At 48.9% G+C, this 217,601-nt stretch overlaps 8 protein-coding genes and 1 pseudogene across 27 annotated transcripts; 5 read left to right on the top strand and 4 right to left on the bottom strand.

Moving 5' to 3' along the window:
* The first annotated feature begins 4,546 nt into the window (after positions 1 to 4,546).
* Positions 4,547 to 14,563, top strand: E4F1 (E4F transcription factor 1). Of its 9 annotated transcripts, XM_089896360.1 has the most exons (15): positions 4,547 to 4,741; positions 7,172 to 7,323; positions 8,293 to 8,391; positions 10,666 to 10,715; positions 10,830 to 11,067; positions 11,165 to 11,285; positions 11,471 to 11,623; positions 11,724 to 11,893; positions 12,243 to 12,452; positions 12,727 to 12,835; positions 12,995 to 13,212; positions 13,394 to 13,592; positions 13,666 to 13,808; positions 13,880 to 13,942; positions 14,024 to 14,563. In XM_089896360.1, the coding sequence occupies exons 1-15, from the start codon at positions 4,585 to 4,587 to the stop codon at positions 14,378 to 14,380; spliced, it is 2,439 nt and encodes an 812-aa protein (XP_089752486.1). In that variant the 5' UTR covers positions 4,547 to 4,584; the 3' UTR covers positions 14,381 to 14,563. The 9 variants fall into 9 exon arrangements, with proteins under 9 accessions (XP_089752486.1, XP_022450259.1, XP_022450258.1 ...); XM_022594551.3 differs by lacking the exon at positions 10,666 to 10,715 and having other exon boundaries at positions 7,172 to 7,254; positions 8,293 to 8,398; positions 10,874 to 11,067; XM_022594550.3 differs by lacking the exon at positions 10,666 to 10,715 and having other exon boundaries at positions 7,172 to 7,320; positions 8,293 to 8,398; positions 10,874 to 11,067; positions 12,730 to 12,835.
* Positions 14,564 to 15,316: 753 nt separating this feature from the next.
* On the top strand, positions 15,317 to 17,626 carry DNASE1L2 (deoxyribonuclease 1 like 2). Of its 5 annotated transcripts, XM_030763608.2 has the most exons (8): positions 15,317 to 15,425; positions 15,709 to 15,869; positions 15,964 to 16,052; positions 16,131 to 16,214; positions 16,296 to 16,396; positions 16,473 to 16,585; positions 16,729 to 16,980; positions 17,347 to 17,626. In XM_030763608.2, exons 2-8 carry the CDS (start codon positions 15,726 to 15,728, stop codon positions 17,398 to 17,400), a joined length of 837 nt encoding a protein of 278 aa, XP_030619468.1. In that variant the 5' UTR covers positions 15,317 to 15,425; positions 15,709 to 15,725; the 3' UTR covers positions 17,401 to 17,626. The 5 variants fall into 5 exon arrangements, with proteins under 5 accessions (XP_030619468.1, XP_022450267.1, XP_030619467.1 ...); XM_022594559.3 differs by having other exon boundaries at positions 15,964 to 16,214; XM_030763607.2 differs by having other exon boundaries at positions 15,964 to 16,214; positions 16,729 to 17,626.
* Positions 17,627 to 18,933: 1,307 nt separating this feature from the next.
* On the bottom strand, positions 18,934 to 29,876 carry ECI1 (enoyl-CoA delta isomerase 1). 2 transcript variants are annotated; one of them, XM_089896369.1, is made up of 7 exons: positions 29,765 to 29,876; positions 28,331 to 28,444; positions 25,525 to 25,652; positions 21,777 to 21,923; positions 20,850 to 20,971; positions 20,560 to 20,738; positions 18,934 to 19,199 (listed from the first exon to the last, which is right to left on the bottom strand). In XM_089896369.1, the coding sequence occupies exons 3-7, from the start codon at positions 25,639 to 25,641 to the stop codon at positions 19,033 to 19,035; spliced, it is 732 nt and encodes a 243-aa protein (XP_089752495.1). In that variant the 5' UTR covers positions 25,642 to 25,652; positions 28,331 to 28,444; positions 29,765 to 29,876; the 3' UTR covers positions 18,934 to 19,032. The 2 variants fall into 2 exon arrangements, with proteins under 2 accessions (XP_089752495.1, XP_022450271.1); XM_022594563.3 differs by lacking the exon at positions 29,765 to 29,876 and adding an exon at positions 28,539 to 29,713.
* Positions 29,824 to 39,224, bottom strand: RNPS1 (RNA binding protein with serine rich domain 1). 3 transcript variants are annotated; one of them, XM_089896363.1, is made up of 9 exons: positions 39,119 to 39,224; positions 35,940 to 36,127; positions 35,555 to 35,710; positions 34,705 to 34,896; positions 34,414 to 34,516; positions 33,954 to 34,107; positions 31,954 to 32,073; positions 31,352 to 31,493; positions 29,824 to 30,751 (listed from the first exon to the last, which is right to left on the bottom strand). In XM_089896363.1, exons 2-9 carry the CDS (start codon positions 36,008 to 36,010, stop codon positions 30,652 to 30,654), a joined length of 1,038 nt encoding a protein of 345 aa, XP_089752489.1. In that variant the 5' UTR covers positions 36,011 to 36,127; positions 39,119 to 39,224; the 3' UTR covers positions 29,824 to 30,651. The 3 variants fall into 3 exon arrangements, with proteins under 3 accessions (XP_089752489.1, XP_089752490.1, XP_022450262.1); XM_089896364.1 differs by lacking the exon at positions 39,119 to 39,224 and adding an exon at positions 38,727 to 38,910; XM_022594554.3 differs by lacking the exon at positions 31,954 to 32,073 and having other exon boundaries at positions 39,119 to 39,223.
* Positions 39,225 to 46,917: 7,693 nt separating this feature from the next.
* Positions 46,918 to 91,711, bottom strand: LOC111185192 (phospholipid-transporting ATPase ABCA3). 3 transcript variants are annotated; one of them, XM_022594564.3, is made up of 31 exons: positions 91,485 to 91,710; positions 82,511 to 82,585; positions 82,093 to 82,357; positions 81,072 to 81,199; positions 80,209 to 80,374; positions 77,345 to 77,604; positions 75,304 to 75,420; positions 74,906 to 75,026; positions 70,637 to 70,810; positions 68,077 to 68,258; positions 66,203 to 66,346; positions 65,575 to 65,704; positions 64,920 to 65,074; positions 64,497 to 64,688; positions 64,200 to 64,410; positions 63,045 to 63,195; positions 60,692 to 60,790; positions 59,363 to 59,546; positions 58,286 to 58,589; positions 55,753 to 56,026; positions 53,855 to 54,059; positions 53,279 to 53,498; positions 52,849 to 53,007; positions 52,399 to 52,571; positions 51,656 to 51,784; positions 51,352 to 51,546; positions 49,427 to 49,614; positions 48,783 to 48,953; positions 48,343 to 48,533; positions 48,126 to 48,199; positions 46,918 to 47,751 (listed from the first exon to the last, which is right to left on the bottom strand). In XM_022594564.3, exons 2-31 carry the CDS (start codon positions 82,562 to 82,564, stop codon positions 47,620 to 47,622), a joined length of 5,148 nt encoding a protein of 1,715 aa, XP_022450272.1. In that variant the 5' UTR covers positions 82,565 to 82,585; positions 91,485 to 91,710; the 3' UTR covers positions 46,918 to 47,619. The 3 variants fall into 3 exon arrangements, with proteins under 3 accessions (XP_022450272.1, XP_022450273.1, XP_022450274.1); XM_022594565.2 differs by having other exon boundaries at positions 64,497 to 64,652; positions 91,485 to 91,708; XM_022594566.3 differs by lacking the exon at positions 66,203 to 66,346 and having other exon boundaries at positions 91,485 to 91,711.
* A 17,580-nt stretch (positions 91,712 to 109,291) lies between these two features.
* Positions 109,292 to 186,001, top strand: LOC111184978 (ATP-binding cassette sub-family A member 17-like). Its single transcript, XM_089895409.1, is given in 29 exon segments — positions 109,292 to 109,576; positions 110,023 to 110,282; positions 116,549 to 116,678; positions 117,847 to 117,865; positions 117,868 to 117,999; positions 119,457 to 119,716; positions 124,382 to 124,498; positions 125,431 to 125,548; positions 132,053 to 132,226; positions 138,865 to 138,945; positions 138,948 to 139,033; positions 139,997 to 140,140; positions 142,383 to 142,545; positions 146,719 to 146,960; positions 147,266 to 147,476; positions 149,721 to 149,871; positions 156,730 to 156,828; positions 163,999 to 164,161; positions 165,729 to 165,908; positions 165,910 to 166,044; positions 168,005 to 168,267; positions 168,431 to 168,635; positions 169,237 to 169,453; positions 175,079 to 175,259; positions 182,843 to 183,076; positions 184,292 to 184,462; positions 184,715 to 184,905; positions 185,038 to 185,111; positions 185,600 to 186,001. Coding segments are annotated over 29 exon segments (4,920 nt in total). The 5' UTR covers positions 109,292 to 109,459.
* A 3,047-nt stretch (positions 186,002 to 189,048) lies between these two features.
* On the top strand, positions 189,049 to 210,233 carry CCNF (cyclin F). Its single transcript, XM_022594570.2, has 17 exons — positions 189,049 to 189,288; positions 190,354 to 190,508; positions 191,553 to 191,659; positions 192,602 to 192,669; positions 194,017 to 194,210; positions 194,636 to 194,689; positions 195,349 to 195,453; positions 195,750 to 195,827; positions 198,205 to 198,356; positions 200,348 to 200,512; positions 202,405 to 202,528; positions 202,810 to 202,990; positions 203,345 to 203,432; positions 205,545 to 205,644; positions 205,729 to 205,856; positions 206,485 to 206,654; positions 207,309 to 210,233. The coding sequence occupies exons 1-17, from the start codon at positions 189,273 to 189,275 to the stop codon at positions 207,782 to 207,784; spliced, it is 2,361 nt and encodes a 786-aa protein (XP_022450278.1). The 5' UTR covers positions 189,049 to 189,272; the 3' UTR covers positions 207,785 to 210,233.
* On the bottom strand, positions 200,905 to 212,814 carry LOC149747432 (coatomer subunit zeta-1 pseudogene; annotated as a pseudogene).
* A 41-nt stretch (positions 212,815 to 212,855) lies between these two features.
* Positions 212,856 to 217,134, top strand: TEDC2 (tubulin epsilon and delta complex 2). Of its 3 annotated transcripts, none has more exons than XM_022594573.3 (10): positions 212,856 to 212,930; positions 213,016 to 213,114; positions 213,328 to 213,398; positions 213,496 to 213,904; positions 214,366 to 214,419; positions 215,060 to 215,153; positions 215,324 to 215,435; positions 215,527 to 215,628; positions 216,065 to 216,252; positions 216,559 to 217,134. In XM_022594573.3, exons 1-10 carry the CDS (start codon positions 212,890 to 212,892, stop codon positions 216,706 to 216,708), a joined length of 1,320 nt encoding a protein of 439 aa, XP_022450281.1. In that variant the 5' UTR covers positions 212,856 to 212,889; the 3' UTR covers positions 216,709 to 217,134. The 3 variants fall into 3 exon arrangements, with proteins under 3 accessions (XP_022450281.1, XP_022450284.1, XP_022450283.1); XM_022594576.3 differs by having other exon boundaries at positions 216,177 to 216,252; positions 216,559 to 216,669; XM_022594575.3 differs by having other exon boundaries at positions 216,177 to 216,676.
* Positions 217,135 to 217,601: the final 467 nt, after the last annotated feature.

Below are 217,601 nucleotides of genomic sequence, written 5' to 3'. Positions count from 1 at the left end.
CCCTAGTCCGGGAAGATCCCACATGCCGCAGAGCAACTAAGCCCGTGCGCCACAACTACTGAGCCTGCGCTCTACAGCCTGTGTGCCACAGCTACTGGAGCCTGCGTGCCTAGAGCCTGTGCTCTGCAACAAGAGAAGCCACCGCAATGAGAAGCCCACGCACCGCAATGAAGAGTAGCCCCTGCTCGACACAACTAGAGAAAGCCCCAACGCAGTAACCAAGACCCAACGCAGCCAACAATAAATTTATATATGTATATAAAAACATACCCCAGATCAAGGTATAGAATATTTCCATCACTCCAGAAAGTTCCCTCAAGTCACTATCCAGTCCATAGCGGTACCCCTCCCCGAACTGCTTTTCTGACTTCTGTCACCATAGAGTGAGTCATAGCCTCCTTTGCCTGTTCTAGACAGTCTTACAGGAGCTTACCCTGTGTACTCCTCTGAGTCTTGCTTCTTTTGGATCAACATAATATCTGTGAAATCCATTCTTCTGTTTTTTTTTTTTAATTGCCACATGGGTCATTGTAAGAATATACTCCCCTGATTTTTCTCCAGGTGATGGACATTTGGGTCGCTTCCAGTTTGGAGCTATTGTAAATAATGTCCCTATGAAGGGTCTTGTTCCTACACACTCATTTGTGGATGTGGGCCCTCATTTCTCTTGGGTATATACCTAGGAGTGGAATTGCCAGTTCATAGAGTAGGTGTATGTTTCTCCTTATTACTTTCACTAGGGCCAGGTGACAGAAGAGCAGGCCCCAGCTTCCTGAGCACTTACCCTGTGACAGGCGATCCAGACCTCCAACTCCTAGCGTGTCAAATCCCTGCTCCTCTCTTGGGCCCCAAATCTCCATAATGTCTACTCTGGACCCCCCTCACCCCCAAAACCCATGAGGTAAAGCCAGTAACCTCAGTACCCTTAAGGCCCTGATTGTTTACCTTCAGCCTGTTCTTTGGTCTTGGCTGGCCTGGGAACCCCTGGAGGGCAGGGGCCATGGCCCACGAGGGCAGGATATGCAGTGTTCCTGCCTGGCGCACCCACTAGCCAGGAGGGGAGCAGCACCTTCCTCCCTGTGTCTTCCCACTCAGTTTTGTTGGTGGAGCCGACTGACACTGGGAAGAACTGGATTTGACAGAAGATCACAAATCCTGCTTTACCACCCAGAAACATTCAGTGTATGTGGTTCACTGGCCAGAATGAGAAAACACTGCTCTGTCCAGCCGTAGGCTGCCTGGTGCAATACTTGCCCGGTTGCCTTGGTTTACTGGGCACTCAGTAAGCATCTAGGCACTGAGTGCTGCTCCTTACCTGCATTACCTTGTCAGAATCACAGGACAACCCTGAGAGGCAGAGACAATTAGTGTCCCCATTTACAGATGAGGAAACTGAGCCACAGAGAGTCACCAGCTGAACAATGCAGAGTTGGGATTAAACTCAGCTGACCCCAAAGCTGAGCTCTGTTTGGTTTAACATCCCCTGTAGGTTGTAGAGTCTGAGCTGGCATAGTGGGAGAGATGGAACGGCCAGTATCAAGAGAGGGGATGGCTGTGGACAAGGTCCTGAAGGAGGCTGGAAAGGACGGTGCCCTTTATTGGGGAGGACTGTCCTTGGACAAGGTGCCATGCATCTGGATGGGAGAGGAGCACAGCACAATCAATCGCTTTGTGTCCCTGACACACAGTAGGTGCTCGTTATATACCTGCGAATGGACGGCACCAGGGTCCTCCCAAGTGAGGAAGCTGGACCACAGGTGGAGTGGGGCGTGGACTTAGGTGGTACAAGGACACTAATCTTCATAGCATTGCATGGATTTGAATTGTATTAGAAAATACCAATAGCCACTGAAAATGTTTTCACAGATGTTATCACTTCCAATGAGCTAAGCAAAAAAGGGTGTCATTGAAAAAGGACTGAAGGGAATTCCCTGGCAGTCCAGTGGTTAGGACTCCGAGGTTTCACTGCCGAAGGTGTGGGTTCGATCCCTGGTTGGGGAACCAAGATCCCGCAAGCCGCACGGCGCAGCCAAAACAAAACAAAACAACAACAACAAACCCTTAAAAAAAAAAAGAAAGGAAAAAGGACTAAAGTGGCAAAAAAAAATTGGATGCAACCTAAATAATCTTCAACATGGGATTGGTTGAACAGATTTAAGTACATCCAAGGAAGGGAGATTGAGTAGCCATCATAAAGGATGATGGAGTTCCTGTCAGGCTCTGGCCACAGAGAAGCCATTATTGACTGTCAAACACACAGTGTGCAGGTGGAGCCCACGCCGAGGGCAGGGTGGGAAAGGAGGCCATCTGGAGGAAGGAGGACTTTGGGGAAGGGAGAAGGCCTGCCCCTGGCCACTCCGCCTTCCAGTGACCTCAGGCCCACTCCTGTTGCCGCTGGTCTGCCTGGGCTTCAGCTGAGGTGGGGCCTAGAGCTCACTGGGTCAGGATTCCCTTTTCTGACCCCCAGGGAATAACCAGGCAGGAGCCCTGGCCCGTCCCTGACAACTCTGTCCTACAGGCTCTGGAGCATGGAGCAGGGCAGGTTGTCTGTCTCCCCGGGGCCAGCTCCTCCTCATGTCCATCCACACCCAGGCTGTGCTCTGTCTTTGAAATCCACCCCCACTCCATTCCTCTAGTGGTCTTCCTCTTCCTCTCTGATGCTGGCTTTCTCATCACTCCCCCACACATCCTCAAGTGAGGTGTCCTCCTGGTCCTCTCTTCCCAGGTACCCCCTAGATCCCTCCTGCTCCATAAGTACCCACCTGCTCCTCCGCCTGTTTGTCCCTCTCAGAGACTGTCCATCCTAGATCTTCCTTTCCTGCACCACAGTCAGGAGGATCCTTCTGAAACGCTGTCACTCTCTGTTTAAATGCTTGCAATGGTGAGCAAGCCCCCTGCAGAAAGCAGCCCCATTTTTACCCCAGCCTGACTTCTGGTGATCTAATCTGTGCCTCACACATCCCAGCTCCTGACAGGCTAAGGGTCCTCAGTTCCTTAGCTGGGCAGCCCCAGCATGTAGACAATCTCTGCTGGTGTCCTTCCCAGGGCAGAGCTGCCCACTCTCTGTCTGGGCCCTTGTGTCCGTGCTTGGTCTTCCCCGGAGATTGGCCTTCCTGGAGGGAACTGGGTCTGATTCACCTGAGTCTTTGGAATCTAGCACTGGGCTGAGCCACAGAGAATAACCAAGCTGGGAGAGCACGACCTGTGGGTTTCTAGCCCATGACTCTGGACAGACCTGGGTTAGATCTTTGGTCTGCCCTTGGGCAAGTGTTCCATCAGTTCTGTGCCTCAGTTTCTTCTTCAAAATGGGGATGATTGGTATCTTAAATGAGAAAATCCTAGAACGCACTTAGCTTCAAATAACTAATGCTACCTTAAAAAGAGTAAAAAGAATCTGTATGCACGTGTTCATAGCAGCACTATTTACAATCGTAGATTAGGTGGAAACAACCCAGATGTAAAAAATGAAAATCAGTCTATTCATATAATGGAATATTATTCAGCCACAAAAAGGAATGAAGTACTGCTGCATGCTACAACCTGGATAAACCTCAAAAACATCATACTAAAGTGAAAGAAACCAGATGAAAAAGACCACGCGTATAATTCTGTTTATATGAAATGTCCAAAAAATGCAAATCCACAGAGAAATAAAGTGGTTTGCTAGGGGCTGGGGGGAGGGGAGAATGGGGAGTGACTGCTAATGCGTACAGGTTTCCTTTTGGAATGATGACAACGTTCTCTAACTACATGTTGGTGATAGTTGCACAACATTGTGAATGTACTGTCACTAACGGTAATTTTTATGTGTACTTACCTGCTATCTAGAGCTCGTGTGCCACAACTACTGAAGCCGGCACGCCTAGAGCCCGCGCTCCACAACAAGAGAAGCCACTGCAGTGAGAAGCCCGCGCACCGCAATGAAGAGCAGCCCCTGCCCACCGCAACCAAAGAAAGCCCGCACACAGCAACGAAGACCCAACGCAGCCAAAAATAAAAATAAAAAATAAATAAAATAAAGAATGAAAGGGTTAGTGAAGCTACCCGTGAGCCATCCCCAACTCGGGTTTTCCCCTGTGGCTGGGTCAACCATCAAGGGAGGTTCTGCCACCCGAGAGGGTCGGGGGCGGGCAGCGAGCACCACTCTACTGGTCCGAGCTGGGGCGGTGTCTCGGCAGCCGCCCACTCGAGCTCGGATCGCGGCTGGGCACCTGCGGCGGCAGCACCGGCTCAGGGCCGGTCAGTTGGCGCCGCCAGTTCGCTAGAGCCTTGAAGGAGCTGCCGGAACCCAGCCCCAGCCACGCCCAGCGGGCCCTCCCAGGCCCCGATCCTCCTCCTGTCAGTCCTCTCCACCGTAACTACACCACTCCCAGCAGTCCCGCCCCGTCTCTTCTCTCCCTGAGCTTGGCCCCGCCTCTGCGGTTCCAGGCCACACCCTTCGGACTCCGCCCCGCCTCCTGCCAATCAAACCCATCCTGGGCTCCGCCCCCTCGCCCTCCTCCCGTCTTCTCGCTAGCCTTGGCGCGGCCCGTTGTTATGACGACACGGTCGTAAATCCGCCATCTTCCTGCGGCGCGTTGCGACATGGAGGGCGCGATGGCAGTGCGGGTAACAGCCGCGCATACGGCAGAAGCCCGGGCCGAAGCCGGGCAGGAAGCGGGCGAGGGCGGGGTCGCGGCGGCGGCGGCGGCCTTGGCCCCCGGTGGCTTCCTTGGCCTCCCGGCGCCCTTTAGCGAGGAAGGTAACAGGGCCGGACGGGGCCGGGAGCGGCCAGGGTGGGGACGGCTCAGCTTGGCTGGTAGAGGCCCCGAGGGCCTGAGCTGATGGCGCGACAGACCCTCCCAGGCCCGGTTCCTTGCAGACCTCACAGGTCCCCACGACAACCCTCATAGCCTTCCACGAGCCCCCTGGTTTCCTCAGACCCTCAGGCCTTAACCCTGGCGGGGCGCCCATCACCCCCGTGGGCCCCAGTGCCCACCCGCGGATACTCACCTGTGTCCAAGCCACCGGGGCTGTCAGTGTAGACCTCGGCGATCGCCTCCACTGCCTGCCCCGCCCTCAGGCCAGCGGCCCGGCCCCCCTCTGCCTCCCAGTCTCGACAGGGCCCTGCCCTCCTCCGCGCCCCCTCCCACTTCACCTGATGGGCCACTGGGGCCCTGGCCGGGGTGTGACTGGAGGCTCCGGGAGGGCGGGGCCTCGGGTCTTTCCAGCACCCGGGGGGAGGCAGCAGAGCCCAGTGCTGGAAAGCTGCAGCCATTTCTGTCCCAGACCTGCCACTTTCTAGCTGTTTGATCCTGGGCAGGTAACCACATACCTCTCTGAGCCTCCATTTCCCCTTACAGAATAGGGATGCTACTGTTGAGGATAATGTATCGAGTACTTTCCATGCATCAGCCTTTTTCATTCTCAAGCCAGCCCTAGATGCCATTATTATTATTATTACTATTATTATTCCCATTTTGTGGATGAGGAAAATTGAGGTTCAAAGATGTGAAAGTGACCAGGTCACCCAGCTAGTAAGTACCAAGGACTTGTTGGATACCAGGATTGTGTGACTCCTCAACCCACTCCCTTAACTTCTGGGTTCTGCTGCCTCATAGGATGGTGGTGAGAATCAAAATAGAGAATGTATGTGAATCTCTGAGAACAGTTCTGGGGACACACAGGGGCACTGATAGCTTTTGGAGACAGAATTCTGGTCTCTACCCTCTGAGCTTGTCCAAGGAAGCTTTAGACTGGGCCGGGCAGGAGGGGGTTGGTGGTGATATCGGGGTGGTGGTCTTTGTCCCCACAGGATTTGTAATTCTCAGTACATCATTTCTTGCTCCTTATTCCAGCTTGGGTAGGTAGCTTGGCATGGGGGGCAGTGCTACCCGCAGAGGGGTCTCTTTGGAGGTTGCTGTGCCCTGCTGGGCTTACCCAGGGCCTTATCTCACTCAGTGTTACAGGGGCTGGGTGTGTCCCCTTCTGTGGTGGGGATTCCTTCAATGGCAACACGCTGGTGCTGAGTCAGACTTGGGGAGTGGGGTGGGAGGGTTAGGAGGGTACAGTCACCTCAGTGCTTGGCTTGTGACTGTGAACCATCTGGAGGGGACCGTCCTCTGTCAGGTGGCCTTCTGTGAGTCTTGGCTGTGGTTTGGCCCTTTGCTCATTAATCCAATAGACATCAACTGGGCTCCTTCTGTCCTCCAGGCCTGGGTTTGACCTTGATGTGGGACTGCAGTGAGGTGATGGGAACTGGCAGACGTTTATGAAAGCAGAAGGAGCATCTCCCTATCCCTTGGGATAAACAGCAGGGTGTCTGGGGTAGACCCTCAAGTTCAGGTTCTGGCCCCAACACTCACCAGCTGGGTGGCCTTGAATCTCAAGTTGTTTTTCTAGAGAGGGAATAGTCACTTCTATTTCCTCAGGGTGCTGGCCGGATTTGCTGTTGGCCCCAGTAAGATGCCCAGCACATAGTAGGGGACTCAGTGAGCCGGAAGTCTCTCCTGCAGGACCTGGGGCAGGCACTGGCTGGTCAGCCCAGATGGTGAGGGGCTCAGGTGCGGTGGCCCATGGCCCTGGGGTGTGGAACCCCTCTGGGAAGTCCCACCCTGCGCGTCTTCACCAGAGTAGGGAGGTGCCACCTGTTTGGAACCAGTGAAGCAGAAGTCAGAGTGAGAAAAGAGTGGTCATGGATTGAGGGTGCCCTACCTCTCCCATGTTTGCTGAGGACTGGCCTCTCAGCTAGAGCTTGTACACACACACTGAGTCAGCCCATTTTACAGATGAAGAAACAGATCCAGACCTGGTCACTGAGGTGCCCAAGGGCACATGCAAACCCCAACCAGTCTTAAACCCTGGTCCTCCACTGTCCCCACACCAGCTTGGCTGAATCCCTCTGCCTCCCAGCTGCTCCCTGGGCCTCTCTCCCCTTATCTCTGAAGTAGGGGCTTTGGATCCCTACAGCCTAAGTGCATGGTCAGGGTTATCCCCTGCTGGATGCTGCTCTTCCTAGGGTGGGCACTGCTGTAGACCCCCGGAGAAGGCCTGGGACCCTGGGCTCCCAAGAGTGTTCTCAGCCCCTTTGGGAGGGCTGGGGAAGGCATCTCTGGTTCTGATGCCACCCTTGGGTGCACCTGCCTGGGGCTGGAATCCCTCCCAAGCCCCACTGACCGCAGGCTCGTTGCAGATGAGGATGACGTGCACCGATGTGGCCGCTGCCAGGCGGAGTTCACCGCCTTGGAGGACTTTGTTCAGCACAAGCTCCAGAAGGTCTGCCAGCGGGTGCCCCAGGAGGCCCTGCCTGCCACCAATGCTACTGCGCTGCTGGGTCAGGAGGTAGCATCCCCCTACTGCCATTGCACACGTGCGTGCCCTCCACCCCGCCCCTCGGCGGACAGCAGGATGAGGAGGTGGAGGCATGTTGAGACAGACCTGTGCCACCAGGGTGGGCAGAGGGCAGGCATCCGGCTGTGGGTGGGTGACTCCTGGCGGTGCTCTGGGCTTTCCCGGATGGCCTGGGATGCGGGCCCTCTCAGCAGCCTCTGGTTGAAGCCTGCACAGTTGGGGCCTAGTGTCCCTCCTTTTTTGAAGCCTGAGGGCCTGTCCTGGCTTAGGGATATCAGGGTGGCTTTTGTCCTTTTGTCTCCTGTCCTGTACATATAGTTCCTGGGGATCCCACAACTCTGTCATAAAAATGGCCAACTTTGTTGCACTCAGTGTGTACTCGGGCTGTACACGCACAGTCCTACTGAGGCCCATGGCACCCCTGTGGGCTGGGCACTCTTGTCATCCTTGTCCTATGGAAGTGGGAAAGGAGACTCCAAGAGAAGTCAGGTGCCTCTGGTCACCCCGGGAATGGCCCAGAGGAGTGGGCCCAGAATTGTCTCACTCTGACTCTGTGCTCTTTTCCTGCCCCTCCCAGAGGTGTCCTCTCCTCCAGAAGGCCCCCGGCCCCACATCCCTGGGGGCCCTTTGCCCCGATCACCTGGCTGGGCTGTAGATGGAGGTGCTCACCTTCATCTCTGCAGAGCCAGCTGAGCCTCAAGCTGGAGCTTCTAGTCACTTCATCCTGGAGTCCTCCCTGAGGGTGCTCAGGGCTCCCCATGGGGCCCTTGGTGGCTGGAGGCATTAGAGTGATGGGGCCGACCCCTGGACCTGGGGTGGAGGGTTCAGGCTGGGAGTCAGGCTCAGAGCAGTGGTCCGTTAGGGGAGATGAGAGGCCCCACCCCAGCCATCCTGCATGGACATAAACCTGAGCTCTGGAGCCCTGGAGACGAGTCTCCTCTGTCCCCTGTCACCCAATGGCAGGTGGAGCCAGCAGCAGCAGGCTCAGAGGAGCCCATCACCGTGGCCCACATCGTGGTGGAGGCAGCCACTCTCACGGCAGACATCAGCCACACTCCTGACATTGTCGGTAAGCTGGTTTGGCCCCACCATGGCTGTTCACGTGTGGCTTTCTCAGTGCTGAGGCATTGCTGACCTGTTAGTCATCCGCGGTCAAGGCTGGAAGCCGGGGACCTCTGCTGCCTATGCCCCTCTGCTGTCCCGAGAGCAAAGCCTGGCTGAGGAGGGGCTGAGACCTTGTGTGCACCTTCCCCAGGGCAGGGCCTGCAGCAAGAGCAGGCATTGGCCACCAGGCCCTGCCCTGCCCAGAAAGCGGAAGCCCAGAACCTGGGCAGCCCTGGGGGACACCTGGGCCTCGGGGAGTCTTCACTTTGTGCATAAATCATCAGCTAGCTGCTCTCTCCTGCTGCTGCCCCGGACTGTCTCTGCCCTGGTTCTTCTGGAATCTTCCCTACTTTTTTGCCACCCTCCAACCCCAATCCTGGTTCCTACTTCCCACCCCACAGTTGGCTCTGGAGGGTCAGGCTGGGGTGTGCGTGCGGTGCACCTGCTGATCCAGCTCTGCCCTGACCTGCTGCCCGACCTTGGCCTTCACCTCCCCAGTGCTCACTCCCTCCGGCGTGGGGGCGGCGATTCCTATCCTGATTCTCACATGGCCTTTAAGAGCATACAACGCCAAGTCAGGCTCTTTGATGGCTTTTTTAAAGTGCAGTAGGGCAGGGAGTGTTGGGATGTTGAGAGGTCTGGATTGGGTCACGTGCTCCTTAATAGGAGGCAGGTGAGCGTGCAGCTGGGACATTCAAAGGGCAGCCCGAGGGAGCCGGGGGCTGGGTGTGAGTGTGGCAGTGCAGGGAGGCTGGGCTGGGCCTGATGGCACGGGAGGTTGGGAACGGAATGGGCAGGGGCCTTGGCAGGGACGTGAGTAGGTGACTGGACAGGAAGCAGGTTTGGGCAACAGGTAGAACTTGGCCTTGGGAAGCCCTTGGGACCAGCTGGAGTAGGAAGAGGTGGGGAGGCGACCTGGGGGAGGGGAACCTCAGAGCAGGCTGTTCTGCCAAGGTCCCATCCCAGGGAAGCTACAGGACCTGTCCCTGTCTCCCCACTGTTTTTCCCCCGACATTCCTGTGGACGAGGATGGTTGCCTGTTGCTCCTCTGGGATAAGAGGGCTGACGTGGGAGGTGGGGCCATGCCCAGCCCTGGTGTGGAGTTTGGCTTCTTGGGTGGTGGTGTCATATGGGAAAACAGGTTCCCTGGGTTCAGGCAGCATCTCCAGGCTCTGGCCCCCTGGCTAGCCAGGCCCTGCCTACCATCCAGCCTCCAGCTGGCCCAAGCCCGCGGCTGGGCAGCTCCTTGTGCTCCAGGGGCTCCTCTCTGGGCACCCGCAGCCTCTCTTGCACCCTTGGGAGTTTCCCCTTTGGGAGTTTCCCCTTTGCAGGCATCCTGGGTACCCCAAATGTCCCTTTGGCGTCGGCTGCTCAGCGATCTGGAGCCCAGGCCAGAGTCCTAAACTACCAGCTGCTGGCATCACAGGGCTGGGGGTTCTCAGTCCTTGCTGGGCTGGGGGGTGCAGTTCCCAGGAACTGCACAGGGGGCTGGATACCCACTGCAGGCTCTCCTGCCTCTTCCCTGGAAACAAATATGCATTCTGTTTCTGGACTCAGGGCAGCCACGTTCCCCCCTTCTCTGACCCCTCTGTCTGCTGTGCCACACTCAAACTCAAGTCCTAGCCTGGCAGAAATCCCTGTTCTTTTGGGAAATTCACTCCTGAGGGGGAGGAAAGATAAAGCTTCAAGCATGTCAGCTAGGGCAGGAGGGAGGGGTGCCCTTAATTGTTTGAGTCACGGCACTTCCGTTCTGTTTTGGGAAAATGGCTTGTCAAAACATGATGCCAGCCTGATTGAGATGGTTTCTAAGAAGCGGCTTCACAACCGATTGCCACGTGTTGTTTTCATGAGCAGAAATTGTGAAGTGTGTTTACAGCTTAGCTTTGCACAGTGTCAGATTTCTTCAACCCCCATGAGAGCTGCAAAAGGACAGCCTTCCTTCCTCAGACTGTCCTAGGCGTGTCGAGCGCTCCCTCTCCCAGGCTGGGTCTCTTGCCTGCCTGTCTTGAAACCGATGCTGGTGGGTGATCCCCAGAGGCATTTCCTCCTCACGTTAGCCGGAGCCGGAGCAGCGAGGGGGCCGATGGTGGCAAGTTGGCCTGTCCACTGCCTTTGTGCCGGAACTCTGCCGCCCTTGGACACGGCGGGACCCCTGTGCACATCTAGTCGTGCGTGCCTCTTGGCTGAGGGGAGGGGGCATCCGTGCTCATGGTGGGTTTCCCTGCTGAACACATTCTGGAGGCCTGGAACTCCTCTGGGCAGCTCCATGGAGTCAGAGCACAGTACTCCCACCCTTTCAGGCTGAGCAGGCGCCATGTGCTGGGGCTGGGGGTTGGTCAAGACAACTCCACTGTGCCACAGCAGTGTCCTCGGGCTGGGATCCGAGGAAGCAGCAGGGCCCGTGGCATCCCAAGGCTCAGGCCCATCTGCCTCTCCTCAGGTGGTGGACACATCAAAGAGGTCATCGTGGCCTCTGAGGCGGAGCCGGGGGACAGCGGGATGGCAGAGGCCCGGGGCAGCCCCAACTGTCAGGGGCCTGGGCTCTCTGGGGAGGGTGAGCAGGCCCAGGTCAAGCTGCTGGTGAACAAGGACGGCCGCTACGTGTGCATGCTGTGCCACAAGACCTTCAAGACGGTGAGGCCCTGGGGCCGCGGGCGCACTGGCTGTGGGAGCCAGGCCTTCCTGCTCCTGCCCAGGGAGGTGCCTGAGCCTCACCGCCCCTCCCCCACAGGGCAGCATCCTTAAGGCCCACATGGTCACCCACAGTAGCCGAAAGGACCACGAGTGCAAACTGTGTGGGGCCTCCTTTCGCACCAAAGGCTCACTCATCCGGCACCACCGGCGGCACACAGGTGAGCCGGCCTCGGGCCTGGGGCCGGGAGCTGCACAGCACGCTGCCGCTGGCCCTGGGGGTGCCCCGGCTCCTAGGCTTCGTGGCCCTTTCCTCCTGGTGGTACTGAGGCTGTGGTTCCAGGCCTGCCTTCCCCTCAGCACCAAGCCAGCGTCCCGCCCGAGGCTGACGCCATTCTCTCTGCAGATGAGCGTCCCTATAAGTGTGCCAAGTGTGGAAAGAGCTTCCGCGAGTCGGGTGCGCTGACCCGGCACCTCAAGTCTCTCACCCCGTGCACGGAAAAAATCCGCTTCAGCATGAGCAAAGATGTGGTTCTTGGCAAAGAGGACACTCCCACAGGTCAGTGTGGTCGGGGGCTCCCTGCCCCGGCCCTGGCTGCTCTCTGAGTGCCACCCTGGTTGGGTGTTTCTTCATGGACTCTCTTGGTTCTGCCTTAAAGGGCCTGGTGCCTCCACCGTGGGGACTGTTACATCATCGGCAATGACAGGTGGGCCCATGGAAACTTCGCCTGTGATTCACCTGGTGACAGATGCCAAGGGCACTGTCATCCACGAAGTCCACGTCCAGATGCAAGAGCTTCCCCTGGGCATGAAAGCCCTCACCCCAGAGGTGGGGATAGGTCAGGGGAGGCCTTTGTCTGCTCAGCACCAGGCTCTGTTCTGGACACTGGCTCCATTGGGAACAGGACTGACATGGGCCTGCCTTCCTGCTGCTCAGTCTGGTTGCTGGGTGGGGAAATGGGAGACCCAGGTCATGGCAGGGAGGGGCAACGGAGAGTGAGCTGGGGATGAGGTGGGGCAGGGGAAGGCAGGTGGAGTGGGCTGTGGGGCTCCCAGGGGCATTCCTGAGTGAAGATGCCAGGTATGCACGGGGGCCCCTGGGGCTGCCCTGTGCGGTGGTGGCGGGTGGGTGCTGCGTGCTGGGCTGCCTGGCCAGCCTCCCTTTGCCTCCCCTGCAGCCCCCCGGCCCCGAGGAGCTTCCCGGTTCCAGCGAGGGCAGCCGTGAGAACCTGCTGCACCAGGCCATGCAGAACTCCGGCATTGTCCTTGAGCGGGTCCCTGGGGAGGAGAGAGCCCTGGAGCCAGCCCCTCCCACTGTGTCCAGTCCCCAGCCCCTGGGAGATGGTCCCCCAGAACTGCCGCTGCTGGAGGTGGAACAGGTGGAGACAGTAGGTGCCTGCGCTGCCGGCGTGCCCCTTCTGGGGGGCTGGACCTTGGGTACAAAGTCACCATGCTATCCTGGCCGCCACCAGCCTCCTTGCTGTGCTCCCTGCGGTGGAGAGTTGCATCACTGTCTGCAGTGACTTTGTCCCCTGATCTGTTTATCGCCTTCCTTGGGCCCATTATGGAGCCTCCCAGGGTCAGGGTGCCTCGGTCTGGCCTCCACGGTGCTGCTTGGGCCCAGCCCGCAATGGGTACTAGAGGTGTGCTGTGGTCCCCCAGCAGGTGGCCAGTGAGGCCTCAGCTGTGCCCAGGACCCACCCGTGCCCTCAGTGCAGTGAGACCTTCCCAACGGCGGCCACCCTGGAGGCCCACAAAAGAGGCCACGCAGGTGGGTGGCAGGATGGTGGGGGTACTGGGCAGTGGACGGCCGTGGGTAGCCAGGAGGGGCTCTCGGGTGTGCTGTGGATGGTCAGGGTTGCCTGTGGGCAGGTGGCTAGGGTGGCGCCCTCGGGTGGTGGTCCTGGCCTGACACGGAGTGTGGCCCCAGGGCCGAGGCCATTCACATGCCCGCAGTGTGGCAAGGCCTTCCCCAAGGCCTACCTGCTCAAGAAGCACCAGGAGGTGCACGTGCACGAGCGCCGCTTCCGCTGTGGGGACTGCGGGAAGCTCTACAAGACCATCGCCCACGTCCGCGGCCACCGGCGTGTCCATTCAGATGAGAGGCCCTACCCCTGTCCCGAGTGTGGCAAGTGCTACAAGACCAAGGTGGGCCCCTGATCCCCCATCTGTGGGCTCCCTGCTCCCTAAGCCAGATTTGTCCCTTGTTCCGTGCCCCCAGACCTCCCTCCTCACCCCTCACCTGACAGCCTGCTCAATCCTAACCGGGGCCCTCAGAGGGGGCTGGGAGAGCCAAGGCCAGGCTGGCCCTGATGGTGGGTCTCCACAGAATGCCCAGCAGGTGCACTTCCGGACACACCTGGAGGAGAAGCCGCACGTGTGCCCATTCTGCAGCCGAGGCTTCCGGGAGAAGGGCTCGCTGGTGCGGCACGTGCGGCACCACACGGGCGAGAAGCCCTTCAAGTGCTACAAGTGTGGCCGCGGCTTTGCTGAGCATGGCACACTCAACCGGCACCTGCGCACCAAAGGTAGGGCCGGGAGGTGGCAGGGACGGGGTGGGGGGCCGCTGCCGGCCAGCACTGACCGAGCTCCCTGCCACAGGGGGCTGCCTGCTGGAGGTAGAGGAGTTGCTGGTGTCTGAGGAGAGCCCTGCAGCGGCTGCCGCCGTCCTCGCCGACGACCCGCACACCGTGTTGGTTGAGTTCTCATCCGTGGTAGCCGACACCCAGGAGTACATCATCGAGGTGGGTATGGGGCCACCAGGGTTCGGATGGGGCCTGGGGCGGGCAAGGCTGACTTCTGATCCTCCGTCCAGGCCACTGCGGATGATGCAGAGACCAGCGAAGCCACGGAGATCATCGAGGGCACCCAGACAGAGGTGAGGGGCTGGGGGATGGGCGGGGTGGGGTGGCCTGGCACCCTCACCAGACTCATGGGCTGAGCCTTGAGCCACCCACAGGTGGACAGTCACATCATGAAGGTAGTGCAGCAGATCGTGCACCAGGCCAGCGCCGGGCACCAGATCATCGTGCAGAATGTGACCATGGACCAGGAGGCAGGGCTGGGCACAGAGGCAGCTGCTGCCGACACCATCACTATCGCCACCCCTGAGAGCCTGACGGAGCAGGTGGCCATGACGCTGGCCTCAGCCATCAGCGAGGGCACTGTGCTCACAGCCCGCTCGGGTACAAATGGCGCCGAGCAAGCCACTGTGACCATGGTTTCATCGGAGGACATTGAGATCCTGGAGCATGCGGGAGAGCTGGTCATCGCCTCGCCGGAGGGCCAGCTTGAGGTGCAGACGGTCATCGTCTAACACAGGCGCCTGCAGGGTCCTGGGGGGCTGGGCTGGGGCAGGGGGTGAGGACCCCGAGTGCCCTGCCCTTGCCTGCCTGGCCGAGTACAGAGAAGATGGGCATAGAACTCAGGCGTTCAGAGGAGATGTGGAAGTGTAAATACACAGAGTTTTTGGTTGCTTTACAATAAAACATGAAAACCCGCCGCTTGTGATGTTGCGGCAGTGGCAGCCTCAGGGGCTGGTGCCACTGCCCTGGCAGGTTCCTCTGTGGCAGCCCCTGCCCGCCCAGGGATCCCAACAGGGCTGGCGGCACCTTGGCAGTGTGTGGGTGTCATTGGTATGTGGACAGGCAGCCTCCTGCTGCTGCCTTGCCCAGCTGGAGCTGTGACCTCAGCTTCCTGAGGTCCATAGAGGTGGGTGGGAGGGGATGCTGCTTCCTAGCCTCCAACCCTGGGGCCTCCCTGGGGCCGGGGAATGAGACTGGGAGACCCAGGAGTCTTGGCTTTTTACCTTGAGGTGACAGCACGTGGAGCAGCAGCAGGAGATGCTGGGCCACAAATGGGGCCGGTCTTTCCTGATTGTGTTGACTTAGTTTCCCTGAAGAGATGCAGCTTGAGGGAGATTCTGGGTGACCTAGTTTCTCGGGGGCAGGGATAGGAGCAAGACCTGGACCGTGGGCATGTCTGGTCCTCTTTCCCAGTCCTGATGTAGCTCTTGAGCTGGCAGGGCCTTCTGAGTCCCTGTTCTAACAGGCTTGGGGGCACCAGAGCAGTCTCAAGGTGGATCCCCTGCCGCCTTGCCCTGCGGGGGGTGGGGTGGTCTCTGTGGGAATGGGAGCTAGGAGTTACAGTGTCCAATTCGTGGAGGGGGCGGGACCCAGTGCAGTCCCGGCCCCTCCCTGGACCAGGGTTTCAAATACTCACGGAGCTGGGGCGCCAGAGCTGCTGCTAGACCAAGCCCTTGCAGTCTGTCCTGTGCTGCAGACACACCCCCAGCTGGGACCTCTGACTTCTACTGGGACCCAGATTCTAAGCCTCTGACACAGCCAATCCACATCCCTCAGGTGAGTCTGGGGGGGCGGGGTACTGAGCCGGGGGCTGGATGTGAATGGAGTCTCAATATTTGGGCCTCAGCTTCTCCACGGAGAACGGCCACGGCCGTAAGCCCAGCCCACCACCTTGGGGAGACCTGGAGAGTGGCAGGGGGAGGATATGCCTTCCTGCCAGCCACCAAAGGGTGGCAGAACCTGCCCAGCCCCCGCGTCCCAGCAGCCGGGATTGAGAAGGGTGGCCTGGTGTGTCCGATTCCACGTCCGCGCTCACGCGGGCTGTGTTTGTCCCTCTAAGCCCGCCTGCTTTGCGCCATGGGCGGGCCCCTGGCCTTATTGGCTGCGCTCTGGGCGCTAGGGGCTGCAGGAGACGCGGCGCTGCGCATCGGAGCTTTCAACATCCGGAGCTTCGGCGACAGCAAAGTGTCTGACCCGGCCTGCAGCGGCATCATCGCGCAAGTGAGGCTGGGGACCCTGGGCGGGGTTGCAGCTGGGCTCCGCGGGCTAATTTGCCGCGCACACGTGACCCCGCACCTGCCGGCCCCTCCCCCAGATCCTGGCTGGCTATGACATCACGCTGGTGCAGGAGGTGCGGGACTCCGACCTGAGCGCCGTATCCGCGCTCATGGAGCTGATCAACAGGTATGGCGGGCAGGGCCCAACGTGGGCCCAGGTCTCCGAGCGATGCCTTGACCCCGGGCTTGGCCGGTGTCTCCGCAGCGTGTCCAGGCACGAGTACAGCTTCGTGAGCAGTAAGCCCCTGGGTCGGGACCAGTATAAGGAAACGTACCTGTTCGTCTACAGGTGAGGGGCGGGGATGCGGGGGAGGGGTGCGCAGGGCAGGAGGGGGCCCACTTGGGGCGCCCACCCACCCTCTACACCCAGGAAGGACACGGTGTCGGTCGTGGACACGTACCAGTACCTGGACCCGGAGGACGCCTTCAGTCGTGAACCTTTCGTGGTCAAGTTCTCGGCACCCGGGTCAGGTGAGGCCCTGCCCGTCCCGCAGGCCCCGCCCGTCCCGCAGGCCCCGTCCCAGCCCCTGACATCTACCTCCTACAGCTGCCGAGGAGTTAGTGTTGATTCCGCTGCACGCGGCGCCGCACCAAGCTGTAGCCGAGATCGACGCGCTCTACGATGTGTACCTGGACGTGATAGACAAGTGGGGCACCTACGTAAGCCCCTATGTCCGTGCGGCCCCGCCCTGCCCAACGGCCCAGGGTCCCGGAGGTGCGCCCTGGGGATCGGCCACAGGCGTGAGGCTCTGCGCGCGCGGCCCCTCCCGCAGCCTCAGACCCAGTTCCGCGGTGCCCCACAGGACATGCTGTTTCTGGGCGACTTTAACGCCGACTGCAGCTACGTGCAGGCTCAGGACTGGCCGGCCATCCGCCTGCGCAGCAGCGAGGTCTTCAAGTGGCTCATCCCGGACAGCGCCGACACCACGGTGGGCAACTCAGACTGTGCTTACGACCGCATCGTGGTCTGTGGTGCCCGCCTGCGCAGCAGTCTGAAGCCCCAGTCGGCCGCCGTATACGACTTCCAGGAGGAATTTGGCCTGTACCAGGTTCAGGCGAGTGCTGGGCCCAGTAGGAGCAAGGCCCAACCTCAGTACACCTGGCACTCCCCTCCCCGCACTGTTTCTAGAAAAGGCCCGTAGAGGTTCAGTTCTGGCTGAATGGAACAAATCTGGGATGGCAGTACAGGAAGCTCTTTACCTCCCCAGAGTGGGGTCCCGAGGCCATGCTCCCACCGAACCCGCACAGCTGGGATGGATAGCCCAGGCCTCGCTGGTCTGTTCCCCCACCCCCAGATGCAGTGGTTTGTGGACACCCGGTGGGCCCCTTCCTGGGGGGAGATGGGGCAGTTTTCTGGGGTGGAGCCTGAGGGAGGACTGGCTGCTCAGCAGGGCCTCAGAGTTGGCCCCTTCTCCCTTCAGGCCCTAGCCATCAGTGACCATTTTCCTGTGGAGGTGACCCTCAAGTCCTACTGACAGCCCTGAAGCCTGGCCAGGGCAGGCTGCCTGCAGACTCTGGCCACAAGGAGGAAGCCCCACAGGGCTGCAGGGTAGGGTCAGCTGGGCCTGGACAAGTGATGGGACTACTCCGAGCCTGTTTCCCCATCTTGAAATGGGCTGCCACCACTACCTCATAAGGTTGTGAGAAGCACCTCGTAGAGCACTGGGCACACAGCTGAGCTCAATAAACAGCGAACACTCAGCCAGGACCACACACACGTGTTGGCTCCGACGCCTTCATGTCCTTTCTTAGGACTCAGCTCTTCTGGGGCACAAACCTTCGTCTTGCAGCCAAGCAGGTCCCCGGTCCCAACCCATTTAGGGGACAGGGACAGCCTGGCCTGCCCATTCCACATCCTGCTGGGAACTGACCACCTCCAGACCAGGTTGGCTCCAGAAGGCAGCTCCTGTGCTCACTGGCTGAAGCTCCCTGCTCTTTCTTTGTGCAAACTAAATGCTTTCAAGCACCTGTACTGAGTGCAGCTGGGGGTAAGTGCTCACACAGGTAGGGTGGATGTGCGAGGCCAACCTCCCAGTCTTCAGTGTTCCTCCTATGGCCCCGGTTCCCAGGCCTGCAGGCCACTCACAGGCACTTGTGTATGAGGGTCCTTTCCTACCCAGCACTGCAGTTGGCGGGGGGGGGGAAGTCAAGAAGGCTGGCCCCCTGCAACCAGCCGGCTGGCGGCGCTGGGACATGTGGAGAGCCTCCTCACTGGTGAGCAGGCAGGTTGGGTTAAGGTCCTGTCCACAGAACCTGAACAGCTCACGGTGGTACAGCCCCTTCAAAGGTGCCTTCCTGGTAGCTTCTTCCTCAGGAGCCCTGGGCTGGGCAAGGACTCAGCAGGGAGGACAGTGGCCTGCACCCTGAGTAAACCCATCACCTGAGGATTGGGAACAAGGAGAACTGGGGTACACAGTGTAAATGACAGGGGCCTGATGAGGTTTCTGGTTTTCGAAGCGTCTCACCTTTGGCAGGATTTAACTGGCCTGAATTGTATGGGAGGGAAAAACCTTTGTTTCAAGAATCTGAACAAGCTTTTCTTGTTAGATCTTTCTAAAGTCAGATTTAGGACACCTGTAATGTAAAATGCCTCCCTCCTCCCTCTCCAAGTCACCCAATTTCTCTGAAATTTATACAGGCTTTCCATCCAAACAAAAAACCATGGCAGCCCAAGGGCTTTTCCCTTTTCCTTTTCTTGTGTGGCTTGCCAGGGCCCACAACTACCTGGCCTTATGCCTCCAGCAGTCAGGCATCCCACCAGCCAGGGATGGGAAACTCAAGGACTTTATTCTGCTCTGGGAGAGGAGACACTCAACAGTGACATCGCTGAGGTCCAGAAGGGTGCCATCTACCAGTTTATGATTCCCAAATCAAGACACTGCTTGCCAGCTGTGCCCATCTGCCCACCTGCCAGGCACAAAGGGTACTCGTGAGTGGTAACAGGCCTTAGGACTATGGCTACAAGGAACAGGCCTTTTAGGGAGATGAGCAAAACAAAGAGCTAAAAGTACTTTTAAATTGGAAAACACCTTCTTTAAATCCCTTGGAACCATAGGGCCCCCAGAAGGGTGCAAACGGCTAAAAACCCTGCATGGGCAGCCCAGCCCTTAGCCTTTCTTTTGTTTGAGCTTTTCTAAGTACATCTGCAGGGACTTCTGGATGGAGTCTCTGGAGATGAAACTGACAAAGTTCTGGATGTCCGCGTCGCGCTGCTTCACCAGGCGATCTACCGTGGTCTTTCGCATCATGTTCTTGGTCAGCTGTCGAGCGTGATCTAAAGAAGATGGGTCCCACCTGTGAAAACCCATGCTCTGCTCTGGGACAGTGGTATTCCCAAGCTTTCCAAGAGAGTTCCAACTGAAACTCCGGTAGAAAACTTAGAAAATTCAAGTGAGCAAAGAGAAGAAAATGAAAGCCACCTGTTCCCTACTGTCCATCGATTTCCTTTAAAATCATACAGGATGATATTGTGAAAGTTGCCTTTTTAACCTGTTATTTTCCCTCAACTATATTGTCGGCAATACTTTCCATGTCACTACATACTCTTTTACAACATAATTAATGGCTGCACGGTATTCAGGCATTTGTCTGTGTCAGGCATCGGCAAACCTGGCCCCCCAGAGCTCAAGAGCCAAGAATGGTATTTACATTTTTATATAGATGGAAAAAATTTTAAAAGGGTAATATTTTGTGATACGTGAAAATTACATGAAATTCAGAATTCGGTGGCCTGGTTTTATTGGAACACAGACACGCTTGTTAGTTCACGTGCTCTAAGTCCGCCCTCCTGCTCTGGCGTTATGGCAGAGACCATGTGACCAACAAAGCCGAAAATCTCCCTGGCTCTTCACAGACAGCCTGCTGATCCCTGGTTTCTACCATAGTTGATATAAGCAGCCCTATTTCTTTCTTTTTTTTGGCCACATTGCATGTGGGATCTTAGTTCCCTGACCAGGGATCGAACCTGCACTCCCTGCAGTGGAAGCAGGCAGTCTTAACCACTGGACCACCAGAGAAGTCCCAAGCAGCCCTATTTCTATACACAGGCACACAAGCTGTTTCCAGTTGTCTGTGTAGTGGGTTGAACAGTGGACCCCAAAAAAGTATCTGCAAGAGACCTTACTTGGAAAAAGGTCTTTGCAGGTGTAACTGAGATCATCTTGGATTCAGGGTGGGCCCTAAATCCAGGGACAGGTGTCCGTAAAAGGAGAGGGAGCTCTGAGATATAGAGACACACTGTGGGAGAAGGTCATGTGAAGACACAGCAGGGATGGGAGTGACGCAGCCACAGCCAAGGATGCCTGGAGCCCCCAAAACTGAAAGAGGCAGGAAGGAGCCTCCCCCAGAGCCTCTGGCAGGAGCAAGGGCCTGCCCACACCGATTTTAGACTTCTGGCCTCCAGACTGAGAGACAATGCATTTCCCTTGTTTTAAGCACCCCCCTGCCCCGCAACTCCCCCTTGTGGTAATTTGTTACATCAGCCTCAAGACACTAGGTCAGTCTGCTATTGTGAATGGCTCATTTGTGAATTGCTTGAGAACCTCCTGTCTCACCAGAAGCTCCAGGCTGGGGAGGGGACGGGGCTCTCTACTTGCCCACCGGTACCCACAGCTGTTGCCCCCCACGCCCCTCACCTGGAATGGCCATCCACCGGGCCATCACCGAGAGCGCTGTGCTCAGCACCTGGTCCTCAGGCACCACCTGGTCCACCAGGCCCACCTGGAGGGCCTCTGCTGGCAGAAAGAGCAACCCCAGCTGCAGGGCCTGCTCTGAGGCACGGTGCCCAATGGTGTTCACAAGGGTGTCTTTGAACCTGGAAGCATACACCCACTCACGGTGGGCTCAGGGCTCCTGGGGGATGGGGGTGGGGGTGGGGGGCTCAGCCCCGGGTCTGGTGGAGTGTGGGTGCAGCCCCCGGTCTTACCAGAAGGGGGCGACGATGCCCAGCAGGGTCTCGTTCAGCCCAATGAGGTACTTGGGGTTGTCAGCCAGGATCCGGTAGTCGCAGGTGAGGGAGATAAGGCAGCCTCCGGCCGGGCAGGCTCCCTGCAGGGGAAGCAGGACCAACGGGCTCTGGGTGCTGCTGTGGCTGGTTCCGGTCATCTTCCAGAGAGCCAGGGTCCCAAGGAAGGGCCTCAGGTGGCCGTGAGCTCTTGGGTGCCTCCAGCCTCCAGGATGCTGTACCAACACTGTCTGGGGGTGTGCGCACAATGGGCTCCGGCTTGCCCATCAGCCTGAGGCCGCGGGCACTGGCAGGGTGGCCAGCGCTCAGGCCCAGAACACCCCCTCTTTTCTCACGCACATGTCAGGGCAGCAAGCGGCCTCTCCTCTCCTCCAGTAGGAGGTCCTCCGAGGCCCGACCTCACCTGCCCTCATCTCACACATCCACTGCCCCAAACAGAGGCCGTCAGCGGCCACCACACCCCATGGAGTCTTCCTGACTCTGGCCATCCCTCCTCTCCACCCAGCTCAGGCCCTCCTGGCACCTCTCTGGCCTTAGCCCCACCCCTGCCTTCCCTAGGTTAGGCCAAAGTGATATTCCCAAAATGTAGATCTGATCCCCCACTTGCCCCCACCCTCATAACCCTCCTGCTGGACCACGCCGACCATGGGCCCTGGTTTCTGCCCCCACACTCACCCCCACCTCAGTGAGCAAGTCCCCCCCAGCCCCACCCCTAGGCCCCCCCCTTCACCTGGTCTGTAATGGCAAGCTGACCTGTACACCCCTGAGGGTCTCCCGACTGCCCCCTGCCTCTCTGAGGGCTTTTTGAGGGCAGGGCCACATCCACCCCCACCCTAAGGGCTGGCCCGCAGCGAGCCATGGAGGCCCCTCGGGAGCGGGGACACTCACATTGATGGCGGCGATCAGCACCAGGTTGGATAGGTACAGCCGCAGCCACAGCTCCTGCACCGCCTTCCAGTACTCGGCGTAGTGGGCCGGGTTCTTCCCGCACATCTCCGTCAGGTCCAGGCCTGCGGAGAAGACCCTGGGGCAGTCCTGGGGAGGTGGGGGGGTGGGCAGGGGCCCCGTCAGAGTCTGCCCCACAGTGCCAACACAGCCCCAGGGCCCAGGGAGACCACAGGTGCTCAAGAGACAGGGGAACTGAGGTCATGCTCGGGCAGCAGGATGCTGCCCCCAGGAGCCCAGAGCTGGGGGCTCCAGGGAGGCAGCCTGGACCTCCCTTAGACTCTGTTCCTTCTGCATCCTGGGATATTCTTCCCTTTCCAGCTTCAAACTGGAAGAAAAGGCAGCAGGGCCAGGTGCTCCCCCAGGGACATAAACACACCGGACTCTGTGCATACCTCTGTACTCATCCCGGGCAGAGGAACTCAGGGGCGGGGGAGGACTCCTGACAGTCGGAGGGGACACACATTCTGATGCACCCCAAAAGCAAACTGCAGACTCCGGTGCAGGCCAGAAAGAGCTGTCAGGACCCGGCCAGGGAAGGAGGGAGTGGTGAGCAGTCAAGAAGACAGACCTTGGGAATCCCCTGGTGGTCCAGTGGTTAAGAATCTGCCTTCCAGTGCAGGGGATGTGGGTTCGATCCCTGGTCGGGGGAACTAAGATCCCACAGGCCGCAGGCAACTAAGCCCGTGCACCGCAATGAAAGATCCCGCGTGCTGCAACTAAGACTCAACGCAGCCAAAAGTAAATAAATAAAATAAAATGGTTTCTGTTTAAAAAAAAAAAAAAGATGGACCAACTTATGTCATGGCTGCAGTCTGGTCATCATGCAGTTAGCTTTTTTTAAAAAAAAGAAGACAGACCTCTGCCCTGGGCTGTCACACGTGAGACATAAGCCTGGGGAAGGATCTGTAAGGCACGTGTGTCCTGTGTGGACGCCCCAGGCCCCAACACAACCGCTGAAGTGGGGGTGGGGAGTGCAGACCAAGGCAGAAGGTGCTTCTGGGCATGGGCACCAGGTTCTGGGTGCTCTGTCAAGAATGCAGGCCAGGGGAGGGGCAGCTCCCCAGCCCTCAACCGAGAACACCGCACCTGGGGTTGCTGATCACTAACCAGCACTGGCCGCGGTCACCATGTGCTGCTGCAGCAACGTCCGAACCCCCTCCCCTGCCTGCAGTGTCTGTGAGGAGGGGCAGCCACACTCGAAGTCCTCTACATCCTTATATTAAGCGGCAAAAGCAAGTTGCAGTGCAGGGCATAGATGCAGCCCCTTGTTTCTCATATACACACGTGCCTGTGTGTGCACTGATACCAGCAGGCTGGCCTTTTGTTTACGTGGAACGTGTTCCACTCCTGTCACTAAAAAGGCCCCACAGGGATGGGAAGACTGGTGGTCGGTACACCACGTCCTGCTGTCTCACAGGCCTGAGCAGGGACCCGTGAGCCAGCGCCTGTTGGGGGTGGGGGGGTGGGACGGCAGGGGGATGGAGCTGCTCCTGCTCTGAAGATGTGGCAGGACTGACATTCAGCTTTTCAGCCTTCCTCCTTAATCTCTTCCCACCATGAGCTCCTGGCTCCGCCCTCCTCACTGCCTCCCCAATTCATTTTCTCAGCACAGAAGCTGGAAGGGGCTGACAGCACTTGCCCACAGTCCTGGCGCTGGAGGGAAGCAAAGGCAAAGAACTCTATTCTGGATGCGAGAGAAGCGAACACATTAATCCCAGCTGGGGATGGCCTCTGCCAGACAGATGAAAACGGATGTGGGTTGGCCTATTTCCGTGATTTCTGTGATTCAGCAACGTATCTGTAGTGGGCCGAACTGTGTCACCGAAGAAGACAAGGTCAAGTCCTCACCCCAGTACCCGAGAATGTGACCTTATTCAGAAATGGCGTCTTTGCAGATGAGATCAAGTTAAGATGAGGCCGTACCGGAGTATGGGGGTCCTAAATCCTTTGACTGGTGTCCTTCTGAGGAGGATTTGGACACAGAGACAGGGCAGACGGCCACGTGGAGACAAGTACAGGAACCCAGGGGCCCCCCGAAGCTGGCAGAAGCAAAGGATTCTCCCCCATGGCCTCTAGATGTGATTGGCCCTGTTGACACCTTGATTTTGAACCTGTGGCCTCCAGACTGTGAGGGAATACATTTCTGTTGTTCTGCCCCACTGCTACCCGTTGGTGGTCCTTCGTTAAGGTGGCCCCAACTAACACAAGTCCTCCCAAAACATTTGCTGAGGACCCACTTTGGGCCAGGCCTTGTGCTACGTACACAGGAGGAACTTGATACAGAACACGAGGCGCAGACACATTGCTGGAGGGGAGGACACTGTCACAAGGAGAACGCAGGCTCCGGAGGGACAAATGCTGGCTCCCTGTCCCCAGAGCACAGGGGCTGGGGGCCTGGACAAGTGACAGGTCTTCCCCTCTTTCATTCTAAAGGTCCTATCTCTGGTAACACGCAATTCTCTCATTTTCAGAGCATAATAAAGAAAACGTCAGGCCAAGAAATGACACCTTAAATGGAGTATTTTCAGGAATTATCCAGGGTGAAAAGTTCCTAGGCAATTTCAGCATCTCTAGGTTTCAGGAATTATCCAGGGTGAAAAGTTCCTAGGCAATTTCAGCATCTCTAGGCAGGTTAGAAAGTTCCCTCAAATGATCTACACCCAGTATCAGTCCTACCCTTGGAACAATAAGGTCATCTCACTCCCATGGGATGGGGCAAGGCTTGGCTCTGCAAACCCCAGCTTCACGGGACGCACTGGGTGCGTGCATCAGGCCAGCCCCTGAGGGTTCCCTGCTGGTCTGTGCCTCCAGCACAGTGATGGGTCCCCTCGTCAGAGGCAGCCAGGCTCTCCAGAGCTGCAACTCCAGGCCACCCCAGGACAACCTGAGGGTTTAAGGAAGTAGGTGCGAGCCCACAGTGGACCTTCCAAACCTTGGCCTAAAAGGTGCAGGAAGCAGGCTGTGACCGTCTGCTTCCTGCACCTTTAATGACGGCAGGGCCAAGGTGTTCCCATTGGTCTCTAGTATCGTGGCACTTAGCTTTGGGGGATGCTCATGCTGTCTGTGGCTCCTTCTAACTTGAAAGGCAACCCCAGTGCTCTTCCTGACCCAACAAAGTCCTGTTGTTACCAGCATTTGCTGGCTTGTAGGGGAAATGCTGCCGTTCCCATTCCCCTCGAGAATTCAGAAGGGAAAAGCCTGCCCTCTGAGACCTCAACTCTAGGACCTGCCCAGACGGGAATGGAGGGCACAGCTTTTGGGATGGGCACTGTCACTGGGGCCGGCCTGGGTGGGTCCCCAGGAAGCTGTTGCCAAGTTTGCACAGGGTCCACCCTTCGTGAGGTCGAATGGCCTCAAGGGTATCCTGCAGAAACGTCACCTGCCCTCACCTACATCCTGGCCCTGGGCGTGGAGGGCCGAGGCTTGCCCCAGGTCTGGCTCCACAACCGCATGACCTGGGAGATGGCCTGGGAACTAAGGATCAGCCTCCTGCGGGAGAACCAGCTGCCCATGGCACGGCCCCCTCGAGCCCCCACACCCAGGACTGCAACCCCTGGAAGCCCTTTGTGGTGGCACCCACACCTGAGCCGCCTGGGTTTTCTCCACCATGTGAAGTGTGTAGGAGGGCTCCCGAGTCTGGACTTCGACCTGAGAACTTGGGGCCTTGGGGGAGCTAAGGAGCACCCACCGAAGTCAGGATGACACCTCGGAAGGTCTTGTCATTCTCCAGCTTCTCCAGGCTGATAATGAACTCTGTCAGCAGCTCTAGGCTGAGGCTGTTCACTGGGGGGTTCTTGAACTTCATCACGGCGACCCCTAGTTTGAAAATGAAAAGGACAAAACTCATACCCAACATTGGAAAGATATCCCCAACTACCCTGCACCCTCAACCAGGCCATGGGAAGCTACACAGATTTTGGGTTTTTTAAATTGAGGTGAGATTCATATACCTTATAAGAAAGGGAACCCTGTACCCATCAGCAGTTACCATTCTTCCTGTTCCAGCCCCTGGCAATCAGTAATCTCCTTCCTGTTCCTATGGATTTGCCAATTGTGGACATTTCATATAAGTGGAATCATATGTGACCTTTTGTGTCTGTCTTCATTTACTGTTTTCAAGGTTCATTTATGTAGTAGCATGTGTCAGTGCTTCATTCCTTCTTAAGATCAAATAACGTTCCATTAACTGTGTACAGCATGTTTTGCTTATCCATTCACCTGCTGATGGACACTTGGGTTAGTTCCACCTTTTGGCCATTGTAATACTGCTGTGAACATTAATGTACAAATTTTTGTTGATCTTCTTCTCCCAGATGTAAGTCCTACATCCTCAGGGGAGTAAGAAATGGCCTTAGTTTCTTGAGTAAGTGAGCAAACACTAAACCAGATGGGCAAGGAGGAACGCCAGTGGGGGCCGCTGGTTCATGCTTGTTTAAGGATTGAGGGTAAGAATATCAGGGGTCAGATGTTCTTAAACACTCCATCTATTCATTTATACTGCCAGCAGCAGGGAAAGCAGGAGTGGCAGGGCCTGCCCTTGTGGACAGTGCAGCTGCGGGCCTGGGCCGGCTGGGGCCATCTGTTCTCACTGCCTGGCCCAAGGGCAGACCCCAAGGGCTTTAGAAATGCCACCGTTCACTTAGGGTACATTTCCCTGGTCAAGGCCTTGGAAATCTCTGGATAGTCAACACAAACCATTCTCTAGGAATGAGAATTAAGTCCTGAAGGCAAGGAGACTCTTTTGAGACCTATGATTTATGAGGAAGAGGTAATTATTAACTGGCTACAGGTATGTACATGTAAAAATAAGAAGCAATCAAAACTTTCAGAAGTGAGCTCCCCAAACTTGTTTCAGAGGTAATTTTCTTTCTTTAAAATTTATTTTATTTTTGGCAGCATTGGGTCTTTGTTGCTGTGCGCAGGCTCTTCTCTAGTTGTGGCGAGCAGGGGCTACTCTTTGTTGCGGTGTGTGTGTGGGCTTCTCATTGCGGTGGCTTCTCTTGTTGCGGAGCATGGGCTCTAGGCACATGGGCTTCAGTAGTTGTGGCACATGGGCTCTAGAGCACAGGCTCAGAGTAGTTGTGGCACACAGGTTTAGTTGCTCCACAGCATGTGGGATCTTCCCAGACCAGGGATTGAACCCGTGTCCCCAGCATTGGCAGGCAAATGCTTAACCACTGAGTCACCAGGGAAGTCTCAAATGAAAACATTTAAAAAAGTACTTTTATTCCATTAATTCCTCCAAGCCTCAAGATGCCTGAAGATTACCCAGGTCTGGCAGTGAGGACAGAACCAAGCCTGGCTTTCTGACCTCAAACTCAACCTTCTACCACAATAAGCCGGTGAAGCTAGCGAGTTCTTCCATGGTGGGGTGGGAAAGCACTTTGGTAAAAAATTGTCTCACTGATAATTTTTTTCTTACTTGTTTACATAAAAGAAAGTCTACCATTCAAACCATTTTTAAGTGTACAACTAAGTGGTATTAGGTATATTCACTATCTTGTGCAACCACCACCACCTACTTCAATACTTTAAAAATGTGTTTTATTCAAGTTTTGATATATATTCAAATCTGTCACAGAAACGATCCTTTCAGAAACTCAGGTTTTTGTTGGACTCGTAGTTGAGCCCCTCATCACCTGGCTCGGGCAGCCCCCAACCCAGAGAGGAGCTAAACTAGAGAACTGAACCAAGGAACACGGTGGGTGCCCTGACAGCAGTCCAGGCACAGGCAGCGATGCACAACCTGTGCGTGTCTGGGGGGCTCTGGGGGGCTGAGACTGTAGCCCCATTTGGGGAGGAGCTTGGCTCCCTGCCAAGCCAGAGTGGACTGGGGATGGGAGGCATCTTGAAAGGCTGAGGCCAGGAGCTGGGAGGTCATGAGACAGCTTGTCCTAAAATCTGACACTGCACGTCTCCAATGTCAAGCCTGCTCAGGACCCAGCTCTGAAGTGCCCTCTGGTAGAGAAAGCACTGGTTTCTCTTTCAAAAGTGCTTTTTCTATCTTTTTAAAATCCCCCTTGGAGACTTTTAGGAGGTGTTCTGATGGGAGTGGGTAGGAGTGACTTCACTTGTGGCTCCTGGCTTTAATTAAAAAAATATCTGCTGGGTTCTGTGCCACTTGGGAGTATTAAGAAAAATTAAAATATTTTATTCTGAAATACTTCCAATTATTTTAGTTCCCAATTTAACAGCTAAGGAGCACATGCCCCAAACTTGAAAAACTGAAATATTTTTATCTTCATAATGAACTGGGGGGCGAAAACACCTAGACTGATGACCCTTAAGCTTTGAACTCAACAGAAACTGCCTTTAAAATTGGGCTTTATCCCGTGGCCTTTAGAAATTCGAGCGTTCTCCCGAGTCTGGATTCCAGGTCTGGGCCTGGAGCTGGAGGAGATCAAACGCACTGCCCAGTGAAGCCCGCTCTGCTGCCAGCGCCCCCCTCTTTCCCCACAGCCGGGCGCTCGGGAGACCGCGCTCCGGGCGCTTACCTGAGGCTGCGTCCGGCTCCACCAGCACCCGCTGGGTCCCGAAACGCCGCGCGCTGTCCCCGCTGCCGGCCGTCGGCTCCGTCCGCCGGATGGTCGCGCCCCGGAGCAAGGCCCCTGCGGAGGGCAGCGCGAGGCCCGTTAGCCTGCCGCGCCCCTGCCCCCCTCCCCAGGCCCCTGCCCAACCCGGCCGCCACCCCCGGTCACGCACACGGGCGGAGCAGGGCACGCAACAAGACGCTCGTTCCTGCCGCCAGCGCCATCTTGACCGCACTGGGTCGGGGTCGCGGCGCCGGGGTGTGGCCTTGCCGCCCGCCCCGCCCCCAGGGCCTAGGCCTCTCCTCCGGGAGGCGGGGGCTGCACCCGGCCAAGGCCGCGGTGGGAGGCCCGAGCGGGCGGAGCCTCGGGCTTAGCTGAGCAGGACGCTGGGGCTGCGGGGTGAAGGGTCGTCGGTAGGGAAGCCCGGACAGGCCAGACGCCGTGCTCCCCACGACCCACAGCTGCGCCACCACGCAAAGATCGAGCCGCCCAGGCCCGGAACCACACGTAAGTCACGGAGTGTGCGAGTCCCGGAGAGGGTTGTGAACTGAGTGGTAGTCAGGGACTGTGGGGACCCCGGCAGCTTGCGGCCCCGCAGAGCCGTTAGCAGAGCTGTGGGCACTGGAAAGGATGCTAGAGGGGGTGCTGATGGGGGCCAGTGTGAACTCCGCCTCCTGCCTGTGGGGGGGGACCAGGAATCTCAGCTGGTGGTTTAGCCACAGGCGTGGGGCAGCATAGCCTGGTGACTAAGAACTGACCCTTCACCTTCCCCAAGGGGTGAGGTGCCCTCACACCACTGTGGGACTGCAGCGCTCCCCACAAGGAAGGGGAAGGAGACATCTCGTGTTTGTATTTACTTGATCCTGCCTGAACACTGTTCTGACCATTCAGTTTGAACACTGGACACAGTAAGGGCCAAGGGTCAAGTACGGGGGGGGGGGGCAACTGAGACTTGTTTTTGTAACATCTTAAGTGTTTTCAATTGTTCCTTGTGGAACAAACCAGTTTTTGAAGTGGAAAATAGTTTTTCCATGGTCACCTAAAATAGCAGCAGCAAATGAAATCCACATTTCTGGTCAGGCAGAATTCAAAGCTCCTGTAATATAAAGGTGATAAAACACCTCTTTCTGGGACTTCCCTGGTGGTCCAGTGGTTAAAGACTCAGCACTCCCAGTGCAGGGGGCGGAGGTTTGATCCCTGATTAGGGAACTAATATCCTGCATGCTGTATGGCGTGGCCAAAAAAGAAAAACAAAAAACACCTCTTTCTAAAATGTGTCTAGCCAAGGAGCAGCCCAACACTCATAAACACTTCCAGTGTTTTTCTGGTTGAGAGGTTTTGGAGCTGTGACTTTGGGAATGAAACCAAAACATTTTTTAGACAATCATGTTTAATTACCTCACAACTGAAGCTGCCTTTGGGGCCAAGGGACAGGAAGGAGGCAGCGAACCCAACACTCGAGCTGCACTCTAATCCTAGGTTTATTCAACACAATTCTTTTCTCTACACAACAAAGTACAAACACAATATTATCTAAAATGCTACAAAGTTACAAAACTAAAAACAGAAAATGTATAGTACTGACTGTACAATAAAAGCCAAAAAAGCAATGTACACGTTGCCAAAGTAACCTGCACGACCACCATGAATACCAACACAACGGGGGGTTCTGTGATGACCGGACAGAGCTGGCTCTCAACTTACCAGTTTCAGAGAGAAAGGGAGACGTGGGTTTGTCTGTGTGTGTGTGTGCACGCACATGAGTACACGTGAAAAGAACCATTTTGGGTATTTGGCCCTAGAGGTCAGAAGAGGACTCAAGCAGGGGAGCAGGGCCAGGCTAACAGGAATGGCAGCTGCGTAAAAGCACACCCTTTCCTGTGGGACCCTGCAGGCCAACAGGTTAGGGCACGACCAGCCCACCAGATGGACCCCACGTCATCTGTGGAATGGGAAAACATGCTCCCAGGCTGGGGCTGTACCACCGCCTGGAGCCCCCTGCTCATCCCTGCTGGCTTTGCCACTAAACTGACTCTCAGGAACTAGAAATGTGGAAGCTTTCTAGCCAGAAAACCGGAGGGCATCATCATAAGCACGACCCCAAACCAACAACACTCCTGCAGCCGGAACTCTGCCGCCAGGGGAAATGTAGCAATTACTGCCTTCACCTTCGAAGCCTGCCCGAGTGAGGGATTTCTTTCCTACCAATCCTCCTTCTGCTAGAAAAGTGACAAAAGTAAGTTGGATGGTATACAAGTCACAGGGCAGAGCTTCGGTGGCCCTGCTTATCGGGAGGAGTTGGAGCTGGAGCGGCTCCTGTGGCGGCGGCGGCCAGGGGAGCGGGATCGCCGGCGCACGGGGGACCTGCGCCGAGGGGAACGTGACCTGTGGGAAGAGGAGAAACCACATCAGACACGAAACCCATGCCCCAGGAGCAGCTCCGCATCTGGAATCACAGGGGTAAAGCTGCCTTCTTTCGGGAACAATTCTACACAGCTTCACACTCCAACACTCCAGTCAGGACAGCTCCCTTTGGATGTCACTGACACAGAACCCTTGGGAGACACACAAATGTTCTGGAGACCAAAGGCATGACCCCAGGCACTCTCCTCTTCTTCGAGGGCTGTGCAAAGTGCAGCTTGACACCACTAGCAGAGGATGGCCTGACACTGGCCTCTGCCAAGGGTGTTGTTAGCCTCTCCCCTACTCCTCCGACCCTTCCGGTTTTCTCATGGAGGGAGGGGAGGGGCCACACCTGCCGAGGGTCCCTCAATCAGGCAGCTCTTCCTTTCCCCAGCTGGAAAGAACACGATGAGCTCTGAAGGCTGCCTATGCCAATGCTGCTTTCCCACCCCCATCATGAGGCACAGGGGACAGGCAGGGCTGGACTAAGTCCCAAAGTCATCATCCTAACTTTATGTTTGTAAATAAGATAAACGGAAACTGTCCCTAATCAGTCCCCTGTGAGACTCCGAAGTGATTCACCTTCTCCTCATCCGTGGGGGTGACCTGCGCCACATGGGAGGTGGTGGCAGCATTCTCCTGGGAGGGCTGAATCGCCTGGGGGGTGGCCGAGGCCAGGGGGCCAGCACAGCAGTGGCAGTGATCTCCTGGCCATCGATTTGTCCTGTTGAAAAAAGGATAAAGTCACAAAATATCTAACAAGCACCTACCCTGGGCCAGGCCCAATGCCAGCTATGGGCATACCATGGTGAGTGAGACAGAGAGGAGCCTGGGGGGACAAAGACAAACTACTCTGGTCACAGAAAGAACCTCATAATTACTGTTATTGGAGGTTTCATAAAGAAAACTACCAGGAAGCAGGGAACCTAATCTTAGTGCATTGGGATAGCCTTCCACGGGAAGCACCATCCAAGTCAACACCTAAAGAACAGCCTGGAATTTGCTAAGTGAGGGGAAGAGCTATGCTCCCGCCCTGAGCTGGAAGGTGGTGTTGCACTTGAACTTCCTTCTTAAGAGCAATGTGAAGGGGGCACTGCAGTGAGGAGACCTGGCAGGGGGCTTTGGCAGGACTGAGATGGGGGTGAAACATAAGAACTCAAGGGATAACAGGGAGGTATAATCACCGGAGCTTGGTGATGGATCAGGTGAGCAAGCCCAGGGGTGGGGTGAAGGATGATCAGCACCAGGGTTTTGGATGATCTGTGATCTCCTGAGAGGTGGGGCCTGAGAGGAAGAAGGGACTTCTGGGGTGGGGAACAAAATGAAAGGATGTTCAGGAGTTGTCAAGTCTGTCTAAAGAGTTTGAAAAAAGTGCCTCAGGGAGGTGAGTCCACGTGCAGCAAGTACTAAAACCACGTGTGAATGAAATCGTAGAACGGCAAGGGGAGGCAGCTCAGAATGGAGGCACAAGGAAACTGCAGGACCTCAGGGAAAGAAAAGAGCAAAGGACACTGAGGCACAGACCCAAGAATCCCAGGGGATAAGGCACCCGGATCCAGTCCAGGGACTGCTCAGGGGACCAAGCACAGCCCATGTACCCCCAAAGGGTGGAGGGTCTTCTATCTTCTCAGCTCCTACTTTCAAGGGAACTTCTGAGGTATTAAGGTGACTCAGGAATTTGGACCTATGTTCGCAACATACTTGAAAGGCTCAATTTAAGTAAACACGGCTTAAGGTGGCCCTGGCCTATGGCCAAAAGCCAGTCCAAGTCAGGGATTTCACAGGCACTGACTATGTAACAACAGAGGCAAAGTCATCCTCTGGCTAGCTACCAGTAAAGGCAAAGCCCCCCCCCCCCCACTTTCTTTCTGGAGACAGTGTGGAGCTGTTCCATTCAGTGGTGCACAGCACAATACACACACAAAGTCCTACCAGAATCTTAAGAAAACGTGGAATATTTATAATCACACACATCCTGAACGTGCCCAAGTCTCCCAAATTTTTAGCAAGTACTCAGACTCTATCAAATACACAAGATCAACAGTCTCTAAAACAAAGGTGTGACTCAACAAAGCCAAGAGCTGAAGTGTGCAGAGGGATGGATCATAGTTTATGCTTAACTCATAAAACACTCCAGAGGGATTTAAGTAGATTGAAAGAGTTGTACCTCAGTACCAAGGAAAATTTTGTAGTATACAAACTCTACCAGAGCTCAAGGGCCAAAGACCTGTGAGGCTATTTATCAAATGTATAAGAGGGCCTCCAAGGATGCCAAGATTGTAAGGGGTTCAGAATCTCCTTCCCACTTGGCCTGGCAGGCCACACAGTGCTGTGGGCAGTCCCGGCTCAGCTCCAGCTGCTTAGAGTACAGCAGCAGTGAGCTGGGGCACAGACAAATCCCATTTTCCTTCAAATGCAGGAAATTGAAGCTATTCACAAGCGTTCAAAGGTTGACAAATCATTCTACCCAATAAAAAGTGGCTATGGGAAATGGGTAAAATTTGTGAATTCAGCGAAGTTATCCTAAAAATGCTGAAATGTTAGCAAAAGAGAAAATGATTCAGGACTTCCCTAGTGGCGCAGTGGTTAAGAATCCGCCTGCCAATGCAGGGGACATGGGTTTGAGCCTTGGTCCAGGAAGATCCCACATGTCGCAGAGCAACTAAGCCCATGTGCCACAACTACTGAGCCTGCGCTCTAGAGTCTGCGAGTCACCACTACTGAGCCCGTGCTCCGCAACAAGAGAAGCCAACGCAATGAGAAGCCCGTGCACAGCAACGAAGACCCAATGCAGCCAAAGAAAAAAGAGAGAGAGAGAGAGAGAGAGAGAGAGAGAGAGAATGACTCAGAGAGGATTAAAGAAAACATTTCCATATAAAAATGATGCTTCGTTATATTCATAATATACTCCTTGCGGGGGGGAACTGTTCATCTGATCCTTAAACTTTGATTGATATTCATATTTGATGAATTTTTTTTCAAGAACCATGCTCCACAAAACATGTTTTTGGTAAACACACGCCCACTGAGTAAGAACTGGAATCTTGAAAGAGCCCCAGGGAGATTCTTACATGCAGCCAGGTTGAAAGTTGGTTTTAAACACACTATGCGTGGTGGGTAGCCGGTCGTGGACAGGGGACAAAGAAACAGGGGTTCAGAGCGGAGCTGGCAGGGCTTAACTCACCTCCGTCCATGTGCTTCAGCGCCTTCTCGGCCTCATCTGGATTCTCAAACTCCACATATGCATAGCCTTTAGACAGATGGGGGTGCATCCTTTCTACAGGCATGTCAATCATTTTAATTTTCCCATAGGTGGAGAATATCTCCATGATATGATCCTAGGGAGAAAGAAGGGTCACTAATGCTCACCCACTAATCACTTGTGTAAGAGTCAGAGAACCCACTACACAATGACTACAACCTTGGCACCTGGGGGTAAATCTCCTAAACACATACGTATAATATATTCCATTAAAATGAATTAACCAGTGCTCTACTTGGTCATGCACCACCAAGTCAGCCCTCCGAAATGCTACATTCTAAGTTCACCTTCTGGCAGAGGCTTGCTTCTCCAGCTTTCCACTTTGAAAATTTGCAAAAGAGACACACCCCACTGTCCACTGGACAGAAACAGGATTCCTCACCTTGGTCACATTCCTGGTGAGCCTTCCAATGTGCACTTTGGTGGGTTTAGGGGAAGGGCTCCGCCTTTTCCTTTCCTTTTCATCTCTTTTGGGTGGTTTGGATCTGATTGAAAAAACAAAAAATCCTATTAAGACAGTAAAACTCCTTTTTTGGTCTATTTTTATAATAACTACGGTAACTTTACAGCCCCCGGTTTGTTAATTTAGGTCCCCAGGTAATTCACAGGTTTGGGGGAGAGCCCTCAAGCCAATTACTCCCGGGTGGAGAAGTGGTGCTGGAAGGGAGCTCACTTCGAGCGGGAACGCCGCCTGTTGTCATGTCTGCGCCGAGAAGGACTCGGTGAGCCAGAGGAGCTGCTGGAGCTGGAGCTGCGGGATGTGCTGGAACTTCCTGAGCGGCTTGATGCTGAAGATGAGCTGGATCCGCTGCTGGAGCCTGTGCTGGTGCTGGAGCCTGAGCTGGAGGTAGAGCTGGACCGAGACCTGAGGGGCAAGAGGGAGGGGGTCACAGACAAGTGGTGGGAGCAGCATTTCTTCACTGAACAGACAAGCCTGCACATGCTCCCAAGATGAACCGCTGGCCTCGTATTTTCAAACCCCACTGCTTTCCCCAGCGGGGCAAACACTGACCTCCTCCGATCCCTGCCCTAAGCCAAAGCCCTTGGTAGGGACAGAAAACAGCATACATGTTGTGCAGTGATAGGGAAGAAAGAATGAGCTGCTTCCAACCTACACAGAAGCCTTGCCTACTGGGAGGTAAAGGAGGAGCCTGGCAAGTCAGAGCCACCAACTCAGCTTGGAAGGCAGCTACTGACTAACATAGGCTGGTTTTCAACAGAAGGAAAAGGAAGCTCCAGGCTAGGGCAATCCAAGCACAACTCCAAATCAAAAGCACTTGACAGAAAAGCATACCCCAAGATGTCCCATTCCTTAACATCTCCAGAAAAGAAAGAATCCCAACACCATCCTCTGTATATAATCAGAGCAAACCCAACCAGTTTGCCGTAAATTAGAGTCTCTATTAAAAATCTGAGTGTGTTCCCTTATAAGAAGACAGAGCACTCTGCAGGCTCTTTGGGAAGGAAGAGGGACACGGCTATGGACGCGAGGCCCTGGCAATGCTCTAACCCGTCAGCCCCACCTGGTGCTGCTGCTACCACTGGAAGCGCTGCGTCTCTTTCGAGTTTTATCCCTGCCACGATCCTTCTCGCTTGACTCCTTGGTGGCCCCCTTATCTTTAGAGCGATCCTTGGACTTCTCATCAGAGCGGTCTTTGCGTTTGGTAGGAGAAGGAGCCCTGGATAGTGAGAAAGAGTATGAGATTACATGCCCCTTTAACTGAACCCTGAAACAACAGCACAACCCCAAAGGGCTACACAAATCCCAGGCAATCACAGGGCAAAATATCTGTGGCTTAGGACACTTTCACTGTAAAATTCAAGACATTTCCAATTTTCCCCTTTCTGAGGGTCCCTAGCAATGAGCACCCCCAAAGTAGCACTAGAAAAATCTAACAGAAGGATTACCTAGTGCTGGACTTTTTATTATTTTCTTTGACTCCTAGCAAGCTCTTCTTTTTCACTCCTGATAAATCCATTCTCCCCTTCTGAGGTGTTCAAAGCAGCAATGGCGGCCTCACTTATCTGAACTCTCACTTCTAACTTGAGTCTGAGAAACGATCCCTAATCGATTGCAATTTACGCCAAAGTGCAGCCTAATAACAAGATAAAAGGATTTACAGAGTAAATTGGCAAGGCAACATATCTACTTTGCAGTCAAAAGCTGAGCACAGGAGAAGGCAGCAAGGAACACAGTAAGCAGCAAGCATCCACAAAGCCAGGAACACACGGGGGACCAGCACTGTTTCCTCAGGGGGGGAAATCCCGCCCCCACAGGAGGCACAGGTAGAACCGTCACCTCAGCTTGTCTTTTTCTTAAGGAACGGTGTGGATGGTGGTGTCCTGTTATTTTACAGGCGGTACAATACCCGTTTTTCATTCTTAAGTTTGATGATGAGCCCTCCACAGTCCTTTAGAAATACTACAGCACCACATTTGCATGCAGAACAGAGAAAAACCCAACTGATAGGATTAGATTTCTTGTTTCATTGCTGTAATCTTTGTAGGATACATTGAATATATGATGTGACTGGAAGCAAAAACCATTTCAAAAGTGACTGGTACCGGCATCAAAACATTTAATACCCAAACACAAACAAATGAAACGTTCCCCATGAACATTTAAAAAGCAGTAAAATAAGCTGTTAAAGAGTAGTTATTGTAAACACTGACTAATGTTAATGATATGCATATGAAAGTGTTGGGGGGAAGTATACCAAAGTCTGCAACTTACTTTGAAATGCAAGAAAAAATAAGATTGATGGGTGGCTAGATATAAATAAAGCAAATGTTAACAGAAATGTATCATGTAGAATCTAGGTGGTGGTGACGTGGCTATTCACTGCACAAATTTTTTTCAGCTTTTCTGTATGTTCACATTTTTTCAAAAATAAAATGTTGGAGGGAAAAAAGTAGACATTGGAATTGGATGAGTTACCACATGTAAGGGTTTAGCCAAGTGCCTGGACTGCCATGTACTCAGTGAACGAGCATTAGTAAATATTACTCAAGAACAAACAATTAATTATGTGCCCTGTTTCCTCGGGACTGTTGTCTTTAGTATTTCCAGTGAGGTTTTGTACAATCTGCTTGAGTTGCAAGCAAAGATCTCGGGATGTCAGCCTCAACTACCTCTAGCTCACCTTCCTGTAAGTAACTTGGACACAGCACACCAATCGGGATCCTGTTTCCACGTGAATAGTGCTGCCAAAATGCTAGATAAACATTCTGACTGAAGAAAAGAGTACCCAGCTTTGGACATGCAAGTGAAAGCACAAAACAGAATGTCACTTTTGCTGCTCTTTTCCAGGACTATAAAATTTTTTAAGATGTTTTGTCTTAAAATAATAAGGTACTATAGACACCCAGCAGGCAACATTGGACAAGGTTAGTGTCCTTGGACAATCAGTGAGTATAATTCAATGGTTAAGAGTCTGGAGTCAGCCTGCCTGGGTTTGATTCAAAGCTCTGTTGTGTGACCTTGGACAAATCACTTAACCTTTCTGAGCCTCAAGTTCTCATCAGCAGTACAGTGACACAGACAGTTCCTACACCTCATAGTTATCAGGGACATAAACCAAATTAACCCATAAAGGAGTTAATTTGGCACCTAGTTAAGGCTCAATAAACGTTAGCTAATGTTAGAAGAGAGGCTCTGGAGGCTCTTCTCCCACATAAACTCTTGACTCTAAAGTCACACACAGTCTCTGAATGCTCAACAGGGGTCCCTGGACTGCCCCTATTAGGGTCACCAAGAGCAGCACTGTCCAATAGAAAGAGTGCCAGCTACAAGAGTACTCTAAAATTTTCTAGTAGCTGCATTACAAAAAGCTTGGTTAACAGATAAAGTTAACTATTAGTAATATATTTATTTGACATGCTACACACCAAGTATTAGCTTTTCACCAATCAGTATACAAATTCATTAATAAAACATCTACACCTCCCCATACCAAGTCTTTGAAACACCTCAATTTGAACTAGGTATATTTCAAGTACTCAACAGCCACGTGTGGCCAATGGCTACCTTATTGTTCAATTGGCCCAGAATGCAGATTCCTGGACCCCACCGTCGTCCTAAACATCTGCCCTAATGTACTTTGTGAAAACAAGCACCACCGGTTATTCTTAAAACACTAAAAAATTAAGAACCACAGAGTAAGTGAACGCTTTGCTGGGCGTGGCCTGAGTACTAGAAAGCAAAGGTTGAGGTTCTCTGTTTACACAAGTTCAGGTAACAGCACAGGACCTTGATTACCTCCCCCATCCTCCGGAAAGGTGCGCGTCCAACAGCCAGAGAGAGGAGAGAACAATTAGTTAAATCTCGAGTAGATGGCGTTTCAGCTCACATCTTCAGAGCACCTTCCCCATTTAAAAGTACATTTTAGGCACAATTCATACGAAATAACAAAGAGAAAAAGCCATGCCTCTCCTCCATCGATTTTAACCTTCCCGTATCCTCCCTTCTGGGGTTACCCGTCAAACTGAGCTCCAAGACGTTAGGGGCCTATCCCCAAGGACTAGCACCGAGAACGGCACACAGGAACCTGGCAAACGTTCGTGGAGTCGATGTTTGAATTAACGGCTTCGAAGGGAGGGTCAGTCGGTCACCCAGGGCATCCCACAAAGCAACTCCGCACCCACCGGCACCGGCCCCACACGCGATCTCGCCGCCCACCGTCCGCGTTCACTCACAACTCCCCAGTCCAGGCGCCGGGCCGCGAACACTTCCAGGGTAGGGCCCGGCGTTGCGGGCCTGGGTCTCCAGCCCGGCGAGAAGGCCCCGAGGGCGGAGGCCGAGTTCCCGGCTGCTCCGAATTCCGGGGGCCTCACTGGGCCCGCCGCAGAGCGGACGAAGCGAGGGCGCCCTTCCGCCCGCCGCGGCCCCGACCACTTCCGGGCCGCGGCCTCGGCGCCTCCCACTCAGCCCGCCCCGGGCCACACTCTTTATTCTCAAACCCTGTGCCGCGCCGCTAGGCCGCCGTTGTCACCGCGTGGCCGGGGAGCAGGCCGGCTCCACGATGCGCCCCGCCGAGCCTGGCGGGCGGCCCCTGAAGCTTGGATGGGGTCGGATTCCCCCTACTTACATCTTCCCGCCGCCACGACCTCCGCTCGCTCTCCTCAGCTTCTGAGGCGGGCGCCGCTCTGGCGTCAGGATTAGGGAGCGGGAAGGCACCCTCGTCCGGCGCGCAGCGATGACGTAGACCGCCTCAGCCAATGACTGCGAGCGAGGAGAGGGTTAAAGGGCCAAGGCCTTTTTGGGGAGAGACGCGTCGGGGCGCTTATACTCTGTCTCCCTCTCTGGAGGGGCGACTGGGGCTGCCCCGGGCTAGCTGCACCCCTCATGGGGTCGGCAAGCTGGCAGCTCTCTGGGGCAGGGAGGACTTTTGTGTGGGCAGCTCGCGGGCCGGCGCGGAGCGGGTTAAGGGGGCCGCGGCCCCGCCCCTACCCGTGCGCGTGCGCACCGGGCTCGCGGCGTGCCTCCCGGCAGGCCAAGGCGCTTGGCTCCAGAGCCCGCAGCTTCGCGCTGGGAGAGGCCGGGCGGCGGGGTTAGGGGAGGGGTGTGCAGGTGCTGCGGCCTTTGGCGGCAGGCCGTGGGGACCCGCATGGCAGAGGCGGCTCAGCGGGCCGGGCCCATTGCGGGGATGGGTTCTTGCGATTACCACTAGTGGTGTGAGGGGTTACCGTGTAGACTCAGCTTCTGCGCCAGCGGAATTCGGCCTGGTGGGCAAGACGGGGTTGTGCAGCCAGAACGCACGGGCAGCAAACTGCAGGGTAGAAGATAATGTGCAGAAAGGGAGGCGCTTCCGAGGAGGTGTCACTGCAGCTGAGACCCGAGTGGAAGGGCGCGCCCGGCAGAGGGAACAGCTGGTGCGAATGCGCGGAGGCTCGCTGGAAGAAGCCGCGGCTAGGAAGGTGGAGTTTAGCGTTGGACAGAACGGGGAAGATGTGCAATATACAGCGCCATGGCGTCATCCCCTGGCCGGTGGTCGGTGCAGGCGGGGAGGCACTGTCAGAGCCTTCTGGCGAAGGCAGGAGGGTGAGGGTTAGAGGCCCAGGACCAGGCAGGAGGCTGTCGGAGTAAAACCGGCGCTGAGGGCATCAGGGCTTGCAGGTTTGTTTACCGCTGTGTCCCTCTTTCTCCCGCGCTGTGCCTGGTAAGCAGTCAAAACTGCGTGACTGTTAGTTGGGGGCAGGGAAGGCGCACCCCCGTCCCAGACGCCGTGTGAACAGGTGGGTGTCCCAAGGAAGAGAGGGGAACAGATCCAAGGTGCTGATTTGGTGGGGGGAGGAACCAATGAGGCTTGGAGATGGATGAAATGTCAGGGGAAAGGACAGGAGAGTCCAGGATGAGCCTTAGTGGCCCTGATGGATGGGTATACCTATGTTTGTAGTCTGCAGGTCATTGCTTTCTGCTCCATGTGGTTTTCCCAGCCAGTGGATAGTGACTCCTTTCCTTCATCCAGTTCCTCTGGCCCTGTCCAGGGTGTCAAGTGTGCCCCTAACACCTCACCCTGGGCCGAGGAGTGTCTGAGAAGTTGGGGACAAAAGAGAGTCCTGGAGGAGCAGCCTGCCTTTTGCATCCTCTCTGCCTAGGCACCAACACACTCCTGGAGGTGGGGGTTGGCAGGCAGAGTCAGTCTGGGTCTGGTTCTCCCTTTGCATTTAGATTTGGGGAGGAGGGGGCCTTTATCTCTGCATCACTGTCACATCTGCCATGGCCACTAATGGAGGCATAAGTGGAACAGAAGGGTATCCCTGGCCGTGCATCAGTGAAGAGACCCAGAGGGTCGGTGTTGGGGATGGTGTGGCCTTGATGAGCCAGGCCTGCAGCACACGGAAGTCTGTGAGGAGGCCACGGCAGCACATTGGAGCCCCACATATTCAGGGCCACGTCAGTGTGTGCCCGAAAGGCCCCAAATCCAGAGCCTTTGCCCAGGGACACAGTGACACTCTAGGTGGGGATGGGGCAAGCCCATGATCCCCACTGTGGCAAAAGGAGGATGGGGACACAGCCAGCTGGGCGGATAGCCCCTTCTGGTTTCGGTTTTTTGGCTGCTGCCACACAGCATGCAGGATCCTTAGTGCCCTGACCAGGAATCGAACCCATGCCCCCTGCAGTGGAAGCATGGAGTCTTAAACACTGGACCACCAGGGAAGTCCCCCCTTCAGTTTTTTTGTTGTTGTTAACGCTCTAAAGTAGTAGAATTTGGCACGCATATAAATTTTAACACATTTCGTATTAAATTTAAAAGCATGATTTATTCATTTATGAATTTAATCAAATTTGTTTCTAAATATTATTGATTTTATTATCAAGTGTGCTATCAGCTGTTGAGCTTTAATATTTGAGCATCTTGGCTTTTGCCATTTTGAGAATCAGCAGAATGTGTTTGGAAGGAACATGAGAAAATAAAACCCTGGAGGGCCCCCGACCCCAGCCTTCCAGGAGTCCTGGGTTTCTCCCCTCCCAACCCCCAATGCTAACCTGCTGAAGCCATGGGAATTGAGGGCCAGGGAGCTGTGGTCTTCGGGGACCTCAGGAGGTCTTTGGCCCAGGTTTGATGGAGGGGGTGGGGCAGGGCTCCTTGGGACAGGGCACTGGGCAAACAAGCCCCAGGCCTGGAGCTTTACACCACAAGCATCCTGTGGGCTCTGGCCAGTGTCTTGAGCCCCCCTCCCTTTCCCCCAGGGCCGAGGGCCACCTGCTGACAATGTGGGGCTGCACTCAGTTTGAGAATATACCCACATCAAGGCAGAATATCCCCCTGCCTTTATTCTCTATTGGCCTGGAGGCCTCCGCAGTGCCTGCCCTTGGAGGCTAGTAACCTGGCACACTGAAAGGGCCAGGGATGGCCTGGGTTGTGTTGGAGGTCACAGTGGGCCACACAGGAGCTTTGAGCAGGCATTGCATCCACTTGCAAACCATGTCAAGGAAGCACTTCTACCCATTGCTGACAGGCTCTGTGCCAAGGGCAGGCATGGTCTGGCCAAGTGGAAGAAAGGGGTTTGGGTGGGGTCAAGGCAGTTGTGATGTCTAGGTGACCCTGGAGGAGGCATCAGAAGAGGGGCGGGTCAAGAGGCCTGGCTTCTGTCTGTGGGGGTGAATGCCTGCAGCCCCTGAAGGAGCCCAGAAGGAGGCACCCAGGAGGAGGCACTGGCCTGTCCTTCTGGTTGGTCAGGCTGGATATGAAAGGGCCAGCCAGCCAATGAGGGTCTGGAGTTGTGGTGAGGCCTCCCTGGCTCTCCGTCTCCAAGGTGTGGGGGCGTCAGATCCTGGGGCCCCATGGGCGGAACAGGCTGCCCGCTGGAGGGGCTACAGGGCCTAGGGCTGCTGAGCGGTGGGCTTGGGAGCTTGTGCTGGTTTTCATGCCCTAAACCGCATGTCCATTTCTGCCCTAAGGAGGTCAAGGGTAGTGATATCTGAGCTGCCCACCCTGGGGCTGTCACAGGGGACAGGGAGGGGCCCGGCCAGAGAAGGGGAGCAGGTGTGCTGGGCTCTGGGTGAGCTGCTCAGGCCTGCCCCATGCCTACTCTGGGCTCTGCAGCCAGTGGATTTGGGGCTTCTCCGACCTTGGAGGCATCTAATGCTGGCATCTTTGGGGTGTGGGCCGGGCCCCAGGAGTGGGGCCTGGGCAGCCCTGTGTGTTGAAGAAGGAAGGCAGGGCCCCCGCTCCCTGGGCCCGACCCCCAGCTTCAGCCCCTCTTCCAGCCTGCTTGAAGCCCAGGCCACGTGTGCCCATCATGTGTGGATGAGACTCCAGGGCCCAGTGCTGTGCTGCCTCCTGGCTGTCTCTCCTGGGGGGCCTGTGGGGACCTGGACTGCCGTCTTGGTGCCCTTTCTCAAGCAGTCTCCAGGCCCACCTTTACCCTGAAACCCCCTTAGGGTGCCCTGCCCTCCAGTGGGGATGGGAGAGGGGCTGCAGGAGCTTGCACATTCCAGGGTTTGGGGTCAGACCTGAGCTAAGGTTCAGGGAATGGGGCCTTGTGTCTGGAGGGGTGATGTTGCACACTCGGCCTGCTGGCCTCAGCTGTGGGCTTGGGTGAGCAGCCTAACCCTGACTTTGGTGTTGGAGGTACCTCATGGAACCCCTGTGGGTCTTTTCCTTGATGGAGTGGGTGTTTAGCCCCTCTGGACCCAGGTGGGCCCAGGCTGTCTACCCAGGAGTGTCCCTGTCTGCAGGTATGGCTCTGGCTCTTAGCACGGCCAGCAGGGTCTGGATGAGCATGGGTGGTGCTCACCTTCACACTGACAGATCTGTGTGGGAGTGAGGGTCCTACAGGGCCTTGCTAGCTTATGCCGTGAGCATTGCACTGGTCCCCGGAGGTGAGCTGAACAGCAGCTGGCGCAGGTGTCACTCAGATGGAGCAGCAGGAATCGGCTGTCCTGGCTGGCAGTCTAGCCCCGGGCTAGCCTTTTGGAAACCTTTCCCCCTCATTCCCAGGCTCTGGCCCCACAGGTGTCAAGTCTGACTCCCCTGGGGCATGGGCCGTCACCGCCTCTGTGTTCAAGGAATGCCCTGAGTTCAAGCCGGGCTGGGGGTGTGTGAGTCCAGGCCAGGCAGACAGGGCCAGCTCCTCCTCCACCTGGTGGGTGTGGTCATCCCCAGACGGTTTGTGGCCACCCCCGGACCTTCCTTCCAGCCTGCCCTCCAGGTGCTGGCCTTGGCTCACTCCTCCATTTAGCTGGGCTGTCTGCCTCACTCTTGCCTACTGCTTTGTGAGACTGGGTCAGGGGTCCCAGGGACTTGGGTGACCTTGGCTTCCCCTCAAGTTCTAGGCTAAAGATCTGGGATTGGAATTTTCCCAGAAAGAAACTGTCCAGTTTGTTTTGCTTTTCTGAGCCCCTGCAGCCAAAGGGCTAGGGCACTCTGTTGGCAGGGTGGTGGATGGGGAAATGGACCCTGGGTTAGGGCCACAGAGCGGCCATACCCAGGTCTTCCTGGCTGAAGCGGGGTCTCACCAGCTCAGGTCGACAAGGAAGGCATGCATGGGTGGACCAATTCCTTGAGGAAGCCAGCCTGCCTTCTACAATCACGGTTGAGACTGCAGTTGTGTCCTGGTATTGGGGTTTTTTTTTGCGGTATTGAGGTTTTTTTTGCGGGGGGTGCCCGGGTAAATATAAGACTGCATGTCCTAGCGCCCTCTTCTGGTGCAGCCATGTGTCTGCATTCTGGATGATGACAAAGACGCAGAAGCACGTTGACGGCCAGCTGTGCCCTCCCGCTCCTCACCCTGTTTCCTGCTCACTCCATCTGGAAGTCTCACTGGCACCTTGGCCCTGAAAGGTGACCTTGAGGAGGGAGGCCTGCACCTGGATGGAGCAGGCAGATGGAGTCTGGCTCCCTGAGACCTTGACCACTGGTAATGGAATGCCTAGATTGCCTTCTCTGGACTTCGTACTTGGCAGAGAAATAAACTCTTGTCTTTTGTAAACCACCGCGGTGTAGTTTTCTGATGTGTGCAGTAAGGCCACTGCAGAGTCTTTGTTCCACAGGAGCTGTTCCTGTAACCTGCTGCCCGGCAGCCCTTTCCCATGGTGAAGGCAGAGGAGGTGCTCCCCTCCTCCCCGCAAGGCTGCCCTCCTCCTTCCTCAGGGTCCTCGGTTCTGGGTGCAGCTGTCAGGCTGTAGGACAGCCCATGTGTCCACTGACTGTCTCAGTTGAGCCACCGTGGGGCCCGGCAGGACTTTTCCACAGGCCTCGCTCTCAGCCTTGACGTGGTCTCTAGACCTCCGGAGCCCCGGACCAGACTGTGCAGGGCAGGGAAGGCAGGACCTTGGCCCTGGCAGATGTGGCAACTGTTTGGGGCCAGCATCTCTAAGGACCATCTGGGCCTGGAGATCTGAGTAAAGTGGAATAGGCATGGAGCAGGAGGTGGCAGGGGTGTGGGTAGGCCGACTCTCCTGTTAGGGAGCTGGTGGGTCCTGCCCTGCCCCTGGGCTTGGAGGTGCCACAGCTCAAACCAAACCACCAGGGCTGGGGGCTTCTAAGGCCCCAATCCTGGCTCTTTGAGGACACTTGGGCCCAATGGTGGGTTTCCAGCAGACTCGCAGATGACCTGGGGGTGCTGCGTGGACCCTAACAGCGGCACCTGTCTGCTGCTCCTGGGGTCCTTCCTAACTGTCTCTCCTGCAACTGCCCAAGCTCCACGCGTGGATACAGTCGTGGGCTCCTCTCCCCTGACTGCCGTGTGCCTCCTATCTTGTCCCCACTGCTGCAGCCTTGGCTGTGACTCCATCATCCTCTCCACGGCTGCTGACTTGTCTTCCAAAAGGGGTTTCTGATCACGACAGCCCCTGCTTCCATCCTGCCAGTCTCTCCACCTCATCTCCCGTCAACAAACCCACCTCTCCCTGGACCCGTGCAATCTGATCTCATGCGTGTGCCTCAGATATGCTGTTCCTTCAGTCCTAAGCACCTTTCCTCACACCCTGTTTTGTGACATTGAAGGGAAAAATGTCAAATTTCTAAATCTTTAACACATAGGCTGAAAAACAAGGCCAGGATGCCCTGCATGAGGACACGTGGCCAGGCCATGCTGGCCTCTGCCCTCCTCCCTTGACCAGTAAACCTACAGCTGCCACACACCTGCAGACAAGTCACAGCCCACCTCTCAGAAGATGCTTGCTGCTGGGCAACGATTAGGACCACAACCACCCCTAAGTTGTTGTTGTTGTTATTTTTTAATAATATGGAACTAAATGATGATGGTTGGAAGAATCTTAAAGGGAATAAAAGAGCTACAAGAAACTATTTGCAACGTTCATAAACTTTGAGAGAATGATAAAAATGCAAATTTGAAACTGTACCAAATGAACCAGAGTGATGAAAACAAGTCTTTTCTAAACCTATGAATTCTAAGGTAATGTAAAAGGCACAGAGATTCAAATCACAGAAATTTAGAAAGCCATAAGAGGACTTCCCTGGTGGCACAGTGGTTAAGAATCCTCCTGCCATTGCAGGGGGCATGGGTTCGATCCCTAGTCCGGGAAGATCCAACATGCCACAGAGCAACTAAGCCCCTGACCCATAACTACTGAGCCTGCTCTCTAGAGCTCATGAGCCACAACTACTGAAGCCCGTGTGCCTAGAGCCCGTGCTCCGCAACAAGAGAAGCCACCGCAATGAGAAGCTCGCGTACTGCCATGAAAAGTAGCTCCTGCTCGCCACAACTACAGAAAGCCCGTGCACAGCAATGAAGACCCAATACAGCTAAATAAATAAATAAATAAACAAACAAACAAATAAAAATTGCCGTCTCTCAAACCACTAAAAAAAAAAGGTTAAAAAGAAAGCCATTGGGCTTCCCTGGTGGTGCAGTGATTGAGAGTCCGCCTGCCGATGCAGGGGACATGGGTTCGTGCCCCGGTCTGGGAAGATCCCACATGCCACGGAGCGGCTGGGCCCGTAAGCCATGGCCGCTGAGCCTGTGCGTCCGGAGCCTATGCTCCGCAACGGGAGAGGCCACAATAGTGAGGGACCTGCGTACCGCAAAAAAAAAAAAAAAAAAAAGCCATAAGAAATGAGTGTGTCTTATTAATAAAAGGGAGCTGATGCTGAAGAAAACTCTCCTGGAAAATGGTGTAAAGCCAAGTGGCCCTGGAGCCAAAGGCCTCCTGCCCACCCACCTCCACACCCTCCTCTGCCAACCCTACATGCCTCTTTTCTCACCCTGGACGAAGGGTCTTCCAGGTGGCCATTTAGCTACCCTGATTGTGCACTTGCATTTTTGGCTTATTCCACAGCAGCAAGTTCTGTAAATTGACTACATATCGGGAAAAACGAGCACTTGTTTTTGTCTGGAACTTGATACAGGAGGCTCGTGCTGGGACTGCGCTGGGTGACGGGGCCCACGGGCCCACCTCGTGACTCACAGACCACGGTCATGTTCCCTCCCAGCCTTTATTTTGCGGACAGTCACCACGCACTAGGTGTGCCCTCCATGGGTGGCCGCTCAGCCCCATGGTGGTCCCCAACTGGCCTCCCGGCCCGTGGCTCACCCCTCCCCTCACTGGTCACTCTGGAAGATGCTGGTGGGATGACACCGGGCTCAAGGCCGGCTCTGTCTGGTGCAGTGTCCACCCTCTCAGGAGAGGGACTCCAGGACACCCAGCTGCACTGGAAACCAAGACCTCAGTGCCTAATTCAGCTGCATCTCCCCTGAGGACAGCGACAGGCATCTTTCTGTCCATCCTGGGCAGCCTGGTGAGCCCGATGCCCACTGTCCTGCAGGCCTCCCCTGGGAAGCTCCGTGCCAGGTGCAAATGCAGGGATATGGCTGGGTACTCTTGACCCCTGGGTCAGTGAGGCCCCTTCCGGGACAGCTCTCCGCCCAGACCCCGCAGCCTGCCCGCACAGACTGCCCGACACGCTCTTGGTGGGGATCTTGAGTTTTGGACAGCGGGCTTCAGAATGCCTGAGACGCGGACATTCCCATGCTGCTTCCCGGCGTGAGGGCGCGACACACCCGGTCCATACTGTGCCTCGATTCTTGAATCCATTGTAGAAAACAGTGATCAGAAATAAAGGTGCAGGATGAGGTGAACTCGGAGCGAGAGAGGATGCCCATCCGTGAGCCCGGCTCCTCACGGCCCCTCGTCCTCAACAGGTGGCTGCAGGTGGGCGAAGCTCAGGAAGACCTGCTCCAGCGAGATCTGGCTCACAGAGTAGTCGTCCATGCCATACTTCTCCTTGGCCTTCTCCAGAACACCAAACACCTTTGGAAGCAGAAAAGCCACTGTTAACAAGGCAGGGCCTGGCTCCTCAGCTGGTCTGGGACTCCTCTGGCCATAGGGGATGGTAAGGTCACCAGAGATCCTACCCCTGCACGGGGTGAGCAGGCCCCAGCACCAGGCTTCCTCCTGACTCTTCCCAGCTCAGAGTATGACCTTTGGGCAAGACGTGTTACCTTTCTGGGCCAGTCTCCTTTTTTGCACCATTTTTTTTCCAACTCAGATATTTGAGGTATAAACCCCCAAACCTAGCAAATATTAGGGTGAGTGTTAGAGCAGAAACTGAAAGTGATTCCTCCTTGGAAACAACTGGCTGGAGAAGGAGCAACTGCTGGAGGTCCAGTGGGGCCCAAGCTCACCTTCGCCCAGCTGAGGTCATTGCCAGGCAGGTGGTAATGGACCATCCCTTGGTGCTCATCTTCCAGGACGCTGCCTGCACAAAGGAGAGACCGTGTCCCCCTGAGGGCTGGGCTGGATGGCCAGGGGAGGGCGGCCCAGGCCCCTGGAATTGTAGCCCTCGTCCCAGGGGTCAGGGATGGACAGACGCACAGATGACCTCTGCACAGCAGCACACACCTGGGAAGGTCAGGTCCACGAATGCCTTGAACTCTTCCAGGGCCTCCTGCTGCCTGTCACTCCGGATCTTGGCCCGTAGGGAGTAGCCACTGCCAAACTTGCTCTTGAGGTGCTGTGGGCTGCCCAGGCACTTGAACTGACCCTGCACCATGATGGCCAGCCGGGTGCACAAGGCCTCACACTCCTCCATGCTGGGGAGAGGGAGTGGAGGCCTGATATAGCACTGGGGAATGCTGATGCCCACCCTCCACATCAAAAGCTGTGCACATGGGAAAGTACTGATGCCCAGATCAGGCTGTTCCTGATTCCCATGCTCAGGATGTGGCCCACATGGTAGAGCCTAGGGATTCTCCTCAGACTCTTCACCAGATGCTGACAGGTCTTCTGTCCACCCAACCCCTCCCGGCCCACCCCTCCTACAGCCCCGGTCCTGGCTTTACCTGTGGGAGGTGATGATGATGGCCTTTCCAGACTCGCGGGCCCTTGCCACGGTGTCCCAGAGCAGGCGCCGGGCCACGGGGTCCATGCCAGTGGACGGCTCATCCAGGAAGACGACTGCTGGCTCTCCAAGAAGGGCAATGCCGGTGCTGAGCTTCCGCTTGTTGCCGCCGCTGGGGCAGAGGGGGTGCAGGGGAAGGCAAGGTGGATGATTAGCGTGGGCTCCCCGGGTCCCAGCACAGGACCGGGCCCAGTGATGGCAGAGTGTCTCAGGTGAGGAAGAATGAGGTGAGCATGCCTGGAAAGCCCACTTCATAGAGGAGGAAGCCCTAGAGGGAGCTGTGCCCAGGGGGTCGGTCCACAGCCCCACACAGAGCAGTAACACCACCTGTCTGCATCTAAGGGGGCCTGACAGGAGGTCCTGGCTGTGCCTCCAGGTGGCAGGAACCTGAGAGGCAGCCCCTCTCATCTGGACCTGCCTGGGCCATGCTGCCAAATCCTCACTGATCCTGGAATGATGGGTGGGAGCTCCAGCCCCTGACCCGAGTGCCCCTGGCTCTATGGTAATGGAGAGCCTGACTCCACCCTGGGAAGGCCTGAGGTCACTGAGGCGGGGGGCAGGGCAGGGGCTGGGACGCAGGCGCACCTATATGTCCTGACCAGCTTGTTGGCATGCGGCTCCAGGAGCAAGCCCCGCAGCGTGTTCTCCACACAGGCACCGATGTAGCACTCGGGGACACCCCGGAGCCGGGCGTACATGACCAGTGTCTCCCGGCCCGTCATGTGGTCCAGCAGGGCATCAAACTGGGGGCAGTAGCCAATCCGCTGCCGCATCTGGGGTTGGAGCACAGCCAGGAGACAGCAGGTCAGAGGGTTTCTCTCAGGGGATCTGTCTAGGGTGGTCCCTCAGTTGGTGCACAGGCCCTGGCGGCCTCCCACTGCCAAAGTTTGCCAAGCAGCACTTTGTTGGGGTTGCTGGAGGGGCTCGGCTGGCTCAGTGGCCGGGTAGGCACCGGGACCCAGACTGCCCCCCACCCAGGGGTCAGAGACAGGCCAGAGACCAGTCTACCCCGGGCAGCACAGGGGCAGACGGGTACAAGAATGCATTGATTATACAAAGTGACCGTGTCCATGCAATGCTTTACAGCTGACAGATACCCGTTCATTAGACGCTTGACAAACATCTGTGTGCTGGGACCTTTCTTTTTCCTCCTCTGTTAAGAGATGTTTGCTGGCAACACCTTTGGGGTGGGGTGTCACCTGGGCAGATGGCATGGTAGCTGGTCTTGGAGCAAGTGGCTATGTTCAGCACAGCCAGGATGCTGCGTGGCAGGCCTCCACCTCCAGCCACATTCGGCAGCTGGTGGGGACAGGCAAGCCTGGTTTCTGTGGATTCCAGAGATATGGTTTCTTTTTCTTTAACCTCTTTGGGGTTCTTAGACTTCCGGAATCTGTTCTTAATTGGTCTGGGAAAGTTCTTGGCCATGACCATGGCAGTTACTACCTTCCCCCCGTTCTCTCCTTTCTTGCGGGAACCAGATTAAACGTATTTCAGGCTTCTCACCTTGCCTCCATTTCCTAGATCACATTTACAGTTTCCCCTTCCTTGCATATAATTTCAATCTTGTCTATTTCTTTGAACATAGTAACACAGTTGTTTTATAATTTGGGTCTGGTAATGGCAAATCCAAAGCGGTGGGCTTGTCCTGCTGTGGAGCCCTTGTGTCTGTGGCTCCAGCCACAGCACCTTGTCTTTGTTTGCTTTGCTTGTGCACTGCTCACAGGCCTTGAAGCACTATGCGAGGGGCTCTTGGAGGCCTAGGATGAAAGCCTTCCTGCAGAGAGGGTGTGAGCTGCAGTGTGGGGGCAGAGCCACCTGGAAGCCCCTGCTGCCAGTTCAGGAGATGCAGTCATTCCCAGGCACAGGCATCTTCTCTGTTCCTTCCCCTGCCCTGCTCAGCACACGGGAAACCGTCCATGCAATCCCTGGGGGTAGGGAGAGCAGGAGGGTGGCCTGCTTCATCCTAACCTACAGGGGTGGCCCTTTGTTTCTGCCCCATACACTCGATAAGGTCCCTAAACCAAGTCACTGGGACCACAGCGCCCTCTGTGCAGGGGCGCTCCAGTGGAGCCTCTCGGGGCTTGCAGATTGCGGAGGTCTTCACCATGCCTCGGGCTCTTAGATGCTCTTAACCATGTGGTTTGTCATTAACATTTTATCCTGCTTTTGGTTCTCAGTGGAACGCCTGGTTTGAACAGCCCAGAACACCATTATTATAAATCTACGCGCACAGACTAGAGTTCTTTCCAGTGGGCAGAGTTCTGTGGGTGCCACTCTGTGCCCAGGTCCAGAGAAGCCGCTTCTCTGGGAGGGACCCGGTCTCGGCCCGCCTGCCAGGCCTGGTCCCTTCTGGCCGAGGGGGCTGTAATCTCCTCAGTCTTCTCCTCATCACTTGCTTACCTTTGGCCGTGGTCACTGCCTCGTCCTGCTGTCCATGAACCATGAGCCAGAGACAAGCCCCATCCCTACCTCCCGGGTGCCCTTCCTCTTGCCTCCCTGGCTGTACCCACCTTCCCGATGTCAGAGCTAATGCTGTAGCCCCCAACAAAGGCGTCCCCAGAAGTAATGGTCTCCTCCCCGGTCAGCATTTTGAAAGTCGTGGTTTTGCCGGCTCCATTGAAACCCAGCAGGCCGAAGCACTCCCCTTTCTGGACTGCGAGGGAGACCTTGTCCACGGCGAGGAGGGGCGCTCGCTGCTCATACACCTGCACAGTGCCCAGGAGAAAACACAGCTGTGGGGAGGCCTGCGGACAGCGGGAGCCAGCTGGGTGGGGGGGCCGGGGGGTAGACCCGCAGAGGGAGGGCCTGCCTCACCTTGGAGAGCTCCTTGATAATCAGAGGCGTGTCCAGCAGGGAGTCCAGGCTGGGGGCCAGGATGCGGTTCCTCTCATCCACCACATCCTGGTCTTCAGGAAGCGCCGACGTCCGGGTGTACACTTCTGTCTGTTCCAGAGTAAGACCACCAGAGTGAGCTCCCAACAGAGCGGTCCTTCCCCATGGGAGGAAGGGCTAAACTACTCACCCCAGCTCATCCCCACGTGTGCCGACTCAGACCTCCCACAAGGAGAGCTGGGCAGCTGTAAGGGCTAACATTTGCCTCGAGGAGACACAAACTACCTGAGGGACAAGGACGGTGCAGGACTCATGGAGAAAACCATGAAACCCCTTTTCTTAGAAAAGTCATAATACCTTAGCCCCAATTAGCCCAGGGTTCCTGTCCATCCAATGCTGTTTCAACAGGTTTTGTTTATTTAGGGAGAGAATGTATGTGACAAACATGAGGGCGCCCCAGTCCACACGCCTCCACTGAGACCGTGGTCCCTGAGGCCCCAGGCTCCCTCGACTCCATGGCTTCAGGGTCTTGGGACAGAGAGCCCCTGGGGATGGTGAGGCCGCAGCCCCTCCCAGGCTGTGAGCGCTGCCGGTGGACGCGCAGCCAGGCTGTGGCCAGTGCTGAGGCCCTCCCTGTGTGGTGGCCTCAAGGGAGCCCACCCTCAGTTGGAGGGCGCCCAATGCAGAGCAGCCAGAGGCCAGACGGGGGCCCCGGAACCACTCACCAGCGCCCGCCTCCTCTGGAAGGCACACAGGCAGGCCTTCAGCCTCCACAGCAGATCGGTCTCAATGAGGAAGAGCAGGGTGAGGTAGGCAAACCCTGAGGTAGCCATGGAGGTCACGAACCTGCCAACCCCTGGAGCGCTCCATGCATAGAAGTTCTCCTGGTACTGGATGTCTATGTAAGCAAGGGACAGGGTGCTGTGCCCATGCCCTGAGCGCCCCTCCCCTCCAGGGTCCCAGCCCACGACCCTCTCTCTGGGACCGTGAGGTGCCTGCGCTCAGCCCCCAGGGTGGAGGATGCGCTGGCGCGGGGCCCACTGGGCTTCCGAGGGTGTGTCACTGCCACACGGGGGCCCCAAGCATCTCCTGCATTTTGGTGGCTTCACCATGCGAGGTGGCCCTTGTGCCTGTGATGGGGGACAGGCTGTCCCAAGAGAGGCCTGGACACTCACTGTGTTTCCGGCAGTAGTGGGCTGCCACTTCGGAGGAGGTGCAGTACCTCCTTGTCTCGTAGTTCTCGTAGAAGCTGCTGACCGCCATCCCCAAACAGTGGTTGGGCAGCACCAGGAACACGTGGTCCAGGGTTCTGGAAAGTTCTTCTAACTTGACCGCTGTGGGGAGGAGGCACAGACAAGTCAGCGCTGGAGGACACACCGCACCTGCCTCCAAGAACAGAGCAATCGGGAAGGGCAGGTTTCCGGAGTTCCCTGCATAGCCAGCTGTGCCTCCCCCGGGGATCAGGCACCAGAGCTCCGGGGCAGCACCTCTGGCAGGCGGCCCCACCGGCCTGCCCGGTGCCCCCATCTGGGCCTCCCCCATCGGGCTGAGCGGCTCTGTGGGTGCGGGGATGGGAGTGCAGGGAGGTGGTCTCCTAGCTCCCACCTGGGATGCGCATGATGGTGACCACGAGGAAAGTGGCGATGCCCGACAAGATGTTGAATATGGTCAGCCTCGTGTAGGCAGTGGCCGCCCCCGAGAAAAAGAAGCTCATCAGGTACATGAGGGGGATGATGGCCCAGCCATAGAGCATGAGCAGCAGCAGGGCGTCGGCCACGTGGCCGTCCTGCGTGAAGGCGTGCACGTCGAAGGCTTTGAACACCACCTGCAGCAGCACAGACAGGTGGCCGGCGTGCCCTCAGGGGGCACATGAGCCCAGGCCCATCAGCCCCTCTGGCCGTGTCTGCCCCCCACCCACCTCCAAGGCTCTCCTGGCATCCTCCCTGAGGAAATAGGGAGCTGTCCACCAGGGCACCTGCTCCTGGGCCCTACCTACCAAAGTGGGGCAGAGGTTGGGGGTGTGCAGACAGGCGAGGGGGGCTGCCAGGGCATTCCCAATCTCCTCCCACAACGGGGGCTGAGCTGCCAGCATGGACCCCAGGCTGGTTTCAGTCCACGCAGGGTCCCCAAGGCAAGCCCCCTGGACACGTGGGGGAAGGGCCCCAGTACCATGCAGCTCACCAGCAGCAGCAGACTGGGGACGAGGAAGGACATGAGGTCCCACAGCAGAGCTGAGAGCCAGAAAGTAGCCACGTGGACTCCGCTCACAAACTGCATGTGCTTGGCCTGGACGGCCCTCTCACTGACCGCCAGGATGGAGAACGTGCTGGACAAGAACGCCATGGCGAAGAGCAAGTTGAGGGCGATGTCGAATCCCTTCCGGCCCCTGTGGGGGTGAGGAGGGGGCGCACCGACAGGTCAGGGACAGAGCACAGCATGTCTGGGAAGGTGGGGGTATCAAGTGCTGGGTCACTACTGTCCAAAGCAGGTGATGCAGTGGCCCAGCCACTAAAGGGTTTAAGGGAGAACATGAGAGCCTCAGGGTCTCTGCACCAGGAAAATTCCATCCCCCTGAGAACAGCTCCTCCTCTGGACATCCTATCCCCAATGACGGCAGTGCCACTCTCCCAGTTGCCTTCAATCTGTCCCCGTGCCACCCACTCCCACAGACCCTAAGGTATGGATCTGAGACCTCCACCTCGCTGTCTCTGGCTGCCCCAGTCAGACCCGCTGTCGGGCACAGTATCAGGGTGGTGGCCGTCTCCCCGCTCTTGAGTGGGCAGGACACTCAGGTGCCAGCAACATGTTCCAGAAACCAGCGCTGACAGCATTATTCTTCGGTAGCTTAAAACATCCCACAACACGAAAGGTTCAACAAATGGTGCTGGGACAAATGGATGCTATGTACTGAGTGAAGTGCTACCACAACGTGGATGAGCCTCGAGAGTGAAAGAAGCCAGTCATGAAAGGCCACACACGTGGTATCTGATTCCATCTACATGAAATGTCCAGGACAGGCAAATCCACGGAGACAGAAAGCAGACTCCTGGCTGCTTAGAGTTGGAGGAAAGAGGAATGGGGAGTGACTACCAGTGGTCCTGGGGTTTCTTTCAGGGATAATGAAAACGTTCAATAAAATTATATTGTGGTGATGTCTCCACGACTCTGAATACACTAGAAACTATTCAGTTGTACACCGTGAACAGGTGAACTGTATGGCAGGTGGATTATATCTCCTAGAGCTGTTACAACAAAACAAAAACTCCTGTTCCTTGTCCGCTGTCACCCTACTAAGCCCAGCTCCTCAGCCTGATCCCCAGCATGGCGAGAACAGAGGACCGCCGCTGTGTCTCTGCTTCCGTGGTGGGGGTGGGAGGGAGCAGAGGGGGAGGGAGACACTAGAGGGCCAGGGCACAGTCTAAAATGGGAAGTGGGGATGAAGCCGCCCCCCAATGATTAACTGCCCTGAGGTGGGATGATTGTTCTGAAATTCATTGATTTTTCTGGCTTCCTCTGGACGGTCCCCAGAGGTCTGGGGACTCTGCAACGAGGAAGAGGGAGAGTCCCACACACATGATGGTGTGACAGGCCTAAAGACAGAGATGCCCAATGGGCTCCCTGACTCGAGGCCACCGAGGGGCAGCAACACACACAACAGCTGCGTGCTGCAGGTTGGACGGGAGCAGACACTCGGATCCCCCAGGGGCAGCGGCCAGCAAGAGCCGGGTGCAGATTTGGGGAGAGGGCACGGCCCTCCAAATCCTCAGGAGTCTCCCGTGGGGCCTGGGTGTATGGGGGCTGTGGTCTCACCAGCTTATCTGCTGTCCAAGGGAAGGCTGAGTGTGGAAGGCCGAGAAGGATGTGGGGCAGGAGTCCCCAGCCAAGAACTGGGAGATTCCTGAGGGCAGAAACAATGCTGTTTTTACCGCCGTGGCCCTTGGGGGTCCCTGGCAGTGCCCGAGGTGGTCAGGCCTGGTGCGGGGTCCCGACCTGATGGGAGCAGGGTCCTGACTGGGCTGGGCCAGGTCCTGACCATGCGGGGATGGGGTCCTGAGGGCGGGAGGGGACAGTGCACATACTCGTTGAACTGATCCTTGGCGGCCTGCAGGGCACTCCGGGGCTGAGGGTAGTTGGAGACCATGATGGAGGCCTGAGGGCCGCACAGCAGCTTGAACAGAAGGTTGTCCACGATGGCCAGTGCGGTGGCCGGCGAGTGGTACGCCTGGTTGTTGAACAGGGCAGTGACCACCGTGCGCTCGCCCACGTCTCTGAAGGATGCCGCCACCAGGCACCGCTCGTTAAAGCCGCCCCCCTCCACCGAGGCCCTGAAAATCAGGAACTCCTCCAGGTCACCTGGGGGTGGGCAATGGCAGAGTCAGCAGCGTCCTGCGTCCCCCTCCGAGGCCCTGCTCTGTGGGGCTCTGAAGGGCCGGAGGAACAGCAGAAAGGATGCATCACCTTCCACCCGCACGCTGTCCACGGACCATGGGGCCACGCGGTGGGAGCAGCAGGACCTAGGGCTGCAGGCCTCGGGGGGGACACCCCCATAGCCACAGGAGCTGAGTGGCAGGGCAGGCTCTTCCTTCTCCCCCACAAACCCCCTGTTCACACACATACACACACTAAAGGGCCTCTCAGAGATACAGGCCCGGACCTGGGCCAGGGTCAACGTGGCAGGAAGAGGCTGGATCAGGAGGAGGTGAGGGTCCAGAAGTCAGAGCTGTGGAAACCTCTGAGCGGCCTGAAGGGTGAAGCTCCCAGTCAGGTGCAGGGACGGGTGGCCCTAGGTGGGCTTGGACCAGCCCTCAGGACCACGGGGGTGGGTGAGGGGCTACCCTCTATGTCTCTGTTTTTCCAGTTTTCATAGAAGGAATAAGTACCCTTTTTTTTTTTTTTCCCCTTTTTTTGCTGTACGCAGGCCTCTCACTGTCGTGGCCTCTCCAGTTGCGGAGCACAGGCTCCGGACGCGCAGGCTCAGCGGCCATGGCTCACGGGCCCAGCCGCTCCGCGGCATGTGGGATCTTCCCGGACCAGGGCACGAACCTGTGTCCCCTGCATCGGCAGGCGGACTCTCAACCACTGCGCCACCAGGGAAGCCCGTAAGTACCCTTTTATAATCATAAAAAAAAAAAAAAGAGTTTTTAAAAATAGTGGCCTGAGGGAGAAGGCCCTGGGAGAAAGAGCTGTTCTCTTGGCACGCGGATGAGCTCCAACGAATCTCCACTTCACACCAGATTCTCTGGGCAGTTGGGTTCTGGGCAGCCCATATGCCTGGCATTCTCCTGCAACCCAAGGGCAGCAACAGAATCCTAATCATGCCAGGCCCGTCACTTTGCTCCTTAGCTGTGGCACAGAGCAAGTGGGGGTTCTGATGGGTGTGGGGTCAGCTGCCCACCCACGAGTGACCTTGGGGGCATTCAGTTCCACTAGCTCACGAGCACACACTGCCCAGCCCAGAGCTGGCCGCGCGGCTGCAGGGAACAAGCATCTCACACATGCTCATTGCTCCCGCCTTGCCTCTCACTCAGCTGTCGCCTGGGGACAGCGATGACACCCACACTGTGGGACCCCAGTGTCAGCGAGGGGACAGGGACCCGTTGGTGAATCCTAATGGAGACAGTTATAGAGGCTCCTGGCAAGGTCTGCTGTGGCTCTTGGCACACAAGGAAAAGGGTCAGATGCGTTAGGTGCAGTGTAATTCACCCACAGTAAGGTGCTCAGGACTGAAAGTCCCCACGCTCCATGAGGGAGCAGGCAGTCTGGCCTTCCACACCCTCCCAGGCCCGGGCATCTACGGTACTGTTCTAAATCCCTGGAGCCACCACGCACCATGACAGCCCTGAAATCTTCACACCAGGCTGAGTGACAGCCAGAAAACAAGATGGGATGGAATGGGGGTGACAAACAAGGTGCCCACCACTGTCAGTAGGGCTACTCAGGGCCCTGATCGCTGGCAGGCCAAGCAGGGACTCTGGCTGCAGCAGCTCCTTCTGGCAGCGGTGCCCCTGGCAGTGCCGGCCTGCTCTAGGCCGTCGACACGTTCGACATTTTCCTAAAGAGGAACCTGATTCCTGCCAAGATTTTGGAACAATCAGCGTGCTGAACCTCAAAGCTGCTGGCCAGGAAGTGGGAGGGGAGCAGAAAACCGTGAAAAACTTCAAGCATATTCCATTTAACTAGAGTGCGATGCCTGCTCTAAAGCCAGGGCAGTGTCCAACTGCCACCGCCAGGGACACGAGATAGTTTCAGTTTTAGGATGTGGTAAGAAAACACCATGTCACATAAGGCATATCGTGACCGTTCTCTCAAACAAAAAAAGGTAACGTAAACATTGCTGAGGTTTTATATTTCATTTGTAAATGGTCCTGAAGAATCTGACTTCTGTAAATGACTGCCTGGACATAGTTTAGCCCTAGAGACGTGGACTTTTGTCTTCCTTTGACTCAGGGCAAAGATTTTCTCCCCCAGGGGACACCTGGCAATGTCTGGAGTGGGGTGATGCCAGGAATGCTGCTAAGCAAAGAACCACCCCAAATGTCCACAGTGTCTTGGTTGAGAGGCAGGATCTGACAGCACAACTTGGGCCCCAAGCCGCCTGGGGACACCCCTTACCCAGCACCTCTCGAGGTTCCTGGTCCTCAGCCTGCAGCATGTCTTTCAAATGCTCTGACAGCTGCTGATCCAGCCGAGAGGTCCCTGGAACTGAGAAGGGCACGATGGTTCTGCCATACTCGGCCAATGTCAGCTTCAGGAGTGGGTCATCGAAGATCTCGGAGGAGTAGTTGATGGCCAGGAGGGCCAGGGTGATGCATGTCAGAGGGACCAGGACCTGGGCCGTTACCATCTTCCACTCCCGCCAGCTGTATGCGGCCTTCTTCAGGAACATGGCCCAGAACTGCTGGCAGTGGAGGGCCAGCTGCGACAGAGGGGATGAGGGTGATACAACCGCCACCACAGAGCCAGTGCCTGACCCCGCCCTCCAGCAGCAGGCACGGTCTGCACATGAGCCAGGGCTTCTTCTGGGGCCCAGTCGATGACATGGAAGACTCACAAGAACACATCCCCATAGGTCCCAAATGGGCCCTGGGGGGTCTCACATCAGCTGTGGCGGCAGGGCAGGCACTATTCCACCATCGAAGGAGGTTAAGGGAACCTCTGCTATCCCAGAGGGGAGCTGAGGCCTCTGCTTTCCCCATGCTCCTGGTCAGAGGACTCTGGCCAACCTCACAGCAGAGGAAATGGACAAACCTCCCCCCACTGCCTATATTCCCCACGCTCAGCCCTTCACTGTCCTCTAAGTGCAGGTCAGGCCGGCAGGGACCAGAGCCCAGCTCCGCCATGTGCTGCCCATTCGACCTTGGCCCAGGCCTCAGCTTCCTGTCTGTAAAATGGGACCGGTGCTGCCCTCTGTCTCACTGGGTGCCGGGCACATAGCAAGCTCTAAGCTCTCGGTACACGGGGCACTGTTAGCCTTATAAGCAGTGTTCACCCTTATTTGTGAGTGGCCAGGTTAGAACAACGAGAAACGACAGGTGCTCGACTAAAATGTTCCGGGTTTTCCTTCTGCCTGCCAGCCCATGGGAGCACGAGCTGTAATCTGCCCTCTTCCCAGAGTGCTGACCCTCCCTATGCTCACATCTGCCCCCGCGGCCTCTAACGCATGCAGTGCTCGAGGTCGCGCAGTCTCACCCCGGTGTTGAGCCTGACGGCAGTGTTCTCCTCAATCAGGGTGCCGAAGCCGTCAGTCGGGTCCATCACCCCGCACAGGTGGCTGTCCACGGCCCAGTCACTCGCCCGCCTCTCGTGCTGGTACTGCAGGGCAGGGAGCTGGATGGCTTGGATGTCCATGCTGGTGTCCACCAGCTTACCGACCCTGGTCGAGACATGGAGGCCCAGTCACAACTCGGCTCCTCGGGGAGGGAGAGGGGCAGCAAAGGCGGGCGACTGTCAGGGGCACTAAAGCAGAGCGCCATCTGCTCCATCAGCTGGGACTTCATTTGTTCATTCACTCATTCATCGATAAGTATCTCCAGGACACCAGCTATGGCAGCCAAGCAAAGTCCAGGAGAGAGACAACTAGACAGGGCCCTGCCCATGGGGGCCTCCTGGTCTTCCAGGGAGACTGATCGAAGTCAGCATTTATAACCCGGGCTTTCCAGAGGGACAGGATGGGGCTTGAGGCACGATGGCAGCACCAGGAGGGCTTGTCACAATACAGGACACCGCGGCTCGGGGTGCTCACTGTCACTCTGAGACCAGGGAGCAGAAGAGTGTGTTCCAGAAGGGGCAACACTGGGACAGGTGCGACAGAGACGGGTGCATGGAGGGCGGGTGGGTGGTAAGGCTGCCAGGCCTTGTGGCGGAGCCTGGTATTGGCGCCGCACCGAAGCCAGGGAGCCACCCGACTCAAACGGCACTATACTTATATTCACTTATCCTGTTGCCTCCTGTAGGGTATGCGATCCTCAAGGAAAAACATCTATCTCACAGTTTTTGTATTTCTTGTTCTTAGCACTGTATCTGCTAAATAAAGCATTCAAGCAATGTTTGACCAATGTATTAACCGTCTGGAGCTCACCCCGTAGTTCTAAGGGGTGAAGGCTAAATTTCACATCTTCATCAAAGATGGAAACACACTCTGGGATCATTACCTAGACCTGAGAGGAGCTTGGCCAGCCTGATGCTGCTGAGGTGCTCCCGGGAGGGGCCCCAGGGAAGATGCCAACACACTCACAACGTGGGAGTGGAGTTTCCAGTGATCAGAGCTCGGCTGCTCTGCTGTCTGAGTCACTGCGCGTGTCAGGAACCTGGCTGAGTCTGTGCAAGTGTTAATATAGGGCTGTGATGTGAACTCGGGTCCTGACAGCCGGCCCACTGCCCTGCTGCCCACCCCCCCGGGCTGTAGGTCCACCTCAGATGGGTGTTCCAGATGACAATCAAGGGGATTGCTTTATTATCACACTTTGGAAAAATCATCAAGGCTGAGCCCTAGACAGATGCAGACGCACGTTTACTTACCGCAGGAAGACTTCCTCCATGGTGGTGACAGAGGCCCCGAAGCTGGCGATGCCCAGCTCCTTCTGCTTCTTCTCCAGTTTAGTAAAAAGACTTTCAAACCTGAAGAAAAAGACCGAGTGATGAGTCACTTCTCAGTGACTTTCTAGATAATTTGTTTCTAAATAATCACCTCTGTGCTGTACGGGGGAGGAGCAAAGGAAGCTTAGCTCCTTGAGATGCCTTCTCAAAAAAAAAAAAAAAAGTTAGGCTTTGTTCTTCCCCTGCACACCCTTTCTCCCCCCATGTAACATTTCTTTTTTAATAATCTTTTTTTTTTTTTGGCCATGCCGCACAGCTAGCAGGATCTCAGTTCCCCGACCAGGGATTGAACCCAGGCCACAGCAGGGAAAGTGCTGAATCCTAACCACGAGACCACCAAGGAATTCCCACACATAACATTTTTTGAGTATGTTGGCCTATAAGGCACTCTTCGATACCTATACACCTACATGAAATCACAAAGCAAACCAAAAGAAATTGATGAATATTCTTTTACTTATTGGGTAGGGAAGTACTTTCTAAGAAGAAATAACAAAGGAAAAGATATAACCCATTAATCCCATCTGCAGGGGGGAAAAAAACCCCACAAAATTAAAAGGCAGCAACAAATTAGAAAATGTTGCGACACAAATGGTTGATGTTAATACATAAGCCGTGAACATGCAACACGCAGAAGAAGCGACGCTTATAGCCCAATAAGCATGGGAAGCGGTCAACCTCCCGCCAGCAGGAATGGAAGAAATACAAAATGCCAATTACACGTGTGTGTGCCACTTTCACCCATTAGATACACAAATATTAATAAGAAATTTTACTCAAAGTTGGCAACTGTGGAGTAAATGGACACTCCCCTATGCTACTGCTGGGGAAGTCAAACACATCACCTTTCCAGAAGTGAATCTGGTAAAATTTACCCCACTATTGGGAATCTATTCTAAGGGGTCATTGGAGATGTTGACAAAGATTTTTCTAAAAGGATGTGCATTAGCACATTTGCGTGTGTGTGATAACAGAGTAGGTGTAAAACAAATTATACTATATCTAAGTCAGAGAGGACTCCCCTGGTGGAGCAGTGGTTAAGAATCCGTCTGCCGGGCTTCCCTGGTGGCTCAGTGGTTAAGAATCTGCCTGCCAATGCAGGAGACACGGGTTCGAGCCCTGGTCCGGGAAGATCCCACATGCCGCGGAGCAACTAAGCCCGTGCACCATAACTACTGAGCCTGTGCTCTAGAGCCCGCAAGCTACAACTACCGAAGCCCATGCGCCTAGAGCCCATGCTCCACAAGAAGAGAAGTCACCGCAATGAGAAGCCCATGCACCGCAACGAAGAGTAGCCCCAGCTCACCGCAACTAGAGAAAGCCCGCACATAGGAACGAAGACCCAACGCAGCCAAAAAAAAAAAAAAAAATCTGCCTGCCAATGCAGGGGACTGGGTTCAAGCCCTGGTCCAGGAGGATCCCACATGCCACAGAGCAACTAAGCTTGTGCACCACAACTACTGAGCCTGCTCTCTAGAGCCCGCGAGCCACAACTACTGAGCCTGCGAGCCACAACTACTGAAGCCTGCATGCCTAGAGCCCATGCCCCGCAAGAAGAGAAGCCGCTGCAATGAGAAGCCCACACACCGCAACTAAGAATATCCCTTGCTAGCTGCAACTAGAGAAAGCCCGCGCACAACAAAGACCCAACACAGCCAAAAATAAATAAATTAATTAATTAAAAAAAAAATGAGTCAGAGAACACTGTCGTGATTAAAACCACATTTCTCAATCCAGATTGCAGCAAGATTAATGTACTTTTAAGTCTTCTATTCCGAAGTTTCTGAATGTGACTTAAAGAGTTTGTTTTTTACCTCCCCACACCGGGAGTCTGCTCTGTTTATGAGGCCTGTGTTCATGACTCAGATTCTGAGACCAAGAAGACACACGAGTTCACAGCTGCACACTAACCCTGAGTGGCTGCAGTGTGAGGAGCGAGCCTCGTGCCGAGTGTGGATGGCACCAGGGCACTGAGCACCCTGTGATGAGCCACTCTTCTCCTTCTCAGGTACAGCCCTGACGCGCAGGGAGGCCTGGCACCCTGGGCCCAGCAAGCAGATTCACTGGATACCGACCATCACAGGCCCAGGAACTAAGAGGTGCCCCTGGCCAAGCCACACAGGTGCAGGGCGGGTGACTCTACACATGGAGCCCTTAAGGGCCCCTGAACCCCCTTCTCAGATCTGTACCTGTGAGTGCTCTGGGACACACACGTGCCTGTGCTTGGTCTCTCTAGGATGTGTACCTGTCCACGCTCTCTGGGACATGTATGTACCTGTGTGTGCTCTCCTTGGGAAGAATGAACGACAGCTCTGCTCCGGCACTGCTCTCCAGGGTGGCGTTGGGGACATGGTGGTGGACCAGCCGGGAGATGCCCTCGGGGTTGCAGTGAGGCTCCTTCACCAGCGTCATGTGGTAGCCTGCGCCTGGTACACCCAGGAGCCCAGTGAGGCTGCATCCCACTCTCCTCCTGGCCCACCCAGGGCCCCGGGCTCCTGCAGATCAGCCTCCTGGGAAAGGGGCTGCAGAGCTGGGGCAAGTGAACTGGAATTGATGCATCTCAGGGCACCTCAATACTGTCCTGAGGGTCTCGCCACCCCACCTCCACCCGCTGGGGAGAGATGCTGGAGGACCTGGGCTGCTGAGCATGATAAGGAGATGAAACCAGAGCTGGACTTCAGATGTCAAGTCTCAGATGCTGGGGTACAAATTGTCCCCAAAACCCCTTCTCCCTGCTTTCTCGGTAGCAGAACCTAAGGACAAAGGCCACTCTCTTACAGCCTCCCCCCAGCCTGATGGTGACCATACTAGGTCACCTTCTGCTTTCAGGGCTGTGTGCTGGTCAGAGGAAGCTGCAGATGTGAGGGGTGCAAATCCTGGGGTGTCCTGGGGGTGGGGTGCTGGTCTTCTGTATTGGCTCCTTCTGCTGGCGGGACATGGATGTGACCTGGCATGCCAGGACCATGTTAGACCATGAGTTGTCCTCGAGATGGGAAGCCATGCTCATACAGCAAAGATGGGGCTGACTCCATGCGCTGCCCACCAGCCCTAGACAGTGCCGTGGGCCCCTCACTTGTTTGGGAGCTGCAAGGCTGGCGAGCGGGCTTGGTCTCTGCAACGGCACCCCTGCTCTTGGTGGCCCTGGCACTTGACTGCTAGTCTACTGCTCAAAGCTGAATGATGCTCCAAATCAAGACTACCTGCTTCATTCCTTCTTCATTCTCACAGGCCCCTCTGCCTGGGGCCTCGGGTCTCTACCCACAGGTAGCAGAACAGGATGTCTAGAGAAGGCCTCTCTCTGCTTGATCTCAGGGGCCCTTCGGGAACGTTACCAGTGGATACTATCTCCAGCACACTGGGCCAGCAACGCTGACCCCACACAGAATGGAGTTTCGGCTGCCTGCCCCGTTGCTTGCCTGTGGCCGCTCACCATATTTCTGCTTCAGGAACAGAGATGACCCGCAGCACTGCAGCTCCCCCTTGGCCATGATGGCGATGCGGTCCCCCAGCAGGTCGGCCTCATCCATGAAGTGGGTGGTCAGCAGGATGGTGTGGTCACTTTTGTGCTGCTGAAGAAGGTCCCAGATGGCCCTCCTGGAGATGGCGTCCATGCCTGAGGTGGGCTCGTCCAGCATCAGCACCTGGAGGGCAGAGGAAAGGGCTTGTGATGACGGCAGAGCCATGTCCTAGGCCCAGGCTGCTGTGCTGCAGGCCCCGCCGCCCCTACCTTGGAGCCTGCGATGAGGGCAATGCCGATGGAGAGCTTGCGCCTCATCCCCCCGCTCAGGAACCTGCTCCGGGAGTCCCCCTTGTCCTCCAGACTGAGGATGTGCAGCATGCGTTTGACTTCTTCAGGGCACTTCTGGCGCGACAAGCCTTTCAGCTGACACAGCAGGGGACAGAGATCTGGCAGCGGCTTCTGATGGGAGGCCAGCCCGTCCAGCTGGCACTGGAATGGTGCTGTCTCCGTCCCTCCCCAGGCTGGATCTCGTGTCCTGACACCCACCCACCCCACAATTCGCGAACGCCTCCTCGGAGCAGGTTCAGTTTGCTGGGAGGCTAAGGGCTCACATGGCTGCCCTGGGGACCCGAGCATGTAGGTGATGGAATAACCACGACGACCCATGAATCCTGTCACCTGCCAGCTCACCTGAGCATAGAAATACAGGTGTTCTGCGACAGTCAGGTTGTCAAACAAGACGTCATGCTGCGGGCACAGGCCCAAGCTCTTCCGGATCTGAGCCATATCTTGGGAGATTTCGTACCCACTGATATATGCCCGTCCACTGGTCGGGGGAAAGAGACCTAGGGCCGAGCAGAAGACCCCGGGGCTCAAGTTCAGCGCGAACATCCTCCAGTAGCATGAGAAGTGCTGAGCCTCCCTGGTTCACACGGTGTGCACCCTGCCGTGTGGGTCTCCGGAGACAGAGGAGGGTGGGGGATGCCCACTGCCAGGATGTGTGGCTTGTAAGGAATGAGAGAGGCGCATCCCCCACGCTCTCCGAGCCCAGGTCCTACTCGAGCCTGTTCTCAGGGAGGACAGGATGACCGTTAGGGCTGGGCTGGCTCATTCAGGACGGCTTTCTAGGAGAGTGGGCTTGGGACTAAATCAGCGTGGGTGGGGCCGCCTCTGTGTGGCCTGAGAGGCTCCCACCCTGTTCCCAGAGCCCCTGGGGCTCCACTAGCTATCAGCACAGCAGGGGGAGGACAAGAGCCACCTGAGGGCACAAGGCCGGGGTAGCCTGAGGTGGCCTTGAAGGAAGGGCCTGGAGGTCAGGGTAGGGCATGAAGGCTGGGCCCCTCACCAGTGAGCATGGAGAGGGTGGTAGTCTTCCCCGCGCCGTTGTGGCCCAGCAGGACAGTGATCTGGCCCTCATACAGGTTCAGGTTCAGGTCTCTGACAGCTGCCTTGCCCTTGTTCCCCACTCTGAACACCTGCAGGAAAGGCAGAGGGTGGCCCCAGACTTCAGGAGCCCCTCACTGCAAAGGGCCCCTTCTACTCCCCTCTGGAATACCCATCCAAGCGTCTGGGGAGGAGACCACGCCCAGTACCACCAACCAGTGCACAGAGAGGCAGGAGGAGGACTGAGAGGAGGCCCCGCTGCTTCCTGCTGCTCTCCGCCCCACCCCAGGTCCACAGCACCCAGGTGTTCTGGTGTCTCGGCAGGACTAGAAGGCCCATGACGCCCAGGCATCGTATACGGCGAGCTCAGAGAGCATCCACTGCAAAGCTGGTCAGAGGTTAAGTGGGGCAGCACAGGTTGCTGACTCGACCCTGAGCCTCCACACTGGGCCCTGGGGACACAGCCTGAGGGATGGCTGGTGCCCAGGAGAGCCAGTCAGAGGGCAGCCACAGGAATCCAGGAGAAACAAGGCCCAGAGGATGGTCTCCGCCCCATGACCCTGCGGTCCCCGTCCCCATAGGTATGGCACCTTGGACACATGCTTGATCTTGATCCCGGCTACCAGGTCCTCTGGCTCAGCTTCAAAGTACTCGGTCCTAAGCACTTTCTCAGGGTCATCGTCTTCCTCCTCTTTCCCTAGAACTGTCCTCGGGTGCCCGCACCAATATGAGGGCTAGGATGGAAATCAGAAGCTCTCAAACAGCCAATTCACGTCAGTTCATTTTGTTTGTGACAACCAACTGACAAGCTAGAGCAGACAGTAGCCGCCCTTAGACTCCCCTGCAGGGAAGATGCTGCTTAGAGTTCAGAGTTGGGGTGAGACCCAGCGCAGTTCTGCACCCAGCTGCCCTGGGAAGCTCTGAGACTGTTTCCTATTCTGCTGAAGGGGCTTACTATGCATGTCAACTCAGAGGTGATACAGGGAAAGTTAACAATGGAATTTAATACAAAAACAGGTCATTAAGTCCAGCCCAGAGCCATGTGGGGCGAGCCCCCAGCTGCATCCTCACTCAGCCACGCAGGCGCTCGTGAAATAAGCAGGAGAAGCCCAAGGGCCAGCCTCCCTCTGCTGGGAGGAGGCCTCCCCTTCTACAGTCTGGCCCCAGCAGTGCAGGTGTCACTTGAGGGTGACACACTGATGGCACAGTGGCTGGGCAGGGTCACAAGAGCGGTGAGCACAGGGCCCTGGAAAAATCCCCACACCCCGGAGGGAAGCCCTGCGGGGGAAGAACATCTCACCCACAGCTCTAGTCCCCACGTACCCCATGGCCTGGGGTGGTTCCTCATATCACAGTCCGTTGGTTTTAGGGGACACATGTCTCAAGTTTTAAGTGACTGAAATCAGAATGTGTCTTACAAATCACAGAAATGCCATAGTTTTAACTGTCAGTATCTTTCTTTCTTAGTGACGAAGTAACGGTGCCTCTAAGAATCAGGGTCATCTTAGATTTTTTTAAAATGTATTTATAGCTTTATTTTATTTTTATTTATTTATTTTGGCCACACCACACGGCTTGTGGGATCTTAGTTACCTGACCAGGGATCGAACCCTACCCTGGCAGCGAAAGCCCAAGTCCTAATATAACCACTGGACCGCCACAGAATTCCCCAAGGGCCATCTTAGATTTGATGAAATACAGTAAATGGATGCTTGATAAATATTTGTTGAATCAAAGAACGAACGATGAAGCGGCACCTGGCTAACCTAGCTCACCAACAGGGAATTAAGTTAATGATACAGTGGTACATCCATGGAATACTGTGTAGTCATTAAAAAGTGAAGTTGGTTGATAAAATCACATATGTTTAAATAGAAATATATTTATACATAAAATTTAAAAATTTATAAACATATGTAGATAAAAATCTAAAAGCATATTTGTAAATAGACCACATGTATATGTACTTAAGATATCTAAGCTGTACTGTTACGTTAAAAAAAGAAAAGCAAGTTTCAAGCATTTTTACAATATAATCCCCCCTTCTAAAAACAAGCGTATATATGTTATAGCTGCACATGCATAGAAAATCATCTGAAGAGCTACACCTCAAAGTGTCAGCGATGTTCATCTCTGGGTGGTGGGAGTGTGCTGTGCACTCCAGCACGTGATCGTTTTTACACAAAGCTCTATTACTTGTAGGCAGAAAACCCAACAAGATGTTTTTTGAGAAAGATGGCTGGGAGGGGGCTGTGTACTGGCCCTGTGGCAGGCCAGCCAGCGCCAGCTCCTCCTCTCAGACCTTGGAGCGCAGGGATAACCTCGGGCGTGGGGGTCTCGGGGCCTCTAGGACACATGGCTCATGACAGCGCACAGGGCATGCATTGCATGTCAGGGACTAGAGGTGCCTGGGGTGGGTGCTGGGCCCACCTCCACCCCCACAGAGGTGGCTGTCAGAACTTACCAGGATGAAGAAATACCAGGGCTGGGGCACGCCGAACTGGCCTGGGAAGATGGCCTCCACATACCAGGTCACCAGGCTGTAGAGGACGGAGTCCAGCAATAGCATGCCGAGCACTTGCCCAAAGGAGAAGTCGTCGTCCACATTGACAGGACTCAGGAGGTCTCGCCACTGGACACCTGTGCCTGGAAGACACGCCAGGAAACGGGCCTGAAGCGGACCCGTGGTCGCCAATGTACACGTGTGCGTAGCAGTGCAAAGTCAGTGTGACGCTTCCCTGCCTACAGCAAACCTGACAACTTTCTTCAGGCCTTTAGACAAGAGCAAGTCACCAAATCGGTGTCACAGAACTAACAAAAGCTTGTGAACTGACGAGAGGGGCTCATGTTTGATTTATGACATATACACACATAAACACATATCCATCTACATAACATACTTGTACATATACACGGATGCACATACACGTGTACACACATATACACACGTACACGTATGTGATCTGGGTAAGGCCAACACTGGAAGAGGGTGCATTTAATATAAGTCTTTTCAAAAAAAAGGAAACACTCCTGGCATAAATAAAGCCCTGTTTAGTGGTGCTCGTGGTGTTCTGTCCTCTCTCTGGTTTGCAACATCACAGTCCAAATGATGCTTGGGGATTCTGTGCGGCTGGACCACCTGGGTTGGCTCGAGGACCCATGATGGAAATGGCTGCTCTCCAGCCTTGGTCACTGTTCACTTTCAAACAACTAGAAGTTTGTCTATTTTAAGAAAATTCAGGGACTTCCCTGGTGGTGCAGTGGTTAAGAATCTGCCTGCCAATGCAGGGGACACGGGTTTGATCCCTGGTCTGGGAAGATCCCACACGCCGTGGAGCAACGAAGCCCGTGTGCCACAACTACTAAGCCTGCACTCTAGAGCCTGTGAGCCACAACTACTGAGCCTGCATGCCACTACTGAAGCCCACAGGCCTAGAGCCCGTGCTCCGCAACAAAGAGTAGGCCCTGCTCACCACAACTAAAGAAAGCCCACGTGCAGCAACAAGGACCCAACACAGCCAAAAATAAAAAACAGGAGAAAATTAAAAAAAAAAAAGAAGAAAATTCAGTATAGAATTTTGAAAACCAAGAGGTGCCATGTAGTTAGACTCCTCTTTATAAATGGCTTTTTAAAAAGCATTTGAACCCTGGAAGGGACTATGCCTTTAAAAAATCTACATTTTATCACACACTACTGAACATGGAGAACCACGTATGTTTAAAAGCACCAATGTCATAGGACTTTTGCCAACTGAAGAAAGAAATTCTAATTAAGGATAAAGCCACACTAAAGGTTCCCGTGGCCACCCACCTCCCTCCCTCCTTAGACCCACAACTAGGAAGCTACAACTAGGAATTGCATGACTGGAAGAAACCAGAGCATTCAGCCTGATAGAGAATATCTGGGTGGGGCGGGGTGAAACCATCCCAAAATGCACTCAGGTCAGTCACTCAGAAGCGAGGTTGTATTTCACCTCCTGCTAGCAGAGCCAGAGCAACACCAGGAGCTCCCGGGAGACGGACACCAACACAACACCAGCCACGCATAAACTCATCCTGTCCCTTCTGTCTCCGCTTGGAACCAAGGCAAGTGAGACAGAGGCAGGGCCGGGTCTGGGTCCACTTGCCTCTTCAAGGCCCTTCTGTGAGGTGGTCTGAGTGATCCAGAAATGAACGGGGCCTTCTCCTAAGAGGTGAGCACTCCATCTCTGGAGATTTCCCACTAGATGTGGGGTTAAGGGTTAAACTAGGCGTCCTCTCAACCCTTTAGAGGAGCAGCCTTGACTCTACCATGTGAAATCTGAGCATCTCCTGCAGGGTTTGCAAAATGGGAGCCCACAGGCCAACGTCAGCCCTAGAGGTGTTTATTTGACACCCATGACATTTTAAAAATCAGGAAATTTCACAAAACTCAAGAAAGCAATGTCCTGGTCTGTGACTTGTTCCTCTCTCAGGCCTTCCTGCCGTCATCACCAATTACTGCAGGAGGTATCAGGGAAACAGGAGGAGGGGAGATGCTAGTTCTACAAGTTCACCAAGAGCTGGGAACCCTTCGAACCCCGCAGACTGAGACCTCTGGCCTAGGAATCCTAAAGCCTCGAGAGGCAGGCAGAGACTCAGAGGTGACCAACTTGAATCCCACCACTGGCAGATGCAGACGCTCACGGCCAGCGTTTTCCTGAAGTAACGGCCAGTTCCAGGCAGGGCTTCGAGGGGAGCTCAGAGCCGGGACCGCAATGGCCAGGTGGTGGCCAACATTGCATTGGACACCTCAACTCTCTGTCCTGTGAACCACGTGTCTCTGACCTACCTCCCCTGTGGCTCTGGTCACTCCTCCCCGTCTGCCCTGGGCGCGAGCCTCCCCCTCGCCGAGGACCTGCCTTCCAAATGCACTGTTCGTTTAGCTGTGCTGATGTGTCTGATTATCGTTGGAGCGAGAGTCTTGAGTCTGGAGGCCCCTCTGCTTAGACCCTCTGGGGGTAACTGAATCAGCAAGGACAGCCCATGTAAAGGAAAATACTCACCTTTTGCTTCAAATTTTCCTATGAGCTGGGCTCCCATTGCCATGGCAACATTGGACAGGAGGCAGGAGAACAGCTTCTGGCTAAGCGTCATCCAGTTGTATCGAGGGGCAACGAAGAAGTAAGGGATGTACGTGAAGAAGTAGAGGAAGCCCCCGATGGCTGCTGCCACGTTGGCTATGGGCAGAGAGAGGAAGACAAGTGTGCCAGAACCAGGCGAGGGCATCTGCACTGATGGGCTCCATCCGTGGCACAAAGGACGCCTCTCTCGGGTGAGCTGCCCAACCCCAGCCTGGCAGAAGCCGGGGACACGGGGACACAAGCCTCAGTGCTGGGGGGGGGCGCTCCATGCTCGGCTCTCAGCCTCTGCCCTTGTTGGCGTGCCTGTGCCCACCCCAGGAACCCCAAGGGGATTTCTCCACCCTCTCCTGCAGACCTACCTCCAGCTATCTGGGCATCGCACACCTGACACGACTAACACGGAGCATCTGATCCCCCGCCTGGTCCTGCCCCATCTTGTTCACTTGTGCATCCCACAGATACTCACTGGGCACTTGCTCTGTGCCAGGCCCTGTTCCAGGCACCAGGAAACAGAACAGACAAAGCCCTCCGCTTGGGGAGCTTAGGATCCAGTGCGGACACAGCCAGTAGACAAGAAGGTAAGTAAAGCAGATGGTGCTGGGTGGGTACAGCCCTGTGAAGAGCAACAAGCCACAGACCCGGGACAAGACACTCCCTAGGCTGAGGGTTGCAACTATAACCAGGTGGCCAAGGAAGGCTTTGATGAGGAGGTGAACGTGGAAAAGACCTGAAAGAGGTAAGGATGGGGTGGTGGAGGTGTGGGGAGACAGCACGGCTTCAGTCGACGCAGTGCCCTTACACCCTTTGGTCTTAAGACTCCTTTAGCTGTAAACAGTTGTTGAGGATGTCAAAGAACTTTGTTTATGTGGGATACAAACATTATATATATGTCAACATTCCACTGTGTCAGAGATGAATACTAAGAAAATGTTAAGATATTTAAGAATAACAATAATAAACCCATTACAAGTTAACGTAAGTATTTTTATGAACAACACCTGTATTTCCCACAATTTAGTGGGAAGAGTAGCCTTGTGTAACATTCTTGCAAACCTCTGTAAAGATTTAACCAATTACAGCTGGATTCTCATATCTGCTTCTGCATTCACTCTGATGTATTGACTTGTTTTAGGTGAAGTGAATGAAGAAAATGAGCTTCACAGAGATCAGCAGTTGGAAAAGGGACAGGAATTTTAATAGCCTTTTTAGGTATTTTGGATATTCTTTGCTACCACATCACCACTTAACAAGGGGTGGTTTCTTAAAGGTGAGGTGCCACGTGGAATCAACCTGAACAATGAACTTTTTATACTCTGTTATGTGAAAATCTATTGGTCCATCTTGTACCTGGAATGGGTTATTTACTATTCTTGCATGATTTTGTAACATGATGCATGGCCATTTGGAAAATATTGCTCGTTGGGCAAAGAACATCTTCCAAATGTTGACACATTTTATTACACCACATAAAAAAATCACACTGGGTAATATTATCACTAATTTCATAAAAAAGTAAGTAAGTACTGGGAGGCTGTAAAGCTCATGGTGGTAAAGTTTGCAAAATTCTATTTTTGTTGCCTGAAAGCCTGAATTTTGTAATTGACATCAGATATTGCCAGTTGTTTTCCTTAAAAAGGCAGCTCACACTTGAGAAAATGCTTACCAAATACCAGCAAGTGAATGACAGTGTGATGGTCATTGTTTCAAGCAAAAATGGTGTTCCGTGAAAAAAGTGGCTAGTTTAGCTGACAACTCGAACACCTGCACACATGCTGTTCCTCAAGAGAATCATTATACTACAATACTCAGGAAGCACTTTCTGTGGACATCTCATTCAGTCACGCAGAATATTAGAAAAGTATACTTGAGAGTCAAAGGTTAACAAAATTAACATTTTTTACTGTTCCGTCAAGGACATTTTTGAGTGAAACTGGCATTTTTGTTTGTTTGTTTACAAGAGTGTGTGGTGTGAAGAACATGCCACTGTCAAGTGCAGTTTGGAGCCTGTCTTGATCGTGCTCAGGGCCGGCAGTTTTACCACTTTTGCTTTTGCACCATCAGTGCACATGTCAACATGGTAGAAAAGGCAAATGACATTCTGATATTATCACAAAAAGTTCTGATTTTGTGAACCTCTAAAGGTCCCAGGAGCCCGTGGACCACACTGGAGAACCTCTGACCTGGGCAGAAACTGAAGAGGGGCAGGGGCAGAAGCAGGGAGGCCAGTTATGGGGCTACTGCCATCAACCAGGCTGGAGATGACAGTGGCTTGGGCCAGGGCAGGGCTGTGGGGGAGGTGGGAGATAGCTGGAGTTCAGGGGTACCTTGTGGTACAGTGGACAGGATTTGACTGGACTGGGGCAGGATGCTAGAGGAAGAGGAGTTGAGGGCATTCCCAGGTTTTTAGTGTGAGCACATGGTAGAGATGGGGAAATGGGGTTTTGAGGACACCATCAGTAGTTCAGGACACGTCTGACTGAGACACATGTTAAATATCTAAGGGGAGTTGCTGGGCATGAGTCTGAATCTGGGAATTATCCCCATGTTTAAAGCTCTCCAAGGGAGTAAGTTTGAGTAGGAAAGAGATAGACTTCAAAACAAGAATATCAAGGACTTAAGGAGGAAATGAAGAAATGCTTCCATTGATAAAAGGAGGATTTTTCCCCACAAAAATGGATGAAGAAACAAGAATAAGTGGATATGTACAACAATCAACTGGATAGTTGGTAAAGGATAAATACAGTCATAGAAATAAAATCTCAAAGATGAGACACAGTCTAGAACATACACAGTCAGAGAGAGAATTAGGGAATTAGAAGACAACTCTAAGGAATTCATATAGAGCTTGGCACAAAGAGATTTTTTTAAGGTATGAAAAAGTAGTTAAGAGACATAAAGAACAGACTGAGAGATATACTTACACCCAAGAGGGGTCTACTATAAAAAAAAGCAAATATAACAAGTATTGGCGAGGATGTGGAGAGATTGGAACACTTTTGCACTGTTGGTGGGAATATAAAACGGTTCAGCTGCTGTAGAAACAGTATGGCAGTTCCTCAAAAAATTAAAAATAGAATTACTACACAATCCAGTGGTTCTGCCTCTGGGTATGCACTCAAATGAACTGAAAGCAGGGTCTCAAAGAGATCTTTGTACACCCATGTGCATAGCACCATTATTCACAATAGCCACAAACGTGGAAGCAACCCAAATATCCATTGATGAATGAATGGATATGCAAAATGTGGTCTATACATATGATGAAATATTACTCAGCCTTACAAAGGAAGGAAACTCTGACACAAGCTGCAACAGGGATAAACCTTGAAGACATTATGCTAAATGAAGTAAGCCAGTCACAGAAAGACAAACGCTCCATGATTTCCACTTACATGAGGTCCTGAGTAGTCAAATTCATAGAGACAGAAAGTGTAATGGTGGTTTCCAGGGTTGTGGGAACGGGGTAGGGAGTTAGTGTTTAATGGGGGCAGAGATTCAGTTTTGCAAGATGAAAAGATTTCTGGGGATGGATGTTGGTGACAGTTGCATGACAATGTGAATGTACTTAATGTCACTGAACTTTACACTTAAATGGTTAAGGTGGTAAATTTATGTCATATGTATTTTACCCCATTAATAAAAAAAAAAGTTACGAGACATGAAGGACAGACTGAGAGGCTTCAACTTAGGTCTAATAGAAGAGAAGGGGGATTAACAGGGAGCAAGGTCTGATTGATGATGAACAGAAATGCAGAACTGAAAAGACTTGAGTCCTCAGATCCAAACATCCATACATAAAAATCAGACCTAGACTGTCAGCTGACTTCTTCCCAGCAATAATGGAAATCCGGTGGCAATAAGGTAATGTTATCAAAGCGCCAAGGAGAATTTTATACGCAGCTAAGACAGTATTCAGGAGTGAGGGCAAAACAGAGACATCTTCAGATACACAAAGTCAATGAGAATTAACCACTCGCTGAGCTTCACTGAAAGGACTGTTCAGGGATGTACTTTGACACCCAAAAAACTGAATCCAAAGGAAGGCACAGAGTAAAGAAAACCTCAGTCTCTGGGTTATTTCTGCTCAGATGCCCTTGGACCCCTTGACCTTACTCATCCCAAGAGAAACTGCCGGTCTTCTGAGGTGTGCATCACCCACAGACCTCCACTCTCAGGGGCAGGACAACTCACCTTTGCTGAAGAAAGTGCTGACCATGAAGCTGAAGGAGATGGAGGAGATAGCAAAGCAGGCCAGAAAGACTAGCACCAGCGAGGGGTCACTGTGCGCGAGCACTGCCACATTCTTCTTCACCTGTGCGGCCATCCCGTTGGCAGGTGGGGGCAGGTCGGGGCAGGGTAGGGGAGACAAAACCAGTCAGAGTCTCAAACTTTCCCATCCCCAAATGGAGCTGGTAAGGGTGGGAGAAGGGCTACACCAGTCCTCTCTACCAAAAGGGCAGACTCCCCAACCAAAGCCGTAAATGTGGAGTCTTGGGGTCTCCCTGGTGGTGCCACAGCTGTCTCTGGCCCTCCCACCAACTCCAACGCCTTGCTTTTCATGTGAAACCCCCTTTTGAAGCCACACTCACCTTGATGCAGAAGAGCAGGGTCATGAAGGAGACGGTGACGAGGAGGAAGAGGAAGAACAGGAGGAACCATGCGGTCCAGTGCAGCCAGCTGCTGAGCCCCATCATGCGCATGTATTCCTGGGGGAGGGGCACATGTGCTGCTCCACACGCCCCACCGCCTGCCACCCCTGCCACACCAGACCCCAGGAGCCTCCCTCACGCTAAACCTGCACCATCCAATACAGCGGCCTGCGGCCACACGTAGCTATTTTGGCTGAAATTACTTAAGATTAAAAAGCCAGCTCCTCAGCCGCGCCAGGCACAAGTGCCCAGTGGGGCCGTAGAGGACAGCAGACCCAGGCCTGTCTGTTACCATGGACAACACTGGCCTGGGGGAGGGGACCAGGGCTGATTAAGTGTCTCTTGTGTACCAGGCACTAAGCTAGGCTGATTTTCCAACTTCTTCTCATGGACGATTTCAAACCACCAGAAAAATAGGAAGATTGGAACGGTGGCCACTCACATACCACTTGGGCTCAGTGATCATTCAATATCCCGCCACACTGGTTTCATCTATGTACCTGGAGGCGCGTGCACGCACAAACATTTTTTCCTGAACCATTTCCTTGTCCACTGCTAACCACCTCAGCGTCGCACCATTTTATGAAAGTTATTTAGGCACCGAAGTGGACAGGACCCACCTCATTAGTTCTCCCAGCCCCTCATTTACAACAATTTAAAAGCGCCAATAGGGACTTCCCTGGTGGTCCAGTGGTTAAGACTCCGAGCTTCCAATGTAAGGGGCACGGGTTCAATCCCTAGTCGGGTAACTAGTAAGATGCCACATGCCACACGGTGTGGCAAAAAAAAAAAGCTCCAATAATCACAGAGTTGGCACCACTGAGAATACTCTAAACGTCCTTCCACTGGCACTGCAGACATTGCCAAAGGAAGAACTTCACATAAATTCTGGGTAATTCTGGCAGCGTCAGAGGTGAGAGCTTACAGAGGACACTATTCACCCAGATGTACATGGTTATGTCAGTGAGATGCCTGTGAAGCACACCTCACACACTTCCACACACTTCTCCATCCCCCACGACACTGCCTGACAGCTGGGCACCACAGCTGTCCTTGATCACATGCAAAGTTCGCTTCCTGCTCTCCATGTATGTGAACATTTGTCTTGTGTTGACCTACTGTTTCAACAGAAACAGAATTCAACCCGCATATGTAATTCAGAATTTCAGTAGCCACATCAAAAAAATTTAAAGGGGGACTTCCCTGGCAGTCCAGTGGTTAGGATTCCACGCTTTCACTGCCGAGGGTGCGGGTTCCATCCCTGGTTGGGGAGCTAAGATCCTGCAAGTCGTGTGGCGTGGCCAAAAAAAAAAAAAGTTTAGGACTACCCTGGTGGTACAGTGGTTAAGAATCCGCCTGCCAATGCAGGGGACACGGGTTCGAGCCCTGGTCTGGGAAGATCCCACATGCCACGGAACAACTAAGCCTGTGCGCCACAGCTACTGAGCCTGTGCTCTACAGCCTGCGAGCCACAACTACTGAGCCTGCGAGCCACAACTACTGAAGTCCACGTGCCTAGAGCCCACGCTCCGCAACAAGAGAAGCTACTGCAAAGAGAAGCCCACGCACCACAACGAAGAGTAGCCCCTGCTCACCACAACTAGAGAAAGCCCGCGCGCAGCAACAAAGACCCAATGCAGCCAAAAGAGTTTAAAGGAACAAATGAAATTAGTTTCAACAATGTATTTTACTTTACCTAATGTATCCAAAACACTGTCTTTTCAATGTTCAGTCCTTAACATACAGCACATGAACTACAGCGCTTTATCAGGGTTTTAAAAATCTGGACAGAACAGGCTTGATTTCAAAGAAGCCCGAGATGGGCTGAGCCACGTGGGCACTAGCCCCACGCCCAGCTGCCCTGGTGCCCCCAGTGCCCAGGAGCTGCCCCCACCTGATGACAGGACTCAGGACACGACAGCCCATGGCCACACTGTGCCCGGACTCAGGATCTCTCAAAGCCAAACGCAAACAGGGTTACCTTCAGTTTCCTCTCTTTCTCTTGCACGACAGCCCGGATGATGCTGAGTGAGGTGTAAGTGAAGCTCAGCATGAGCAGCAGAGGAAGCTGGTACTGGATGGCGACGAGGAAGGGGTCCGAGATAAAAGGCGGGTAAGGGAACCTCTTGGCGATCACGGTGAGCTTCTCAAACAGCTGGTGCGTGGAGGCGTTGGCATGGTACTGCATGACAGCCCTGTCCACGGCATGCTGCACGGCCAGGAAGCCCTCACGGATATACCCTGAGTGCGGGAGCAGAGGACGTTCCGGCATGTGGGGTCGATACATGTGGGAGAAGCCAGGTCCTGGGTGCTGGTGCTCAGAGCGCTGAGGGCACTGAGCTGGTGAAGTGGCCTGGGGTTTCCTGCAGGCCTCCAGTTTGCAGGGGCCACCCTCGCTCTTTGGCTCGAGGCCCCTCCTTCCACCTTCCAAACCATCCAGGCAACATCTCTCTGACTGGCTTCCGTGTCATCACATCTTTCTCTGACTCTCTCTTCTGCATCCCTTGCCCACTTTTAAGGACCTACTGGGATAATCGACAAGTCTTGCTCCCTTGAGACCAGTTGATCAGCAACTTTCATTCCATCCACCCTTGAGTTACCATCTCAAAGGGAGGCAGGAACCACAGACCAAAGGCCACCACTACACGACCTTTGTGTGCTTTGTGGTCCCTCCCTGCTGGCCCTTTCTGACTCCCCACATTTTTAAAGTGATAAGGGCCAGGGGGATACGATATTCCAGTCCAGAGTGAGGCTTGTGAGAGGCTGAGCCTATGGAAGGAGTGGGGCATAGCCTCAGGAGAGAGAAAGGCAGCCTGGATTCCTGACGTCCGAGCCCAGGGGACAGAGAGGGGACATGGGATGCAGGTCTGGGTGGCGTGGGCACCCTCATTCCTAAAACAGTGACATTTAGAACACCTAACATCCTCCAACACAGAACTGTCAGCTGCCTGAGTTCAAGCCTCTAGAAAAAAGAAAAGCAATTTTATGCCCACCCCATCCCCAGCACGAGGTCACCATATCTGTGCACTTCTACCACCTCCCTTGAGTAAGTGGTTTTATGGCTGCAGAAATAGCAGGTGCTCAGTGAATCTTACCCCTCGTTGTGCTGGGTGGGGGTTTAGTTCTCATCTTCACTGTGACCCTGCAGAGTAGTGAACGACATCTTCATTGGACAAACAGGGCCACTGAGGCCCAGGGCGTTGAGCCACACAAAGGGGGAGGGGACAAAGCTGAGACGGGACCCTGGTCTCTTGGCTTCAAAGCCAGTGTCTTTCTCACGTCACAACGCCTCCCCCAGGAAACGTCCTGCCTGCCTCCTGCTCCCTAGTTGTTCTTCCATGAGGTTCTGCATGCTGCCATGGGGTCTTCACCACCACAACCTCTGCAGCTGCTCAACACCGAGGCAAAGCCACCCTCTGTGATCAATCATGTCCCACTACTGAAGTTTTTATGATCATAAACAATGCTGTGGGGAACATCTTTTGTGCATCTGCATTTTCTCCTTCTTTCAGACTATTCCAGGGGCTCAATTTTTATCAGGGGTCTAAGGTATGGACATTTGGGGGTGGGCTTAGGGGGAACACTGGCCTAATTCTTGGAGGGCCTGCTGTGTGCCAGGTTCAGATCCTTTCCACATCTCTTGGGGTCTTTGTGTTTTTTTTAAACTGATTTGGACTAAGGAATCATTTATAAAACAGAAGGTATTTACCCTTTGTCATCTGCTGGAATGTTTTCCCCAATCTCTTATTTGCTTTCAAAATTGGTGTTATGTCTTTTTCTCTTTTAGCAAATTTCAAGTTTGTACGTAGTGAAATCTGTCAGTCTTTTCCTTGGAGAACTTTTGCCTCTATCGCTTCCAAGCTTAGGAAACTGTCCCCACAAACAGGACGGACAGCCCCGCCCCAGGTCACACAGCCAGTGTCTCCTGCTGCTGGCCACAGGCAGTGGGCGTGGCAGCTGATGTGGCTTCTCCTCCTCCCCAGTTGGTGACCTGTCCAGGGCTTCATTCTGGGGCCTTGCACACTTCACCTTGCCTTGCTTGTCTTAGCTCCTCTTTTGGATTTAAAATCTTTTCCTGGAACATTAGCCTGGTGATAGGGTCCTGGCACCAGAAATAAATCTCTAAATGCTGGCTGCCTCCTGCCTTCCTGGAGCTCTATTTAGGGCATTCCTGGGTCTTTTCATCAAAATCTCTAACAAGTTCTGCCTCTTGCAGACCAGGGAATTAATTCTGTGTTCTTTGCAACACCCAGGATGCCGCCTGGAGCCTGCAGCTGGGCCTCAGCTTGAGGGCAAAGTCTAGTCCTGGGCCCCAGTTACTTGGTTCTAAGATGGAACCTTGGTCAGAGGAGACAAACAAGCCAACTACCTTCCAGAGTTACAGCGGACAGACCGACACACCCTCTGGCAATACAGTGAGCTGAGATCTGACTTCTGCAAACATTCCACTGACTCAATGAAACCACGGACAATTACACAAGGACAACAGAGCATACAATGCCTATACAACTGTACAGAGAGAGGGGCAAGGAGAGAAGGGAAATGGAAAACCAAGCCCAAAAGACCCAATGCAAACTGAAGCTCCTTAAAAACTGAAATATGAATGTTTCATTCAACAGCACGTTTGCTGGGAAATAGGGAGACAGCCTTTGCTGTTTTCAAAGATTATTTTGCTTTTCAGAAGCCAGTTTTACTGGATGTTTTCTTCCTTCTCCTACAAAGAAGAAGGTCAAATAATCATAAAAAATCTTCCTCCAGAGAAATGCAAGATGGGTTCCCCCGATGTGATGATCACGAGCCAGCACCCCGGGGGAGGAAAGGAGACCCCCTAAAAGTGTTCCTCACCAGGTTCTCCGCCATCAGGGGATGTGGGTTCCCTTGGTCCTGGGCTGGGGAAGAGTGGAAAAAGGGAAGTGGTGTGCCAGCCTTCTGTCTCTCTCAGGAAGAAGGAGCCTGTCTGGGTCCACATGTAATTTCTTCGCGTGTAACTGAACCGTAAGTGATATTTCACCTACGGAAACAAAGAGAAAACCAAGCGCTCTAAGGGATCCAGCCAGAGGAGCAAACGTCTGCATCCAGTGGGAGGGCTGGGGGACCCTCATTACCGTGACCTCACCACTGCCCCAGCCCCCGCCAGTGTCTGGATCTCAGGAAGTCAGAGTGAGCGGTCCTGCCAGGGCACAGAGAGCCCAGGGGCACCTCTGCAGTGCTCTTCACCACCCTCTTCTGCCATTACCAATGGGAACTCCACGCATGACTCGTCACTGCTAACCAGTGCAGGGCCACCAGCGTGATGCTGAGGGACCTGACGGTTTCCCAGTCTTATTGCCACTGGGGCAACCAAAAAACCTTTCTTTTTGTTTGTTTGTTTAAATATGTAACAGAAATTCTAATGCCATATGGTGCTAAGTCCCGAGTATCTGCTACTTTCCTACTTGTCCTATTTGACTCTGTCAAAGGAGACCCATAACGCCTTTCATAAAACGAGAGGACAAAGAGGGGCCACAGCAATGGTCTACGGCCACTTTCTTCAGACACGCGAGGTTTCTAAACCACTCTGGCCTGATGGGTCAAACTCCATCAGGGACCCTCAGTGGGCTGAGAGGTGATTCTGGACCCAAGGGGAAAGTCCCATTTGCTCCCAGGCAGGCAGAGCACCTCTGGCTCCTGGGGGAGGAAGCTTGGCTCCGTGGGGCTGGGGTCCTCACCGCCAGTGGCAGGGGATCCCTGCTGTGGTTGAAGGCATGCTCGAACACCACGGCGGCCAGCACGTTGGCAGAGCGGTTGTCGTACCTGACGTAGTCCTCAAAGTCCTTTTCGGAGGGGAAGCCGCGAGCTGTGGGGAGGAGGGGGGCCCAGAGTTGCCCAATCGTCCACTCTGCTTGAGAAAGCTGGACCTTCAGATAAAGGACTAAAGCTTACAAGTTTCTCTAGGGCTTTGTAAACCTTTCCTAAGACGCGAGGAGGCTTTTGTTTTTGGCAGAGACGGGCTGCGGTGAAGACTGGCAGAACCCCGCCATCTAAGCCAGCCCTGGGCATCTAGAAGCTGAGATCTGGAGCAGGGCCCCTCCATGTGGGCAGCTGCCCTGCCCTGAGCTCTGCAGCCAGCATCAGTTTCTCTCATAACCATAATGGTGGGCTTTAAAAATTCAAGTGGACACTAATGTAGTCTGTTCAACGACCTCTCTCACCCAGACCCCATTTCACATAAAGGGTTTGACTATAATCCCATAGCGAGGGACCAGGGATCTTCCCCTAAGTGTTTGCTACACTCAATTAAACAGGCCACAGTGCCAAAATCAAGAGGGAGAGGAAAAGGGATAATACTTTCTATTCTGAAAGCAAAGACCTAGCGAGGGTGACTGGCATATTTCCTGGGAATGGCCCTCAGCAGGCTTCTTGATGACCTTTATCAGAGCTGTCCTCCCAAAACCATATCCCAGAAGAGATTCCTGGCACCGGGGCCTTGCCCTCATAATTAAACAGCTTTGTGGGGTATGTGGACGCCATCCCCACTCTGAATAGCCAGGGGCTGTAAACTGTCACACACACTGCTTCCCACAGCCGTCATAACCCTGGTCCCTGTTGCAATGAGACATGACACAGGGATTTGCGGGCCGTGCGGCCACTACAGGGCAGACTGCATTGCCTGCTGCCCGGCTCCCCGCCTGGCCAGTCCCTGCCCCAAAGCCCAAGCCCTGCAGCACTACTGAGTCCCCGACAACTCACCTCTCATGTTGATCACCAGCATCCTCCTCACCGTCTCCACGACGGTCCTCACGGCGTCACTCTGGGATGGGACGTAGGCGAGCTCCCAGGCGGCTCCCGGTGGCGGGAAGCTGAAGAACAGTGGCAGCTCCCGGATGGACTGGCCGGGGTAGAGGGTGGCATTGGGCACGTTCTCTGACTGGATCATCAGGCGAAGCCAAATCAGGATCCCAGAAAACAGCAAGGGCAGGAAGAGCTCCAAGATGGTCACCAGGACCTTCCGCTTCTAAAGAGAAATGGAAACCGAGGGCTGAGGAGTGCGAGGTGGAGGCGAGGGGCTCCTGGAGCCCCTCCCACTGATGCCCCCTCTTGCTGACACCCCCTCTGCCAGGCCCCTCTCGCCCTTCCCCCTGCAGCATGCCCCCAGGGCCGGACCCACCTGCAAAGTGTAGTTCTTCCAGAGCAGGAGCGCCAGCTGCCTGAGTACCACCATCCTTGCCAGAAGGGCCGCTAGCTGTGGACCAAAGACAAAAAGGGTGTTGGTTCAGGTTTGCGAATCGTGTTTGGGGAAGGCAGGGAGAGTGGGGGAGAGTCAGTCCTGAGACACAGACCCTCCACTTCTCCTCACCTTCTTTTGTCCCAGCCTAACTCAGAACAGCTCCCCAGAGGGAGAGGCCAGTTCTACTCCGTTCAAGGAACACACGCCCTTTCAGGAAGCTGACTTTGTTTCTTCTGGAAACATGAGATGAACGGCAGGGCTGGTAGCAACGTGGCCAATGGAACGGCAATCATTCGATGAACGCTATTCAAATGTTCTCTGTGGTTCGTATGAATGTGCTATTTCTTAGCAAAAACTCAGGCTGATGGAGTTCCCCTCCCTGACTGCTTTATTCTCCACCATCACAGAACAGTAAAAGGAAACTCAGCCCAGTATCCTGGCTGCGGGCTGATTTCTAAGACCTGGAGAGGGCTGTGGGGGAGCAGGGGAGGAGCCTGGGGTGAGGGCCCTCAGTGGCCTTAACCCAGGGGCAGACACGGCAGGCGAGGCGGACGCGTGGGTGGCAGGATGGCATGTGCTCTCCCACCTTGAACCCCAAGAACCAGTTTTTCCTGCTTTAACTGTGAGCAGTGGTCTGTGAGCCTCCACACGACACTGGTCATTTTCCTCCAGAGAAAATCTACTCTATGTCAGGTATGAATGTTATATTTAAATCTGGTACGTATGGCTGGGAAAATCTGCTGAGACTAATTATCAAACACAGTGACAGCAGAAACAAGAACAGAGCTTTATAAAGGTCTCCCTCAATTTAGGGAAATCCATGTCATGAGACTGCACTGTGAGAAGCAGAGACACGGAGCCACACTAACCTTTAGAGAAGGAGGGAGTTAGAGTTAGCTCAGGAAGACCCCAGGACGCTCATGACTAGAAGCACCTAGTTCTGTAAGCTGCGGGCATGAATGCCGAGGCTGGACCTGAGGTGGGCAGCGAGGGTGGCAGAGGAAGGGAGGCCCTGGAGAGCTCCTGGTCACCGTCTGCGCCAAGTATGCAGATGGAGCAGAGGGGCCCTCCACAGCTCACGGTCCTTCAAGTGGGGAGAAGCATCTGTGACTCACAGGGAAGAGTCCTGAGTGCAATGAGCCGGCTCCACACTCAGGTCGATACTAACCCAGCACCATCCATTAGGCGCTGTCAGGACGGCACGGACAAATGGCTGGTAAATCCTTCATTAGTTAACCTGCTCTAACACTATGGCCCAAAGAACCCACCTCGAGACCCAGTGCGCATGGAGCGAGAGCTTGTTTTTTTTTTTTTGAAACAGCCAGTTTTGCTTTTGACTTCAGTTAGCTGAAAAATCATTTCCATTAAAGCTCATTTTTAAATTAAACTCTCGCTTTAAAAAAAAAGATGTAGCTGTCCGTATCTGCCTAAAAGTTGTTCCTCAAAATTTAAGCTTTAAAGGGCACTCAATAAATATTAGTAGAAAACACAACTGCAAGAAGTTATTTACAAATTAACTTAAAATATGGCTTTTATTTAACCATATGGTTAAAATATGGAGAGATTAAAGCTAAAATAGTAATGAAGGGCTATTAAGTGGCAACTTAATAAATTATCCAAATTCTTTTAAAATTAATAAGGTGGAAAAACCTGTCTTAAAATCAGTCGTAGACAGTTAATAAAAGAGCAGTAGTGTAATGTTACCCACGAAGGCCTACGGCCTATGAACAGTTTCAAGAAGTGGTTTAGGCTAAGAGGGGAAAGCAGTGCCTCCAACGGAGCTGATCATCCCCACAGCAGGCTGATAGGTGCCTGGCTTGGCAGAGATGAAGGTTCTTTCTCTACCAAGAGGGGAATGTGAAAAGGTCACAGTTCAAAGAAGTCTTCTGGTCAGAGAAGTCGATGACTTCCTTTACTGGAAAAGTCTGGTCAAGAAAGGACATGTCCCCACGCTTAATCCCACCTCTCTAGGCCCCGAGGGGTGGGCAGGGCAGGGAGACAGACCGTCTGCCTTCCCACTAGGACAACACCGGACAGCAACACCAGGGAACTGACCTGAGTCCTGACAGAGGCTCCTGGCTGAGGCTTTCCTCTGGGGCTATGGGAGGTCTGGCTGGGAGGAAGCGGCCCTGCACAGAGGGCTCTGGGGTGGGGCCGGTAGGCCTCTGGAGTGCGGTGGGCTGACCTTGGAGCTCGGGAGCACTGACGCCTCACAGGATATCAGGAAGGGCCTGGGGCTCGCTGGCATGACGCATAATTTAAAAAATAATCATAAAACGCCTCTCACCGAGGTAGGAAATCGAAGTGCAAAATACACTGCAAGCGTGTTACTTAAGCAAAGCCAAGTCCAATATCAAAGAAACATGGATTTTGGGAATCAGAGAACTCTGGGGTGGCTTTTGTTCTCTCCTGGTACAATAAACTGTAAGAAGCTTTTATTTTATATACTTTTATATTTATAGAGCCTCCTAATCCAGCCCTAACTTCTGGTACCATCACCCTTTCAAAACTAAGAAACTAGGAGGAAGTGCCTGACCCAGGATCACACAGGAAGCAAGGCACACACCCAGGATCTGAGCTTCCTAGTTTGTGTTTTTACCACTGCACCCCTACAGTCTGTGTATCCTAAAAGCAGCAAACATCTTTATAAAGTCTTTATGTATTTCTCCCAGAACCTAACATTAGAAATCAAAAAGAAAAAATATCCCTTGAGCCCCACCACCTTAACAGACATCGTACGTGTTTCTGTCTCCCCAAGGCACCCAGCTCTTTGCTCTGTGCCTGCCATGCTCTATCTGAAGTCTCACTAAATGCCATACTCGTGTCTGTTCTGTTTGAGCAGAAAAGGAATTTAAAGGAGGAGATTCCCAGAATTACAAAATCTGGGAAGCTTTCTGGTTGCGACAGCAAATGTACACGAGGAAAGGAAGTTAAAGTTCCTCAAAACACTTAAGACCGCGGCACTCAGAGTCCCCCAGAAGTGGCGGGGGCTGCGATCCAGAACCAGCCCAGGCGGGTCCACTCCAAAGCAACTGCTCGCAAAGCCCCACAAGAACGTCTGAGGACTTCTCCCAAGGCTCACTTCACTCCTCCCAGGACAGAGCCAGGAAGGGAAGGGAAAGCTCTTTTTACCACGGAAAGGCGTGTTTGCTTACCGTTAAAATAGTAAACATTACACAAATCATTGAGTATTTCAATGTTTGGTTTTCAGGTGAGCAGTGGAGCTGGTCCAGAGTGAGTGCCTATTGTGGGCTGCTAACTTCTGAGAACTCTTTTTTTTTTAAATATTTATTTTTTTGGCCACACCAGGTCTTAGTCGTGGCATGCGGGATCTAGCTCCCTGACCAGGGATCGAACCTGGGCCCCCTGCATTGGGAGCATGGAATCTTAACCACTGGACTAGCAGGGAAGTCCCTAAGAACTCTCTTGATGTCACACGGGATTCCTCTGAAAATGGCTCTCCCGGTTTGGGAAATGGTTGTCCTAGTTTGGGAGCACTGTGCCGGGTGCTTGCCACTGCGTGTTGAGTCCCGACACCTCTGCTTCCTGATTTGGGTATTTTTTTTCATTATGGGCTTGAATATGTCCTCCAGTTTCTATGTGCCCAAGCAAAAGAAGCTTTTATTTCTGCATATACAGAACAGAATGGTGGTAACGCTTCTGGAAAGGTCACTGCTGAGTGGGCCTCAAGGCCAGCAAGCAGAAGTGGACGGAGCCCCGAGGCCAGGCACATGCTGTTATGTCACGTGTCCTGTCGTATCCCGAGCTCGGTGCCTTTCCTTCCACGGAAGCCGTCAGCACAGGCCTGGGGGAAGTCATGGCTGGGAGGGAGGGGGTCTCAGTAAGGTCAAGGCAGACATCTTGCTGTCACACAGACAGCAGACAACCAGGGCTCTGCCCTCTTGACCACACATGTGGAACAGAGAGATGCCCTTGTTGGTGGTGCTCGCTGGGACTCGGCACTTTTCCTGAAGACCGAGGTGGGTGAGGACCCATCTCAGCTAGGAAAGCATTTCCTTCTCACACGGGGAGCCCACAACAGTCAGCGGTGTTAAGTCTACGTGTGTACATGCTGCAGAAGGCATGATAGGTACTTCACGTTTGCTGGTAGAATCTGTGGTTTTTTAGGATACACAAAACAAAAAAGCATCTACTCATCCAACTAACATTTGCCAAGTACTTACTGTGTGATAGGCACTTATACCAGGCACTAAAGATCTGGAAATGAAAATCACAGTGTTCTTAATCCAAGGAGTTCACAGTCTGCACATGCTTGCATGTACTGTAATCACTATAACTGAAGCCAAATGAAGCATCATGAGATTCTGGAGATCAGAATTCTGTGTGTATGTGTAAGACAGGGTGAGCTCTGGGAAGGCTCCCAGAAACAGGTGACACAGGAGACCAGTCTCGGGTTTCTTGTTAGTTGAGGTAGGGAGGGCATTATAGGATCATGAAGAAATGGAAGAGTGTGTGGGGGGAACAGCAAGTAATTCTGAGTGGCTGGGGAGGAGCACCAGGGACGGAGCCAGAAGGGGAAGCCGACCAAGGCCTTGGATGCCGTGCCAAGAAGGAAGGAGGGGTAGGGGTGGGATGGGGGGTGGGGAGGGAATCCAAAAGTGCAGTAATTCTGCTAGAGGGTGTTCTGTTTTGCTTATAATCTTTTACCCAGTATATGATCTTTTAAATTGTGAAAATATCTAATTCAGTGGATTCTGCAGATGAATGTCCAAATACCAATAAGCACTGTAAAAAATAGGCTGAAAATAGCAGGCACATTTATAGAGGGTGGTTCCCACCAGTGAATCCCACTATTGGTCTTCAAGTGGGATGAGCAAGACAATCTGCTAGAGTAAAGGAATGGCTAGAGTAAAGAAATACTTTAAAAATGAGGAAAAATTGGTTTTACTAATATTTAACACATGAATGCACCCTGGCACTCTTGCTGGCCTGTGTGTCAGCAGCCACAGCATCCTGACAGAGGGACTCTGTGACACGTGGGTGATGACTGGCCCTCGCCCGCTTGTTTACTTTAAGTCTCTCAGGTGTGTTGGAGTTTACATGCTTTGGGATATCGTGGTTGTGGTCAATTAAAAAAAAAAAAGACTCAAATAGCTAAAGCTTTACAATACTTTGCAGTGATCTGGGGAGTTGTGAATACCTGGTTATCTTGTGACTTAGAACTTAAGGAGGAAATACATATTTTCTTTCATGAGAAGTGTCAAACCTGGAAACCTTTTTCTTTTTTTATTCAATGACAAATGAGTGCAGCAGCGTGTGAGCTAGCTTACTGGTTTTAAGCCAATGCACTCAAATCTGTCCCTTCCAGGAAAAGGTGACAATGCATGAGTTACAGCTTTTCAAAATAATCTATGCCAAGAACAGAGCATTTATGAAAACAGACGTTTGGCGACGTTTCCACAGGTGTGTGACTGTATTGCCAAGGATGTGGCAAGTGCACCATCCACATGAACACTGACACCTGCACAGCAAAAGCTTTGGGAACCAGGACTTTCACCTCCCCTGATAGCCCCTGAACACTTAGCAGCCCAGATTCATCAAGAGCCCTCGAATGACTGGCAGGTGGGATTGAAAAACAAGTACCAGACGCAGAGCAAGTCTGCATGCCTCCCTGAGGTTCACTGTGCTTACCTGTGAACCCCTCAAGAACCAGGAACTGAAATAAACAGAACTCAGAACCACACCTTCAAATGCTGGACTCAGGTTTCACCGAGTTTATAAATAGGATGTAGACTTGATCACATGGCTTTCTTTTAAAAACAGCACACATTTGTATAATAGATTATGTACTACTGATACACTGAAAAATTTAATCGTGTTCACTTCGCCTCTCATCCACTTAATAGGTCTTTATTTGTATGTGTTTCTATGTCCATGATATTCAAGACAGTAGTATATGGCTTTCTTTTATAATAAATAAATAAAACGTATGGTGGTGCATGCTCAAATTCTTTTACGTATAGCAGTGAACAGGAAAAAAGCTTGTGGACAACTTATTTACAGAAATGACCCTTGTGTGTTTAAGGTGGGAACAAATGCCACAAGCCGCAGTCATTGTCCAAGAGCCCCATGAGGCCAGGTTCAAGGTCATGGTCATTTGCATTGGGAGGCCCAGATGGAGACCTAGTTTATGGGTCTCACACTCAATGCCACCGCCTGTGCTGTCCTGGGTCAGGGCGGCGGGCTCCTCAGAATCATGTGGCTCTGAGTTTACACTGGAGCTCCTGGCAGGGAGTGGTGGGGTATATTTTTGAGCCAAAGGTGTGGCCCAGAGGAGGCTATCAGGAGAGAGTTCTACAAAATCTGTGCCACTGCCTGCTCTCCTAACCCCTGCTGCAGCCTTGGGCCCATTCCCCATCCTGCTAGCCTTCTGCCTCTCTAGGTGTAGGAAATGAGGTAAAGAGGCAATTGAGAATCCCCAGAGAGAGGTAACCATGGATCTTCTGCAACAAGCAAGGCAGCAAGCTCATTACTCAGATCCTGCAACCACACTTATCTGCCTGTTGACTCCAAATCTCTCCAAATGTGGCGAACGACTCAGCCAGTCAGGGGGACAGGCACTGTCCAAGTCTCCCAGGACAGGGACTGCCACACCTTACACTTTCCCGGGAGTGTGTGGGCCTTCTGTGGTTTTGTCGGCTTGGAGTATCACCCACCATTCCCATCTCTACTTTCTGAAATCCTTCCTATCATTTCCCAGTCCAGGTCTGGCCCCTCTGTGAAGCCGCCACTGACAACCCTGACTGGTTCACGGGTTCTTTGTCTTGGCTTCACAGTGGAATCTTCTGGGATACTTTAAGACAGAAACTGATGCTGGAGGCCCACCCCTGGAGATTCTGGGCTGTGGCCTGGGCATGGGACTCTTTCCCGGGTGATTCTAACATGCAGTCAGGGTTGACACCTTCTGCTCTTGTCGAAAGCCATCCCTCCACCTTTGCATACTTGAGGCAGCTTTTCTGGATGTCTCATGTAGCACTTATCTCTTTCTGTCTTAGGTCAGTTACTTGTGAATAAATCATCTCTTTAGCTCCATCCTAAGGTCCCCGATCGTGCACAGAGCCTTGCCCATCATTCTCCCCAGAGTTCTAGAATGCTCCCCGCCCCGTAACAGACTCAATAGCAGAGGAGTCTACTGCTGTTTCAGGAAGCAGGGCTGGAAAAGAAACTGTCAACTAGGGAGTCTTACCTGGGCCTTCCCAGTTGAGACTAAGTTAAAACAGGTTCCCATGGACTGCCTGGCATATGCACTGTGGAAAGCTAGTAACTCAGAAAAAAAAAAAAAAAAAACCAACAGCTTGAGCTCCCTCTCTTGTTCCAAAAGGCTGTTTCAACAGAATGATGATAGATCACCTTAGAGAAGGAAAGATGTCATCCTGTTTGTCAAATATAGTAAGCAAGTGTTCAATTAAAAAAACCAAACAGGGCTTCCCTGGTGGCGCAGTGGTGGAGAGTCCGCCTGCCGATGCAGGGGACGCGGGTTCGTGCCCCGGTCCGGGAAGATCCCACATGCCGTGGAGCGGCTGGGCCCGTGAGCCATGGCCGCTGAGCCTGCGCGTCTGGAGCCTGTGCTCCGCAATGGGAGAGGCCACAGCAGTGAGAGGCCCGCGTACAGAAAAAAAAAAAAAAAAAAAAACACAAACCAAACAAACTCCTGAGAAGTTAAAAAGGTGGGGGGATTCCCATGGTATCCATTTTTACCTGTTTTCCCTTTCTTTTACTTTTCCAATGATGTTAACTTTCTAAAGGAAAACATCCTTAACCTTTTCACATTTACAAAAGGCAGCATCAAAATGTTCTGAATCAAATGATATAGCTGCTCAGGAGAAAAGAGCACAACTCTTCCACTTGCACCTTGCCTGGATTTCCACACTGCTACAGGGTCTCATCCACTTCTTCAGCAAGCGTTCCTTCAGTGCCTCTCATGTGCCAGGTGCTGGCTATGTGCTAGAAGTGCAAGCCCCACAAGAGACAATCTGTGCCTTCAGGGAGCTCACAGATCAGGAGGCAAAGGGGCAAACAGAAACAACCCTATCAGGTAACAGGCTTTAATTAGGCAACGTCCAAGGAAGTGAGGAGGGGCATTCATGCATGTGACAAATATGCACTAAGCATGTGTCCTAAGCCCTCATTTAGGAGATAGTCCCTGCTCTCATGAAGCTTATAGTCTAGTTCAGGAAGGAGCCAACACCTATGTAAACACAAATTCATACCAAGTACAGACTGACCATGGGCACCAGGGCTGTTGCAGGCCCTTCTGCCTAGACCAGGAGGTCCCTTTCCTTCTGTCCCCCACACAACTCCCACCACTAACAGTGGACCACTGGACCCCCATTCTGAGGCTCATGAGAAGGCGGGTTTGGGAACAGGGCGGACTCCGTTACGGGGATGCATTCCCACCCACACTGGGAATCTCTGCACCGAGAGATGAGCCAGCAGCATCCTTGGCGGGCCTGCCTCAGCTCCCCAGCCTGTGATGCCGCCTGGCTTTAGCAGGCAAGTGCTCAAACTGTCTGCCGGGTGAAGGCCAGCGGGTCTTAGCGTGGTAAATGTCTGTCCACCCTCCTCGGCTCGGCACAAAGGATTCCACAACGATTCTAGCTCCGGGAACGTTACGTTTCCCCAAGGGGGGGCCGGCTTTGGAGAAATGCCTGAGGGGATGAGGACACGCCCAGAGGCTCGTGCCGAGGGGAAGCCTGAGTCAGGGCGGCCTTGCACTGCTGGGAGATGCACCTGCTGCGCCGCCGGAGGAGGCCGCGGGCAGGGCGGGGGCGGGGCAGGGCCGCGGGAGGGGCCGGGTGCCCGGCCGGGGAGGGGGCCCCGGGCGGGGAAGCGGCCCCCAAATCTCGAGCCTTGGGAGCCAGCGCGCGCGAGCGGCGGGTTCTGAGGCACTCACCGACCCTTAGCGCCCGGGCGGCAGCGGCCGGGGCGCTGCCCTCTCGCGGGGTCCCCTCCCTCGGCTCCCGGCTCTGCTCTGGCCTCGCGGCGGCGGCGACCGCTGCCGCTGCTGACAACTGCTAGGCCGCCACGGCGGGGAGGGGGCGCCTGAGACCCGCGACGGGCAGAGGACCGGGACGCTCGGGGTCCTGCAAGAGGCGCCCCTCGGCCGGCCCACGCATGCGCAGTGTGCCGCCCTGCGGGTGCCAGCCCCGCCCCGGGACGCCCCGCCCCTGATCGCGCGTGCGTAGGGCTCAGCGCGCCCGCTACAAGGCCGGCAGGAGGGGCGACACGCGGGAGTCTGGGCGAGGGCTGGATCCGGTAGGAGAATCGCGTGGTCCGCAGGGACTTACAGGCGGCTGAAGTAGTCTTCGCCCGAACCTCTGCCTTCCCTGGCCATCCTCCATTTGCCCTCCAGCACTGTCTTTCTGTTGGGCGCCGTACACCTCACGGAGGGAGGGCGCTTTGCTGCCTCAGGCCTGGCACGAACGCTGCTGGGCGGAAGAGGCCCTGGGGGTGGACCTTCCTAGGAAATTTCTAGAAAACGACGCTGGGGTGGGCAGGACGGCCCAGCGTCCGTGAGTGTGGCCGCGGTCCCGGGGCGCAGTTCAGAGGGGCAGGGAGGCCTCGGGGTCACCTTAGGCAGGAGGGTCGAGAGTCAGGGTCAGGGTTACCTCAGGAGGGTCATGGGTCGGGTCGGGGTCCCCTGAAGCCGGGAGAGTTGTGAGGCTGGGTTGGGGGTCACCTTGGACGGGAGGGTCCCGAGGCCCGACAGGGATCACCGGGGGCGGAGGGTCTCGAGGCGTGGGCGGCGCGTGGCTAACAGTCCACGCGGGCTGGCCCCTCGGCTCCCGACTGCCCAGGTCGTGAGCGCCGCCAGCGGCCCATCATTTTCGAGGATCCTCCCGCGGCCCGACGTGCACCTGCCGGCTGGCTGCCCAACTGCCCTGCTTCCCTCTGCCCAGCCTCTGGCGGCTCCTGGTTGAGGTCGCCGCCCCAGGACGCCGCCTGCTGACCAGCCAGGCCCCGTCCCCCCTCCAGGCGCGCCTCTGGAATGAGGACAAGACTGACTGAATCGTAAAGTAATGACCCAATTCGGGAGGCAGACCTCTGCCCCCCAAGACTGTTTATGGATTAGTGATAAGAGCGTCTCAGTGCCCCATTTTTTTACTTAACATCTTTTATTATCTGAAGTAGTGTTATTTACTTGTTTATTTTTTGCTGTCTCTCACCAAAAGATGGGCTCCATGAGTAAAGGGACTTTGTCTAGTTCATGGCTACATCCCAGGGTCCTAGCATGTCTGGCACAGAGAAGGCTTTTGATAGATGTTTGTTGAATGAAAGGGTCACAAAGACCTGGCTTCAAATCTTGACCCTATCCCCTAACTAGTGCAGGCATGGCATTTAAACTTCCTGAACCTCAATTTCCTATCCCTGAAATTAAAATAATACCAAACTCAAAGGTAATTAGTATTTCAAAGTGAAATGAGAAAAAAACATAAGTGCTTATCGCAATACCTGGCACATAAATGCCAAATAAATGGTAGTATAATGGAAATATAACTAGAGACTTATGTAGTCTGGTCTCTGTAATGAGGATTCAGAAAAAAAAATTGAAGGCAATTACTGGATAGGTAGAAAAGTGGATTATTAGTATGTGACAAACATCTTAAAAACTGTCTTTCCCCATTATTCCTCACAGACTGCACCCCTTCTCTCCCAACAAAAGTGTTGGGAAAAACTCTATGAACCTGGCTGACTCGTCCTTCTCTTCACCCTGCTTCTCTTAATCTTTTTTAATTTCAGGAACCCATCCTTCCCATTTCTAACTTACATTGGTTACACCTTGCAATTTTTTTCAAACCCCTTCTAAACCTGATCCCAGTTTTGCATAACCAAATCCAGAAACAGAACTGGCTGACTCAGAATTTCCCTTATATGGAAGGTGAGGGTAGGGGCACAGGAAAAAGAATGACCATGCAGATCAAGACGGACATCTGGGGACTTCCCTGGTGGCGCAATGGTTAAGAATCCGCTTGCCAATGCAGGGGACACGGGTTCAAGCCCTGGTCCGGGAAGATCCCACATGCTGCAGAGCAACTAAGCCCGTGCGCCACAACTACTGAGCCTATGCTCTAGAGCCTGGGAGGCACAACTACTGAGCCCACGTGCCACAACTGTTGAAGCTTGAGCGCCTAGAGCCCATGCTCTGCAACAAGAGAAGCCACCACAATGAGAAGCCCGCGCACTGTAACAAAGAGTGGGCCCCGCTCGCCGCAACTAGAGAAAGCCCGTGTGCAGCAACAAAGACCCAACACAGCCAAAAATAAATAAATTTATTAAGAAAAAAAAAACAACTGCAAAGAATTCTATATCTTTGTTCTTAATCATGTTAGGGTGCCTGCTATTGTAATTATTATCAATGATCATAATCATGAACGGGAGGGTGTGAAGGTCACTGGCAAAGGCAGATTGTCACATGCAAAGATTCCAGGCTCTAGACTCCTGTTCAAAAACAACTGCCCACAGTGGGCTGGACTCTTCTGATGCTTTTCAACAATCACTGAAAAATCCACCAATGTTCTGCTCAAGGCCCACTACTGAAAAAATCAGAACAAACCTAGATGCTCCATCTAGTCTTCTCCTTCCATCGGGAGGCCCACATAATGGTCATAATTTTGTTCAAAGTACACAGTAGAGATGAGACCGGAACCCAGGTGTTCAGGTTTGTGAGCTCTTTAATATTCTCTGGTACGTGAATTACTCACATTTATATACCATGAATATATGCATATATATGCATATATGAAATTACATGGTATACTTCTTGGGATTCACATGGCTCAGACATTTCTCAAAGATTGATGGCAAATGTTAAAGTCGATGGTGTCACTCATAAACAAATGTTATGGCTTTACAAAAGGCAGTAAACCTAGTCATTATAATAGTTGGCCGACATACATAATAATATACCTATATATACTATATGCGTTTTTAAAATGAAACCAATATTTTAGCACCTGTTTCTTTTGAGAGGCCCAAATACTATCTAGCTATACCTACATATGCTTATATATGTATTTTTTTTTGTATGGTAGTTACTGATATTCAATGCAGAATTAATTTAATTTAATTAATTTACTTGGTTGCTGTGGGTCTTAGTTGTGGCAGGCGGCCTCCTTAGTTGCAGCATGCAAACTCTGAGTTGTTGCATGCGTGTGGGATCTAGTTCCCCTATCAGGGATCGAACCCGGGCCTCCTGCATTGGGAGCACAGAGTCTTACCCACTGCACCACCAGGGAAGTCCCCAATGCAGAATTTTAGAATGGGGCTTTTCCAGTTGCTTCCATAGGACTGTGTTATAATTGGGGGATGCCTTCTAAACTAAGGGCTGTACACATACTCCTTCATTCAGTGATTAAGAGGCATTATATTGTAGTGGTTAAAACTGGTTATGGACTCTGGCCACACAGCCTCAAATTGAATCCCAGATCTTAATGTCTTAACTTTTCTGTGCCTTGATTTCCTTGTGTAAAATGGGGATTGTATAGTACCCACTTCATAGGATTGTTGTGAGTATTCGATGTATCAAAACATATAAATCCATGGTATATTTCTCCATCTGTTTGTATCATCTTTAATTTCTTTCATCAGTGTCTTATAGTTTTCTGCATACAGGTCTTTTGCCTCCTTGGGTAGGTTTATTCCTAGGTATTTTATTCTTTTTTTGCAGTGGTAAATGGGAGTGTTTCCTTAATTTCTCTTTCAGATTTTTCATCATTAGTGTATAGGAATGCAAGAGATTTCTGTGCATTAATTTTGTATCCTGCTACTGTACCAAATTCATTGATTAGCTCTAGTAGTTTTCTGGTAGCATCTTTAGGATTCTCTACGTATAATGTCATGTCATCTGCAAACAGTGACAGTTTTACTTCTTTCCTGATTTGGATTCCTTTTATTTCTTTTTCTTCTTTGATTTCTGTGGCTAAAACTTCCAAAACTATGTTGAATAAGAGTGGTGAGAGTGGGCAACCTTGTCTTGTTCCTGATCTTAGTGGAAATGGTTTCAGTTTTTCACCATTAAGAACGATGTTGGCTGTGGGTTTGTCATATACGGCCTTTATTATGTTGAGGTAGGTTCCCTCTATGCCCGCTTTCTGGAGAGTTTTTTATCATAAATGGGAGTTGAATTTTGTCAAAAGCTTTTTCTGCATCTATTGAGATGATCATATGGTTTTTATCCTTCAATTTGTTAATATGGTGTATCACATTGATTAATTTGTGTATATTGAAGAATCCTTGCATTCCTGGAATAAACCCCACTTGATCATGGTGTATGATCCTTTTAATGTGCTGTTGGATTCTGTTTGCTAGTATTTTGTTGAGGATTTTTGCATCTATGTTCATCAGAGATATTGGGCTGTAGCTTTTTTTGTGACATCTTCATCTGGTTTTAGTATCAGGGTGATGGTGGCCTTGTAGAATGAGTTTGGGAGTGTTCCTCCCTCCGCTATATTTTGGAAGAGTTTGAGAAGGATAGGTGTTAGCTCTTCTCTAAATGTTTGATAGAATTCGCCTGTGAAGCCATCTGGTCCTGGGCTTTTGTTTGCTGGAAGATTTTTTTTTTTTTTTTTTTTGTGGTACGCGGGCCTCTCACTGTTGTGGCCTCTCCCGTTGTGGAGCACAGGCTCCGGACGCACAGGCCCAGTGGCCATGGCTCACAGGCCTAGTTGCTCCGCGGCATGTGGGATCTTCCCGGACCAGGGCACGAACCCGTGTCCCCTGCATCGGCAGGCGGACTCTCAACCACTGCGCCACCAGGGAAGCCCTGTTGGAAGAGTTTTAATCACAGTTTCAGTGCTTGTGATTGGTCTGTTTATATTTTCTGTTGCTTCCTGGTTCAGTCTCGGAAGGTTGTGCTTTTCTAAGCATTTGTCCATTTCTTCCAGGTTGTCCATTTTATTGGCATATAGTTGCTTGTAGTAATCTCTCATGATCCTTTGTATTTCTGCAGTGTCAGTTGTGACGTTTCCTTTTTCATTTCTAATTCTGTTGATTTGAGTCTTCTCCCTTTCTTTCTTGATGAGTCTGGCTAATGGTTTATCAATTTTGTTTATCTTCTCAAAGAACCAGCTTTTAGTTTTATTGATCTTTGCTATTGTTTCCTTCATTTCTTTTTCATTGATTTCTGATCTGATCTTTATGATTTCTTTCCTTCTGCTAACTTTGGGGATTTTTTTGTTCTTCTTTCTCTAATTGCTTTAGGTGTAAGGTTAGGTTGTTTATTTGAGATGTTTCTTGTTTCTTGAGGTAGGATTGTATTGCTATAAACTTCCCTCTTAGAACTGCTTTTGCTGCATCCCATAGGTTTTGGGTCATCTTGTTTACATTGTGATTTGTTTCTAGGTATTTTTTGATTTCCTCTTTGATTTCTTCAGTGATCTCTTGGTTATTTACTAGTGTATTGTTTAGCCTCCATGTGTTTGTATTTTTTACAGTTCTTTTCCTGTAATTCATATCTAGTCTCATAGCGTTGTGGTCGGAAAAGATACTTGATACGATTTCAATTTTCTTAAATTTACCAAGGCTTGATTTGTGACCCAAGATACACTCTATCCTGGAGACTGTTCCATGAGCACTTGAGAAGAATATGTATTCTGTTGTTTTTGGATGGAATGCCCTATAAATATCAATTAAGTCCATCTCGTTTAATGTGTCATTTAAAGGTTGTGTTTCCTTATTTATTTTCATTTTGGAGGATCTGTCCATTGGTGAAAGTGGGATGTTAAAGTCCCCTACTATTATTGTGTTACTGTTGATTTCCCCTTTTATGGCTGTTAGCATTTGCCTTATGTATCGAGATGCTCCTATGTTGGGCGCATAAATATTTACAATTGTTATATCTTCTTCTTGAATTGATCCCTCGATCATTATGTAGTGTCCTTCTTTGTCTCTTGTAATAGTCTTTATTTTAAAGTCTATTTTGTCTGGTATGAGAATTGCTACTCCAGCTTTCTTTTGATTTCCATTTGCATGGAATATCTTTTTCCACCCCCTCACTTTCAGTCTGTATGTGTCCCTAGGTCTGAAGCGGGTCTCTTGTAGACAGCATATGTATGGGTCTTGTTTTTGTATCCATTCAGCCAGTCTGTGTCTTTTGGTGGGAGCATTTAATCCATTTACATTTAAGGTAGTTATCGATATGTATGTTCCTATTACCATTTTCTTAATTGTTTTGGGTTTGTTATTGTAGGTCTTTTCCTTCTCTTGTGTTTCCTGCCTAGAGAAGTTCCTTTAGCATTTGTTGTAAAGCTGGTTTGGTGGTGCTGAATTCTCTTAACTTTTGCTTATCTGTAAAGGTTTTAATTTCTCCATTGAATCTGAATGAGATCCTTGCTCTGTAATCTTGGTTGTAGGTTTTTCCCTTTCATCACTTTAAATATGTCCTGCTACTCCCTTCTGGCTTGCAGAGTTTCTGCTGAAATATCAGCTGTTAACCTTATGGGGATTCCCTTGTATGTTATTTGTTGCTTTTCCCTTGCTGCTTTTAATATTTTTTCTTTAATTTTTGATAGTTTGATTAATATGTGTCTTGGCGTGTTTCTCTTTGGGTTTATCCTGTATGTTACTCTCTGTGCTTCCTGGACTTGATTAACTATTTCCTTTCCCATGTTAGGGAAGTTTTCAACTATAATCTCTTCAAATATTTTCTCAGACCCTTTCTTTTTCCCTTCTTCTTCTGGGACTCCTATAATTCAAATGGTGTTGGGCTTCCCTGGTGGCGCAGTGGTTGAGAGTCCGCCTGCCGATGCGGGGGGGGGAACGTGGGTTCGTGCCTGGTCCGGGAGGATCCCACATGCTGTGGAGCGGCTGGGCTCGTGAGCCATGGCCACTGAGCTTGCACGTCCGGAGCCTGTGCTCCGCAACGGGAGAGGCCACAATGGTGAGAGGCCTGCGTACCGCAAAAAAAAAAAAAAAAAAATGGTGTTGTGTTTAATGTTGTCCCAGAGGTCTCTGAGACTGTCCTCAATTCTTTTCATTCTTTATTCTTTATTCTGCTCCCTGGCAGTTATTTCCACCATTTTATCTTCCAGCTCACTTATCCGTTCTTCTGCCTCAGTTATTCTGCTATTGATTCCTTCTAGAGTATTTTTAATTTCAGTAATTGTGTTTGTTCATCACTGTTTGTTTGCTCTTTAGTTCTTCTAGATCCTTGTTAAATGATTCTTGTATTTTCTCCATTCTGTTTCCGATATTTTGGATCATCTTTACTATCATTACTCTGAATTCTTTTTCAGGTAATTTGCCTATTTCGTCTTCCTTTCCAATTTGGATTCCTTTCATTTCTTTTTCTTGTCTGATTGCTATGGCTAGGACTTTCAATACTACGTTGAATGAAAGTGGCAAGAGTGGACATCCTTGTCTTATCCCTGACAAGGATATAGAGGAAATGCTTTCAGCTTTTCACTGTTGAGTATTATGTTAGCTGTGGGCTTATCATATATGACCCTATTAGGTTGTGGAATGGTCCCTCTATACCCACTTTGTGGAGAGTTTTTATCATAAATTGATGTTAAATTTTGTCAAAAGCTTTTTTTTGCATCTATTGAGAAATCATATGGTTTTTATTCTTCAGTATGTTAACGTGGTATATCATATGGATTGATATGTGGATATTGAGCCACCTTTGCATCCTTGGGATATATCCCACCTGATCATGGTGTATGATCCTTTTAATGTGTTGTTGAATTTGGTTTGCTAATATTTTGTTGAGGATTTTTGCATCTATGTTCACCAGTGATATTGGCCTGTAATGTACTTTTTTTGTGTGATATTTTTGTCTGGTTTTGTTATCAGGGTGATGCTGGCCTCATAGAATGAGTTTGAAAGCATTCCTTCCTTTGCAACTTTTTGGAATAGTTTAGAAGGATAAATCTTAACTCCCTTTTTTATTCTTAATTAATATGTCAGTGTGTTGGCTCCCTTTTTGTGTTGACTTGGTGTGCTAGTGGATTATTTATTTTAGGGGTTTTATTTCCCAACCATCAATCCTTCTTTTCTCTTTTTAAACTTAAACTCTCTGCTATGAAACAATATCTTGTGTTTCTAAGAAATTTAGAATTAAGAAAACACATTACATAAACAATTCTTTCAATTGGAAAGGGTTGTTATAGACTAGAGATAGTCATGCATACTATAACAGTGATCCTCTTCTTGCCAGAATCTCAACTGTCATATTTTAAAAATACCTTTCAAGTTATAACTACATAAACGGAACATTTGATTACATCTATATTTTGTTTAAGAAGGACTGCCTTTCTTTCCTCTCATCAACAACACTTTCATTAAGCTAAAGCATCATACACATCCTTAGTATCGCTAACAGTGGGTGATAAAGATGTTAATGACCTATAAGAAGCTCTTGCAGCTGTGTAACTGCACAGACCTAGTTCCTTGAATCAGTTTAAGGAACTGTATGGTCCGTGTAATAAAAAATTACACACATTCCCAATTAATTGATTTTTAATTTAATTTGTATGACTTTTAAAATTTTCTAATTTAATAGTGAAGGGGTTTAGGATTATGAATTTTCCTGTTAATACAATTTTGCATCAGTATAGTTTTTTAAATAGAGTTTATTTTTTAGAGCAGTTTTAGGTTCACAGCAAGATTTAGAGGAAGATACAGAGATTTTCCATATACTCCTTGTCCCCTTACAGACACAGCCTCTTCCATTATCAACATCATTATTCCCCAAAGTCCATAGTTTACAGTAGGGTTCACTCTTGATGTTGTACATTCTATGGGTCTTGACAAATGTATAATGACATGTATCCACCATTATAGTATCATACACAATAATTTCACTGCCCTAAAAATCCTCTGTGGGTCATCAATTCATCCCTCCCTCCCCAACAACCCCAGGCAACCACTGATCCTTTCACTGTCTCCATAGTTTTGCCTTTTCCAGAATGTCATATTGAAATCTTACAGTGTGTAGGCTTTTCAGATTGGCTTCTCTCACTTAGTAATATGCATTTAAGTTTTCTCCATGTCTTTCATGGTTGATAGTTCATTTCTTTTTAGCGCTGAATAATATTTCATTGTCTATGTGTACCACAGGTTGTTTTCCATTCACCTACTGAAGAACATCTTGGTTGTTTCCAAGTTTGGGCAATTGTGAGTAAAATTGCTATAAACATCTGTGTGCCGATTTTTGTATGGACATAGTTTTTCATCTCATTTGGGTAAATGCCAAGGAGCACATTTGCTGAATTGTATGGTAAGAATATGTGTACTTTTGTAGGAAATTGCAAAACTGTCTTCCAAAGTGGCTGTTCCATCTTGTATTCCTACCATTAATGAATGAGACTTCCTGTTGTTCCATGTCCTAGCCAGCATTTGATATTGTCAGTATTTTGGATTTTGGCCCTTCTAATAGGTGTGTAGTGGTATCTCATTGTTGTTTTAATTTGCAATTCACTATGATGAATGATGTTGAGCCTCTTTTTATGTACTTATTTGTCATTTCCTTAGTTCAGGTCTTTTGCTCATTAAATTTTTTTTCATTTTTTAAATCTGATTGTTCATTTTCTTACTATTGAGTTATATGAGTTCTTTTTATATTTTGGATAACAATCCTTTATGACATATGTCTTCTGTAAATGTTTTCTGCCAGTCTATGGCCTATAGACTCTCATTTTCCTGGTCTATATAGTGTTTTGTGGTTTAGGAGAGAGTTTTTAATTTTCAAAGGTTTGCAGTGTTTTTTTTGTTTTTTTGTTTGTTTTTCCTGTGCTTAGTGCTTTTATTTTATTAATATTTACTTTCAGTGCATTTTGGTCTAGGAATATGGTCAGCATTATTCAGCTTTTTAGAATCTGACATTTTCTTTATGGTTGACACAACTCTGTCTCCATGAATAGTCCATGGATGTGTGTGAACTTTTCTGACCCACTTATATTGACCCCTTTTTCATACGGTGGACGTTTTGACCCCAAGGATGATTTGAATGCCCACTTTAAGTCAGAATTACACCAGTAATGATGAATTTTCATTTAGAAAGTATTTTCAACAAGAACTCCACTAAACTAATTTCAGTGAACCACATCAATATCTCAGTCCTTTTGGAGTCAGGGGTCAAGTCTTCTAGAAGTATTAAACTGAGAACCTGAGAGACCTTATCTGTGGAAAGAGACAGAACTCCATGGCTGCCATCCAAACTCAACTCCTGTGGTTGGACAGAGTATCTGGTTTTAGTTCCTAGCTTAAGGAGCCAACATAATGTAAATTGACTGGCAACTGACTGATATTTTACTGGAGTTTTATTTCTGGGGCATGGGGGGAATGTTTAATAAGCAAAATTCTGTGATTGTTCAACCCCTAAGTTAGTCTCTAGGTGTTTCTCAAAATCACACCAGTAAGAAGTGGGCTACTAAGGTTCTGCAGCTGCTCAGAAGGGAAATTGCCTTCTATTCCCTACTTGCGAAAGGCCATGAAGGATGGCAAATACAACCAGTTTTCCCTCTTTCAGTGTATGTTGGATGACTTGGGTGGTCATATTCTCATCTTCTAGCCCAAACTACCATAGCCCAGGGAGTCACATGTAGACCAGGACCAGAGAAATGCACATTGCCCAGACAGCCTAGCCTTGATCTTGGATACAGAAACTGCACAAAACCTAGCAGATCTTTTGAAGAGGGAGCAAGTGTGTTTTATGTTGCACATAGTTGGTTTATTATATTAGGCTGACAAGTTTGGAAATTTTGTATGTAGGAAGGATTTCTGTTTTGTGGAGAGCAAAGGAGGTATGCTTTGTGCACACACACCCTATTTCTGCTGGTAATAGAAACCTCTTTTGGTGTGTGTATGTGTGTGGGGGGTAACTATTCCATATAGTTCAGGAGGTGCTGACCTCTTCTCCCCCATTTTCCATACCCTCCTTCCACCTGCCACTCTGCTGGGACCCAAGCTAACCCAATAAGAGTCCTCCTAGGAACTACCAGGAAGGAGACACTCTTCTCTCTGGGATTTTGATATAAGTCTAGAGCTCCTGGGGGCCATCTCCGCCCCCCACCCCACCATGTATTTAGAGACTGCCTGACAAGAATATACACAAAGTAGAATGAAGAGAGAGAGAGACAAACTTTGATTACATTATTTGAATACTTGGATTCAGCTGTGTTCTGTAGTTTATTCCACTTTGGACTGGAAAGTTATGTGAGTAATGAATCCTTTTCGGGGGGGGCGGGTGCTTAAGCTAGGTTGAATTGGACTTCTGATACTTGTAACTGAAACAAGAAAAGAAGTGGATGACATTGAGATATCTTTCAGAGACAGAACCGTCAGGACTTACTGATGGATTTGATATGAGAGGTGAGGGAAAGAGATTAAGGTTAAAACCTAAATTTTTGGCTTAAGCAACTGGTATAGACTTACCATTTACTGAGCTGGATAGTAGAAAAGGCAGAGAGGATAAAATCAAGAGTACCTTTGTGGACACTTCAAGTTTGAGATGCGCATTAAATTCAGTGCCCACTACAAGTACTTTCTTATGCAAGCTGCCCCATTTCTGAGTTATTTGGAATCATTTGAGCACTGATTGCATTTCATCCTCAATTTTTTTCAAGGGCGTTTATGGGTCCATCGATGTTTGCGTGCTTGAAAATGTCTGCCTGTTAACTTAGTTGATTATAACATCTTAGAATTGTACTCTTTTAATTTTTATTTATTTATTTATTTGTATTTTTTGCGGTACGCGGGCCTCTCACTGCTGTGGCCTCTCCCATTGCGGAGCACAGGCTCCGGACGCACAGGCTCAGCGGCCATGGCTCACGGGCCCAGCCGCTCCGCGGCATGTGGGATCCTCCTGGACCGGGGCACGAACCCGCGTCCCCTGCATCGGCAGGCGGACTCCCAACCACTGCGCCACCAGGGAAGCCCCAGAATTGTACTCTTTTGCCTCCATCCTCTGAGGATATTCCTGTACTGTCTGCTGACAGTCTCTGGGGAGAGGACTGAGAGAGAGTGGACTGATTTTCTCCCTTCTGGTCAGTGATTTGAGTTGGTATTTTGGGGGTTTTTTTTGCCTGGATTCTTGTAGGAGTCTTTCTTTATCCTTGAAGTTCAGTGATTCACCAGGATGGTCTCTATTTTTACAGTTCTATTTAGGTTTTTATTGGAACATGAGGATCTTTAAAACCCTTTCTTTTTCTGATTTAGCTATTCCTTCATTTGACACGTTTTCTCCTAATACACACGTATTTAAATATATATATATATTTCTGTTCTAATTATGCCATTTGCTATGGATTGAATTGTATTCCCCTAAAATTCATATGTTGAAGCCCGAACTCCCAATGGGACTCATCTGGAGATAGAGTTTTTAGGTAATTGAGGTTAAATGAGGCCATAAGAGTAGGGCCCTAATCTGATAGGACTGGTCCTATAAGAAGAGGAAAAGAGAGGGAGGTCTTTCTCCATCATGGGTGGACACGGTGAGAAGGTGGCCATCTGTAAGCCAAGAAGTAAGCTCTCACTGGGACCTGACTATGCTGGCACCCTGATCTCAGTCTTCTAGCCCCCAGAACTGTAAGAAAATAAATTTCTGTTGTTTAAGCCATCGAGTCTATGGTATTTGTTATGGCAGCCCAAGAAGACCAACACAGCATTCTCTATTTCAGGAATATTAATTATCTGCATCTTGCATATCTTTTAATCTTTTCTATCTATAATCTTATTTCTATTTTTTGTCTCTATTCTTTTTCTCATATATTTTCTCACATTTATTATAAATAAGAAAATATATTTTCTCACATATATCTTGCAGATCCCAGATTTCTGCTAGTACATAGAGCTCTTCCTTTTTTTTTAAAGATTGCACATTACTTCATTGTTTAGATAAATAATAGTTTTTATAACTAATCCCCTATTGATGAATACTGGGCTGTTTACAATTCTTTGCTGTTATGAACACTGCTGCAATGAATAACCTTGTACATATGTCATTTCATACTTGTGCAAGTATGTCTGTAGAGTAGATTCCTAGAAGTGGGATTGGTGGGTCAAAGGGTAGTAATATGTTCTTGTAGAAATTCTGAATAGTTGCTGTGTTGCTTATTTTAAGCCCATTTTTCTTTTTCTATCTCAGTCATCTGTTTTCCCAAATATAGCATAAATGGACTTTCCTTAATCCCCTTCCTACTTATCTGGGGCCTGTTTGAATCCTGTCCTCATAATTGAGCTTGAGGCTGATAATTCATCATAGTTTGTGTTTGGTTGTGATGTTGTGATCCTGCAGAAATGACTGAGGCCTTTATTCTGACTGCATTGCAGCCTGGCTTCTCTCTGCCCAGGCCTGCTTCCTTTACTCTCCAAAGCACTGATTTTGAGAGTGCTCTCCAGTAAACTTCCTGTGCAGAAATCTCCATCTCAGTGTCAGCTCTTGGTTTTAAAATGCATTTCCCTGATGACCAGATAGGTTGAACACTTTTTCATGTTTATTAGCCATTTGGTATTCTATTTTGGAAGTCATCTGTTCAAATCTCTTGCCAATTTTTCTACTGGGATGTCTGTCTTTTTCTTAGTGACTATAGGAGCTCTTTAAATATTCTATATACCAGTTGTTTGTCAGATGTATGTATTATAGATGTTGTAGATGTCTTTCATGGAGCAAAGATACTTAATTTTGATATAATTCCATTTAGCGTTTTTTCTTTATATTTAGTGGTTTGCAGCTAACCCAATGAAGTAGGTTTACCTACTTCAAGGTCATGAATATGTTCTATTTTTTTTTTCTTAAAAACTTCATTGTTTTACCTTTCGCATTTCGATCTCTATTGCCCCTGAAGTGCTGTTTTGTGTGCAGTGGAGGCAGGAGTCAATATACATTGTTTTCCATGTGGACAGCCAATTGACTCTGAGCCATTTGTTGAAGACTGTTTCCCTGTGTTCTGCAGTGTCAGCTTTATTATAAATCAAGTGACCGTATACCTGTGAGGTCTTACTAGACTTTTATTCTGTTTCATTTGTCCTTAAGTTTGCTTATCCTTAAGTGCATCTCTTTTGATTCTCACTTTACTTGTGCTATAATGTTTTCCTTTGTATATATTATTTTCCTTTACTAGGCTTATTTTCCACTGCTGGGTTCCATGAAAATGAGCTCCATTACTGATCTTTTTATGATATCATTTTGCTCAGACACAGTGCCTTCAAAACATAATTGCTTTAATGCATAATTGCCAGTTATTGTACATTACAAGCATCTAAATAAACTTTAAAAAAAATTAATTTATTTATGGCTGTGTTGGGTCTTCGTTGCTGCGTGCAGGCTTTCTCTAGTTGCATCTAGTTGCGGCGAGCGAGGGCTACTCTTCGTGGCAGTGTGCGGGCTTCTCATTGCTGTGGCTTCTCTTTGTTGCGGAGCATGGGCTCTAGGTGTGCGGGCTTCAGTAGTTGTGGCACATGGGCTCTAGAGCACAGGCTCAGTAGTTGTGGCGCACAGGCTTAGTTGCTCCGTGGCATGTGGGATCTTCCTGAACCAGGGCTCGAACCCGTGTCCCCTGAATTGACAGGTGGATTCTTAACCACTGCGCCACCAGGGAAGCCCAATAAAGGTTCTTTTAAAAGAAACAGTCTACCTGTATTATCACAAACTTTAAAAAGATATGAAAACCTCTACCTGCTCTTATTTTTTTCCTGTCCATTGAACTGTAAATGTGGTTGGAGAAAACCGTGTATTCTCATTGTCCCTGGCTGTTACTTTTTATTTGTGTTGCACCAGTAATGAGCCAAAATACTTCCTCATCTACATGGTGAGGGTTAGGGTTGGCAAATTCTAATGCCGACTTTTAAAGAATTAAATGCTGAATGTTTTGGGATTCTTTTTTTTTTTTTTTTTTTTGCGGTACGCGGGCCTCTCACTGTTGTGGCCTCTCCCGTTGCGGAGCACAGGCTCCAGACGCGCAGGCTCAGCAGCCATGGCTCACGGGCCTAGCCTCTCCACGGCATGTGGGATCTTCCTGGACTGGGGCACGAACCTGTGTCCCCTGCATCGGCAGGCAGACTCTCAACCACTGCGCCACCAGGGAAGCCCTGAATATTTTGGTAGGTGGATATTGTTCCTGGTTCTTCACTCTTTCCTTGTATGAAATTTTACATCTGTGCCCTTTACCATGTGATGCTGCAGTGTCCCCCACTAGAGTAGTCAGAGTTTCTTTCTCTGTTGTGCTAATACCGGGCTTGGCTGTGGGGTTTGCTCTGGCCAGTGGAATGCTTAGCAAGTGTTGTATGAGCAGAAGCTTTCAGCATATCTGTGTGGTTTGGCTTGGCCTCTTGCTATTAGAACAACATGCTCCAGCTGGAAGCTGGTCTGAGGAGAAACATAGAGCAAATCTGTATTAGTTTGCTAGGGCTGCTATAACACAATACCACAGATAAGGTGACTTAAAGAACAGAAATTTATTTTCTCACAGTTTTGGAGCCTAGAAGTCCAAGATCTAGGTGTCAGCAGGTTTGCACTCTTCTGAGACTTTTCTCTTCGACTTGCAGGTGGCTGTCTTCTTGCTGTGTCCTCACATGGTCTTTCCTCTGTGCCCATGCATCCCTGGCTCCTCTTTGTGCATCCAGATTTCCTCCTTTCTAAGAACACCAGTCAGATTGGATTAGGGCCCACCCTAACAACCTCATTTAAACTGAATCACCTCTTTAAAGGCCCTAACTCCAAATGCAGTCACATTCTGAGGTACTGAGGGTTAGGAATTCAACATGTGAATTTGGTGGGGAGACACAATTCAGCCCATGACCGGCCTGAAGATAAGTCCAGCCAATCCCAGGAGGCCAGTACAGCCACAACTTTCCAGCAGACCCATAAGCAGGAAATAAATGCGTGTTGTTGTAGGCCACTGAGTTCTGGTGTGGTGTTTGCCATATACGTTTATGGCAGCAATAGCTGACTAAATAAGTGTATCACTACATTCACTACTTTTGTTAATTGAGGGGAAATTCACATAACACATAATTAGCCATTTTAAATTGTACAATTCAGTGATATTTCATGTACTATTCATAATGCTGTTTCTTTAATTTATTTATTATTTTTTTTTTTGGCCGCGTGGTGCGGCATGCGAGATCTTAGTTCCACAACCAGAGATCGAACCTGTGCCCCCTGCATTGGGAGCATGGATTCATAACCACTGGACTTCCAGGGAAGTCCCAGTTTCTTTAATTTCTAATGCACAATGTCAGAGATACTTTAACTGGAGGAAAAGTATGCATATTTCCTCAATGGAAAAATGTTTTTCTGAAAAACAAAAGCTCATTGTGGTAGTATCTAAAAATTAAAGCATATGTTACACTTGGGAAACAAAGACTGAAAAGGGAAGTAACTTGGTGCTATCCAAAGTGTTTTTCTTTCCTCACAATCACGTCTGTTCCAACCACATGCCTACAAAAATTGCCTACCCTTTAATTAATTAATTTATTCATTCAATATTGCTGAATGACTACCACATGCTGGCCCTACTCTTGTGTCTGTGGATTCAATGGTGAAGAAAAAAAAAAAAGACAAAAAAATTCCCTGCCTTCATGGAGCATGTGAATTCTAGTAGGGAAATCATATTAAATCAGATAAATAAGTTAAATAAATACCACGTTAAATAGTTTAAAAGTGCTAAGAAGCAAAAGTAACAGGGAAGATTGATACAAAATGTTTAGTGGTTTTGAAATTTTATATAGGATGATCAGGAAAGGCCTCATTGAGAAAGTGACTTTTAAATAAAGATCTGAAAGAAGTAGGAGAGCTAGCCATGTCAACACATGAGGGAAGTGTGTGCTGGGCAGAGGAAATAGCAAATGCAAAGGTTTGAGGCAGAACTGTGGTTTCTCTGTTCTAGGCCTGTGACACAGGAGCGGGAGAAGGAGGGAAAGTAGACCAGGAAATGAAGTGAGAAGAGATGAGCGAGGTAACGGGGTGCATCCCCTAGAGCTTTGTAGCTCATCATAAAGGCTAGGCTCTTTCTTGGAGCGAAATGCAAGCCATTAGAGAGTTTTGAGCAAAGGAGTGGGTGTGACCCGACTTGAACAGGATCACTCTTGCTACTGCAGGGAGAATGGATCACAGGGTGGCAGGAGCAGACACATTGATACCACTGAGGAGGCTCTTGCAGAAATCCAGGCAAGAGATGAGGTGGTGTTGGACCAGGGTGATAAGAGAAGGGGTGGTGAAAAGAGATAGAATTCTGGGTATATTTTTTAAGTACAGTCAGTAACCCTGTGTAACTCAAAGAGTGGAACTGACATTCATTGAGATGAGGAAGATTGTAGGATGATCTGTTTTAGAAGAAATATGAGTAGCCCCGTTTTGACGGGTTAAGTGGAGATGGCAAGGAGGCAATTGGGCATTTGGGTCTAGAGTTAGAGGCAAGGTCAAGGCTGGAAATATAAATTTAAAAGTCATCATGTAGGGCTTCCCTGGTGGTGCAGTGGTTGAGGGTCCGCCTGCCGATTCAGGGGACACGGGTTCGTGCCCCGGTCCGGGAAGATCCCACATGCCGCGGAGCGGCTGGGCCCGTGAGCCATGGCCGCTGAGACTGCGCGTCCAGAGCCTGTGCTCCGCAACGGGAGAGGCCACAACGGTGAGAGGCCCACGTACCGCAAAAAAAAAAAAAAAAGTTTAAAAGTCATCATGTAGATGGATTTAAACCCAAAATAGTGAGTGAGAACACCTTCAGAGTGAGTGCCGCTGGAAAAGAGATGAGTCCACAGATGGAGCCCTGGAGCACATTTATATTTAGAGGGTGGGGAAGGGAGGAGGAGTCAGCAAAAAAGAGAAGGAACTGCTAGAAAGGAAGGAGGAAAAGTAGTCCAGAACGATGTTCTGAAAGCCTAAGAGAAGAAAGCTTTTCAAGGATGAAAGAGTAATTCAACATTTTTGTTATGCATAATATTTGCCCCATTTGTTTCCCAACTAGTGGTGATCCCTCCTCTTCAGCTAGAAAAATGACGATGTTCAGGAACTTAAAACTTCTTCTCTGGAAGAATTTCATTTTAAAGGTAGGTATGGTTATCTGTAGGGAAAATGTGAGTCTCCTTGGGAGGAACTGAAAGATTTAGTTAAATTCGTTTCTAATAATGGAGTAAAGAAAAAATTAAGAACTTTACTTGTAAAGGGGCCCTTTTCTGCAAATGAGCCATGTTTCCACAGTAGTTCTGTTAGCCCTACTTATTGAAGGTAGCATCATTGTTACTGATTTCTAGCCATTGTTATAGAAAAAATAAAAGGAGATGTTTCTAGCTAATTCTCATTGTTTTTTTCTTTGTCATGTGTTGTACAGGGAGGCTGGAAGAAATGAAAGCATTCTTTTATTTATATATATAATATATATTTTAGTGAAGTAAAGTTGATTGAAAACATTCTTAATGGAAGAACATTTGCCACGTAGCCATTTAATGCTTGTGTTCTATTTTGGATTAACATACGGCTTTTGTTTTTATTTTAGAAACCAAAGACTTTGGTAACAGTCCTTGAAATCTTGATGCCATTACTATTTTCTGCAATTGTAATGTATCTTCATTTTGGTAGTTTGCCAAGAAATAGACCTCCTGTCAACTACTGTGCAATTGATATCACTTCACTGCCAGAATTCTTCATTCAATATCCTCTGAAAAATAGATTTCAACTAGTTTATATCCCTTCCAAAAGTGAAACTTTGAAGAGTATCACTGAAAGTGTGGAAAAAACCTTTGGCGTTGAGTTTGAAGATTAGACATAAAGATGCGGGAAGGATAGAGAGGGCATTTTTATAAAGTATAGTTTGAAGTTTTTTCCTGTGAGTTCTTACAATACTGATTCCAAATCTGGGGTCTCCGAATTCTGAAGAGTCTGCAAAGGTAGTAGTTGGGGGAAACCAGTTCACGAGGTATAGTTACTATTTCACACAACGCCCAAGAGACTTGTATATTTATGTCACAAGGCTTCAAAGCTAGTTAAAATGTTAAGTATTTGTTTTTAATTCACTGTAGCGACACTGGTTATCTCATATTAATCCTGGCTTGCAGTCATAATATGTCTCTGACTAATAAAAGACAGAAAACATTCAGTTTCTGAATTAGCCTTTTAACTGGTCTCTTTCCTCGTCTTCTTGTCCCATTCTCATCCAGTCTCTACGTGGAGCCAAAAAGATCTTTAAAAGATCTGTGGGATCTGGCCAGTCTCCCGATTCAGCTCCTTCAGTGACTTCCGTTGCACTGGCAGTCAACCAGACCCTTCCTCAGTCTTGCTGGCTTCCTCTCTTCCTTGGGCTCCCATACTGGTGGTGGTGCCACCTTTCAATTCCCGGAATCTGTGAGTCTTTCCTCCCTTCTGACAAAATGTTTTGCCCTCAGCTCTTCCTGTGGGTTGCTCCTTCTTATCATTAAGGTTTCAGCTAAAATGGCACTTAGGAATGTAGGTTTTAGGTTTCCCATCTCTGCCTTTTTCTCTCTCACAGAATCCCATTGGATATGTTCATAGCATTTTGATAAATGTTTAATTACATTGCCACTCACTGCTTCCTGTGCATTGTCTGCCTTTCCCTGCTAGGTTCCACCTCTGTGAAGGCAGAAGACTATGTGTGTTTTATTCATACACCGTGCCTGGCACACAGTAGGTACTCAATACATATTTATTGAATGAATACAGTTAGGTAGATAAAAATTTTCAAAATATGGAGTAACTTTTCAAAGTTCCTATAATTGTAATATATGTTTTTATAAGGTATTCTAATAATATATAAGGTAGAACATGAAAAGAAAGAGCTCTCCTCTCTCAGCTTTGAGTGCCACTCAATGAAGACAATTCTTTTAAAGGACCTCAGTGGTAAAATGTGTGGGAACTACTGTTTTGAAAGTTGTGCTTTATGTTTGCCTAGTATTCTAAAATATTATTCTAATCAGTTACCTTTTATAAATATGAGATTACAAAATTAAAAGAAAAAACCCCAGAATTCCTCCGTGGTGAGGTGATAAGTTAGATAAAACATGATGATAAAGAACAAGCCATAGGAAATGGGAGGGTGGTGTGTTTCAGGAGTCAGGGGCTATCCAGGCAGGGGCACAGCGAGTAGCCAGGCCCTGAGGTGTTTGAGGATCTGAAAGTCATCAAGGGAAGCTGAAGTAAGTTGAGAGAATTAGATGAGGTTTGAAATGTCTGTAGGAGCCACATAATGCAGAGCTTTGCAGGCCTTGTTAGAGTGTTTGGGTTTTCTTCTACATGCAGAAGGAGCCATTGAAGGGGTTTTAAGAAGACAGGTTATGCTGCAATGTAATTTGTTTTAAAAAGGTTTCTCTGGTTATTCTCTGGAAGAGTGATTGGAAGGGACTAGAATTTGCAGACATCAGGAAGGGAAAGATGCCTTGCTAATTGCCAACTCCAGTGCTTTCTTTCTCATCTTCTTTTCTTTGTCCTCATTGTGACAGGGATGCTTTCATCCATCTCTTTGGAATTCTCTACTGCTTTGAATGCTGTGATACTGTAATCTTCATCTATTTTTACCTCCCTGCCATTTCCATTGGAGCCTTCCGTGCTCACTTTTTGTCCTCAAACAGTTTTCTGCCTTTTCCTCCCTCTCTCCTTATTACAGAATGATACATGACACAATGCAGTGTTTAATGTAAAAAGTTAAAGTTCCCATCCCTAATCCCACTTCCCAGAATTCTTTGTTAACTGTTAGGGATGTATTTTTCTGGAATTAAAAATTTTTTTTAAGCATCTTAAAATTTACAATAAATACAAGAATTCCTTGCACTGAAAGTTTCAAACAGTATAAAAAGATAATAAAAGTTAAACTCCCCTCTTCATGCCATTCCCCTAAGCAAATCCTCCACCCTAGAAGTAAGGACAAACAATAGTTTGACGATCCCTTCCAAACTGTGGTAGACTTCTGGGGTTTTTTCTTCACAGCACCTATCGACCCTTTTGATATATGCACAGCCTATTTCTCCCTGGAGGCCTGATCCCTCTCCCACTCTGAGCCCATGATGACTCCACCCTGGGCTCAGGATGAGTCATGTAACCTCTGTCTACACCAGTCTGCACTTGGCAGTCCCCTTGCTATAGGGATTCGTCCAGGGAAGACATATAACTCAGTAAGACTCAAGGAAACACTTAGATTTTTCCCTGGGAATTTCTGGGAAAAAGATTATTGCTGTTCTGCTTCTGGTAATATGGCAGACTAGGTTATTTGGACCAACCCTCTTTTTGAAAAACAGATGCTGGATAAATATTTAAACATGTTCTTAAAAGTATTAAAGAACTAAATAGACAGTAAGGAACCATCAAGACAAACAGCATTGGGTAAAAATATTTTATTTCTTGATCCAAGGGGTAATTACTTAGATTTTAATTTTATAATTGTTCATTAAACTGAACATTTGTGTTTCATATGCCTTCCTCTATGTATGCTATTTTGTGCAATTTAACCAAATATGTGTGTATGTATATGTGTGTGTTTAAAAAGAAACCTAAATAAGGCTAAGGAAACAAAAGAACAACAACAAAAAAAACCCCATATATAGGATAAAAGGAAAATTTACTCATAATTCTATCACCCAGATACAAGTGCTGTTTAAAACCTCACATACACCCTTCCTGCCCTTTTTCTAATAAAAATAGGATCATTTTGTATGAACTCTTTGTAACCTACTTTTTATTTACTGTATTGTTAAAATATTTCCATATTCTTAGATATTTTTCTTAAGAAAAAATCTAGGTGAAGGAAAGAACCCAGAGAGGTCAGTGGAGTCCTCAAACTGCTTCTTATGAAAACTGCATCATATGAGGGGGAACTGAGATGTAGTTTCAAGCCTTGTAAGGCACAGAGGGAAAGAAGAAAAGGTCAAGGCTCATTCAGGAGGGACGTCTCACAGGAGACCATCTCCCCATAGAGCTGGGATCCCAAATGCCTGTACTCTTAGTGTAGGGTTGAGCCAGAAGAAAACACACCTCATTCCCACCCCTGCGGGGCTCTGAGGAGAGTTGCCTCCAAACTGAGCACAGCAGCAGGTGCACCCGTCCCAGGGATTTGTAGCTCAAATTCACATCACCTGGTTGTCCAAAGAAAACTTGTCATACTATGGAGTGAGATGTCGACTGCCAGATGCAAATGTAAACCTCTGGAGGAACACGCTGTGATTCTGTATCTCAAAGAAGGGTGGCCACAAATGTATCACGGTCAATGAGCACACACCAGGAAACAAGATAGCAAGGATGAAGATCAGTATGAACAATAGATGGCAAAAACAGAACCAGAAATATTTCAGATAATGGAATTATTAGCCTCACATTATAAAATCACTATGTTTACTAGATTTAAAGAAATAAAAGACAACCTGAAAATATTTATAGATAGCATTTCACTATAAAGAGTCACCTAGCAGGTGTGAGGGGGAAAAAAAGAACCAAACAGAACTTCCAGAAGTGAAAAATAAAATGATCAGAATATAAAACTCAGCTGAATGTAAAACTGGTGAATTGGAAGATAGATCTGAAGGAAATTTTCACAACACAGTACAACACAGAGAGAGATGAATTGACAAAATGAAGAAGAAAGGTTAAGAGACAGGGCCCTTGTTATTCAATTCAGAACTTGAACTGGGAAGTCTTAGTCCCAGGAACTGCTAGCAACCATCTTAGGACATCAAAGAAGTAATACAGAGGGAGAGAAAGAAAAGTCTTTTTTTTTTTAATTTTTATTGAAGTATAGTTGATTTACAATGTTGTGTTAGTTTCAGGTGTACAGCAAAATGAATCAGTTATACATATACATATATCCACTCTTTTTTAGATTCTTTTCCCATATAGGCCATTACAGAGTATTGAGTAGATTTCCCTGTTCTATACAGCAGGTTCTTATTAGTTATCTATTTTATATATAGTAGTGTGTATATGTCAATCCCAATCTCCCAGTTTACCCCTCCCCCCACCATCATACTGAGTGAAGTAAATCAGACAGAGAAAGACAAATATATGATATCGCTTATATGTGGAATCCAAAAAAAGGGTACAAATGAACTTATCTACAAAATGAAGATCATACAATTTGAGAACTGGATCAAGTCTCAACTTTCGTGGATCAAGTGGTTGTTTTCCTTTAAAGAATGGGTTTTGTTCTGCTAGAAAGTTAAAGTTCAGTTTCATCAAAAAGTCTATCAAGACTTTTAACCTTTTTTGTAGGGAAGGTGTGGAACAGCTTTTACTTTAAAGATAATTTATCCCATTACTGAGGTGTGACTCTTCTGAATGCCTCAGGTGATCACCAGGAACTGTCCACACTGGCTGGTCAGAACTCAAATGCCTCCTGGTCCTATGTGGGCTCTGGGCACCACTTAGCTCATACTTCTCCTGTTTGCTCAGGCAGGGCATATCTTAGTATTCATTAAAGGGGTCCTCTGTCCAGATTTCTAGGGCGATTTCCCAGCACAGCCTTCTTCTCTTGGGAACTCTGCCCTGCAACTCTTAGCCATTTCAGACTCTTCAAACTCTAATCTCTGTCAATGTAGCCAAGTAGCTGCATTCCACTTGGGTTTCCCCTCCCTATTCTATGGTCTGAAATGTACCTCCAGACAGAAAACCAGGGCAATCTTAGTGATCACCTTGTTTGTTTCTCTTTTCTCAGGAATCCTAATGCTGTGCTACATATTGTCCATTGTCTGATTCTTGATTCTTTTCTTTCCTGTCCAGTTTTCTTGTTATTTGTGATAGGAGTGTAAATTCAATCTCCATTACTCCATCATGGCCAAAAACATAAGTCATAGATTTTTTTTTTTAACATACAAACGAAAGTGGCTTAAAGAGATTGTGTCATGATAAAGGAATTGGGGGCCAATGGTAGGTGAATGATGCTTCACCTTTTAACCTTTAGTATCATTCAAAGTTTTCCATGTGCATGCCCTGGTTTTTTTTTTAATCTAGTTAATAAAAAATTCTCATTAGTGTTTTCAGAGACATTTGAGAAAATATTGCCACTCCAAAATGAAACTGGACTCCTGTGAAAATGAAACCATGAAAGAAACAGAAAGAGGACATGGAAATTAAAAATGATTATCAAAATAACTTTCATGGAAATAATAGAATGGACATGTTTGAGGTTCTGTTGGTGATGGGGAAGATAAAGTGAAGGAAGCCTCTGAGAATGTAAAGCAAAGAGACAAAGAAATGGAAAGTATGAAAGGTGGGTTAGACATGAAGGGCAGGTCTGGAAGTCCCACCTCATCTACTTGGATTTCTAGAAGGAAGAAAGGAGACAAATGAGGGGAGGAAAACAAAATAATATAGAAAAGATTTCTGAACACCATTTCCACCTTGGACGGGTTCACTAGTTACAAGCAGGGGAACAAAAAAGAGGACACTTGGGCATGTATTAGTGACGTTTCTGAACCCAGAGATTAAGGAATAGAAGTCTCACTGGCTTCTGGTTACCTACAAGGAAATCACACATTACACTCAGCAACGCTGCATGCTAAACGGTGTAGTAACACCTTCAACATTCTGAGAAAGAATTATTTTCAAGGAGGATCCTGTATTAAATTGTCAGTCAGATGTGAGGGCAGTTGACTATAGAAATTACTTCTCTCATCAGAGCAGCTATATTTCTTTATGATTTTGTTTCCACTTTTGGTTGTTATAACAGTGAAGAGAAGGCTGCAATGGAGCAATAATTTCCTCATTAACATGGACAAGAATTGTGCTCTGTGTACTGTAGCCCTAAGTGCGACCTAGCTAAGAAGAACTCGAATACAAGAGCTTTCAGAATGCCACGGAGGCTGAGGCTGTTATCATTTGACTTTGTGTTCACACTGCCTAGCACAGCCCCAGGCATCTTACATAAGATGCGTCCATTTGTTTGCAGAATGAAGGACTGAGTGAATGACCGTTTCCATCCATCAGTTGAGAAGCTGGCAAGACCATATCTCCTTTGGTAGAAAGAGGATAGTTGGGCAGCATTTACCTTCCCACCAGCCACTCACTAACTGGATTTTTCTCTCTGTAGTTCTAGGCTATCCTTCAGTACCTTCATTTGAAAATTACATAATTCAGGATCCCAAAGCCTTCTACGTATTGACTGGAATTGGTTTTGATCATGGCTTCAATGACAGCAAGGAGCCCTTGCCACTTGAGGTAAGAGCATCTTTTCCATCACAATCTTATTGTGCTACCCAGCCTTGAGCATGAGTTCAATAAGCAGTCTTGTTACCTGAGCTCCCTCTAGTCAGCTTTGTCAGCTGGTGGCAATCTTAATTCCAGAGGAGGTAAGAGAATACTCCTGATTTTATATATTATATCCTGGACTTTGAGATTCCTTCCAGTTTTCAGATTCTTTAAAAAAGAAGACTTTTTTGGAGTAAGCCTCTGTCCCAAGGGTACAGGACGGCATATTTTCAGCTGCTGGATTACAGAAGCGAGCCCCAATGCTAGACTCCATAGACTGGAGTCCCAGCTCTGCAGCGTCCTACTGTGTAACCTTGGGACAGTCACTAACATTCCTAGGCCTCAGTTTCCTTATCAGTGTAATGAGATTAATAGTAGTTCCTAACTCATAGAACCACTGTGAGGATTAAATGAATTTATGCCTATAAAGTGCTTAGAACAGAGCCTGGAGCAGAGGCATTTTCCAGAAGGAATAGTTATTGTCATTATTACTAATCCCACGGACTTCAGATATGGTAGATCTGTTTGTTTAAGGAAAAGGCAGTGTTTTAAATATCAGAATACTTGTTTTCTGCTTTAGGATGGGAAAACCACTAATGTAGAGCTTTTGTGTTGTGCTGTACAGTTTATCTAATGATCAGTTGTTAGAACTGGCATGGGATGTTGGTAGGTGGAGACAAGGCATTTTTCGAACACTTGCTAATGCCAGGCCCATCATGGGGACCATCTCACTTGATCCCACAGCACCTCTGAGGTAGGTACTGTTAACATCATTCCCATTTTACTGATGAGGAAACCAAGGCAAGAAGATTAAGTAATTTGCCCAAAGTGCCATGGCTATTCATTAGGAGATTGGGGTTTGGATCCAGGTGGTCTGGCTCCAGAGCCTGCACTCAGAATTATTCTGCAGCACTCCTTTCCAGATGGGGCCTCAGTAGCCCCTTGTCTGTTTCTTAGGATGGTCACAGCAGAATGCAGAGAAGACCACAACTACAGTGTGCTCTGCAGAGGGACATCTACCACTGTGGGTGCCTTTCCTCCCATCGCAGCTGACGTCAGGCACACCCTTGCTCTGTCCTGTTCCTTTTCTGAGTTTCACAATCTCATGACCGAATTTGTTTCTCTTTATTCTTCATAGGTTAAGTATTACTTGCGCTTCAGAGGAATTATTTATTCTTGAGGCTAATACTCCATGAAGATGACTTTCAAGGCTGGAGCACATCCTATCTTTATCCTCCTAACCTAAGCCAAGAACCCTGGGACTATGGACTTTCCGATGGGGGATCCCCTGGTGAGGAAGCCTCTGTGTGTTATCATGAGCACAGCCTGCTTTGTCCCATATTTATGATGCTATTTGTGTTGTTTTTGCTCTCTGAACACTTGCTACAGTAACATTTCAGAAGATGTTGAAGGAGTTACATTTAGAAATGTGGCATTCTGTAAAATGCTTACAATCTAGAGTAAGTTAGTCTAGCAGTTATGCATTTGATTGTTTTGTGCTGATACTGAATTGTTCGAGAGAAGAATGGAATTTTACAGGAATGAGTGCCTTCTTTGTTTCTGTATGTGTTAACTTTTCTGCTTATAAAAATGTGTACCTGCTGTTAACTCTCTGCAGACTATGGGAGAACAGTGGGACAACGTGGAGATCTGCTCATCCTCTGTCCTCTGCAATAAGCATCGTATTCCTGACTGGAGGCCCAGGAACTGATCCTCTTTTGGACTCATGCCCTCCACTTCACTGTCGAGTTTTGGTCTCCCTCTTTGTGAGGGGTTTAGGGTGACCATCCTCTAGGGAACTAACTGCTCTTAGAAAATTAAGTTGACAGTCTGCACCACCTTGTAGAAGTAACCACACAATTGACCTGAAGCCTTGGGCTTGCAAGCCCCCCAAGTGGGAATCCAAGTCCCAGGGTTTATAGTTTCATGTGATTCTAGAAAAGATGTGAACAGTTCTGCAGTCAAGAATATCTAATAGTTCCCAGAACTTTATCATCAAATTTGTTCCTGCCTTTTTCATCCTGACAGATCTGGAGGCCTCCCTAGGTTTAGGCCAACAGAAGACCTTAGTCCCCTCTACTCCAGTGCTGGCATACCCCACCCTGGCTCTGCCGGTTTGGAGGCCTGGTGACCCTTGCTTGGTAGTGAGGCCATTATTTCTTAGAAGACTCCAAAACCAGGGCTCTTTGCCTTTCAATCTATTGTTCCCCAAAGCTGACCTTAGCACACCAGCTGTGCTATATTGAAACAAGGGTTACTTATGGTAAAGACTGTTTTTGAGGCTTGGCAGCAAAATTCAGTGACGATAACCCTTGAACTACAGCAGTGACAACTCAGAGACAGGTCACAGCAGTTGAGGGGGGCTGTGTCTTCCAAGTGCTTTGAATTTAACTACTCCTATGTGCTGGATGAGCTAAACTGCAGAATGGGCACCCTTTCCCTGAAGCCTGAGTACTTAGGGGAGAAGATGCAGCCCCACCTGGAAGATTGTAATATTGGGTATCCCTTATTTTGTCTGCCCAGAACTACTTTACCCCATTTTCTGATAAAAGACATTGTCCCTCAGCCACAGGGTTCCCATTGTGACTTTCTGCTCTTTCTTCCATATTGTAGCATCTTGGCTATAGAAATGCCTTTTCTATTCCTGTCTGTGTGTGAATGGCTAGCCATGACCCATCTGAATTATCTGTTGTTTTTCATCTTCATTCTTAATCTCTTATACTTAATATCCACTGCTTTATGCTGTAGGATACAACAAAGGAGGCTTCCTGGCCATACAGCATGCAACAGATAAAGCCATCATGTGGCACCACGCTCCCAATGAGACGACCAAGTTGTTTGAGAGTCTCACTGTGCTTCTGAAGAGATTCCCACATGGAGCCTATGTCCAGGACAGTTTCTTCCTGGTCCTTCAGAATGAGTTCCCTCTTTTCCTCATGCTCAGCTTCATCTACATTGAGCTCACCACCATCAATTCCATTGCACTGGAGAAAGAGAGAAAATTGAAGGTAACTCCATCACATCAGATGTGTGCCTCTCCCTAGACAGGAATGTATGGGAGCTGCTAATAAAAATGGCCAGAGTAGGAGGGAGGCCAAGGCAGATAAGAGGTTGCTTTAGGTATCAGAGCAAACTCCAAGCAACTTGGAAGTTCTTTCATCATTTTAACCGGCTTGCAACTTAATTCATGTTATTACATGAATTCTTACTTTTAGACTGGGAGCGTCCAGCCTAGTGGTTCCTGATTTGCTAATACACAGCCTCACACATGATAGGTGTTCAGAATATGTTTGTGGAATGACTAACTGATAAGTGAGGGAAATAATCATCCAAAATTAACTCGGTCTCATTTTGCTGCAAGGTAGATGGGAAGCGTTCTGTAGAAGATACAACTTAAGACAAAGTTGATCTTTCTGCACTCCTCTGTTGCTTACTTAATCACTCCTGTTACTTCTTTCCTCACCTTTTGCTCTTTAAAAAAACTTCTCTTCTCACTCTTTAGCTTTCTTCTCTATTTGTTGATTCTTATGTATTAAAATAGCCTGCCAGTGGCTCCCTGAGCTATGCTTGGCCTCACCAATAGTGTTTGGTTTGCTCTGTCTTCTTGCATATTCAGGTATAAGGAGCAGTCTCATCCTGCTGCCTTGTTAGGCTGCATCTGATAGGGTGGAAAGGCAGGGAACCTGCTTTGCACTGCGATGGGTGATGGTGGGACAGTGGCTTACCTGGCAGGCCTCTCCACTTGGCTCTGCACCGACTGAAAAACCCCAGGGAAACTAGAAGCTTCTGATGTGCTGTTGGAAACCCCTTTTAGTTCCTGGATGAGAGAGAGAGTTTCTTTTTCCTGTTTGTTAAACTGTTTCAGCAACAAATTGGTGGAGGGAAGGGGTGGGCATCAAATGTCTACACTTAATGCCATTGAATTGGTTGTGTGTTTCCTATTTCACGCTTGAGTCTACTCTTTAGACAAGAGTAGGTTAAAGAACACTTTTGAAAAACTTAAGAGTAACCACCAATAGTATTTAAAAGTAGGACATATAATTCTTAAAACCCTGGAGAAAATAAAAGGAAAGAAAATATAGTTCATATACCAAAAGACAGAAAACAAAGGAAATCACCAAAAAAAGCCTACAGAACAGAAAGTATAATATTAAATAAGGTAGCAGAAGACCAAATACGGCAGTTATAAAATAATAGTCGATGGGATCAGCTTTCCTTTTAAAAGAAAAAAAAATTAGAATAGCTCAAGAAACAAAATCCAACTAACACAAAATGGCATAAAACATGTTGTTTGTTGATTTAATAGTATGTACTTGTATGTGGTGCTTGCCTTGTGCTGGGCAGCACTGTAGGACCATTCATTCCTTTCACCCTCCTACCTTTTATTTGGCCCTCCAGATGCACTCTTCACTTTTCTCCACTTTGTTCTCTGTCGGGAAGGCTGAGCCGCCCATGTTCCAAAACATGCTCCCATGAGGAGGGAGCCCTAAGAACCTCAGAAGAAGGAAGTAGGGGGCTGAGGTCAGGGTGTGTCCTGTCCCCCCATCCCAGTTCTCTCTCCACAGGTAGTTTTGGGCTTGGTTTGTCCGTTAGCTGAAGGTCACTGTCTTCTCAAGGTATCTTGCTCCATGAGACTCTCTCTCCTCTCCTGGGGTCTTGTGACCTCTCTTCCTTCTCACCCCTTTGGGCCCAAAGGTGATAATAGCTCTGTTGGCTGCTGGCCCTAGGTTTCTGCACCGTCCTAGTGTTTCCTATCACTGTGTAAGCATTTGTAATTAGGCCTCTTATAAACAAACCCTCCTCAAATTATTCTGATTTGAGTATAACATCTGTTTCTTTTAGGGACCCTGACTGATACACAGTTCTATGAGATAACTACTACTATTATTCTATTTAGTAGAGGAGGTACCCTGAGGCACACAGAGATTAATAATTGCAAGATAACTTTATACAGGACAGTACAACTAGCAATAAAAAACAATTTGGGGGGCTTCCCTTGTGGCGCAGTGGTTGAGAGTCCGCCTGCCGATGCAGGGGACACGGGTTCTTGCCCCAATCCGGGAAGATCCCACATGCCGCGGAGCGGCTAGGCCCGTGAGCCATGGCTGCTGAGCCTGCGCGTCTGGAGCCTGTGCTCCGCAATGGGAGAGGCCACAACAGTGAGAGGCCCGCGTACTGCAAAAAAAAAAAACCAAAAAAACAATTTTTGTTCTCAGATAAATAATATCTCTCCCTAAGCAAAGTAAAACAGATTTCTAATAATTAAGCTTTTGCCTTTCCAAGTGGAATCTTAAATGACATATGCCAGAGAGGAATATGCTCTATTTTGGCTGGGTGAATTGTCTGAAAAAGGGCATCCACTGGGGGGTTCTAGAAAAGCCCTTAGCCTTGGAGGCTGATAGGATCATGAATTAGCTCCTCCTTTCTGTTCACATTATAACTGAGACTCAGCCCAAACCTTTCAACTGTTCCTTGGTAAGGAACCAGGAGCAGGTAAGTTATAGTCCAGGAGGAGTCCTGAATATGGGATCTGTTCCATGAAGGAGGATGCCCTGACAGAATTTGTTCCTGGGACCAAGGTGGGAGAATGGGAGAGGGGGGCAACCAGCGTCACTTTCCACTTTGAACACAGAATACAACCAGTATTCTGAGAGCTAGGCCCTTTTCAGATCTAGTTTTGATATGGTCTGACTATGTAAATAGGTTGAGGAGGATTAAAATGGATTGTCTTTAATTTAGAAATCTCCTGCACAAGCCCTCGCACCCCGGCATAAGCCCTTTGCTCTAGTTGAATAGATTCCTTTTCTATCCCTTAAGTAGGTGCTAGCTATTCCTCCTGAAGGTGGGCCTCTCTGTTTGGAATGCCCTCTACTTCAAAATTCATACTATAGTTCATGTCCTTCAGGAAGCCTTTCTAAATTTCATCAAATTTTCATCCCATCTTCCCATAGCATGTTGTTTCCACTTCTATTATAGTATAGATGGAGCTTTCTTAACTCATCTCCATGTAATCCATTCCCAAATTAACTGACACTCCATCACTTCTGAAAAGCTTTTTGCTTGGAGCTCCCAGCACACTGCAGCTGTTGAGCTTCTCTCTACTACACATGGGCTTATGGCCTCTCACCTGCTGAGTTGTGTGTTTATCAAGGTTTGTTCCTAAATCTCTTCATACCTGTACACGTTCTAATAATTTGTGCCTTAATTAAGTTTTATATAAATGGATGAAAGGAACTAGAGTTGCCTTTGAAAGTATATTTGAATGTTTTGGAAAGATTCAGTAAGGTAGCTCTCTAAAGACATGTTAGTAGAGAGTTCCCTGGCAGTCCAGAGGTTAGGACTCAGCGCTTTCATTGCCAAGGGCCTGGGTTCAATCCCTGGTTGGGTAACTAAGATCCTGCCAGCTGCACAGTGTGGCTGGGACATGGCGGGTGGGGTGGGGGGACGGGGGGAAGCACATTAGTAAATTTCACGTGGGTGAAACCGCTGTAAAATTTGGGGGAAAAAATTATAAAAGCCTGGGAAAAGTCTGTACTAGGTTATTTTACACCTGTATTTTGCATCCTCAGTGCACTTTGAAGACTGTGATCCTGGAGTGAGCTTTATGTGGACATTACACTAGTGCTCCAATGAGCACGCCCATGCTTCAGAAGAAGAGTTCATGTTCTGACATCGCAATTCTAGCACACATGACACATTTATGTGCTTAAAGTGAAGATGAAATTTTAAATCATGTGTATGTCACTTTTGTGATTCCCTGATAACCAACTTGTTTTTGATTCATTGACCTACTACCACATCCAATCTTAAAAGATAAAAACTCTACTTCTGTACTTAGGGTGTGGAGTATACAGGGTTATTATCATATATGTATCTCCAGTACTAGATTGTGAACTTTTGGAAGGCAGTCGCTCTGCCCGTTGTATGTTTTCCTCATGGTACCCAGCATAGAGCTTTGCATTTATTCACATATCAAACATTTATTAACTTGTATTTACCAAACATGTGCATGTGAGTTACAGACATAAATGACACAGTCCTTTCCCTCAGGTGATTCATGTTACAAAAGAATCCCAAGTGCTAAGGTAATGGAATGTATAGATGTGATGGCTGTGTGGAGGATGGGCAAAGCTGACCAGAGAAGGCTTCACAGAGCAGGTAACTCTTGAACCAGGTTTTGAAAATCAAGTAAGATTTCACTACATAAAGAGAGAATGAGAGAAAAAAGAGTCAGAACAACGTGTGTGAGAGGCAAAAAACAAAAACAAACAAACAAAAAAGGCATATAAGTCACGGTGTGTTCAGTGAATTGCAGGAAGTTTTTTGTGACCAGAGCACAGTATACCAAGGAGTTTAGATTCTATCCTCAGAGCCATAGGAGCCATTTACTAATAGTCAGTGTTCAATAAATGAGTGAACTAGCAGTATACCTACCATTGCAAAAGAAGAATAATTTTAACACAAGGCCTACTACTAGATAAACTCCACTTTCTGGTTTGTAGGTCTCTTTCCAACTCATTCAGTCTTCATCACCTCCAGGATCCACCTCTTCCCAGGACACACATATGACCCTTCATCCCAGACTGCTCAGGTTTCAGTAATAAACAGCTAAACCAGACCAGTTGAAACTGAGCATTAGACTCTGTAACATCTGGTTCTTTTGCTTTTTCTAGGAGTTTATGTGCATGATGGGGCTGCACAACTGGCAACACTGGGTTGCTTGGTTCACCATATTCTCCATTTCTGCCTTCATTGTTGTTTCTTTCATGACCATTCTCTTCTGCACAAAGGTACACATCTCTTGTCTTTCAGGATGTGCTAAGCTGTGAAGATATGGGGAAAAAATTTGGTGTGGTGTGGGTGGTGGTGCTGAGATTCAATAGATGATGAGAACACAGTTATTGATGAACATTTTTAAAGCCTCAGGTTGATATGTGGTGGTATTTGCTAAGACTTTGGCATAAGAAGCATTGAAACTTTATGATCTGGGAGAGCTTTGCCCTCCCTTCAGTTCACTGGTCTTCAAGTAGTGGACCTGCGTGTGTTTACTCCATTAGGAAAGTGGAATTCCAAAAGATGTCTTTTTAAAACTTTAAAACATTGCAAATTTTGTGCTTCATAAATAATTGAAATAGCTATTGTAAAAGATAAGAACATTCTTTTATGCCCATGGTATCTTGTTAATTTTTCCTTTTATGCTGTCAGTGGAATTTAGTGTTCCAATTCGCTAACTTGTGTTTAATAACTAAATTATAATATATGAATATATGAAAATTTACCTTCTAAATCACCAAACTTGGGGCACTTTGTTCAAACGAAGGCAAGAGAACCCAGACTATATAGCAAAATATATAAAACAAAGAAAACGGCCAGAAAGCAATAAAAAGAGGAAATGTAAGATATCAAAAGGAATATTAAAATTATTTGTAATAGTGATAATGATAAATAGGATAAACTCTCTTATTAAAGAAAAAGGAACATTCACATTGGGCCGAAAATTGATATCAAACATGCTTTCCTTACAAGAGATACATGTGTAGAGTGTAATTTGTAAGTGGTAATGGAAGCTGGATCAAAGGTCTGCCTTAAAAATATATATATATTGTTTTGCTTAAGATAATCTTGGTTTTTTAAAAAATTTATGCAGTGTTTTAAGGGCCCTTTATGCCTTCTATTCGTTCTTTTCATGTAAAAATTATGTGCATCTGTGATTGTTTTGTAGGTAAATGATGTAGCAGTGTTCAAAAACAGTGACCCTAGTTTGATATTTGTGTTTCTAATGTATTTTGCAATTGCCACAATTTTCTTTGCATTCATGATCAGCACATTCTTCCAAAAAGGTGAGTCCTGAAACAATTTTCTGTCAGGGAGTGTGTTTATGACTTCTTTTCTTGGTAGCATTGCTGTTCCCATTATCTGTGGCATTAATTATTATTCCTTCAGAGTCAAGTTTTCACTTTTTAAAAAAATTAATTTATTTTATTTGTTTTATTTTTGGCTGCGTTGGGTCTTCATTGCTGCGCATGGGCTTTTCTCTGGTTGTGGCGAGCAGGGGCTACTTTTCATTGTGATGTGCAGGCTTCTCATTGAGATGGCTTCTCTTGTTGCAGATCATGGGCTCTAGGCGTGTGGGCTTCAGTAGTTGTGGCACATGGGCTCAGTAGTTGTGGCTCACAGGCTCTAGAGCACAGACTCAGTAGTTGTGGTGCACGGGCATAGTGGCTCCGCGGCATGTGGGATCCTCCCAGACCAGGTCTCGAACCTGTGTCCCCTGCATTGGCAGGCGGATTCTTAACCACTGTACCACCAGGGAAGTCCCTGATCAATTGATTTTTGACAAAGGGGCCAAGACAATTCAACAGATAAGGAAGAGTCTTTTAAACAAATGGTGCTGGAACAACTAGATATCCACATATAAAAGAATGAAGTTGGATCTCTACATAACATCATACACAAAAATTAACTCAATGTGGATTATAAACCTAAATGTAAGAACTAGCTAATACTATACAACTCTTAAAATAAAATACAGAAGTAAATCTTCATGATCTTGGGTTAGACAGTGATTTCTTAGATATGACATCAGAAACCCAAGTGATAAAAAAGAAGACTGAGGGGCTTCACTGGTGGCGCAGTGGTTGAGAGTCCGCCTGCCGATGCAGGGAACATGGGTTCGTGCCCCGGTCCGGAAAGATCCCACATGCCGCGGAGCGGCTGGGCCCGTGAGCCATGGCCGCTGAGCCTGGCGTCCGGAGCCTGTGCACCGCAACGGGAGGCCACAACAGTGAGAGGCCCGTGTACCGCAAAACAAACAAACAAACAAACAAACAAAAAGAAGACTGATAAGTTGGACTTCATCAGCATTAAAAACTTCCATGCTTCAAAGGATACAGTAAAGCAAGTGAAAAGACAACCTACAGGCTGGGAGAAAACATCTGCAAGTAAACTATTTCATAAGAGACCTGAATCCAGAATAACTTAAAGAAAACTTACTCAAAAATAAAAACACAAATATGCATAACTCATTCTATAGGCAGCATTACCTTGATACCAAAGCCAGAAAACACATCACAATAAAAAATAAAACTACAGCGGGGGGACTTCCCTGATGGCACAGTGGTTAAGAATCTGCCTGCCGGGCTTCCCTGGTGGTGCAGTGGTTGGGGGTCCGCCTGCCGATGCAGAGGGCACAGGTTCATGCCCGGTCCGGGAAGATCCCACGTGCCGCGGACCGGCTGGGCCCGTGAGCCATGGCCGCTGAGCCTGCGCGTTCGGAGCCCGTGCTCCGCAATGGGAGAGGCCACAGCAGTGAGAGGCCCGCGTACCACAAAAAAAAAAAAGAATCTGCCTGCCAATTCAGGGTACATGGGTTCGATCCTGGTCCAGGAAGATCCCACATGCCGTGGAGCAACTAAGCCCGTGTGCCACAACCACTGAGCCTGTGCTCTAGAGCCCATGAGCCACAACTACTGAGCCCGTGCACCACAACTGCTGAAGCCCACATGCCCTAGAGCCCCCGTGCTGCAACAAGAGAAGCCACTGCAATGAGAAGCTGGCACACTGCAACAAAGAGTAAACCCTGCTCGCAGCTACTAGAGAAAGCTCACATGCAGCAATGAAGGCCCAACACAGCCAAAAAAGAAAAACAAACACTACAGGGGACTTCCCTGGTGGTCCAGTGGGTAGGACTCCATGCTCCCAATGCAAGCGGCCCAGGTTTGATCCCTGGTTGGGGAACTAGACCCCACATGCATGCTGCAACTAAGAAGTCCTCATGCCGCAACTAAGAGAGTCCATGTGCCACAACAAAGATCCTGTGTGCCACAACTAAGATCCAGCACAGCCAAAATAAAAAAATAAAAGTTAAAAATAAATAAAACACCTACAGACCAGTATCCCTTATGAATATCAATGGGGAAATCCTCAACAAAATACTACTAAACTAAATCTAGCAGCATATTAAAAGGATTATACACTATACCAAGTGGGATTTATCCCAGGAATGCAAGAATGATTCAACAGATGAAAAGCAATCAATGTAATACACCACTTAATAGAATGAAGGAAAAAATAAACACAATTTTATTCATTTTTATTTATCACAATTGATACTGAAAAAGCATATGATAAAATCCAATATGTTTCATGATAAAAAAAAATTAAACCAGGATATAAAGGAACTTCCTCAACCTGATACTGAGCATTTATGAAAACCCCACAGCTAGCATCATAGTCTGTTGTGAAAGATTGAAAGCCTTCCCCCTAAGATCAGGAATAAGACAAGGATGCTCACTTTCCCCTCTGATACTCAGTTTTATACTGGAAGTTCTAGCCAGAGCAATTAGGAAATAAAAAGCATGCAATTTGAGAAGAAGTAAAACTATCTCTATTCAAAGATGACATGATTGGGCTTCCCTGGTGGCGCAGTGGTTGAGTCATATGGTCATTCTGTTTAACTTTTTGAGGCATCATCCAACTGTCGTTTTCCACAGAAGCTGCACCATTTTACATTCCCGTCAGCAATACACAAGGGTTCCAATTTCTTTGTAGGAATATCTATTCAAATTCCAGTCCTTTGCTCATGTTTTACTTGCATTGTTTGTTTTGTTGACATTGAGTTGTAGGAATTCTTTATGTATTTTGGATATCAATTCCTTAATAGGTATATGGCTTGCAAATATTTTGTTCCATTCTGTGAGTAGTCTTTTTACTCTCTTGATAGTGTCTTTTTTTTTTTTTTTTGCAGTACGCAGGCCTCTCACTGTTGTGGCCTCTCCCGTTGTGGAGCACAGGCTCCGGACGCGCAGGCTCAGCGGCCATGGCTCACGGGCCTAGCCACTCTGCGGCATGTGGGATCTTCCCGGACCGGGGCACGAACCCGTGTCCCCTGCATTGGCAGGTGGACTCTCAACCACTGTGCCACCAGGGAAGCCCTGATAGTGTCTTTTGATGCATAAAACCTTTTAAATTGTTGAAGTTCAATTTATCTATTTTTTTCTTTTGTTGTCTGTGTTTTTGGTGTCATACTTAAGAAACTATTGCCAAATCCAAGGTTATGAAGATTTTCCACTAAGTTTTCTTCTAAGAGTTTTATGGTTTTTAGCTTTATGTTTAGATCTTTGATCCATTTTGAATTAATTTTTGCATATGGTATAAGGTAAGGGTTCCACTTCATTCTTCTGAATGGCGATATCCAGTTTTCCCAGCACCATTTGTTGAAAGACTGTCCATTGAATAGTCTTGGCACCCAAGTTAATTATATTCGTGAGGGTTTATTTCTGGGCTCTCTAATGTATTCCATTGGTCTTTATATCTAGAGTTTGAGAAAGATTGGTGTTAACTCATCTTTAAATGTTTGATAGAATTCACCAGAGAAGGCATCTAGTCCTGGGCTTTTCTTTGTTAGAACAGAACCTGTGGGACACCATCAAATACCAGCATACACATCATAGGAGTCCCAGAATGACAAGAGAGAGAGAAAAGAAGCAGAAAAAATATTTGAAGAAATAATGGCTGAAAACTCCTCCTAATTTGATGAAATACATGAATCTACAAACCCAAGAAGCTCAATGAACTCCAAGCAAGATAAACTCAAAGAGATCCCCAGTAAAAGTCTAAAATTCCAATTGTCAAAACTCAAAGACAAAGAGAGCATTTTGAAAGCAGCAAGAGAGAAGAGACTCCCTACATAATAAGATTAACAGCTGATTTCTCTAGAGAAACTATGGAGTCTAGAGGGTAGTGAGATGACATTCTAAATCTTGAAAGGAAAAAAAACTTTTAACCAAGAGTTTTCTGTCTGGCAAAACTATCCCTCAAGAATGATGGAGAAATTAAGACATTTTTGGATAAACAAAAGCCGAGAGAGTTTATTACCAATAGTCCTTCCTTTCCCTGCTAAAGGGAGTTCTTCAGGCTGAAATGAAAAGTCACTAGACTATAACTTGAAGCCATAAGAAGAAATAAAGACCCCTGGTAAAGGTAACTAAAGCCAATGGCTAATGGGCATATGAAAAGATGCTCAACATTGCTAATTATTAGAGAAATGCAAATCAAAACTGCAATGAGGTATCACCTCACATTGGTCAGAATGGCCATTATCAAAAAGTCTAGAAATAATAAATGCTGGAGAGGGTATGGGGAAAAGGGAACCCCTGTTGGTGGGAATGTAAATTAGTGCAACCACCATGGAAAACAGTCTGGAGGCTCCTTAAAAAACTAAAAATAGAATTACCATATGATCCAGCAATCCCACTCCTGGGCATATATCTGGAAAAGACAAAAACTATAATTCGAAAAGATACATGCACCCCCAATGTCCATAGCAGCATTATTTGCAATGGCCAAGACATGGAAGCAACATGTGTCCATCAACAGATGAATGGATAAAGAAGATGCAGTGTATATATAATGGAATATCACTCAGACATAAAAAAGAATGAAATAATGCCATTTGCAGCAACATGGATAGACCTAGAGATAATCATACAAAGCGAAGTAAGTCAGAGAAAAACAAATATCATATAGTATCACTTACATGTGGAATCTAAAAAAAATGATACAAATGAACTTATTTACAAAATGGAAACAGACTCACAGACATAGAAAACAAATTTATGGTTACCAAAGGGAAAGGGGAGAGAATAAATTAGGAGTATGGAATTAAGAGATACACGCTACTGTATATCAAGTAGATAAACAAGAAGGATTTACTTGTTACAACAAGGTCAGAAGCTCTTGCTCCAGCCTCAGAGTGCTGTATTTATTTCTCGGTGTGGATCCTGACCTTGAGCAGGTCAATAGATTCTGTATCCATTTCCCCTTCTGTGAAACTGGAAAATGATAGCACTTATCTCATAACTTAGTTATGAGGATTAAATGGGATGTAAAATGCTGAGAACAATACTTGGTATATAGTAAGAACTTAGTACATGTTAGCAATTATTATCACGTTTTACAAAAGAAGAAGCAAAGTCAGAGAAGTTATAGAAGACCCAGGGTCAGCCATAGTTCATGTAGTCAGGTTCAGTGAAGGGCTGCCTGATGCCTTAACTGTGGCTCTTTCTGTTATATATGCAATCCTTACATTTTTAATCTGTATTCTCTTAACTTCCTGGAAGGCAAATGTTTGCATTTATTTTGCGTTTTTCTTCCAGACTTCAGTTTGATTGGTTTATCTCCAAATCTGGAGCCACTATACTTAGAGCCTGGGAAACCTTGAATCCTTGACCCATCATTTACTAGTTCCATGACATTGAGCAAATTTATTTAATGCGGCTAAGCCTCAGTTTCTTCATCTGAAAAACAGGGAGGTTATGAAGATTAAATAAGATACTGTATATAAAGTGCTTACCCAGTGCCAGGCAATGCTCCATAGATGCTATATAATCTACCGCTTATCTTTGAAGAAGATGGTTTTTATTGTAGGAGATGTTATTAATGCAGTATTAGGGGAAGTTTTAGGCAATTAAATGTTTGTGCTTTTTTGTAAGGATTGATTAATTTTTTAAGTGCAACAAATCCTCTTAGTCTTTTGATAGTGAAAGTGCAAGTATAAAAGGTTTCTATCAAAATTTCTTAAAAGACTGATTCCCTTCTGAAATGCTGAGACAAATGCAGAGATGCTTTCTTTACCATGGCAGGGAAAAGAGACTTGCATTATACTTCTTTGTGCATTATTTTTTTATTTTTAAAAAAATTTATTTTATTGAAATATAGTTGATTTACAATGTTGTATTAATTTATGCTGTACAGCAAAGTGATTCAGTTATACGTATATATACATTCTTTTTCTTTTTTTAATATTTTCATTTTATTGGAGTATAGTTGATTTACAATGTTGTGTTGGTTTCAGGTGTACAGCAAAGTGATTCAGTTATACATATACATATATTCATTCTCTCTTAGATTGTTTTCTCATATAGGTTCTTTGTGCATTTTTTAGATTTTATTTATTTATTTATTTATTTTTGGCTGTGTTGAGTCTTTGTTGCTGCATGCAGGCTTTCTCTAGTTGCGGCGAGCGGGAGCTACTCTTCGTTGTGGTGTGCGGGCTTCTCATTGTTGTGGCTTCTCTTGTTGCAGAGCACGGGCTCTAGGCACGTGGGCTTCAGTAGTTGTGGCATGTGGGCTCAGTAGTTGTGGCTCACGGGCTGTAGAGCACAGGCTCAGTAGTTGTGGTGCATAGTCTCAGTTGCTCTGCGGCATGTGGGATCCTCCCAAACCAGGGCCTGAACCCGTGTCCCCTGCATTGGCAGGTGGACTCTTAACCACTGCGCCACCAGGGAAGTCCCTCTTGGTGCATTATTGATGAAACTCTTCATTTTTCCCCTCTGAATTTGCAGCTTATGTTGCAGCTGCCTCCAGAGGCATCATCTTCTTCTTCACCTACCTCCCATACCTGTACCTCGCTTTCAGCTACAACCAAAGGAGTCACTTCCAAAAGATTGCCTTTTGTCTCCTCTCCAGTGTTGCCATGGCACTGGGAGTCCGATTAATCTCCACATATGAGACAAAAGGTGAGCCTTACCTTTCTCAAGGTAAACTGCCTTGATGTTTTGCCATTTGCTGACAGGCAGAGTTGACCTTCATTGCCAAATAAACATAACTGGATCATTTTATTCAGTGTTCTGAGCATTTACAGTATACTTACATCTATGGTAGGTACTGTAAGAAACACTTAAGAAATGTAGAATGACGTTTACACAATGCAGCTTACAATGTAATTTGGGAGAAAAACTAAAAAATGTAAATGATTTAGGGAATTATACACCTATATAGTTGTATAGATCTAAAATATATAGATTTATGATTAGAAGTTCAAATAACACTTTAGAACTTTACAGATAATGTAGTGCTATTACAGATACCATATTTTATTCTCATAGGCTTCAGAGTTAGTCTTCTTTCACAAGTTGGTCTAGGGGGCCTTCCATCAGAGATGTTACAACTTCCACACTTTGGAGTTGAAAGTACAATGTGAAGTTTTCATTTGTCTCATGTTTCTGGAGTTTGAAGAATTCCCCACAGCATCTACAGTCATTGCAGAAGATTGCAGCCAACATGTCAATCAAAATGTAGGACACTGGGACTTCCCTGGTGGCACAGTGGTTAAGAATCCACCACCAAGGCAGGGGACACAGGATCAAGCCCTGGTCTGGGAAGATCCCACATGCCACAGAGCAACTAAGCCCCTGCGCCACAACTACTGAGCCCATGAGCCACAACTACTGAGCCCACATGCCACAACTACTGAAGCCCACATGCCTAGAGCCCGTGCTCTGCAAGAAGAGAAGCCACTGAATGAGAAGCCCGCACACTGCAATGAAGAGTAGCCCCTGCTCGCCGCAACTAGAGAAAGCCCATGCACAGCAACGAAGACCCAACACAGCCATAAACAAACAAACAAGTAAATAAATAAAATGTACGACCCTGAGGTCTGTGGGGTTACAGTACTTACTGAATGGAACAGTTTCCCATTTCGGTGGTACTAAGATGATCTGCTCTGAACACTCTAACAAGTGCCTTCATTGCTCAATGTTAGCTTTTATCACCAGAGTCCAGGTCCCAAATGATAAAGCTTGGTTTAGCAGCAGATAACAGGGATAGGAGTTATAAGTTGGGTCGAGTTTGTGGGTCCCCTTACTGCAATTGGGATAATCTCCAATGTCCTGGTTAGAGGCATCACCTACCAATGAATTTCTTTATTAAGTTTGGATGGTCTAAATGGGTTAAGGGTGCTTAAAATTTAATAAAGGATGTTAAGTTGACCAGAATTTATTGAAAGTGAGTGGTTTTCTTTAACAAAGCAATGTTGAGACCATGATTTACAAATACTTATGGAGGAAAAGTATATTTGAAATGGTATATCTGATTCCTTACATGTTAGTGAATGAACGTAGATGCTTTATGGAGCCTGTCTGTTGAAATTGAGGGAATCTAGGTAGGTGGTTGGACTGGATGAACGGTGTGTTATGTTCAGTGTTCATTCCTGAAAGACACAGGATAGCCCATAAATGGTGTCTAATGTTACAGCTGAAGGAAATGCAAATGATCATAAGCAGGTAGGAATCTCTAAGAATATAATTGATGAAATGTTAGAAATCCGAGGATAATATTTCTTATTTAGAATCCTCATACTTTAACTGGATTAGGTTTTCCTATTCATTTGACCTATCTGCTCAAATCAGATAGCACGCCTTCTAGTGAGTGAATAAATTAAATTACTATGGGGCTTCCCTGGTGGCGCAGTGGTTGAGAGTCCGACTGCCGATGCTGGGGACGCCGGTTCGTGCCCCAGTCTGGGAAGATCCCACATGCCGTGGAGCGGCTAGGCCCGTGAGCCATGGCCGCTGAGCCTGCGCGTCTGGAGCCTGTACTCCGCAATGTGAGAGGCCTGCGTACCGCAAAAAAAAAAAAAAAAAAATTACTCTGTACATTTTCTCAGTAAGTCTAGTGCAGTGCTTTCGGTTTTAATCTTGAGCAGGAATCACTATATACAACATGAATCAGGCCTCTGGTTGTATGGCAGAAACATTTTGGCCTCTTAAAATCAGAACCTGCATGCTTGTGGAGCAACTGGGTTTGTCACTTGAAATTTCCATTTATTGATTTATTTGTTAATTTATTATTTACTAGATTGATTTTAGTTTTTAAGAGGCCCAGTAAATAGCACCCTTCTCCCCTCCTTAGTTTCTGAACCAGTTGAGAAACAATACAGAGATGTCATCTTATTAATACCCAAATATCTTTTTATAACTAATAAAAAACTTAGTGGATGGGTTATTATAGATGCTCAGATGGGCCATTTTATCTCAACTCCTCAAGCTTGTCAGTGCTGTCTTGTAGCCCTGACTAATCTTGTTTCAATCTCTTCCCTTCCACAGGTATTGATCTCAAGGGTATTCCTTAATAAACATCTTGCATACTAAACTCCATTTCAGGGTCTGTGTCACAAGGAACCCAACCTGTGACTATTGAATTTATCTTTGGGACCCCTATTAATGTGAGAGGGGTCTCCTATTATGCTCTCCACCTGGGTGGGACGCTGGGCCTTGTTGTTTAGCTCCCTTGCCTTGAAAGGCCATCCGAATGGAAGCCCAAAGTTTTCTTGTTAGTAAATGACCTCTGAGCAAAAGAGTTCCAGTAGGAAAAGAGAGAATAGGGCAAAGAAATACATTTGAAAAGATGCTGGCCAAACCTGTTCCAAAACTGGATTTCAGGAAGCCCAGCAAATCCCAAACAAGATTAACAATAAGAAATCTACATTAGACATACCAACATAAAATTGAGCACACCAGAGGTCAAGAGAAAAATCTTAAAAGTAGCTGGAGGGGAAAAAAAAAAGACAGATTGCTTTTCAGAGGAGCCAAGAGTGGGAGCCTGAAGATAGTGGCTTTATACGTTGTTTAAAATAATAATGATGATGATGATAATGATGATGTCTTTAGGATTTTTTTAAAAAGATGGAATTAAAATACATAAAAGGGTTTTTGAGGAGATAAAGTCAGAAATTAGTGGGGGTAAATACTTTTTGGAAGGGGAGTAAAGATATTGATTAACTTTAGACTTTGCAGCAATGTAGACCTGGTAATTCACTACTGAGCTGACCAGGAAAAGGCTAGGAACAGTGTATAACTTTCAAACTTTAAATAGAGAGAAAATGAAATAATCAAAAGATTGGTTGAGTCAAAAAGAAGTGGTGTGGGAGAGGAATTATGTCACATGGCCTCTTCTACTGCAAAGGGGGATGAGAAGTCAGGGAAGAACAATCATGATCAAAGAGATGTGAGGGCAGGTGAACTTTGCCAGATTCCTTTCAGCAGCAACCTGCTCTCAAACACAAATAAATAAATTGTGGAAAGAAGTAACAGCTAACTCCTACCCAATCCAAAATCCAGCAGTATTTTTGTTTTGTTTTGTTTTTTAAATAGAACTCGATGAGCTGATTCTCAAATGTACATGGGAGTATAAAGGACCAAGAATAGCCAAGAACTCTTGAGGAAGAACAAAACAGCAAAACTTGTTTTACCGGATTTCATGATTTATCATAAAGCAATGGTAATTAAGATTATGGTTGACAAATAGACTAATAGAACAGAAAAGAAGGGAGAGATAAATGCATTGTTAAATATCAGAGATGATACTTCAGAGCAGTGGGATTTAATAAATGGTGCTGGAGCAACTAAAGAACCTTATGGAAAAAATTGAAATTGGACTTTGAATTCACACCATACACAGATATCAATTCCAATGTAAAAAAACTATAAAGTGGGGCTTCCCTGGTGGCACAGTGGTTGAGAATCTGCCTGCTAATGCAGGGGACACGGGTTCGAGCCCTGGAAGATCCCACATGCCACGGAGCAACTAGGCCCGTGAGCCACAACTACTGAGCCTGCGCGTCTGGAGCCTGTGCTCCGCAACAAGAGAGGCCGCGATAATGAGAGGCCCTCGCACCGCGATGAAGAGTGGCCCCCGCTTGCCACAACTAGAGAAAGCCCTTGCACAGAAACGAAGACCCAACACAGCCAAAAATAAATAAATTTTTTAAAAAAGTAACAAATATTCAAGTACAATTGGTGTCCTTAAAAAAAAAACTATAAACTTTCTTGGAGATGATATAGGAGAGTACATTCATGTACTTGAAGTAGGAAAGATTTCTTAAACAAGACACAAAAATAACTAACCATCAGGAAAAGACTGATAAATAATGACATTAAAATTAAGACACCATGAAGAGAATGAAAGGAGAAGCTACAGAGTGGGAGAGGATACATTTAACCTGCAAAAGGCTTGTATCCAGAATATTTAAAGAATTCATAAAATCAATTATATATCATACTTTATAGTAAAGAAAAAAACAGGCAAAAATAGGTACTTCATGAAAAGACATATCCAAATAACCAATAAACATATGCAAGCTAGAAGAAAATGAAGCGACATATTTAAAGAAAGTACTGAAAGAAAAACCTTGTCAACTCAGTGTTCTATATCCAGGGGAAAATTAGGGAGAAATGAAGACTCTCTCAAACCAAAGCGACAGAATCAATTGCTGGGAGACATTACAAGAAATGTTGAGTTCTTCAAGCAAAAACAATATCATATCAGACAGAAGCTTGGATCTGCACAAAGAAATTAAGAGCACTGAAAATGGAAGATACAATTTATTTTGTCTTTTGTGGAGGTTTCTGGCTCTAAAAGAGAACTGACTGTCTAAAGCAAAAGTGGTAGCAATGTATTGTGTTTATAGCTTATGTGAAAATGAAATGTATGACAACAGTAGCAAAGGGTGGGAGGGAAGAACTGGAAACTGGAAATTGTTGTAAGATCCTTATGCTACACATGAAGTAGTATAATATTATTTGAAGATAGACTAAAGATGATTTTAAACCCTAGAACAACACTAAAAAAATTTTTAGAGGTATAAGTAATAAATCGATAGTAGAAATAAAATGGAATGATTAAAAAAAAGTCCCCATTAATGCAAGAAAAAGAGGAAAAAAGAAACAAAGAAAAGTTTGGACCAAATAGAAAAGAGCTGGCAAAGTGGTAGATTTTAATCCAATCAATAATCACATTAAATGTGAATAATCTAAACGTACCAATTAAAAAGAGTCAGTTTAGATAAAAAGGCAAAACCCAACTAGATGCTGCCTACAAAGATGACGGTGAAGTTGTAAAGGGGGTGTGCATATTTGGGGTTTGGGGGGTTATTGATTTGGGTGGTAGTTGTACAAAGTACTTCCTGTGTAATTGCTTGTTAAACTCCATTTTATATACTTGATATGTATATTCCCAATAAATAAATAAAGTTAACTGGCAATCAAATGTCTGCTGAGGTAGGGAAGGAGCCTTGTCTCTTTCTTCTTTTCAGACACTGCAGACTTACACTGAACAAGGATGCACCTGGCTTTCACAAACTAAGTGTGCTGACTGTTTATGGCAGCTGAGGTTTGCGAGACCTGTCTGTAAGCCATGGTGAAAGGCAAGGCTCTCGATTGGCACAAAGACAGACACAAGTCATAGAATCTCATCTCAGGAAGGGCCTCAGAGGTTTCCTGGCCCCTCGCCCCTCACAGCGTGGCCTGTGCACCAGCAGCATCAGAACCCTCAGAGAGCTTGTTAGGAATGCAGACTCCCAGGCCCATCCAGACGCACTTAATCAGAACAAAATCCCCAGGTGATTAGTAAGCACGGGAAAGTTTGAGGAGCACCGTTCTAGCCCATCTGTCTGCTCACCAGTATTTGAATGTCTCCTCTGGTGTTGCTAGTTACCACCTCCTCAATCCTGCCATGTGGCAACAGATGCAGGGTATCTTGGATGCTTTACATGAGAAGCTTAGTCAGCTTGCATTCAGATTAGACACTTGGCATCACAAAGGATACTTATCTTTATACGCACCCAGGAATTGGTCCCAAGCCCATCCTCAGCACTCCTTTCTTCATGGCATATGTATGTGTTGAGCAGCTGCTGCATATGAGGTCCTGGGTCAGATGTTGGAGATACTGAGATAACCTGACAGTCCCTGGCCCCAAGCTGGGGTTGGCAATAAGTGAGCAGTTTCACAGTGCGGAGTGAGACCTTCAATGCTCACAATTAGCGCAGGGTGCCCCAGATGCACGTGGGTTAGACATAACCCAAGAGAGTGAGTATACATGCTTGCTGGGGAAGGAGATACCTGTGCTGACCTACCAAGTAAGAATTAACCAGGCAAAGAAGGTGGGGAGGAGTAGGAAGGGCTTACCTGACAGCATGTGCAAGAGTGTGAAGATGTGTCTCAGATGACCAAATTTCTACTTCTTGGTGCCAAAGAATCATTTTGGCAATAATAAGAATGTTTTATTGGGAATTCCCTGTCAGCCCAGGGGTTAGGACTCAGCGCTTTCACGGCTGGGCCCAAGTTCAGTCCCTGGTTGGGGAACTAAGATCCCACAAGCTGTGTGGCATGGTCAAAACAAAAAACAAAAAAAAGTTTTACCTTCTTTGAGAAACCAACAACTAGCTTTTCTTTTCCTGTGCCTAACTTTTGTCCCTTAATACCCCAGACGTGAATAGTCCAGTCTTCTCATTGGCTTGTTCTCCAACTGTTTGATTGGAAAGTTCTGGTAACTTTTCTCTGTCTTCGATGTGGTGACTGTTTTCCTTCCTTTGGAGTAGGCACAGGCATCCAATGGAGGAACATGGGCAGTATAGGAGGAGAGTTTAACTTCACTCAGGTGCTGCTGATGCTACTGCTGGACTCTTAAATGGCTTGGTGGCCTGGTATGCGGAGTCTGTCTTCCCAGGGGTGTATGGTACACCCAAACCTTGGTACTTCTTTCTCATGGTGAGTACTGATGCTGCTGTTTTATAGATTGACATTAGAATTTTTATAGCTCATCATCAATATTCCTATCCCTCTTTGTGGTGTTGGTTGCAACCTCAAACTCCTGGAAATCTAAGTGCAGTTCTCTAACCTGGATTCACCCCAAACCTATCAACTTGTGGTTGCCAAGGGAGCATAATTAACGAGTCTGACTCTTGCCCCACTGCTGATACCCTGTGCAGAGTCCCCTTAAGAGTGCCTGTGGCTGTCTCACATGTGCCCACTTGAGTGGCAGGCCCTGCATTCTCTCACAGAATGCCACCCCAACAAGCTAGAGCCCTCAGGACTCCTTGGCCTCTTTCCTCTTTGGGCTGGTGGCAAGGCCCTGAAGCTCTTTGAGACCTCTGTGACCTGGGGGCATGGGCACGGGGCACAGCTTTCGTTGACAACCCCATGAAGCTCTCCAAATCTTTTCTCTCCTATGGTGAGTAAATTTTCCTACAAAGTTGAACCCATCATGCCTGATTCAGTCCTCTTGCAGATTCAGTCTGATCCCATCTGAATTGCACAGGTACTCACTTCAGGCCTCGGCAAAGGCTGCCATGTTTGCCCTTCTTGGTCTGTGGAGAAGTGGGTAGATTGTTAACGCCAGTATTTCTCCAGGCCTCAGCCCACAGGGGTGCTGATTGCCAACACAACAGCTTCCCCAGTACACCAGGAGCGTGGATGTGAGGCATCATTTGTAGCTCCATCCTCCAGACGGTTGTAGGTTGAAATGCAGTTTATTAGTAGTAAGTCTGTGAGCAAATTCTTGACTTCTTCAGGCACCATTAAGTGTTCGATACCAGGAAGCTCCGATGGGTGAGGCTGGGGTGGGGGTTAGGGGAGGGAAGTGTGAGAATTTAATTTACCAAAATATTTATCTTCCAGAAGAAGAGAGCCAATTCACCTACATGTATTAATGTAAGTTGACTTCCTCTCTAGCCCTCCTACTGGCGTGGAGAACCTATATCCTTTACGAATTCAGTGCTGGAGTTGGGGGATCCTCAGAAAGCTCTGAAAAGCAAGTTCATTCAGGAAGAGCCTACTGATTTGATAAAAGGAATTGAAATCCAACATCTATACAAGGTATCAGCTCACAAATCTTCTTCCAAGGACTTGAGAAATAGTGCATAGAGGCTTCTGTTTTATTCTGCCAGTGGTTACAAGGTACATTTTGTGATAGATTTTTAATTCCCTTCTGTAATGTTATCCTCAAAATTAGGAGTATAATGTAAAATGTCCTGTTTTCTGTCATAAAGTTAAGTGACTGGATGGAGGGTCTAGATGATCTTTCTTGAAACAGTCTCGCAAAAGCCAAACACCTCTTGTTGGGGACACCCTGGAACTCAGTCATTTGATGGCTGACTTTGATCCACCAGTGTTTTTACATAACCAAATAAAATAGTAAACCAGATTTCACTGCTGGCTTCCAGATGCAGAAGTGTTTGTTCTTTCACTAGTGTCTGCTGAGTCCTGCATTGACTAAGGACTCCCCTGACAGGATGACTGGATATAAGCTCTATACCCTGGTGTGTCCTCCAGAGCATTATTTTTTTGTTTGGAATCTTCCATTCTTCAAATATGATGAGCCTAAGGAGAGGCAGTGTCCTCTGTATGACTGATACAAGGTCACAGTCAAGGTGCTAGCGCAATACTTTGTGTTGCCTTCCTTGGCCTATGGGATCAAGTGCATCACATGCTGGCCTAGGGGCTCCACAGCATGGGGGATCATCCCAGCTCCTTTACATACTGTGGTAGCAGCTTGGAATGCTCCAGTCTTCACCCAATTTATTGTAGCTTCAATAAGCAGGGATTTCGTTTCCTCTTTACACATAACAAGCAGTCTGCAGGCACATGGTTCTGGCATGATTTCAGCTGCTCAGCAAAGCTGTCCCAGACCCCTGCTGTTTCTGCTCACTTGCTTTCATTTATTTTCCCTGGGCCAGTGGAAGCATATAGCTCTCATCTGCGTGCTTGTCATTTCCCGGTTGCAAGATGGCTGCTGTAGCTCATCTATAGGGAAAGATAAGAGCGAGGGGCTTTCTTTTGGGAGGACTTCTTCCTTCCTTCCTTCTTTCCTTCCTTCCTCCCTCCCTCCCTTCCTTCTTTTCTGCCCTTCAGTAGATCACCCCTTATTCTTATTGCCCAGAATTCTGCCACATGTCCACCTCAACTGCAAAAGGGAGACTGAGAAGTTAGGGAAGAGGACCGTCACACTTGATTCAAAATAATCATACCAGATGGATGTGGAGGCAGGAGAAGTGTGCCAAATTCCTTTCCGCAGCACCCTGCTTCCAAACACAGTTAGATAAATGGTGGGAAGAAGTGACGTCTAAGTCTCACCCAACTATAATGTCTGCACTCCAAACCCCAAGTCCAGCCCAGATGCAATTAGACAGGACAGAAATCAGGCACAGTTTCAGGCACTAGGAATTCAGCATGAACAAGACAGACCAAGTCTAAGACTGGGAAAACAGTAAAGATAGAAGCCTCTCAAAAGGAGTGCGCCTGGTATGTGTGAGGAATGGCACAGAGCTGAAATGTGATGAAGTGTGATGTATCTCTGCAAGTGGCATTGTGGGTGATTTTATTTTCTTCCTTATACTCATATATGAATTACTTGTATAATAAGAAAAAAATAAATGGTATTTAAAATACTGGAGGGCTTCTCTGGTGGCGCAGTGGTTGAAGAGTCCACCTGCTGATGCAGGGGACACGGGTTCATGCCCCGGTCCAGGAAGATCCCACATGCCCTGGAGCGGCTGGGCCCGTGAGCCATGGCCGCTGAGCCTGCGCGTCCGGAGCCTGCGCTCCGCAACGGGAGAGGCCACAACAGTGAGAGGCCTGCGTACCGCAAAAAAATAAATAAATAAATAAAATAAAATACTGGAGACATTTGATTTAGAAAACAGGACAGACTGTCTGGTGTTCTCTCCCTAGATCAACACCACCCACAAGAGGCAGGGCGCCCTTTCTCAGGGGACTAGCCAGGCAGTGCAGAGCAAGGTGTGGCTCGAGAAGCAGGGAGAAGTTCTCGTTCAAGCTCTGAGCCCTTCGTCCTTGAGCTCTGGCCTCTGTGATTCAGCTGCTCTACCACCAGGCTCCAGAGGCCAGGGAAACCCCCCTGGTGTTGCTCCCCATCATGGTCCTCAGTAGCTCCAGGCAGCTAAACTCTGAAAGAAGGAGCTCCCTTATGGATTTCCACTTGGAGTCCCACTGATGAACTTTCGGAGGAAGTTGGTGTGGGTGCTTGGCCTGTCACAGGTTCTTCAGAAATGCCACATGCGTGTGCATATTACACTGTCAGTCAGAGTTGGCTTTTCAACAGGTGTTCTACAAGGGAAGGGATGAACACATGGCAGTCAAAGATCTGACCATAAACCTGTACCGAGGGCAGATCACTGTTCTCCTGGGGCACAATGGAGCAGGCAAAACCACCACCTGCGGCATGCTCACAGATATGTGTGTGGGGTCAGCCCTCCCGAGGAAGTGCTGAAGAAATTGTTGATCCAGATCTAGATGTTTTGGCTCCATCTCCCCTCATCAGATTTCACTGGCATCTTTGTTTGTTGTTTGTTTTTTTACTATCTACGTAGTAGTGCCTGGTTGTTCACATTACCCTGTAGCAGGAAAAGGAAATCTTTGACTCTTTCGGTCAATCTGAGGAACTTAGTTTCAAACACTATCAGGAAGCTGTGAACACTGCTTAGCATGTTTCCTTCCAGGTAGAACTTTCCGGTACAGTGAGGCACCACTAATCTCTCAACCAAACATTTCATCCACTTACTTTTGATTGCCAGGGGCACTTTTAGAATGATACCTGGTGAATTATTCTAAAATTATCTGTTTCAGAATAGTTTTTATGCCTAAATAATTCTTTCACATTCCATTAACTAAAATAATATCTGTGATATTTGAAAACTCATTCATTCAAGAAACATATATTTATTGAAGGCTTAACCTATGTAAAGCTCTGTACAAAACCAGTGAGATGCATTTCCAAATTTTGAGGCACTCTGAAAGCCCACCAGTTCTTCTGTGTTACATACAGAATACCAAACAGCTGGGAAGCTATGAACACTTCAAAGTCAAGCTGCCACAATTCTCCTCACAGGTTGCTGATGCACCTTCCACTGAAGGCATTTGAAGAGCAGCAATATTGTGAAGTTTGGTCTGAGGTGCCTTTGGTACTGGGACTTTAAAAACCAAGTTTCAGCCCAGCAGATACATGCTGGATGGGCTCTGGATGTGTCAGGACGGGGGTGCAGTAATGTCTCCAGACAGGTGGTCCTCTCTCAGATACAGGCATTGCTACTTCTGGCAGCATGATCATTTAGGGAAGGCCTCCCCGTCTATGTAGACTTGTGAGGTCCTCAGTACTTGAAGGGTGATCCAGCTAGACACCAGGCTAAGTGATCAAGGAGGCAAGTCAGGTACAAACATTGTTTAAGAAGGCCGACTGATAGAAACACTCCATAGACACTTCCCTATTGCATTCCCTTATATTCTGTTCCTAGTATTCATCACAGTCTGTGCTCATCTGGTTTGTGTATATATATATATATATATATATATATATATATGTGTGTGTGTGTGTGTGTTATTTCTCTGTCTCCCCCATCCCTCTCCCTAGGAAGCTTGTTCTGTTCACTTCTGGATCCACAGTGCCTGGAACCGCGCTTGGCAAAGGATAGGCACTCAACAAATATCATTGAATGAATGAATTAATTAATTAATTAATGTAATTGCAAATTCTGTCAAAATGCAGACCATGAATGATAAATAACTAATGATAAATAAATAATACATACATCAGTCCACTCTAGAGCCATAAATAAATAAATAAATAAAATTTAAAAATAAAAAGCATTGCATAGGATTCCCACCTATGTTTCGTTCTAAGAGTTTCAAACATTAGTTCTTTTTAAAATAAATTTATTTATTTTATTTTATTATTTATTTTTGGCTGCATTGGGTTTTCGTTGCTGCGTGAGGGCTTTCTCTAGTTGTGGCGAGCGGGGGCTACTCTTCGTTGTGGTGTGCGGGCTTCTCATTGCAGTGGCTTCTCTTGTTGGGGAGCACAGGCTCTAGGCTCACAGGCTTCAGTAGTTGCAGCACACGGGCTCAGTAGTTGTGGCTCTCGGGCTCTAGAGCATAGGCTTAGTAGTTGTGCCGCACGGGCTCAGTTGCTCTGCAGTGTGTGGGATCTTCCCGGACCAGGGCTCAAACCCGTGACCCCTGCATTGGCAGGCGGATTCTTAACCACTGCACCACCAGGGAAGCCCCATACATTAGTTCTTACATTTAGGTCTTTGATTCATTTTGAGCTAATTTTTATATGGTCTTTGCACCTTTGTCAAAAATCAGTTGACCAGGGGACTTCCCTGGTGGCGGAGTGGTTCAGAATCTGCCTGCCAATGCAGGGGACATGGGTTCGATCCCTGGTCAGGGAATTAGATCCTGCATGCCACAACTAAGAGCTTGCATGCCACAACTAAATAAAAAGATCCCGCATGCTGCAATGAAGATCCCTCGTGCCACAACTAAGACCTGGGGCAGCCAAATAAATAAATAAATATTAAAAAAAAGAATCAGGACCAGCCAAAACATATAGGGTGATGTCTGGGAGGGTCCCAAATGAAAAGCTTCCATGTCTTCAGAATGTGTCAGCCTCCTGGCACATTGCTATATAGAGGGTAGCTCACCTAAGCTTCAAGTGTCTAGTTTTTACTGGGGTTTCATTACATGGGCGTGAATGATTGAATCATGGACCTCGTGACTGAGCTCAGTCTGCAGTCTTTCCCTCCCAGCAGATTGGGAGGTCAGATTGATATCATGGTTCAAAGCCCCAACCATCAAATCACATGGTTGGTCTTTTTGGTATGACCGGCCCAGATCTTGATCACCTCATTAGCATAAACTCAGGTGTGGCCTGAGGGTACTACCAGGAATAGCAAAGACACCCCTATCACTCCAAGGATTTAGAGGCCCCTCCCAGTAACTGGGGACAGAGGCCATCCAGATTCTTTATTATACAACACTTACATTGATTTTTAATATGCTGAACCTTCCTTGCATTCCTGGGATAAATCCCACTTGGTCATGGTGTATAATCCTTTTAATATGCTGTGGTACTTAGTATTAATAAGTCATATATTTAAATGGTTCAAGATGCAAAAGCCGGGAATTCCCGGGCAGTCCAGTGGTTAAGGCTCCACCTTTTCACTGCCAAGGGCCCGGGTTCAATCCCTGGTCAGGGAACTAAGATCCCACAAGCCTCATGGTGTGGGAAAAAAAAAAAGATACAAAAGTCTTTTGTTTATCCCTTTCCCTGAAGGTAGTAAGTTTATTATGTGTCTTTCTTATGTACAGTTTATGTATATACAATAGTCCCCGCTTATTTGCAGGGGATTTGTTCCAAGACCACCAGTGGATGCCTGAAACCTCAGATAGTACCAAAGCCTATATATACTATGTTTTTTCCTATACATACATACCTATGACAAAGTTTAATTTGTAAATTAGGCACAGTAAGACATTAAACCAATAGCTAGTGGGAAGCAGCCGCATAGCACAGGGAGATCAGCTCACTGCTTTGTGACCACCTAGAGGGGTGGGATAGGGAGGGTGGGAGGGAGGGAGACACAAGAGGGAAGAGATATGGGGATATATGTATATGTATAACGGGTTCACTTTGTTATAAAGCAGAAACTAAAACACCATTGTAAAGCCATTATACTCCAATAAAGATGTTAAAAAATAAAAAAAATTTAAAAAACCAAAACAATAATAATAAAATAGAACAATTATAGCAATATACTGTAATCAAAGTTATGTGAATGTGGTCTCGCTTTCTCTCTCCCAAAGAATATCTTATTGTACTGTACTTACCCTTCTTGTGATTTGAGATGATAAAATGCCCATGTGATGAGATGAAGTCAGGTGAATGATATAAGCATTGTGACACAGCATTAGGCTATTGACCTAGTGACAATACATCAGAGGAGAATCATCTGCTCCAGGTGATCCTGGATCATCAAGTCATGACAACGTCGACGGCTGGATGTCAAGGGCAGACGATGTCGATGGTTGGGGATCCCGAGCAGGACAGAGCTGGATGGCACAGGATTTCAGAGTTCAGGATACTCAGAACGGTGCACAATTTAAAACTATGAGTTGTTTATTTCTATAATTTTTAAATATTTATTTATTTATTTATGTATTTTTTGGCTTCTTCATTGGGTCTTCATTGCTGTGCGCGGGCTTTCTCTAGTTGCGGTGAGTGGGGACTACTCTCTGTTGCGGTGCACGGGCTTCTCACTGCGGTGGCTTCTCTTGTTGTAGAGCACTGACTCTACATGCACGGGCTTCAGTAATTGTGACATGCAGGCTCAGTAGTTGTGGCTCGAGGGCCCTAGAGCACAGGCTCAGTAGTTGTGGCGCACGGGCTCAGTTGCTCCGTGGCATGTGGGATCTTCCTGGACCAGGGCTCAAACCCGTGTCCCCTGCATTGGCAGGCGGAGTCTTAACCACTGCGCCACAAGGAAAGTCCCCTATTTCTGTAATTTTTCATTTAATATTTTCAAACCATAGTTTACTGTGGGTAGTGGGTAACTAAAACTGTGGAAACCGAAACCTCAGATAAGGGGGGACTGCTGTACAAGCAAAATGCTTGTTGGACGAACCAGCCTCCCATCAGAAGCCGCTGCCAGATCTCTGTCCTCTGCTATTTCAGCTGAAAGACTTGTTGCGCCAGAAGTGCCCTGAAGAAATCAAACGTGTGCTGCACATCCTCAGTCTGGAGGACAAACGGGACTCCCGGAGCAGGTTCCTGAGTGGGGGAATGAGGCACAAGCTCTCCATTGGCATCGCCCTCATCAGCATCACCCTCATCGCAGGCTCCAAGGTAGGGAGCTGCAGGGCCTGGCTTCCTTAAAGACACAGGTCAGGGCCCCCACATGCAGTAGACAAACACGTTGGGTCAGCAAGGCCCAGAAGTATCACTTTATAGTTCCCACTTGGCCTGGGCTGGCTGCAGGCCCTTCAGCCATGGCCCAGGCACCTCAGCTCTGGACACCCTGGATGGGCAGTCTCGTGTGGGTGGTACTGCTGAATCTTCATTGACCTCCAGTCACATAGGGCCTGCAGTGCAGCCAGCCGGGGCCTGGGACGTGACTGCCGTCATCACAAGGTCATTCCTCTGCCCTTCAGGTGCTGATGCTGGATGAGCCAACCTCAGGCGTTGACGCCATCTCCAGGAGGGCCATCTGGGACCTTCCTCAGCAGCACAAAAGTGACCGCACCATCCTGCTGACCACCCACTTCGTGGATGAGGCCAACCTGCTGGGGGACCACATCGCCATCATGGCCAAGGGGGAGCTGCAGTGCTGCGGGTCATCTCTGTTCCTGAAGCAGAAATATGGTGAGCGGCCCCGGGCAGGCAGCCAAAACTCCATTCTGTGTGGGGTCAGCGTTGCTGGCCCAGTGTGCTGGAGAAAGTATCCATTGGTAACGTTCCTGAAGGGCCCCTGAGATCAGGCAGGGAGAGGCCTTCTCTAGACATCCTGTTCTGCTACCTGTGGGTAGAGACCCGAGGCCCCAGGCAGAGGGGCCTGTGAGAACGAAGAAGGAATGAAGCAGAAAAAATCTCTGAGACTTGGAGTTAGAAGGCCTGTGTTTGAGTTCCACTCTGGTAGTTTACTCCCTCTTCATCCTTTCTCCCAAGTTAGTTCATCCTTTTTTGGCCTTAGTTTTCTGATCTATAAAACGGAGATTAAGATACCATGTTCCTCAAAGTGGGAGCTGGTGCATGCAAAAGTGCGAGTTGTTATTTCCACAACTGGGTGTACTCCTCATTAGCATCCCACCACAAACATCCTCCCCTTGTTTTCCTGGACCCCCAGCCCTCTGTGTTTCCCTCTTACGTCTCTGAATGCTCCTTTGCATCACTTCTACTTCTAAACATGGAAATGCCTTGGTTGCTTTACTTTTCTTTCTCTGCCCACTGACTTAGTGATCTCATCCAGTGTCCTGACTTTAAATACTTACCTGGCTGAAAAACGTATGTATCTCTGGCTGGACCTCTCAACTGAACTCCAGATTTGTGTATTTAACTGCCTACTCCACACATCCACATAGACAGTGAACAGACCTGAAAGACTTGTCCAAAACCTGTGCAGAGCTGAGCTCCAGCTCTTTACTGCCAAACCATCTCCCCCACAGTAAAGGCAGCTCCATTCTTTTTTTTCTTTTTTTTTTTTTTTTTGCTGTATGTGGGCCTCTCACTGTTGTGGCCACAGGCCACAGGCCACTGTTGCGGAGCACAGGCTCTGGATGCACAGGCTCAGCGGCCATGGCTCACGGGCCTAGCCGCCCCGCGGCATGTGGGATCTTCCTGGACCGGGCCACGAACCCGTGTCCCCTGCATCGGCAAGAGGACTCTCAACCACTGCGCCACCAGGGAAGCCCGGCAGCTCCATTCTTCTAGATGCTTGGCCAGAACCTTGGGGGCTCCCTGATCCTCTGTCTCTCATAGCCCATAACTGATCTACCTGCAAACTCTGGTGACCTTGCTTTCTTCCCACCTCTACCACTTGTTAGCCTCCTGGTCCAGGCTGCCGTCCCTCTACCTGCATTATTGCAGTTGCTTCTAACCCACCCCTGGCCTCTGCCCAGTTGTCAGAATGAGTGTGTCACTCTTCTGCTCAGTCCACCAATGACTTCCTGTCCCACTGAAAGGAAAAGGCGGAGTCTTGGGAGTGGCCCAAAGGCCTTGCTTTGCCTGGTCCTATTACCCCGACCACATTTCCTAAAGTTCTTCAGCTGCTTTGCTCTGCTCCTGCCTCATGGCCCCCTTTCTTATCCAGCATACTGGGCCTGCTCCTTCCTCCGGGCCACATATTGTCATGCCTTCTCCTCTTCCTTAGGTCTTCAGTCCTTTTACAGATGTCACATTTTCAGTAAGGCCTTCCTTGTGACCCTGTTTAAAGTCACAATCCCCGATACTCTGTATCCCCTCCCCGTTCATCTTTCGCCTTAGCACTTGTCACTAATATACTCTAAATTTTACTTATTTATCTTATTATTTGTCTCACATCCCTTTAATGAAAGCCCCTTGAGAGTAGGGATCTTTGACTATTTGGTCCACTGCTATGTGCTCAGTACCTAGAAGAGTGCCTGTCACATCATAAGAGCTCAGTGAATGTTTATTGAATGAGTGCATTGCAAGCAGTGTAGTAACAAGTGTTACTAGTAATTTCTGAAAGAATGTTTAGAATACCATAAGGTATGTATCCTCAAAAACATAATTTAATTATGATAGAGGTATGCTTGTTCTTAACCTTAATGTTCAAGGCCCCTACCTACTAAGTTTTCACTTCCCCACATTAGTTATCACTTAAAGAGAGTGTTGCCCTTAATACAACCCACCTTTATTTTGCCTAGCATTGCTAAATGTGCTATTATCACCTCCCAACTATGGAGTAGAAGGTAAGACTCAAGAGTAGCATTATAGACCTTCAAAGCCAAGTTCACTGTGGTTTAAATTCAAGCCTGCAGGGCTCACCAGCTTCCCTGTCCTGTGGAGCTATCCTGTTCTAGGATATAGAATGCTAAATGTGACTAAAAAGGGTAAAACTGTTTCATGATCTTTTAAATGTTGTTTCAGGTGCAGGATATTATATGACTTTAGTGAAAAAACCTCACTGTAACATGGAGAAGATTTCTCATCTGATTTATCAACACACACCAAATGCAATTTTCCAGTCTAGCACTGGAGAAGAAATAACATTTATACTTCCTAAAGAGAGTGTGCACATGTATGCCATACCTGAGACGTCTGGAGTAATTGTTTGCATGTACTGAGTGTACAGTTGTCTCTCCTATCCCTGTCCTCGCCAAGGGCACTCAAAGCTGTAATGGTCTGGATCCCTAGGCCTTTGGTATTTCCTAGAAAGACACCACACCCCAGCCAGAGTGCACTTGAAAATACAGGACTCTGATCATGTTTCCTTCGCCTTAAAAACCCTTGATGGTTCCCAGTTGCCTTCAGGTTAAAATCAAATTCTTTAAGATGGCTTTAGAGGGGCCCTTGATTGTGTGAACTCTAATTACATGCACCCAAGTAACTGAGCTCAGATGAAGATTTTACTTGATTTTCCTTTAAATTACAGTTGACCCTTGAACCACACAGGTTTGAACTGCGTGGGTCCACTTATACACAGATTTTTTCAATAAATAGGTTACTATGGTACTACACTATCCCCATTTGGTTAAATCTGTGGATGTGGAACATTTGGATATGGAAGGCTGACTATAAAGTTATAAGTGGATTTCTGATGTGGGGTGGGAGCAGAAGTCAGCCCTGTAATTATCTCAGACCTCAGATTGGTTCCCAACACTTCCCTCTCTCCCTCTCCTCAGTCCTCATGTTGCTTTCAGAGAGGAATCTTACCTTATACTTCATTGAGAAAATAAACACCATCCAACAAGAACTCTATTTTATCCCTGTCACAAACCTACAAACTTGCTTGCTTCAACACCAGCTCAAGTACCCACCCACCTCACCTTCTCAAGAGTTCACTTGTTTGATAATTTCCTCTCTCATCTACATCACCAACTTCTCTCTCTTTGGGTCATTTCCATGAACATATTAGTGTGATCTGGAAAAACACTCTCTTGAGCCTACCTGTCTTTCCAGCCACCACTCCATGCCCTGCAACCCTGCACAATCAAAACTCTCTTAAAATGGGCTAAGCATGTTGCCTGCTTTATCTCATCACCCATGCATTACTTAGTCTACTTCACAGTGGCTTTCACACCCTTCCATCCAAACTGGAAAAATGCCTATTCAGATCTTCTACCCATTTTAAAATCAGGTTGTTTTTTCTTTGATATTGAGTTGAATGAGCTGTTTATATATTTTGGATATTAACCCCTTATCAGTCATATACTATTTGCAAATATTTTCTCCCATTCAGTAGTTTATCTTTTTGTTTGTCAATAGTTTCCTTTGCTGTGCAAAAGCTTTTAAGTTTAATTAGGTCCCATTTGTTTATTTTTGCTTTTGTTTCCTTTGCCTTAGGAGACAGATCCAAAAATATATTGTTACGATTTATGTCAAAAAGTGTTCTGCCTATGTTTTCTTCTAAGAGTTTTATGACTTCTGGTCTTACATTTAGATCATTAATCTATTTTGAGTTTATTTTTGTATATGATGTGAGAAAATGTTCTAATTTCACTCTTTTACATGTAGCTGTCCAGTTTTCCCAGCACAACTTAATTAAGAGACTGTGTTTTCCCCATTGCATATTCTTGCCTCCTTTGTTGTAAATTAATTGACCATAGGTGCATAGGTTTATTTCTGGGTTCTGTATTCTGTTTCATTGATCTATTTGTCTGTTTTTGTGCCAGTACCATATTGTTTTGATTACTGTAGCTTTGCATGATACCTCCAGCTCTAGACTTCTTTCTAAAAATTGCTTTGGTTATTTGGGGCCTTTTGTGTTTCCATAAAAATTTTAGACTTATTTGTTCTAGTTCTGTCAAAAATGTCATTGGTATTTTGATAGAGATTGCATTGAATCTGTAGATTGCCTTGGGTAGTATGGTCATTTTAATAATAATAATTCTTCCAATCCATGAACACAGTATATCCACCACTTTGTGTTGTCTTGAATTTCTTTCATCAGTGTCTTATAGTTTTCCAAGTACAGGTCTTTTATCTCCCTAGGTAGGTTTATTCTTAGGTATTGTGTTCTTTTTTATGTGACAGTAAACGGGATTGTTTCCTTCATTTCTCTTTCTGATAATTTGTTGTAAGTGTATAGAAACGCAGTAGATTTCTGTCTATGAATTTTGTATTCTGCAACTTTTACCAAATTCATTGATGAGTTCTAGTAGTTTTTTTGGTGGCATCTTGAGGATTTTCTGTGTATAGTCATTTTCACAATATTGATTCTGCCTATCCAAGAACATGGTATATTTTTCCATCTGTTTGTGTCACCTTCGAATTCTTTCATCAGCATCTTATAGTTTTCTTAGTACAGGTCTTTTGACTCCTTAGGTAGGTTTATCCCCAAGTATTTTATTCTTTTGATGTGATGGTAAATGGGATTGTTTCTTTAATTTCTCTTTCAGATCTTTCATTGTTAGTGTATAGAAATTTAACAGATTTCTGTGTATTAATTTTGTATCCTGCAACTTCACCAAATTCATTGATGAACTCTAGTAGTTTTCTGGTAGCATCTTTCGAATTTTTATGTATAGTATCATGTCATCTGCAAACAGTGACAGTTTTACTTCTTCCTTTCCAGTTTGGATTCCTTTTATTTCTTTTTCTTGTCTGATTGCTGTGGCCAGTACTTCTAATACCATGTTGAATGAAAGTGGTGAGAGTGGGCATCCTTGTCTTATTCCTGATCTGAGAGGAAGTGCTTTCAGCTTTTCACTGTCAAGTATGATGTCAGCTGTGGGCTTATCATATATGGCCCTATTATGTTGATGAATGGTCCCTCTGTATCCACTCTGTGGAGAGTTTTTATCATAAATGGATGTTGAATTTTGTCCAAAAGCTTTTTCTGCATCTATTGAGATGATCATATGGTTTTATTCTCTAGTTTGTTAATGTGGTGCATCACATTGATTGATTTGCCGATATTGAACCAACCTTGCATCCCTGGGATAAATCCCACTTGATCATGGTGTATGAACCTTTTAATGTATTGTTGAATTCAGTTTGCTAATATTTTGTTGAGGATTTTTGCATCTATGTTCATTAGTGATATTGGCCTGTAATTTTCTTTTTTTGTGCTGTATCTTTGTCTGGTTTTGGTATCAGGGCCTTGTAGATAGAATTTGGAAGCATTACTTCCTCTGCAATTTTTTGGAATAGTTTGAGAAGGATTTTTCTTCTCTAAATGTTTGGTAGAATTCACCTGTGAAGACATCTGGTCCTGGACTTTTGTTTGTTGGGAGGTTTTTTTTGTTTTGTTTTGTTTTGTTTTTATTGATTCAATTTCATTACTGGTAATTGGTCTGTTCATATTTTCTATTTCTTCCTGTTTCAGTCTTGGGAGATTGTACATTTCTGTGAATTTGTCCATTTCTTCTAGGTTGTCCATGTTATTGGTGTATAACTGTTCATAGTAATGTCTTATATTCCTTTGTGTTTCTGTGGTGTCCATTGTAACTTCTCCTTTTTCATTTCTGATTTTATTGATTTGGACCCTCTCTCTTATTTTCTTGATGAGTCTGGCTAAAGGCTTATCAATTTTTTTATCTTTTCAAAGAAACTGATCTTAGTTTTATTGATTATTTTCTATTTTTTGTCTTTATTTCATTTATTTCTGCTCTAACATTTATGATTTATTTTCTTCTGCTAACTTTGGGTTTTGTTTATTTTTCTTCTCCTGGTTCCTTTAGGTGTAAGTTTAGATTGTTTATTTGAGATTTTTCTTGTTTCCTGAGGTAGGCTTGTATCACTATAAACTTCCCTCTAGAACTGCCTTTGCTGTATCATGTACATTTTGGATTATTGTGTTTTCATTTTCATTTGTCTCCAGGTATTTTTAAATTTCTTCTTTGATTTCTTCAGTGACTCATTCATTGTTTAGTAGCATATTGTTTAGCCTCCAGGTGTTTGTGGTTTTTGCAGTTTTTTTCGTGTAGTTGATTTCTAGTCTCATAGTGTTTTGGTCAGAAAAGATGCTTGATATGATTTCAGTTTTCTTAAACTTACCGAGACTTGTTTTTTGGCCTGGCATTTGATCTATCCTGGAGAATATTCCATGTGAACTTGAAAAGAATGTGTACTCTGCTGCTTTTGGATGGAATGTTCCATATATATATATATATATATATATATATATATATATATACAGAGAGAAAGAGAGAGTCCATCTGGTGTAATGTGTCATTTAAGCCCAGAGTTTCCTTATTGATTTTATGTCTGGATGGTCTGTTCATTGATGTAAGTGGGGAGTTAAAGTCCCCTAGTATTATTGTGTTACTATCAATGTCTCCCTTTATGTCTGTCAATATTTGCTTTATGTATTTAGGTGATCCTATATTGGGTGCATATATATTTACAATTGTTATATCTTCTTCTTGGATTGATCCCTTCATCATTATATAATGTACTTCTTTGTCTCTTGTTACTGTCTTCATTTTAAAGTCTATTTTGTCTGATATAAGTATTGCTACCCTGGCTTTCTTTTTATTTCCATTAGCATGGAATACCTTTTTCCATCCCCTCATTTTTAGTCTGTGTGTGTATTTAGATCTGAAGTCTCTAGTAGGCAACGTATAAATGGGTCTCGTTTTTGTATCCATTCAGCCACTCTGTCTCTTGATGGGAGTATTTAGACCATTTACATTGAAAGTAATTATTGATAGCTTTGTATTTATTGCCAATTGTTAATTGTTTGGGGGTTGTTTTGTAGTTCTTTTTTGTTTCTTTCTTCTTCTTTTGCTCTCTTTCCTTGTGATTTGATGACTATCTTTATTGTTCTATTTGGATTCCTTTCTCTTTTTTGTGAGTATATCTATTACAGATTTTAGGATTGTGGTTACCATGAGGTTAATGTATAGCAAACTATATCTGTATATCTATATTTTTAATTTCAAGTTGCTGATCTCTTAAGTTAGAACGTATTTTAACAACCCTGCATTTTTACTTCCCCCCACCAATGTTTACTGTTTTTGACATCATATTTTACATCTTTTTGTTTTGTGTATCCCTTAACTACTTATTGTGGATATAGATGATTATACTACTTTTTTCTTTTAACCTTCCTAATAGCATTATAAGTGGTTGACTTAGTACCTTTACTGTATATTTGCCTTTACTAATGAGATTTTTCCTTTCATAATTTTCACATTTCTACTTGTGACCTTTTCTTTTTGCTTAGAGTAGTCCCTTTAACATTTCTTGTAAAGCTAGTTTTGTGGTGCTGAACTCTTTTAGCTTTTATTGTCTGTAACACTTTTGATCTCCCTGTTAAATCTGAATGACAGCCTTTCTGGGTAGAGTATTATTGGTTGTAGGTTTTTCCCTTTCATCATTTTAAAAATATTGTGCCACTCCCTTCTAGCCTGCAGAGGTTCTGCTGAAAGTCACCTGATAGCCTTATGGGAGTCCCCTTGTACATAACTTGTTGCTTTTCCCTTGCTGCTTTTAATATTTTCTCTTTGTCTTTAATTTTTGCCATATTAACTACAATGTGTTTTGGTGTGGTCTTCTTTGGGTTGGTCCTGTTTAGGACTCTCTTACTTCCTGAACCTGAATATCTGTTTCCCTTCCCAGGTTAGGGAAGTTTTCAGCTATTATGTCTTCAAATATGTCCTCAGTCCCTTTGTCTCTCTCTCTTTTCCTTCTGGGACCCCTGTAATGTGAATGTTAGTACACTTGATATTGTCTAAGAAGTCTCTTAAACTGTCCTCATTTTAAAAATTTCTTGTTTCTATTCAGCTTGAGTGATTTCCATTACTCTGTCTTCCAGTTAGCTGATCCATTTTTCTGTATTGTTTAATCTACTGTTGATTCCTTCTAGTGTATTTTTTACTTCAGTTATTGTATTCTTCAGCTCTGTTTGGTTCTTCTTCATATTTTCTAACCCCTTGTTAAACTTTTCACTGTGTTCACCCATATTTCTCCTGAGTTCTTTGAGCATCTTTAGGATAATTACCTTGAACTCTTTATCAGTTAAGTGACTTCACTTAGTTCTGTTTCTGGGGTTTTATCTTGTTCCTTCATTTGAAAAATATTCTTCTGTCACCTCATTTTGCCTAATTCCAGCTGTTTTTATTTTTATGTTTTTGGTAGATTGGTTACATTTCCTGATCTTGGAGAAGTGGCCTTAGGTAGGGGACATCACATCCTATGCATCCCAGCGGTGCATTCCTGTCTGGTCACCAGTGCTCTGTGCTCTACAGGTGTTTCCTATGTGAGCTATGTGTGCTCTTCTGTTGTGGCAGGCTGACTACTATGGGCAGTCTAGTAGGTGTGGCTGACTTCCAGTCCAGTTGTTGCCAGGCTCCCACAGAAGTTATTTACCTTCTCAGCACTGTCCTCAGCGAGCTGTTGAGAGAATTCACAGAGTTAATAAATGGAAAAGGGCTTAGAATGGCCCCTGGCATTTAGTAAGCACTCCAAAAATAGTACTGTTATTTCTTCTTGCTCAAAATAAAAGAGATTAATTAATATTTACTTTGTATCTGCAATGTGCTAGGTGTATGTTTGATTTATCCTTACAGAAAGTTGTGTTTTTTTGTTTTTTTTTTTTCTGTATGCGGGCCTCCCACTGTTGCGGCCTCTCCCATTGTGGAGCACAGGCTCCGGACACGCAGGCTCAATGGCCATGGCTCACGGGCCCAGCCACTCCGCGGCATGTGGGATCCTCCCAGACCGAGGCACGAACCCGTGTCCCCTGCATTGGCAGGCGGACTCTCAACCACTGTGCCACCAGGGAAGCCCCTTACAGAAAGTTTTTGAAGTAAATGCTGTTATGCTCATTGTTCAAGTTCAGAGTCATGAAGCTAGAGAGGGACAGAGTTGAGATTTGAACAAAAATATTCTAGACTCCATAGCCCATGCTTTTTCCTCTGTAGAAAGCCAATGGTGATAATGAGGGATTCACCTTCCACCTTTGAGGAATAAAACTGTTCTTCCATCTCAGGTTTGAATCTCTATTTACTGACTTGGAACTGAGGCAGGAAGAGCTGGGCATTGCCGGCTTTGGGGCCTCTGTCACAACTATGGAAGAAGTCTTCATTCGGTAAGCAAGTACAAAACTATAGACTCCAGGAATCTTAGGGTTGGAAGGGATCTTAAACATTGCCCTGTGCTTGACTCCTTTCTATAACATCCTCACTGAATGGTCTTCCAGCCTCTGACTAGTACTTCCAGTAATAGGGATATTAGTTAATGCAGAAAATATTGAATGTAATATCACCCAACAAACAAAATTTTAACATAAATTTCTAGGAATGAAAATCAAAAAAAAAATTATACCAGTTGGGATACTTTTGATTGTAAGTAACAGATAACCCACACTCAGCTGGTTTATTAGGAAGGTTTATTATTTCATTTAAAAAGATTTCCCAAGTTAGGGCAGCTCTGAGATTGGCTGATTCATCCACCAAGCTATTTGAATGTAATGAAGCAGGGATGCTGGCTCAGTGCTAGGAAGGCTTTGAGGGGGCATTCCAGGTAAACTACCCAAGAGGCCACACTAGGCCATAAAGTGGCAAGAAGAACAGGTGAGTATTTTACCCAGTCTGGTAATATTTGTCTTCTAAATGGAATATGTAGGCTATTTACGAGTATTACTTATGATATATTAAAATTTATATCTATCATATTTTATACTAGTCCTGCTTAGTCTATATGGCTTATTCTCTCCCTTTTTTGGATTATTTTTTCTCATTCTATATTTTCCTCCCTACCCCACACTAACTGGAAACTATATATTCTTATTTTAGTGGTAAGCCTAGATATTGAGATACATATATGTAATTTATCAAAGTCTCAGGTGAATTAGTATCTTTCCTCTGCTTCTGGAAAATACTAAGACCTTGGAACACTTGAATTTTATTCACACACATCCCACCATCACCAACTTATATACTATTATTATATATTTTAATTCTCTTTTTTAACTCCACAAAACATTATTGTTGTTTGGGGAAGACAATGGTCATTTAAATTCATGTACATAGTTAGCTCTTTCTGTTTTCTCCTCGTGCTTCTCCAGTAACTTTCCTTCTGCCTGCAGTACATTCTGTATCACGTCCTTTACTGTTTTTATGCTGGTGCCAAACACTCTCAGTTATTTTGGTCTGGAAATGATTTTATTTCTCCCTGATTTTTGAAGGATATTTTCCTTGTCCATCCTTTTGCATTTATTCTAACTGTAGCCATATATTTTAGGTGTATTTCTTATAAACAGAATATAGCTGGAGTTTAAAAAAACATTAATTTGTCTATCTTTACTTTTTAAATAGAAGCTTTGGTCCTTTACAACTAATAAAAATTCTAATTCATTTGGTTTTGAATCTACCATGTTATTCAGTGTTTTCTATTTATCCCACCAATTCCATATTCTCTTATTTCCTTTCTGGTCTTTTGGATTGATTTAGTGGGTTTGTTTTTTTTTTTTTTACTTTATATTTTCTCCTCTGTTAGTTTAGAATTTGTAAGTTATTTTGCTGTTCTCTTGGTGGTTATCCTAAGATTACAATGTGCATTTTTAACTTATTAAAGTTTACAATAAACTAGTACATTTACCACATTCCAGACAATGCAAGGTACATAGCACACTTAAATTCCATTTATTCTACTTACAGAGATATGTGCTATTTCGTTCAACTATTTCAATTCTGTGTATTTTTAAAAACCCATAATACATTATTGTTTTTTGTGCAATCGGTATTCATTTAAATTTAGCACATATTTATAATATCGCTTATATGTGGAATCTAGAAAAATGATACAGATGAACTTATTTGCAAAGTAGAAATAGAGACACAGAAATAGAGAACAAACCTATGGATACCGGTGGGGGGGGGTGGGATGAATTGGGAGATTGGGATTGACATATATACACTATTGATACTATGTATAAAATACATAACTAATGAGAACCTACTGTATAGCACAGGGAACTCTACTCAGTGCTCTGTGGTGACCTAAATGGGAAGGAAATCCAAAAAAGAAGGGATATATGTATATGTGTAGCTGATTCACTTTGCTGTACAGCAGAAACTAACACAGCATTGTAAAGCAGCTATACTCCAATAAAAATTAATTTAAAATAAATTTAGCACATATTTACCCTTTGCATTTTTCTTTAAACCTTCATTCAGCCTTAAGCTTCCATCTAGAACTGTTTTCTTCCTGCCTAAACAATATCTATGTCCTTTAGCGCAGATTTTCTGGTGATAAAGTCTCAGAGTTTTTGTTTGCCTGAAAATATATTTTTGGCCTTCGTTTTTGAAGGAATTTTTCCTTGATATAGAATTTTACTTTAGCAGGGTTTTTACTACAATGTAACTACTACAATGTAATTCTATTGTCTTCTTTTTTTTTTTTTTTTTTGCGGTATGCGGACCTCTCACTGTTGTGGCTTCTCCCATTGCGGAGCACAGGCTCCGGACACGCAGGCTCAATGGCTCATGGTCATGGCTCACGGCCCCAGCCGCTCCCGTGGGACCGGGGCACGAACCCATGTTCCCTGCATCGGCAGGCGGACTCTCAACCACTGCGCCACCAGGGAAGCCCTATTGTCTTCTTTTTAAAACAGATTTACTGAGGTATAATTTACATACTGTAACAGTAATCAGTAATTCATACCATGAAGTTTGATGGCTTTTAGTAAATTTACAGAGTTGTGTGACCATAACCAAAATCCAATATTAGAACATTTTCATCACTCTGAAAAGATCTTTCATGTTCATTAGCAAACATTCCTTGTTCCCATCTCTAGCCCAAGGCAACCACTAGTCTACTTTCTGTCTTTATATATTTACCTATTCTGGGCATTTCATAAGAATGGAATCATTTGGATTCATATGTAGAAAATCATATAGTATGTATTTTATGTCTGGCTTCTTTCACTTAGAAGAATTTTTGGAGGTTCATTCATGTTGTGGTGTTTATAATAAATACTTGTTCTTTTTTATTTCTGAATAGTACTCTATCATATGGATAAATCACTTTTGCTTATCCATTCCATTCTATTGTCTTCTGGCTTCCATTATGTCCACTGATATCTCAGCTGCCAGTATTATTATTATTCTTTTAATGCAATCTGTCCTTTACCTCTGGCTGCTTTTTTTTTTTTTTTTTTTTTTTTTGGCGGTACACGGGCCTTTCACTGCCGCGGCCTCTCCCACTGTGGAGCACAGTCTCCGGATGTGCAGGCCCAGCGGCCATGGCCCACAGGCCCAGCCGCTCCGCGGCACGTGGGATCCTCCCGGACCAGGGCACAAACCCGCGTCCCCTGCATCGGCAGGCGGACTCTCGACCACTGCACCACCAGGGAAGCCCTCTGGCTGCTTTTAATATTGTTTTTTCTTTGTTTTAGGTTTTCAACATTTTTACAGTGATGTGCCTTTGTGTGGTTTTCTTTGTGTTCCTCTGCTTAGGATTTTTACCACTTTTCACAATGTGTTTGCTGATATTGGTCAGTTTTGGAAAATTCTCAACCAATCTCTCTTCTGGTCTTTCCTCTCTTTCCACTCCTCCTGGGACTACTACTTATGCATGATTTTTCCCTTTCAGGTGCTCATGTCTGTTATACTCTTTTTTTGGCTTGTATTCATTATCTATTGCTGCATAACAAATTACCCTAAAACTTAGCGGCCTTGAAACAACAAACATTTATTACCTCACAGTTTCTGTGGGTCAGGAGTCTAGGAGCTGGTAGATAAGTGGTTCTGGCTGAGGGTCTCCTGGGAGGTGGTTGTAGTCAAGCTGTTAGCCAGGGCTGCAGTCTCTAAAGGCTCAACTGGGGGAGGATCCACTTCCAAGTTCACTCCTGTTGTTGCTGGCTGACCTCAGTTCCTTGGTATCTATTGGCCTCAGTTCTTCACCATGTGGGCCTCTTCCCAGGTTGCTGGAGTGACCTTGTGATATGGCAACTGGCTTCCCCCACAGCAAGTGATCCGAGAAAGAGAGAAAACGTGACCAAGATGGAAGCTACGTTCATTTTGTAACCTAATCTTGGAAGTGACATTCTTATCACTTTCGCTATATTCTGTTCATTAGAAGTTAGTCACTAGGTCCAGCTCACAATCAAAGGGAGGACATTAGCACAAGCAACAGAAGGAAAATAAACAGGTAGAACTACATCAAAATAAAAAAGCTCTGCACAGCAAACAAAATGATCAACAAAATTAAAAGACAACCTACTGAATGGGAGAAAGTATTCGCAGACACTTATATGATAAGGGGTTAGTATCCAAAATATATAAAGAATTCATACAACTCAATAGCAAAAAAGAAAAAACAATCCAATTTTTAAATGGGCAAAGGGCCTGGATAGACTTTTTTTCCAAAGAATATATTCAGATGGCCAACAGATACATGAAAAGGTGTTCAACATCACTAATCATTAGGGAAATGCAAATCAAAACCACTATGAGATAACACCTCACACCTGTTAGAATGGCAGAGAGACTGGAGATAACAAGCTTTGGCCAGGATGTGGAGAAAAGGGAACCCTTGTGTTCTGTTGGTCGGAATGTAAAATGGTGCAGCCACTATAAAAACTGATATTGAAGGTTCCTCAAAAAATTAAAAATAGAGGGACTTTCCTGGTGGCGCAGTGGTTAAGAATCCACCTGCCAATGCAGGGGACACAGGTTTGAGCCCTGGTCCAGGAAGATCCCACATGCCACGGAGCAACTAAGCCTGCACGCCACAACTACTGAGCCTGTGCTCTAGAGCCGACGAGCCACAACTACTGAGCCCACATGCCACAACTGCTGAAGCCCCGTGTGCCTAGAGCCCATGCTCCACAGCAAGAGAGGCCACCGCAATAAGAAGCCCACGCGCTGCAATGAAGAGTAGTCCCTGCTTGCCACAACTAGAGAAAGCCTGAGCACAGCAACGAAGACCCAATGCAGCCAAAAATAAATTAATTAATTAAAAAAAATAGAACTACCATATGATCCAACAATTCCACTTATGGGTATATATCTGAAGGAAATATACTCACTACCTCAAAGAGATATCTGCACCCCCATGTTCATTGCAGCATTATTTACAACGGCCAAGTTGTAGAAACAACCTAAGTGTCCATCAGCAGGGGAATGGATAAAGAAAATGTGATTGATAAACACACACACACACACACACTATTTGGCCATAAAAAAAATTAAAAAAAGAGGAATCCTGACACTTGCAACAACATGGATAGGCCTTGAGGGCATTATGCTCAGTGAAATAAGTCAGACACAGAAAGACAAACACTGTATGATCTTACTTATATGTGGAATCTTAAAAAAAAAAACACCTCATAGAAACACAGAACAGATTTGTGGTTGCCAGAGGTTGGAGGTAGGGGTGGGGGAATTGGGTGAAGGTGGTCAAAAGTTCTAACCCTCTAATCACTTGTGTTTTTTTCCCATGGCAACCAACCCCCATCCTTTGGTGCTTTCCAAAAGTCACCTATTAACATAACAAAAGACACTTTTATGGCTCTCATCACTTAGAAATTTACAAGGATTTTAGGTGCTCTATTCCAGAACCAGGACAAAGATCAAATACATATTTCTTATTATCAATCACAATAATCACAAAAGGTAATAAAAACTTCATTTCCTCATGATTTGGCTACATTTTACTATTATCAGTGCTCTTGAGGTTATTTTTACATCTACTTACATCTGTATGATGGAAATGTTATGTTGATAATTTGAAATCAATCATGGTGAGAGTATTTACAACATGGAAATTGATAAACACTATAAATTGGGGTTGAATTTATTGCTTTGATTGTCTAGATTAAAAAAGTAATGACTGAGAAAATGTTAATAGTGTGAATTAAGCTTAAAAGTATGTCATATCTGAAGCAATTTCATTAAGAATAGAATTTGAGGAAATACTCTTCCAGTATTAAAAAAATGTTACTCAATCCAACAAAAATGTTGCTCACCTCATGGATGAATGAGTGAAGTTCTGACATACATCTTTGTTGTTTCACTTTTATCTTAATCATTAATGTTACTTAAACCATCAACCAATGTTCTTGTCAGAACTACAGAGAACCACACACTACTGCCTCCCGCCCGCAGCCACATAAGGGCACCACCCTGAGAGCTGACCCTCCTGCCCCAGTCCAGCCTTCAGACAACTGCAGCCTGGCCAATAGCTTGACTACAGCCTCAGGAGAGACCTTGAGACAGAACCACCCAGCTGAGCCACTCCCAAATTCCTGACCCACAGGAACTGCGTGAGATCATAAACGCTTACTGTTGTTTTAAGATGCTGGGACCTCCCTGGTGGTCCAGTGGTTAAGACTCCATGCCCCCAGTGCAAGGGGAGTGGGTTCAATCTCTGGTCAGGGAACTAAGATTGCACAAGCTGTGTGGCAAGGCCAAAAGATTTTAAAATAAATAAATAAATAAATATGCTAAGTTTTGGGGTAATCTGTGTCACAGCAATAAATAACAATTAATTCACTGTCTTTTGCAGAACCGTACTAGAGGGAAAATGAGTCACCAGTTTACTGGATTATATTGTTGTGACAAATTCCCAGCAGTAGAATAACTGGCCCAAAGACTATGAATAAAAATATGTTTCTTGACCTAACAGTTTGCTGCCAACAATGAATACATCTTTTTGCCTTGGTGTGTGTGTGTGGTGCGGGGGGGGGGGGGGGGGGTGCCAAACTTTTTCTTAAAGGGCCAGATAGTAAGTACTTCAGGCTATGTAGGTTTAGTGGCATAATCAAGGGTATTATGTAAGTCACTTAGATAACCATCTAAACATGTAACCATTTAAAAATGTAAAATCCTTTCTGAGCTGGATTTGGCCTACTGGCCATAGTTTACAAACCCCTGTCCTAGAGCATCAGCAATGCTGCATTTTATAATTTATAGTTTTGGTCATAAAATAGATATTAGTGATATTTTTGTTTTAATTTGTATGTGGTATCTTTTAAGGAAAATAATGAAATCTATTTATGCTAGTGTTGCCTCAGTTATTTGGAAAAGTCATTGGTCAGTTAATTCAGTTCTTATTTAGTGCCTATTTAAGAATTTTCTAGCCATTATATACTTGCTAGCAGTATGGAATCTTGGTGCAGCTCTTTTTGCTCTCATTATTGTCCTAACTTATTTTTTTTATATCTTACACAACTTTCATTCTTTAAATCCAAACAAAATGAAATGTGTTGTGATTTTGAGAATTTTTATTTCTTTTTGTTTCTGGTTTGGTTTAGGGTTAGTAAGTTGGTAGATTCCAGTATAGATATGCAAATCATCAAGCTTCCCTCCTTCCATTCTCACCCGCTGGTTAGCAGAGTTCCTGTTAATAGAATTAAACGTCTTAATTCAAGGATTTTCTCAATACAGTCCAGCCTACCAATCCAACCAAACACTGGGGTGAGCAAATATTTCAAATGCATGCAAGAAAGCAGATTTTTATTTCATTCTTGGAATCATGATATTATTCTGTCAAGAAGTATATATCAACCTTTAATAGGGGCTTAAGAAAAAATGTGCAGATTTTAGGCATAAAAGATTGGCTCTGCTGGGTTTCAGCAGTACCATGCTCTTTGCTCCACTTCAAAGTCAGAATGCTGGTGTTTTCTGACTAGGATCAACACAATGGAAGGGAGTATCAGAAAAGATCTAGAAAAGGTCGTGGCCATTCCTTTCACCAGGAAGAAGAAAGAATAAAAGCATTAAATCTACTGGCCAAAAACCATACTTTATCTTTCTTTTTAATTTTTCACTGTGAAACAGATCATGTATTGTACCACCTGGAATTCAAATTTTTAAAAATATATTCTTATGAGGTACATGGACATTCTTTTAATGCTTAAAAAAAGAATATTGATATGCATTTTATATAGTGGTCTTGATTTAGCTATCTATAAGGTATGTTGCAAAATAATGAGACTGGTTTTCATGGGTTAGTGAAGAGATTAATCTCACTGTTTCATAGTCTTAAATCACCTATTCAAGGGGAAGCTGCCATTCATGGAGCCTCCAAGTTGGAAAGGGTCTTGGGGGTCATCTAGGCCAGTGCCTGTCTTATACAGGAGGCTCTTCTCCAACCCCCAGGAAGGATCTATCCGGCCTCTACTTGGCCAGGCTTTGCTTTAGCAAACAGTTCTGGAACCTTCCCAGGAAGTATTTCTCAGAGCACCACCTCTGATGAGTTATTAGCAGTGCCTTTTAATGAATGTTTGAGGGGAAAGGAGCTTCCATCATGTCAAATGTGGGAAACTTGGGGGGTGCTTGGTAGAGACTTTCAGGGATTTTTTGGTATTTTGAGAACAAGGAACACTGGCACCTGAGGCTTAAAGGCCCCGCTGCCTGCCCCAGCTAGTGCAGCACTACAGACAAGTTGGGTGGGAGCATATGCAGTGCCCACCTCCACAGTCTGCTGCCTCTGGGCCCAGCACTGGATCTTGGGATCTCAGTGCACACGACTACACACTTTGACATTTACTGTCAATGCCACAGGGACATCTCTGTACGTGTCCTGCATACTTACACAAGTATACCTGTAGGATACATTACTAGAAGTAAAATTTCTAGATTAAAGACTGTGTGAATATCAAATTAATTTTATTCATTCAGCTAATTTGTTTTCTAAAAAAAGTTATACCAAATTAAAATGCCAGCAATGGCATTTTCCTCATATCCTCATCAACTTAAAATTTTTGCCAATCTGGCAGGTGAAAAACAATTGTATCATGTTTATATTTGGTATCTGTTTAGGCTACTCTTCCAGACTCTTTCCAATCTGTGCCTTCTTTTTCTGCCATTAAATGTTAATCAAATAATTAAGTCAAAGAATTTTAATCTGAAGCAATTTTTAACATCATCGAAATGTTAGACACAATATGAGAGAATACAGTTGGACGTGAGCCACGTAACTGCCTGCCAGCTTCTACCTGTGACTATGTTAATGTTGTTTCCCCCTTTTTAAAAATTGTAGTTCAGCCTTCTCTGCCAACAGTTCTATGCCATGTTCTTGAAAAGGGCTACATATTCTTGGTGCAACTCGATGATGATGCTGTCAATACAGATCCTGGTACCTCTGGTGATCCTTATGGTCAGCCTCTCATTCCTCAACTTCAGTACAAGCATGGAAAATGTCCCATTGGAGTTGACTCTAAAAAACATATGGTCAAACTATTGTTCCATTCTTTATTTCTCTGAAATCCAGGCTGGGTCCTCAGCTTTCAGAACATTTTACAGATATGCTCATGGCTGAAGAACAGATTCCTCTGCAGCTGCTAAGTAAGTACCAGGCCCAGGAAAACGGGGCAGGAAGCAGGCCCATTGCTCCTTGTAGTGAAGCCATGTGCTTCCAGGCCACGTGATGCTCCCTGAAGTCAGAGTGAATAGCTAGAAGTCTCAGAAAAACATCTTTCAAAAACCAAACGACAGGAAAGGGAGAGTTCCTAGAAATGAGACCAAGTTGTGTCTTTCTAGGGACTAAAGCATGTCCAAAAATGAAACTGATAAATTTTCTGTTACATTTGAATGTATTAAGAAGAGATTTACACTCCCTCCCGCAAAGGGAGTTTGTGGATGACTTAGTGATAGATGTAGAGAAAACTAAGCAAATGAGAAAAGGAGAACGTTATTAACTTCAGAGGGGGAAAGTTGTACAAAAAAAGAAACGTCATAATATACTGCTTGGTTCAGCTATGAATAATTTTTACTTTGTCATAGTAATGTCAAAACTGACTATTGATTGAACTGAATTTATGATACAACTCTAGGGGGAGGAGAGGGGAGGGGAAGGCCATAGGGGGCAGGGATAGTCATAAAAGAACAAAGTCCTTGCATCCAAGATAGGATGTCAATAGAGAGATGGGCTATTTAGCAATCCAGAGAAACATGAACTAAAAGATTTCAAAGTGGTTGCCTCTGGTGAGCAGGTACCAGGGATGGTGATGGGTAGGCCATGGCACTGCCATTTCTCATTATAAGTTTTATATAATTATTTGATTTTTAAAATTATATTCATGTGATATTTTAATTTAAAATAAAAATTTTAAGCATTTTTTTTTACTAAAGTAAAGAGACCAAATGCAGAACATGATGTAGCAAAGTGGTTGGGATTACAGTGACCTACCTCTCCAACCTTGGTTTCCTCTCCTGCAAAATGGAAAGAATAATAAACCTTGCCTCACATTGTCATCGGAGGATTCCATGAGAGAGTGCCTATCATGAGCTTTGCACACTGTTAACACTGGCACTCAGTAACCTTCAGCCACTGGTACAATTATCATTATTGTCGGTATTTTGGTTTTTTTTTTCAATTATCATTATTGTCGTTGCTGTGATTGAAGGTCCCTTCCAGCACTAAAAATTCCAGAATTCTAAGTGGGTCATATATTTCACCTGGCACTGTGTGCTGGAAGTCCAGTGATGAACAGTATTATTACCAGCCCTTGATGAGCTTCTAGCCCAGAGATCATATGGATAAGTGACAGTAGTTACAATACAAAGGAACCATAAATGATGGTCTCAGAGACATGTCTCAGCCTTGGAGGGCCAGACGATGCTCCAGAGTTAGGAGCCTAAGGTGTGAATAGGTACTGACCCACAGCAGGGGAATGTAACCCAAAGAACATTCCAAACCATGAGAAGAGCATTTGTAAGCATGGGGAACGGTGAGTCCTTAGGCATGGCTAGAACTTCAAGACAGGAAGCGGAGTCTGGATAACAGCTGGGCACTGTAGGTCGTGTGCAGGAGGTTAGCTTTATCCCGAGAGCAGGGGAGAGTCACTTGAAATTGTTGGGTAGGGTGCGTGTGATCAGACATGTCTTTTCACATGAGACTGGAGGGACTGGATAGGAGGCAAGGAGCTCTGTTAGAGCCACACAGTCCAGGCAAAGGTGGTGGGGCCTGGGCTGCATCAAGGCCGTGGGGAGGAGGGGAGTAGACAGAGCTGAGATTTAAAAGATGACTAGACAAGACTTTTTTATACTGCTCCAGTCAATGAAAGGAAAACTTTCTTGATGCCCTGGGGTCATGGGGCTCGGGCAGGAGGCAGCCCTGTGGGCAAAGGGGATCACTGGAATTCAGAGCACGGCCATGTCAGCAGGAGCCCACTTTCGGATGTGGGCGGGGGTTAGTGATGAGATAGATACCCAGGAGGAGCAGCGGTTGGGAGAGGCCAAAGGCGAATCCTCTCTGCCTCACTGGGCCTGGTGTGACGCTCTCGGAAGGTCTGCTCTCTTCTACGTTTAGTAGAGCCATTCCTCCTGAAAAAGTTAGAGGAGGAGCCCGAGGTCTTTGATAAGAACTACCTAGTGGCAGCTTCCTTTGAAGACATGGGGAACCACACCATAGTGACAGCGCTGTTCAACAACCAGGCATACCATTCCCCTGCCCTGGCGCTGGCACTGGTGGACAATGTCCCCTTCAAGTTGCTTTCTGGTGCCAGGGCTTCAATAATGGTATTCAACCACCCTCAACCTCAGTCAAACAAGGAGACCTCGGAGAATATCTTGTACGAGTATGTACGACTTTCCTTCCCTCCTCAGTGCTTCTCCCTTTACCACCTACTTCTTCCTTTTTTTTTGTTTTGTTTTAATCACAAATTGTTATTTTGGAGTATGGTTGCTGTGAGCAGTTCTACTTAAATGGCTACCTTTCTCCTTATATCCTGTCTTTTACAGGGGTCCTAAAGGACATTATCTTGTTATCAACTTACTTTTTGGAATGGCTTTCCTGTCTAGCTCTTTCTCCATCTTGACAGTCAAAGAGAGATGCATCAAGACCAAGCAGGTCCAGTTCATCAGTGGCGTTTACGTGGCTACTTTCTGGCTCTCCGCTCTGCTGTGGGACCTCATCTCCTTCCTCATCCCCACTCTGCTGCTGCTGGTGAGCTGCATGGTGCTGAGGCCTTTCCCCAGCACATCACAGGGGGCTTGCCTTGGGGACCCTGTGAAGAACCAGAACCCTACCTGAAGTCCAGGCTGGCACCTAAGCCCCTGATTGGCCACACAGGGTGTGAAAGCACCTTCATTGCTGACCCTCAGTAAAACATGATTTCAGTCCTAGTATCATAAGGAGCAGAGGGGCCGGCTCTAGGGTCTCTAATTTGTGGCTTCCCCACAACTGCTGCCTCAAGCTAGTAAATGACAGTGCCTTGGGGACAGTGCCCAGAAATAGCTCACCAGGGCACTGAGGGTTGCAAGTCTTTGGTGGTGACTGAATTGTGCAGCTTGAGGTTCCCTGGTCATTTGTGCAGAATGGGTCACGTCCCCCTTTGTTCTGCCTCTGAGCCCCTGATCTCACTGCACTGATTTCCAGGGGCAGAGCCAGCTGTCTCTGCACTGCCGGATGAGTAAGGGGAGTTGCCGATGTAGTACTGCTAACACCTTATTTACTTTATTTTTAAAATTAAGATTATAATATCCTTTCTCTAATGCTTAGGACTGACTCTTAGTGACTTTTCCAAATTCTACCCCGCTTTCCAAAGGTGGTGTTTTTGTACTATGATGAAGAAGCTTTTACACACCCAGAAAACATCCCTGCTCTTGTCTTGATGCTAATGCTCTATGCCTCTATCATCCCCTTCATCTACCTGACCAGCTTCTGCTTTGACAATGCGGGTAGCGCCTGTGTTAAGCTCATCATCACGCTCACCTTTTTGAACATCGGCCCCCTTGTTCTCGTCTCAGTCACAAGTGAAAAAGGTGAGGACCGTTACGGCTACACATCACACAGCTTTAACTTTCCCTCCAGCAGCCACAGAAGTTGTACCCATGAAAACGTGTGTCTGCCAGGGGCCTGTGTGAGGCTCTTCTCAGCAGCTGTCAATGGAAGAGCCCCAAACTGTCAACGTCCCAAACATGCATCTCCAGGAGGACAGTGACACACAGTGGTTATATTCATCAACAGAGTATGCTCAGCAACAAAGAGGGAATAGATGCTCACCACGTGCAGCAGTGCAGACAAACATCAAAACAGGGTGCTACGTGGAAGAGGCACACTCTGAGCCAGAAAAGCGTTTGGCTCAGAGCTGGGGGGAGGGGGTCCACCACATGGAGACCTTAGGGAACTTTCTGGAGTGTTGGAAACACTCTGTATCTTGATCCAGGTGTTGGTTACATGGGCATAAATATTTGTCAAAATTCATCAAACTGTCCACTTATGATCATGCATTTCACTGAAATAAATTATTCCTCAGTTTAAAAGAAGGTAACAGGGCTTCCCTGGTGGTGCAGTGGTTGAGAGTCCGCCTGCCGATGCAGGGGACACGGGTTCGTGCCCCGGTCCGGGAAGATCCCACATGCCGCGGAGCGGCTGGGCCCATGAGCCATGGCCGCTGTGCCTGCGCGTCCGGAGCCTGTGCTCCGCAACGGGAGAGGCCACAACAGTGAGAGGCCCGCGTACCACACACACACACACAGAAAAGGTAATAATAAGCCAGGGTTGGACGAAGGCTGCTTGGTGACGTGCAATTAGAGTCAAAGAAACTGAGGGGTGAGCCATCTTCACACCACATCCTTTAAAACCGACGTCTTCATGTCTGTGCTGCCGTCTCTCTCTGGGTCAGGGTTGGATATCCATGATCATATTTTACCTCTGTAATGCTTTTTTTCATTTGTTTTTATGCTGACCACCTCCTTCAAATTGACTTTGGGGTTTTGTTCGTTTCTTTCTTTTAATTTAAAAATATGTTAACAGCTTCTTCTGCTTTCATCTTGGGAGTCATTCTGTCTCTTAAAGGACATGTGTGTATTCTCTATTTTGAATTTATTTTACTAGTTTAACTCTCAGAGTTTGTGGTGCCTTTTCTAGTTCTCATACATACCACCTGTGGAATTTCAGAGACGGAATTATTTTCATCTGAGAGGATCATAAAAGTGACAGTGTTTTGACTTTATGATTGAAATAGAACAAAAAGCACACTGCAGGCAGAGGAAAGGGGATACACAAAGGCCTGTCCTGAGGGAAGCCAAATCCAGCAGTTCTCAGCTGTAAACTCCATCTGAGATTCACTGATCAGCACTTAAAGACATCCTGCATGATTCCAACACAGGTGGTACAGGGAATCACTCTGAGAAATGTTTGCCCTAATCTCCAGGGAGAATCTAAGGATTCCTCCCTTTCTTCTCTTCTCTGTCGCTCAACCCACCCGAGAGGGACAAGCACCTGAAAGTCCAAGGACACTGAGGGCCCTGATGGGAGCCGAGCTTTTAGAGAAGATGACCAAGCTAGCGCCTGACTCTCTGGACATTCTCTCTGGATGCTTTGGCCTTGCTGGGATCTGTTTCTTCTTAGATTGCTTCATACTATTTCTTCTCTTCCCTCCAATGCAGCAATACAGGGACCAAGGCACTTCTTCTGCTTAGCAGGAGGCAACTGCTAAAACTAACTGGAAATCGGGTGAGTCAAAGAGGAGGGAGGGGGCTTCCCTGGTGGCGCAGTGGTTGAGAGTCCGCCTGCCGATGCAGGGGACACTGGTTCATGCCCTGGTCCGGGAGGATTCCACATGCCGCAGAGCGGCTCGGCCTATGAGCCGTGGCCGCTGAGCCTGTGCATCCAGAGCCTGTTGCTCCGCAACGGGAGAGGCCACAACAGTGAGAGGCCCGAGTACCGCAAAAAAAAAAAAAAAAAAAGAGGGAGGCTGGGACAAGGCAAGAAGCTTCACCTCTGGTCTGGGGAAAAGGATGCCAGTGCCTTCACAGGCTCCATCCCTACTCCCTGAGAAAGAAAACTATACTGTTAGAGGCTGGCCCTTGGCCCTTGTACACATGCCCTAGAGGCCTCATTAAGATGCTGTCACCATGGCAGTAGACAGAGAGTTATGAAAGCTAAATCTGAGCTCTTTTTCCTGAGACTCTACTAAAACGATAGCAAAGGAAATAAAAATGTATGAATTCACAATGAAGAAACATCTAAAGTGCATTCAGAGGGGGAAATGGCTGAGCAAGTATCTAATTTAGCAACACAGAATCCTCGAGAGGCTTGGGACCACAGAGAAAGGGAGTGAAACAGTCTGTTCCATCTCCACTGGCCCTACTACCACTCCCTACCCGGAAGCAGTCAGAGATCCCTCCTCTTGATGAATTGAAACTGCTTCCAAAAGAGACCTAAACATTATGGACTGGTCCCCTGCCTGATTGCCTTAAAATGTAGCCTGCCCCCCTACCTCCATAAACAAAGCTAGCAAATCACCTCCTGGTGCCTTATTTGTCTCTCTGAATAGACAGACCAATCAAGGATCACTGATCACTTGAGGATGGCAGCCAAGAAAAGACTAAAACAAACCAACAAAAAGGAGACACAGGGGTAGGGCCATGCAGGAAACAAAACCAAACAAAACAAAGATTTTGGAAAAGATTGCATCTATTAAACAAAAGAATTCCATGAAGAAGAAAAACTTTGAGGACAAGAAAGAGCTGATTGCCAAAATAAAAATTTAGCAGAAGTGTTGGAAAATAAAGTCAATTAACCTGCCAAAGTAGAGCAAAAAGATAAGAGAAATAGGAGAAGTTGAGAAAAAAGGCAGGTAACGTGAGAGTAAGTCCAGGAGATGCTATTATATTCAATTGATAAGCATTCCAGAAAGAGAAAACAGAGGAAATGAAGTTGAGGAAACTACCAAAGAAATAAAACAAAAATATTTCCCAGAGTTGAAAAAACAAACTTCAAGATTGAAGGGATCCATCAAATATCCAACACTGAATGAAAAAAGACCCAGATGCTTCCTAGATGACAACGAGTTCTATACTGAATTCACTTGTCAGTCAGGTGTATGGACAGAACAAAGACAATTTCAAATGGGCAAACAGAAATTGAAGTCACCATGTCACTTTCTTGGAAAGTTAAGGATATAGGCCAGCAAAGTGAAGGAGTAAAGTAAAGGAGAAAGAAGACACAAGATCCAGAAAAGGATGGATCCCACCCAGGAATGTGGCAGAGAAAAGTCCTTCAGTTGGAGGGCTAGATATGGATGGTTTGTGACCTCTCCTCAGTCTTCAACAAGCTTTGGAGTAGGATCCGCAAAGAAGGAAGGAAGGAAAACAAGCAGAAGTTGTAAATATCTGTTCCTTTGATTACACGTATTGTTGGTGAACTCATTCTAGTTAGGGTGAGCTTGGGGCGTGGGGTTGTCCCCTCTCAGATTTCAACAACTCGTCTCTTAGGGGCCCGAAGATTTTCGCTGAACAGGGGAAGGTCTGGGAGGAGACCGTGGCTGACTGTTCATTCCCAGTCTGGGCTCATGAGCCTTGCTTAGTGGTTAAGTCTTTCTCTCTACCCCACACAGGAGCTGCACTGCTGATGTTCTGGTAGTTTTCCCATCTCCCCTCTACCTCAGTCTCCAGGTTAGATTTCCAAATTTAGAATTCTAAAGAGAACAAATGAGGAGGACGTGACCCACTGTGTCTCCTTCCCAGAGCCATGTCTGCCACCTTTGCAGCTGTACTGCTGAGGCATGGTCTCCTTGGATGCAGCTGTCTGGTCACCAGAGCCATGACTCTGGGGCCTCGGCGACAGTGTGAAGCCACGACTTCTGAGTTGTGCCCCAAACTGCGCCTCCAGCCGCATGGGTGGACCCTGGCTCTGATGCTCAGTTTCTGAGTCCTGGCCCAGGAAATGTTGGTCTGGAGACCTCATATCCAAGTTCACCTCACCATACATCACAGTAGCCTCCACTGACAGGAATTTCACAGATTGACACCCAAAAGCTGTACTACTCTAAATCCAAGCCCTGAGAGTAGAGTTCATTTTTTATGTGAAGAGTTTATTCAGCCTCTCTTCAGGGAATCTGTAAGTCACACGTCCACAGGCTCTCTCCCTTGGACTGCCCACTGGTTTAGAGCTGGTGGTGTGACTAGTCATGAAGTCTGAAATTAGAGCTCTAATCCCACCCAGTTATTTCCTCTTTTTGTTGTTGAGGATATTTTGTGGTTTGTGAAGGATGGCGGCTAGTAGCACGTGTAGTTATCAGGGATAAGCACGAAGTGGCCTGTTGGGTGGGTGAGGGCTTGATTACGTTTGTGGACTGTAAACATGGCCCCACTGCTGGCTCATGACCCAAGCAGCACATTATGAGTTAATCCTCTTACAAATTAATTAGCTTATGAGTAGCGTATTTATTTTGCAGAGCAGTTGTGTTTATTTGTTGTAAATAAACATTTAAAATATTTTAAATATAACACAGTTTATTTATAACCCCGTTTGGCATTTCTTCACTTTTCAATATAACATGAACCTAAAAAATTGGCTTCTCAAACCTCTAAGAGGCCCCAGTTTCTGTATATTTATTTTATAACCAGCCAGTTTAATGACCTCTCTTTTATTTCTTTTTTTAAAATGAAGTATAGTTGATTTACAATATTGTGTTAATTTCCGCTGTACAGCAATGTGATTCAGTTATACACATATATACACTCTTTTCCATTATGCTTTATCATAGGATATTGAATAGAGTTCCCTGTGCTATACAGTAGGACCTTGTTGTTTATCTATCCTATGCATAATAGCTTACATCTGCTAATCCCAGCCTCCCACTCCACTCCATCCCTCCCCCAACCCCCTCCCCCTTGGCAACCACATGTCTGTTCTCTATGTCTGCGAGTCTATTCTGTTTTCTCTTTTTTTTTTTGGCTGCAAGGCTTTTGGGATCTTAGTTCCCCAACCAGGGATCAAACCTGTGTCCCCTGCATTGGAAGTGTGGAGTCCTAACCACTGGACCACCAGGAAGTTCCCTCTCTTTTATTTCTAATAGCACTTTGATTGATTCTTGTGGCTTTTCTAGGTACATGATAATGTACAGCATTTGCAAATAATGATGGTTTTGGCTCTACAAACTGTACAGGCAGGAACTGTGTTCTTATCTACCTGTAAGATGACACTCAAATAACTCCAAAGCTGGCCCACGAGACCCTCCTGTCTGGCCCTAACTCATTTGTAAACCTCCAGCCTTCAAATCCACTGCTTCCACAGGTGCATCCCATTCTGCAGCCACGTTCTTGCTGGTTTTCTCAAACACACCAAGCTCTTTCTGATTTGTCTGCATAAACAATAGGAATAGAAGTAAAATAACAGGTTCAGGAAGCACTGCAAAAGAAAAATACTTATGGCTTGGAGGTTGAATGACTACAGGGGAAGAGGGAACACTGGGAGTCAGGGAGAACCTGATTCCGGTCTTGGGCCTGGCAGTGTGACGTGCAGAGACAGATATAGCAACAGATAGAGATAACAGATCCTTTATACAGGATAAAAGGCACAGTGGGTTCAGAGAGTTGCTAGGGGATGTTCCCTTTTCTTCCTGAAAGAAGAGTTAATATTTTCTATTCCCCTCACAGATCTAGGCTACACAAAAGCCTCAGAGTCTTTGGATCACACATTTCTACCGCTTCCAGGCCACTGCCTGGGGATGGCTTTCTCCAACCTATATTACAACTTTGAACTACAGACGTTTTGCAATGCCAAGAGCCTGAACCAGACTGAATGCAATCAAGTTTGTGAGTATTGCAAACAGAATTTGTTAATTACATTTTTTATTGAGATATAATTCATAGAAAATTCACCCTTTTAAAGTATGCAATTCATTGGCTTTTGGTATATTCACAAGGTTGTACAACCATCATCACCATCTAATTCTAGAACATTTTCGTCACCTGAAAAAAAGAAATACCCCATCCATTAACAGTCACTTCCCATTCCCTTTTCCCCCAAGCATCTGACAACCAATAATCTACTTTCTGTCTCTATGGATTTGCCTGTTCTGGACATTTCATGTAAATGGAATCATACACTATGTGACCTTCTGTATCAGGCTTCTTTCACTTACAACAATGTTTTTGAGGTTCATCCAGGTTTTGGTGTGCGTCGCTACTTTGTTCCTTTTTATGGCTGAATGATATTCTATTGCATAGATAGACTACAATTTGTTTATCCATTCATCAGTGGATGGACATTTGGGTTGTCTCTACATTTTGGCTATTATGAATAATGCTGCTGTGAACATTCACGTACAAGTTTCTGTTCGAACATGTTTTCAGTTATCTTGAGTATATACGTAGGAGTGGGTTTGCTGGGTCTTATGGTGACTCTATTTAGCTTTTTCAGGAACCACCAAACTATTTTCACAGTGGCTGCACCATTTTACATTTCACTAGCAATGTATGAGGGTTCCAATTTATCCACATCCTTTCAAAACCTTTTAAAATTAATTATTTTCTTAAATTGTGGAAAAATATATATGAAGTTTACCATTTTAACCATTTTTACATGTACAGTTCGGTGGCCTTAAGTACATTCACATTGTTATGCAACCATCATAACCATTATCTCCAGAACTTTTTTCAACTTGCAAAACTGAAACTCTGAATCCATGAAACACTAACTCCCAATCTCCCTCCGCCCAGCCCCTGGCAGCTATCATTCCACTTTCCATCTCTATGAGTTTGACTACTCTAGGTACCTCATATGAAACATTTTAATTCCTTTCTCATTTCCTTTTGGGTATATTCTATAGCTATTTTCTTTGTGGTTACCATGGGAATTACATTTAACATCCTAAAGTTATAACATTCTAATTTGAATTTATATCAGTTTAACTTCAAAAACATATAAAAACTGCTCCTATACAGCCCCTAAAAACCCCCTCCTGATATTTACACCCTTGAGTAGTCCCCTCCCAGATTGTACCAGGGTTGGTCTGTGTGACTGACAGAATACTGTAGAAGAGATGGCATGTCACTTCTGAGATTGGGTTATGAAAGACACTGCCTCTTATGTTTTGAGTACACTCTCCCCTTCACATCACTCACTCTGGGGAAAGCTAGTGGCCATGTCATGACTTCCCTGGTGGTCCAGTGGTTAAGAATCTGCCTTGTGCCACAACTACTGAGCCCATGCCACAACTATGGAGAGAAGCCTGCACACCGCAAGGAAAGATCCCATGTGCTGCAACTAAGACCTGACACAGCCAAAAAAGAAAACAAATAAATATTTAAAGAAAAAAGAAGACACTCAGGCAGCCCTGTGGATTATAAAAAATAGTCAATAGAAGACAATAAGTGCGAGAGAAAAAGGAACAAAGAACACATGGGACAAGTAGGTAGCCCTAATAAGATGGTAGATTTAAATTCAAATATATTAATAATTGCATTATATATAAATGGACTAAAGACTCCAATTAAAAGATTAAGATTATTAGAGAAGATAGGTTAAACACAGAGTTACCATATGACCCAGCAATTTCACTCCTAGGTATATATCCAAGAGAACTGAAAAGTTACATTCACACAAAAATTTGTACATGAATGTTTATAGCAGCATTTTTCACAGTAGCCAAAAGGTGGAATCAGCCCAAATGTCCACCAACAAACAGATGAATGGATAAACAAAATGTGATCTATCCCTGCAATAGGATATTATTCAACCATAAAAAGGGGACTTCCCTGGTGGTGCAGTGGTTAAGAATCTGCCTGCCAATGCAGGGGACACAGGTTCGAGCCCTGGTCCAGGAAGATCCCACATGCCGTGGAGCAACTAAGCCCCTGTGCCACAACTACTGAGCCTGCACTCTAGAGCCCACGAGCCACAACTACTGAGCCTGTGTGCCACAAATACTGAGGCCCGCACGCCTAGAGCCCATGCTCCACAACAAGAGAAGCCACCACAATGAGAAGCCTGCACACCATAACAAAGAGTAGTCCCCACTTGCCACAGCTAGAGAAAGCTGTGTGCAGCAATGAAGACTCAACACAGCCAAAAATAAATTAATTAATTTAAAAAAACATAAAAAGGAAAGCACTGACACACACTACAATATGGATGGACCTTAAATACATGATGCTAAGTGAAAGAAGCAAGTCACGAAACGCCACAGATTGTGTGATTCTGTTTGTATGGAATATCCAGAACAGGCAATCTATGGAGACAGTAAGTAGACTAGTGGGGAAAGTGGGCAGTAACTGTTCATGGATTTGAAGTTGCTCTGCGGAGGAGTGATGAAATGCTGTAAAGTTGGTTGTGATCATGGACCACCACTGTGACTACATTAAAAACCATTGAACTGAACACATCTGATGGGTGATTGTGGTAAATGGATGAATTGTATGGTATGCTAATTATATCTCAATAAGCTGTTGTAAAAAAGAAAGAAGGAATGAACAAATGAACAAACAAAGGAATAAAAGACAAAACAAGACAGGTCAAGGGCAGATGGTCGTGGAGAGACCCTCCCACTGGCATAATTGTCATCAATCATCCATCCAACAGACATTTACTGAAGCTCACAGACAAGAAAGTATGAACCTACTCCATAAACTCAAATGATAAGAAGTGCTACATTTCTTTGTATTATTTAAAATCAAGTGGCATCTGCCTATAAGACCTTCATCCTGCCTGGCTGGCAAGAAATTGGATTTCAGTCTCCCTGGAACCCATCTGCACATCACCTCCTGGCAATTTGTGAAAATTCATAGTTGGAAATATAGAATTTAAATATAGTTAAACCTGCTCCTCCACTTCTCCATTTTCTCCTAGAAATCTCACATGGATTAATCTCATCATCAAACTCTAACAGAGCTATATCCTTGCTCTCTTCCTTTGTGAGCCTTCTGCTTACCACCCTTTATCTGTACAAATATTTTTTAATTTTATTTATTTATTTTTTTTGCGGTACACGGGCCTCTCACTCTTGTGGCCTCTCCCGTTGCGGAGCACAGGCTCCGGACGCGCAGGCTCAGCGGCCATGGCTCACGGGCCCAGCCGCTCCACGGCACGTGGGATCTTCCCGGACCGGGGCACAAACCCGCGTCCCCTGCATCAGCAGGCAGACTCTCAACCACTGCGCCACCAGGGAAGCCCCTGTACAAATATTTTTAAGCATTCTTTCACATTTCCTAAAATACATTCTTACCAGAATCTGCTAGTATTCTAAAAATCAGCGGTGACTTCTGAGAGTCCACATGCCTTTCTGTCAAGAGTTACTCACTCAGAATCATTCGGCTCCACTGTGGGATTGTCATTGGCCCATGGTGCCACCATGCTCTGAGCAGGGCTCCTTGGCCATCCCAGATGAGCCACCATGGCAACAGGCTTACTGCAAACTCAGGTGTGTAAGAAACATCACATTTCTTCATTTTCTTTGCATCAAACGATAACATTTTCAAGCCTTCTATCCCAAAATTTGTTCATGAAATAGAAAGCCTATATAGACCAAAACTGGAGGTAAAATTGAAATAATGGTTAAAGATCTACCCCTTCTTAAAAGAGTCTAGGCCAAAAGGGATTGATGGGCAAGTATACCAACCACCACCAAACAGTTATTTCCTTCTTGTATAACCGCTTCAGAAGCATAGGAGAGAAGACAGAGTGCTACCCAATCTTAAGCGAAAAACCAAAGACAGTATCCAACATGAGCCATAGGCCAATTTCATACAGGAACATAAATACCCTAAATAAGATATTAATACAAATTCAGCAGTATATTGAAAGAATAAAAATTACAATCATCAGGTTTATTCCAGAAATGTAAGTAAGGTTTAACAGTAGGAAATCCACCAATGTAAAGCACTACCTTCACAGATGAAAGGAGAAAAATATTTATCAATAGAAGCTGAAAAAGCATTTGATAAAAACTCAGTACCCACTCATGATTTTTTTTTTTTTTTTTTTGCGGTACGCGGGCCTCTCAGTTGTGGCCTCTCCCGTTGCGGAGCACAGACTCCGGACGTGCAGGCTCAGCGGCCATGGCTCACGGGCTTAGTTGCTCCACGGCATGTGGGATCTTCCCAGACCAGGGCACGAACCCGTGTCCCCTGCATCGGCAGGCGGACTCTCAACCACTGGGCCACCAGGGAAGCCCTGATTTTTTTTAACTTTTAGCAAACTGTCTTGAGAAAAAAGAACAGAGCTGGAGATATCATGTTTCCTGTCTTCAGACTATACTACAAAGCTCCAATAATCAAAACTGTATGGTACTGGCATAAAAACAGACACATAGATCAATGGAACAGAATAGAGAGCCCAGAAATAAACCCATGCGCTTATGGTCAACTAATCTACAACAAAGGAGGCAAGAATACATAACAGAGAAAAAACAGTCTCTTCAATAAGGTGCTGGAAAAACTGGAAAAGAATGTGTAAAAGAGTGAAATTAGAACATTTTCAGATACAAACTACTATATATAAAATAGATAAATAATAATGTCCTACTGTATAGCATAGGAAACTATATTCAACATCTTGTAATAAACCACAATGGAAAAGAAGATGAAAAAGAATATATATGTATAACTGAATCACTTTGCTGTATACCAGAAACTAACACAAGATTGTAAATCAACTATACTTCAGTAAAAAAACTAAAAAAGAAATTAGAACATTTTCTCACACCATTTACAAAAATAAACTCAAAATGGATTAAAGATAAAATGTAAGAGCAGAAACCATAAAACTCCTAGAAGAGAACATAGAACACTCTTTGATATAAATCATAGCAGTATCTTTTTTGAATCTGTCTCCTACGGCAAGGGAAACAAAAGAAAAAATAAACAAATGGGACCTGATTAAACTTAAAAACTTTTGCTCAGCAGAGGAAGCCATCAACAAAATGAAAAGGCAACATACTGAATGGGAGAAAATATTTGCAAGTGTTATGACTGATAAGGAGTTAATACCCAAAATATATAAAGAGCTCATACAACTCAATATCAAAAAAAGGAACAACCTGATTAAAAAATGGGCAGAAGGGAATTCCCTGGAGGTCCAGTGGTTAGGACTCCGCGTTTTCACTGCCAAGGACGCAGGTTCAATCCCTTGTTGGGGAACTAAGATACCACAAGCCATGCAGTACAGCCAAAAAAAATAGTGGGCAGAAGACCTGAATAAGCATTTTTCCAAAGAAGACACGCAGATGGCCAACAGGCACATGAGAAGATACTCAACATCACTAGTCATCAGAGATATGCATATCAAAACCACAATGAGCTATCTCCTCACACCTGTCAGAATGGCTATCATCAAAAAGTCTACAAATAACAGATGATAGTGAGGATGTGGAGAAAAGGAAACCCTCACCTACTGTTGGTGGGAATGTAAATTGGTGCAGCCACTGTGGAAAACGGTAAGGAGGTTCATCAAAAAACTAAAAACAGAACTACCATATGATCTAGCAATTCCACGTCTGGGTATATATCCAAAGAAAACTAAAACACTAATTCTAAAAGATACATGCTCCCCAATGTTCATAGTAGCATTGTTTACAATAGCCAAGATATGGAGGCAACCTAAGTGTCCATCAACAGATGAATGGATAAGGAAGATGTGGTATGTATGTGTGTGTGTGTGTGTATATATATATATAAACAAAGCAATATTACTCAGCCATAAAAAAGAATGAAATTCTGCCATTTGCAACAACATGGATGGACCTAGAAAGTATTATACTTAGTGAAATAAGTCAGACACAGAAAGACAAACACTGTATGTTATCACTTATGTGTGGAATTTAAAAAATAAAACGAATGTATATAACAAAACAGAAACAGACTCACAGACGTAGAGAACAAATTAGTGGTTACCAGTGGGGAGGGGCAAGATGGGGGGGATTAAGAGATACAAACGACCATGTATAAAATAAATAAGCAACAAGCATATATTGTACAGCACAGGGAAATACAGCCATTTTTTGTGTAATAAATGGAGGATAATCTATAAAACTATTGAATCACTATGTTGTATACCTGAAACTAATATTATAAATCAACTATACTTCAATAAAAAAATTTTTTTAGCAAAGTAGAAATAGAAGAAACATTAGGTTAAAATCAGTTGATAAAGGCAATCAGAAATCTTTATATTTAATAGTGAAATATTTGAAGCATCTTCATTCAAGTCATCTGCGTTTTTCTTCTCAGCAGTTCCCTCCAGACTAGTGACATCTGTCTTCAGGGGAAGCCCCAGTCTGGGAATCCAAAGCCCTGTCTTGGGCTTCCCTGGTGGCGCAGTGGTTGAGAGTCCGCCTGCCGATGCAGGGGACACGGGTTCGTGCCCCGGTCCGGGAAGATCCCACATGCCGCGGAGCGGCTGGGCCCATGAGCCATGGCCGTTGAGCCTGTGCGTCCGGAGCCTGTGCTCCGCAACGGGAGAGGCCACAACAGTGAGAGGCCCGCGTACCGCAAAAAAAAAAAAAAAAAGCCCTGTCTTTAGTTGGGTGATGCAAATGTTCTTCCCTAAGCAGACATTCCAGGTGATTTTCTGGTTTGCACCCCGTTATGGTCTCCCCACCCGCCACCCCCAGATGGCAGAGCCCAGAGCTGTCCAGCTGCTTTAAAGGGAGGAGGAAAGGAGAAGGAAGGACACTGATTATCTTTCAAAAATGGTATCATACTCTTGTCATCTTCTATTCCAGGGGAGCTCTTGAACATGGGCACAAATCAGGGTGGTTTGCTGCAAGTTCATAACGGCAAAAACTTGGAAATATCACATATGTGCCTGAATCTTTTATAAACAGCCAACTCAAATCTAGAAATGTTTCCTGGATGACTAAGTAGCAGTTAAACTGAGCTGGAGTAGGTTTGTATTTACTGACCAAGGAAGATCTTTAAGACGTAATGGCGAGTTAAAAAAGCAAGTTGCAGAATGGTAGATAAAGGATGATACTATTTACAACACAGTTGGTCCCCTATGGGGAGCACCCAGCCATGCAAAAGTTTGGAAGTGCACCCCCATGTGACTGCACTGCCCGGGGCGTGCCCTGCCAAGAGACTCCAGCAGCCTTACAAAGAAAATCTATTCGTGGGTTACATGTCTAATAGAAAATGTGTTTAAAGGGGAAATAATAAAGTGTCTTCTGCTGACCATATACTTGGAAGGTGACAAGAGGTAGGGAGCACTGGGCACTGAGGTTTACTGCCAGGCAGGCAGGAAATAAGCACTCCAGCCCCACATGCACCCTCCAGAACTGAGGTTCACGCCACCAGCAAGTGCTGCATCCAGACTCCCGAACGTCACTGTTGGCCCTTGGCACCCCATGGCACATATCTGTTCATGTGGCACACATGGGGGTGCACAGGACAGAGGCAGGGTCCAGGCCCCTGCCCAATTGGCAGCTTTCCTTCTGACACACCTACCCCTTGGGCTGTGTTCCAACCCCAGGTGAGGCAGTGGATTGGCTACTCTCCCCAGTTTGATGCCCTGCTGGACCACATGACGGACAAGGAGACACTGGTCATGTACGCCTAGCTCCGGGGCATCCCCAAGCTCCACATCAGTGCCTGTGTGGACCAAATTCTTGATGATTTACTCATGTACACGTACGCCGACAACCTGGTGAAGACCTACAGGTGAGACTTGGGGCTCCCTCGGCCCTTCCCCCTCCGGTAATAAGATGTGTTGTGGTTCTTCTCAGTGCTGAGGGGTAGGGCAAGGCGTGTCAGCTCCGTGCTTGGGGTAGTTTTGTGGTCCATGCCACTGCGTGGATTTTTGGGAAGGTGGCCTCCCTCCCCTGTAAGAATGGGTCAATGGCCTGGGCTGCCCCAAGGCACAGCTTCCTCTTGGCCCCAGACAGTTATGTGGCTGAGGACGGGCTGATGCACCATTGGTATTATTCTTCCTATCGCTTCACAAAGGGCTTCTGCTTTCTGGTAGACCTGCATTTCAAGCACATACTACCTTATCCCGCTCTGTATGAGGCATCTGAGCTGTTGTTCTGCTGAGAAGCCTGGGGGATTCCTCAGTCTTATGTTGCCAGTGATCCTAACCCAACTCCAGTTAGCTTAAACAAAGCAAGGCCACACATGTCCGGAATCCCAGGCCACCCCTCGAGTTGTGCACAGCGCCCCTGCAGGCTGGCAGCAGTACCCCACTCCCGGGACAGGGAAGTCAGAGGCGGTTAGATGATGTTGCCCTGTCTCTTTCTTCTGTTGACTTCGGTTTCAAGCATGTTTTTGTGTTTCCTTGCATCTTCTGATGATTAAATGAGTTAACACCTGGGATGTTTAGAACAGTGCCTTGTACATTGTAAATGCTATGTGTTCATTAAATAAAGTTAGCTAAAACGGCCCTATGGGGCTTCCCTGGTGGCGCAGTGGTGGAGAGTCCGCCTGCCGATGCAGGGGACATGGGTTCGTGCCCCGGTCCGGGAAGATCCCACATGCCGCAGAGCGGCTCGGCCTGTGAGCCATGGCCGCTGAGCCTGCGCGTCCGGAGCCTGTGCTCCGCAATGGGAGAGGCCACAACAGTGAGAGGCCCACGTACCACAAAAAAAAAAAAAAAAAGGCCCTATGCTCTTACCCCCCTAACATCCATAGAGACCCTCAAAGGAGATTCATGGACCATGTGCTCACCCTGGACCTATGCCTGTGTCCAGGGAAATGGTTTAGATGCTGAGTGGACAGCCAAGTCACAGTGCACCCCTGAGGGAGGGTGGTGGGCCATGTTACTGAATGCCCCACCGTGGGGCGTGAGCACTTTCTTAATAGAGAAGAAAAAAGGGGGGAGGATTGTACTACTGGAAACTTAAGATTGCCAATCACCCAACTTCTCCCCCTCTGCCCCAGCGGTGGCAACAAGCGGAAGCTGAGCACCGGCACTGCCTTGCTTGGAGAGCCCACAGTCATCTTCCTGGGCGAGCCGTCCACTGGCATGGACCCCGTGGCCCGGAGCCTGCTCTGGGGCACCGTTGCGAGGGCCTGCAAGTCTGGCAAGGCCATTGTCATCACCTCCCACAGGTAAAGCCAGGACCGGGGCTGAGGGGGGGGTGGGCCGGGAGGGGCTGGGTGGACAGAAGACCTGTCAGCATCTGGTGAAGAGTCTGTGAGGAGAGTCCCCAGGCTCTACCTTGTGGGCCACACCCTGAGCATGGGAATCAGGAACAGCCTGATCTGGGCATCAACACCTTCTCATCTGCACAAGCCTTTGACGTGGATGGTGGGCATCAGCATCTCCCAGCCATTTGTCAGGCCTCCATCCCCTCTCCCCAGCATGGAGGGCTGTGAGGCCTTGTGCACCTGGCTGGCCATTATGGTGCAGCATCAGTTCAAGTGCCTGGGCAGCCCACAGCACCTCAAGAGCAAGTTTGGCAGTGGCTACTCCCTACGGGCCAAGATCTGGAGCGACAGGCAGCAGGAGGCCCTGGAAGAGTTCAAGGCATTCGTGGACCTGACCTTCCCAGGTATGTGCTGCTGTGCAGAGGTCATCTGTGCATCTGTCCATCCCTGACCCCTGGGACGAGGGCCACGATTCCAGGGGCCTGGGCCGCCTTCCCCTGGCCATCCAGCCCGGCCCTCAGGGGGACACTGTGCAGGCAGTGTCCTGGAAGATGAGCACCAAGGGATGGTCCATTACTACCTGCCTGGCAATGACCTCAGCTGGGCGAAGGTGAGCACATACCTGGGCATCAGAGGGAGCACACCTCTGATGTCACCCACTTTCTGGTGTTCTCTCTTTCGGGTGGAAGTCTTATTCAGTGCCACTGCAACATTCACATGGATTTCATAGAAAATAAGAATGTTTGAGTTGGAAAGGACCTCGGATATCAGCTCCCCCCGCCCCCTCATTTCACAGAGAGGTGAGCGGACCCAGAGAGGGGACACCATATGCCCAGGGTCACACAGCAATCCAGGGACCCAGCTGGGCCCTCTGCCTTCTGGCACCACTTGCAGCCAGGGTCCCTTTCCCTAAAATCACAGAGAGCTCAATTCTGTAGGACTGACTTCTTGAGAGGTGGTCTGGGAGCAGCTGAGAGAGGGATGGGCCTTTGGGGGGCTTTGTAACAACCCAAAAGACCCTTCCTCTTTCCAGCCCCTGTTGCCTCCTCTCCCCTTCCCTGTGCCCATCATCTATAGCAGCTTCCTCCTTTCCCACAGGTGTTTGGCATTTTGGAGCAAGCCAAGAAAAAGTACATGTTGGAAGACTACTCAGTCAACCAGATCTCTCTGGAGGACATCTTCCTGAGCTTCACCTGCCCTGTGCCCCCCAACCAACGGGAAAACAAACAAGCGAAGGCAGAACCTGCAGGCCCCTTGTTACCCTTTCCACCTCTCTCTCCACCTTCTCCCCAGCCTCCCTCCCTGCCTCCCTCCCAGCCTCCCTCTCCACCTCTCACTCCACCTCCCACTCCATCTTCCTCCCAGCCTTTCTCCCAGCTTTCCTCCCAGCCTCCCTCCTGGCCTCCCACTCCACCTCCCTTCAGGTCTTCCTCCTGGTCTTCCTCCTGGCCTCCCTCCCAGCCTCCCTCACCACTTCCCTCAAAGGCTGTCTTGCTGTAATAAAGAGTTCCCAGTGCCAGGTTAGCCCAGGTGCACACAGCCTGCCATGGGCTGCAAGGGTTACAGAGGCAACTTGAGGACCCAGTGAGCTCAGCTTGAGGGTGGAGGGGTGGGGGCAGCTCTCTACCAGATTGAGGCCAGTCACCTTAGAGGCCTGATGGAGGACCCAGGTGCATTTCTGTGGAAAAGGATCCCCTCAAGTCCCACCTGGGTGGCTTTCAGCCTCACTGAGACCTGGCCATAGAAGCAGCCTCAGAGGAACAACACCTGCCATGTCCTGTCAGGAGTATGGAGGCCTGGGGGTGACCATGGTTGTAATGATGCCGTACTTCTGAAGGTAGGAAGAGAGAAGAGATTGACAAGTTTGCAAACTTAAAGCACCATTTTTCAATATTTGGATTTGTGGGGCTCCATTTGTTCTCTGCCCTGGCCCACACGAATGTTAGGGGTGAGCCTGTATGTGGCCCTCCGTCAACCCATGATGTGGACATGATTATTATCCCATTGCCCAGAAGAGTAAGCTGAGACTTAGAGATATCCAGCAACTTTCCATGGTCAACAGATGGTAGAGCCAGGATTCAACTCAGGCAGAAGTTTTCAAAGTGGAGTCTCTGACCAGGAGCATCCACATCATCCAGAAACTTGTTAGAAATGCAGATTCTTAGGCCCCACCCCAAACCCATTGAATCAGAAGTCTGGGGGGTGAGGACCAGCAATCTGTGTTAACAGGTGCTTCTGATGCAGCTCAGGCATGAGAAGAACTAAGCCAAGCCTGTGAGCTCAGACCATCCGGCCTGAGTGCAGATGGATGTGGCCGTGTACCTTTGTCCGAGAAGTGCCCTGCCCAATAGCCTTTCTCCCTGCAGCATGGTCACACCCGCCCCTCTACAAAGCCCCATTCGGCTTCTCCTTTGCAGGTAGTTCTCTCCCTCCCTTCTCAGCTCAGCTCTGGGAAAGTGGTGTCTACCATCCCTGCCCACACTCCCTACCTCCCCTCACCACTCACCAAAAGTACAGCGTTGTCACATGCCTGGCTGCCACACCCACTCCATCCATTTTTCCTGTGACTTCTCTGAGGCATCTCAGTGTCCCCTGCCCCCTTCTCCCCACTGCACCAGGCCCCCCATGGCCCCTCATCTGCCTCCTCTGTAGGCTCCTCTTCCTTTCTCTCCGAGTGGGGGATGCCTCAGGCTCCCAGCCTGCTTCACTTTTCCTTACTCTCCCCTCTGCACCCTGCTACCCTTGAGTTTCTTTCTCATTCACCCCAGGCCTTCAACTGCCATCTTATTCCAGTCAGGAACTTGCCTGAGCTCCCAAAAATCTACTCTTCCAGTGAGTTCTCTCACCTTCCTGAAGCCCAATGGGAAATGGGCTCTTCTCACACCTTCTGGGAGTGGCTCATCACCCCTCTGAGCCCAGGGGCTCTTACTGCCAGGGCAGTGGGTGGGGGTGACGGATGGCATGGCTGCAGCAGAGCAAAGAGAAGAACGCCTATTTCCTGATAAACAAGAAAACTTTACCTCTGAATAAATAAAAAGAGTGGTAAGGACATAGGAGCAAGATAGAGGACAACTGAGAGACTGGTCAGGGTGCCACTTGGACTCCACAGACACGCAGTGTCACAGGGGAGCGAGAGCGTGACTTACTCACTGGTGAAGCCAATGCCACCAAAATCTAACACAGAGAGTGTACCTCTGCCCTGGGGAGACCATCAACAAAGAAAGTAACAGTGCAGGGGGAGGACAACAAAGTACCAAATTGGGAAACAGTAGCCTATGGAAACAAAGGTGAGGTGAAGAAGACTGAAAACCCTTAGGGGTCCTGTGGATTCTCCTGTCCTCTGGTGTGGGAACGTGGGGCATCTGGGGAGCAAGTTCCAAGCTTGCTCTGCTCTACCCACTTCTCTTCCCATGCACATCACCCCTGCCCCTCCTCCACCCCCAGCTTCCAAGGCCTCATATCCCATGCTGTGATCATCCGTTCGTCTCCTGCTCCAGACTGGCATGGAGCCTTGGCACCATGGCTCCTCTGTGTGTTCAGCTGCTGAGCACAGACCAAGTACCCTGAAGGGGTTCAGCGAGTATAAGTGGTAGCGGGACAGAGTGCTGTCTGAGGCTGTGGGGAAATGGGAGAGGAGAGTCTTGACCCAGATTCCCCGGCTTCTCCAGGAAAAGCCACTCTGTCCTCTTCCATCAAACACTTCTCCCAGGAGACTGCATTTCTTTCCTTGTTCGAAGGTCTCATGAAAGAGGTGGGATGTGAGCTGGTTGCAGAAAGACAGACTGGGTGGGCACTGCCTAATACCTGAGTAAACAGAACGCTCAGCTGTGGCTGAAAGCAGCCAGTAAAGCAAGCAGGTGTGCACTTCTATTTTAGTTGGGCTCCCAGGTGACCACGAGGAGACATTGGGGACTGACAGGGGACGATATCTAGTCCAAGTGAGAAGGTGAGGGCTTGCCCTGGGCAGGGATGGAGGAGGGGTCCAGGGTGAGCCACGTTTCAAGGGAGGAAGGAGTCAAACGTGTTGGATGAGTCAATGAAGATTTCGAGCACCAGGTCTCTGAACTCCACTTTCTGCATTACGATCTATGCCAACAGCGACTCGGCCACCGAACCAGGGGTCTCCTCGCCTGAAGCAAGGGCTGGAAGAAGGGCGTGCGGCTTCGGGGTGCGGGTCGGAAAGGTCAGGGCCAGCCTCGGTGAGGCGCAGCCCGCGGGTACCGGCTAGCCTAAGTCCCCGCAGGTAGAAGACCACGTCGGGGTCCCCGCTCCGATACCCTGGGCTCGGAGGCGCGGCCGGTCCGCTCAGACCTTCACTGACAAACCATTGCACGCCGTGGCCTCCGGTCGCCGGGACCTCTTGCCGCCGAGTCAACCACAAGGCCTAAGCCCAGAACAGGCCAGGTCCACGCGGGCCGGAGCAGATTCAGAGACGCTCCTGCAGCCAGGCCCGGAGCCACGCTCCTTAGGGACACTCGCCAGGGCCGGGGAGGCGGGGCGGCCGCGCAAGCTCTACCAATCAACAGCCGGCGTTCGAATTCGCATCCTGGCGCGGCCAATCGCGAGCGTCCGAGCCTGAGTGGGGGGGAGGGGGCGGGGCCCGGGCGAACAGTGGCGCGCGCCCCCCCGGGCGGGCCAATGAGAGCGCCTGGTGCATTTGAAAACTCCGGCGGGCGGCGGGCGGGTCTGCGCCTGCGTGGGGAGTCGCGCTCCGGGCCGGCAGGCGGCACTGGCAGAGATATCGGCGACGGTAGCGACGGTAGCCACGGTTATGGGGAGCGGAGGCGGTGAGCGCTGGGCGCGGGGCGCGGCGGGGCGGCCTCGAGACCTTCTGCCCGGGCTGCGTGTCTTCCCGGCGGCGCCCGCTCGGCGCGTGGTTTAAATGCCCGGGAGCGCCCTGCTCCGCGTGAAAGCGGTGAAAGCGGCGCGCGGGGTCTGCCACCTGTCGAGGGCCGTGAGCGCCGCTCAGGTTTCCGTGGTTATTATCGTGGCTGTCCTAGAGCAAGGGGATGAGAAAAATGCGGTAAAACGCAGGGACCGGTCGCCCTGCGTGTACGCTTGGCTTTCGCAGCATGTTAATTGATGATGGGAAGACCCAGGTGAAGAGCGAGGGGAGGGGGGCAGGAAGAAGCCCTGAGGAGGGAGTCGTGCGGGTGGGAGAGCAGCCACCTCCTGTCGGGACTGGAGGAAGGAACGGGTGGGAAACCAGGTGAATTGTAGGTGATGGGCTCCTCCTGCCTCAAGCTTCTATGTCGTCTGCTTAGAGTCAGCAAAGACTTGCTGAAGTTGAAGTTGGAAGGACCTCCTGTGGGGAGAGAGGACACTGAGACTGGCTGGGCAGCTCTGACATCCGCAGAGCTGGGACAGGCCTGGCCTCCAAGTCCACCTTTGGCTTCTCTGCAGGGTGGACCCTCCTAGTTTGGACTTGAAAACCAGACTGTTCAAGTCCACAGATCCTTATTAACATTATGCATTTTAGTCCTGTGTGCAGATAGAAGCAAAGAGATCAGTAAGGGTCAAGGCACGTCCCTGAGAGTGAAATGCAAGGCTAACCATCATCAGCGTTGGCTGCTTTTTCCCCCTTCCTGGTTGTCATCTGGGCTCTGGATCAGAAGGTTTCCCAATAGCCAGGTTACATGATTACTACTCACCATCAATGTTTATTGAATATTTGAATGAATGATGATGTCTTCTGTACCACTACTGCTCCTTTATTTAATCTTTGTTTAGGACTGTAAATATGCCTGGGGCAGAGGACAGTAACTGTTAAATCATGTTCAGATGTAACTTTTCATATCAGCACAACTCGTTTCCAACACATCACTTAGACCATTCTGATTTTTTTTCTTAAGTGATCCACTGTAGGTGTGCCAAGTGTTTCTGTTATCCTACAAAGCGGAGAATAAGAAGGAGACCCCGAAACCTAACGATCTTGAGTCTCCCTGAAGATGTGCTCTTTCATATCCTGAAATGGCTTTCTGTTGGAGACATCCTCGCTGTCCGAGCTGTAAGTTGTCAGATGAAAATAGTGTCAGGCCTGGCATCATTGGTTATATTGTACCATGAAGGCTTCGTGTCTTAAATGTCAGAACAAAAACTTTGGCTACAAATGAGGGTAGAGGAAACAACGGTGATATTGGTAATAGATGCCTAAGGTTGTTCTGATTGCAGGAAAGCTAAAACGTAGGACAGCAAGGTTTGAGTCTGCTCATTGTAATGTTTATTTTGACAGAGAAAATACCCTTTTATGGCAGTGAAATTTGTATCCCTCAAGAAATAAGATAGCATTAAGAAGAAAAATAGTATGTTCTTGAGGACAAAGCCCATGTAATATTCAGCACTGAAAGGGACTCTGGGAGTTATTTTGCAGATTTCGGAACTGAAGCCTCACTTTGAGTGATTTAACCAAGGGCATACAGCAAATTAGTGGGGGAACACCAGTAAGAACCCACTTCTCTGACTCCCAAACCTGCCTCCATTGCGTTCATAATATCCATGGGTGCTGAATTTCCAATGGCAGTGGAAGCTTTAGCACTTAAAATGCTCACCTGTGCTCAGGGCCCCCTGCCTGGGCACTTCCTGCTATCACCCAGGACAGAAGTCCTACCTGAGGCTGCTGTCATGTGTTTCAGTCTTTTCTGAGAGCCCCCATTGACCTGCAGGCCTCAGCTTTGCTCCCACTAGCAAGACCCTAAGTAGAGGAGCTCAAAACAGATTTCTGACCTACCTGTTCCCATTAGAGTTGATTTCCCTGATCCTTGCAGGTATTATAGCATTATATCCCCTTTCTCAGCCTAGGTGCTTATTCCCCCTTCCAGGACCACTGTCCCCATCTTTAGAGCCACAGAGAAAGTTGTTTCTGGGCTCTTTTCTCTATTCAAAGCAATTGTTAGTTACTTTGATATATAGAGGCTGGGCCTTTACTGCTAGGGTGGGGAGGGAAACAGGAGACCCTACATCTGTCTACACCCTGTCTTCAAGAGCTCCAGAAGCAGGACTTCTGGGAGGTCCCTTGATTAACCACCACTCCCCCTCTTCCATTGTTCTTCAGGTGCACTCCCACCTGAAGTACCTGGTGGATAACCATGCCAGCGTGTGGGCATGTGCCAGCTTCCAGGAGCTGTGGCCTTCTCCAAAGAACCTGAAGCTCTTTGAAAGGTATCTCTGCACCCTGAGAAGAGCGTGGCTTTCTCCCACCTTTGGGCCTCCCTGCTATGCCAGTCTGTGTCTCAAGGCCTGACCTGGGAATGATTTTCCTCTTGCTTGTTGCTCCCGCCAACACCTTATCCCCCAGGGAGTGACTGAGGGCTGTCGACCTCACCCATCGAGTCACACAACTTCCAGCACAGTCATGGGTCATCCACACCACCAGCACAGGCCTGACTCTCATTAGTCACAGCAGTGCTTCTGAAGGGTCCACTTGAGCTGTGACCCACTGTGTGTGACTCAGATGCAGGTCACCTGCATGTGGAAACTTTCCTCAGCCGTCTTCTTTTGGTCAGAACAATGCGATTTGAATCCTATTACATTATACTCATTGGCTGATCCCACCTCCCCGCCCGGGGTTGGGACCTAGAGGAAGGGCCAGAGGGGCTGCAAGCTGCAGTATGCCAGTGGTCACAGGCAGGCTGCCTGAGACATAGTCCACCATCCACACAATTTACCCTTTTAAAGTGTACAACTCAATGGTTTTTAGTATGCTCACAGAGTTGTGCAATCATCAACACTATCTAACTTTAGGACATTCTCATGACCCCCAAATGAAGCCCCATAACCATTAGCAGTCACTCCCTATTTTCCCTATAGTAACGTAGACCCTATGCAGCCACTAATCTGCTTTCTGTCTCTATGGATTTGCCTTTTCTGGACATTTCATATGAGTGGAATCATACAACATGTGGCCTTTTGTGTCTGTCTTCTTTCACAAGTGTGTTTTCCAGGCTCATCCATGTTGTAGCATGTCATGGATAATTGATATTTAGCTGCATTGCCAAAAATATTTTCTGTTCAGAAAATAAGTACTGTAGTTTTAAGTGCTGTGGTGGAACATAACCTTTATGGAATAAAATCATGTGATGTTTCATGTTCTTAATGTTCTAGGGCTGCCGAAAAAGGGAATTTTGAAGCTGCTGTGAAGCTGGGCATAGCCTACCTCTACAATGAAGGCCGTAAGTCCTCGAGGGGCTGGTGCTGGGGCTGGCCTCTCCCCATTTGGTACTGACATTTTAGAACAAGCACGAGGGACTTCCCTGGTGGTCCAGTGGTTAAGACTCTGTGCTTCCACTGCAGGGGGCGCAGGTTAGATCCCTGGTTGGAGAACTAAGATCCCGCATGCTGTGTGGTGTAGCCAAAACCAAAAAACCTAATAGAACAAGCATGAGCTCTTGCCCGTGTCAGCAGTTTAGTCGCTGTTCTTGCTGTGTCTGGCTGTGTAGCGTCCCCACTGGGGAGCTTGTGCCAGAGGTGTCCTGCTCAGGGACCCATGGATGAAGTTTGATTTTGTAGTTTGGGGGAGTTGCCTCTTTGTTTAATGAACCATTAATTTCGGTTGACAACGAGTGACTCTGAGCAGAGACTCAGAATGGGGGCTACTCAGGCAAGCCAGCCCTCCCTGGCTGCCTAGTTAACACCACAGCCCATGCGTAGACCCCAGCTTCTCTCCTTGGCCACAGCTCATCTGAGGAACCTGGGGCAGTGGTCAAAGCATGCCTGATGCCAAGTGTCAGTAACACAGGGAGCCAAGGCTCCAAGTGGGAGGCAAGTACAAACAGGTCAAAGCCAGCCTGGTACCTAGATTCCTTCACCCCTAAGGGGCAGGTGCTCCTCGAAAGAACCTGGTGCGGCCCTCTCTCCCAATTCCTGCCTGTCTGCTGAGCACATTAAGGAGCGAGCCTGCAGTTCATCCTGTCCCAGCTCCCAAGATGCATAAAGACTTGGATATAGTCGCCATTTTTCTGCTTCTAAAAGACCTGGCGTCTTACTTAGAGGTCACCCTGGTCACAGCTGGTAGACAGGACTGTTGGACCTGCAGACGATGAGCAATCCTGCGCCCACCCTCCTGTCAGATGGCTTTGCCCAGACGAGATTCACACACCACTCAGCTCACCTGTCTAATGTTTACAGTCCAGTGGTTTGGGTATCTTCACAGAGTCGTGCAGCCATCACCACTCAATTTGGAGCCATCATCTCATTACCCCACAAAGAAACCCCCTACCTGTTGACAGGGGTCTGAGCAGCAGTTCCCCACAGGAAGGAGGGTGGGCATCTGATGCCTCCACATGGGGGGGACCTTCCCAGATCTTCGGAATCCAGGCCGCTGGGAGGGGCTGCAGGGCACTTGGTTCATAAAACATGGGAAGAAAAGGGAGGAGCCCCCATCCCAGCTCTTCTGTCCTAAGACACCAGCAACTTCACATTGTAGCGGCTTAAGGCTTTAAACTTTCCAAAAAGACTGGGGAACTTCCCACACCCCTCCTCCAGAGACATCCCGGGCTATGTTCTGTCCGTCTCTTCAGTGTCTGTGTCTGATGAGGCCCGGGCAGAAGTGAACGGGCTGAAGGCCTCTCGCTTCTTCAGTCTCACGGAGCGCCTGAATGTGGGCGCCGCGCCCTTCATCTGGCTCTTCATCCGCCCACCTTGGTCGGTGTCCGGAAGCTGCTGCAAGGCCGTGGTTCACGAGAGCCTCAGGATGGAGTGCCAGCTGCAGAAAGTGAGTCCTGGCAAGGGGTGCAAGTAGGGCAGGCCGTGCTGGGCGGGCTGAGCCCCGTAGGGTCCCGGGAGGTGAGAAAACTTTGAGGGGAGATGCTGTGGACCATGTAAAGTCAGGGACCCGAGAGCAGTGGAGGCATAGAAAACAGTGCGGATGTGGGAGCATCTGCTAAAGACTAGCAGGAGAGGAGGCCTCGGAGCCAGGGTCAGGGGAATCGGGTGAGGGGCTGGGCTGCAGACGGGTCAACTGCTGGAAAGACAGGACTGAGGCTCTGTGAAGCAGTTGGCGGAGGCCTGGAATCAGGGAGTGGTCCTCTGCACAGAGGGGCTGGGCAGGGAGCAAGGAGGACCCACACACAGAGGGACAGTCCCCGGGAAGTTCTGTCCGCTAACAGTCACCCCTCCTCCTCCACCTCCTTTCTCTAGACTCACAGAGCGTCCATACTGCACTGCTTGGGGAGAGTGCTGAGTCTTTTTGAGGTGAGTCCCCTCCACCATCCCACGGGGCCCTGCGTTGTTTGGCGTCCTGGCCCGGGTGAGCACGCAGGGCACAGCGGGTCTGCATTTTTGTGCTGCTCGCCTTTCTGGCAGCTTCAAGCACCAAGAATCAGGAACTGCGTGAAAGGCAGCAGAAGGGGGCTTCCGGGGTTCAAAGCCAAGATGAGCCCTGTCTGTGAGGCTGTGTGGAGCCAGGAAGAGTGTCTGAGCGGGACAGGACCCCGGGTCTATTTGTTTCACGGCTCTGCTACTGGCGGCTCCCTCCCACTACTCACGCAGACCTCTCTACTTAGTGAGCCTTGTGATTCGGGAACCCCGTCTGCAGCAGTCTTGGGGGAGGTGGTGGCTCCTGGTGCTAGGTGCTCTGACAGCAGCAGGGAGGGACACTTAGTATGAGCAAGGAGCTGGAAGACCTTGGGAAATCCTCCCCCGTCACCGTCCGGGCAGTGCCTGGAGCCGAGTCCAGCACAAACCTCATGCAGGAGGAAGCAGGGCCTGAGGGCAGAACTCATGGGCTTGCCTTCACGAGTTGGTTGTCAAATCGTGTATCTTCAGAGAAGTTGTTTTTACTCTAATGTAGTTAACTCATTTTATTAAAGATGAGAACAGTATATGTGGTTACTTAGAGGTACTTATTCTAGGATGAAGAGAAACAGAAGCAGGCCCGGGACCTGTTTGAAGAGTCTGCTAATCAGGGGTGTTTGACCAGCTCGTACCTCCTCTGGGAAAGTGACAGAAAGATGGATGTGAGTGGGCCTAGGTCTGGGGAAAGAATGGATTATGTTGGCCAAAGGCACAATCTCCAGAGTAGCCCTTGGACAAGGTTCTGCCACCGCAGCTGGGGTCGCTGCTGGTCATGGGGCTGCTTTCAGCACTGCCCCTGAAACGACCACCACCATTTGGGGGATAAAGGGCTGGGAAGAAAGCACAGCTGGGGACCCTCTGGAGGTGTCAGGGGGAACATTTAAGAAGACTATGGGTTGGTTCTGAGTTTCTCCAGAGATATGGCCTTGTAAGGGCATGGTGACTCTCCCATTGACAGATGTCAGATCCCGGACGATGCCTCCACAGCTTCCGGAAACTCAGGGACTTTGCTGCCAAAGGCTGCTGGGAAGCACAGGTGAGCTGGGAGCTGGCCTTTGTCCTGACACCTCCTCTCGTGGGGACCGTGGGGGCAACACTGCCAGGTTCCCACCCAGGACGAAGTAAGAGTGGCCCAGGGTTTGGAACTGAATCTAAGGGAGTTCAGCTCTAGGGTGTGCGGGGAGGAGAGCCCAGAAGCACTTTCCTCACCTCTGCCTGTTGCATCTAAGACAGCCAGCCACTTAATTTCTAAGTGCTGTGGACTACATCTGCATCAAAATTTATACAGCTCCCTAAAGTTGGCCTGTAGGGAAAGCATCTTGGCTACAGAACTTAGAGCTCCTTAGAGCAGATGGGTGTGTGGAATGCTGTCCTCTTCTCATTATCTGACCTGCTCACCAGGTTGTCCAGTGTTGGAACCAGGACATCAGGGGTCTGTAGTTGGTGTTCTCCAGACACTCTCCCTGTGCAGCTGTAAAGAAGTCATTATTTTAAGATAAATCAAAGAAAGTCCCCCTTTGCCAAGCTGGTAAACACTTGCTCTTGTCACCCCACCAAGTTGGGGGTTGAGAGTCATCTGCCCTTAAAAGCTAGGGAAGAAATCACAGAGGGATGGCCCGCCTGACACATCACAGGACGTTGTAATGTTTTTGTCCAAAAAGGCACTTAACAAGTTTACAAGAAATACAACAACGAACAATGTGGTTCTAGTTCAAGCTCAGGCTAATCAATAAGAATAGTAAGGCCCTCTAGAAGTTCACAGAGCCTCAGTGTACTCAAAAAAGAGGAAATAAATACAAGCAGTCAAAATACGGAGCAGGTTTGACCTCTCTGCTAGTCAAAAAGGCACACGTTTAAAGAGATCGTGGCTGATCACACTAGCAAATCATATACACGTAGTCTTTGTGTTTTTGAGTGGATAGCTAGGAACTTCTGAAAATACACTTCGGCTTTTTTTTATTGTTTTTTTTTTTGGCTGTGTTGGGTCTTTGTTGCTGGGCACAGGCTTTCTCTAGTTGAGGCAAGCGGGGGCTACTCTTTGTTGCGGTGCGCGGGCTTCTCAGTGTCGTGGCTTCTCTTGTTGCAGAACACACGCTCTAGAGTGCAGGCTCAGTAGTTGTGGCACACAGGCTTAGTTGCTCCATGGCATGTGGGATCTTCCCAGGCCAGGGATCGAACCCATTTCCCCTGCATTGGCAGGCGGATTCTTAACCACTGCACCATCAGGGAAGCCCTGAAAATATACATTTTTAATGATAGCAGTTTTTGCCGGCAAACGTGATAAAATAGTGTTCCTAAAAAAAAAAAAAAGTACAGGAAAGGGCTTCCCTGGTGGCGCAGTGGTTGAGAGTCCGCCTGCCGATGCAGGGGATGTGGGTTCGTGTCCTGGTCCGGGAAGATCCCACATGCTGCGGAGCGGCTGGGCCCGTGAGCCATGGCCGCTGAGCCTGCGCGTTCGGAGCCTGTGCTCCGCAACGGGAGAGGCCACAACAGTGAGAGGCCCGCGTACCGCAAAAAAAATATATATATATATAGTGTTCCTATTAGTGTGTGTGAAAATGCGCGCAGGAATTTCAGAAAGCCCTGGGCACAGGTAGCGCCTGTGGGTCGACTGCGTGAGCAGAAGGTACACAAGACTGCACAAAGGTGACCCTCAATGTGACAAAACCAACAGAAACCCCCTCAAAGGAAGAACAAGGAAAACACGCTTACAGAAGTCTCCTATCGCAAAGAACCATGTTAATCGTTAGGCAGGCAAAGAAAAGGTAACATGTGTGTTCCGTGATCACAAATGCACATGCACACTGCTACAAGTGCATAGAAAACTCTGGAAGGAAATACGTAGAGATGGTCAACAGTAACCACTGAGGGCTTGGAGGGCCCCGGCAGGTCCTGAGCAAGGTGCTCGTGCATCTCATTCAATCCTCACAGCATCTGCCGAAGCAGCTGCTGTTGTGCCATTTGGTGAAAAGGGAAACTGAGGTGCAGTGAAGCCCCCAGTTCGCCTGTGGTCACACATAGACCCAGGTCTTAAAGCCGGGTCATTCGAGCCCCCAGCCAGCTCTCAGCCACTGTGCTACGTGGCCTCCCCCAGAGCATCAGCTTTCACTAGGGAGTGGTGAGCAGAAACAAACTTAATTTAAAAGAAAATGCTGGCAGAAGACTGGAATTGGCCATGGAGCTGTGCCGGGCAGGAAGTCAACTGATATCCCATTATGCACCTTTTGTACCTTTTAAAATGTTCTATCGTGATATATTATTTATTTCCAAAAGATTAAAATCTTGGCCCTCCTGGTTTCAGAAGGCTTAGAAGGTTTAAGTGGGCCAGTGTATGTACAGGCAGAATCCTCCTCGCGTTCAGAGGCAGGAACCTCAAAACCCCTTGCTCATTCCTCGAGTCTTTTCGTCCTCAGCTGTCTCTAGCCAAAGCCTGTGCACACGGAAACCAGCTCGGACTGGAAGCGAAAGCCTCCAACGAGATAGTCTGCCAGCTGTTCCAGGCCTCCCACGCTGTCAGTAAGCAGAGGGTCTTCTCTGTGCAGAAGGGACTCAATGACACAATGAGGTGAGGGGTCCGAGGCAGAGCGACAGCCGTCTCCGCATGACAGGGTCTGTCGGTTGTTTCAGCTGAGCCTCCTGTCACAGGGCCCCTGCGTCATCAACCCCACTGGGATCTGTGTGTGTGTGTGTGTGTGTGTGTGTGTGTGTGTGTGTGTGTGTGTGTGTGTGTGTGTGTGTGTGTGTTTTCTAAAACCAGTTATGCCTAAGTTATCCAGGGCTTTGAAAAGAAAAATTTCCCACATAAATGTCTGCTCTCTCCAGTTTTCCTTTTTAAGCCTCAGACTATATTAAACCATACTAAACATCTTTCAAAAATGATGCCAAAAAAACACCTTTTCTTTCCAACCCATCATCACACGCATCAGCGTGCGGGAGTGTGGGGGGCAGCTCACAGGCAGCCATGTGCCTACAGCCTCAGAAACCCCACAAACTGCCTCTTCCTGCAGGTCCAGTTTCCCTCAAGGTTTGGAGATAACACACTTTTACACTCAATCACAGAACTTGTTCAGAGAGAGTAAAATGGAAAATGTGAATAATTTTTTAAGCTTACACCAGAGATTTCAAATACATTTTAGATTTATAATGGGCAGGCTCTGGCTGTACTGCAGCGGACAAAGCCCAGCACCTGGTAAGCTCTCTTCCCTGGAGAGGCTCCGTCTTTACTCATAGCAGGGGGTGCAGTGTCCTTGGCTCCCACATTAAATGTCACCAAGCTGCTGTGATTTTGAGTCCTGTGCCTGTGCTGGGGGTGGTGCCCCCTGCCCCACGCCGTGCCCTCCCAGTCTGCCTTTCTTTTGGCGGCGGGAGCCAGGGACTGTTACTATTCCTTTTGTGTGCTGGGGATGGGGGTTAACATAAACTTAACCTTTCTTTTCTTTTCAAGAGCTAAAGTAGTTTTATTGCAATAATATCATTTCAATCCCCGAGTTGAGCATCTTTACATTTTCCTCTATGTAAAGCAACAGCTGACTTTTTCTTCCTTTTTTCTATTGAGTTATAATTGACATGTAACATTAGTTTCAGGTTTAACCATTTTAAAGTGTACAGTTCCGTTGGTCTGTTTTTATAAGTCAGATCATTGAGCTTGTCAAAGGTGTCTGCGTAGGAAGCTTCCTCTTCTGCCCCTAACCCTCAAACACCTGGCCTTGCATGTCTTCCTCCCCAGCCCGTTCCCCCTTCATCCCGCCTCCTTCCTCCCCTCCCCAACTCGGCCCCAGCACTCCCTCCTTCCCTCTGCCTATGAAAGATGCTCCTGTCCAGGCTGACACCTGGAGCAGTCCCTCCTGTCTGCCTAGAATCACTCACCACCACATTTCTTTTCTCTCTTGCTTCTCTTCTCCCCATCTCCTCTCCCTTGTGCAAAAAGGTGTTCACCATGCTTGGGCATCCTTGATGTTGCATGCAGTATCCGCTTGTGACGTCTGTGTCCCTGGCCCGGCTTTTAGCCCCGTCGAGGAGGGATCCTATGTCTGTTGGCTCTGCCGGCCCAAGTCCTCCATCATGGTTGCTGGGTGACTGAGAACTCCAGTACACAGGCTCAGGGAATCCTGCTTTAGATGCATTCCTGGCTCTTTGCTCCACTGCGGAGGGTTGTGATAAATGACCCCATGGGTGAGAGTTCCTCAGAGAGAAGACAGGTTTGCAGGATGATAAACTTTGACTTTTCTCCTGTCCTGTGACCTGTCCCAGGTCCACAGAGCAGAGCTGCTTTGCTCCTTTACAAGTAACGGTCCAGGCTTATCCAGTGCCTGGGGGTCCCGGGGTGGGGGAGGCAGAGTACACATATGTGCAGCCCACCTGCCTCCCAGGAACAAAGTCGGGAGTCATGGGGCCTCCCCCTTGGACAGGGTGTCTCAGCCTTGGACAGGTGCCTGGATAAGCCAGTGATGCCTAAAGTGATCGCTCACCCCTCAGGACAGATGGCCGGGCAGGAATGGGAGACGGGACACTCATGAAGGCTTGGCCTGGTTTTCAGGGATGGTGCTCTTCCCACAGGTACATTCTCATCGATTGGCTGGTAGAGGTCGCAACCATGAAGGACTTCTCGAGCCTGTGCCTTCACCTGACCGTGGAGTGCGTGGACCGGTACCTGCGGAGGCGGTTGGTGCCCCGGTACAGGCTCCAGCTGCTGGGCATCGCCTGCATGGTCATGTGCACCCGGTGAGAAGCCCCCCAGGCTGGGCCCGCAGACGGAACACAGCATGCTGGCGCTGCCCAGTTCACAGGCTGGCTTTTCAGTGGAACAAGCCTTCAGCACCCCACCTCCTTATGACAGGGATTTTCATTTTAGGGGGTGCCCACGCCGAGTGGTCCTACCCACACGGGGGTGGCAAGGCTGACCCTTGGTGTGTGGGCAGCCGCTCATCCCAACACGCGGCCTCAGGACCCAGAACGTGGCCTCTGTCGGGCAGGCTCAGGCTGGAACCCTCTTCCCCTGGCCCCTGAGGGCAACACAGCGATGAGGGAGGGTCACAGGCGGCTGCCCTTGCCAGTCCAGTTCTCAACTCTGCGTCCAGAGACCTGTGTTTCATCGGTGTCATGTGCCCCCCACCCCCAACTCCCCACAGACCCCCTCCAACCACATGGGCAGGATGAGTCCTCAGAGAGGCAGCCTACCCCTGCAGCAGCTCTGACTTTTCAAATCAGACCATTTTAAGTTTTACCTAAATCCACCTTTCCACCCAGTTTTGCCTTTGGACACAATGTGGATGGCAGTTCCCACCATACATTTTGCATTTTCTTGTTTTCCTAAAGCAGACTTCTCCTACGTGGTCTGCTATCTCCCCTGGGCAGTGCTTTCCAGACCAACATCATTATCTGTAAGGCTTTCGAGGGAGGAACAGGTTCATTGCACACAGTGGGGCAACTATGGAGAGACTGATTTGTCTTCTGCACGGTAACCCAGAGGCTTGTGTCACTGGTTTATCTGTTTCATGATGTCATGAAGGAGGCCCAGGTCCTGACTTGCTCTCTGCTACCTGCCATGACCCCTGAGGCCACCAGGTCCAACTTTGCAGTGAGCGCAGTCATGTGGCCATGACGGGAACTGGGAAGTGGGGTCTCTAGGTGGCTGTGGAAGCAGGGTCCGTGGGCTCAGGTCGGTGAGCAAATGCCACACGCTGTCTGGCACCTCTCATGTGTGCTCTCAGAACCCGGCGTTCCAGGTCTTGTCACCAGAGAGGGCTGAACAGACGGGTCCCCAGCCTCCCTGGATCCAAGTGGCATAGTTATGTCCTTGCAATGAGAGACTGAGGTACCAGACCACAGGCTGCTGGCAATGAGATGATAATTGCTTTAAAAGATTTTTAGAAGCTGAGATGCCCCTACATCCACTCTCAAAGCAGCACCTGCCGCTGCTCAGAGCACAGGGCTTTCGCCCGCCCCACTCACATAACATCCCCCAGCACCTGCGGTTCCTACAACTCCTGTCCTCTCTCTTGGCCCAGGCAACAGCAAACGCGGGAGCTGCAGAGTCCCCATGACAGAGCAGCCAAGGGCCCGGTCCCAGTCCACCCTTGTGTGGGGAGGTGTCCTCGGCAGGCCGCTGGACTAGCGTGTTCCCTGATAGTTGGAACTGGTGGAGAGTAGAGAACAGCGTGACCACCTGCCTAAGGACAGTCCAGTTCCCATGGCCAGACCCCATGCTGGGTCCAGACCTTCAAACAACCTCTATCTCTGGTTCTGCTGGCTCATCTGCCTTCTGGGTTAAAGCTGTTTATACTCGCTCCATAGAAGCTGACACAAGGCAGGGTGAACCCTTATCCCTCAGGTCGTTAAGAGGATTGACCGATCACGTCATTCGTGGGTGCGTTTTGCAGAAACACCTGCATGCCTAGCAGTCCAGCAGCTCTCACTGCCACTGATCTGTGACACTAATCCCCCTTCCCTTCCAGCCCCCATGATAGGCTCATCTGACCTTTTCAGTTCCTCTCAGTGGCTAGGGGCAGCAGGGTCCACTCTTTGGAACCCCCCAACCCCATCACTGAAGCCTAAAGTGATCACCCCACTAAGGGGAGTGGGCTCAGTGCTCAGACCCCTTCTTAACACTCCAGGTTCATCAGCAAAGAGATCCTGACGATCCGGGAGGCTGTGTGGCTCACAGACAACACGTACAAATACGAGGACCTGGTGAGGATGATGGGAGAGATCATCTCTGCCTTGGAAGGGAAGATTCGAGTAAGTGACCACTTGCTTTTTCCTTTTGAATCAAAGTTGAGGTCACGTGAGGGCATGGAGGGGCAGAGGGTATCTGCATGGCTTTGAGCTTCCCTGCTCTGGGAAGCCCTCCTGGACCCAGAGGGCACGAGGCCACAGCTGTTTGGCGTGCACAGCAGTCGGGCCAGATGCTGGGCTGACCACGCCGAGGGTGGTGTTTCTAAGGTCCAGCCTCCCCACCGAGTGGGTGGAGGGGCCCTCTGTGTGCTGAGACCCCACGTCTGCCTCCCCGTTCCCTCTAGGTCCCCACTGTGGTCGATTACAAGGACGTCCTGCTGACGCTGGTCCCCATGGCGCCAAGAACCCAGCACCTGTGCAGCTTCCTCTGTGAGCTCTCCCTGCTGCACACCAGCCTGGCCGCCTATGCCCCGGCCCACCTGGCTGCAGCCGCCCTGCTCCTGGCGAGGCTGACACATGGGCAGAGTAAGGAGCTGGTCCTCCCCACCAGCCACTCAGAACATGGGCTGAGCCAGTGGTCCGGGGGATTCCTGGAGTCAGGAGCCAGTGCTCAAATTCAAGGGGGTTGGAGGGAGAAAAAGAAGTGTGTTCATCTCCTGGAGAAGGAAACACCAGAATGGACTAAAAGCCATTGTCTGGGGGTGAGGTTAGAGACAGTTCTAGCTTAATATTTCCCACATTGTCGACAATGAGCACGCATGCTCTGTACCTGGGGCCTTTTCAACCCTGAGCCCTAGGAAACTCCATCCCAGAACCATCAGGGCTGTGGGGCATGAGTGGGCATCAGAACGGCCCCACTATTCCTGCTTTCCTCCCCAGCACAGCCCTGGACCACTCGGTTATGGGACCTCACTGGGTTCTCCTGTGAAGACCTCATCCCCTGTGTCTTAAGCCTTCATCAAAAGTGGTAAGCGTGGGCTTCCCTGGTGGCACAGTGGTTGAAAGTCCGCCTGCCGATGCAGGGGACACGGGTTCGTGCCCTGGTCCGGGAAGATCCCACATGCCGCGGAGCGGCTGTGCCCGTGAGCCATGGCCGCTGAGCCTGCGTGTCCGGAGCCGCAATGGGAGAGGCCACAACAGTGAGAGGCCCGCGTACCGAAAAAAAAAAAAAAAAAAAGTGGTAAACGTGTAAGGAAGCAATTCCCCCCACAACCCCCCGACTGTCCCCCCACACAGAGGGTGTGTCCTTAATACCACAAGTCCAGGGGGAATTTGCTCTCATGTGAGGGCTGTCAAGACACTCAGACCTTCCCCGCGTGAGCCGCGTATCTCAGGACTGACGTTTAGAAATTCCAGGGCCACGTTTCTTATTTCATACGTTTTTAACATTTGATGTGTGGGCAGCAGCTCCCCCCAACCCAAACCTAATTCCATGGGCTGTGGAACATAAGAAAAAATGAGACTGTCTCCCTGACCAGCGGTAATTTCAGTCTAGGACAGGTTGGCCTCCAGCTCTGGAGTTGGCAGACCGCAGCCCCGGGCACACACCTTGGCCCTTTCCCTCGCCTCCTGTCTCAGCTTGGCTGGCAGACTCGCTCCTCCCACTCCTCAGTCTCACATGCACTCCCCACCGCATGCATCTCTGCTAAAGCCCCCAGGGACCTCCTCCTTTCTCCGCCAGGCCACACTGCCTCAGAGTCCCCTTCCCCGACACGAGGGTCTGGGTAATTCTGCCTTTCTGCCTGTCCCCAGACGCTCCCTGGGAGACTTAACCACTTCCAGGGTTCAGAACACATCTAAAAGCCAACCTCTGACCCGAGCCACAGACCCCCCTGCCAGCTTGTCCACGCAAGGCCATTCCTCCTCATAGATTTCATTTGGTGCTTGGTGGACAAGGCCCCAGTCATCCTATCAGAGCCCTCAGGCCAGCCCATTTCTGCTTCTCTGTCCCTGCATCCCAGCGGCTCTTGGGGCCAATGCACTTTCTTCACCTGCTCATGGTCATTGCCCCAGCCGGCTCCTGGATTTCCACAGGGCAGCCTCTGAACACGACACTTCTGCTTACACCTTGGGGATGAGATCAGAACTTGGGCACGAGTCTAGAGATTCCTCTGACCAGCCCCTCTGGCCCATCTGCCACTTCTCCCCCTCGCTGCTAACACGGGGAGCCTGTCAGCATTTCCTGGGGTAGTGTGTGCAGCCCGTTTCTCCTGCAGGGCCCAGACCTCGTCGCTGGTGGACGGGAGCATGGGTGACGGTGGCAGGTCAACACGTGTCTGCCCCCGAGGCTGCTCAGACCAGTGCAGGGTCGGTGCCTGACCAGGCTGCTAAAAGCTGCTGCTTGGCTGCCTTCCTACACCCATCCCCTGTCCCCCACCGAGTTGTTTTTTTTTTTTTCCCAATCCAGATAAACTGGAAACATATTTATTTACCAACGAAACTTTTTGTTAAAGTGTACAATTCAACAGGCTCTTGGTATATTCAGAATTGTGCAGCCATCACCACAAACCACAATCTATTCGAGAACATCTTCCCCACCCTCAAAAGAAACCCCGCCCTTGCTACCTATTACCTTCATGTTTCCCCTCCCCACCAGCCCCCAGCAAACACTCATCTATTTCCTGGCTCTTTCTGTTCTGGATGTTTCACCAACATGGAATCGTACAACTTGGGGCCTTTTGTGACCAGCCTCTCACCTACATAATGTTTCCACTGTACAAATAGCCCACTGGATGGAGGGACCATATCTTGTTTATTCAGTCGTGCACTGATGGACATTTGGGGTTTTTCTACCTTCCAGCTGTTGCGAATAGTGCCGCTGTGAACATATGTGTCCAGGTTTCTGTGTGGATCTCTGTTCCCCTTTCTCCTGGGGATGCACCTGGGGGTCATAGGTGACTCGAGGAACCGCCAGACTGTGCACAGCAGTGCTGGGCTTCACTCCCATTGCTGGGCTGGTTTTGAAAATGTCTTGTCCTCTCTCACTTCAGTGAATGGAGGCTAAAGATGGGAGCCTTTGGGGTGGAGGTGCCAGCACCGTCTGCCCCCCACTACCCCTCACGTGTCCCTCTGTCGGCAGCTTCCATGACGATGCCCCCAAGGACTACAGGCAGGTCTCTCTCACTGCCGTGAAGCAGCGATTCGAGGACAAGCGATATGAAGAGATCAGCCAGGAAGAGGTGCTGGTGGGTGCTAGGGAGCGGGGGGGTCCCCGCCTGCCCCTCGGGGCTTCGGCCCTCCCTCTGACCCCGGCTTCCCCTCAGGTGCTGAGCTACGGCCAGTTGTGTGCAACTCTAGGGGTGAAACAAGAGAGCCCAGAACCCGCGTCTTTCCTCAGCACAGGGGACATTCACACCTTCCTCAGCTCTCCCTCTGGAAGGAGAACCAAGCGGTGAGTGAGCCCTGCGGGCCAGGCCTGGGTTCCCTCGTGACCTGTGCAGCCATCGGGGCTCCTGAGGAGCAGCAGGGAGAGAGCAGATCCTCAGAAAACTGAAGCTGCGGTTGGTAGTGTCCACTGCCTACAGTACCGTCTCCTTTCCCCAGTGTGGCTCTCTGGCTCCAGCCTGGCTCCCTGTGAGGGATGGTGGTCTTGAGCACAGGTTGAGCCCGCTCAGGCTCTGGCCCTGCCCCACGCCCGGTGTGAGCCATACGGGACTGCTCTGCTCCACCACATTGTGGCACTCCCTGCACTCCAGCTGTGCCCTCATTGTGTGCATCCCTTTTATCCCTGTCTCTTCCATCTCAGTGTCCCAGCTGTACTGCCTGGAATAACCTCCACCTCCACCTCACCCACCTAAAGAACTCCTATCCATCCTACAAAGTCCAGATGAGCAGGAACCTCGCCATGGTGCTGGCCCTGTCTCTGCGAATCTGCCCTGAGCTTCTGAGGGCAGTTCCTGGGTGGCTGTGTTGTCCCTGCTCACAGCACATGGGGGCAGGGGCAGGCAGGTGCCAAGAACCAGACTGGGCCTCCCAACACTGCTGCCTATGACACGGCTCCCGGCTCTCCCACCGCACAGGAAACGGGAGAACAGCCTCCAGGAGGACAGGGGCAGCTTTGTCACCACGCCGACCGCAGAGCTGTCCAGCCAGGAGGAGACACTGCTGGGCAGCTTCCTGGACTGGAGCCTGGACTACTGCTCCGGCTACGAGGGCGACCAAGAGAGCGAGGGCGAGAAGGAGGGCGATGGTGAGTGCCAGAGCTGGAGACCACCCGGTGCTGCCCCAGAGGGGACAGCGGGCAGGAGGGCCCCCAGCCTGAGCTGCAGGAGAGTGTGTCCGGACACAGGTAGACATGAGAGAGCAGAGCCCCTGGAATACCAGCCCACAGGGAGGATAGGATGTGGGCCCAACCTGCGCCCAGCTCCAGCTGGACCTGTGCTGGTGGAAGGACCTCACCAGGTCAGGGACAGAGAAATAGACCTTTTAGAAGGTTGTGTGAGATGTGCCCCCTGCTGGGCTCTGTCCCTCAGGCACCCATCTAGGGCAGGCTGCAGGAGGCTCTGTCCCCGTGTCTCATCAGCCATCTGCACAGGAAGCCCAGTTTGACAGCTTCTGTTGATTTTCCAACTGCTATTTTTGTGTCCACTCAGGGGATTAACTAAATTATTAGATGGCCAGTTAGTTGTCACTTCCTACTGTCCCCTAAGTCACATTGGGTATTACCCCAAGTTTGAAAGGAGCCACTTCACCCCCAATTTCTTACGTAAAGGAAAGGGGGCTGCCCAGCGAGGTTCAGGATGTGCGGCCGAGAGCTGGACCCTGGGCTCCCCTGGGTCCTGACCGAGCATGGGGTCACCCTGATGCTCGGGCTATGGCCTGACCTCTCCCTCATCTCCCATAGTGACAGCTCCCAGCGGTGTCCTCGATGTCACTGTGGTCTACCTGAACCCGGAACAGCACTGCTGCCAGGAATCAAGCGATGAGGAGGCCTGCCCGGAGGAGGAGGGGCGTCAGGACACACAGGCGTCAGCACCAGGCAGCCAGACACCTTGGACCCCAGGGCTCGAGCGCCCTCTGTGCAGCAGGAGGGGGGCAGGCAAGGACATAACGACCTCAGGGTACTCCTCTGTCAGCAGCACAAGTCCCACAAACTCCACAGATGGCTTGGGGGGCCTTGCCCGATCTACCTCAGTACTGTCCCCGGGCAGCGACTTGAACACACAGCCTTGCCACCATCACGCGAGGAAGTCGTGTGTACAATGTCGTCCCCCAAGCCCCCCGGAGAGCTGTGCTCCCCAGCAACAGGTGAAGAGGAAAAACCTGTCCGCCCACAATGAGGAGGAGGAGGACATGAACTTGGGCTTTTTGAAGCTGTGAGTGTGTCAGTGCGTTTGCTGCAGTGAATGTTGGCTGAAGTGAATGTTTGCTGAGGCAGGGCTGCTGTTGCACTAGCAAGGGGGAGGGGGGCGCTGGAGATGGATCCCTGTAGACCCCTGGTGGCAGTCACACGGAATAGAAAGGAGAACTTGGGGCAGTAAGTTTCTTTCTCTAGGGGAACCCATTGTGAGCCATCAGAATGTCTAAATCACAACAAAAACTCAGTTCCTTCTCTCTGGAAAGTTTAGCCTCAAAGCAATCATGCAATACTGTGTGAAGCCTATTTCTCTGTCCCCTCCCATGTTTGTCTTGCTTTCTCTGGGAAACTTAAGCCCATGTCCTGAACTTCCCAGCCCCACGGAGCCCCAGGCACCCTGGGAGCTGAGAGCTTTCACAGCTGAGAACATGTGTGACCCAGGTATCCTGGCACAGCTCACCCCCTCCCACATTTATCTGGTTCGGGGTTCCAGGGGGAGCCAATAGCTCTGAGCACACCATCCCTGCGCCCACATTGGCCTGCCCTGCCCCAGGCAGCCGTTCCTTTCCTCACTGGGTGGTGGGTCCTATCGTGAGGGAACTCTGCCCCGCGGATCGTTTCGGACTGCGTGTGAATACCGGGTGAGTGGGCCCTGACATTTTTGCAGGCCAGGGCCTTGATGTCTTGGTCACAGGCTCTCTTCCTCCCATATTCTCAGCTCATTTTAGGAATCTGCCCCTTCTCCTGTGATGGTTTGTCTGTGTCCCCAACAGATGATGTCCGTATGAACATCGGAATGTCTGGGCCATTTCTTTCCCTGTCTTTATTTCCATCCTCCATCCCTCTAAGATAAAAAACAAAAGAAAAATTAAAAATAGAAGGTATGAGGGCTTCCCTGGTGGCACAGTGGCTAAGAATCCACCTGCCAATGCAGGGGACACGGGTTCGAGCCCTGGTCCGGGAAGATCTCACATGCCGCAGAGCAACTAAGCCCGTGCACCGTAACTACTGAGCCTGCGCTCTAGAGCCCGCGAGTCACAACTACTGAAGCCTGCGCGCCTAGAGCCCGTGCTCCACAGCAAGAGAAGCCACCACATCAAGAAGCCCGCGCACCTCAAGGAAGAGTAGCCCCTGCTCGCCGCAACTAGAGAAAAGCCCGCGCACAGCAACGAAGACCCAGCACAGCCAAAAATAAATAATAAATAAAATAAATTTTTTAAAAAACATTAAATATATAAGGTATTAATTTTTTCTTAACTCTCAACATTATTTAGGTTCAACTAAAAAAAAGAAAATTCGGTTCAAACCCCTCAGTGCTATCCTGACACTGTATGCAAAACCAGTTTTCCCAGAGAGGTTAGCCAGAAAAAAAATTAAATGTCATTTGTAACATCTGAGGTGACCAAGATACAGAAGAGCAAGATTCAGAGGACCTGTTTGTTGGGTGAGGGTAGATCTGCTGTGAGTTCCTGAGAATAATGACCACAGGGACTTGGGATCTGACGAAGACTGACCCTGACCTCTCTCCCCTGCTGACACACTCACCCTGCTGATAGCTTTTTTTTTTTTTTTGGAAAAAGAAATGTTTTATTCCTCTTTGTGCAGAACGGTATATGAAGGTGGCTATCATCCTGACTCCGTACATCTCTTACACAAAAATGCCCCCTCCAGGATGCCCAGTTATCCGCCCACTTGGAGAACTGGCAGTTAGTGGGTGGGGGCAGGACGCTAAGTCTCAGGAAGGTTTCTTGTGACATTTTTGTGGGAAGTTTTGGGTCAAGGGGAGAGATGACCCAACAGTGGGTGTCCCATCCTCCGTCTTCCTGGGGAAAGCCAAATCCCAAAGGTCTTCTGAAGAAAGGCACCTCTCTCGGCGACCTAGGAAAGGGAGGCGCCCAGACCTACTGCCCGGATGTAAGGCTGAGGCAGAGGGAGGACAGGGTTAAGCAGCAGAGATCACAGACCCAAGGCAGAGGAGTGAGGTGCATGTGGGAGAGAGAAGGGGACTGAGAGAGCCCAGAGGCCCAAGTCATAAATTCCACCCTGTCCCCAGTTCTGAGCAGAAACTCTTCTTCCCAAGACTGGAATGGCGTTTTAGATCAGGGACTGGCTTTGCTCCAGGGCACACACAGGGCAAGCCAGGCAGAGCTCGCAGGGGTAGTGAAGGTGGAAAGTTAAGGTATCAGACAGAGAGACAGACACTCCCACACCGAACACTCACAGACCACAGCAGTTTTGAAGCTATCAGCCAGGATCAGGGTAAAAAATGCAGCTGTGTCTGAAATACAGAATTTTATAAGCCCTCTCCAATAAAATTTAAATCACTGCTCCTTCCACTCTGTCCCCTGACTATGAGCTGTTCCCAATCTTTTTTCCAAGGCTGGAGGCCTGGGCAGTAAAAAGGAATGGGAGAAAATACCGAGTCCAGCAAGCGGGGCTGTGGCTGAGACTTCATATGCCTCTCCCCACCCGCACTCCTTCTATAGAAAAGAATTCTCTCTCTCTCCCCTTGCTGAGCATATGGACTGTTGGGATGAAGGCCGGGTAAAGGCAAAGGGAGGAAAACACTCAGCACATTCTTTCTCCTGCTTTGATCTGAAGTGTAGCTGCAGCAAAGGGCACAGAAGTGGAGGAGAAAATATGGGGGATAGGAGAGCATGGGAGTATAATCCAGTCGAGCAAGGAAGAGGGTGCTTCCCCTGCCCTGTGTCCAAATCTGCTAAGAGCTTTACTCCCAGGACTGCAAAAAAGAGTGAGAAGGAACGGGAAGTGTATACGGGTTTGGAGGGGGCAACCACAGAAAGGATGGAGATTTAAGGATCCCTGTTATCCCCGAGATGACCCTGAGAGCATCAGTTGTGGGGCTGGATGAGAAGTTACAGCAGACTTGTGGATTTTTTGAGGGAGTGAGGAGCCAGGAACAGTGGGGTCTTCACCAAAGGAGTGACCACTTGATCTGTTCTTTGGCTGACTGCAGCACCTGAGACACGGTCTGCTCCGTAAGGGGTACATCTTCTCCCCTTAATGCCACCCAGTGTACCACTTGCTGGGGATCGCTCTCCAGGATCACCCCTCCGTCTACGATTTCATCCACAGCCAAGAAGAGCCCCTCCATGTTCTCCAGCAGAGCTCGCTTTTCTACATTTTTCCTCAGCATCTGGCTCAAGGAGTCAAAGAGGCAATTCAGAACAGCCATGAGCATCAGCTCATTTTCACAGGAGCTGCCGATCACATAGAAATAGAGATCGATGCTGCTTTTGTATACCACTGTCAGGCCTTCCAAGAGGGCAATTTCACTGTCAGTCCGGTGGGTCTTGTTGAAAATGTTCTTCTCAAAGGCCTTTTGCTCCTTGATACTGGGGTAGGTGTCGTCATAGTACTTGGCAAAAAGTCGAGCTCCATCATTGTCCAGAATCAGGATGGCTTTGACAGTATACAGGGAGGGTTCCAAAATCAGCGCCTCCATTTTGCCCCACAGTTGGTGCCGACGTGGAGCCCTGCTGATAGCTTTTGCTTCCTCTCGAAAATGTCAGAAAGAACCACTTAGCCAGGAGTGTCCCCCAAATGCTCTTGAACCAAAACGACAGCGACAGGGAGATGCTAACTCCGTGAGGCTTTTCTGGGTGTTGATTTCCCTGTAGGAGCTCTTTTTGCTACTGTAGTAGAATTCTGACCATCCTGGGTCAGGCATGGTTGAGTAAGGGAATCCCAGCATAGGGATTGCAGACCTCCCTGTTGACTGTGTGCCCCTAGGCATGTGTAAGCCTCAGTTTCCTCATCTGTAAGATGGGGCAATAATACCTACCTCACAGGGGTGTTGTGAGGACTAAATGTGATGAGGGTAGTAGCAGCCATGTGATGTGCATGACTGAACTGCCTTCTCCCACTCCAGTGGGGACCTAGTACCACCTGACCGTGGGGTGGGGTGGGGTCTCCCTGCATCTTCTAAGCACTGACTGAAGCCCTCTTCCCTCCCCTCCTACCTCACAGAGAATCTCATTTTAGTCAGAATGCTGTCAGCCTCCCCACACTAGGCAAGAAAACAAGCCACTACCGATGGAGGGGCCCACCCTAAGGGCAGTCCCAGGGCTGCCTAGGTCCTCACCCCCTTCTCCTTCTCTGCCTGGCACCCTCAACTCCCCTCCTTTGTGTCTCTGTCCTCTGCTGCAGCACCTTCCTATCAGCACTGTGAAATGGACACCTCGCCAACTTGAAACAACCCCTCCCAGGTTTGTCACCCGTCCTGCTCTCCCCTGAGATTTCTTGGCCCCTGAGGGGTTGGCATTCATCTGTTTTTCCTGTTATCTCCAATTACAGTGGACCCTGCTGCCCGAACCACTCCTCCCAGCCAGCATCTGTCCCTACAATCCCTCCTCGCCAAGTGTCTCCTGATTCTTTGAAGGCCCCGTTCCCCCAACCCGCAGACATTCCCTCCTGGTATAGCCTCCTGTGGCTTCTGTGACACCAGGCTCTGCTGTCCCTCCACCTCTCTGGGCTCCAGCTCCCCCTCACCTGTCCCCATCCATGCACACCTGCCCCACCTTGGACCAGCTCGCCCAGGCCCATTGCTCCATGTGCCACATCCTTGGCTCCTGGGCTTCATCCGCCTCTGCCCAGGTGCCCACTGATGCCTCCCCTGGATGTCATCACCTCACCAACATATCCAAAAGTGGACACTCCCTCCTCCCTTGTCCCTGCTCCCAACACACATGTAATCCTCACTTCTATCGACTGCAGTAAATACCTACTGGGCCACTCCATGTGCCTTGCCCTGTGCTAGGGGGCCCGGGGTCAGCAAGGCAGCAGGGCCCTGCTTTAGAGCGCCTTCACTACAAAGACGAAGCCAACCGTTAAACGATCACAGGTGCCACCATCTACCCGGTTATCCAACCCAGAAGCCTGCGCGTCACCCGAGGTCCTCACCCGTGTTCCCTCCGCTGCTCCCAGCCCGAGCTCAGAACCGGAGTCATGGCTTGGACCCCGCGGGAAATGGGGGGCCTTGAGGCGGGATCGTCATCGGGTAGGGCGGGCCCTGAACTCTGGGCTCGGAATTGGGCAGTCCGGCCGGAAGGGGCGATCTTCTAGGCCGGAAGGGGCGGGATTTGGCGGCGGCGGCAGATCGCGAAGAATGGATACCACCGTCACGTTGCTTGCCGGCAGCTCGCGCCGGTGGGTCCCGCGCCGCTGGAGGGGGCGGGAGGCTGCGCGGCCCGAGGCTGGCCAGGGTACTGAGCCTCTGGTGCGTCCTTTCCAGGCTAGTGGCCGAGCTGCGTGACGCCCTGGACTCCTGCGCCGAGCGACAGCGGCAGCTGGAGCGGAGCCTGCGAGTCTCCCGGCGGCTGCTGCGTGCCTGGTACGCGGACCCCGGGACCACCCGGCTAGGCCTCCCTCGGGCCATCAGAACCCCGCTTACCGACCCCGGGCCGGGCGCTCACTTCGGAGTTGCGGGTTGTCAGTGCTCCCCGCTTTTTTGCAGGCTCTGAGACTGCGGGTCTGCCCCTAGGCCAGGCGGCCCTGGGAGCCTGTTGGGCCCTGGCCGTGCCACGGCTGCCTTGTGTCTTCACAGGGAACCAGCTGAGACCCTGGCTCCGGAGCCAACCCCAGGGCCAGAAACTAATGAAGAGGCCCCATCTGCAGGTAAACCTCAGCCATCTACCTTCTCCAGGTGCCGCCTCTGGCCTGTCTTCAGACATGAAGTGGTGAGGAACCTCTACATGACTCTTGGTTTTTGCAGCATGCATACCCAGCCCGCAAGACCTCAAGGAGCTGGAGCTTCTGACCCAGGCACTGGAGAAGGCTGTACGGGTGCGAAAAGGCATATCAAATGCTGGAGAAGGAAACAAGGCCCCCAGCCTGAAGTCTGGGTCCATTGCCACTTCCCCTGCCACCAGAGCCTCTGCCCCACCCAGCACCTCACACAGGGCTGGCAGCCGTGCATCAGAGACAAAACCTCCCAGGGGCATCCGCCAAACCAGGGTGCCTACCAAGGACCTCCCTGAGCACAGGCTTCTGTCAGTGGGGGATCAGGCCTGTATGGGGCAAGGGGCTGGAGCCACCAAGCCTAAATCAGGCCTCAGGAACGAACAAATAGTCCTGTCGGCTGCTTCTCAGGCCCCAGAAGCTTTTACACTCAAGGATAAGGGGTAGGTTTCCCAGACCCTCACTAGAGGAACTACTGTCTCTACCTGATCAGATCCTGGGCAGCAGCAGGAGTCTGGGCTTGGGGTGACAGGGAGGGCAGGGCATTGAGCTGGATGTGGGCCAGGGGAACCCCAGGATGCCACCCCATGAGGGGTGGCAAGCCCAGAAGCTGGCAGAGTGGAACAGCTGGCTGTGAAGGTGCCATGTTTGATGCACTGGGGCATGACCTGTGCCCTATCCACTTATCCACCCAGCCGCAGGGCTCCACATGAGCTCTCGAAGGCCTGGGCTCTGCTCTTTCTTTGCCAGGTGGTACCTGGACTGGGCTGGCTCCTGTGGTCACCCTGGAAGCCCTGTCTGAGGGGTGGGTGAGCTTCATCTCTCACTGGGCTCTGAGTAGGGAGTGGGGCCTGCAGCCCCCAGAGTGAGACAGAGCTGCTCTGAGCACCGGCTTCCCTGACAGGATCCTGCTGCAGCTGCCTGAGGCCTTCAGGAAAGCGGCTTCCCGGAATTCCCGGTGAGGCTAAGTCTTGTGGCTGGGTGAAGGGGGAGGGGAGACCAGGGGAGTGTGGAGAGCAGGGAGGCTGAGGCTTCCCACTGGTAAGACTTCCCACGGGTCCCTTGGCTTTCTTTGCTGGGTGGCGACACTCCACATTAGCAGAGTCAGCCTCCGTAGGACGGCTGTAGTCACCTTAGACTCAGCCAGCAGCTTCTGAGGCCCCAAGGCACTTAGTGTCTCCAAGTCCCCATTTGTCTTCCTTGTGAAGATGACAATAATAGTACCAGCTTCTAGAGGTGTTGTAGGGGTTAAACGAGGTGGTGACTTTTCGGGTGTTTGTGCTGTGCCTGGTACAGAGCCAGCATCCAAAGCTCTTACCAGACATTTTGGTCACCAGTCACTGCTGGCTCCTCTCCCCCTTTTCCTTGAATTCTCTCCTAGCATTTCCCAGAGTGGGTCAGCTCTGTCCCCTTTTCATGGACAGTGTCCCCCTCAGTTTCCCAGGACACCCAAAGGCCCCTCCTGACATTCAGTAGAGCCAGACACCCCAGGCTGGGGCTGCTACCCTGGCCCTTGCCTACTTCTCATGGCCCAGCCCAGCTGGCTGTAGTAACCACGTTGCTTTCTGGTTTGTGGGCTGTGCATGTGTGTATCCCAGCCTGTGGGCCCAGCTCAGCTCTACACAGACCAGTGATTCTGTGGATGCTGCTACCACCGCCAAAACGCAGTTCCTCCAGAAAATGCAGACAACTGTATCCTTGCGGGGCTTGGGGGAGTGAGGGGTGGGGGGCAGAGGTTCTGTCTCTAACTGGTGAGTCTGAGGAGGAACAACTCCAGGAAGGGCCAGAGCTACTCCAGGACCCAGCCCTTGGGGAAAGCGGAGGGGCCTGACCACAGGGGACTTTCCATGACCCGCATGCAGTCAGGCTGGCCTGGCTCCAGGCTCAGTGCCACCGAGGTGGAGGCAGAGGTGCGGCACCTGCAGAAGGCCTGCTTGCTGCTAAGACTTCGAATGGGGGAAGAGCTCACGGCAGGTTAGTGGGCCCTTAGTTGTGTCTCTGGTCAGGGTGGGGAAGGCTTCAGGACCGGCGTGGACCTGGCCTGCTCCCCCTGGCTCTCGTGTAGACCCCAAGGACTGGATGCAGGAGTACCGCTGCCTGCTCACCTTGGAGGAGCTGCAGGCCATCGTGGGGCAGTGTCTCCACAGGCTGCGGGAGCTATGCACAGGTGAGGCCTGCCCCGCCCGTGCTGAAGTCTGGGGTCAAAGTCCTCTAGCCACGGGGTGGTGTTGGGACTTTAACAGCAGCTTGGGAGCGGAGGCAGGCGGGCAGGACGGTCCTTCCCTGTGTCACCCCACTGCATTCTGAGTTCTCTGCAGTTGTGCTGTGGAGCTGGCCAGCACAGCACCCCTGCTCCAATTTCTCTCCCAACACACAGACCCCACCACTCCTAGTAGCTTACTTATTTATCCAGTTATTGAAAAAGTGGCTTGTGACAATCAGAGAGGTACAGGCAGATGCCTGGTATTGCAAGAGTTAGTTGTTTATGGACAATAGGGCTTCATACAGGAGGCAAGGGGAGACTTTGCACCCCCTTAAAGGGGCCTGGGGAGGAGGTGCCTGGCTTGTGCCCTGTGAGGCCATATCCCCTGTCCTCGCAACAGTGGTGGAACAGCAGCTGGGGCCGTGGCCTGAGGGGAGGTTCCCCAGGGCCTCCTTGCCCTGTGGAGGAGGAGCAGACCCTATCTGGAGCCCCCAGTTGCTTCTCTACTCTAGTACCCAGGAGCTGCAGACCCTGGCGGCCCTCAGGCTGCGGGTGGCCATGCTGCACCAGCAGATCCACCTGGAAAAGGTACTTCTAGAGTAGGGAGTGGGTGACTGAGTGTCGGGGAGCCATGGGCCCTGGGGAGGACTCTAGGTCTGGAGCCTCATGAGGGCTTGGCCTCAAGAGCCTATCTGTGCTCCTCCCGCCAAGACCCACCAGGGAAGGGTGGGAGCTGCTGGGCCTGTGCCCCTGTGAGGGTGCTGGAGCTTCTGGAGGAGGGATGGGCTGGGGAATGGTGCCTCAAAGCCGGCCCTGGTTTGAGCCCTCCTCTGGGGGCCCTGGGCCAGATGGGACAGGGCCCCCTTGAGACCTTGGTCCTGCACCACCCACCAGGTCCTGATGGCCGAACTCCTACCCCTGGTGAGCAAGCAGGAGCCGCTGGGGCCACCCTGGCTAGCGCTGTGCCGGGCTGTCCACAGCCTGCTCTGTGAGGGAGGCCAGCGCTTCCTCACCATCCTACGAGAAGATAAGCCTGCTGACTGAGCCCTTCCCATGGCCAGGCCCACCCCCAGTCCCCCAGAACCCTGCAGCAAAGGCAGGCTGGCTCTGCCTCTAGCCTGACTGTCGGTGAGAGCCCCCCTTCCCTAGGAGGAATCAAATGAATGGGCATTGAGGGGATTTTCACTGGTACAGTGAGCCAGGGGCCCAGAGATGCCTGTACCCCCTTAGGAAACCAGGTTTCCAAGGGGCGGGGACTGCCCCCTGGCTCTTCCTGAGGAACTTGGGGCCTTTCTAATGGCTGCTAAACCTGCTGGTCAGGGCTCAGCTTGGCTTGGCTTTCCACAGGCTCAGGAGACCTGAGACTGGTGGGGGCTTTTCTTAGCTACTTCTGTTTTCTCTTGCTGTACACCTAAAAGCTACTTGTGTGACATTAAAACTACTTGAGAAAGTTTATATATTTAAATCATACCAAGGTGCGACTTGGTGCATGTTTGTTTTCTTCTTTGTGTTTATTATATACCAAGAATATATCAAGTATATTTACCAAGAATAGGCATATCCCTTGTGTACTGAAGGGAGGGGGCAAAGCCACTCAAGGTGGGCTGCCCTGGGGACTTGCCTCATGCACTGGCCCTAGCATACCTGTAACCTCTCCCCACAAGTGCCTACATTTGTACCGGGCTTATCAAAAGACAAAAAAGCCACAAGCCAGTATTGCAGTGGACGGCCACTGTCTGCCCACAGCCATCTTTCCTGGCACCCATGCCCACCACCTGCTCCTGTGCCATTGCTGTGGCTGATGTGGGCCCCCCAGACTGAGTCCACCCCTCCCCTGCTCCACTGTCACTTCCAAGGCTCCTGCCTCCCCTGTTGAAGGAGCCACTGTTTCTTGGAAGGCAAGAAAGTGTAGAGGTCAAGGTCACAGCCTCTGGGTT

The sequence above is a fragment of the Delphinapterus leucas genome, chromosome 15 (genome assembly GCF_059928025.1).
Source record: "Delphinapterus leucas isolate spDelLeu-1000000601 "Yukka" chromosome 15, BTC_Dleu_Yukka2, whole genome shotgun sequence".
NCBI lineage: Eukaryota > Metazoa > Chordata > Mammalia > Artiodactyla > Monodontidae > Delphinapterus > Delphinapterus leucas.
The sequence above is the reverse complement of the archived record's forward strand: the minus strand, read 5'-3'. Positions and strand labels throughout refer to the sequence as shown.

Excerpts from the sequence above, each read along its gene's own strand:
- RNPS1 (XM_089896363.1), bottom strand. The coding sequence starts at position 36,010 with ATGGATTTATCAGGAGTGAAAAAGAAGAGCTTGCTAGGAGTCAAAGAA. Across the intron at positions 34,108-34,413 it reads TCACCAGGAATGTGACCAAG|GATCATATCATGGAGATATT; the intron begins GTGAGGAATCCT and ends CTTTCTCCCTAG. Across the intron at positions 32,074-33,953 it reads GCTGAAGCACATGGACGGAG|AAGTCCCTTCTTCCTCTCAG; the intron begins GTGAGTTAAGCC and ends TCCCCACCCCAG.
- DNASE1L2 (XM_030763607.2), top strand. The coding sequence starts at position 15,726 with ATGGGCGGGCCCCTGGCCTTATTGGCTGCGCTCTGGGCGCTAGGGGCT. Across the intron at positions 15,870-15,963 it reads GCAGCGGCATCATCGCGCAA|ATCCTGGCTGGCTATGACAT; the intron begins GTGAGGCTGGGG and ends CCCCTCCCCCAG. Across the intron at positions 16,215-16,295 it reads ACGTACCTGTTCGTCTACAG|GAAGGACACGGTGTCGGTCG; the intron begins GTGAGGGGCGGG and ends CTCTACACCCAG.
- E4F1 (XM_089896360.1), top strand. The coding sequence starts at position 4,585 with ATGGAGGGCGCGATGGCAGTGCGGGTAACAGCCGCGCATACGGCAGAA. Across the intron at positions 7,324-8,292 it reads CGCTGCTGGGTCAGGAGGTA|GTGGAGCCAGCAGCAGCAGG; the intron begins GCATCCCCCTAC and ends ACCCAATGGCAG. Across the intron at positions 11,894-12,242 it reads TGAAAGCCCTCACCCCAGAG|CCCCCCGGCCCCGAGGAGCT; the intron begins GTGGGGATAGGT and ends CCTCCCCTGCAG.
- TEDC2 (XM_022594573.3), top strand. The coding sequence starts at position 212,890 with ATGGATACCACCGTCACGTTGCTTGCCGGCAGCTCGCGCCG. Across the intron at positions 215,154-215,323 it reads TCCAGAAAATGCAGACAACT|TCAGGCTGGCCTGGCTCCAG; the intron begins GTATCCTTGCGG and ends ACCCGCATGCAG. Across the intron at positions 215,629-216,064 it reads GCTGCGGGAGCTATGCACAG|TGGTGGAACAGCAGCTGGGG; the intron begins GTGAGGCCTGCC and ends TCCTCGCAACAG.
- LOC111185192 (XM_022594564.3), bottom strand. The coding sequence starts at position 82,564 with ATGGTGGTACTCAGGCAGCTGGCGCTCCTGCTCTGGAAGAACTACACT. Across the intron at positions 75,027-75,303 it reads CCCTGCTCTTCTGCATCAAG|GTGAAGAAGAATGTGGCAGT; the intron begins GTGAGTGTGGCT and ends ATGGCCGCACAG. Across the intron at positions 64,411-64,496 it reads CCCTCATCGCAGGCTCCAAG|GTGCTGATGCTGGACGAGCC; the intron begins GTAGGGGCGGCG and ends TCTGCCCTCCAG.
- ECI1 (XM_022594563.3), bottom strand. The coding sequence starts at position 28,590 with ATGGCGCTGGCGGCAGGAACGAGCGTCTTGTTGCGTGCCCTGCTCCGC. Across the intron at positions 28,445-28,538 it reads GCGTGCCCTGCTCCGCCCGT|GGGCCTTGCTCCGGGGCGCG; the intron begins GTGCGTGACCGG and ends TGCCCTCCGCAG. Across the intron at positions 20,739-20,849 it reads GGCATCGTCGCCCCCTTCTG|GTTCAAAGACACCCTTGTGA; the intron begins GTAAGACCGGGG and ends GTATGCTTCCAG.
- CCNF (XM_022594570.2), top strand. Across the intron at positions 192,670-194,016 it reads CTACCTCTACAATGAAGGCC|TGTCTGTGTCTGATGAGGCC; the intron begins GTAAGTCCTCGA and ends CCGTCTCTTCAG. Across the intron at positions 202,529-202,809 it reads CCTTGGAAGGGAAGATTCGA|GTCCCCACTGTGGTCGATTA; the intron begins GTAAGTGACCAC and ends CGTTCCCTCTAG.